This window comes from Phascolarctos cinereus, unplaced genomic scaffold (genome assembly GCF_003287225.1).
Source record: "Phascolarctos cinereus isolate Bilbo 61053 unplaced genomic scaffold, phaCin_HiC Scaffold_4;HRSCAF=312, whole genome shotgun sequence".
In the NCBI taxonomy this organism is placed as follows: Eukaryota; Metazoa; Chordata; class Mammalia; order Diprotodontia; family Phascolarctidae; genus Phascolarctos; species Phascolarctos cinereus.
In genome coordinates this window covers 415,196,318-415,484,675 of record NW_027555847.1, presented here as the reverse complement: position 1 = coordinate 415,484,675, position 288,358 = coordinate 415,196,318, and the positions used below count along the sequence as shown (strand labels likewise).

The 288,358-nt window shown below is 38.0% G+C and overlaps 2 protein-coding genes and 1 long non-coding RNA gene across 6 annotated transcripts; 1 reads left to right on the top strand and 2 right to left on the bottom strand.

Annotated features, from left to right (window-relative positions):
* The first annotated feature begins 56,056 nt into the window (after positions 1-56,056).
* Positions 56,057-221,420, top strand: ANKH (ANKH inorganic pyrophosphate transport regulator). Of its 3 annotated transcripts, none has more exons than XM_021008625.2 (13): positions 56,057-56,139; positions 56,683-56,828; positions 134,398-134,614; positions 148,534-148,652; positions 151,933-152,016; positions 162,239-162,409; positions 164,711-164,845; positions 168,489-168,581; positions 174,575-174,670; positions 209,129-209,258; positions 211,492-211,615; positions 212,112-212,211; positions 214,399-221,420. In XM_021008625.2, the coding sequence occupies exons 2-13, from the start codon at positions 56,733-56,735 to the stop codon at positions 214,510-214,512; spliced, it is 1,479 nt and encodes a 492-aa protein (XP_020864284.1). In that variant the 5' UTR covers positions 56,057-56,139; positions 56,683-56,732; the 3' UTR covers positions 214,513-221,420. The 3 variants fall into 3 exon arrangements, with proteins under 3 accessions (XP_020864284.1, XP_078009445.1, XP_078009446.1); XM_078153319.1 differs by lacking the exon at positions 56,057-56,139 and adding an exon at positions 56,419-56,503; XM_078153320.1 differs by lacking the exons at positions 56,057-56,139; positions 56,683-56,828 and adding an exon at positions 121,992-122,015.
* Positions 141,177-141,923, bottom strand: LOC110223235 (uncharacterized). The gene is made up of 3 exons (XR_002328634.2): positions 141,847-141,923; positions 141,614-141,668; positions 141,177-141,316 (listed from the first exon to the last, which is right to left on the bottom strand). It is a non-coding gene; the product is annotated as an uncharacterized LOC110223235 (long non-coding RNA).
* A 22,693-nt stretch (positions 221,421-244,113) lies between the features above and the next one.
* Positions 244,114-287,994, bottom strand: OTULIN (OTU deubiquitinase with linear linkage specificity). Of its 2 annotated transcripts, none has more exons than XM_021008627.2 (7): positions 287,704-287,994; positions 276,168-276,244; positions 274,115-274,209; positions 271,182-271,325; positions 254,578-254,703; positions 250,030-250,299; positions 244,114-247,985 (listed from the first exon to the last, which is right to left on the bottom strand). In XM_021008627.2, the coding sequence occupies exons 1-7, from the start codon at positions 287,889-287,891 to the stop codon at positions 247,791-247,793; spliced, it is 1,095 nt and encodes a 364-aa protein (XP_020864286.1). In that variant the 5' UTR covers positions 287,892-287,994; the 3' UTR covers positions 244,114-247,790. The 2 variants fall into 2 exon arrangements, with proteins under 2 accessions (XP_020864286.1, XP_020864287.1); XM_021008628.2 differs by lacking the exon at positions 287,704-287,994 and adding an exon at positions 284,525-284,649.
* Between the last annotated feature and the right edge of the window lie 364 nt (positions 287,995-288,358).

Here is a 288,358-nt window from a genome sequence, read left to right as displayed (position 1 = left end):
CCAGCATATGCAACCCCTGCACCCCAGGTCACCAAGAAACTTGTGGTCAGTACCCCTCAGAGGTTAGGATATGTACCCTGAGAAGTAACCCTCATGGCCTCCCACCTTTTCATTTGGAATGAGACAAATAGGATAGGCAGGCATGGAGAAGTTGTACTCTTCATGGCAGACCACATTACATTCTCTTTACCCATTCCTTTTCCAAATTTTCCTGTTCCTGTCCAGAGCAACATCATTCTCCTAGTTATCCAGATTCACAATTTCAGTATCATCTTTACCTCCACTCTCTCATTCACCCTATACATACAATTACTTGCCAACTCTTGTCACTTCTACTTCTGTACTATCTCTTGCATGAGTTCCCTTCTCGATATTCACTAGACCACCACCCTATTTCAGGCACCTCTCACCTGAACTATTCCAATAGCCTGCTGTTTGGCCTTCCTGCTTCAAGTATTTCACCCTCTGCAACCCATCCTCCACAAAGCAGCCAAAGTGACTGTCCTCCAACATGGGTTCTGAGCAAATCGCTCACCTGTCCAATAAACTTGATTGGTTCCCTATTGTTTCCAAGATAAACGTCATTTCAATCTTTGTTTCATTTTAAAAATACCTATTTTTATACATTATAATATACATCCTTATTGATACAATAGTATATTATATAAAGCATAAATAAGCGAATATGTATATATATATGTATAAATATATGTATATGGAACATGCTCAAAAATTTTCACTGAAAGGAATGCTTGATCAAAAAAGTTTAGAGGTCACTGTTTTAGGGATAAGCAGACATGATAACCCTTCAAATACTTGAAAAAAATCCATATTGCTCCACTCCATCAGTTTTTTTCAATTTTGCCATGATTTCCCATCCTTTTAACATCCTGGACACCCTCTTCAAAATAACTGTCAATGTCTTTCCTAAAATGTTATGTCAAAACACAGTACTCCAAATATGGTCTGCCCAGGCAAAAAAAAAAAGAGTAGAACACTCCATCATTCTGGTTATTCCTTCTACATTGGTTATTCTAAGGGGCTACAGCAAATAGAATGCCATGCTAGGCCTTTGGGGAGAGACAAATTTTATTTAATATGTGGTTCCTCCCCTCATGGAGTTTACAGTCTAGTACAGAAATACAATAACAATACAGATGGCTGTATTATGTAATGTTACATAAGTGCATCAGAGAATTACGAAATAAAGTTTGACCTGAGGTACAAGAGAGATAGTCATTACAGATTTGGGGCAGAGAGGATCAGGGAAGGATCACAGAATTTAGAGCAGAAAACAATTTTATTTGTCCTCAAGTACGACCCCCTTATTTTTACAGATAGATACAAAAGGGTCTTAAAAGTTAATGACTTAACCAAGTAGAAAAGCCAAAGCCAAGAATCAAATCCAGGTCTTCTGATACCAAATCTAGTACTCCTTCCCCTATATTGCATCATCGAAGAGTTAATATTTGAATTGGGCTTTAAAGAGTAAGCAGGAATTTACCAGGCAAACCAAATAAGGGGAAGGAGGACATTCCAGGCAGAGGGAACAACTGAGTAATGGCCCATAGGTGGGAAGGCACTGGGGGTGTTGTGTGGGGTGGAAGGCAGGAGAGGCAAGCAGAGAAAAATGTAGTTTGGTTGAAGGGCTGACAGCATGGAGAACAATTATTTGATATTAATCCAGAAAGGCAGCACATCATGGTATCAGATCTGGGGAGTTCTTGAATACCAAGCTGAGGAATTTAAACTTTACTCTGTAGGCAATGGGGAGCTACTAACAATTGCTGAGCAGAGGAGTGCCATGTCCAGTTCCATGAATAAGAAAAGATTTTTGAGAGAAGTGTGAAAGATGGGTGAGCAAAGGAATAGAACAGAGACAAGAATGCCTGCTGGGAAGCTACTGCATTAGTCCAAGAAGGGGGTAATGAGCTAATAACCCCATACCATTTAAATGTAAGCGCTTTGAGAGTTGGAGTTGTTTCATTCTTTGTACTTGTATGCCCAATTCCTAGTACAGTGTCTGGCACACAGTAGGCACATTATAAATACTTGTTAATTGTTGATTACTGAATAATGTGGAGGAATTTCTACAGAAATAAAAGGAGATCTTCGCTTAATTTATTAGAACCAACCTTGCCAACTGGCAGATGTTGTGGCTCACACAGAGATAAGGAAGAGAGGTAAGTTCCCCAAAGGGTTACTTTATGTTAAGGAAGAATCATGACTTGGCATAGAATGATAACCTTACTTGAAAAACAAATATTGGATGCTTGGCCACAGCTATATAGGATGAATTTATCTAGACGATGTGGACTCACCTGCACTTTTATAGCAACGTATCAACATCCAGTCCTGCCTCCAGAAGTGGCCAGATCTGTGGTGCGCCATTCAACACTCTCCCAACCCACTCACTGGATCCCAATTGCATGATGAGTCAGAATCATTATGTACACATCAGAGAGCTGGATATGAGACACTGTCTCTCCCTGAATTTCCATCCAGACAGAAAGCTACCCATAGACTAAATAGTTATTTACTGTGGGTAAGACTCCTTACCTTCACCATCCCCAGCCCTGGATTTATCATATTTCACCTTCTACCTATAGCTAATCTTCCTGACCCTAAAGAGTGAATTACCAAGCACCTGGGGATTACAGGTCTCAGCTATGACAGACTTGGGAACCTCTGTTCCCTATGATTCTCAATAGTTTTGGAAACTGGTTGGATCCAGTGGTAGAACACAATCCAGTCCTTCCTCTCCTGGGGTTTCTATACACATTACCTATCATCCCCAGCTGGACCAGAACTCCCTCCTCAACATTAGCACTATTGGGATGTAATTAGTGTAGTTGAGGCAAAGAAGATGACCCTCAAACAGTCTATTCATTGAGCAATCAAATGGCAGATTTTAATCAGGGAACTTGGATTTGAACTTGACCTTTGACATTTAGTAACTCTATGACCACAGACAATTCACTTAACCTCTCTGCCACAGTATTTTCATCTGTAAAGTGAGGGAGTTGGACTTGTTGATCAATGAAGTCCTTTCCAATTCTAAAATACTAATCCTGTGATCTGATGGTTCTAAGAACACTGATTCCAGGTAGTCAGACCTACTCACTGACCAGGACAGAGATGCTAACGTGGATTATTGTTCATCACTTATTAATATCGCTTGCACCTAGTTTTATGTGGCTAGAAAATTGTCTAACCCAAAAAGCTTAAGGTAGAGGTCAGGCGACCTCAGAGAGGCTCAAGGGGAGGAGTTCTTAGATCCTATCTAGTGCTTGTTTTGGGTCCACCAAAAGCTTGTGTTTTGGGTTTCCCAAAACAGATTGGCTTACCTGCTGATATACATCTCAAACTATCCTTTTCTACTTACTTTTCTACTTACCACCTATATGAGGCAAATGTCCTTACAATCTTGTCTGAACTCTATATAATGTAACTTCATAAAGACTTAAAAAGGGAGCCTCTCCTTCTTTCTGGCTTTCTCTCTCTACCAAATGATCTAATAAATTTCTTTCTAAAACTAGTTCAGATTTTGAGATATGTTCTCATGAAAAACAATAAACAGGAAGAAGTTCTTGGAAAAGAAATGGAAGAAGGGCTACCTACCCTTTCTTCTCCCCTGCCAGTGCCCCTACACTATTTGTTTAAAAATAAAATAGAGATCTAAGATTCTGCCTTGACTACAGAGCCCCAAGCACCATCACCAAAATCATGGAATTTGAGATTTATATTTAGTTCAATCCATACCCAAAAGAAGTCCCACTTTAACATACCAAACAAGTGGTTATCCACTTCAAGCCTTGGCTCGAAGCACTTTAAGGCAGGGGAACCCACCTCTTCAAAAGGCATTTCATTCCAATTTTAGCTTCAGTTATTAGGAAGTATGGGTTTTTTTTTTCCTGAAATCAAGCCTAAATTTGCCACTTTTCAACTTCAATCCATTAATTTCAATATTGCGTCCTATGGCCAAATACCCTCATGACAACTCTTCTCCCTTCCAAGTGCCCCTACCTTTGATACTTGTTTTCTGATACTTTGATACTACTTTGTCAGTGGTAGGAATATTCATCAAATTGGATCTCTAGGGGAAATAAATGGAAAACTGATTTCCAGATCCAGCGCTGCCTATGTGAACATTTGTTTGTGCCGTTTTAGGCCGTACAACACCCTTGTTGCTTTTCAGAGATTCATAAATTCAGTGTTTCAAAACCAGTTGGACAGTGGGTAATGGGGTGTGGTTTATCTCAAGAATCTCTGCTCAAAGGATCCTGCCAAGTATACCAAATTCATCCAAGCCATTCTCAAGCACCTTTGCCAACCAACACCATCTGTTCAGTGGTAGGTGAGGAGTTCAAATGAACACATCCTGTTGGAGGTAATTTTAGTGAGAGACTAGTCACTTCCACGAAAACTCTGTGGAGGTTCCTCAGTTTCACAGACTATTATTATTTTCTTCCCAGGTTCTACACCTTGATGACACTCCACACTAATCTATCAAAGTATCCCTAGGTTTTTCAGTTAACTTCAAGAAGCAGAAAGGACCTCAGGCCTTATTGTGGATCCACAGAAGTAGTTCACAGTTGAAATCAATGAAGCCAAGATCACCAATGGGGGTCATTTTTTGCAAGACAGCTGCCACATTCTAATCTTTTTTGTGCTCCTCCTGAAAGTTAACTTATGCAGAAAGAACTATACAACTAAGGAGAAATTGCTACTTGTGCTCAAAGTTACATTAGAAGCATAGAAAGCACCAATTTAACGGTATGTTACTCCATCATGGTGACCTTAAGAACTTAGAATGCTTTCAGGCTGCCCAGTGGCTCAATCAGTGCTGGACTCAGCTTGATTATCAATTACACTCCCAGACAGAGCAATCTACAGGCTTATGCACTATTACTAATACCCAAGGTAACCCAACAAACCTAAGAGTATAAACTTGAAGGCCACTAAAACTCAGCATTAATAGAGTTAGCCTATCACAACAGATATGTGACACTGACATTGTGGTCTAGTTAACTGCCCTCAAAGAGAAAACAACATGCACACCTGTGGGAAGGTTACTTTTAGATGTACATTCCTCCAGGAAGGGCTAAATGGGAATGGTTCCATCTCTGTCACAATAGTCCAGCATCGGTGGCCAAAGGATTTAAGACCCATGGGCTCAATCAATTTTACCCATGCAACACACACACACACACAGAGACATGTATATACACACACACATTTCACTTCACTCCTTAATAACCACTACATACTTTGTCACAAACATTCACAGAGGAACATATTGAAGCTCTTTAGCTGGAAATGAGGATAATTAATGACTACAGACAGCTGTACAAATTCTGCATCCTACCCAAACAGCTGTCTGACTGTTGGTCTTCCCTTGGGATTTTCAATATTAATTATTGAGATGGAGGGCCATGGAGCCTCTATGAATGTTTGTGACAAAGTATGTAGTGGTTATTAAGGAGTGAAGTGAAATGTGTGTGTGTGTGTGTGTGTGTGTGTGTGTGTGTGGTGTGTGTGTGTGAGAGAGAGAGAGACAGACAGACAGACAGACAGACAGACAGAGAGACACAGAGAGAGAGAGAGAGAGAAACAAAGAAAGTGAGGGGAGAATACAGAATTCCACTAGTCTTTCCACGAAACTTGGAGAAAGGGAGCTAAGTCCTTTCCCCATTACTCAGGGGCTAATTCAGTGGCCTCTGGAATGGAACTATGTCTCATTCTCTATCTACCTCATGTTCCTAATCTCTGCTAGTTGTGGACATGAAGAAAGAATATCTTTTTCAGAATATTTTTAATCACTGCAACGGTAGGGTTACTTACAGGACATAGCAGATTAGCTGAGGTATAGACTTGAGGAAAGGCTAGTCAAGGCACAGTGTATTCCATCAGAGTGTGAGCTCCTTAACCGTATCATCTTTATATCTACAGTTCCTAGCACATAGTTAACTGCTTAATAAATGCATATTGACACGTTGTTGACTTGTTCACACTGGAATAAGAGGCTGTATATCAATCTCCTAACAAACCACAGCCTTGAAGTCTGGAAAAATAGTCTAAGGGGAAGAATAGACAGTATATGAACTCATAACCAGATAGATAAAGCCAAATTAGGAAGTGACTGGCTGGACTCATTCTGTGACTGTGGTGGCATTCTAGTACCAGGAGACATTAGGGAATTCAAACAACATTAGTTAAAAAGACTAGAGTTTTGGAAACTCAGGTTGCTTCAGAAAATTGGCCAGTTCCTGGGCAATCAGGCATTTTGATTTCCTAATCTTATTCAGATGTCCCCAACACCAGTTCCACCAACACCAACACCCACTCAGCCCTGAATCCACTCTCTAACAGCTGGTCTTTTAAGTCCTAGTCTTTTAGACCTGTATAGTACAGTCCTTGCCCTTCCAACACCAACCCCCCCCATCACCTCAACAAGAGGAGGCCTAGGTTTGGGATTCATGGGATTCAAATATGAAGTTGCTCTCTTCCTAACTTAGACTCTGTCCCTTCAGTCCCTGGAGGCAATTGTTCTTCTCTCTGCCTGAGAGGTCACTGGCACATGTCAACTCAGCATTAGGATGAATTTTCTCATCTACAGTACTACCTGATCCACAGGTCTCTCTAATTGGGGTGCTCAATATCTGTTCCTGATCACTTCAATTTAATTCAGCAAATTTGAAATGAATTAAATGCCTACTATAAGCAAGATTCTGTGGTGGGCCTGGTGATATAAAGATAAATTATCAAATAATCCCTGCACTTACATGGGGTCTGGAGGGTACAGAGATATAATACAGATAATAGTATTAACTAATATGTTATTTGAACCTAGATTTTTCCTGGCTCCAAATCCAATACTCTCCCACAGTAAGATTCTGCCTCTCCTACGAAGCTGAAGAGGGAGAGAGCATTAACAACCCAGGATAAAGGATGGGGGAGAGATTAAGGCTTTCTAAAGGAAGTAATACCTGAACTGAGTCTTGACTTTGGCATCCATTCACTTTGGCCAGTAGTGGCATGCTGGCTATCCCTCCTCCCCAGACGTCACTAACATCTCTGGATCAACTGAGAATTGACACAGCACTCTGGCAAGCTTCATTCTGTTGCCCTGCATAGACTGTAACCCTTGGTTTTCACCAGCAATGGAAACTATGCTCCAATCAACCAAATTAATTTGCCATAGTACTGCTATGATAAATCAAACCTATAAAGCCTCATTTGGACCAGTTAATTCAGGAAGAGAGCACTCTGACCTAATGAAACCAATGCTGTGGGTTCAGTTCCTGTAAGGTCCATTTAGTTTGCATAGAGAAAGCCTTTATTCCATAGACTTTAACAGTCTCTTAGAGAGCCAGCCATCTCACAAATACATGCTACTGGGAAAAAAGAAACCACAGAGGATCTAAGGTTACCCATTACTACTGCTACCAAAAACACAAACAAACAAAAAAGAAAAAAAACAAAGTATATGTTCTTTGTGCTTTAGCATCTCAGTGCTTAAGAAAGGAATCTAGCCCCTAAACCCCACAATATCTTGAGAGATTTCAGTGAACAAAATGTGCTTTCCTTTGGGCAGGGCACCTGAAGGTAAGGGTATGACACCCTATGTGGACAAAGGGAGGGAAGGAAGGAAGGAAGGAAGGAAGGAAGGAAGGAAGGAAGGAAGGAAGGAAGGAAGGAAGGAAGGAAGGAAGGAAGGAAGGAAGGAAGGAAGGAGCGAGCTGTGTTGTCCAACTGGAACTGGCCAGTTGGGTCCCGAATGGGGCAGCTACAGATTGTTGTTTGTTCTTCATTCTCAATGAAGACCACGACATCAGGAAGGTGATGCCATGACTTGCAAGTGAACTGGATTTATGTGAAAGAGGGCTGTACTGGACGACTGGAGATGGCCCCAGTGCAGTGGGAGACCTCAGCCTTTTTAAGTTAATGTCTTTCCCAGGTCTCAGTTTGACTGAGGCAATGCCCATTCAGTGATTAAAGCTAGGTAAGAAATGTGGCAAAGAATGGCCTCCTTTACCTAGTCCAGGGGTGGGGAACCTGCAGCCTCAAGGGGCAAGTTTCCCACCTTTGACCTAGTAAAAAAAAAATAGTCTGGAAGGGGAAGACTCTCAGGGTTTCTAGCTAAAACAGAATCAATTGCTATTTATACTCACTTTGAGCCATTAGGGCCCAAACAATGACCCAAGTGAGGCTTGGCCTGGGACCTGATGTTGGCCATCAATGACAACCAGAGTGATCTGGGTGTAAAGCATAAGTGAAATATTAATATAAATAAATATGTTCTTGCATTTCAAAACATTAAAATAACAAACTAAAACCTCTTTATATACCTATAAATGAAGATATGCAGATGGTCTATTTTTCTTTAAATACATTGCAGGATTGCTCCTCATCATCAGAAGCCATATAGTTTAGATGATAGAGCATTTCAATCAGACATCAAAATATTGGGGGATGACCATCCAACAAGTATTTCTTCAGCATGAAGGAGGGGCAGCAAAGTACAGCAGATAGAAAGCAGACAGACTCCAAGCTGGGCTTGAAGTTAGGAAGATCTCCCTCTGACACATACTAGTTACTTAACTCCTCCAAGCCTCAGGCAACTCTCTTAAGACTACAAGCCTTACACACTTGTATTGTGCTTGGGGTCTCCTGAAGCAAATCACAAGTTCTTGAGTTACTAAGTCCCTAGCACTCTGCTGAGGGGTGCTTTAAAAAGATGTCTAAGATGGTGTCTGCTTCCTAGTAGTTTAAATTCAAGTTGGGGAAAATAAGGTATACAAATGAAAGATTTAAATAAAAATACAAGGCATTAAATGATTACCTGACAAACATAGGAAGTACTTAATAGAAATGTGTTGAATTCACAGGGTAAGATGGTGAATTTAGGACCTCTTATGCACCTTCCAGCCTTGAGACTTTGGAAGAAAGGAATAGAGGAAGGAAGGAACAAAGGAAGGGAGGAAGAAAGGGAGAGAGGAAAGGAACTTTTAACCATACAAACACACATGCCTATTTGGCATGATCAGCATTTCTGTGTATTTGTTCCCAGCCCTTCAGTGACCCAACTGGCTCTGTTTCCTTTTGCTCAGGTTAAAGTTGGAAGCAGTGCAATGAGCTGAGTATAAAAGGCACTGGACCCAGAGGAGTAGGACTGGGTCTGAATGGCCCTGTGTGACCTTGGGCAAATCATTTCTCTGAGCTTCTGTTTCCACGTCTATAAAAAGAGGGGACTGGAGTAAATGATCTCTAATATCTTCTCCAGCTTTTTTTTAAAAATAGCTTATGAAAGCCCTAAAAATAACTTCCACAAAATAATTATAAACATTTCAAATGAAAGGTGTGGAAATTTACAAATATTTAATATTTTGATTGAGGAATGGCTTTTATCCAAACTGCTTTTGATTTGTGAAATGTAAGTCTACATCAGTCTTCTTATTACAGTATAGGTCAACAGTTCCTACAGGTCAAGCGGAATTGTGATTAGGGTAAAAACCTTCAAAGATTGTCAAGCCTTTTGAGGAGAAGAAGTTTGTCATTTAGTACTCTGGCAGTGGTCATGTGAGGTCTGGCATCTTTTGTATTAAATGTAGGAAAAGGACATAGGAAAAATGCACCCTTAGATATCCTGGTAGAGGGGATAAAGTATTTGCTTACACACATACCCCATTATCTCCATCATTAAAGCCTGGGGAATTAAGACTAGGTTATATCTAGAGGCTGGTGACTTTTTTCAGATAAGATTGAATGTGAGGTCTTACCCTCTCAAGATCATTAAAATCACATGATGTTCTTCTAAGAGTAGAATACTGCCCTTGCTGGCCTAGGCTCCAACCTGTCTAAACATTCTGCATTTCCAAAAGAAACAAAATTTCTAGGATACAAAATTCTTTGTCTGCCTCTTCTGGGTCCTATTAGCTTGTCTGCAAATTCTCTGAGCTGTTGCTGTACATCAGTCTGAATTTAAATAGTGGTTGAAGTGGTCCTTGATTATCAGTTTAAAATATTTGCCAAGTGCTGTAAGGTCTCCCACAATGAAAATTATTAATGTGCAATTTAATCATTCAAATACAAGTATTTTACCTTAAAAAAATGAGCTTAGACAATCCTTAGGGTTAAAAAAAAACATTCCAATCAAAATCACAGGATTCTGAAAGAGCTTCAGACTAAATGGTTAGGTTTGGAAAGGGGGGTGGGGTGGGTTGAAGGTTTATTTTTTCTGGAAGAGGCAGATTTAATAAGAAGTCCTGAACCTGTCAATGCCAGTTGGCACTTATGTTCAACGATTCCAGAAAAAAATAGAACCATGAGTATATTGCCCTGGGGCAGTTCTATCACTTACTATCACACAGAGGGCCATTATTGGGAAAAAAAAATGAACAAATTCCAAAACAGTACAAATAATGGATGTGTCACCTCCTATAAGGAAGGGGGGAGGGTAGAAAGAGGTGCCTGTTGTGGTGTGCCTCAGAATGAGTGCCTGCTCAGAGGACGAGTGTATAAGGCAATTTTTATAGTTCCTGAGAGAACTGCTTGGTATTTTTCTTTTAAAAGAGTATTTTTATACATTATCTCATCTTGCTTAACTATATCTTTCAGAAGTAGGTAGGAGCAAGAAACATTATCCCCATCTTGTAGCCAGAGAAATGGTGATTCAGAGAGGTTGTGACTAGCAGGACATCACAGAGTAAATCAATGGTAGATGAGAGATAACAACCCAAATCTCCTGGCTCCTCCTTCAGTCCTTTTTTTTTCCATTAGATCAAAGCCTTTCAAACTTTTTGATCTTGTAGTCTTATCAAAGGATTTAGAGTTGGACAGGCCATTAACAAACATGTGGGATGACCTCTTTTGACAGATAAGGAAACAGAGATGTAAAGTGGTTAAATGACTTACCCAAGGTCAAAAAGGCAACAAGTGCTGACCCAAGATTCAGACCCAAGTCCTCTGGCTCTCAGTCCAAGCCTCTACCAGGAGATGCTGCCAACCTTCACGGGTGAGGCTGGAGGTGGGGTGGAGAAAAATGATGCAGGGACAAGGAGCCTTCATCACCCAGTAAACTTGTACTGTTCTCTTTCTGGAGAAGTCTTCCATTACATGTGGGAAGAAGCTAATACATTGCTACAGGGATATAACTTGGAAGTAAAAAAGAAGGGAAGGATTTAGATTAGGAAATACCATCTTGGAAGAAAATTAAACCATGAACAAATTCTATACTTTTTCAAAACGACTAAACCTAGGACCACTTATGAAAGGCCCTAGGTTTCCGGAGAATACTCTTTTTCCCCTTAACCAGCATGAGGATACTGTACATAAAAAATTATTTTTATTAGAGTATTCCCTCAGCTGCCCCCAAAGAGCCATTTTCATTCATTTTTATAAATTCTCCTTTAAAATAATTCTCTGCACGTCTATTGGCTTGAAATCTGACGTAGTGTTAGGGCTAGTCCTTAGGGCTTAGGGTTTTACTCACTCCACCCCCACCCCACCTCCAACAGCAGGCCCTCTAGCAGGTTTGTCAAGTACTCTAGTACTGTCTGAAATCCAAAGGGTTTAGCAAGACAAAGATTTTCTGAAGAATGAATACGTCATCTATCGCTGGTATCTGGCTCCAGGAGATGCTTCCAGGTCTCCCTGTCATAAGTACCTATGCTAAAGGCGGGCTGTGCCACCTGCCCTCCATCCACTGCAGTGCAGACACTCATTTAAAAATTCATGGTAATTGCATTTGGAAGCATGGCCTATGCAGCAGCAGCTGGACAAACAGCTGGAAAAGCCAGGATTAGAAAAACACACATACACTATTTAGAATCATCTTTCTTTGAAAACAATATTCTTCAGTGTCTCTTGGTAAAACAAGGCAAAATTAACAACAAATAAAGGAGAAAAGAAAGATAAAAGGTGACTTAATGTTCTCTTCACTTTGCTCCTCATTCCTTCCCAGTGTTCATTTAATATAGACTGAAAGGTGATTTTCCTAAAGCACAAGTCTTATCATGTCCACCACCACCCCCTACTCAATAACCTCCAACAATTCCACATTTACTTCTAGGAGCAAATACAAACCCCTCTGTTTGGCATTTAAAGTTATTCACAACCTGTTCCCTTCTTACTTTGCTGTTCTTCTTGCATACTATTTTCTACTCACCATGTATTCTACAGTCTAGTCATACTGACCCACTACTTGCTATTCCACACACATGACCTCCATATTCCACCCCTGTGCCTTTGCATTGACTGTACTCCTTTTCCTGGAATGGATTCCCTACTCACCACCCTTCTTGGAATCCCTGGTTCCCTGCAAGCTCCAGTCTGCTCTGCTTGGTGCCAGCCCACGTGAATTCTTAGAGATCCTGCTTCCAGGAATGTGTGATGGTGTGCAATGGGAGGGGAACCCTGACCCTGATTCAGAGTATGCACTTATTCTGTGACTGTTTCCTGTCCAGTGACTGCATGGGAGTGGAGAAGAGGAAGCCTTCTAGAGGGCTGATGAGAAAGACTTCAGTGGGTACACAAAGGCTTCCACTTTCTTCCTGGTAGGGACTCTCTAGACTTCTTTCTCTGCCATGATGTGGCAGCCTTCTCACCCTGGAACTCCACTCAACCTCTGTAGCCCCTTCTGATTAGTCACTCCTCCCAGAATATCCATTTTAAGTAAAGTGCTCAGGATAGCCATGTTCACTCCTTCTTTCCTCCGTAAGTTTTGCTCCTGACTTTCCATATTTCTTTCTCCACCATGGCCCCTCCTTCTTCCCTCCTTCACTTTTAAGTTTCCCTTTATGTGTTGTCTTCTCCCATTAGAATGTAAGTGCCTTGAGGGCAAGGGACTTGCTGCCTTTCTTTTTATTTCTTTATTCCCAGCACTTAGCACAGTTCCTGGCATATAGTAAGCACTTAATAAATGCTTCTTGACTTGACTTGGCTTGGTGAAAGAGTATTGTTAAGTTTCTGGTTTGGGGTAGGGACGAATTTTAATAACTTATCTTCCTAACCTCAATACCAGGGTAGACTATAAACATAAGGCCCTGTTATTTCTTCTGTCCCCATTATGTTTATTCTTTCCTAGTCTTAGATGAAGGAGTTCTTGCTCCTTCCTCATTTTTTAAGATGAACAATGACATCACAGAATGATGTCTTGACTTTTGAGTGGATTGAAATCAAGTGAGGTAGAGTTGCACAAAGGTCAATCTCACTCTCTTTTCTAGAGTCATCAAAGTCCAGTGACAAGACAAAATAGCAAGACACTGGTGATGGCCCAAGGGTACAGTGGAAGACCCTGGGGTCTTCAATGTCTGACCAAACTCTAAGCACTCCATAGCTCCTACCTCTGCTGCCTTCATGGCCATTAGAACAAATTGTTCTACTGGGAGAAGCCTTCACATACTTGGGGTACACAGTCCCCTAACTCACCAATGGGTTTGAGGCCTGTCAGTTACCTTCAACTGGAAATAGAACAGCCTTGTGAGCTTAGGAAAGTCAGAAAGAGGGCGAGGAAAGGTGGAAAAAATGCCACCAGAGGCCTAGAGATCGAAATCTGTCACTTTTCTACTTTGCCAAAACCTTTGACTTCTTCAGTAGATCCTTTCTCACTTTCAGATACAACTTAAAATACTTAGTTGTAAGTTCTTTTTTCATTCAGTGCAAAATCATGTTCATTAAATAAGGAGTATCTTTCCTTTTCAAGAAAGTTATTAGAGAGGTTAAATTAGGCAAATGCCATTGATATCATACAACTAAATTTCAGTGACAAAATCGAAAAAAATTTTTCTTATTATAATCTTGTAGACAAAATGGAAGTCTTTAGGCTTGGTGACATTCAGTTAAGTAGATTTGACTCTGATTGACTTACTTAACTCAATGAGTAGTAATGTAGATGGAAGAAGGTTCAAGGAGGCCATGATATCTGTCTTGAAGTTTTGAAGGGATTATATGTGGAAAAGGAGCTAGCTTCATTCTTTTTTACTCCAGGAACAACAGGTGCATATCACAGAAGGACAAATCTCTGCTTGATGTATGGGAAAAACTTCCTAACAATTAGAATTATCCAAGAATATAATGAGTTGTCTTGGAAGATGAGGAGGCCTTACCTTCTGACAAAGGCTTTCAAATAACAAGTCATCGTATATCTTCCAGAGGAAATTCTTCTTCAGGTAGGCTTTGGACAGGTTGACCTCTGAGATCCCCTCCAACTGTGACTTCTTTGGTTATAAAAACAGCAGCATTCCCCATCCCCCCAAAAAATTACATGATGGCAAATAGTTAAATGAAAACTAATGCTTTTTTAAAAATATGACAACAGGACAGAGTTCTTTGCCAAAGACTAATACTAATCCATATTTCAGTTAGCATTGTAATTACATCATTGTCCTCATTACAAAGTCTTTAACCTCATGGAACCATTTTGTTCATCTGTAAAATGAGAGGTTTGTATGATCTATGAGGCCCCTTTAAACTCCAATATCCTATAGTTCTAATCCGTGTTCTTGCTCCCCATTCTTTGAAAAGCATTTGTTTTTTATCACCATCTGAAAACTTAATTTAGATATGTATAGCTAGCCATACTTAGGCAAACATCTAAAGAAAAGAAGTTATAATTGTGATCAACAAGGTATTCGTGCATTGGCAGATTAGGCAGATGATTTGAATACTTACTCTCTCTGGTTTGACATGGTATTATCTTCCTTTGCTACCCGGTCTGGAGTTCTCTGCTAGAGTCACTCCCCATTAGGCTACACAACATAGGCAATGGCATAAGAACAATAATGATGATAATGATAACAATAACATATTAATTATATAATATAATGCATTATAATAATTAAATTACAAAATATATGTTATATATATAAAATATATGTTATATATAATATGTTATAAATGTAACATATGTTTATAAATTACCTTGCGTAATAAAATGTTGGTATATTATTTACTAATATATAATATACCCATATTCATAATAATGTATATATGTCACTTTAAAGTTTACAAAGTGCCTTAAATGTGTGATCGCTTTCAATCTTCTAAACAAACTTATAAGACCTTTGTGATTATTATCCCCTTTTCACAGATGAGGAAACTGAAGCCAAAAGAGGTTAAGTGACTTGCCTAAGGTCACAAAGCCAGTAAACGTCAGAGGCAGTATCTGAATTCAGGTGTTCCTGACTTCTAGTCCATCACTCTGTGGACCACCTTGCTGCCTATATCTATATAACACAAGTATTCAAGGCACATTTTAGTTGTGGGGTGAGGGTGGAGAGGAGAGGGGAAGGAGGACAGTGTGACATGGTAGCATGAGATGCTAACCAGAAATGGCAAGCCCTAGTGAGTAAGTAACCACCACTTGGGCAACATGAAGAAATCAGACCAGAGAAAGCAGATACCAAACAATGAGGCAGACAGGGCAAGACTAAGGAAGAGATATGACAGTGACAAAAAGGACTCCAAAGATAAAACTTTGTCTCCTTCACAATTCCTGCCCAGGTGATCTACTCTGAAGTAAAAGTAAGCACCTCATTGTCCTTACAAATAGCACCAACCCAAGCAAGAACCTATTCCAGAGTGGAAGGCTCCATGTTCATTGAATTAGTTCAAATGTCTCAAGAATGACACAGGCATTTGGGCTCTGCTTCTCACCTTTTCCCACGCCAGTTTCTGGTGACTATAATGACTGAGACCATAGAATTAGGTCATGTCAAGCCTTCCCTTAGCCACCATCCAAAGACATACACTCTCTCTCCCCTACACAAAAGAAATCTCCTATTATTCATTGCTCAAAATAGAATATCCCTATTTCAAGTAGTGGGTCACAAGATGAAACACAATCACTGTGAGCAGTGTGGCTTGAGAAAGGGCTTGGTTAAAAATTGACCTCAACTTTATTGCACCCAACTGTGCTCCACAGTGACTTGTGAAGAAATGCACCTGACATCCTCTCTGCTCATTTTCCAGGAGTTCATTGGTCTCTATCTCATGTTCATAATACAGATAATAAAGTGACAGATATGGCTAATTGGATCAAAAATAAAACCTGAACTCATTTTTCAACCAACAATAGCTAAACATAACCAAAAAAGACTGTGATTGTAATAATGAGAAACATTCTGCCCCTGAATACGATTTCTTACATCCTGTGCTATAACCACTTTTTTTTTCCACCAGTAGCTAATACCTAAATTAGCAGTGGCCCAGGCTCCAATTACACAGTAGCTCACATTTGCACTTTTTTATTTTCAGAGTAGTTATAAGGAGATAGAACTGAAAATGAATATATAACTAGTAAAGAACACAGGAATAGAAAATGAAAAGCAAATGATCTAGAAATATATTCAGAGAATTTTAAAACTAGAAGGGACTGAAGAGATAATTGAATCCAAGTCCCTCCATTTACACATAAAGAAACTAAGGCCAAGAAACGTAAAGTGACTTGTCAAATAAGAGCTATCCCAAAATGGAAAGGGCTGCATGCAGAGGTAGTGAGTGAACTTCCTCCCACTAGTGGTCTTCAAGCAAAGGCTAGATGACCTCTTCATAGATACATTATAGCGGGAATTCTTATTCAGGAACAGACTGGACTCAGCCTCTGAGGTCCCCTCTATCTCTGAGATTCTGTGATCCTTCCTACGGCAGAATGACCTCTGCTCAACATTCTGAACAAACGTTATCTGTGATCCCTGGCTACTGGAGAAAAGAACTGAGAGAAGGTGGCTTCTAAAGGCAGGGCTTCTGAGGATTAGTGATGTTCCACTATATCCCTTTAGGGAAAGAAAAAATGTGAACTACTCCGTGGCAAATCATGAATGTCCTCTGAATATTATCCAATTTTCACTTTAATTTATTACATTCCATACCACAATATAATTCCAGCATCAGATAACGACTGAAGTACTTGAAATACTTATCCTTGGTTCCATGATTAAAAAAAATAGGATCAACTGAGGAAAACAATAAATAAATTCATTGGCTCATCCTATGATGCATGATGTAGAAGTAAAAAACAATAATAATAATAATGAAATGAATGCCTCTTAAGCCACATTAATAAAAACATAGTACCCCAAACTGAGGAATGTAGATTCCCACCATTCTCTATTCTGGTTAGACCACATCTCATTTGGAGTTTATGTTCCACTAGGGGCACCACATTTTAGAATCAAGTCCAGAGAAGAGGAGGGTGAGAGGACTCAAGACCACACATCACATAAAAATCATTCAAAGAAGCCAGTGACATTTTGCCTAGAGAAAAGTGGACTTAGTTGGTATAGGGTTGGGGAGAGAGAGAGAAGGGGTTCGATGTTGTTTTGTTTGTTCAGATATTTCAGTCTTGTCCAACTCTCTGTGACCCCATTTGGGGTTTTCTTGGTAAAGATGCTGGAGTGCTTTGCCATTTCCTGCTCCAGCTCATTTTATAGATGAGGAATTGAGGCAAACAAGGTGAAGTGACTTGCCCAGGGTTATATAGCTAGTAAGTGTCTGAGGCCAGATTTGAACTCAGGGAGATTTGTTTTCCTGGTTCCCAACCCAGTGCTCTGTCCACTATGCCATCTACCTGCCCCAAGGGGATTGACAGCTGATTTCAAGTATTTGAAGGATTCTCACACAGATGTAGAATTAAACTCATTTATCTTGGCTCCAGGGGGAGGGCGGTGAAAATTGAAGAAAGGTAGATTTCATTCATTATCAGGATAACCTCCATAATTAGAGTTGTCTTAAAATGGAATGTGTTTTTTTTATCAGTTAATTCCCCATAACTTCTAGTGGAGATCAGATGAGCAGTTGTCAGGGATATCAGAGAGTTCTGTTAGGACAGAATATGGTGACCTCTGAGTCCCCCACCAAGTCTAAGAAGCTACATGATAGCTTCATTATACTGTTGCCAGAGTATATTACAGACCGCCTGGTCAGGTAGAAAATATATGGCACAGATCACAAAGCACGCACAGAAGTAGGATGCTTTGGGCTCAGGGACTTCCAACTATTCAGAGAGCAGCTGGAGATCTCTGTGATGCAAGCAGGCACACAGATCAATTATTGACTTGCCTTTCCAACAATTTCATCATTCTGAAGGCATGAGAAGCAATAAAAGAAACTACTATCTTGAAACTCATAGGAAGAGAAAAACTAAAATAAAGTGGCAGGAACCTTGAGAGAAAGTAATCATATCATCTTAAGAGTCTGACAACAAGGAGAGGTCTGACCTGTGCCCTAGACTTTAGGGGAGTGGATTTCAAAGTTCAGAAAAAGGATAGACATGAACTCACAGCTTGAAAAGGGAAGTCAGCACAAGTGGAATGGAAGACTTTGATTTTTAAAAAATTCTGATGTACAATTAAAAATTATTCTGATGAAAAAAGGGGGAAGACATAAAGAAACCCATGAAGTTACATAATGATCTCTATGATGAGCTCAGATTTTAAATGGATATATACATGTACATGAAACCAAGAGCATGTGATGAATAAATAAGAGAGTCAAAAAGTTTTTCATTTTTTTTTTTAATTATGGAAGGTCAAAAGAATAACAAGACAGAGATATACTCACTGCTTTAGGTGGAAAAAGCAAATGGAAATACCTTGGCTATGATCTTACTTCTATTTTCTCTAAAAAGAATACTTCTCCACTAAGCGAAAGGTTAAGAAGGATTTGACACCCAGGTTAAGTAAAGAGAACTCCTAGATGGCCTTAATGAGTTCAAGTCAGCTGGCCCAGACAAATCATGTCCCAAAGGGGGAAAAATGCCAAATGTGATTACTAACCACTGCTAGAGTGATCTTTGAAGAACCTGGAAAACAAGAAAGGTACCACAGAACTAGGGATAAGTAAAGGTTGCCCCAGTTTTCGAAAGGGGAAGATAAGCAATCCCACAAACTACAGAACTGTCAAAATAAGAGGAGGTATTATATTATTATTATTATTATTATTATTATTTGGTTAGGCAATGGGGTTATGTGACTTGCCCAGGGTTCACACAGCTAGTAAGTGTTGTGTGTCTGAGGCTGGATTTGAACTCAGCTCCTCCTGAATCCAAGGCCGATGCTCTATCCACTGCACCACCTAGCTGCCCCAAGAGGAGGTATTATTAAAGGGACAGTTTATGAGCACTTAGAAAGAGAAGTAGTGATCTCTATGTATTATGTCACTAAATGCAATGAAGTAGTCATACTAGACTAATTACTTTTCCTTTTTTTTTTTGACAAGGTTACTAGATCAGATAATACCATATAGTATATGGTACACATAGTATGCCAAGATTTCAGCAACACATTTTACAAAGCTCCTATGGCTAAGAGAAAAAAGTAAGACTGTGATAAGGAAGCGGAGAGAAAGTATTAAAAGGAATTTTAAGGTCAAAGTAGTAAGGGATGTGAATAGAAGTGGGAGATTGGCTACATTATCATCACATGCCACCATCAATACTACTCTTCCTGGACCTTTGAGTCCAAAGGTATTTCTTCATGACATAAACCAGAGAGAACACTAGAGGAAGCCAAGATAAATAATCAGGAATGAGAGTTTGGGTAAAGTGAAGGTTGAGGGCAGGGGGAGAATCCTCTCAGTAGACTTGAAATAGACAAATGGAATTCTATAATGAGGCTAAGTGAACAGAATAGTAGTTCTAGTGGATGAAATAATTTCATCTAACCCAGTTTCCCAACCCTACCTTGATTTTTGTTTCCAGTCCACCGTTCCCGTTCTTTCTGGCTATTTGTCACAAAGAAAAAATGGAGACAGACCTCTGGCTAGAAAAGAAAGTCAGCAGCCGGTTCCCCTGCTCTCCACTCCTGTGAGATGACATATGTTCATATTGACTCTCATACATTTTATTCACTACCATTCTGAGCCATCTCTACCTCCCTGCTTTCCTCCTCCAGTTCCTCTCTGACCCTTTGCCTGTACCTGCCCTAAAACACACACACACAGGTCAGATCCCATTTCATAAGAAAACAGGAAAAAGAACTCCCTGTTTTGTTGTTGTCTGTCAGCGGCGGAGAAGCCTACTGATAATATTAACAAAAATAGACAATAACCAGCCATCTTTTGTAAAATGGAAAATTAACCACTGATATTTACTATGACGGGTAAAACACCTTTCCACGAAAGCAAGTTAGGAACTGATTGCTAGCAAGGGAAAAAACATAATCTGATATAGTCTGAATGAGAATAATTACGAAGTTCTAACCTATTGGTTTATCTACTATATGTTGTATCCTACATTATCACTTCTAAAGTATTTATACACATAACCACATTTCAGAAATTTTTAAAAGGACAGTCTCCTGTTTTATAACACTACTTCCAAAAAACAATCATAGACAAAATAGGATATACATGCACACCTCTGTCTCACCACAAAATACACACAAACCCAATATTTTTAAAGTGTAGAAGCAGCTCCCCTACCCCACAGCAGAGTCAAAGTAGTAAGGAACAGAGTCTTGCACGTAATAAATGGCTCTGATTGACACCTTAGTCTTGTGGCCTTATGTGTGTTGTCATTTTTTGCATAACATAGTGGAAAGAGCGCTGGACTTGGAATCAAGAGCATGTGGCTCCTACTCTGACCCTAACACTTACTAGCAGTGTGACCCTGGGCATGCCACTTTTCTCAACTGTAAAATGGAGAGAAAACAAACTACTTACCTCACAGATTTTTTTCTGAGGCTCAAATGAGTTAATGTGAGCTGGGAAGTTCACGTTTAGATTTATTTTATGTTCTCAGACTTCATAATTATATCAAGTTATTATCCTTACTCGTAGACCTTTTAAGTGCTACAGAAATGTGGAATGCAGGTGGCAAGCTCCAATCTTGGTCACTCTAGTGTCCTTGAGGCTGACCCTTCTTCAATTAATCATTTTGAAGGAAAGCTCTCTATTGCAGATGGCAGCATTTACCATTGCTGTGGGATAACCAGGCTGTTTCCTTCTGTATATCTATGCTAAATTACTATTTTGCATAAATAAATTAATAGAGTTCTGTGTTAAGAATTGAGAAAGAATGGCTAAATAGAAGCTCCTTAATGGTTAGGATACCATCTGAAGAATAAATGAAAAGCAACTCCCAGGCCTCCAGATGGGAGGTAAAGGGCAGTTTATTTTGGGGATGAGGGGAGAATAGAAAGAAAGGAATGAATGACAACAGTTCTGCAGGAAATGAGTGAACATAAGAGACTGGGGCTGGGTGAACTACGTTGCCCACCCCCAAGACAAAGGTGGTTTCAGGCAAAACAAAGAAGGATGACTGCTTATTTAGGGTGACCTGGAAGCATCAGTAAATAGAAGTTAGGTAGAACTTAAAATTTACATATATACATAAACATATATATTACACATATACACACACATACATACATACATATATAGATACAAACTCTTTAGATAGGTATAGAGAGAAGAAATCAATGAATCTAGGGACTGGACAGATTCATGTAACTGAATACCCAGAACAGAGAAGGTCACTAAGGAAGACATCTCCTAAACTGGGCTGTGTATACATCTCTGCAATGACTTTATCTGTATACAGTTTGTACCCAGGCACAACCTCACCCCGTAGGAAATTAGTTCATGCTATTCTCAGGATGACTGGCCTAGGAGTGCATTGCTGTGAATAGCCACACAGAGGAGTTGAGGATGCAAGGGAGAGTCGTTGCTGAGGCTATAATCACAGAAAGAGCTCCAAGCTCCTTGAAGGTAGCTGTGAAGGTACGCAGTCTTTTGTTTTGTAATAGATACTTAAATGGATCTGCAATGTCATCAAAGAGAGACAGAGAGATGGAAAGAGAGGATGTGACCAGACATCAGCAGCTAGGTTGTGCAGTGGACAGAGTGTAGGGCCTAAAGACATGAGTTCAAATTTGGCCTGATATACTTACCAGCTTTGTGACCCTGTGCAAATCTTAAACTCTCTCTCATCTTTAAAATGAGGATAATAATAACACCTATGCCTTGGGATTGTTGTAAGGCTCAAACATGAATATTAGCAAAGTGCTTAGCATAGTGCCTGGCACATAATGGGTACTTAATAAAAACTTTTTCCCTCTTCTTTTGACATACAATTTTTTTTTTTGGCTAGGCAATGGGGTTAAGTGTCTTGCCTAGTGTTATGCGTCTGAGGCTGGATTTGAACTCAGATCTTCCTGACTCCAGGGACAGTGCTCTATCCACTGTGCCACCAAGCTGCCCAACATACAATTCTTTAATGACTTTGTTTACTCCTATTCGTCTTCAGAGTTCTTCAGAAATCCCAAACTGATGAAAGTCCTAACCACCCCTGCCCCCATCACAAAACATGCAACAAAATCCAATACATTTATTTCCTACTAATTATATATGTTGTGGCCTGCTCACATCTACTGTTCACCTTTCCATTAACCTCAGTGTGTGGTTCTTCATTAATTTTCCAGACGTAGTGGTGGTCTAGGTCTCTGTACACAGCAATAGTGGTAAAATGTTTGTATTGAAAAGACAGGCCTTTGTGATTATGGGAAGTTTGGAGTTGGTTAAAAAAAATGTCTCTGGGCCCCATTCCTTGTCCATCTGTACTGTTTCTTCCAAATTTAAATACTGTTGGAAAGCTATTTAGGGTATTCATTCAGATGCATGCTGAAATCTGGGCAACAAACAATCTTTATCCAGTTAGTCTTTCCTTTTGGATGAACAGGCCAAACTCCTGACGACTCTGCTCAGCTCTGCCTCACTTAAATCAAATTCACTGCCAAGTCAGGACAGCACCCTCATGTCACTGGATCTCTCTGAGAACAAACAATAACCAAACTCCTTTGAATCACCACTGATCTCTTTTAGGAGAGGATGCAATGTCCTAGGGTTTGATGCAAGCAACACAATGTTATCTACAAAGAGAAGTATTTAGAGCAGCCACCAAAAATCCTTCCAAATCTGGCCTCTGCCCTGGACCTCCTCCATTGTGGTGGCAAGTGCTCTTAGTGAGTCTACATCTCCATTTTTTTATACCTTCTGTACCAAGAAATTGCAGTAGCTTCCTATTGCCTCCAGGAGCAAATACAAAATATTTCGGCATTCAAAGCCCTTCAGAACCTAGGTACCTCCTACCTTCTTTTTACACTTGACTCCCCAACATGTATTCTTTAATCCAGTGACACTGGCCTCTTGGCTGTTCTATGAACAAGACACTCCATCTTTTAGCTCTAAGTATTTTCTCTGGCTGTTCTCCATTCCTGGAACACTCTCCCTCCTCATCTCTGTCCTGGCTTCCATTAAGTCCCAACTAAGGGCAGCTAGCTAGGAGGCACAATGGATAGAGTGCCAAGCCTGGAGTCAAGAAGACCTAAGTTCAAATTCAGCCTCAGACTGAATTTGTGACTCTAGGCAAGTCACTTAACCGTGCTTGCCTCAGTTCCTCATCTGTAAAATGAGCTGGAGAAAGAAATGGCAAACCACTCTAGCATCTCTGCCAAGAAAACTCCAAATGGGGTCATGAAGAGTCTGACATAACTGAAGTGACTGAACAACAACAGAATCCTACCTTCTACAAGAAGTATTTTTCAACCCCTCAATTCCAGCGCTTTCTTTCAATTATTTCATATGAATCCTATATCTACCTTGCTTTGTATATATAGGTATACCTCAGAGATATTGTGGGTTCAGTTCCAGACCATCACAATAAAGTAAATATCTCAATAAAGTTAGCTGCACAATCTTCTTTTCTTTCCCAGTGCATATAAAAATTATACTTAGACTATACTGTAGTCTATTAAGTGTGCAATGGCATTATGTCTTAAAAAAAAGCCATACATACCTTAATTAAAAATACTTTATGGCTAAGAAATGCTATCATCTGCCACTACAGCGAGTCATAATCTTTTTGCTGGTGGAGGGTCTTAACTTGATGTTGATGGTGGCTGACTGATCAGGGTGCTTGCTTCTAAAGGCTGGGGAGGCTGCAAGAATTTCTCAAAATAAGACAACAAAAAAGTTTACCACAACTCTTCCTTTCCCTTGAACATTTATGGGCCATTGTAGGATTATTAGCTGGCCTAATTTCAATAGTGTTGTGTCTTAGGGAATAGGGAGGCCTGAGGAGAGGGAGAATGAAAGGGAAGAGCAGGTCAATGTAGCAGTCAGAACACACACAACATCGACAAAGTTCACATTCTAATATGGGTATGGTTTGTGGTGTCTCAAAACAATTACAACAGTACCACAATAATGCAAAAGCTTGAAATGTTACAAGAATGACCAAAATGTGACACAGAGACAGGATGTAAGCACATGCTCTTAGAAAAGTGGCAACTGATAGCTTTGCTCAATGCACAGTTGCCACCAACCATCAATTCATAAAACAAAAACCACAGTCTCTGCAACGCATGATAAAGAGAAGCTCAATAAAAGGAGTTATGCTTGTATTTGTTTTTATGTTGCCTCCCCTATTTGATTTCAAGCTCCTTGAGGGCAGGGACTGTCTTTTGCCTCTTTTTGTATCCCCAGCACTTAGCACAGTGCTTGGCATGTAGCAGATGTTTGATAGATGATTAATGTTTGATTGACTGATGAACCTATAAATATTTTGTATAGACAGGAGAGCAGGCATATAGGTCAATGGTTAATGATCTTTTTTTTTAGAATCAATAAGGTCTGGGATTTTTTTCCCCAAGTCTTTGGTATCATCCCTTCCTTTAGCTACCTTGTGAACTGATCCTCTTTTACTGCTTCCAGCATTAATCTCTTCTATCTATACTTAACTCCATCTGGCTGCTTGTCTTGTCTCTGTTTTCTTTAGTATGATTACTACTTCCTCTATAAACACTTCAGGCACTGTGATACTGGTGTCCACTCGTGTTGGTTCCATTACCCTTCAGGGTGAAAAGAATTTGTGGTAATAATTTTTGCAAACCTTCTCCATTTTTTTGCTGTTTATAGGCTTTGAATGCCTACACGGTATGCATTTGCTTAGTTAAACATCTCGCCAAGCTTTCTCTCTGCTATATGAGAAGATACTGCTCATAATTGTCTATCAATCTTCTTTGTAAGAGTTTACAAATGAGTTAATATTCTAACCTGGTATTGTCTTTCACAACCACCTCTCTCCACTTGCCAAGGAAGTGAACTATTTGTTTGATCAAGGCATATAATGCAATCTTTTGATCTCCTTGTTTTAGCAATTAATCTACATTTTTTTACTTCTAGATGAAATTAGTAGAGTCAGTGATGATGTCATTTATATTGTCCATTTCCCTTTTCAAAAAATTCAATAGTTTTTCAACTAATTCATGTTGAAATCTTTTCAATTAATACCATACATTTTCCCATTATTATTCTTTCTTCCTATTCATTATACATTCTAATCTTAGCTCTGGTAAGTCCACAGTCTGACTGCAGAGACAGCTGACTCAGAGAAAGGGAACAAAGGGAAAGGAACAAGCAATCATTAAGCACCTACAATGTGCCAGTGCACTTTGCTAAACGCTTTACAAATATTATCTCATTTGATATTCACAACAACCCTGGGTGATTGGTGTTATTATTATTCCCATTTTATAGTACAGGAAACTGAGGCAAATAGACATTAAGTGACTTGTCCAGGGTCACACAGCTAATAAGTGTCTGAGGCTGGATTTAAACTCAGGTGTTCCTGACTCCAGGCCTGGCACTTTACCTAACTGCTATCCAGGGATAGCTCCCATGTCCACAATAAGATTTTTCATGTCTGTTAAAATATAGTTGATTTATTCTTTGTAATTTTTTTTTTTGGTGCTCACCATTTTCAGCATCTAATAATTCTTTTTCTGAGGATATAACTGTATAATTTACGCATCTTTGGCCTTTCTCATTTCTCTCTTTGAACTCTACTTTCACATATTTTGCCTCATCTTCATCTTTTCCCACCTTTAAATTGGTGTCACCAAGTATCAGAGTTTATGTTGATTTGATCTGCAAAATCTTATCAAGTTTTTCACAGGATTTCTCTATCCCTTTGTCCTCAACAATTGATTTTGGTGTGTAAGCTGCAATTATTTTCAAGGTGGTCATTTGGCAGACATCATCAATACTGCAATAAGTCACAGACAAATCTCCAATAAAATATTATTTCTGGTAGCTTTGGGAAATATAATAAAACCCACTCCATAACAGTGTGTTTCTTTCCTTCTCTAAGGAGTACCTATAGATTATTCTTCCATTAAGCTGCAACTTCCCACCTTATTTTCATTTCGCTTACACAAAAATATCAAGATTGACGTGATTCAGCTCCTCTAGCAACATATCCACTCATTGGTCACTGGACAAGAATTTCACAATCTGAGTTCTTAAATTGTGATTCTTAGCACCCTCAGCTCCCTTTCCTAATGCTCTGTATCAACGAAGAAGCAGGAGAGGACCACATTGGACTGAAGGCCATTTTTTTATTGCTTCATGTATGGCCCTGGCCAAAAAAATTTCAACACCTAAAAAAGGTTTCAGGTCTGAGAACCCATGAAATCATAACAATGTTAAGTCCATTGGTGTTTGCAATTTGGAAACCTTAATGAGACACAGATCTTTAGAGTATCATGAAATTCAATATGCAAAGTCAAAAAATTCTCCTTAGAACAAAAAGGAGAGGGGAAGGGAGAACCATTCTACATCTCCCTTTTCTCCATTTGGAAAAATGCCTTTGTTAATGCAAAATATTTTGCAATGAGGAAGATAAGATTACTGAGGGATAGAAGATTACTTTTATCTTAATTAGATGAAGGCTATGCATGAGTCAAAAAGAAAAGGAAATATAAGAAGAGAAAGTTTTGTTTTCAGCTACATACCTGTTTTGTTGCTTATAATCTGACAGAAAAGTCCACAAGTCTCCTACTGCTATTTTTTGATATTAATTTTAGTTTGAGCTTTTCTGTCATGCTAACAAGATTTTCCAGAGCTATCCTGTGCTAAAAACTGAAATGGAATCATAAGAGTCTTCTCTTAAGGACTATGTTTTCCTACCTATCTACCTTTTGAATTATCTTCCCCAAAGACTATGCAACAACCATTTTGCACCTTCCCTACAGCTACACTATACTTTATGTGGAAAACAAGTCCACAACCTCTGCAATAAATGAATTAAGGTTGCTTTCTAGCTAAAAAGTGGTTATACTCTGGGAGCAAAGGGTACTTATAGGTGAATTGTATTATTATTATTTTTTTTTTTTTTTTTTAGGCAATTGTGGTTAAGTGACTTGCCCAGGTTCACACAGCTATTAAGTGTCAAGTGTTTGGTCTGAGGTCAGGTTTGAACTCAGGTCCTCCCGACTCCAGGGCTGGTGCTCTATCCACTGTGCCACCTAGCTGCCCCCATAAGTGAATTTTAGATGTTGATTTTTGGCATCTCTGACAAATTTCTCTAATTTCTGTCTACCCCCCTCTACTCCTACAAAAAAAAGCGCAGCAAACTGCTCATAATCTTATTTAGTCCTCACAACCACCCTGTGAGGTAGATACCACATCTATTATTATCCCCATTTTTCAGATTAAAAAACATGAGATGCAGAGAGGTTGTTATGGCTTCATATCAAATAGCTAATAAGAGATAAGAGTTTGAACTCAGTTCAAAACCAAGTCTAGCATTCTTTTCAATTGCATTTATATTAACTTGTCAGCTAGCAAGGGAGACCTAAAGAAAACAGGTTCTTTATGGAAGCTAAGGGGAGTTGCCCTCAATTTCAAGATGGTGAAATAGGCACTGGTTGTCTCGGATATCTCCTCCTCTGTCTCTTTACACCCTCCCTTACTCTTAGCACTCTGTTTTCTTGCTATCTATAGCTTCCCACTGCCACACCCACCTGAGCTGGCCTTCCAGGCAGGGTTCAGAGAGTTCCTGACCTCTTCTCTGCCTCACCGTCCTGCTCAACAATCCTTACTGGACATCTTGCCAACACAGCAGACAATGCGGTGTCTGGCAATAAAAAGTGGTTTATACTTCTACTTGAAAAGGCTTTGAGATGTGCCAATAAATCCCAATGTACTAAATGGGGTCCCTTAATATAAAGCTAGGGTTCACTAAACTCAATTCTCCTTTACCTAAAAGTCACTGAGTGAGTCAATAAGCATTTACTAAACCTCTCTATATGTGCCAGGAATAATAAGAAAGGCAAACAGTCCCTGTTTACAAAGAACCCATAGTCTAATCTTGGAAATAAACATAACTGAACAAATAATATATATATATAGGATTAACTGGAAATAATTGGCAGAGGTAAGGAACTAGTATCAAGGAGAATTGGGAAAAACTTCTTGTTTCTCCAGCACTGAATGCCTGCTAAGGGAAAAAGGTACAGCAAACACAATAATCATTTACCATCCTACATAATCATAATAAGAGGCAGCTGGCTCAGAGCACTGGACTTGAGTCAGGAAGACCTGAGTTCAAATCTAGCCTACTAGATGTGTGATCCTGGGCAAGTCACTTAACTTATGTCTGCCTTAATCCACTGGAGAGGAATTGGCAAACCACTCCAGTATTTTTCCAAGAAAATCCCATGTACAGCACTGGCATGCTACAGTCCATGAAGTCATGAAGAGTTGGACACAATTGAACAACAACAACAATAATAATCATAATTACTAGCCATCATTTTACAGAAACCTCATTTATTCTTGTGTAATAATTTCAGAGTGCAATAATTATGGTAATAGGGAGTAAGGCATAGTGGATAGAAAGAGAGCCTAGGAATAGAGACTTATGTCTAAGCACTGCCTCCAACATACTTACCAAAATATGACCCTGGACAGATCACTTAACCTCTTAGTGCTCCCAGACAATTCTATTAAACATATAAGCTGTCGAACAACTTGAATTGTTAGAGTCTGCACAACATACAATGAAATCAGAGGTCCATCCCCCCCAGTAAGAAAGTGTGTTTTTCTAATGAAAATGAAAGAGCTTTGTAGATATAAAGTACTATATAAAATAAAGCCATTATTATTATATTATTATTATTATTATTATTATTGAGTATTGCATTACAGATATACTCTAGAGACCTCTGGCAGGGCCCTTGGTAAAAGCAAGATAGCATTCACTACAACTGCAATAAAGAATGGGGTCACCATCTGGAGGTCTGGTAGGTAGCCAACTCTCACTAAGATAAGGTCAGTCAGTCAACAACTTTTATTGAATGCCTATTAATTTGTAAAGCAACTTTGTGGGCCACCTGCAACATGAGATACCTCCAACCCCAGATCCATCCTTAGTTCTATTATCCTCTGGTGGGGGAAGGGGGCTCTAAGCTCTAAGGGAAGACATTCCCACTGCCTCTTCAAAGCAATCTTGAAAGTGTTTAAAAATGTCCAAGTTACACTCTTAATTCCAGCTCACTCACTAGTTGTTGTTCATCCTTTGTTCACAAAGAGGACCAATGACATCAGGAGGGTGATGTCTTCATTTGCAAGTGAATTGGATTTAAGTGAGGCAAGCTACTCAAAGTCATCAGCCCCACTCAAGACATAGATCAGGACCACTGGCAACTGCTCCAGATGCAGTGGGACACCTCGGTCTTTCCCAGGTCTGTTTGTCTGAGGCAACATCAATTCAGCGGTTAAAGGTTAGGTAAGAACTGAGCTAAAAGATCGTCTACTTTGTCTTCACAAAAAAAAATCAGTCAGGGAGGAGAAGATCCTCAGAGTTTCTGGGCACAGAACAATTGGCCAGAAACAACTGCTATTTACGCTCACTCTGAGCCGTCAAAACTCTTAATTCCAGCTCACTGGCTACACAATAATACAAGTACCAAATGACATTAAATATAGGTTCAGGGTCTCATAAAACCCAAGAAGTAAAAATAATAATTTACTCATATACCTGAATAATACTACCAGTGTAAGAACTCTCCCTACCAACACAGATAACAGCCCATCTATGATTTAGTAGTTAAGTCCTATTCTGGAAATACACAGAAGTTAAACAACTTGGCCAGGGTCACACAGCTAATACCAAAGCCAGAATTTGAATCTAGTTCTTCCGGACTCAAGCATTTTATCCATCATACCAGACTGCTTCTAATAGAAATTTACATTCATAAAATTCTTCCAACTTCTTAAAACATTTTCATATCTAGTATATCACTGGATCCTAAGAATAATTCTAGGATGTACGAAGGTATCCCCATTTCCAACAATTGGAAAATGAGTCAGAGAAATTATTACTTGACTAAAGCAACAGAATTAGCAAAAGAAATGTCAACAGAACCCAGAACTTCTGGCTGCAAGCCCAGGACTAAATTCTCTCTTCCTCCCTTACAGAACAAAAGCTTATAGGCTTGAGAACAGTTAGTGCAGGACAGAACTGAACTCATTGTTGAGTGTCTAGTGCTACCCCAATACCTTTGCTATCATATCACGATAGGGCCATGCTAAGATCACATCAATGAAGCTATGTTACCTTCTATAGCCCAGTAAGAATACCACCAGTGTCACACGGTCACAGAATTTCTTCCCTCACCTGTAAACATGAAGAGAATAAGGAAGGGAAGAAGCATTTATATAGTACCTACTACATGCCAGGCACTGTGCTAAGTGCATAAAGCCCAGGTACAGTAATCCTGGTCCAAGTCTTGGCCAGTTCCTACTCTAGCTGACCTCTTAGGAAATAAAGTAGTCCTGGGGTCAATCTGGGTTACAATCAGCTCTACAGGTTTGGTTCAGAACCCTCCTGCTTTAGAATTCCCCAGAAATACACTGAGATTCACTCCCAGGGCTATGGGGCAGAACTATTCTAACCCTAACCCCATCTCTGCAATCACAGAAAGAGACTATGACTCCTCAGAACAAAAGATTCCTTTTTCTTCCTCTACTGGATGACTTCAAGGTCTATCTTGACCGTTACCACTTTAAGGTGATTTGCTGCTTATAAAGCTGTAACAATAGGTCATAGTTTTTCCCCACATACAACACATTATGACTTTCTACAATGGCCTTCCTCTTCCCTGAGGACTTGTTCAGTGAAATCCGGTATAGAACAAACACACAAAATCCAGGTAACTGAAGAACAGCACTGGTACAGTTTAATGATTTTGAGGCTGCTTAGTTCAGACTTAGCAGCCCATCACAGCACCACTGCTAAAAGCTGAAGAACTCAGCCATTAAGTACTATCCCAGGGCTTCTTAAACTTTTTTCACTCCTGACTCCTTTTCCCAGTAGGCAGTTTGTTGGTGTTGCATGGCCCGAGGGCATGCAAAGCATGCATGCTTTGCGTTAGGAACCAAGGCTGCAAATGCAACATGGGCAAGTGCTGCCAGAAACACCTTGGATTCATTACGTGTTTGATTTTTAATTAACTTTTGGTTGCTGTGCATTCGGAAACCTATTACTGTTGGCAAATTGGAGTCGTGACCCAGAATTTAAGAAGTGCTGATCTAGACCAATTTCTCCTATACTATTTAACATTCTTTCCTCTTTAGGCCCTAAGTCTTTCCCTTTGACTTTGGTGAAAATCACAATATCATTGGCACCTCTCTCCTAAGTTCAGTTAGCATCTGTGGCTCTGCCCCCAGAAAATCCCTTTCTACCCACTATTTCCTCTCTCTAGCCTAAGGCATCATTCCTACTTCCCAGCTAGTTGCAATTTCTTTACACTGGAATTACTATCTTGGATACACATGTCACCATCCATGCTCTTCTCCTACAACCCTTCCTGTCCTCTAATTAAAGTGTGAGCTCTTTCGGGGCAGGAACTATTTTTCCCTTTCTTTCTATCTCCAATGCTTAGCACAGCACCTGAAATATGGTAAACCCTTAATAAATGACTTTTTTCTTGCTTTCATCCCTTTTGCCCCTTCTCTGCTCTTACTTTGTGTTACCTTCTTACTTTAACTGTTGGTTCCTAGCTTTCCCGAGCCTGAATTTAAACATGTTTCTTTATTATATCCTCTCAATGCTAACATAATATAAATCTGCATTTTCAAAACCATTATGCACAATAAACTTTCCTCACTTTAAAATTAATTAAACTCCACTAACACTTAAAAACAGCTCTAACTTCCTTTCTAAAGGTGGTTCTTTTAAACTTATAACCATCCTTTTAAGGATTATGTTTCCTTCCCTAAAAATATGAGAGGATCTAGTAAAAAATGGGCCACCTCCTTATGGGGGAAGGGGTAGAGAAAAGGGATGTAGGTGTTAATACACAAAAACACAAGCTACAAACAGATGTAGGAGTATTGACTGCAGTATTTCACTACTAATTTATGACGATTGGCATATGTGTTGTTAAAGGAAGCTCTTTTTAAAACAAAATTCTTCTTAGACTCAGGATTTGTTTATTTTTAAAGTTACCTGTTTGCCCATTTTCTAGATTTATTATTTTAAATGATTTTTTTAAAATTATCAAAAATCCGCCTTCCCTTCTGCCCATCCCACTCTCTGGCACACTGGAAAGAAAGAAAAACAAAATGCTTGTAGTAAATCTACATAGTCATAGGTCATATCCTATAAATATAGGCCAAATATATTTATGTGTTAATAATGTTATTATTATTATAATGAGCATTTATATAGTATCTACTATGGGCCAGTCACTATACTAAGTGCTTTACAAATATTATCTCATTTAATCCTTACAATAACCCTGGAAGATAGGTGCTATTATTATCCCCATTTTACAATTGAAGAAGCTGAGGTAAACAGGTCAAATGACTTGTCTGAGGTCATACAGCTAGTAGTGTCTGAGGCCATATTTAAACTCAAATTTTACTGACTCTAGGCATAGAGTTCTATGCACTGATCCACCTATCTACTTATATATGCATACATATACATACACATGTGTATACGCATGCATATGTATATATATATATATATATATATATATATATATATATATATATATATATATATGTATAATATAAATTTGTACCCCAAGTTCATCATCAGTCTTTTGGAGTCCAGGTTAGTCCTTGCAATTTAATCAGAGTTAAGTCTCTCAAAGTTTCCTATCTTTACATTTTTGAGGTAAATTATTCCTCTTAATCTGCTCACTTTACTCTTCATCATGTCATATAAATCTTCCCAGATTTCTCTGAAAATATCCAGGCATCATTTCTTACAGAATAGTAGTATTCCATCACATTCATATGGCAAAATTGATTTAGTCATTCCCCAATTGATTGGTACCCCCTCCAGTTCTCAGTTCTTTGCCACCACAAAAAGAATCAACTATAAATATTTTTGTACATGTGGGTCCTTTTTCTCTTTCTTGGATTTCTTTGGGATATAAACCTAGTAACAGCATCATTGAATCAAAGTGTGAGTACACTCTAGTACCATTTGGGGCCTAGCCAAATTCCCTTCCAGACCACAACTCCATTAACAATTCTTTAATATCCTTACTTTCTCACAGCTCTTCTAGCATTTGCCATTTTCCTTTCTTGTCATTTTTGTCAATCTGATATATGTGATATGGAACCTTATTTGCCTTAATTTACGTTTCTCTAATTATTAATACGGCTACTGATAGCTTGAATTTTATTCTCTAAAAACTACTTATTTATATCCTTTGACCTTTATCAATTGGAGAATGGTTCTAATTCTTGTAAATATAAATCTGTTCCCCTATATAATCTTAGAAATTAGACTTCTATACAGAAACTTACTACATATATGTTTCCTCATATACTTTCCTTTATCATTTTAGCAGCATTAGTTTTATTTGTGCAAAAACTTTTTAATTTTATGTAATCGAAATTGTCTATTTTACCTTATGTGGCCCTTTCAATCCCTTGTCTGTTTATAAACTCTTCCCCTACTCATAGATCTGAAGGATAGTTTCTACATTGCCCCTCAACATTTTTTATGATATCATTTAAGACTTTTGTGTAAGTCATATACCCATGTGAAGTCCATCTCACGTGAGATGCAGGTCTATATACATGTGTATATATCTATATCTATATCTATACCTATATCTATACACACACACACACACATTTCATTTCTTCCAGAATGCTTTTCAGTTTTCACAGCAGTTTTGTGCCATATTGAGATATCCTCAATATCTGGGATCTTTGGGTTTATCAAATCCTAAGTTATTATGCCCATGTGTTGCTGTACATTGTGTCAATAATCTATCCCACCAATCAGTCTATTTCTTAACCAGCACCAAATTGTTTTGATACTTGCTGCCTTGTATAGTTTAAAAACTGAGACTGCTAGTCCCCCTTTCTTCCCACTTTATTTCATTTTTTTCCTTGAGATTTTTGATCTTTTGTTCCTACAGACATTTTATTATTGTTTCTAACTATAAACTGTTTCACTGTACTATAGTTACATATAGTTATACATATAGTTACATAACTGTACTATAGTTATATGGTATAATGACAGACTGTTTAACTAACTATAAACTGTATAAATTGTCTGACTATAACTGAGTAAGTAATTAAGTAGTATTGTCAGTTTTATTATGTTGGCTTGGGCTGACCATGATCAATGAACATTTCTCAAACTATTTAGATTTGTCTTTACATAAAGAGAGTGTTATTCATATGGTTTCAAATATATGTCTTGAAACAGATTCCCCAGAATTTCATACATTTTATAGTTATTTTAAATGGAATTTATCTTTCCAAAAGACTGATGATTTATGAGGGTTTATATTATATCTTGCACCTTTCCTGAGAGAGCTTTTTTTAGCCTGCTATTCCCCAACCAAATGCTGGTAGGCTGGAAGGTTTCAGAGCCATTTGGGAACATGAAGTGAAGGCATCATATGAAGCTAATACTCGGATCTAAAAAAGCAAAATATTCAACTTTGAGCTACAAGTAAAAGCCTTGGGAAATGTTCGTTTGGTTCGTGTGAATTAAAGTTAAGCGGCTTCCTCCTCCCTGTACTATTCCCATGTATAACTCTACACTAGGAGCTACTTAGGAAATATTTACATCCATGGAGATAAACGTTAGGGTACCCTTTCCCTTTGATGTGTGTTTTCTATGGCTTTCTCCATTCTTACTGTCTTTGTATCAAAGTCTATCAAGCAAGTTAAGTAATTAAACTGAACAAGCATAAAAGGCAGCTAAAATCTCTGTGTAAATAAAGTATTATACACAGCCTTGGAGACCTTTGATATCAGTCCAATAACAAACATTTCTTGAATTAACTGGAATTGTAAGCGGAAAAGGGCTATCATACCAACATTCTTACTGCTGTGATTCCTAGGTCAATCAATCTTATAAGATCATTTCAACTAATGAGTTAAACTAGATCAGGGGTTCTTAACACTTTTTGTGTCCTGTGAACCCCTTTCAACAACAGCAAAAAAGTATCTTGTGAATGCCCAGGGTGCTTACAATGACTACACTGACATCCCCCAGAAGCCCCATATTAAAATTTACATTACGTAATATCATTATAAAGTGTGAAATTTTATTCTACCTATAATTATGGGAGCTAAATATAAAATTATTAAAGTATAAAAGCCATGTGATGATTTTATATGACGTTCTGTAAGAATTAGTTGCTTGTTTAGTCACAGAAATAAAAGAATCAATATTGTGTGGGACCCACACACATGCACACAAAGATAAAGACAAGACAACTGATTAGATATGTGGAATGAGTGTGAATTAGGAGGTGAGAATGACATCAAAGTTGGGAACCTGGGCTGGAAGGATGGTGGTGCCCTCAAAGTAAGAGAAAAGCTCATTAAAAGAATGGGTTAGTAAATAGTAGGAAGGGGCATCTAGGTTGCCCAGTGGATAGAGCACTGGCCCTGAAGTCAAATCTGGCCTGAGACCAAACACTTGACACTTACTAGCTGTATGACCCTGGGCAAGTCACTCAACCCCAATTGCCTAAATTTTTTTTTTTAAAGTGGAAGATGATCATTTGTTTCGAACTGGCTGAGTTTGAGTCTAGTCTAGAGGTGGAAGGAATAGGAATTTATGGAGGTTTGACTTCAGATGGCTTTTGAAGATTGGATAGATTTAAATTTCCAGACGTGAGTGGTTTTTTTTAATTGAATATAATTTAATTGAAAAAAGAGAGACCCTTGATTACAAGGGCAAGAAACCTGCAGCCTCAAGGCCACATGTGGCCTTCTAAGTCCTTGGATGCGGCCTTTGACCGAGTACAAGTTTTACAGAACAAATCTTTTTATTAAGGGGATTTGTTCTGTGAAGTGTGGATTGAGTCAATGGGTGGCACTTGAGGACCTAGAGGGCTGCATGTGGCCTTGAGGCCCACAGGTTCCCCACCCCTGCATTAGAATTTAATTATTTCTCCCAACTATAGTTCTTATTGTTCATCCTTCTTTTCTGAAGAGGATCAATGACATCATGAGGTGATGTTTTAACTTGTGTGTGAACGGGATTAAGTGAAGCAGAGCTGTGAAAAATCATCATGGACAAAAGTCAGGATGCCTGGAGGTGGCCCAGGATGTAGTGGATGACCACGGCATCTTTGGTGTCTGGCCAAGCTCTAAGTGCTTGTTCTCATATGCCCACTCTGCCAGAGAAGGTCATCACACAGACATCCCCCTAACTCACCAGGTAACTTTGACTCTAATCAGCTTGGTGTAGTGGAAAGAATGATAATTTGGAATCCAGAATACCTTGGCTAGACTACTTGCTCTGTCCCTTACTCTCTGTAAAACTTTCAGCAAGTCACTGGAGCTCTGGGGGCCTCAGTTTTCTCATCTGCAAAACAAGAGATTGGACTAAATAATTACCTAATACTATTAACCAGTGGTAAGTTATATGATTCTACGAGAAGCCAAGAAAAGAGATGGAAAAATGGCAAGGACAAGGAGTATTGTCTCATTTATGTTATTATATTCATTCCATTTATTATTAATTTCTGGACCTAAGTTTGTGCTCAACCCAGAAGAGTTATAAATGTAATTACCCATTTTATTTCACTATGTTGAGCTAATAAGTAAGGATAAAAGCAGAATATAAAGCACTCACCGATATGGAATAAATTACTTCTTCTAGGTAACTAAAAGCAATTTGTTTTTAAAGGGGATGGAGGAAGAATTCATACAACTGGGGCAGCTAGGTGGCGCAGTGGATAGAGCACCAGCCCTGAGGTCAGGAGTACCTGAGTTCAAATCCGGACTCAGAACAAACACTTAACACTTACTAGGTGCGTGACCCTGGGCAAGTCACTTAACCCCAACTGCCTAAAAAAAAAAAGAATTCATACAATTACTCAATAATCACTTAAATTTAAAGAGGTATTCACCTGCTTGAGTTGTCATTACCTAAGACCATTCACGTATCATGTTTTATTCATTTCGGATCTCTGTGGGATGACTCCCTAAGTGCTTAGGACCTTAACAGCTAAATGAGAATTAAAATTGATAAATTTTTATGAGATTTTGACGCTAAAAATTCATGCTTTAAAGCATCTATGTAGAGTTATAATTTGGTTTTCTTTTTAAAACTCTCTTAAAAAGGATGAAGGCAATTAAAAGTGTCAACTACACTTCTTGGCAGAAGTTAACTATAATCAATTCAAGAGTATCCATGGAAAAATCTTAATTCCAGATTTGTTTCTCCCTGCCACCCACTTCCTGCCTCTGACTGTTGCTGTGCACTCTAGAAACACAAGTTGATTTTGATATTAGCCCAAGAAAATCATAATTAAGACATGGAGCTGGAACTAAATATATTTTTTAAAACTGGAATTTTTTTAAAAAGACCTTTTACTTAGATACTATAATCTGAGCAAAAGTTACATGGCTCCCAATTAGAACCTCTGTTAGTGTGGCCATAAGTAAACAGTAGGGAAAATAATACCATGAGGACTCCCTAAAGACCAGCTTTGAAAACATTGCTATGCCCAGATGCAGAACTCTTAAGGACTATGCTTACATTCTATTCTCTTCTGCTTCAAGAGCTAGATTTAGAATGTGAGGGATTGGAATTATCCGACTATCAAATTATCCAACTGCCAGTTACTACCTGAGTGACCTCAGAAAAGTCACTGAAATTCCCTAAGCCTCAGTTTCCTCATTTATAAAATGAGGGCATTGGATTCAACAAGTCTAAATCTATGACCCTATGACAAGCAGTCACCAACCTGCAATTGGATCTTTAATCCAAATGCTTATGTCTCTATTTATAGCTCAGCTCTATTAGACAAAAAATTTTCCAAGTTATTTAGAGGAATTAAATGTATCACAATAGATATTACAATAGATACTACACATTGCTGTTTGCTTAATGTACCCTTTGCTTTAGGTCTAGAAAACTCTCACCCTCAGCTCCTCTAATCCCTATGATTCATATCTGCTATCTAACTTGGGGAAAACCCTTTCCCCCCCATTTTTTCTCCCTATTCTCTCATCCTTATCCAGCTCATATTTCCCTCTCCTTAATCCTTATCCACTTTGCCTTCTGGAACGCCAGTGTTGTTTTTGTTTTTCAATTAATAAGAATTTATTTTCTCTCCCTCCCATTGAAAAAAGAAAAGAAAAACCCTGCAACAAATACGCATAGTCAAGAATAATACTTTCTTACATTGGCCATGTCCAAAAATATTCTGCACCCTGAATCCGTCACCTCTTTTTCAGGAGGTGAGTAGGATTCCTCATCATCTATCCCTTAGAATTGTGCTTAATCATTGTATTGATCAGAGTTCTTAAATCTTTTAAAATTGTTAGTTTTTATAATGTTTTATTGAAAAAAATTGTTCTCCTGGTTCTACTCATTTGATTCTGCATCAATTCATACAGGTCTTCCTGAGTTTCTCTGCTACTGTTCCTTTTGTCATTTCTTATAGAATAATAATATATTATTATGCTATAATTTGTTCAAGTATTCCTCAGTAAATGTACATGCTCTTCATCTGTACCTTATTGCCAATTAAAAACTGCTGTTGGAAATATTTTTGTACCTATAGGTCTTTTCCTTTTCTCCACTCTATTATTAATAAACTCTCCTTCCAAAATCTCTTTCATCCACGCTCCTTCTATCTTTCAGTATTTACTGAAACATGGCTTTCTCTTGAAAATGCCACTTTCCTTTCCATCTTTCAACATACAGGGCCTGAAAAATGAGTTGGCTTACTCCCCTCTGATATCTTTCATTTCTCACCAGCAGTTCTCTTTTGGACTAGAATCTTATATGGCCCCAAGAAACAGTATCAAAATTGCATCAGCCTTAGTCTTCACACCTCATCAGTACCCTCTGCCCAGACTGGAGCACAAAGCAAAGAACTTCTCTCAAAGCCCTCCCTCATTTAAAGAGAGAAGACTCCCAAGCCAGATGATACTGTCCCCATATCCCTACCCTTGCATCCCACTTGTGTTGCTTTCCCCATTAGACTGTAAATTCCTTGAGGGCAGTTAACTATCTTTCATTTTTGTATTTGTATCCCTAGCACTTTACATAATGCCTGGCACAAATTGTCACTTAATAAATGTTTATTGATTTGACTTCCATGACTTTGCTGCCCCCTTATCGATTTCTCTCATTCTTTGGAGTCCATCTACCATGCTTCAAATAATGCTCCCTTCTTCCTCACTGGGTTCCGCACCTCTCTTACAGTCTTCCTCTCTCACCTAACCCTCCCCCCACCAAAAAAAAGCCTTTGCCATATTCCTTGGTTAAATATTTAGCTTCCCTAGTCATTAGCTTTCTCAGCTCCCAAAATCTAACCAGCACTATAATTCAGTCATTCATAGGGGTGCTCTCACCTTGTCTTCACCATCACCTGAAAGTGCTCCACCTCCTAGATGTTGAACTTTTAGATTCTGTACTTTGATCCCAACCTAGTGTTCTTAAGCCTTTCCCACTACCACCTAACCTGTTCTTCATCCTCCCCTAAATCTTCTATGTCCTTTAATCCCTCCCTGTTCTCCCAGTTCATTCCCATGTTCTGGCCTCACTTCCCTTCGTTCAAAGACCTCATCCTAAAATTAACGAGGTCAAAGTATTTTCCTCCACCCTTGAATATATTTGCTTTTGTGCTGTTTACACCCCTGCTATTCTTTACTTTACTCCCAGCATCTACACTCTCTGCCCATATTCTTGAGCCCATATTGATCCCATATCCCACTTTACACTGCTGAAGGAAGTTATAAAACCATTCAGATTAGTTGAATACATGCTATTAAAACTCAACTGGGTCTTCGTCATTGTATTACACACCCTTTTATGCATCTCTGGTTCTCTCATATTCTTTCTCTCCTCCACTGTGATACACTTAGAAAAAAAGTACTACACTTGCTAGCTCTACTTCTCTACTACCCCCCGTTCCTCAATACCTTATAACCTAGTTTTACTTCACAACAGTCTAAATCAAGAGATGGCCCTTCTTGCCAAAGCTAATCTTTCACTATGTGCCCCTTAGTCCCCTGTCCTCCCAACTTCCCCTGAAGATTCTTTCTTATCCTCGATGTCTTTCTATCCACTGGCTCCTTCCCTGCTGCTTACAAATGTGCCCATTTCTCCCATCCCTAAAAATCCTCACTTGATCCTACTGTCCCTGATAGGAATACTCCTATAGCCTCTCCTTCCCATCATTGCCAAAGTCCTTGGGAAGGCCATTTAGTTCTTTACATGCCTCTACTTCTTCCAATCTAATTCTCTTCTAAATCCTGTTGACGATTTTCAATATCATCATTCAACTGAAACTGCCCTCTACAAAGTTACCAATGATCTCTTAATTTCCAAATCCAACCTTTGTAGCATTTGACACTGTTGAGCATGACTTTCTGGGAACTGTCTCATCATTAGATTTTCATGACTATTCCTCAGTCTCCTTTGCTGGTTCTTCATGCATGTTACACCCACTATGTGTGGGTGTGCCCCAAGGCTCTGTGCTGGGGCCTCTTTCTCCTTCTTGCTTGGTATTCTCATCAGCTCAATCATAATTTCTATACAAATGATTACCAGACCTGTATATCTAGCCCTAGTCTCTCTTCTTAGCTCTCCCTTTTAGAATATCAAATTCAGCATACCTCAAACAGAACATAATATCATTCCTTCCAAATCCTTCTCTCTTCCTAACGTACCTTACTATTGTCATATGCACCACCTTCTTCCCAATCACAATTGTGACTTGCTGGGCTCCTCACTCTTACTCATACCACATATCCATTCTATTGCCAAAAATTGTCACTTCTGTCTTTAGAAGATTTCTGCTACATGTCCCCTTCTTTCTACTCACCTGACCCTAGTTCAGACTCATATCAACTCTCCCTTGGACCTTCTAACTGGTCCCCTGCTTTAAGTCTCATCTCTAGTCCACCCTCCACTAAACCCCTAAGGTAATTTTTCTAAACTGTCATTCTAGTTTTCTAAATTGTTGTTCACACATACCCTCTCCTCCTCAGTGAGCATCAGTGGCTTCCTATTACCTCCAGGATCAAATATACACCTCTCTGTTTCGACATTTAAAGCTCTTTATAATCTGGCTACCTTCATACTTTTCTAGCCTTCTTGCACATATTGTTCCAGTATGCTGGCCTACTTGCAGTTCCTTGAGAACATCACTCTGTTTTCTATCACGGTGGCTTTGCACTAACTGATTCCTAGAATTCTTTGGCCCCTCACTTCTGCATCTTAGCTTCCTTGCCTCCCTCTGACATTTGGCTCAGTTTTTACCTACTCAAGAAGCCTTTTCTACCTCCACCTTGCTACTAAAGTCTTTCCCTCTCAGAGTGCCTGCCGTCTGTTCTCTCTCTCTTTCTATCTCATCTACACACATATTTATTCTATAAGCATTTACTAAGCACCCACTCTGAAACAGGCCAGGTACTGTGCTGGGAACAGGCTATTCCTCCCATTTTCCTTCTCCCTTGGCTTCCATTCTTCTTCCATCTGATGGTTCCACCTTGATCTCCTCTACCGGTTCATTGCCTTCTCCTGAACCTTAAGTGTGTGTCCCCCCAAAGAATCTATCCTATGATCTCTTTTCTTTCTAATCTCATCCCATGGGTTCATTTATATGAAGGTGATTCCCAAATCTACATAGCCAACTCTAATGCCAAACATGTAGTTACAACTGCCTGCTGGATATCTCCATCTTGATGTGCAGTCAGCACCACAACTCAATATGCCCAAAACTTAAATTTAAAATACACCCATTCTGAAAAACAATATGGAATTACTCTTTTTTTAAAAAGTAACTAAAATGTTGATTATATTTTTTGACCAAAGGTCCCATGACAAGGCCTAAGAGGTCAAAATGGAAAAGGGGCACATATGCCAAAATATTCACAGCACTTCTTGTAGTAGCAAAGAACTAGGAGTCCAAATAGATGCTCATTGGGGAATGCTCCATAAGAAATTATGACTATGAAGAATTCATGGAAGCATAGGATGACTTGTATGAACCAAAGCAGAATAAGGTAAGAAGAACCAGAAAACAATATATGTAATAATTGAAACAATCTAAATTCCATATCTTTGCAAGCTTATTATTGTAAATCAGAAGTGTCAAACATATAGTCTGTACTGCCTATGGCCTACAACACTCATGACTGTGGCCTGAACCAGATTAAATTGTAATTGGGGGGCAGCTAGGTGGCCCAGCGGATAGAACACCGGCCCTGAAGTCAGGAGGACCTGAGTTCAAATCTGGCCTCAGATGAAACACTTGACACTAGCTGTGCGACCCTGGGCAAGTCACTTAACCCCAATTGCCTAAAAAAATGTAATTGGGAAATATCTAACAAAATAAATAGAAATACAATAAAACATAGATAATATTAATATGTGGTTTTCTAAGTCAATATGCAGTCTGCCAGGATCCTTATATATTGTTTACTGGCCCCATTTCTATTTGAGTTTGAAATCACTGATTAAAAAGAAAGAACATAAAAAATCCAAACTGAATACTGTGAAATTATAATGACCAAGCCTGGTCCCAGAAAAGAGATGAGAAGATGCACCTCTCTCCCTTCTTTACATAAATGGAGAACTAAGGACACGGAACATCAAGTATACTGACAGACTCAGTTGATGTGTTGTTGACTTTTCATGAACTAGGTTTTTCCCCCCCTCTTTCTTCTTTCTTTTTTGTTATAAAGGATGACTCACTGGGAAGAGGAGAAAGAAAAGATATATTCAGAAATGAAAATAATATGAAACTTAATTGAAACTTAATTTTAAAAGCTTATAATGTTACATAAACTTGAATTATTATTCATCTCCACTCCTTACCCCTACAAAGAAAAATAAGAATTCCCTCTTTTCCTAACATCGCTAATGCTGTCAGTGATGCCACATTCCTCCTCATCATGTTGCTAAAATCCTCAAGTCATTCTTTACTCTCCCCTTACCTGTCCCCTCCCCACTGAACTACAGGAGCCTCCTATTTGGCCTCCCTGAAATCCAGCCTTCACACAGATGCCAAAGTAAGCTTCCAAAGGAGCGAATTTGATCATGCCATTATTGTTGAAACACCTTCATTGGTTCTTTAACATCTACAGGCTAAAATCCAAATTCCTTAGCATGGCACTGAAGATCCTCTATAATCTGGCTCCAAACACTGCTCCAGGCCTACATCACATTGCTTCCCTTTGTAGATTTTGTTCCTCGACCGCTAACTGTTCTTTGAATGTGGAATGCCATCTTTCGCCTTTCTGTACGGACAGATTGCCTGTCCTTCCGTGGCCAGGACGCATTCTGCCAACCTGTTAGAATCTTTTTCTTCAAGACTCAGTTCTCAGGTAGGTCTTTCTCTGTAAAACCTTCTCTGATCATTAAAACTGGAAGTGCTACCTCCCTCTGCAAATTTTCCTAGAGTACTTTTTATAGGATTCTTTCAGTTCTATCACATCCCACTTTTAATTATAATTATTGATGATGGGTGGCTCAGTGGATAGAACACCAGGCCTGGAGTCAGGAAGACCTGAGTTCAAATCCAGCCTCAGAAACTTCCTAGCTGTGTGACCCTAGGAAAGTCACTTAAGCTGTTTGCCTCAGTTTCCTCATCTGTAAAAATGAGCTAAAGAAGGAAATATCAAACCACTCCAGTATCTTTGCCAAGAAAACCCCAAATGGAGTCACAAGGAATCAGACATGACAAACAACTGAACAACAATTGTGTTATGTGTTATACACTACCCCTCCCCTCTATTAGAATTCAAACTTCTTGAGGGAAGGGACTCTATATTTGTATCTTTATTCTTCCAAACCTAGCAGAATATTTTAGATATTGTAGACACTTAATAAATGCTTATTGAATGAATGAATTCTAAGTTCAACTTTAGCTTTTTAGAGAAGGCTTTATGGTAATCATTTTCTAGATCATGCCACCTGCCATGATCTAGGGCAGATACCATAAGATAGGCCCTACAGACCAATAAACTTATTGTCCACTTTCTTTTCATCCTGCAGATACTCAGATCTAAACTGGAAGTTCATTACAGGAATTTCAGCTAACAATTCTCATACAATATCAATTCCTGAAAAGAAAGTTACTTACTATTATACATTGACCTCTACACGACTTTACTATATCTTTTTGAACAAAATACCAAGGCTGAAGCTATTTTGTATGCTGCCACTATGTCCATACGGTGTTGTATTGATCTAAAGATTCCTTTCATGACATAGTAAACATTTTCATGACCAGAAATTCATTTTAACTGTTATTCTGAAGATCATATCTCATTTGTTTTTTACCCAAAGCAAAAAAGTCTAACCTAGACAGCCCTGTAAAAAAGGTGTAGCCAACAGTAGATAAGATACAATAATAAAACAATAAAAACCACTTCAAAATAAAAAATATACATTTCAAAACATAACAATAATGGCTTTTAAATTGTCAGTTGCTTTGAATCATCTTTATGGCTGCTACATGAGAGAAGAAATTTTACAGACCCACCCATTTGTTCTTACTGTTATCCTGGATTTATGTAGCACCAAGCACAATTTTCTGAATAGTACAGGCCCAAACCTTCTACTTAGAGTCTGAATTAGCTGAATTTGTCACCTTTATTGATCAGAAAGGACATTAATAACCTAGAGAGTGTCCAGAGGTAGCCTAACAAGATGGTCCAGGGTCTCAAATTCCAGCTTAATGAAGACTATTAGAAAAAATTAGGGATGTTTAGCCTAGAAAACGGAAGACATAGGGAAACTTGGTATGTGTCTCTTAAGTATTTAAAGGGCTTCCATGTACAAGAGGGATTCATTCTATTTGTCCCTAGAGGGCAGAACTAGGAACAAGACTTGGAAGTTTAAAAGAAGTAAATTTAGGTTTGAAGGAAAGGAAAACTTCCTAACAATTAGAGCTATCCAAAGAGTTTCCTGGGCTTCCTCAAAAAGTACAGGAATCTTTCCTCACTGTAGATCTTCAAGCAAAAACTAGATGATCATTTGTAAGGTACAGCCTTAAAGGATTTCTTTTCAGATACAAGTCGAACTCTGAAGCCAATAAGGTCCCTAGTCATTCTGAAATTCTGTAATTTTGTGAAATAGGCCAGATCACATCACCCATTCACTTTCATGAAGACCTTGTAGTACTGCAATTTTTATAAACTTCAAATCTAAGATGTTCTTTATAACCAAAGATAATAATACGGATTCAGAGTCGTTAGTGCTGCAGAATTTAAAAGAGCATGTTCTAATAATGGATTTGCATTGATTCATTCAGACTTTCTCACCTAGTTGCCCTTGCCTCCAAGGGCATTTATTTAAACGACTACTGTCTAAGTATAGAAGTGCAGTCTGATCACTGTATGGAGAAAAAAGTGAAGCCAATTAATGTAGGTGAGGATTAAGTCTATGACCCTTACTTCATAAATACCAAGTGAACTAATTAGTCCATACAGAGAACTAGCTCCCTTAAAGCTAAGTGAACATATAAGAAATCCAAATTGATAAATTAGATGAATTAAAGAGGCCATTAAAAAAAAGTCTTTTTTTCCCCTTGGACAAAAGGGTTATTCGTGATAATCGTACTCCTTTAAATGTCTCTAGTATAAATGAAATTAGATTCAATTATTTTTTTAAAATGGTCTATATCTATCTTTCAGGAAAACAGAGTATGTATGTGCTTCCTCTTTTTGCTTTAAAAACAAAAGTCTTTTTAAAAAGTCTTTAATAATGGAAATGCAGCATATTTTTAACTTAGGAAATGAATTATCATTACTTCAAATCAGGTAATAGGCATTTATTAAGCACTTACTTAATCACTGAGATATAAATGCAAGCAAGCAAAACAGCCCCTGCCCTTAATAAGCTTACATATATGGGGAAAAAAAAAACATAAAAGGGAGCTGAAAAGTGGGGGAAGGGTTGGGGAAGTATTAATTTACTGGAGTGAGGGCATAATGGTAAAGTTCAGACAATGAAGAACAGCTAGCAAAAAACCTTCCTCCATATGGATGTTCCACATGGAGGAAGAACTCACCAATGAGAGAAGGGGGAATTGGATAGAATTCAGTCATCTATATCTTCTCTTTCTGTGTGGACTGTGTCCATATCTTCCCCTAAATCTCCTAGAGAGGACCCATCTACTTTCCACTAGGTAGCTTAACATTTTTTTTAAACTAAAAAGTACCTGTTCTATATTCTAGCTGTCAATGTTATCTCCTCCTCTCATTATGTTACTGATCCAACACCTTTTCCAATGATACATTTTTTGAATCCTATCTTGTAGCTACCAAGATACATTTTCATTATTTCTATAGCAAGAGCCAGTAATTTGTGTGTTATATTAGCACAATAATTTTCATTAGCCAACCTTCCTTCCACTGAGGTGTTGTTTAGGTTTTCTGTAATTTAAAAAGTTATTTAAATTGAGCATAACAAATATATCAATCAATTTTACATCCGAATGCAGTATTGAAAAGGGCATTAGAAAAGATCAGGTAGGCTTTTAATATTGTGCAGTAGACCACATCTTTACTATCACATAATTGATTAAAAGGTATCAAAGATACAAAGATCACACTGTACTTTTTGTTTATTGACTTTAGAAAATCATTTGATTCAATACAAGCAATGTTACTTTAATGGCTGTCCTTCTACAAGCTGCCAAACATGCATATGTCATAATTATAAAAGAAAAACAGCTACATCAGAAAGATATAACAGAACTAACCTTGTGTGATATCCCTCTGATAATCAATGTCAATTGTGGCATAAAATTGGTGACACTCATTCACTGTCATGGAGAAGTTCCAAGTCTAAGACCAAGTCAAGGAAAGACTATCTAGAGATGATAAATTTCTCCACAAGTTCCTATTGGCAAATTATATTGTGTTGATGCAGTGAAACTCTGGAACACTGAAGAACCTCCTAAATGAATTCCGCAATGCTTCCAAAGAGTTATACATACTATCAATGCAGGGAAAATTAAGTAGATTATCTTTGTCCAAACTGATCCTATCTAATATGTAAGCACTGAAGGATTGTGATCTGCATCTTTTGGGGAGGGGAGAGGGAGTATCCATGCTGATAAAATCATAGCTCCATTAATGTATTTGCTTTGTTATTTTTGAAATATCTGTATTTCTTAGACTGATATAAGGTACTGTATAAAATACTAGTATAAACATAAACACATGGCCATTATGTGTCAGAGATAAGACTTAAACTCAGGTCTTCCTTGCTTCAAGGCCAGTTCTCTATCACCTATGCCAAATCACCTCTTAACATGGCTTTTTTACACTTCTCCAATGAGACAGCAGGAGTTGCAGTTCGTGCCATGCAACACAATTCAGTTCAACAACTTAATTTTCTACTAAAGTATGGAGGGCTTGCTATTTTGAGGTACAGAAGTAAAAAAATTGGAACCACAGTATCTTACTGACCCTAGAAAATAAAGGCTACCTCCTTCCCTTCATGAGAAGTTTTATGGTGTTAGTTCAGTCTTGCAGGTGGGGCAAAATGCCTACCCTCACCCAAAAAGAAATCTTATGTTTTATTTTCAGTAGGGCATTTAAAATCTGTCCACGATGGGACTGGGTAATGAAAGTGAATGAATCCCCTGTAACCTCTTTATGGACCTATGAAGATACTTTCCCTTTTTTCTTCCTAAAGCTTATTGTTATGAAAATGAAAGTGAGAGATGGGCCTTTTTCACAGTACTGCTCAGTTTCCTTCTTTCTCAAGAAGCACTTACAAGGCAGCTCTGGTGTAATGAGAAGAGCACTGGACTAGGAATCAGGAGGCCCTGTTCTGCTGCTAAGTAGCTGTATGACCTGGGGTAAGTCACTTCCCCTGTTATCTTAACTGTAAAATGAAGAAATGTCACAGGAAGTAGTTAATGTTTGTTGGTTGTTTAATTATCTCAAAGAGACCTTCTGGTCTGCTTATGCATAGTAGTCCTGGGCTTGATAGCCTATAAAGCCAACCTTTAAAAATAATTTCTATTTTTATCTTTGTTCCTTCCCTTCCTCCTGCTCCAGTCATTCCTTACAACAAAGATAAGGAGGAAAACATTCAGCAAAACTAATCAACTAATTAAAAAAAAAATCTAACATAATATGTAGTATTCTGTACTCATAGTTTCCATACTTTACACAATGTACCTTCTAACATTCCTTCTTTAGTACCAAGCTTAGTAATTATAATTTTAAAGCTGCTGACCAACTACATTTGATGGGCAACTAGACTCAAGGCCCCAGGGAATAACAGCATCCTCTATACTAGTCAGGCGATCCATAAACCTTCCTAAAATGACTACAATGTGCCAGGAACTATTCTAAGCACCAAGGATACAAATACAAAAGAGAAAGGCCCTGACCTCAAGGAGCTTACAATCTAATGGGGAAAGACAACACATAAAAGGAAGCTGAAAGGAGAAGGAAGGGGGAAGAATGAAGGTCCTGGGCTACAGGCCTTGCTAAGTCTGCAGCTATCATTTTAGAGAACAGTCACTGTGCAGATGAGGTCCTCTTTCCTTGCCGCTACTAACACCAACTCCTGACCAACTGCCAATGACTGACAGGTAAGGTTATCAGAAAGCTATCATCCCAGGATGCAACCCCCAAGGAGGTGTGGCCTGACAACTGATTCTGCAAGTGCCACAGGAAGCAGAATATCTTCCACCAAAGGTCTTGGCTCTGTTAAATGGCTCAAAATCAGAAGTTAATATGATTTTGTCAGGAAAAGTGATATTAAAGAAGATGTATTATCCTTTGCTTCACTGCTATATCCTGAGGATGATGGGTTCTTTTCATTCAGCTTAGAGATGACACTTCTTAAATTTTGCTATCTTTACCTTTTAGAATGAGAGCTTGAAAGATGGCAGAGAAAAGGCAGCAACTCGCCTGAGCTCTCCACAAAACCCCTCGAAACACCTTTAAAATAATGCCATAATACAATTCCTGGAGCAGCAGAACCTACAAAAGAAAAGGGTAAAATAATTTTCCAACCAAAGACAATTTAGAAGGTCAGCAGGAAAGTTCTGTTACACCTGTGGGAAAGTGTAGCACAGTTCAGCCCAGGCTGCACGAGCACAGACCCAGAATGGGCAAACCAGGAGCAGGCCTTGGGAGCCACTGACTTAGCAGCCATAGCAGCTGCTTCTGGACCTCATCGGGTCACAGACAGCAAGGGGGTAAAATAACTGGTCAAAAGAAGGTCTCTCTGCAAGCACTGAGGCAGGACTCTGTTGCTTTGCCCATACTTACTTAGATCCCCGTCACAGTCCTGGATAGCCCTTCCAAGGCAAGGAGGAGCACTAACATAACACAGCTTGCCGCCACAGTAGAACAAACTATAGTCAATAGTTTACCTGTCAGATTTATGGAGAAGAGAAGAATTTATGACCAAACAAGAGACAGAGAACATTATAAAATGCAAAATGGATGATTTTCATTACATTAAACTGAAAAGTTTTTACGCAAAGCCAATACAACCAAAATTAGAAGGGAAGGAGAAAGCTGGGAAACAATTTTTATATCCAGTGTCTCTGATACCGGCCTCATTTCTAAAATATCTAGAGAACTAAGTCCATCAGTTGGGGAATGGCTGAACAAGTTGTGGTATATGACTATAATGGAATACTGTTGTACTATAAGAAATGATGAGCAGGCAGACTTCAGAAAAACCTGGAAAGACTTATATGAACTGATGCTAAGTGAAGTAAGCAGAACCAGGAGAATATTGTACACAGTAACATCCACATTGTGTGATGACTAACTTTGATAGCCTTAGCTCTTCTCAGCAATGCAGGGATCTAAAACAACTTCAAAAGACTCATGATGGAAAATGCTATCCACATCCAGAGAAAGAACTCTAGAGTCTGAATGCAGATGGAAGCATACCATTTGCTCTCCTTTTCATTTGTCATTTTGTTTTCTTTCTTCTTTCTTGTGGTTCCTCCCATTAGTTCTAATTTTTCTCTACATCATGACTAATGTGAAAATGTTTAATATGAATGTGTAAGCAGTACCTATATCAGATTGCATGTCATCTTGGGCAGGGGGAGGAGAGGAAGAGGGAGAAAATTTAAAACTCAAAATCTCATGGAAGCAAATGTTAAAAACTAAAATTAAATTAATTATAAAAAAGAAAAAGTTAACAAAGTCAAAGTTCCTACATCCAAAGCCTCCAAGAAAAATATGAATTAGTCTCAGGCCGTGGAAGATATCAAAAAGGATTTTGAAAATCAAGTAAGAGAGGTAAAGGAAAATTGGCAAGAAAAATGAGAGTGACGCAAGAAAATCATGACAAGAGTAAACAGCTTGCTAAAGGAGACGCAAAAAAATACTGAAGAAAATAACATCTTAAAAAACAGACTAGGCCAAATAGAAAAACAGGCACAAAAATCCACTGAAGAAAAAAACTTAAAAAGTAGAATTGGCCAAATGGAAAAGGAGGTACAAAAATTCACTGAAGCAAATAATTCCTTAAAAATTAGAACTGAGCACATGGAAGCTAATGACTTTATGAGAAATCAAGAAACAACAGAATAAAACCAAAAGCACAGAAGATAATGTGAAATATCTTATTGAAAAAACAACCACTGGGAGAGCAAGGAATAGTTTACCTATCAGATTTACAGAGAACAGAATTCATGACCAAACAGAAGACAGAGAACATTATGAAAAGCAAAATGGATAACTTTGATTACATTAAATTGAAAAGTTTTTGTACAAACAAAGCCAATGTAACCAAGATTAGAAGGAAAGTAGAAAATTGGGAAAGAATTTTTACAACCAGTCTCTCTGGTAAGGGCCTCATTTATAGAATATATAGAGAATTAAGTCAAATTTACAAGAATACAAGTAATTTTCCAATTGATAAATGGTCAAAGGATATGAACAGCCAGTTCTCAGATGAAGAAATTAAAGTCAGCTATAGTCATATGAAAAAATGTTCCAAATCACTATCTATTAGAGAAATGCAAATCAAAACAACTCTGAGGTACCACATCACACCTATCAGATTGGCCAACATGACAAAACAGGAAAATGATAAATGTTGGAGAAGATGTGGGAAAATTGGAACACTAATGTATTGTTGGTGGAGTTGTGAAATTTGGAACTATGCCCAAAGGGCTATAAAAATGTGCACACCCTTTGACCCAGCAATAGACTTCTAGGGCTATATCCCAGAGAGATCATTCAAATGGGAAAAGGACCCACATGTACAAAAATATTTATATCAGCTTTTTCGTGGTGGCAAAGAATTGGAAACTGAGAGGAGGCCCATCAATTGGGGAATGGCTGAACAAGTTGTAGTATATGAATATAATGGAATACTATTGTGCTATAAGAAATGATGAACAGACTGACTTCAGAAAAACCTGGAAAGACTTGTATGGACTGATGCTGAGTCAAGTGAGCAGAACCAGGAGAACATTGTACACAATAACAGCCACATTGTACGATGACTAATATTGATAAACTTAACCCTTCTCAGCAATACAAGGACCTAAGACATCTCCAAAGGCCTCATGATGGAAAATGCTATCCACAAAGAAGAAAGAACTATGGAATTTGAATGCAGATCGAAGCATACTATTTGCTATTTTTTTTTCTTCTGTTGTATTTTGTTTCTTCTTTCTGGTGGTTCCTCCTATTGGTTCTAATTCTTACTTACAACATCACTAATGTGAAAATATGTTTAATAGGAATGTATATGTATAGCCTATATCAGACTGCATGCTGTTTTGGGGAGGGGGAGGTGAGGAGGGAGGGGAGAAAAATTTTAAACTCAAAAGCTTATGGAAATAATTGTTGACAATCCAAAATAAATTAATAAAAAAAGAAAAACAACTGACCTGGAAAACAGAACAAGGAGACATAAATTTAAAATTAATGGACTACCAGGGAGCCATGACAAAAAAAAAAAGCCTAGACACTGTCTTTTAAGAAATTATCAAGGAAAACTGCCCTAATATTCTAGAACTAAAGGGCAAAATAGAAATTGAAAGAATCCATCAATCACCATCTGAAAGAGATCCTAAAATGAAAACTCCCAGGAATATTACAGGCAAATTCCAGAGCTCCCAGGTCAAGAAGAAAATATCATAAGCAGCCAGAAAGAAACAATTCAAGTATGGTAGAGCCACAGTCAGGATAACACAAAATTTAACAGCTTCTACATTAAAGGATCAGAGGGCTTAGAATGTGATATCTGGAGGACAAAGGAGCTAAGATTACAACCAAGAATCATCTACCCAGCAAAACTGAGTATAGTCCTTGGCGGGGGCAGAATGGATATTCAATGAAATAGAAGACTTTAAGCATTCTTGATGAAAAGACTGAAGTTGAATAGAAAATCTGACATTCAAATACAAGACTCAAGAGAAGCATAAAAAGGTAAACAGGAAATGAAAATCATAAGGAAATTAATGAAGTTAAACTGTTTACATTCCTACATGGGAAGATGATACTTGTAACTCATAAGAACTTTTCCACTATTAGGGCAGTTAGAGGGAGTATATATAGACAGAGGGCACAGGTGTGAGTTGAATATGAAGGGATGATATCTACAAAACATAAAATTAAGGGGTCAGAGAGGAATGTATTGGGAGAATGAGAAAGGGACAGGTAGAAGGGGGTAAATTATCTTACCTAAAAGAGGCAAGAAAAAGATTTAACAGTGGATGGGAAGAAGGGGGAGGTAAGGGGGAGTGTGTGAACCTTGCTCTCATCAGAATTGTCTCAAAGAGGGAATAACATAACACACTCTATCTTACCTTACAGGAAAGTAGGAGGGGAAGGGGATAAGAGAAGCGAGGATGATAGAAGGGAGGGCATATTGGGGGAAGGAATTGTCAGAAGCAAAACACTTTTGAGGAGGGACAGGGCGAAGGGAGAGAGAATAAATTAAAAGGGAGGAAATAGGATGGAGTGAAATACAGTTACCAATTGTAATTGTGGAAAAAATTTTGAAGCAAGTTTCTCTGATAAAGGCCTCATTTCTCAAACATATAGAGAACTGAGTCAAATTTATAAAAATAAAAGCCATTCCCCAACTGATAAATGATCAAAAGATACGAACAGTTTTCAGATGAGGTAATCAAAGCTATCTACAGCCATATGAAAAAAAATGCTCTAACTCACTATTGATTAGAGAGCATAAATTAAAACAATGTTGAGGTACTACTTCATACCTATCAGATTGGCTAATAGGACAGAAAAGGAAAATGACCAATGTTGAAGGGGATATGGGAAAAATGAGACATTAATGCATTGCTGGTGGAGCTGTGAACTGATTCAACCATTCTGTAGAGCAATTTGGAACTATGCCCAAAAGGATATAAAATCATGCATAACCTTTGACCTAGCAATACCACTACTAAATCTGTATCCTAAAAGAAATAAACAAAAAGGAAAAGGACTTTTATGTATGAAAATATTTATAGTGGCTCTTTTCTAGAGGCAGAGAATTAGAAATTGAGGGGATGCCCGTCAATTAGGGAGTGGCTGAACAAGCTGTGGTATGTGATTATGATGGAATACTATTGTGCTATAAGAAATGATAAGCAGGATGCTCTGAGAAAAACCTGGAAATACATGAGCTGATGCAAAGTGAAATGTACTGTGTACAAAGTAACAGCAATATTGTAAGATGATCAGCTATGAATAACTTAGCTCTTCTCAGCAATACAATAATGCAAGCAACTCTGAAGGACTCATAACGAAAAATGCTATCCATCACCAAAGAAAGAACTGATAGTGTCTGAATATAGATTGAAGCATGCTTTTCTTAAAATTTATTTTTCTTGAGGTTTGTTTTTTTTTTGGTCTATGATACATGACTACATATGTATAATCTATATGGAATTGCTTGCCTTCTGGGGGTGGGGGGAGGAAAGGAGAGAATTTGGAACTCAAAAGTTTTAAAAGTGATTATTTTTACATGTAACTGGGAGAAAAATACTAAATAAATTCCGCCCTAAATAAACAAACAAATAAATAAATAAATGGAATGACACTTGGGAGGAGACACTATTTTCCCTACCTGTATCCTCATTAGCACCTAACACTGTATTTTGCACATAGTAAGCACCTTATAGGGCCTTTTTCATTCATTCACTCGTGATTCTTTCCATTTACATTGTTGTAGTCACAGTATATATTGTTTTTCTCCTGCTTACTTTATTCCATATCAATTAATACATGTCTTCCCACACTTCTTTGCAATTCATCATATTCATCATTTCTTACAGCACAATAACATTCCACTATTTTCATTACCGGAATTTGTTTAGCCATTCCCTTATAGATAGGCATCAGCTTTGTGTCCAGTTTTTTGCTATCACAAAAAGTGCTGCTATAAATGTTTACTGCTCATGAGACCTTTCCTTGTATTAATGCCCTCTTTGGGGCATATGCCTAGCACTGGAATCCCTGTGACAAAGAGCTACTTTCTCTTTTCCAAATTTCCAAATTGATGACATATCACATCTCCATTAGCGGTGCATTAGTGTACCTGTATAAAATATTTTTTACTTTTGTATGTGTTTGTGTGACTTAGTAACATAAAGTAACCTCCTAAAAAGAGAAAGGCTCTCGTTTTTGTTTGCATTCTCCTATTAGCCCCTAGAACTGTGTTTGTCCCAAAGTAGTCCTTAAACACTTGTAAAATTGAGTAACTCACAACATACTGGATAACTCACTTAAAAAATATCTTTTTCCACTTCCATTCTGTCTCCCTCCCAATTTCTTCTAGTTATGTAGTATCTTGTTCTCTAGTATTTCTTCCATAGCATCCTCAGGCCCAGGCCAAATACAAGACTGAAAATTGTCTCTCCAGGGTCTCTGCTTTTTTCTCTTTGGCTTTTGTGGGTGCTCTCTCTCTCTCTCCTCTTCCTCTTTCCCCTCCTCTCTCTTTCCTTTCTCCTTTCTTTTTTTCTTCCCCCCTCTCTCCTCTTTCCTTTCTCTTTCCCTTTTTTCTCTTCCCTTTCTTTTCTTTTTCCTCTCTCTCCTCTTTTCCCCCTCTTTCCTTTCTTCTCTCTCCCCCTCTCTTTCCTTTCTTCTCTCTGTCTCTCTCTCTTCCCCCTTCTCTTATCTTTCTTCTCTCTTTCTCCTCTCTCTCTTTCCCCCTCTCCTCTCTTTCCTTTCTCTTCTCTCCCTGTCTGTCTGTCTCTCTCTCTCCCTCCCTCCCTTCCCTCCTCTCTCGCTCTTTCTCTCTGTCTGCCTCTCTCCTCCCAGGGTGAGCATCCATCCTGGCCAAGCACAGAGGCCCTCGGAAACTTCTCGGTGGCCCGAGCAGCGCGGCGCCAGGAGCGCGGTCGGGGCACGGTCCCCTCCCCGCCGCGAGCAGCCGGGGAGCCTCGGGCACACCAGCGCAAAGCTGCGGTGGCCCGGCTCGGGCATTAGGAGGAGCACTGAGATGACTTCGCTTTCTTTCCCCTTCCCTCCTCCCACTCCTCCCTCGCTGGCTCTCCGCTCTGCTCTCGGGCGGCAGCGAGACACACACACACACACACACACCGCGGTGTGTCAAAGCCCACGTGTTTCCAGACCGAGAGAGCCAGCGAGAGGCCGGCCAGACGCACGCACCAAGCCGGTGGAGGAGGCGGAGGAGGCGGTGATGATGGTGGCGGCGGCGGGGGGGTCCCCGGCTCACAGAAGAGAGAGCTCCGGGCCCCAAGCGCTGGAGACTCCCGGGCCCAGCCCTCCCAGGGCGGCGGCAGCGACGGAAGCGGCCCGGTGACAGCGGCCAGAGGTGCCCGGCGCGGGACCCGCGGCTTCCTGCCGCTGCAGCGACGCCCGAGCCGAGCGAGCCCCCCACGCATCCCCGCGGAGGAAGAGGAGGTGGAGGAGGAGAAGGAGAAAGAGAGAAGGAGGAGGAGGAGGAGGAGGACGGGGCCGCGGAGGGAGCGGCAGGCTGCCCGGGCGGCCCCAGCCCCGCGCCGGGGCTGCCTTGTTTTTGTTTGCGCCCCACATTTCCTCTGCGTGGTGTGGCGGAGCCTCGTGCGCGCGGTTATTTATTTATTTCCGGGCCCCAGAGCTCTTCTAATGGAGAAGCTGTCAGCAGAAATTGCTGCTAGTGGTGGGGGTGCCGCTGCCGCCGTCCCTCCTCTTTTTTTTCCCGGCAGATCATTGTTGTGTGGGAGGGCAGCGGGGATGGACTTGATCTTTTGGATTTCTTGCTAGAACAACACCAGGCGGCCCAGAGGTGGGAGCAGCAGAGGAGAGCTGCCCCTCGGCGCTGCTTCATCTCCGAGCTCAGATCCTCCCCACCCATCCTCTCTCTCTCTCCTCTCCCTCTCTTTCATTTATTTATTTATTATTATTATATATATTTTTTTCGCTCTCCTCTTTTTCATTCCCTCCTCTTCCTTCACCTTCCTGCAGAGTCTCTTTGCTGCGGCAGATGTGTGTGGGGTCACCACACAGCTGGGACTATGGTGAAATTTCCAGCGCTCACTCACTACTGGCCCCTTATCCGGTTCCTGGTACCTCTGGGCATCACCAATATAGCCATCGACTTCGGGGAGCAGGTAAACTCACGGCGAGCAGCGCGGCCCCTTCTCCCTTATTCCCCCTAGATAAATGCAACCTTCAGCTCGAGCACACGAGTAGGATGATACACCTAGATACTTACTGTTTCTTGAGCTGTCATTTGAGATCAATACAAGCTCCAGGCTCGCAGGTTCAGGTAGTGCACCCCACCCTCTCTATTCCCCTTCCTCAGAAATTGGAGAGCCCCAAGTGGCACACCTGTTTTGCATTTGGTGCTCTTTAGCAGCCTCTGCCCTTGGGGGTTTATTTCTTAGCTTCAGAGACCCAGCTATGAGTTTGCCTATAGTGAATGGAGAGCTATTTACAAAGAGAAAAATAAGGAAGACTCAATATAACACAGGTATGTGCACAAACTCATACTTATCGGATAGTTACCCTGCAAATTTTCATTTCTAAGTAACATGACATTTATTTGTTGGAGCAAAGAGGTTTCCGCTGCTTTGTGTCTCTATAACCTGGATGTTATGTGGTTGATTTTGCTACTCACTTATGTAGGGTGATCTTGTTTACTGTCCTTTTAAAAATTATTATTATTATTCATTAGACTTTTTCAATTCTCTGATGAATGTCGAACACTTCACATATAAAGGGAAAGGTTTTCAGTGCACAGGAAGATTATGTAATTTGTGATTATATAACCCACTGATCTGTATCTTAATTAAAAACTAATTTTCAAAGGCTAATACTGCTGGATTTGTATTTATCTAAGGGTGATAGGGAGAGCTTTCTGTTATATTTTTGCAAGTTAATATCCGAAGTGGAACTGATATTTTTAAAGTAGGAAAGGATTACTTAGCCAAAATAGGTACTGTTAAGTTTTCCTTTGGTCACTTTTTGCTTCCCAGAAGTGGTGGGATGGAGAATCCCTATCTTTGTTTTTTATGCTGCCCCCCCTCCAATAATTTCTCTTTTTTTTCATCCATTTCTCTTTTTCCATGTGGCGTCATTGCAAATGTAGTGCTGCAGCCTCCTCAGCAGCCAGTGGATGGGTACCTGCACCGGTTAGAATCCCTGACAGGGAACCAACTTATTCTGCTGATTCTAATACTAGATAGAATTTGTGAGGTGGTGATCCTTAAAATGCCATTTCAAAGAATTATTTTCACATGTCAGAACTTTATTCTTAGTCTTCAGTTTATCAAAATACATTTCTTAAAGACTTGTTTTAGTAGGACACTTAAGATGTGTGATGCACTTTTGTTAAAAAGTATACTTGTTTTCAGAATACTTTTGGTGAAACCGAAGGCTGAAGTGTTAACCTTCAGGTGATAACAACCTGCTTGGATTAGCTCCCCTGTTTTCACAATACTTTTGACTCATTGCATCTGCATAAAGCTGTAGACTTTCTGTGATGCAGCCCAAGGGAGAATTTGCTTCACTTTCCTCTTTGGAGGGCATTTACATTGAAAACATCAGATGGTCCCTCTACCAACCAGCTTTAGGAGTTAAAGGAGTTTATAGGTGGAAAATTTGGGGTTTATTTTTAAAGTTCGTACTAATTATGCACCTATTTCATCATTTCCTTACTTGTGTATGATAGTAGGGATAGGGAATAGCTGCTATTTTTATTGGTAAATCCCATCTTTTCTTTCCAGTTCTCCCCTCCCCCATCTTCTGGCTCATTTTCATAAAGTATTTTTGGCTTCTTTGATAATTAACAGGCATCTTTGCATATTTCCTATGTTTTTGTCAGTTATTAGGCAGTAAACTTATAATATGATAACCTTGGCATCATCGTAGATTGTATATTCACCTGGAATTTTGATTCTCTTAAGACTTCTAGCAATCTTAGTTTTTCAGCATTCCAAAACTCAAACCACATTTTTAATGTATTTTAAATGTATTCCTTGTGCTATAGTTTCCCTGGGAACACTAATTGATGAAAAAGAAAAGGCAGTATATTAGAATAAAATTAACTGAAGTGTGCTACCATATTGTCTCATGACTGCCTTAACCTAATAAAAGGCTGTTCTAACATGTGAGAAGTGATCTTCATAAGACCAAAGGACTAAAAAAGATCAACATAGGCCAGATATGAGGCAATTTTGTAGGTATCTTATCTGAGTAAGAATGATAATATAAATTCGTTATTAAAATTCTAGCCACCTGAAGGCAGGCCTGTACTTGGGTAAGTACTGTGGTATTAAAGAGGATCCCCAGAAGACAAGGGGGCAGCTGCTGTAATCAAATGTTGTTTTGGGATGATTGCAACTTAAACTCTGGTGTGCTCATGAAGAGAATTACCTGGTTCTGATGATACTGTTATCACGGAGGTAGGAGGGCAGGCAAGAGAGGAAAATCATTAGGTTGCCAAAGCTTTGGTTTGCCTTCTGGTGTCAGATGATAATTGTTTTGCAAAATGGGGGATGGAGCAGCAGTGAAGGGGAGGGGAGGTACATTGCTACCCTACTGTCAGGGGAAACTGACAGTACTCTTCCAGAGTACTGGAAGAGTAAACTGGTCATATGGATAATAAGGAGAACATTTTACAATTACTTAAAGCATTCTAAGACAAACTGAAATCAGGGCCACCTAATCTTTAGTATCTGCCCCCTTCTTTCAGAGGGGAAATTGGAGCTATTCTGAACAGCCTATTTTTATCAGACATCTGCAAATGCACAGCTACTTTGTCTATCATCAGGTTCTAAGCTGATTGACAAATATAAGTCTTAACTCAGAAAGGGCTGATGGATTGTAGGGGAGTGGGCGTGGGGGGAATCATATAAATGGAATGATGCATATTTCAAATTAATTCATGCTCAAAGTGGGATGTACAGTAGTGATGACCTCTTTGACAATAATGACATTTCTTCTTGATCCTGAATTTTGACCACAAATGCTTTAATACTGATCAGGAAATGCAAAATCATAACCAACAATAAAATATTTTATTGGCTTATTTAAGCCCATTACTTACTGGGAACACATAGGCTACTTAAAATGTTCTTTTTAATTTATTTTCTTAATGCTTTGAAGAAAATATAACCAAGACTTTCTAGTTGGTTCAGATTATATGTAACATGAGTAGAACTTTAAAATATAAATCAAATTATATGCAATCTTATTGAGATCAGGGTAGGCTGTATTCATGTGACTTTGTAAAGGAACTATATATTAATTATTCTAAGTCTATTAATAGTATATCTAGGTCAAGAAGAGCCACTTAATAATAAATATGCATGCTATTTCTTAATGTATTATGTAAACATTAACAATGGGGGAACTGTATGTTCTCAAATTAATACTTATGGAAATAACAATATCATAATTAAAAACATCATAGGACTGGTGTAGAACCTTTAACCTTTCTTTTCTTACTGTATTTCATATTGTGGACACGATACAATATTAAATTTAAAAACTGTTACTATTATTAAAATTTTTAATATTTTCCCCCAAAATGTGTGTGAAATAAGATGACCATCTGAATTAAAAATATTTGAAATAAATATGTTAGCTAGTGGTTAGAGAATGAGATTGGATATGTCATTTAGTTCAAACATTTTTCAGACATGTCTGACTCTTCATGAATCCATTTGGAATTTTCTTGACAAAAATACTGGAGTGGTTTGCCATTTCCTTCTCCAGCTCATTTTACAGATGAGGCAACTGAGGGTTACGTGACTTGCCCAGGGTCACACAGCTAGTAAAGATTTGAACTCAAGAAGAGTCTTCCTGAATTCAGGCCCAGCACTCTCTCTGGTGCGCCACCTAGCTACGCAGTTCAAATATTAAGTACCAAGTATGGATAAGTACTAGTCTAGGTCATGAATAGATGAATAAGGAAAGGTCCCTGACCCTCAAGGAACTTAAAGTCTAGCAAAGGGAACGAAGTTTGTGCACAAATTACAATCAAATCAAATAAAATGTGTGTAGGAGAAAGACCAGATGTTATAAATGAGCTGAGGATGGGAAAAATATTTCCCATTAGGAGTATCACTAAAACCTAATGACATTTTATTCATCTCTTAGTTGCTCATCACCTCTTATAGCAATTACAGAAATCACTTAGGAGACAGAGTTAGTGTTTTTGCCCCATTTTCTAAATTGAGTTAGGCATTATGAAGCTATGATTAGTTCCAGTTTATCTCATATATATATATATATATATATGTTATACATGTATATAATATACATACATTCATATACCACACATACATACACACATGTGTATTTAAGTATATACATACATATGTATAGTTTGATAGAGTTTGTACAGACTTCTTTTCATGTTGTCTCTCTTGTTAGACTGTGAATTCCTTGAAATTCTGTCTTTTGCTTTTGTGCCTCACATCCCCAGTGTGTAACACCATGCCTGGTATATAGTAGGTGCTTAATAAATGTTAACTGGCTATGATCTGGCTAAGAACCCGTAGAAATCTAGAGATGTGTCTGAGGCTTCTGGATTCCCAAACTACTTCTGAATCTAACAGCCTTCACTATTTGAACCGAAACCATTCAGCAGATTCAGGAGACTCCTGGGGAGGCTTCTGTAGGACAGAAATGTTTGTGGAAAAAGAACCCATGAAAGGAGAGCTATTCTGTTACTCTAAATTATCCTAATAATTGCATCTTTTTAGTTTTATTTTAAAACTTGGTAGATACAGACTTTGATTAGAGTAAGAATAAAAGCAAAATAGGTCAGTGGTAGAAAATGAATATCTCATAATGAAATAATTTCAAAGTCATGTGTAATCAGCATAGCTAATAATAGCTACCAGTCATATAGCATTTCAAGATTTACAAGTCACTTCACATTTATTTTCTCACTTGATCCTCACAACAGCCCTAGTGGTAGGTGCTAAATGAGGCCAGGCAAAGTTATATGACTTGACCAGGATCACAAAGTTTATGTCAGAGGTAGGATTTGAATTCACACCTATGCCACTTAGCTGCCTTTTACACGAAAGTAACACATGGCTAAGAAGATAACTAGGTGGCACAGTGGATAGAATGCTGGTTCTGGAATCAAGAAGACCAGAGTTCAAGTCTAGTTTCTGACACAGTAACGTCAGCAAGTTATTTAACCCTTGTTTGCCTCAGTTTCCTCAAATGTAAAATTTGAATAATAGTACCTGTCTTCCAGGGTTGTTGTGAAGATCAGATAAGGTAATATTTATGAAGCACTTAGCACAGTGCCTGGCACATAGTAGGTACTATATAAATGCTAGATATTATTATTGTTGTTGTTGTTACTGTGATGCTAAGGTGTGGAAGTGTGTTCACATGTCAAATGACTTTGAAAATATCCTTATATAATGTCCTTTCCCCAAGTTTTAGTACCGTTTAAAACCAAGAAAAGTGTTAAAGGAGGCAATATAATATATCAGCCTTAAGAGTATATAGGATGCAGCTGTTAAGAGGCGGATGACCTACGTTAGGTTACTTAATCTCTCCAAGTTGTCATTTCCTCATTTATAAGAAGAGGGAGGTGGGATAACAGTACTTGTACTGCCCACGTCATAGGGTTATTTTGTAGATCAAATTAGAAGAAGCTATAGAAAGTTATAAAGCAAATGCCTGTCACAATTTTAAAGCAAACAAAATAGACAAATGAATAATTTAAAAGATAACTGTAGAACAAGCAGAGTTTCTAGACTTCTCTGTGATGACTTTTGAAGGAATAGGGTGTAGGCCTCTGATTTCATTGGTAAAGGGTACTCTCAGATAAGGAAACTCCCTTTACCCAAGCCAGTTGTGCCTCCTTTGCAGTTGATAAGCTTAATGAGTAGCCCAGAGCCAAGAGGTTATATAAGAGTCAGTTTGTGTCTGAGGTGGGACATGAAACCAGGTCTTCCTTGCTCCAAAGCCAACTTTCTTTCCGCTTTGCCACATTGCCTCTAGAGAGCTTTGACAAGTATAAATAAGGGGAAAATGAAGATATTTTCCACTTGGGCAGTAATTTGTCCTGTGTAACTCAAGTCAAGGATAAATTGGCAGTTGTATTATTATCAGCACTCTTTTAGAGTGTTTTAATATTTCTGAATAATTCTAAATGATTCCTTGAATTTGGGCAGATTTCAAATTTGGCAATTTGAAAATTGGTGTGTTCATCAGCATGTGGGTGGCCTGTGTATTTGTACTCTGACACATGTAGACATATATAGTCAATAAAGACTGTAATATTGTTTTTCTATTATAATCTTTAATAGTGAGGTGCTTATAAAAGTGTCATTGGTCTTTGACAGTTTAAGAAGGGTCTTGGAGAGAAGGTTAAGGCACAGTGCGGTGAAGCTGAAAGAACACTGCTTCTGTACTATGAAGACCTAGGTTCAAATCCTGCCTTTGGCATTGACTACTTGTGTGGCTTTGGACAGCTCATTCATCTCCCTAGGTGTTAGTTGTCCAAGGGTTGGACTAGAAGTCCTCTCAGGGCCCTTTTAATTTCAGATCTGTGATCTCATAGGAGATTTGGAAAATAGAATCTATGGGAGAAATGTAGACAGAAGGGGAGATGACTAAAAAGAAGCTGTTGACAAATGTCTTAAAGGATATGAAAGGTTATTTAGTAAAAGAGAGACTAATCATGCTCCCACTTCATGGAAGACAGAATAAAAGAGAAAGGAGAAGGGAAGGGTTCAGCTGAAGCAGGAGGCTGATGTTACAGAGCAAACTCCCTGGTGGTGTGGGACTTAAAACATCGCTGGATGAGGGTCTTGAAGGAAAGTTGTAAGCTCCTTGAGAACAGGGGCCTTTTTTTTTTTTTGCTTTTCTTTGTGTCCTCGGCCCTTAGCAGACTGTCTGGCACCTAGTAGATGTTCAACATATGCTTGTTGACTTGACTTGGGAAATATTAGGCACTGGAGTGGAGCTCAACAAGATGTCCTCTCCCACCCTAGGTTCCTGCAGTTCCCTTCTTTAGACACGGCAGGGCTGTTGAACAGGTTACACCATCTCTCATGATACGTGAGTCAGCAATTCTGCAGACCAGTAATTTTTCCCCCTTGTTAAACTCACTCCTCCTACTGTGTAAAAACTTCTTTAACTAAATTAAATTTTCTTTCTTCCACTCTATAAAAACTTCTTTTACTAAATAAAGCTTCAGCTGTTCCCCAAACTTCATGGGTCAGAGAGGAACGCAATGCCAGAACTTCTTGATAACCAGTTATAATGCTATTTAGGCTAGGATTGAGGAACAGAAGGAAGATAGATAACTTCTATTCCTCACCTGGGTAGTGCTGTCCTATTACTCTAAACACCACACACTGGTCAGGCATGTCCTTTCCTCCTGTGCTCAATGACCACTTTTCACCAGTGAATCCAGCCTGACAACTCAAAAAGTAGTTTAGTTACCATTTCTCTACCACATTTGTCAAAAATGCTTTGTGTGCATGTGTGTGTGTGTGTGTCTCTGTCTGTCTGTCTGTCTGCAGATAGATCTGTTTTACTTCCCCTGGATTCTGCAGCAGAGGGATTGCAAGGGCAGTGGTATCACAAACCCAGAATAATTAATAAGTTGGCCCTTGCTTTCTCAGTGCCTGGGCTCCTAAGTAAAGAATAAAGAGGAATAGCAGGTATTACATTCACATAGGAAAAAAAAAAAGAATTAGCTCTCTAGTTTAGTTCCTTATTCATGAAAACTGGTGAAAAGAATGAAGTCATGCTTTCCTTAAGGCCCATATTTTAACAAGTGTGTTTGCAACAGTGTTACTCAGATAACAACTAAATTTAATATTGGTCTTTCAATTTTGCTGTGGATTGACTTATGAGTATATACATAGCTGGAGTAATAGACATGTAGCTATACTTGATTAGAATGATTTTAAGTGTCATTTGCTTTTGTTTGTATATAGAAGGTTGTTTGAAGATTAACAAATACAACTTTTTTCTAAGCATATTTATGAAGAAAATATTTTGAAGCGTTTAAAACCTTGAAATATAGTCTCACCAATGTCTAAATAGTTCTCTGATAATAACTCTAATTCTTAGTGAAATTTTTTCAGGACAGTGTGATATCATTTATGGCACTATGTAGATATGGAGGCACATCTAGTTTTGTGGTGATTGGAAGTTATTTGTTAACAATTGTTTTTTCTTTGTTCTATTCTTTTTTCTTTCTTTTTATGCTACATTTCTTGATATACTTCCTCATTCCCATAGTTGTCCCTTAAAATAAAGCAAAACAACTGACAAGAGCAAATGCTGATATCTGTAACAATAGCCTCTCTGGTCTCCTGCTAAGAAAAGGGAGAATGCGTTTAAATTTTTTTTAGGTGACTGAAAAATACTTCTTTTAAGCACCACCAAATTTGTTTTAATGATTTTATGGGAATCTTCAAAGGATTATAGAATTAGAGCTGAAAGGGACCTTAGAGGCCATAGATTTCACCCAGAATCCAATTTGCCAGCTGAGGAAACTTGAGGCACAGAAAGGTTAAATGACTTTCAGAGTCACACTTGTAGTAAGTGTCTTTCTGAGGTGGGATTGGAATTCAGATGCTCTGAGTCCAGAGCCTTCTCCACTATGACATATTACTTCTTCCTAGGTTATACTGTATACTGTCCTGCAACCTGAAGTAGTATATATTTATATTTATATCTACACATATATGGAGATATAGACATAGAGACATAGAACATAATTTAAACCTTTCTTGATGACTTCGGATCATCACTATGAACATATTGTGGTATAATACAACTCTGGGGCTACTAAGGCATGTTTTTCTCTGCACTAGATGGACTGTTATGTTTGGGAAATCTGCTTTTTATAGTTATCTACTCCCTTGATGTTAGAACTTTGTTGTTTCTTGTTATTTACCTCTCTTTCAACTCCCTTACTTCAAGCCAAGAATTAAGATAACTAAACTTAATAGAATTATATCTAAAGTAAGAGTTGATAGACCTTGTTAGGCTCCCCTATGGGTAAAGTTATAGACTTTGACATGTTGGGGTTTTCAGGGCATGTTCTGGCTTCAAGTTTTCAGCTATGGTTGGTGTATAAGGCACAGTCTGTGCTCACAAAAGACCTCAACAGTCTAGTTGAGGAGAAATACATGAAATAATGAGACATTAAAGTATATGGTAAACTATTTAATTGTGTACTGTGGTCTCTTAATATCTCATGAAAGTGGTGTTGTACTTGTATTTGGGTAGCATCTAAGACAAGTGAAGAAAGTTTAGAGTCGTGGAAAGTAAATAACTAAATGATTGGTTAATTTTCTCACTTTTAAAATCTGAGTGTTTTGAAAGCAAGTTAACAGACAGTCTTCAATGTTCCTGTCAGTAATGGAAACACTGTCAAGCTGAGTGTTTTGGTCAGCTCTATAACTAATTATAAACAAGGTGAGAAAGTATATCCCATGAATTTAAGACCACTGATCTGCCAATCTAATAGCCAAACAATATTCATCAGATGAACTGCAAATTATAATCATTTTGGATTTGTCAGTCATCTGTAATAGATGTTGTTTGTTGTTGTTGAATCATTTTTCAATCATGTCTGACTCTTCATAACCCCTCTTGGGGTTTTCTTGGCAAAGATACTAGAGTGGTTTGCTATTTCCTTCTCTATCCCATTTTACAGATGAGGAAACTGAGGTAAAGAGGGTTAAGTGAATTGCCTAGGCTCACACAACTAGTAAGTGTCTGAGGCCAGATTGGAACTCAGGAAGAGGAGTGTTCTTGACTCCAGGCCTCACACTCTACCCACTGTGCCATCTAGTTGCCCTAAGAGTTAGATGCTAGAGCCCAACTATATTTCCAGTATTTGGTAACATCAAACACTTTTTTGTAAATTACTGCCTTTCCAGAGAAGGGTTATGGTTATATTTTCAGATCTAAAAGGATATTATTTTTTTCTAAATTAGAACAGAAGTAAGTCTTGAGAATTAAATCTCTTTTTGCAATCATAAAACTGGGCATATCTCCATATCTTGTTAGAGGAAGGACACAAGTTATCTAATGACTGGCTGTCTGGCTTTGCTTCTAAGTTAGCTGAGGCTGCATATTTTGTGTTTAAGCTAGTTAGCAGCAGGTCAAGGTTACTTAGTGGATTTGTATAGCATTTTGTTAGCATTTGTACGAGGCAAGGCATTTAACAGCCCTGCAGATTTAGACATTGAAACAGCTTATCCTTTTTTATAAAAGTCACAGAAAAAACTATTGCCCCAAGAATCAGTGGATGCGTTAGTCATTAATTTCATCACCACCATCATCATCAAAAAGTAATTATGCATTTCTTTGCTAAAGAACTATGGAGACAGATGTCTGGTGAGGGCATCTGTTAGGACATCAATTCGTGAAGAAGCTTGAACTACAATCTAGAGTCTTCTACTATGCTCCATTAATTTTAACACATAAATTTTAAGTTGCCATGTGTGAGGCATTGTGCTGCCTGTTGGAGATATTTTAAAATGCTCCGTGTCCTCAAGAAGCTTACTTTCTACTCAGTAGTGATATGGTCATGAACAAATCCCTTTGGCTTGCTATGCCTGTTTACATATCTACAAATGGAAAGGGATGGTCTCAAAGCTCCCATCCGGTGCTACAGTGTTAATTTTGGAAGCTGACAGTAAAAATAATTGGTTCTACCAGCAGATCCTGAAACCTTAACTCTCATATAGAGCTTCAGGTTAATTTGCCACCACCGTGCCCACCTGCCTTAATAACAATACCCTTCATGGTTCGCTGTGATTTCTAATAGACTTACCAAGCACAGTCAGTGGCCCTTGTTTAGACATCTCCCTTGCTGAGCATCACTGCCACCCTCCCATTACTTGCATGTCATGAATCAGAAGACTGAAGGAAAAGAAAAGTAGCTCTTTCTCACATAGTGATAAGACTCAAGGTTTTAAAAGTGAAGTAATAGTGAAGATGAATCTCTGCAAACCAGGAACTGAGGGAAAGTATGGGGGACAATTGGTAGGTGAGCAGGAAGCAAGGTGAAAGAAAGGAGCCATGAACCAGGAGCAATAGAAATCAGCTATTCTTCCTTTGCTGTTGATTATTAACTCATGTTATCAGCACTTGTTCAATAACTTGGACATGGGCAGTGGGTTTTGTAAGGGACCTGGAGAGAAACATTTGGGAGAAGAAAGCTTGGCATTTTCTACATAAAATAAGACTAGGTCATTATCTAACTGGGGTAAATTATTCACCTCTGGTGATTGATTTTTTTTTTCTTGAGTAGCTAGCTAACAAAAAGTAAAAAAATCTACACTAAGTCAAAAGTATAAACTTTTCAGAAATTCCACATAAAATTTAATAAATTTAGCAATAAACACATGCAGAAGAATACTTGTAGTTTGTTAGTTTGGCCTAGGTGAAGTCATTTTACAATTGGAAACCTATGTGTGAGAAAAATCAAACATTAGGATGTTCTTTAATCCTGCTTTGAAAGCAAACAGGAACTCAATATCAGGTAAAAAGGAAAATGGACTTTCCACCTCTGTACGTATCCAGTCAGTGGTAATGTCCCAGGAGCCAGAAAGACACTCTGATCTGCAATAACAGATAATATTCCTATCCCAACTGATTTCCATAGCTATCATTTTGTTCCTCTAAAACTTGAGTCTCTTATGTTCATGGAGTACCTTCATCTAAAGTTCAAAACCCTAAAGATGACTTTTAAATTCTTCTTTGGCATTCCAGAGAAAGAGGGAACAGGTGTTTATTCCTCACCTTTCTTTGGATAGGTTACATCACCTGGGAGGATACCTGTCAAGTTACCCAGCATAGAATGAGGTGTACCTCATTCCTCTTCCCACACAGTTATGCAGCCATTAGCTACATTGCACGAAATAGGTGCAACACCTGTCATCACAGGTTTATCTAGCACTGTAGAAGGTCAGCCCATAGAAATGTTCACCTGCTTAGAGCTTTTCACTAGACCTTCTCACGCATCCCAGGATCTTAGCAAGGAAACTTGAGCACTGGTTAACTGAGGCTGTAGAGTATACTTCTTATTCTTTGATTAAACTTTTTTTTTATTTGCCCACAACCCAGTTTCTTTTTCGGGTGAAAATATTTTCTTTAAGGGTCCCTACTGGTGAACAAAGCTTTACCAGTTTTTCAGACACACCATTAAAAGCATACCATGTATCATTTTTTGGTGAGGGTCTGTGAGAATCATATAGTACTTAAGAAAGATAATGCTTATACTTTTCCATTCTACCAAATGTCACTTATTCTTTTGTTTTTGTTCTTTTCAGGGAACTCTAGGAGGCTGGGTGTGATTTATTTTCTACATAAGAAGTATTTCTTGTTTTTGTCATATTTGGTATATACTTTGATTATAGCAATTTCTAATTCTAATTCTGACTTCAAATCATACTAATAACACCAATGGACTAATAAGTTAATTTAAGTGTATTGAAACAAATATATGTTCAGCTAGTGGAACAGACAACTTTTCTGGATGAGATCTCCCTCCTTCCTTAACATCTTTACAGTAGTATTCAGCATTGCAAATTATAGCCTGCTCTTCCCAACCCCTAAACCATGGAGGGGTGAAATCCTTCTATAGTTTCATTTTTAAAAATTTAATGCATGATTATGCAGAGATCAATGACCTTTTCTATAATTTAATACATTTAAGCTGTGTGAAGACTTTCATTCTTTTCTATGGGCAAGTCTCCACAGACCAGATATTTTCCCAGTATTTGGTGGGAAGAGAAGGGAGCAATTGTGTTACATTCAGAGAAATACCTATTATTGCATGTCCTTAGGCATAGAAAGAACTCTGAATGAACTATTTGCCTTCAGTAAAATTCCCACACTTCTGTACGTGTGTGTGTCTTTGTGTGTGTGTGTGTGTGTGTGTGTGTGTGTGTGTATGTGTGTATGTATGTGTGTGTCTATTTAGTAGGGAGAGGCAAAGGTAGTGGTGTTGGGGGGGGAGAACCTGGAATGATACTTCTGGCTACCTGTTACCATCCTAGTCATGAGTCCTGGCTGACTTTGACCCAGCTTCCTCATCTCATATTCATTTAATGATTTAGGTGGTAGGGGAAGAAGAAAGAGCAGGGACAAGAGAAGGGATGGTTGTATGTGTGTGTTTTTTAAAGATTCTCAAGGATTCAGAATTGCAGCAGCAAAATAACTTTGGTAAAGTTTTACCTAACATTGAAGCTTTGATCCCCTTCACTCCCGTCCTCTGGTAGGCACCGCATTCAAAGAAGTAAATTCATACCCTGGAGCATGCCAGAGAACTTCAGTGGATACAGGACTAAAATTCGGGAAACCAGGAGGGCCAGCCCTTCCTTTGCTATTTATTTGGCTTGTGACTTTGAAAAAACCACCTTGACTTCTAGTTTGCCCATCTGCTAAATAGTGACAGTGTTTAGCCTATCTAGCCCCATGAGGGCTATTTTAAGGGTCCAACCAGGTAACTGACATGAAGTACTACATAAATAAAAGGTCATATTCAATACTTTAATTGAAGTACAGGTAATGCTACCTTACAAAGGATAAAAGATGTAGCACTGAAAGGGACCTTAAAGGCATTTCATATTGTGCTTCATACTATATAAAGGTAAGGGAATATTATTTATTAGTAATCATAAATAATAACGCCATCCAGAGTGTCCTTTGTATCTATCCTGGTCAGACATCTCCACTGGCCTATGAGCACAAGGGCTCCTTATATGTACTTAAGCCAGGAAAAGTAAGAGCTCTGGTTTGTAGAGGGAAGGCATGTTATTTACAGGAATAGACACTTGGCAAAGCTCCCTTATTTGAACCCACCCTCCCCCACATGGGGGGAAGGAGTTGAATTTAGGCCTCTCTCATTGCTTTTAGTGTGTATTCAGGTACAAGTCCGGATTGATTAAACACCCATTACATTAATTACCTATTCATGGATTCTTCACCGAAAACAATCACTAACTAATTTGCCCAATTAAATCTTCTGCTAGATTATGTGTCCTCCCTAATAAATGGAATGCTCAGAATGCAACTGAGTATCATATCTAATGACCTGAGCCATCAAGTTACTTGCCCCCTCCCGGTGTCAGACAGTTTGATTTCTGTTTTTACTTTTCAGTGGGACAAGCTGCTTCAGTGCACATTCTTGTTTGTTTGCATTCTCGAGTAGCTGACTTTTTATGCTCTGCAGTAGCTCGGTGTTTAGCATAAAAGATGTTTCCTAAAACTAGACTCAGCTGGGTTAGGTGCAGGCCGAAGCATGTCGAATACCAGATGCCAAGAACATTTGGGCTTGGACTGGGTAGAAATATTGTTTTTGTCCCTTTTTCACTTTTGGGAAAACACATCTACTTGTGGTTTTACCCATTATTGACTTTTCCTCTTCACCCCCCAGCCCCACAGTTGCTAGGATTTTAAGTACTGCCCATGCATGGTGAAATTGCAACTAGCAGTGTTTTGCTTCCAGTTTTAGGTTGTGATTTCTCACCTGAGGTGCCACCCTATTCTGCTCCCTGCTTCCTTAATTTTAGATACAAAGTGGATGGCAGCATTTCTACCCATGCTGACAAGATAGTAATGTGTGTAACAGGGCAACAACAGGGAAAGTGGTACCCTGATGATCTAAAGGCTGAAATATATTTCCCAGAGTATATAATTTACTATTAGAGAGCAATTCAGCACCTCAGTAATGGAGAGAATAAAGCAAAATGGTAGCAATTGAAATGTGAGATTGCTAAAATTTCTCATGGGCTTAAGAAAAAAAGAAAGCAGATGAACTGGAATGCTAGAACATAAGTATGATTTGTAAAGCTGTTGATTTCTATGTACTGTTTTGGTTTTTTTTTCCCCCCAGCAACTTTAATAAGGTTGACAGCATGACAGTGTTCAGAGAACTGACTTTGAAGTCAGGAAAATCTGAGTTCACAGCCTGCTTTGCATACATGGTAACTATATGACTATAGTCAAGCCATTTAACCAATCAGTGTTAACCTGTAAGCAGCTTTTTCAGGGGGTAAGTTGTAGATAAGTTTCACATTGGATGAGGATTTCCCTACACTGATGAAATTCCAGGTTCAGACTAAGAAACAACCAAAATCCTTACTGTATTTCTTTTAAAAAAAAACTTTCTATTTCTAGGCTTTGTTACATATCTTTTACCCTAAAATGATCCTGCTGTCCCTCTCCTCCTATCAGTACATGTCTGTTCTCCTAAAACTCTCTATCTGGCCTATTCAGTACTATTTGGGGGTATAAAATATGTTGTCATAATGCAATCAGTTCTAAAGTATCAGCATTTGGGGCAGCTAGGTGGCACAGTGGAAAAAGCACTGGCCCTGAAGTCAGGAGTACATGAGTCCAAATATGACCTCAGACCAAACACTTGACACTAGCTGTGTGACCCTGGGCAAGTCACTTAACCCCAATTGCCTAAAAAAAAAAAGTATCAGCATTATTGGAGTTGAATCGTGGATAACAGAGTGGCAAAGAATTTTGCAAGTCATCCAGCCAAATCCCCTCATTTTACAAATGAGGAATCAGAGGTTCAGAGAAGGAGATTTAAATTGCTCAGGGTCAAGTAGTGAAACAACCCCCACACACACAATGCACATGCTTTCCACTATATTACCTCATCTCTCAATTGGCATTTGTAATAAAAAAAATGTTAATGATTCTGATATAAGTTATAGGACTTTCAAAAGACACTTACCTGTAACCTTATTATGTTCTGCTTAGGATAATATTACAATTGGTATGTATTCCCTGAGTAACATCAGTTGAGTGGTAGAGGACATGACCCAGATGTCTGTAAGCTGCAGGGGGCAGTCAGCCAGAAATAACAAATTTGGGTTTGAAAGTATATATACTGTTATATATTGAATGTATTATTCTTTTCATAAGCAGTTTTCAGATACCTACTTTGTACAAGGCCTGGTGCTGGGCATGAGGTAGGGTAAAAAGACAAAAAAAACCTGCCCCTCAAGGTCAGTGTTTATTCTGTAATAATGACAAGTAATGGGCTATTATCACAAAGTTTCTTATCTATGATGTTATATAGAACGTCATCCTTCAGATTTTATATTCACCAACTTTCTAGGAAAACATTTTCTTATAACATCATAGTGGTTGGGTTAGTTCAGAGAGGCTTATTTAGCCTAAAATACTGTATATTCACAAAAAAATATTGTAGAATCAATCAACAGACATTCATTAAGCTACTGCTGTGTGCCAGACACTGGGGATAAAAATAAAGAATGAAATAATCTATACTGTCGAGCTAAGAGACCTTTGAAGTCTTTTGCCATAATGCTATCATTCTCCAGATAGGGCTGTTATATTTAATAGTTGCAGCGCCATTAATTTTTTTAAGTTGTCTCAGTAACTGGTGCTTGACAGAGAACCAGCTTCATTATAAGAGATGTTGAGACTAATGGAGATTCGGAGATTGTGATGGGGACTTTGGGGCATTATGAAGACTTTGAAGACTTTATAGTCCTAATTTTATGTAATTTAAACTGAGACTTCTGACCTTATTTTTCCTTAATGCAGCCATATACCTCTTCCTTTACACCATTTAAATACAATTAACATCATTTTTGGCTTAGAGGGAGAAGAATTTCTTGAGGGTAACTGAAATGAAGGAAATTAGAAAGCTCAGTTCACCGTATTTGCTGACCTACTCTGCGCAGAACACTTTTCTAGGTCCTATGGAGATGAGTAAGACCCAGTTCTTGCATGCAAGAAACACTCTAGTTGGGGAGTTAAAACAAGCATAAAAATATTTTATTTTCCCTTGTATTATATAATGAAATGCCACAAATAGTACAAACTTCATCTGAAAGAGAGAACACATCTGGTGGGTGTGAGGAATTTAGAGAATTGAGGAAAGGTTTCACAAAGTGGGTAATATTTGAGCTGGGCTTTGGAGGATTAATTAGATTTGTAAATGTGGAGATTGGAAGAGTCATCATATACATATAGATGGCTTTAAGGTTTACAAAATGCCCCTCCCACAGCATTCTATGAAATAAGTACTTGAAGTAGTATTATCTCAATTTTACCAGTTATGAAGCTGAAGCTCTATTAAAGCTTGATTTTTTCCTAGTCAGACAGAAAGGAAGTACTTGAGGTAGTATTAGAACTCAGATCTCCTGACTCCAAGTCCAGAGTTTTGTCCACTAAGTCCCATTGCCTCTAGTAGCCTTGAGTAGCATGAGTAGGATGATAGATTTATAACTTTAAGAAACCTTAGTTGTAATACAGTCCCGTTTTCTCACTTTAGTAGAGGTGAGAAAAGCTGGGTTTATAGGTTAGCAGTGGGACACAGGGGCCATGTTGTAAAGCATCTTGATTGTCAGACTGAGAAGCTTGAGTTTTCATTGTATTTGTGTTCACTACCAAAACATACACACTCACACACACACACACACACACACACACACACACACACACACACACACACACACATATATACATATTCTCTCTCTCTCTCTCACACACACATATTCTCTCTCTCTCTTGCCAATGGAGATGTAGTAGAGATTATTATGAATGAAGGGAATGATCAGAGTTGCTCTTTGGGAAGGTGAATATGGCACTTGTGTATAAGATGGATTGGGGAATGGGGTGGCACATGTGCCAGATTTGAAGCCTATTTGCAGTACTTCAGATGAGAGGTATCGGAAGACTGAACTAGGGGCAACTAGGTGGCCCAGTGGATAAATCTCCAGCCTTGGAGTCAGGAGGACCTGAGTTCAAATCCGGCCTCGGACGCATAATACTAGCTGTGTGATCCTGGACAAGTCACTTAACCCCAAATGCCTCACCAAAAAGTGAAAAAAGAAAAAAAAAAGACAACTGGAAGGGTAGTAGTGGTAATGGAAAGGAAGAGAAGAATAGGAGCAACATATGTGAGAGAGTCACTTGAGGGCAGAATTAATTGGACTGAAAGAGATAAAACATAACAATGTGGGAGAAAGGGTAATGATGCAGAGTTACCTTGAAGTGAGAAGAAGGGAGGTGACATAAATGAAGACATTGGTCAGACAGACTTCTTGCCTGAACCCCTAGGTAGCACCATTATCCTGGAACAGCTTCCTTGAAATCTGGAAGCAGGTAGGGTGTGTGAATGGGAGAGAAGATTGCATATACCTAGGTATTTGTATGTACAAGATTTCACAAAATGTGCTCAGGAAATGCCCATAATCCTATACTTACAGCAAACAGAATAACTAGTTCTAGTATTTGGGGAATCCTTCATTGCATTGAAGTTGCGTAAAGAAAAAGAACTCTTGATGTTTGGGCTTTAATATCTTCAATTTCTTGTAGCTTTAGTAGTATTCATTCAAAAATTCATATTTTAACTGAACTTTCGCCTTAAAAAGTTGTTTTCCCTGCTGTGTAAACTGTAGTAATCTGAGCATTATTTGCACGTAGACAAAAAGTCACTATCCATATGTATATGTATTTTATATATATGTGTGTACACACACACACACATATACACATAAAAATGAATGAAAGTTCACAGGACTTGAAGTCAGAAGACCTGGGTTCAGGTCCTGGTTTATTTGTGGCCCTTTCTACTTGGAGCCAGCTATATTATCCAATGTTTTATGCTGAGTGTAATGCAAAAAAAAAAATAGTTATGTTTTCTTCCTCCTCTCTATAGAATCTGGGGTAGTTCTAAGAGTAAATGAGAATGACTATTACCCTTAACCATACAAAACAAGGTAAGATTTAGAGTGAAAAATGGTATTAGAGATCAAGTAATCCAATATCCTCATCTCCCATAGAGGAAACTGAGGCCCAGAAAGACTTTCTTGGGGTCATGCAGCTATTGACTGAGGATTCAGTACCAGATTCTCCTGACTCCCAATCCAGTGCTCTATACCACACGTGGAGTTACACTACTCTTTTTTCACCTGCTTTGGGCCTACTAGGTACCCAGAACTACGCTGTTTTGGAAGAGGATAGAGATAGTATTAGAGGCAAGGTAGGTGATTGTGGTGTTATTTTATAATAGTGGTTCTGCAGAGAAAAAAAAAATAGCATACATTTTGAGGTAAGAAAGCGCAAGCTAATACTCCTCCCCTTTTGCCAGGCTGAATTATATGACTTTTGCCCTCTGCACCCAAGTGAGTGCTTAGCTAGTAAGAGAGTTCTTTTTTGTGTGAGAGGAAAAAAAAAACGTCCTTCTTGTGGTTTAGAAATTAGAAAAGAGGAACACAGAACAGAGTGGTTTCTTCAGGGCCACCATGAGCAATGGAGCTAACAGTGAAACACAAACCCAGTTATAGTTGCCAGATTAAACTACTAGCTAGCATCTTCTTTTTCCTTATTTCCTAGTCTAGAGTTGCAGTTCAACTCTCCCCTGTTTACTAGGGAAGTCCACGTACTTCATTAATTAGAAGAACCAAATAGATCCTCTTAGGAACTCAGCTCTGGCTTAGTGCTGTTTCATTGCACAATTTAAATATTCAGCCCAGTTTCTGCTGAAGCACTATTAATATTCATATTTTCCCCCAAAATACAGAATGTTGACTTTTAAATTTATTGAAACTCCTTTCCAGTTTCCTGTACCCTACATACAATATTCCCACAGTTTTGCCCTTTCTATGTGGGTGCCAAATTTCCACTTTCTTAAAATCTAATTGGTGGGAAAATCTCAGCTATAGGTTCTGTAGTCATAAGTTGGCTGTCTCCTGGAAGATATTACACACTCCTTTGTTTTTTATCACCCTTTCATAGCCATCAAGACATAGAACCTGCTCTTTAGTGGTTTCTTTCAGGAATTCGTTAATTTCACAGTGTTGCCTGTGTGGGTTTCTGTAAAATGTCTGCTATGATAAATCCTTACATTTGTATTACAGATCTACTAACTTTTCTCATTAATTCATGTAACTTCTGCATAGAGTTATCAGGATCGGGAACTAGAGATAAGGGTAGGGAGATGTCAGAAATTGAAGTGCTTTGCCCAGGCAAGGTCAATGGTAAAAACAGACAGTGAATCTAGATCTTCTCTTCCCTTTTATCTTTCTTACTGTACTAATGCTCTAAAACTGTAGAGTTTGTGTGGAATTGAACATAAAGAGTAATGCAGAACATCTTGTTTGGAAGGACCAAAAGGGATGTCTTTATTGACTCCCTAAAAATAGCCCACTTTGCACGAATTCTGTCACATTTTTCCTAGTGAAGAAAAAGATAATGTTTTAATGTACAGCTTGATTGGGCCATGTTAGAAGCTGACAACTTCTTTTTCCTCTTCTTCTCTAATATTAAATTTTAACAGTTTCAGGCTCAATAATTTTATTAACCAATGGCACCTAGTGGGTATTTGTGCGTATTGGAGTGCTGTAATGTAGATGGCAATAAGGCTTATTGTAAACTGAGAAGGAAAATTTCTGTGTTTTACATTTGGGGACGAAATAATTTTAAAATGAAACTTTGTCTAATGTGTGAGAGCATTTTAGTTTTGCCTTTATGGTTAGGTCTTTCCATATGAAGCAAAGGACATTTCCTTTCTGAGTCCATGGAAAATGTTCCATGGTTAGGACTTGCTAAGATGTTATCCCAGAATCTCAGGCCTGGAAAGGCCCTTGAGTTCCACAGCCACCCTTGATATTTTCCAGTGTCTATCAGCCCTCACATTAACTCTTTGGAATATTTGAGAGTCTCAGGGCCAAGAAACAAAGAGTTCTGTAGAAATTCTAGAGAAAACCTTTAAAGCAGATAGCCCTTGATTGTTTTCCTACGGTGTCACTAGTAGCCTACTTGACTCTTGGCTCTCTTGTTTTCATAGATGGCATGAGGTCACTGGGCTAGAAGGACATTGAATGAATTTCAGACTAGAATGGAGCCTAATGAACCATCCAGTTAAAAGGAGCATGAGTGTAGAGGCTTCTTTTCTCCTGTTAGCTACTATAAAATAATATACACTGTGTCCTTTTGAGCCAAAGAGCAAAATGAGGCCAAACCCCAAAATCTGCTAATATGCTATCTTATCATGATATTTTATAACATTGTAACCAGTGCAGAAACTGGCCTTAAAGTAATGGTAATCTCATGTCAGCCCAGTGACATTTTACATTGAACCCTTTGTGAGTATTAGCTCAGTAAGTTGTGTACCTTCGAGCGTTTCAGATGGCAAGACCTAACCTGAAAGGCGAAACTAAAATACTCTCACACTTTAGACAAAGCTTCATTTTAAAATTATTTCACCCTCAAACATAAAACACTGAAATTTTCCTTTTCCAGTTTACAGTCTTTGGGAGTAAAAATATACCATTCATCATAAGGAAGTCTGAATATGGTACATTACTAAATCACGAAGGGAAGATAAGATCAGAAACAACACAAGGGAACTCTTATGTGGAGAATTTATTCTCAGCGGGAAAGTAGGTAGTAGGAAAAACAGGCTCGTGGTTAAACTATAATAATTAGCATTCAGAAGATACTTTCTGGCTATCAGTACAGATCTTTAAAAAGGGGAGCTGGGGATAAAGATTACAGGGCAAAAACAAACAATGGCATGATTTTAAAATATATGATACTGTCTTACAAGCTTTAATACAGGCTTATTTATCCTGTACAACTCCTACTTGTTGCTTTTTGGAGATTTTTTGTAAATCAAAGAGTTCCTATTTGGAGTTGCTAGATTATAAGTGATATGATCCTTACCATCTACAATTTTTTTCTGTTTTTGATATTTCCTTCAAAGTATAAAACCTTTCCAAATTAATTTAAATAAGCTAGGCATAAAAATCAGAATTTACCACTTTTAATGAACCAGCAGAGGATATATTTATCTCAACATTAATATTTTCATCTTGGCTTGTAGGATGAACTCCCAAATTAAACATTAGTAGTCATATTTTTTAAAAAGTAGTTATTCCATGTATAGTCCTTTTTTTCATGTTTTAAATTCAGTGGTTAGGTTTACATCATTTCACTTCATTTTATTAAGAAAATGTAGGGAAAAAAATTTCCCCTCCAGGAGTGGACAGCTCCTAAGCAATGAAGCATTATTTATCTTTTCCTTCTTTCCTTTCCTTTTTTTTTGAGGGGGGGAAGGGGGTAAGACAAAGGGTGGAGGAGAGTTAATACAATACTCTGACTCCTTTCACAATATAATTTAAAATAATTTTAAGTATCTCACACATAACACACACTCACACACGCTTACACTTGCACAAAATGAGTTATCACTCTTCTCCTGACAAATACTATTGCTTTACCATGAGATTGATTTTTTTTTTATAGTCCATAAAGCCTAGGCACTAATTGGTTAAGAGTACTGTGAAAAATGTTTGCAGTAAGTTAAAAAAAAAAGAGCCCTTGAATTCTCCTTGTACATTTAAAGAAGTCTAACAACTCCAGAGTATATATTTCAAAACATTTGGTCATCTGAATGGAGTTAGTGGAAAAGACTCCATCCTAGAGTTGTCAGGAAAACTAGAACTATAAACAAATACACTTTTTGCATAGATGATAGGTTGCCAGATTTCATAAATAAATGTATATAGATGAATATATTTATTTATTCACCAAGTCTATTTGGGCATAGGTATTTGATATAGTTCTTGAATATAATTACAGCTGAAATAAAAGGACCAGCCATGCCCTACTCTGGTTCATAGAAGTGTAGATATTACCCATGATGGACCATCATTCTTCTTTCCTCCAATCCTAATGTTCTTTCAGTGGATCTGTTTACTCACTCTCCTTCCTCCTCTATTTACTGAAGCATTGATGTCCCCAAAGGATTCATTTCACCCTCTGGGTCTCCTAGTGCACAGCTGTTTGCTAGGAACAACACATCATTGGCCCCGACATCAAAGGCTCTTTTAGTAGCCAAAAAAGAGACCATTCCTAGTGATCTTAATGCTTTCATTACCAACAACTAATGAATTTGTTTTTCTTTTTAGTTTCTTCTCTGTGTGTTTTCTTTCCCTAACACGGAATAGAAATAAAGAGAGGAGATACTTCTCAATGTTTGTCACTCAATGTGGCATATTTTATCATGTGTTTGCCAGTTCGTCAGTCTGATTAGGGATGATGCCTTCTCTGTATAATCTCTAAGACCACAGTTTGAGAAAATGCTGAATTTGGGTTCTGTTCTTACGATGTACTAGCAAGCAGTGTTCTGAAATAAAATTTCTAGAAGCAATGGAAACGTATACATATCATGTTTTCCCAATAGGTAGAAGTTCCCTGAGGGCAGCCCTTGTTTAGTTTCTATCTTTCTATCCCCAATTCCTAGCCCAGTGCTTTAGTCATAGTAGGCATTTAACAAATGCTTTTAAAACGTAATGATGTTTCACTAACACAAAGTAGTCCAGGCCATATGTCACTCCTGAAAAACACTTAAAATCATAATCTTACATTTAAGTGTTTCTATAAAAAAAAAAAGCTCAGCAATTAAAAACATTAAGAGGTCACCAGCAAAGCCCTCTGAGCCCACCTTCCCCTGAACCTCCAAATACATGAATACTGTCTAGTATTTTTGGATACGGTATAAATGTGGAAAACCCAGGCTTTGACTACCTCATTCTGACAAAATTTAGATCTAACTGTGTATATTAATTACATCAGTTAATGAAATGATACCACCTGACTGCCCCAAATGACAGCATATGGAATCTAGCATATAAGAAAAACAAAATTCTGACAGTATCATGAAGTTGGTAGTACAAACTGTTATCTTACTAATTAAAAGGTTCTTTTTGACTTGGTTTTAAAGGAAGTGAAAGATTTAGACAGAAAGAAATGGTAGCCACATAGGTCAATAGATATATAGGTGGGTGGGTAGAGAAGCTGATAGATAGCATGACAGGCTTGGCAGGTAAAGCCTTACCCAAAGGGAAAAATAATATTAAGCAAAAAACTGACACCAAGTTTTATGCCTCAAATCTTACCCTGAGGACAAACTAAGAAGCAGTATCATCACATTTCTCTTGGGTCTAGACAAAGAACTCATTATATAGACAGCAAAAGGAAAAAAATCGAACACTCCCCATCCCAAAACAAACACAAAAAACCCCTTAAAGTGACAGCATGCCAACAAACATCTTCCTAAACTGACATCACTTTTAATTTTCCATTGTGGAGGAGATTTTTTAAAAATACAGGGTATGTAAGGTGCTGATTTTTCAGCAATGCCCTGGCACCCAACCAGCTAAGCTTTGGTTTATGGTCTAGAGCTTTAGATTTTCATTGTTACTAATGATATGTATTATTTCCCTCAGGTTTCTCTTGCATACCCAGCCTATATCAATATTACTAAACCACAGAGGAACTTTAGGAAAGAGAATGAAAGACTGAATGGTTAACTGGCTCATTATTCCCCTTAATAAAGTTTGAATTAAACTCAGTTGATCTGCTCTCAGGAGACGTACAGTTAGCTAGGCCCTGCCGACCAGAGGCTTAGGGCAATTCCAAAGTGCCTAGACAGGGTGAGAGTCAAAGTTAATGTAGAAATAATGTTAATGTTTACCCTTGAGCTAAGTGTCCTGTCTAAATTAGATATGTGGTTTTTTTTGTTACAGTTACGTTATGTTATTTTGTGAGCTGGTAGCATGGTAATTCAAGCCTCGTACAGAAATGTGACACATTTCTGGAAATACTGAATGGGAAGAGGAACCACCACTCTTAAAAATCATCCCTGTTTATCTTTCCTGGGAAAAGGAGTAGACTGTGGCAAGGGTGAATAAAAGTACCTTAGGATTTTCTAGGCTCCAGGGGGTGGAGAGGGCAGGAAAACATCAGCTCAGGGTGTGGCAGAAGATGGGGCTTGGAAAAATAAATTTAATGTTCATATGCCTGACTGGAAATCAGAGTATTGAGAAAGCAGGCATTATGATGCGGGGGGAAACAATCCAGGGCACTTATATTCTACCGGGGAGATACAGCATGTAAACAAATTCACACACACCCCGAAATTACAATTCTAGCTATGTGACCCTGGGCTAATCACTGAACCTCTCAGCTTCAGTTTCCTCATTTGCAAAATGGGGATAATAACACCTGCCTTGTAGGATTGTTATGGGGATCAAATAAGATGACATGGAAAGTGCTTTGCAAATCTTAAAGTGTTCTATAAATGCTAGATGTTATTAGCATTATTATTTTTTTCTTTGTATCCCTAATCCTTGGCACTGATAAATTCCCTAGTCCTTAGACTAATAAATACTTGTTGCTTGATTGATTTGGAAGGAGGGAATACTAATTAAAAGGAAATCAAGACAGACCTTTAGTAGAAGCCTCAGCGTGAGCTGAGCCATGAATGACACTTAGAATTCTGAAAGGCGGGATGAGGAAGGATCATGTCCCAGCCATGTTGAGAGGAGAAAGGAAGGAGGTGATGACAGCCCAGACAGAGGCTAGAGATAGAATCCTGAGTCTTCGATAGTTTTACTGAATCATAGAGTGTGTGAAGGATAGTGATGTGAAATAAATCTAGAACAGTAGGCAGGTAGGCTCCAGGTTTTGAAAAGTTTTAAATGACAATGTGAGGAACTTGTATTTTATTTTAAAGGCAATAGGGAACCATTGATTATGCTCATTGTATGATCAGGTCACAGCCATATTTACAAAAGGTTTATGTTAAATGTGTGTGTTCCATATAAAAGGTACAAACTTGTCTGGCAATTTTCTATTGAAAACTGGAACGCAAAGGTGGTGGTTTTATTTTTCTCTTCCACAATTCATTTTGGAGCTAGCCTTTAGCAGTGGTAAGGATACCTCCACATCCAGAGGTCTGCTGTGTCCTAGAGCCGCCCTTGAGATAGGAATTCAAACGGTTGTCTTCATCCTGGGTGGGGGAAATAGAGGATGTGAGCTCCTTGATAGCAAAGGCTTTTTATCCCCAGCACCTAACACAGGCCTCTGTTTGTAGAAGGAACTTAATAAACATTCACTGAATGAATTGTTTTGCCCTTTCTCCTATTTTGGATTTACTGATTTGGCCACAGTCTTATCAACTTTCCATTTGTTCAATTCTATTTAATCTTCCAGTTTTCCTGTTTCTCTTTGCAGCCATCATCCAGTTTATCTGCTCAGTTGCAGTCAGGTTGGCCTTTTCACCATCTCCCTGATGCTCCAGGTTGTTTGAATGCAGCCCTCATTTCCCAGGGTCAAGCACATTATGAGGAGGTTGGATCCATGTCAATCAGCAGTGTTTTTATTTGACCTCTCCTGTCCCATTAATGGCTGCTGTATGGCCCAAAAGATTCTGGGTAGCTGCTGCTTAGGTGTGGATAATTAGTATACTCATGAAGTAATATCCATGAATATGCTAATCACCCCAAGGGCAGCAAGCCACATCATAGAGAACAGTGGCTTCTCTGGTGGTGCTTTCAAAATAAGCTTTTCTGTGTTATGGCAGAACCCCAGCAAGAGTAGAGCATACCAAAAGCATGAGATAATTGTGGAGGGCAGGTTTGCTTTGTAGAAATTTTTTGTCTAGTGTGCTCTGTTCTACCATCCAGGTCTAGGAGGAACATTCTGCCCTAATTCAGTAGAAGATGCTGTCCCCAATCAATGCATTTTCAAATTAACTCAAATTTAATAGGATTGCATTCATCAGTATTCTTTCCTTATCCACCCAGTGATATTTATCTGAAATTGATCTGATGCTTTTATATAGCCTTGGTATTAGGTCAAATATTTTGTACTTCTCATGGTCATAGGCTCCATGGACAAGTTAGCCACCTCTTTCTAGAGATCATTCAGGCACTCATACTATGAAAACGTAGCCTATGTCATGGAAACTCATGCTGTCCTGAAGAATGCCCCTGCTCCCCACTCACACAGACCAGATTGCTCAGAATTGTAGCATGTTAGAACTGGAAGGAACTTTAGAAAATAACTCGCCTCCTTTTTATTAGAGTTAAGGAAGCTGAAAGCTTGAGAAGCTGTGACTTGCCCGAGGTCATACCATTAATAAGTGGTCAAACTGGAAATCAAACCTACATATCTACTATACCATAGTATAGTTTTCTGGTGGGCATCATCTAATACTATCCTGTGCTGCCCCAAGCTGAAGAATTTTGGGAATGTGTATGTGTGTGTTCTATGTTCTCTTGAGTGATCATAGCATCAGGTTTGGAGCTTTGGGACCTTGGAGGCCATTGAGTCCAACCTTATCATTATGTAGACAAAGAATTCAGATAAATGACATGCCCAAGAACACATAGGGAATAAGGAGCAGAGCTTGGATTCAGACCTAGGTCCTATCTAGTATGATTTTCCAGTGTACCCTGCTATCTTCAGCTGGGATCCCAGGTCATTTCGTTGCTGCCAGTAACCACCCTCAAGCTACTACAGAATGAAAGACAGCTGAACAGTAAAAAGTGGTTGGATTATCATCAGATTATGGCCAGATTCTCTACTTGGCCTGTGATATTGACCTTGACATATACATATGTTTGTGTGTGTAAATGTATGTATATATGTATGTATGTATAGGTATACGTGTGTGCATGCACATATATACATATAGACAAGTATTTTAGACATATACCTCTACATACATACATGTCTGTGTGTGTATATATGTATGTATGTATGTATGTGTATGTGTATATATAGTGGTTTTCCCACATCTATTACCTAGTATAGATCTGAATGGTCTTTTTTGGCTTGTTCTGTCATCTCTAGAGGGTGAATGATATAATTACTACATTACTAACAGTATAGACTGATAAGCTTTATCATCTCTACCTTGGGAAGATAAAAATTAATTGGGCCTAACACATAAAATTAGAACTGTTAAAGAAATTCTCAACAATACAGGTCTTCCTTTATAGTTTTATACCTATGAATTTTCCCACCCTTCTGATATATATATTCATATTTTCCTCCTGAACTATGTGTTGGGAGAAGATTTTCTTTTGTATTTGGGAGGGGGAGGGTATGAAGAACAGCATTTTTTAAATAAATACCCTGCTTCAGTAGAAACTAATACTTCCTTTTGTTTGTCCTAAAAGGACATTGTTCAAACTGCAGGGTTGCCCACAAAATTCCAGATTTTCCAGGAGTTAGAGAACAAGCTTCTGTTTACCCTGTTCATGCCCTTCTTAATGTTTTATAGACTCTAATCATTTGTCCGTCTCAGCATGTCTTTCCGTATCAAAGTCTCAGCTTCTTTAATCTAACTTCATGTATATAAACTTGTACATCATTTTATTTTCCCTATTCTTTCTAATGATAAAGAAAAGGTTTTACTAGCCACCAAATCACTATGCCACTTGTCATGTCAAGGTTTGGCTGAATGCCAAATGTTACCTGAGCAAAGCTATCAGGACAGCTACTTTTGTGGGGAAGTGTTCTTACTTGTGAACAGTCCCATCAGGTTGGAGAAGACTGAAACTGATTGGGACAGAGTTGAGATTTTTATCTGATAGTACACTGAACATGAATTTGCTTGTTTCTCATCTGATTCCTAATTTACCTGTAGGCAGACGTGTTCTTAGTCACCTACCACACACCTAGACTGTCAGGTTTGATCTGTTGTGTACTACCCACCTTACTTGATAAGCTAAGCAACCACTGAGAAGCTCACAGAAACAACATTAGGCCAGTATAGATCTAGAATCACAAAACAGATATTTGGATGATACAAAAACTTTTGCCCCTCTTCCCATTCTTCCCCTCTTGCCAGCCACCATACTAACATTTGTTGAAGCACTTTTCTTCTTTCAAGGCCTATCTTGGGGCCCAGCCTTGTATGAATGACCATAAAGGTGATATTGTAAAGCAGACTTATATGCTCCACCTTCTGATTGTGAAAACGCAAGTCAACCTTGAAATTTAGCTGCTGTAAGCTTACCCTGAAAACAGCCACCAAAAATCCAGCAAACATTGAATTCAGTTCACTCTGGGTCCTATCAAAAATTTCCTGCTAGGTCTGGTAAGCAAAAAGCAAAATCAATGAGATTTGTGTTTTATTTCCAGGAAACATTGAGTATGCTTTGTGACACTTTGGCCAACATATTTAATTCTAATCCCTAGAAAAATGGCAGCAAGAGTAGCTAACGTAACATGTACAGGCAAAAGCAGGCGGTGGGGTGAGCAGATTGGTCATTGACAGCCGTAACAGAGGTACAGCCATGATCCTGTTACATGGCGGGAAGTCTTAAGCTGAGGCTCAGAAATGCAAAAGGAGGGTGGGGAAAGGGAGAAGGAAAGATGGCATGTTAAAAATAGAAAAATGGTAGATATATGACAAAAATACTCTAATGTCTTAATACATTAGTATTTTTTCTCATATTTAATTAGCCAACTCAGCAACTTCAAAAATTTATTGATAAAATAATGTAATTGAACACACATACACACTCACACACACACACAAACATGGAACATGGTTCAAATAGAGTATAAGGTGACAAAAGGATGGTCATATATTCAGTCATGCCTTCCTATAGTTAACGCAGAGAAGCTGCCTCCTGTTGAAAATGTTGAAATGGTCACCCAGGACATGACAAAACCAGCCTCTGTGTGTCTCACCTGTATTCACCATCATATACATTGTATTGATTCAACTCAACAGATATTTATTAATTACCTTCTATGTGCAAGGTACTGGAGATAAGATCAAAGAGGATAAAGATATAAGATATTGGTTAAATAAAAAGGCTCCAAGACAGGTCCTGTGGAGCTATAAAAGAGACTTGATCTTTTTCAGAAAGTAGATGTGGTAAAGTCTCATGGAAGAGATGCTACCTGAGTTGTACCTTAAAAGAAGAAATGTGTTTCAACAGATGTTAATGTGGAAGAAGGAGATTTCAGGTTTTTAAGATGGCCTGTATCATTACAGAGAGCCAGGAAAGGGCAGGAAGAATTGAGGGAATAAATAGTAGTTCAGTTAGGCTAAAGTTTGTACATAGAATAGATTTTTAATCCTTTGTGTTAGTAGATTGAAATAAGACTAGAAAGGTAAGTATAGCCAGTTTGTGTGGAATACCTAAAATGCAAGGTCCAAGAGTTCATATCTCTGGAGAACTATGAAAAAACAGTGTCACAGAAGCCAAGAGAGGAGAGGAAGTGATGATTATCAAATGCCATGGAAAGGTAGAAGTTAAAAGACTAAAGGGAAACGAATGTTAAAAAAAATTGTCTTAACATGTTACTGGGGGAAATATTATATTAAAAATATTTTTAAAGACAGAAATGAAGGATTCCTCCACATCCCCACCTATTTTCCTTACTTCTTAAACTTAACTTGAAGGGTTTGGATATGGCAGTTGTCTTGGCCCCGTTTTGTCTTTGGAGGGCAGAGGTCCCACAATAGCCCCTGCAGCATTCTTTTCCTTATTAAGTGAGAAAACATGGGCAAATGGACGCTTCCATGTCCTTTATATATCAAATGGGAAGACACCCAGGCAGAAAAAGAAGATATCCACTATCCATTGATGTCTGAAGTGGCCTGGAGAACCAAAGAATCCCATCTCTCAAGTCAGAGGTCTCCACACAAGCCTAAGAATGAAGAAAAAGATTCCATTTAGAAAAAGGGAGGAGAAAAGAATTTTGGATACCAAATATTTTATCAGAATGTTACTTTAGTTGAATAGATGAACACACACCAAAGAGGATTTCCACAGTCTTCATATAGCTTGGGGCCTACATTTTCCCTGGAGTAATATATCTCTGGAGAGGAAAAAGAAAGAAGAGAAGGGAAGAAGACTTACAGAAAATCTGTAGGTCAATAGAAATGGATTTTGGTATACAATAACATTAATATTGGCACTGGAAGATTGCAGAGTGAAAAAAGCTGCTGATCTGCACTGATACATGAGTGGGTGAAGGTCATTTCCAAACTGAAAAAGGCAGTGCCTCATTCCACAAATCAACAGCACATTTGCACCATCCTGACAAATGTTTCATCAGATTTGGTGTCATCTATCATCGTCCTTACAATGAAGCCTCCAATAGCGGTTAGCATAAGGATCCTGAAGTACTGTGGGTCTAGTTTTCTCAAGATAATATAACTCTAATTTGTCTACAGCCTTGTTTCTTCCCAACCTAATGAAATATTAGGGACAGTGCTTTTTTATTTAATTTCACTAAATGATTCTTAAGAGTTTTCTCATGGGAAAAGAAAATTATTGGAACTTTAATGTCACTGGTCATATTTCTTGGTAAGTAAGAAGAAACAGGAAACGAGGGAGGCCCATTGAAGCCCATTCTGGTCTCTATCCTGGAGCAGCACTTCCAATGTCAGGGAACATGGGGAGTTTGATGGAGAGACCTGGTGCTGAGATCAGTTAAAAAAAAAAAAAAGATCCCAAAATGGAGGAGTGACTTCTATGAGCTACAGATTCGGAGAATGGAAACTGTACTTAATGAATTTGAGTGCAATGTGGCCCCCACTGAAAGTATTTTCTTTTCTTTTCTTTTCTTTTCTTTTCTTTTCTTTTCTTTTCTTTTCTTTTCTTTTCTTTTCTTTCTTTTCTTTTTTGAGTGAAGGAAAGCCTTTATTATGCTTCTTGCAAGAAGTGGGCATACTACACCCTAGCGGCACATGCGTACTGGTACAGAGGTAGGATCAACTTTTAAATGATCGGTAAAATTTATACTCCTCCCATCTGAGCCATGATTGGACCAGCTCATCTGAGTTACACTCCTCCTGAACCACCCATCCCATGTTCCTCCTCCTCATGTCAGCTCCTCCCAGTTCATCCCATGTTCAAAAATGGCAGCTATCTCCACCCTCAGGATGTGTCAGTTAATATTCAATAAGCTTATTAAGCAAGCATAGTGGAGAAAAGTCTTTGCCCTGTCCTTGATCCTTGACCTCCACAGGCTGCAACTGGTTTAGCCTCCAGGGCTCTTTCTTTTCTTTTTTTTTTAATATTAATTTGTTTTTAGTTTTCAATGTTTACTTCCACAAGATTTTGAGTTCCAAATTTTCTCCCCATCTCGTCCCTCCCCCTACCCCAAGATGGCATGCAATCTGAATACCCCTTCCCCTAGTTTGCCCCCTCTTCTGTCTCTCCCCCACTTCTCTAATCCCCTTCCCCTTCTATTTTCCTGTGGGGCAGGATAGACTTCTGTACCCCATTTCCTGTATTTCTTATTTCCCAATTGCATGTGGAAACTTTTTAAACATGTGTTTTTAAAACTTTGGGCTCCAAATTTTCTCTCTTCCTCCTCCCCACCCACCCTCATTGAAAAGGCAAGCAGTGCAATATTGAAAGTATTTTAAATCTGACTACTCATTGGCTTCCACCTTGGCTCAATTTATGAATATTCTTGATGGTGACCATTAATGTGGAGCAATTCTAGTGTTCACTAGGAAACATCTAAGACAGTAAAATCACAGAATTATAATATATTAGAAATCATTGTATAACTCCATGAGTTTAACACTGTGGAGTTGTAAAGTCACAAAGTGACTTCGAAGAATCATCCCAGCTTGTGCAGATTTATAAATTACACCAGAATACAGGATTTCTTAGTCAACATCCAAAGAATACTCTCAGTAGTCTAAGAGGGAAGCAAGCAGGTAGATATATCCACTTTAGGAAAAGAGACAGTATTTCTGGATTAAGAGAAGACATTTGCACATGTCAAGGATGGCATTAGACCTCAAAAGATACTTGGGCAGAATTACAGTCCTAATACAGAGTGAGCTTGAAGTCTCTGTAAATTTGCCATAGATGCTCAGCATTATTGGAGAGGTCTAGCCCATCTGTGTGGACATACTTAACCAAATCGGAGTAAAAGTGAACCTTTGTTGCCCACCCAGAGTTCACGTTGCATGAATTTCTGTGACTGATTTCTCTTAATTTTTTTTAACTGAGTTGAAAGGGATTTCAGACTCATCTCAGAGAACTTTTAAGATTGAACTGCAGTAATGGTGAACAGCAGACTTACAATTCTTCACTGATTTCACCTGGTATGTGTCATTATATATTGCGCCTGCCACTTCTGCTGACGTTTTGGAATTGAGGTGACTTCGAACCATACTAGACTACATGCGTTTCCAACTGATTGTGATCAGAGTCACATTCAGGAAAGATGGGAACCAGCTGAACTTCAGGGATATTTCTTTAAAATTACTTCTATTTTGTGAGATGATCTTGAGGGATTATGTTGAGTGATGGAGATTGTTTCTCTGTTCTCTGCTTCATTGCTGAAATACACCACTAAGGTCCATCCCAGACCAGGGAGATGATTGCAGTTCCCGGGTACAGGATTGAGACAGACTTTTTAGATTTTGAAATTCAAACTTACAGATGTTTAATGTAATTTCTCTTCATTAATAGTACAAGCATGACCAAAATACCAGAAGCAGTATGCATACAGCAAGATGAGAGGAAATGAGAAGGGAAAAAGAGGACAATGAGGGTTGTCCAGTGTCCCAGGAAAAAAAAAAGAGTACAACAGTAATTATATAGCAAGTCCCAGCCCTGACTTCAGTGGGACATAGGTTTTAGCTGGAAATACTATAAAGAAGTTCTGTATTGCTGCTGTCTAAGGGACAGTCTAAGGGAAGAATTTTTAAATTTTTCATTATTATTATGTTACCAGATATGTAGAACCATATAGTCACCTCATCACACAGAAATAGCTGTTGGTTATGTGTGGGGCAAAGAGAGGGAAGCCCAGGGGGTGGGGTGGGGGGTAGTCTTGAATTCCCTGGAGTGGGAAGCATGGTATTCTAGGAATCTCAAATGTCTGAATAGCATTTGCCCAGGGCATTAAAGAGAAAAAGTTCTACAGCAAAGTAGAATGAGGAAAGAGCTTCCTTTTTTGGTACTGTGAAATTATGTCCAGGAATAGGACAGTCTTTCTGGGAGAAGGGATTCTGGGATGAGAGATTAAACATATGGCATATCATATAGGTTGTAGCTCCTTTCATGTTTTATCTTGTAAAAATTGAACCATTTCAGTTACTATTTATGGTTGTTGCTATGTGCAGGAGAATGAAAAGGTGATCTAAAAGAAATCATTGCCAAAAGGACATCTCTGTAACATCCAAAGAAGGACGGACAGTATCTAGCTGTTTAGGAATCCTGTTGTTAGGCAACAAGAGTAATGATTAAAAGGGAAATTCTGCAATTCTGCTGTTAATAAATAAAACATAATTTAAGCTTAAAAAAAGAGTGAAGGGAGCTGGGGGGAGGTCATTCAGTTTGGAAATTAAGAGGTCATTAATGACCAGGGAAAGAGCAATTTACTTTGAGTGTGAGAGAGAATCCACTTTGCGAAGGCCAAGGGTTTACTGGCTGCTGAACAAATGGAGGTAATGAATGTAGATTAGTCTTTGCAGAAATTTAGTAGGGAGAAGAGGAAAGTAAGAGGCTGAAAGGTACTACACATCCATTTCTTAAAAGTATTGCAGCTTCCCCAAGTTCCAAGCCACATGTAGGGACAAATGCTGTAAGTATGCATTACCCCTCCCCCTGTAGAAATAAAAGTTTCTTCTATTGTATATTAGTTTTCACAATGTATATATGATATCAGTTTCTGCAATAACCAAATAACAGCTATATCCAACTGCTTTGCTTTGTCCTCTGATAATGAAATCAGTGTCTGAAATAACTTAGAATAATCATGCCTAAGAGTAAATGTAACATTTAAGGAATGGAAATAAAATAATCAGAATCTACCTTATAGGAATAAAGTCTGAACGTAGAACTTTAAATCATAATCTATAGCTGTGACATCTGACCATATATGGATAAGTTCTGTATCAAGCCAATTTTTCTTGGGAGGATTATAGGTTCACTAACATGATATAAAATATATCTGACAGTCAGGAAACCTGGTCCTTATCTCTGCCACTAATCATCTGTGTGACTGGGCAGATTATGCAATTGTTGAGTGCCTCAGTTTGCCCATCTTTAAAAGGAGGGGTGTAGAATAGATCGCTAATCATCTGTCTAGTTCTAATATCCTATGATCCTTGCTTCTCCAATTTCCTCTTTATATGGAAAGGAAATGAGTACCAGAGACCCTTCTTATCCTGTTATTTGATTCTCTCTCAATAGTTACAGTAAAGACAAATTTTAAAGTCCTTCAGAAATTAAATTTATAATTTTTTTAAAAATTTCACATACACCCTGTTTTGAGACTTTTTTGGAAAAAAAAAAGGATGATCTGCTAGATGAATGTCAAACTCAATATCCCCAATGGAACAAATTTCTTCTTAGCAAAATTCATCTGTGACAGATTAATATTGTTTCCAAGAATTTCTAGCCATTGAACAAAAGCTATTTTTAATGAGACAATTCTGGTTTTTGTCTGTCATTGTTTTTTGTGTTCTGTGGTCTTAATGGTAATCTGACTGACTAGATCTGAGCAGTGAACTGTGTGTTTGAAATCCCTGCACTGATCAATCATGGCACTGTTAACTGGGAAACATAGAATTGTGATAATCAAATGAAAATAACATTCGCTTCAGTCATTCGTAATTTTGTCCTCAGCAACATTTCCTCCGCCAATCCAGATTACAACCCCTCTACAATTTAGTGGAGGGTCTTTAGAAATGTGTGTGTATCACCATCTGTAGCTAATTAAGTGATGAGCCTTTCCCAGTGTAGCCAAGCTGGTCCTCCCACATAGATGGGCTGTCTGTGAGCCTGTACATTAAACCTTTCCAATTTGGTAGGGACCTACCAGAGCTTACTCTCCACTGACATAGCCTTGAAGAACCCAAGGTTCACTCTTAGCCCCAGGGAGTCATTTAAAAAGAACCTGAGTAAATACAGAGAATTTCTAGTATTCTAAGAACTGCTCATTTATGATCATGCAGGTAGGTGACCCAGTGGATACAGCGCTGGGCCTGGAGTCAGGAAGACTTATCTTTATGTGGCCTCAGACACTTACTAGGTGTGTGACCCTGGGCAAGTCACTTAAACCTGTTGGCCTCAGTTTCCTCATCCATAAAATGAGCTGGAGAAGGAAATGGCAAACCACTCCAATAACTTTGCCAAGAAAAATCTAAATGTGCTCACAGAGTCAGGATATGATTTCAAAATAACTGAACAACAAAATATATGATGATTTTTATTTTCAAAAACGTGTTTGTGAAATAAAAAGAGATTTGATCATATCTTCATAGATGAGAAAACTAAAAGCACTTCATGAGTCAGTAGAAGGCTGGGCTGACATTGTAGTTTGCAGAAGTCTTATGGATGCCAATCTCTAGTCTTGCTATCTTACCTAATTAGATGGCTGGAAAGTGCTTTGAGCATTTTGGAGGAAAGCCTTTTGTCAATACAATGTATCATTATTGCTGTAAAATTTTAGGAGTGGCTAAATGCCTCACAATGGGGAGTTTAAATTCTTTGCCGCTGGAAATCTATTTCTGGTAGGTGATATTTTGGTAGGAACAACCTATCTCTTGCCTCAGATAGGGAATATTTTTCATGCCAAGTGGAGATTAGATTAGTGAAAATTAGCCCTTAGGTTCCTTTGCATGTGAAAGTAAAGTCCAGATTCCACTGAAAACCATGACATAGGAAGTGTTTTTGCTACAAAATGAGAATTTTGAGTCTTTTCAGCCAGAAGGGGACAACCATTATAACCTCTTTCCTCTTTTCCAGGTCTTGTAGTTTCTTCTAAGAAAAAAAAAATTCAGGGTTTGGTACTTTTGAGTCTTGGTAAAATGTACAGGCCAAAGGTAAAATGTGTTTGTAGAGTGATCAAAATCTAGACTGTCATTTAAAAATGTAAACCTTTTATTTGTGCTAAAAAGAAAACAAACCCTCTGGGTATGTTTTGGCCTTTTAAACAATTTTAAAAAAAGAAAGTAAAACAACTTTTAAACACCTAAGGTAGGCATTTGCCTCCACAATATACCAATGTCTTAATACAGAGGAAGCTAAGCCTATGCTTTTAAAAAAAAAAGCAATTTTTAAAGGTTTATAAAGTTCTAGGTTTTTTTATGTGAGCATGACTTTCATTTCTTTTGTAGTACATTCAGTTCTCTAAAGACTTCAGATTCAAGGTACACTGAGAAAAGAAGTATCTCTGGAGTTAAGGGAACACGATCAAAAGATGCATCTGACACTACTCATGTGCCCACTGGCAAGTAGCTTAACCTAATGGGCTTCAGTTTCCTCATCTATAAGCAGATATAGATAGCCTCTATGGTACCTTCCACCTTTAAATTCTGTGATGTCATAGTCCTTGATGAACTTCAAATTGAAGGCTTAGGGAAAAAAATTACATCCCTTTGTTTTTGTTGGGGAGGGGGAGTAATTTTTTTTTAAATAAGGTATCTAAATGAAACACTGAGTTTGAAAACTTAAGTGCTTGGTATAGAAAATTATCAATTTAAAGCATAGAAAGCTGTAGTACCTCATTTATTTTCTGCCTTTTTTCAATTCTTGCTGGGCTGGGACTTGGGAGGCCATATTTATAGTCTTGGCCCTGCTACCAGTTAGTCATATGTTTTGGGATTGATAGACCATAGAATTGAGTTCATATGATTTTGAGGTGTCAGGGACCACAGAAATCTTCTAAACCAAATGCCTCATTTCCTATATGAGGAAACTGAGACTTGGAGAAGTTAATGATGTTTTCCAGGTCACACAGATAGCAAGTAGCAGAACAGGGATTCAAATTGAGTTTTTTTCATAATGCCATGTTCAGTTAACCTGACAGGACCTCAGTTTCCATATCTGTAAAATAAAAAGGTTGAACTCCTTCCCATCCTAAAGTTTTCCATGGTTATGCAATAATAGGCCTACTTGACTAAAGGCAAAATACCCACTGTGGGTATTGTAGTGACCCAGTCAACACACTCTAAAATGCTAGCTTTATGATAATACATAGTTTTTGTTTTCCAATTATTGAAGTGCTATTTATTTAACACCCACCCAAGTCCCCATTGTCCAAAGCCCTCAGCGTATTCTTTTCTGTGGACAGGGTTCCTGTTCTTCAGCCAACACATGTGCACCTGGGGTATGTACATTGGCAGAAAAAAGTCACACTAAGGAGTGTTTTGTTTTGCTCATTAAGTGATTTGTTGAAAAAACAAACTGCTTTTAAGCATTCATTTATCAGAAAGTGTTCAAAGAATTGTCTGCCAAATAAAATAGTTCATTTGGAATTAAGCAAATAACCCTCTAGGGACTAGTTGTTGATATGAATGCTTCTTCTAGGTTCTGCTATCTCATACCCCATCAGCTCAGAAAGAGGAATAACTGAAATGGTTCTTCTGTGATGTAGGCTTCTTCCCCAGCTGCTGCTGTTTGCATTTCACACAGCAAGACTTTTCATATTTTGATCCGGTGCCTAGAAAACTTAACTCCTGAGTGGCACTACAAGGTCTCAGTGAAGGTAGACGATTGCCCCAAACCCAAAGTCAGACTATCAGGAGACAGATCTAGGAGGCTAGATGTACATAAAGACACTGAACAGTAACATGAGTCAAAATAAGTCGTAAGCCCTAAACATATATCAGATTGATCATATGGAGGCAATGTGGAGAGTTCACTGGCTTTGTAGTCAGTTACAAAATCCTCACAGGTCTAGAACAGGTCAAGTCTAGAGGCCATAGAGTTCAATCTTTTCATTTGGCAGATGGGTAAATTGAGTTCTTGTTTAGTTGTTTTCAGTCGTGTCCTACTCTTTGTGACCCTATTTGGGGTTTTCTTGGCAAAGATGTGGTTGCCATTTCTTCTCCAGCTCATTTTATAGATGAGGAAACTGAGGCAAACAGTTAAGTGACTTGCCCAGTGTCTAAGGCTAGATTTGAACTTGGGAAAGGTTCTAAACTTATGATCCTATGATCTCCATTTCTGAAAATACCCAAAGAATCAAATTCTTAAAGTTGAATGTTAGTCAAAATGTTGGTCTAGAAAACATCAGGTGGTGTGGTGTTTTCAGATTTTGTGTTCTAAGTATATGTAGTTATAAAAATAATGTCTAAGTAGTTTGTTGTCATAGAAATTCAAGTTTTTATTTCACTTTGCAGGGAATTATGATGCAGAATTTAGGTTGACATAGCATCATAAACAAACTAAGGTGTTCTTTCTATTACTCCAGCCATATTGAAAAATCGTTATTTTCCTAATTGTCATAATGTAAGAATCATTCAGCACATCTCCCTAACTTTGGATACCATGTGCCCAAGAGATCTTAACCCTATTTTGCCAGATCTGAAATATACTGTCCAATAAAGCAGAAATGACTGTAGTCTATCCCTGTCCTACTTTCACTGAAGTTACACTTTTTTTAAAAAAATGTCAAAAATATTTGGGCTTGTCCTCATATACCTTAAAAAGCACAAATGATTTAGTCTTCTTTTAATGTGATTTGACATCATCAGAACCTGCCTCAGTGGTGTGGGTTAATTTTGTAGGAGACAAAACTTCATTCAGGAGGTTAATGATGTTCAGAACCTAGCCCCTGTGGCTATGTGTGCAAATAAATAAACTTGGTGCTCTGGCTTCTGGTTTGATTTCTCTGTTTGCCTAGTGGAGTCAACTCCAAGTCTTCTGTGCAGCTGTTGGAAGTTTTACTGTGATAATACTAATTCAATAGGATTAAAAACCTTATTTGAGGGATTTGAATAGGGCCTAGCAAAGTCCCTTGCACAGTTGTGTGCTCAGTAAAGAGTTGTTGAAGAAGGAATCAATTATGCATAACATAGTGTGATACAGTTAAACCTTTATTACTTGGTTTTATCAGAAGGTTGTCTATGGTTAATATTACTGGACTCCATTATCTTCATGGGGAACAGCATGGGATAGTGGTCAAACAAAGCCTAGAGACCTAAAGTTGAGTTTTAGTACTAACATATATTAGTGAGACTCACTATACTGTGTGTAAAAATGGATAGAATAATATTTGTGCTACTTTCCTCACAGGGCTCTTGTGAGGAAAGCACTTTGCAAACTGCCGAACACTCTATCGTGTTGAATCATTTGTGGTATCAGCATGGTAGAGTGGCAAGATTGCTGCTGGAGTAAGGAAGCTGATTTCAGCGGCTCACTGACACTAGCAAGTCTGCGCTTTGGAGCACTCCTCTTCTCATCTGTAAGATGGGGCCAGCTGTATGTCATGGTGTCATTGTGAGGAGCCCATGAAATAATGTTTGTTAAGTCTTTTGCAAATCTTAAGGCACTATGTAAATGTCTATTGTTTGCTGATAATATTAGAATCATAGATGATTGTCTTCTAGGCCGATTCCTTTTTCTTAAGACTGCTCTACCCCTAAAGGTGAAACATGGCCCGTGTTACTTATAAAGATCCTACTGAATTCTGCAACTTCTCTAGGCAATTCATCCTGTTTAAGGGCCTTTACAATTATGAGAATTTAATGAAATCCTTATCCCTGTTAGCCTTCATTTGGAAGTACTCCCTCTTCTATCGGCCTTCTGTGATCCCCCTCACTGACTTCTGATTACACACAGTAATGATGCATGCTATTTTATAGCCTAATGAAGAACATGAGTATGTCCACAACCAGCAAAAATATGTTCACTGGGTCATTTATGTCCTAACATCCTTTACATATAAAAAGCATTCTTCTTTTTATATCTATTAACTTTCATCATTCTTTATAATCTCTTTTCCTTAATTTTCCCAACAGTATAAGAATCTTCTTACTCTTCAGATTCTACTCTTTTATGCTTTTTTTTAAATCGCTTCCCCAATTTCTGGCTTTTCAGTGTTTTCCTATTGAAATTTTTTCTTGTAATCTAGTTTTTCCCACTTTGATTTTGTAGTGGTTTAGTAATACCTCCTATGTCTATCACTTTTCCAGAAAAGTGCTATATATTTATTTAGTTAAATTGCTCCCAACATTAACTTTAGGTTTTAGACTTTTTAAAAATTTCATGACAATTCTAGAAATAGTTGGAGACAAATTATGTGTTTCAAGAGCAGAACATTATAATGACTGTTCTAAACTGTACCTGCCAGGTTTTTTTTTTTCCTCAAGAGATGATAGTTTTTAGTTGGAAGGGATCTTAGAGGCTGTAAAATTCAACCTACTCACCCTACAGAGGAGGAAATTGAGTCAGAGAAGTGACTTGAGGACAGTCACACAATTATTATGTGTCTAAGGTGGGATTTGGACCCTGGTCTTCCTTATTCCAAGACCAGTATGCTATGTACAATATCATTCTTTCCTCTCTTATCTAATCTATAATTACAGCACAGATGCTGCTGAATGAACTAAGATTGCAGATGACATTATGCTGATGGCATTGAGCCCTGGAATGCTATATAGCCTCCAGAATGACAGCCATGGTAATTCCAGTGATATCTGCTGAGCCATCCACCCCAGGAGGAAGAATACAGATAACATGCAGTTGGATTCGTTTATTAGTATGTATATCTTAGGCACTACAGAAGTATTATAAGCTGAGCCCAAAACTGAACAGGAGGAAGAAATCAGGCTGATTTGCATTTGGAAAATTATACAGTTCTTTCAATGATCCAAGCTAGTCACTGATGCTGAAAGCTATCTTTTTAAGAAGTATTCCCCAAATATTGCCACATTGCTGTGAATCACAGAATACCATGATCTCAGAAAAGTTAAAATTACAGGTGACCCAAAAATGAATGTTTAGTGTAAATTGGTTGCAGTATATTATCAGTGATGACTTTCATGCAAAACGTGTCTGCCCAGAAAATACGGCAGTTTGCTCAAGTGATCAGAATGAGAGATAATGACTAGATGTCCCAAGTGTTAGAGTAGTCCCCATAATATATTAAAAGAATGAGAGGAAAGCCTCTAGTGTGTTGGATAGATCGTTTTTGGAGAAAATATAGAAAGACGTGTACAAGAATCTCACAAGATCACGTGATGTGGAAAATTATCACCTCTACCAAGTAAGGAAGCACCTATGCCAGTGAAACCATAGATTCCTTCAAATATGGAACTATTAGACTCCAAATGTAAGTTTCCTAAGGATAGAGTCTGACTGTGTCTTATATATCTAAATTATGTATCGCTGTAGTGACTATGTACATAGTAGGTACTTCGTTGTATTTTTTTATTGCTGCTGAATAATAGCGTTTGTGACTTTAAAAAAATCTATACAGGCTTAAAATGAATAAAACTGGCAATTTTCACTGCTTTGGGGATGGGGAAGAGAACTTCTAGCTTAGTCTGGGCAGTGATGATTTCCAAAACTATTATAAATAAATTTTGTCATGTATTAAACTCCTAAAACATTGTGGTTTGGTTTCTGCCCCACCCCCACCCACCGTGATGGCAGATTTCAGCTACATCTAGTAATGGCCTATTTAGAATTTAGAACAGGGTGGCTGACTTTGAATGCCCCATCTCTCCACCCTTAAGAAGATAGGTAAGCTCTTAAGTAGACATTAGCTTTGAAGCCAGGCAGAATTTATTTTAGAATAAAAAGTGTACATGAAGTTCTTCAGGACATTAAAGGTCTTATATGTAAATAACGGTACATAATGCAGATGGTACCATATGGTCGATAGGTATGTTATCATTGAATGATTTTGTGTTATGAATTTAGGTTGTTTACTAGGCAGCTGTTTCTCTTAAATATACAATACTAATGAAAATATTTTTTAATCCTACCATTGAGAAGCTAATGGAAGTTTTTAAAAAATATTTTTATAGTTATCCTTTCAAAAATTGAATATTATAGATTCACTTTTCAGGAATATAACATACACATTTGTCTAAGAAGAATAGCTGGGACAAGTGCGACAAAGAAATGTATGTTTTTCCAAGTTATTTAATTCGCTTACTTAACTGGCCTCTAAATACAGGGCCTGCTATGTGTAGCTTACTAAGGTTTTGTTAAATAAAGTAGTCTGTGCCATCAAGGATCTTACAATCTAATTGGGAGGATATGAGATTCAAACATTAAATATGTGTTTATCTTACCTATTACCCATGTTTATTCCATACATTACTTCTTTTGAAGCTTTCCCTCCAGCTTTCAGTTCTTGACACAAAATTGGTTGAATTTTTAAGAGTCTTTAAAAAAAGATTTCAGTGTTGATAACAGATGCTTAGGAGGAGAAAAAAAATCTGTTCCCGAAGTCAGTGTGTTAAGTTATAAGCCAATGTGTATTTTTTCCAGTGTTGTATAAGTCTCTGAAAACAGAAACTGTAATGGAAATTTTCTTCTAGCCTCATGTCCATCTACAGTTTGATATAGATAGTTTTGATCATATCAATTAGAAAGTTTGATAATAGTTTTTACCCTTTTTATTTATTTGCCTATATTATGCTTCTTTTTAAAAAGTAATAGCTTAATTTATCTGTGTTAAAGCAAAGCAAACAAAAAGAAAGTATATAAAAATATATAAACTCCCTTTTAAAGGAAAACAACAAAAACTCTCAAACCGGACTTGGAAAGACATAACTTTCCTGCAGTACATGTATTTTAAAAAAAATAAGACCTGAGATGCTTAATTGACTTCCTTCTCTAAGTAAACAGTGGGAGAGATAGTATGTTATGGGTGGCAAGTACAGTCAACTAAGAGTCGGGGAAGAAACTCATTAAAGTCTTCACCTGAAACTTACTAGCTTGTGGGAGCCTAAGGATGAACCTTAACTTTCCTGAATGTTAGTTTCTTCATCTGCAAAATGAGAATCATAATACTTATATTATCTACCTCTCAAGATTTGTTGTGAGAAAAGCACCTTATAAACCTTAAGGCACTGCATAATTATGAGTTGCTATTACTGTTAAAGTAACGAAAATTAATATGATCTTAGATGACTTTCATGGGAACATAGTATGTATAATAAGGGGTGACTATTACTGTACTCATCAGAGCACACCTGGTCAGTGTTTCGTTTTGGGGTCTGTAGTTTTTTTCCCCAATTTTTAAAAATTTTATTTTTATTTTGGACTTAAACATCAAATAAAATGGTTATTTCCGTATACATGGTAGAACTGAGAGGACATGAAACAGCAAGTCTCTATTCTGTTCAGTTGACTTTTCAAGTCTGTAATAAGTTCAACGTGTAGCTTTCAAAACTGCCCAACTTCTCTGTACTACTGTCTGATTTTCCTTCTGGGATTTTTTTATCTGCAATTTTAAAAAAAGATGATTTGGTGATTTTTTTTAATGTTTTTTTTTCGATCAGCAAAAATCTGCCTTCTGATCATCTTACCTCAATCCACAAACTTGATTGAGAACAAAAGAAAAACATTACAAATTACGTATAGTAAGCATTACCATTATGTATTACAAATATGTATAGTCAACAAAACAGAGTTCCACATTGGCTATCTCCAAAAAATATTTGGTTTATTCCACACTATGAGTCCTTCATCAATCTAGCAGGAGGAAGGTAACATGTTTCAGCATTATTCTTCTGGAATCATTGTTGTTCCTTATACTAAGGGTTCCTATTCTGAGTTGTCTTTTTTCATGTTGTTGCAACAATGTAAATTGTTCTCCTGGTCCTGTTCATATCATTCTGCATCAGTTCATAAATATCTTCCCAGGTTTCTTTGAAACCATCTCCTTCATCATTTTTTACAGTACAGTAGTATTATATGCCATAATTTGTTCATCCATTCCCCAACTTATGGGCACTCCCTCAGATTCCCATTATTTGCCACCTCAAAAAGAGGTATAAATATTTTTATGTAGCCTTAGAGTTTGTTTGCCTAAGAATAATCCCTCCCTTAATCTGTCCTTCTTTCTGTTCTTCCACCTCCTTCTTTCCTTTCCCTCCCATTTCCCTGCAGAATGAGATGTATTTTTTTACCCAACTCTGTGTGTGTTCTTATCCTTCTGTCCTCGGACCAGTTAAAATGAGAGTGAGGTTCAGGTGTCGGCTCCTTCTCCTAGCCTCACCTCTTTGTGTGCATAGATGTCAATTTGTACAGCCAGATAATATAACATGATGTTCCCTAACCTTCCGTTCTCTTCTTCCCTTCCCAGTATTCTTCTTTCCCTCTCTTTCCCTTCTTCCCTTCCCAGTATTCTTCTTTCCCTCTCTTAAGATCATCACAATATACCAGAACCACTCCTAGTCCCTCTGTGTAATTAGATTACCTCTGATGACCACTGCTGATGTTAGAGTTCTGAGATGTATGTATCATCTCCCCCATAAAGGAATGTAAACAGTTGATCCTTGCTTAGTCCCTTATGATTACCCACTCATGTTCACCGTTTTATGTTTCTCTTGATTCCTTTGTTTGATCTTCAAAGTTTCTGTGCAGCTTTGTTCTTTTCATCAGGAAGTCTTAGAAGTCCTTTATTTTAGTAAAGGTTCATCTTTTTCTCCTCGAGTATTTATTATACTCATTTTTTCTGAGTTATTTTCTGAGTATGGTTTTTTGGGCGGATTATTCTTGACTATATATCCTTAGACTTCAGGAAAATTATATTTTAAGTTCTGCAGTCCTTATTAGTGGTAGCTGCTAGATCATTGTATAATAATCCTGACTGAAGCTTCTTGGTTCTTGAATTCTTTCTGGCTTCTTGTAGTATTTTTTCCTTCTACCTGGAGAACTCTGTATTTTGAGTTTTCCTGGGAGTTTTCATTTGCGGTTTCTTTGACGAGGTAGAGATCCTAGGAGGGACGCTAACAACCTAGAATCCTTCCAGAGGAGGGCAGCCAAAATGATCAGGGGACTTGAGAAGATGTCGCCTTATCATTAAAATGGGAATGTTTAGCCTATAGAAAAGAAGACTTAGGTAGGAGAACAAGATCATCACCTAAATATTTTAAGGACTGTGATATAGAAGAAGTATCAGACATCTTCTGCTTGACCCCAGGAGGTACAGTTAAGACCAAAGGGTAGAAATTATAGGGAGGTAGATATTGGTATAAAGAAAATACAACTGATAATGGTATAAATGACCATAAAATTATAAATTTTGTGCTCAACACTGACACTGGATCACAATGGAATGGGGCAAATTAAGAAGAATTTCTTAACAATTAGAATTGCCTCCAAATCAATTGGGCTGCCTTATGAGTTAGATTCTTGTGACTAATGATGAAGCAGAAGCTAAATGACTTTTAAAGGGGACATTGTAGAGGAGATTAATGCTTTAGGTATCCTTTGAACTAAGATTCTTAGTCTTCCATCTTTTCACCTTGTTTTTAACAGTTCTAATTGATTTCCAAATAAGGGCTTAACCTGTTTTTCCCCATATTGAGGAAGCATACTACACTTTGGTGACCAAGTAATAAAATTAATTCAGTGGATTCTTTTACATAACCTTCAGGTCACTTCATTTTAATGTGGCACCTAACTCTCCTCTATGTCCCTAAATACTGCCGCATCCCACTTCCTTATCACTTCATTACCCTAAAGAGTAATAAAGCCTTGTAAGAATATTAAGCCAATCTTAAAACCGCAATGCAAATTACTTTTTAAAAGGAAACATTAAAATGTATTGAGAATAGCACTAATTTTAATTTCCTTTTTTAAAAAAAAGTTAAATGGAAAGCAATTGAATACTATCCCAACTACTGAAACCTTGTACTTTCTAATGCTTCCTTCAAAAGATGTTATTCTCAGAGTTTCTATTATCACTTCTACTGACGACTCCCAAATCTCTATTTCCAAGCCTGTTTTCTTACTGGAGCTCCTATCTCTATCTCCAGCTGTCTCCTGAACATTCAAGTTGTCTAAAACCAGCACTTGTCACCTTTAGGTAACTTTTCCAACCTTTCTCCATCTATAGCACTGCATTTCTACTAATTATCCAGGCTTCAAATCAACATGTCATCTTTGACTTATTATCCCTTTCCTTCAACCCTCTACCCCGCAACTAGTCAGTTTTCCTTCTAAACTGTCTTTCATGCCTATGCAGCCTACTTTATAGCCAGTGACTCTTGACATTTTTAAATGCCTTTTTTCTCCTCCCCTTGTTCAATGCACAGACATTAGGAATCAATCCTATGGACTGTTCACCAGGACAGAGAACAATGAAAGAAATGAAAAATTAAGCCCTCATCTTTTATTCTCTATTGTAATAAATGAAAGGTTCAAACAGATCAACTAGGATTCTAGTCACTGAACAGACTTCACATACTTAAAAATGGTTTTGCTCTTGCCTTTTGTTTTTATATCATAACCATTTTTCCTGTAACCTCCTTACCCTCCTTTGTAACAAATAGAAACATTTCAGCAAAGCAGCCAGTCCTGACCTTGAGTGTCTATGTGCATGTGACATTTCACGTTGGAAGGCCAATTCTCTCCTCAAAGGAGAGAGGTTATGTTTGTGTTTGAGATTGCTCAGACCCTCAGCAAGTATTTAGTAAGCACTTACTCTGTGTTAGGCGTTGTGTTAGGCATGGGGGGAGAAGGATACAACTACAAAGAATGAAACAAAGTCTGCTGTAGAAGCTTGCATTCCCACAGAAGAGATGACAAATGTATATGTATGTACAGAATGGGCAGCTGGGTGGCACAGTGGATAGCGTGCTGGGCGGCACAGTGGATAGCGTGCTGGGCCTGGAGGCAGGAAGACTCAACTTCTTGAGTTCAAATCTGGCCCCAGACATTTACTTACTAGCTGTGTGACCCTGGGCAAGTCCCTTAACCTTATTTGCCTAAGTTTCCTCATGTGTCAAATGAGCTGGAAAATGAAATGGCAAACCATTCCAGTATCTTTGCCCAGAAAATCCCAAGTAGGTCACAAAGTGTTGGACGTGACCAAAAAAGAACTGAACAACAACAGTACACAGAATAGATATAAAGATAAATACGAATGCATTAAATGCAATTTAGTTTGCAAGGTAATTAGGAAGCAGGGATGACTTCCTGTAGAAGGTGGTGTTTGACCTGCTTCTTGAAGTATGAGACAGATTCTATGAGGTGGAGGGAGTAGGAGAGTGCATGCCAGACTTGGGGGATAGATGGTGCAAAAGCACGCAGGCAGGAGATAGATTGTCAGGACAAAGAGGCCAGTCTAACTGGATTTAAGAGTGTGGCTGAGGGGCAGCTAGGTGGCGCAGTAGAGCATGGGCCCTGGAGTCAGAAGGACTTGAGTTCAAATGTGGCCTCAGATACATAACACTTACTAACTGTGTGACCCTGGGGAAGTCACTTAACCCCATTGCCTGGCCCCACTCCCTGAAAAGTGTGGGCGAGGGAAGTCATGTCTATTGAGGCTAGAAAAATAGGTTGGGGCCAGGTTGTGAAGGACTTTAAAAGCTCAATGGGAATATGTAGTTCATCCTAGGAACAGTAGGGAGCCACTCATGTTTACTGAGTAGGGGAATGACATGGTTAAGATCTGCACTTAAGGAAAATCACTTTGGTAGCAGTATGGAGGACATATTAGAATAGAGACTTGAGACCAGGAGACAATTTAGGAGATTGTTTCAGTAGCCTAGATTAGAAGTGATGAGAAATAGATATCAAGAACCATGCAAAAGAAGAAATGAGGAAAGGCACAGTGATTAATTCAAGAGGAAAATTGTCACCAGGCATTTTAATCAGCTTTATTCCCTTGCTCCTTTGCCGGCTTACCTGAAAAGAGTCTGATTTTTCTTACTTCCCATCTAGTAGAAAGGCAGGTTGGTTGAAATTTTTGTGGACTGGTAACCTTTCTCTTGCTCAAGCTTTTTTTAATGTTTGTCTTGGTACCTGTCTACTCTGTACTCTCTAACTTGGTAAACATTTCCTTATTAAATCCCTTCATTATCTCCACAAAAAATAAGCAAGTATTTTCTCCATTTTATAGATAAATGAAGACTAGAAATATCTAGACAGAGAGACTAAGAGAAGTTAAAATGTTAAATGGCTTATGGAAGCTCTTAATGAAAATGAGGCCAGACTTAAGAGCCACTGAAGCTGCTTAAATGTCACAAACTAATAATATATTACTTTTCTAGATATCCTGTACAGCTTAATATCTTTCTATTGTTTTTCCCCATCTTTACTTTTTTTGAACCATTAAATATAAATGTAATAAATATAATAAACATAAATGTAATAAATGAACAGTTTTGAAAAGTTCTTGCTTGTTGAAAATCTGTGTCCTGTTTCCTTCCCTGCTATGCTCTCTCAGTAACTTACAGTAAACCACAGTAGTGGAACTAGCATTTGTTTACACAATGGAAAGCTACTGAAATTTCTAAAATTTTGAAATAATATCAGTAAACTATGTCTTAATGCTAGAAGTAAACTAGATGCCTATTGTTTTCAGGGTTCGTGGTTTGGGGTGTTTGTAGCATATGAATATAATGGGATATTGATGTACTATAAGAATGATGGCTATGATAAAAGAAACTGGGAAGATTTATATGGACTAGTGCAAAGTGAAATAAGCAGAACCAGGAAAATAATATATACCATGACTACAAAAATGAAGAGGGGAAAAAAAACCACAATGATATAAAAATTGAATGCTATATATTTATAATGACCAATCTTGACTTGGAAGAGAGATGAACAAATGCACCTCCTTCTTTTCTTCCTCAGAAGTGAGGGGCTAAGAGTATATATAATATTTCATGTGCTATGTTGGTTACTTTTGCTGAACTGCATTTTATTTATTTTTTATTTCTTATAAGGAATGTGGAGAGAGAATGTATTTAGAAATGAAAGTGAGGTGAAAATATAAAGTCTACTATTAATTGAATTTATAAAGTTTTAAAATTATGTTAGAAATGGTACCTGAATAATGCCTACTTTTTTTAACATGGATTTTTAATCAGGAAATTCTTTTAAACTATTGACTACTCTTTCATCCCTCTGCTTCAGAAACACAGCACTCTCCTAGGTCTCCTCTTCCCTCTAACTATTTTGACTCTTACTTCTTGGGTCCCATAATTTCTTTCTGAACCCTTCCCCCACAAAATCTGTCCTTGGCTGTCTTATGTTTTCTTTCTATACTTGTTCTCAGTAGTCTCATTCTTACGTAGAGCTTCAACCACCACCTCTCTTAGCAACTCCCAAATTTAAATCTTAAGTCCTGAGCTCAAGATGTGCCTGGACCTCCAGCTAGGTCTTCTCCACCAGACTGTCACCACTATCTCAAACCCAACACTTCTAAAACATGGTTCATCTTTACTTTTAGACCTCTCCTTTCATCTTGACTACTCCTTCTTTCTATTATGCTACAATCACCCTGTCTACCATGATAGTGCTTGTAAGCTTGATCTTGACTTTCACTTTTTCTTTTCCTTCATCTCTGATGTCTAACCAGGTCCTGGAGATTCCATGTCCACAACATTTTTTGCTTCTGTCTTCTCTAATTCCATTCTTACCACCTACCTGGACAGATGCAAAAACTTCCTAGCATTTCATCCCATTTCAAGCCATCCTTCTTACTAGGACCAGTGTAATCCTTACTAGCTAGATCTTTCTGTGTCACTCCACTACTCGGAACCAAACAAAACAAATTTCAGTATTTTTTTTCTTATTGTTTCTCTATTAAGATAAAATCCGAACCACTCTGCCTGACTTTCAAGACTTGGCACAACCTACTACCATCCTATCTTTCCAACTTTATTTCATATTATTTATTTTAATGTTTTTAGAAGGAAACTTTACTGATGCTCATTTTTTAAAAATCACTGTCATTTCCCAGTAGCCCTCTTCCTCCCTTCCAGTGTCTAGTGCAGTTCAATGTACTCAGTAGATGTTTAATAAATGTTTTTTGTTGTATCAAAATCCTTATGTTTTAAAAACTACTGTTTTGTATAGGTGCTGTCTTTAAGGAAACTTCATTGTAACTTTGTTAAATGAGCCATCTTAGATGTGTGATAAAGGGGGTGAAATAAGTTATTTTCATAGATGGTGGTAGGTCTTTAAAAGCTAAGCTCTTTTGAATATTAGCCCAGTATTTGACTGAGGGTCATCACTTCCTTCTATTTTCTGAACACTGATTTCCTAGGCAAGTTCTTTTATCTCATGAATCAGGAATATACAGTTACCTCAAGAACGATTTGTATTTTAGTAGATATTTTAGTAGCTAGACTTGAGTTCAGATATAACCCCTCTTCATTGCACTCTGGAACTGAACCCTTCTTATAACACAGAAAAACAGTTAAGCCGAAACATCTATACAATGACTATCAGACATTGTATGAACATTCTCTTCCCATAGTCACAGAATACCTGTCTGCCAGATGGAGGTATGTTTCCATATTTATTCTGTGGCACCAAGATTATTTGTTACAATCATGCAGAGATCAGATTCCTTTTAGTTTTCTTTTACCTTATTATGATTGTGTGTCTCCTTTTTTTTTTTTGTTCCTCCTTATATCTCTGGGTACCAATTCATACAGCCCATCCCTTTTTTCTCTTAATTCCTCATTTTCATCATTTCTTACTGTACAGTAATATTCAGTCTGCAGTACTTTGATATGACTTGGTTTGCTGTCTCAAAAGGAATGAGTTTAGTTAATGATATCTTATCTTTCCCTAGTTCTTTGTCATCACAAAACACTTTATATAGCTTAGTTTATTTGATCTTTGCCTCCCAATAACCTTGAGTTGTATAGTAGCAAACATGACCACTTCCAGTTTATAACCTCTTTGAAACTTCGTGTCTTTAGGTGATTTGACAAAGCCCCATGACAACTAGGAAGTACATTCGGTTTGTTTTGGGTTTTTTTTTTTACTTCAAATTCTTAGCTATTTTCTACTACACTGCTTCTTTTTTGCCTTTTATGATAGGATGTCCCTTGAGTTTAAAAAAAATACTTCTGATTGAATTCTGTCCCTTTTTCTAAGGGGAAAAAAGAAAATTATTTAAAGACGACAACCTCATAAATACATGTACTGTTTTAAATTAAATACAATTTTGCTACCCAAATCTGTTGTTACCTAGGTTTGTGACCTTGATGAAGTCACTTTATCACCTATATAAACCTCTGTTTCCTCATCTATAAAACAAGAGGATTGAATTAGATGATCCCAAAGGTTTATTACATCCCTTGTATGATTCTAGGTGTGATTTCTCTAAAAATGAGAATGCCAAAAAAGTCTTAAATGATTATAGTGAGAGGCAGCATAAGGTAGTAATAGAGGGTTGCTCTCAAGAGATGAAAAGACCTGAATTCAGTACTTGACTCTGATATACATATTACATATGCGTTTGGGGGGTGTAGTGTGGGAGGGAGTGTGTGTATGTGTGTATGTATGTATGTATGTATGACAGAAATTGTATGATCCTGAGAAAATCACTTAACCCCACAACAGCTCCCTAAGACTATAAACTACAGAAAAGGTGCATTGGTGGAGGGAGTTTCCTCAGGGGGGCACTTCCTACACTGATGAAATCACAGGTCCAAACCACAATCCCTCCCAAAAAGAAAAGCTTCTCAACTCGAATTCCTTTCTAGGTTTCATGTAATCATCACAGGGGCTGCTAATTGGGGAAAGAGATCTTTGCATTCCTAGCTTCCTTTTATGTAAGGACTTCCATAGCTAACTCAGTTCAAATTAACAAATATTCATTACACACATAGTCTCTGCAAAGTACTGGGCTAAGTGCTAGGTCCCCATCCTTGGAGAGTTTGTAGTTTAGTAGGGGGAAATGAGATATGTCCATGAAGAAATACAATTACAAAGTAGAGTATCAAAATATATGAGAAAGTCAAAGTCTTGTGAACTACCAAGAAAGGCAGATCATTTCTGACTGTAGAGACCAAGGAAAAAGTAATATTTAAAAGGTATATGGGATTTTTAAGTAACTCTTTCTAACTTGTTTAGCATTTGTCATAAAGAGTATATCTCAATTACAACCAAGCTTGTTTTTCTCTTTTGTGTTGTTGCTCTTTTTTTTCTAAAGGAGAAAAAATATGCAGAACCCACAACATGAAAATGTTTTGGACCAAAATACCCCCTCGCAGCATTCAGGGGCATATTTGGAAGCCACTTCCTTTCCTCCACTAGGCATAGTGGTTTGTTTGATTTGGCCTCCCACTTCACCCGGAAGGGAGGCTGAATTTCCCTTTCTATGTAATTCCCAAAGATTTGAGGAGTGTATGTGGGCGTGTATAATTGGATGAGGGGCAGAACACAGCTCTTGGGGCTGTCTGGGGTAATATAATTACCCTACCATGTATTCCTCTGTTATAGGCAAGATAGCTTGATAAGCCCACTAAGCAATGAAATGTTGCTGGTGTTGAAAAGCTGCTATCTCAAACAACACAGGAGAAACATTTCTCTGTGTGTATTGTGTACATGTGTATTGAGAAAACACAATTTTTCTTCAGTTTTTTGAAACAGTATACTTAGTAGCTGCATTTAACTATATACTATTTTTGCCAGAGTGGTTCTAGAATATCATCTCAGCATTTCTAAATGAATTACTTTTCAGCTTAAAGTACTATTGATAGGATCAAAGGTGATTCCATATTTTGTTCTGATAGTAAACTTTCCCTTTGCATCTACCATTTATTTGTAAAACATTAAAGGGATGATTAGGAATATGTGTAACTTAGTTTTTTATCTCTTCTGCCCTATCATTCCAGCCAAATTATTAGATCCTTGAGGACAATGACCATATCATACATTTCCTTATGTTTCTCACTATGCCTTTTTTGCACATAGTAGGTGCTCTGGGAAGGTTTTTTTTCCCCTTACCAAGATTTCTAAGATAAAAATAGCATGCAGTAACATGCAATGTACATTATAACATGCACATACATATATGTCTAACGTAACATGTAATAACCAGTGTTGTCTCACCAGTAAAGAATTTCAGATTTTTGTTCACTTACCATATAGAATTTAGGCTTGAAAAGGTATTAGAAATAATAAGATCAAAAGATTTAAAACAAGAAGAGAGAATCTAGAGATAATCTAACCAGTTCTTCTCTATTTAGCCAGGCTTCTACCTTATCATACAAAGAGAAACCTAAGACCTAGAAAAATTTGTGGCTTGCTCAGAACCACATAGGTAATAAGAAACAGCCCTGGGATTGGATTCCAGGTCCTTCAGCTCCTGATCTCTATCTTTGTACCATACCAAGTAGCTTTTCGTGATGGCGAATGAGTTGCCTAACCACACTTCTTGCGTTCTTGGTAATATGTTATACATAAACTAGGGATCTGATGCTTCTCACTCCTGACACTGAGTGTTGTGATATTGCAGAGAAATGTGACATGTACTAGAGTCAGCTCTCAAAATATCAACACAGTTAACCTTTGCTTGCCTTTGAAGGGAATATTCTCAGTAATTTATAGCCACCTTCTAGATAAATTCTAACTTGAGAACAAGGTAAATTGTCACAGACAGGGCATAAGTGGCTGGGTGCTTTGGGTGCTGAGTAGATATAATTCTGATCATTCAAAACTAAATAGGAAAAATTTTAGATGGTCTGATCTTTGTTATTCCTTGTTTCTTCTGCCCTCATTTAAAAGGACCAGGAACTACCAGTTTGTAAAGAATTACTAGTATATAGGGGCAGCTAGGTGGCGCAATGGATAGAGCACTGGCCCTGCAGTCAGGAGGACCTGAATTCAAATGTGGCCTCAGACCAAACACTTGACACTTACTAGCTGTGTGACCCTGGGCAAGTCACTTAACCCCAATTGCCTAAAAGCAAAAAAAAAAAAAAGGATTACTAGTAAATGGAAGTTTACTTTAGTGTAAGTGCCAGGGTTTGTTTCATGGAAACACTTCATGCGTAAGTTTGTGACTCTTCAAAATTCTATGGCTAAATCCTTTTGGATGGAGTCTGAGAAAGATCTGCCCTGTACTGAATAGCTAAGTGCTAGAGGGAATCATCTCCCTACATAGCCTAAAATTGATTGAAGCCCCAGGGTTCATCCAAAGCCTGGCTGAACATAGCCAGCACAGGAGGGCAGAAATATGTTGAACACTGGGAGTCTGACAAGCTGGATTCTGGTTTTAGTTCCATGCTCACAGCTTTTCAACCTCTGACAAGTCACCTCCTCTATATGGGCTTCATTTTCCTCCTCTGCAAAATTAAATAGTTGAATTGGAAGTAAATAGTCTAGAGTAAAGGTGGCAAACATACAGCCTACACATTGTGACCTGCAGCATTCCTGAGTGTGGAGGAACCATATTAAAATGTCATTGGGAAATCTTGTAAAAACAAATGCTAAAAATTGTCTTGACATGTAATTAGGGAAAAATTAAATACTATTAAAAAATTTAAATATCATTGGGAAATGTTTAACAAAATAAGTAAAAATAGAATAGAGTATAGATAATGTTCATCTGTGGTTTTCTAAGTCAACATGACCGACCCCCCCCAAAGGGATCCTTATGTGTGGTTGAGTGGCCCACATTCCTATTTGTTGGATACCACTGGTGTAGAGCAAAGGGGTCAAACTTGTAGCCCACAGCCCCAAGAGACCTACTACACTGGAGTGACTCCAGAGCTAGATTAAATTGTCATTGGGAAATGTTTAACAAAATAAAGAAAAATGCAATACAATATAAATAATGTTAATTTATGGTTTTCTAAGTGACTGTGCACCCAATTAGATATGTTTCTTTTTGAGTTTGGAATCACTGGGTCTAGAATAACTTTCAGAGATGTTAAATGGTGAGTTGCCCGAGGTTATTCACTCTGTGTCACTGATAGGACTAGAACCCAGATTTGCCTGTTCCTGACTTGGAGCTCTAGTGCCCTTTTCACTCTGGGCTGTCTTTTTCATTAGCATCTGCTTTTATTTTTTAGATATCAACATGTGAAAAAGTTGACTGATTCTCTTTTATTGTAGACCATGACTGTGTCATTGTGAAAAACTTATTTAAAGAAATAAGTCAGATTAATCAAATTTAGAGCCAGAAGGGACCTTAAAGTCATCTAACCCAATACCCTCATTTTATATGTAAGGGAATTGATTGATACCCCAGAGATGCTATTACTTCATTAGGGTGATGCAGGTTAAAAATGATAACAAGAGGCAGAGCCAGGGTTTGAACATAGGTCTAAATTCTGACTGCAGATCCAACATTTTTTCTTCCATGTGTGCAAAAACACTATAAACAGTGATCTAATGAAATGGCTGTTATCTTTTCAATCTCCTGAATATGGCTAGTTGCCTAAGCAAACCTTTACATCAACACTGCTTCCACTTTTGAAAGAGCAAGTTTAGTCCCAGTCAGGCATAGAGGAGAAGCCTAATCCATTACAGGTTGTTCACCTTACCTAATGTAGTTCATATTTATTTGTGATGAACTAAATGGTTTGTCAAGGATGCTTAATACACATGCACATGGAAAAAACCTTGTCACTGTGCATTTAGTTTTCTGGCTCACTGGGGCATGTTTTAACTTATTGACCTGGCCAAACATGTCTTTGTCACAGTATTAGCTAGGCAGACATTGCATGGAATGGATAGCTTTGGGACCTTGGCCCTCTGTGGCAGCTGGATAGCTTCCTAGAAATCCAACATTGCTTAAGGCTTCTTCATTTGCATTTAAACTTCCCTTAATATTCTTCTAAGTGTTGTTATTGAAAAGCCTAATTCCCTGCCTTTTACATAATTAAAACTGGAGGGCAGAAAGACTTAAACTAACATAAGATAAAAGCCTAGATTTTAAAATATCAAGTACAGGGAAATTAAAAACCAGATTCTGTTAAACTTTTTTCTTTTATTAAAGCACTGTCCAGTGCTGGAGATGGACAAAGAAGGATTTATCCTCAAGGAGCCTTAAATTTTACCTAGATTGGAATGAGGGTGTAGGGTGTGTGTGTGTATATATAAGTGTAAAGGGAAGTAAAACCAAAAACCTCATTTATCTCCCCTTACATAATATAGTAAAAGGCATGGGAGAGACTGAAGGACTGAAAGGTGAATATAGAGTACTTTAGACATGTCTGAAAAAACACTAACCACTGGAGGAGAGGAAGGGATCAGGGAAAACTCCATGGAGGAGGTGGTACCTCAGCTGAGCATTGAAGAAAGTTAAGAAATCTCAAAAGGCTAAATATAGAAGGAATATATTTCACACATTAGGTAACAGCTAGAAAATACAAAGAGGACGGGGAGAGGACTTGTAGAGTTCTGGAAAACTGCTGTGAAAGTATTAAATACTTCATTAAAAGTAGTTTTTCTAATGAAACTGTAAGTATAGTTTTGAAGCCAGAGTTCTACATAAGTAGATTTTTATATTGAACTTTGATTTGTTCAGCCTTTTATTTTCCTAACTGGCTTGGCCATGCTCAGTTGTTTGGTTTGTTTTTTTAAACAAAGCAAATTTCCTCCTTTTTCAGTTGCATAAATTCTCCTACATACTTTTCTGTTTAACAAAAGGGATTTGTATATAATATTTCATTAAAGCAAATTGAAAAGTGAAAAACGTAAGTGCATGATAGTGGTAGTGATTGTAATAGTAAAAAGTGAAGAGGGAAGAGAACAAGCAATTTTTAAAAAAATTTTCAATAATATTTTATTTTTTCCCGGTTGCATGTAAAAACAGTTTTTAACATTTTTTTAAATTTTGAGTTCTCTCCATCTTTCCTTCCCAACCCTCTTCCCTAAGTTGGTAAGCAGTCTGATGTAGGTTAAACATGTACTGTCATGCAAAACGTACTTCCATGTTAGTCATGTTGTAAAAGAAAACTGAGACCAAAAAATAGTGAAAAGTATTATGATTCAATTTGCATTCAGATTCCATCAGTTCTTTCTCTGGAAGTGGATAGTATTTTTCATCATGAGTCCTTTGGAATTGTCTTGGATCCTTGTATTGCTGAGAATAGCCAAGTCATTCACAGTTGATGATTGTACAATATTGCTGTTACTGTACAATGGAACAGGCAATTATTAAGCACCTGCTGTGTACTAGGCATTGTGCTAAGTATTTAACAAATATCTCATTTGCAACCCTGGCAAACATAGGACCCTGAGATTTATAATTAGAAGGGAGCGTAGAAATCATCAGCTTTGAATGTCTTTGTACTAACCCATGTAGTCAGACAGGGTTAGACAACACCAGAAGACTGGTCATTCACCTGGAGTAATAGACATCTCAGTAATGGAAGAGAGAGCAGTAGCACCTACATGTAAATGGAGACTTCAGGGAATCTGATATAGTGGGAAAAGCATTGACTCTGCAGTCAGAACGCCTGGGTTCAAATCCTGCCTTTGAGACTACCTGCATAATCTTAAGCGAGTCATTTACCTTACCTGGGCTTTAAAAAGAGGATGTTAGGGGGCAGCTAGGTGGCGCAGTGGATAGAGTACTGGCCCTGCAGTCAGGAGGACCTGAGTTCAAATCCGGCCTCAGACCAAATACTTGACACTTACTAGCTGTGTGACCCTGGGCAAGTCACTTAACCCCAATTGCCTAAAAAGCAAAAAAATAAAATAAAAAAAATAAAAAGAGGATGTTAGACTAGCCAGCGTCTGAGGTCCATTCCATTTTTGGTCAATGATTCCTCTGAACTTTGTCTTCTAGCCTTAATTTGACTATGTCAGTTCATTGAAAAAGACAGAATCCTTCTGTGAAATTGCTTTCCTTTTGGTGTCACTAAAACCTGAAGAAAATTAGGGAAGGCTAGCCAAGTTAGTTAATGCTGTGACATTTTCTTAACACATTTCATCTTCAGATCTCAAAGCCATTTTCCTGCTCATTCATTAGGGAAGACTTTTATATAGGCTTCTGACATGGAGTGATAATACGTACTCATATTTGTTTAAAGAAATTGTTATTGATGTATTCCATAAGTGACTTTTTATAGACAACCAGAGAAACAAGTCATATCTCTTGTCATGTCACACACCAAATCTGTCACTGTCCTTCTGTCCAAGCTCAGTAACTAGCCTAAGCACAAATTTATAATTCTGTTTTTCTGTAGCATCTGTATTAAGGACTTTGGTCTAAAAATTTAATCTGTTCTTTAATCCTCCTTTTACTCCCTTTCTGAAAAGGGCAAAATAAATTTAAAGAGGCTCAGGATATGATAATACCCTATCAAATCAAGTGAGAGAAAGCTGCTGATAGGACACAGTAGATAACAAGTGACTTAAACCAGAACTGCCAGAAAGTCACAAATCTTTTAAAGGAATCTACATTATAAGATTATTTCTGATATTTTTAATATCCTTAACTATGAGAGGTGGCCAAGGAATCAGAAAGGGCTGAATTCAAGTGTCATCTCTGTTGTATACTCTATGACTCAAGGTGAGTCTCCCAGCATCTCAGTGCCCTGAGCATCACTCTAAGAAAGAATATTTGGGGATTTCTTTTGAGGGAGTAAATTTCCCCAGTAGGAACTTGCTATATCAGTGAAATAATAGATTGGTCCTTCCTTAGGTTAATAACAATACTATTATCCTTTCATGGATATGGACATGTTATATAAGTTATTCTGTGGTGGGTTTTTTTTTTTGGCGGGGGTGGGAGTGGGAGAAGAGTAATCTTGGAGAGAAATTCCTGTAACACATTTTGTGTTGGGTCTTTTTTAATCATACAGTTAGGGTCTTTTATTAACATTATCTCATAATTCAAGTTGTAGAATTTTTGCAGCCCTTATTTAAAATATAGGTATACATATATACACATATATTGCTTTATTGTAATTCTTGAGGAAAGTACTCATTGATTATTACATTAGTTTATATTTGCAACCCAGTTTCAATTGTACTGTCCAAACAAGGATAATTTGTGTGGTTAGTGAGATATACAGGTCAGTTCTTAGCTGCAGTCCTATGAACTCCTCCAGATGAAAACCTGTTTTTCATCTCTTCCCTTATCTTTCTTGCTTTTTTTTGCCACGCAAATTTTTTTTTATTGGTATGCCAAATGCCAGCTAGTCTCTAGGACAAAGATGTGGCCTTTCACATGTCAAAGATCAACTTCTCTATTAAATTTTTTTCAATTATCAGTTTTATTTGTATTTATTTTTTAAAATCCCTTCCCAAGGGAAAAAAAGAAATAACCAATATAGGGATTTGTTTTGACCTTATATTTCTTTTGTCTTACTCATGGTTTCTCTATGAAACTGTATGTTGACAGAATGAAGGTTATTTTGGTTTTTAGCTTTCTGGAGGTGGAAAGTAATGGATATATTTTTTTCTTCTTTAACTGAGGCTGTCTGAGGATTTTTCAGACAGTCAGTGTGGGACGTTTTTGCACACACCTACTTGTTCAGTGGCTTTCTGTCTGCTGCCTGTTTATCTGGGCTGTGATACCACAGGAAGAAAGGATTTTTTTAATGTGGAAATGACTTCTTCTGCGTCAGAGGATGTGAACTTGAAAGCGATTTGCTCGTGTGCATCACCAATTTGGTTGGAAAGAAGCCACCTCTTCTCAGTCATCCTACCATTTATTGAGTCAGGCTAGGAGTGTCTTCTATGCAGACTTGCTGTCATGCTTGCTCCCTTGCCATAACAACATAGTAAGTGAATACTGTGCCTTCCCACAGTGAATCATTGATTTTATAGACATCTTATCCTTCTTCTTGTTTATCTACTTTTAGAAGTATAAATATTTTACTTCCAGAATTAATTTTACCCGTAAACATCCTAGTAAAACTGATGAACTGACAACTCAGGTAATCACACTTAGGACAGAGAAATCAATTTTCACAAAAAAAAAAATTTTTCATAGTACACAGGTGTTGAAATCAACACAGGAGTAGATATCAGAGGCAGGAATGAGGTAGATATTACCTCTAATCTCTGAACGTCTCTGCCCTTTGGAATAAATGTAAAGAACTATCATAAAATGGATATTAGATCAGGTTGTAAAATTACTTCCTGGTGCTTGCTTTGAAACACATCATATCTGCCATTAGTATTATCTTAGCAGCAGGTACACAGGTCACAGTGTTAGAGCCAGGGTGGTTTATGTGTTATCCATGGTTGAGCATATTGCTATGACACTTGTGCTATTTGAAGGCAGACTTTCAGACCTTGACATCAATAAGTTGCATCTGAATTAATGGCCTGCCTATCTGTCAGTCTAGCTAGAAAAAAAACAGTGGAATTGATAACAGAAGGCCTAGATTTGAGTCCTAAGTCTGACACTATCCATGTGGTCATGTGCTTGTCCTTCATCTATAAAACAGGAATAACAACATTAGCCGGGTTGCTGTGAGGAAAGTGCTTTGTAATCTACAAAGTGCTAGGTAAATGGGAACTGCCATTATTTAAATCAAAAGTCCTGGCCTCATTAGGGAGCCAATGGTTATATCTGTTGGAGTGCTATTTATGAAGTGTATAATAATCCTTCTATTCAGGTGATTTTAAAAAAGCACAGCTATAACCCACATTCATTAGAAATTAAGTGAATCATACAGTGGATTTGCTTGACTTTAAATAGATGTGCCTGTGGGTATGTGTATTTTTTTCTTATTTCAGAAAGAAAAATCATTCAACAAGTACAGCTGCAGAGAGCACAAATAGAAACAATGATTGGAAGTTTTAGGTTCTACATAAGGCAAAACTTCCTAACATTTACACCCATCCTAAAGTGGAATGGGCTGTGTGAGGAGATGCTTGTTCTGCGTTACCATCAGTCTTCAAGCAAAGGTTGGGTGCTTGTGGGGAAGGCTGAATTCCTGTTCAAGTAGAGGTTGGAGGAGTGAGGTTTTGAGTTCCTTTTCAGTTCTGGAAACGTGAAGTCCACTCTTTTGCCCAGGCATGTGTGATAGTAACAGAGAAGAGTTAGCCCATGTGATTAGAGATCTGAGGGTCTCATATTAATGAGAGGTAACTAAAATAATTTGCTAACTTAAAAATGCATTTGAAAATAAAATATTGGTCAGACCATTGAGATCATGACTTCATTGGGGGGAAAAAGTCTTTTTTTTTTTAAAGACAGCATAGTATAGTAAAATGAGTACTGCACTTGGCCAGAGAGATTTTACTTTAAATCTTAGCTTTGTCACTTTTCACTTGTGATCATGGGCAACTCACTCAATATGCAAAGTAAATTGATAAGGGAGAGAGGGCTAACAACTGGTAAAGATCGGGGGAGGCTTCACAGAGGAGGCGGCAGCTGAGGTGAGCCTTGAAGTAAGGCAAGACTTTTGAGAGGGGGGAGTAGGGTGGGAGGATCCTTCAGGGATGAAGGACAGCATGTGCAAATGTATATAGGCAAGAGAGGTTCTATCAAGTTCAGGAAATAGCTGATAGTTCGGTTGTCCTGAAACGTAAAGGTTATGAACAGAAGCGATAGAAAACAAGACTGGATTATCGAGGGCCTTATGCCAAAATAGGAAATTTATGTCCTATCCTAAAGATGATGGGTTATCACTGAAGGTGTGGGTTTGGTTTTTTTGTTGTTGTTGTTTTCAGCTGTGGATGTGATCTGCTCAGACCTCTGCCTTAGGAGAAAAACTCAGAAAAAAAAAATTCCCATTTAATTTCTCATGTCAACCCACCATAAATCAAAATTGCAATGGGGAAAGTCATGACATGGAAGGGATAACTGTACTTCAATTTCCTTATCCAGTCCAGAAAATAGTAACACCTACCTCCCAAGATACTAATAAGGATCAAATGAGATGGTATATGTGAAATGCTTTGCAAACTTTAAAGTGCTATATAAATATTAGCTATAATTATTGGTTTGGGTGTTATTGTTGTTTGTGACAGGGATGGATGCTCATTGTTATTACTTTCACTTGTGCTTTAAAGAAGACAGTCAGTACTCTCTGGAGAGTACTACAGGGTGAATTAAAATTGCTTCTATTTTCTTTGCTATGGCAGTAAGAAATATTTTTTTTCCTTTTAGGAAGTTAGAAATTTTCAGTTAAGTAGTGTATATTGAGATTTTGTTAACCTGTGTGTGTCTGTGAGTGGTAGAGTTGGGGGTAGTATGTGTGACACTCTTCTTTAAGACTAATTAAGACAAGAGCTAATACATCAATATTAAATGGTTATTAACACCATTAGTCCTAACATACTGATCTTTTGAGTGTGTTGCAGGAAACGTTTATTTAGCAATCAACCTTAATGATTTCTACCACTCCCACCTGTAACCAATCCTTGAAAAGCCATCTTCTCTGAGCCCCAAACCTCAAAAATCTTCACAAGGCTTAGCCTGGGCCAAGCACTAAAGCATTAGCAATGAGTCATTTTTAAACTACAGAGAGAAATAAATCCACCAACAGCAATGAATGATAACTGAACAGTGAGTAAGACTGGGCAAAATAAAGAGAGTTGAGATGTTGTTTTATCAGATGTACCTAGTGAGCCTGCAAATAGTTGTGTTACAGGTTTTTAGGGACCCATTAAAGAGGAAAACCTTGAAGTCTTTTATTATAATGGTGAAGACAATGGAACTTGAATTGGTGGCAAAGCTTAGCCATACGCTAACTACAGGATTTGTTTTCGTTGTTCTCTATTCCTTCTAGTGCTATTCAGCTTCCAGGCAGGACACCAGACAGTTTTTAATCTTGGGATGGCCCAGAGATGTGGCAAGCCAGAATTCATGCCTAATTGATTCTCCAGGCTAACTCAGAAGTACTATTTGTTCATTACTGTCAGGTTAAAAAAAGATTCTTTGCTTCTCGTGTTTTTGAATTATCACGCAGAAAATAGTCTCTAGCACAGGGTTTCACTTTTCAGTCAGTCCATCCTATCTATCAAAATAAAACTTCCTGTGATTTTGCAAATGGCAGCCTGGAACTTTCAATTCAAAGTAAACCTGAACTTTTGCTTCCTATTCAATCTAGTTGTGTATCTCATGGAGACACATGCACTGGCGGAACCCATACCCAAATACATCTCAGATTTCCATGTGGTATACATGGATCTTTCTTTCCAAAGAGTTGAAATTATAGCTGCACATGGGATGGAAAGCAGTATATTATAGATTTAATTTTTACAACTGGAAAGAGGGGAAGAGGAAAGAAACAGAATTTCTAGACAGCTTAGACTCTTCCAGGGTGAAGACTAGAGCTACTAAGGAAAAAAATATAGAGCTGACCAGAAGGGAAATAAGAGAAACCATGCAGAAAATGAGAAAAAAGCCTAGAGATGCTCCTAGCCTTTGATGAGTAGGAGGACCCTTTTGTAGTGTTAAATGTTGTGGATATGATAGAAGTTGTGACTGAAAAAATACATAATGATGAAACTACTATAAATTTGGTCATCTGGTAAATTAATTTGTGCTTTACAAATTGTAATACCATTTATGTACATTTGAAAATTAAGAATACATATGTGTAAGAGATGTTATTTTATAGATGGTATATTTGCTCATTCATGGTTTCATGTGTGGATTCATGGACCCTGTGCAACAAATCTGCAGTCTCACAGGGAGCTCAACCCGCAGAATGAGAGCTACTATTCTAATGCATATTCCTACAGCAGGAACAAAGAACCTCAGAATTGGTAGGGTTCCCAAAGGCTATGTTGGCTACCCTGGACCTGAACAAAAATTCTCTCTTCAGTAAACCAAATGCAGGGTCTTCTGGTTTCTACTAAAAGATCTCTGGTGAAGGGGGATCATGATGCCTCTGGAGGCAGTCCGTTCTACAATGGACAGCTCCACATCCAGCCTAAAGCTGTCTCTCTCTGACTTCCACCTGTAGTTCTGCCCTCTCTTTTCCATAACAACCCTTTAAATGTTTAGACAGCTCTCATGCATGGTGCCCCAGAAAATTACTTTTTTCCAGACTAAACATCCCCACTTGTTTCAACCTATTGTCCTATGGCTTAATATCAAGGTTTTTGTCCATTCTCCTTACCTTCTTCTAAATCTAGTTTATCAATAAGCTTCCTAAAATGTGATGCCCCAAATTGAGCACAACATTCCATACTTGGCGTTATCAGTTAGAGTACTTTAGAAGCATCACCTCCTTGATCCCAGATACCATGTCTCTTACCACAGCTTAAAATCACCTTAGCTATATCACATTCTTGATTCATATCGACCTTCAGACCCCTAAATTTTTTTGAAATATGAACTATTATCCAACCATGCATCCTTATCTTATGGCATTGGTCATTTTAACCTGTGTAAAACTCTGTATTTATTGTGATAAAAATTTATCTTATTTGACCCAGAAGTAAAGCAATAGAGAAATTTTAAAGTAAATTCTGAAGGGGAGAAGGAATGTACTAGATATACTAAACATAGTATCTTGTATAGTATACTAGAATGAAGCCATTGACCATACATCTTAGTGAGGTTTATGGTAACATTGGAGAAGGTATCAGTTGCCCAGGTGAGGAATAGGTGAGGATTCTAAATGTGACATATGAAGCTTGTGTAATTCAAGGCAAACCTTTATGCCATTACACAGAGTGATGTTTCTTGCTTATCAGACTCAAAGAATCCAAAGAGTGTATGGGGAGGGGAGTGAATGAGTGTGTGTGTGTGTGTGTGTGTGTGTGTGTGTGTGTGTGTGTGTGTGTGTGTGTTGACAGACAATTCAGGAATTTGCTTTACTTGACTATACATATTTCTTATAAAGGTTTGGTTTTGTTTTTCTTTTTCAGTAAGGGGAGAGGAAGTAGGAAAGACTGAAGGTAAATTTTTGTTCATTTAAAAATTAAATTTAAACTTTAAGAATTATAATAAAATTAATTTTAAAAATCCATCATTTGGTCAGTTAACATTAAGTGCTACTGTGAATATCTAATATTTAGATTTGAGATTGGTTGAATTTGAGGAATTCTTTAACAATGAAAATTAATATTGCCTTGTCTTTATAATAAATCCATTGGTTTTGGAGGGGACAATGTAAAGTTGATTTTTTTTCCCGAGATTTTGAACTACCAAAGAACAAGTAGGCTAAATTAAACCATTTATCTGTTTTTTTGGTATTTTTTAATTGTTTATAAAAACTCATCCTCAGGGGTGGGAAGTGGTAGACATTCACATCAATGTTCCATCATGAGGTTTTTCAGCAAACACTATATATGGACACCATGGTACACAACAGTCACTTTGTAGGCTTAGGAGACTGTGTTTCACTTTCTTGCTATTCCCTGGAAACCACAACCTTGAGTGTGTGGGTGTGCAGTGCTTGGATGCTACTCCAGTTGAGCAAAATGAAGGCGTCTTATTTGAAGTTGTGTGGGACCTTGTGAAAATAAAACACAACTTGGAAAGCTGCCAGGAGACAAGTGATCTGAATTAACCAAAACCACTTTTTAAAATACAGTGAAGCAGAACAGTAACAGTGGAAAGTTACAGAGTAACAAACTTCTGAGATGATCAAAATACAAATATAGCAATTATACATGACTGAAAGACATCTGGAAGTTAGGTCCTGTAGGTCCAGCTTGATTAGTCTGTCAGAGAAGAGGATAAACATTTTAGGGGGTTGAGATTGGGCACAGGTTAAGGGAATGGGAAGAAAGATTCTCTTTCCACTGATTTTCAAAGCAATAACATTAAGACAATGGTAATGTTTTAGGATTACTGAACTTATAGATCAAGTCTCCTAACTGTCAAATGGATTAGATTGTAATAGGTAGAGACCTCTTCCTGGCAAGGCAGAATCTTTGCCTGCTGCTTATGTATTCCACTGAAATGCCAGATCCAGGAGGAATCAAGTAAAAAGACTTTCAAAATGATACACATTAATTTTTTAATGCATCAAAGAACAATTCCAATTTCAATTAAAGTTCCTCCCCTGCCACTGCCAGTGCTCAATGCACTGTGCCACCTAGCTGCCCCAAGGTTCTCCTTTAAAAAAAAAAACACAACAATAAAAACCTCAATTTTCCATATGAAAAGCTTTCCCCCCCTCTATTTTTAGAGCTACATGGTAAGTTTTGCAAGTCTGAAATTAAGATCTGGACCCTTTCACTTCTTCCTGAATGGCATGGTTGTGTCCTTGAAATATTTTTTGCACGTTCAAGGATCCTTCTTTCTCAGCTTGTGGTTTGCTTGCACTAAGCAGTTTGGGCACAGATACCCCAGCTGCCGTGATCAGTCAGGAATACACCATATGCTCTCAAGAGCCTGTACACTCTCAAAGAGAGCTCTTATAGCAATGGTCCTTTCTATAAAGTGTTTATTCTTCATTTCCCATGGCAGTAACTTCTATCACAAGGTTTTAAACCTTTTAAGGGAGTAACAGGATTCCTGTAGAATCTAAGTAGACATCCCTAGTGAATGAAAATAAATACATATCTGTTCACCTTGAAGACATTTATTATCCCAGTTGTCAATTAGTGAATATTTATTGACTGTGTCTTCTATGTGTCTTGCATTGTAAGAGAAGGAGTTGAAGTTTTATGTAGCTATAACTGCCCTTGAGAGTAGTCTGGAACAGATGAAATAATTATAAAAGACATAATATCACATAATTATGTTGTATGTGGGTGCCTCATATGTCCTCAGTTTCCTCATCAGTAAAAATGAATATAATAACTATCTGCCTCATAAGGATTTTGTGAGAATAAATGAAAAATATATATAAAGCTCTTGATAGAAAAAAAGAAATATGTGCTTTTTATGGTAGTTATTTTGTATATTTAAATACTCAAAATAAGCTTTCAAGATTTACCTGGCAAAGAACTGTGCCTTGTAGTTCATAGTATCATATATCTAGAGGCCATGATATCCTGCCCCCTCATTACAGATGGGGATACTGAAGCATAGTGAGACTAAGTGACTTGTCCTGGTTCACACAACTAGTAATTGCCTGAAGTAAGATCTGAACTCACATCTTCCTGACTCCAAGTCCACTGCCCCCTCCATCACCTAACTACTACAGAGAGTTGCCCTAATTGAACTACCAGGCTAAAGTTATGAGAAAGATTACCTGAGAAATAGGAATTAAGCTAAGCCTCCAGTGATATATAGAATGAGAAACTCTGCTATATTGAGTTTATCTAGTATTGTCCCATTCCCCATTCACCCTTTCGTGTCTTCCCTTCCTCATTTCTCTTCTTGATTCTTTCCTAATTAAAGCAACTGCTGACTAGCAAGTCATGCTTTGAATGTATTGCAGTCTGTCAATACTATGTGAGAGAAGTGTGCCTGCCCTTCTCTTTGTTATGAGTCCTAGAAAATTCTGTTAGTTAAGTCCCAGAGTACTAAGGACAGATTGTGTGTGTGCATACACACACTACAGACACTGGATGAGACCCCTTTTTTAGTAACATCCTGCCTCTCACTGCATTCCCCTGACTACAGCTTGTCACTTGGGGACGCTGCTGTTCTCAGACCAAATGAAGAAGTTAGCATGGTGATAGGTGGTGGGAGTAGTAGCAGCGAACCATTAGAAGGAAATGATAACTGAGGTTTTTTGACAACTGTGGCGGGTAGTCCTGTCCATTTGAAAATAGGATTGAACATCCCCCTCCCCCAAAGAACAATAGAATTCCAGCCTAACCATAGGAAAGGAGTAGAGCCTGCAAATGTAGAGGAGAAAAGCCAGGTGGCAGGCAACCTTGTGGTCATGGCAGGAACCCATGTTAAACAATGATGCTCAGAGATTTCATAGCATAATTCTAAGCATGTACCAGGGCAACTCTGAGTAAGGACAGTAATCTGAAAAACATTGGACATATTTGTGGGATATAATAATATCAAGAATTTTTGAAGTTTAGGGTAACTTGGAATCATGGAATTTAGAGCTGGAAAGAGCGTTATAGATCATGCAACCTCTTTAATTTCTAGATGAGGACAGGTTAAGGCCCATTTCCAGGGCTCCATGGGTAATAAATAGATCCAAGATAGCTCCTGTTCTAAAGCATAGGATATTGATAACTTAAGAAAATTATTTAAAATAGTCCAGTTTTAGACACTAAAATCTCTTTTTGAAGTATGGAATCGATGATGCTATATTTTCAAGGAATAAGATAGCATAACATAAGAGTTTGCAGGCATTCCCAGGCAGTTTCCCTTTCACATATAATATCCTTTACAGTTTTTAACCTTTACAAAAAGAGTCGTAAATCACTGAATGTTGACTACAAAAGATAATCAGGGCATTATTCCCAGTCATATATCTTAATAGATTCCTTTTGGGTCCCTACTCTGAAACTGATTGATCAAACATTTAGAAAGCCCCACTGTATACCAAATATTGTACTGAATTGTGAGAAGGGTCACCATTCACCTATTTCCTCTTCACTGGAAGCAGGAATGGGCATGTGATTATACAATCTTTTGAGTCTTCTTAAGTCTACTACTTTTTTTTTCAGCAAACCTGAACTTTTTTATTTTATTTCTATTTTTTATTTTAAATCACCTTCATTTCTAAATATATCTCCTTCATACCCAGTAAGTCATTTCATTGTCACAAACTACTATTTACTTTAAAGTTTACTTACTTTGAAAAGAGTATGGTAATATAATTATCTTTAAGCTTCAAATTGCTCTGTAGTTCTTAATATAACATCTTGGGGCAGAATTGCCAACCATATACAGTTAATTTTGAAAACATCTTTGGCTTCTTCTTTTAAAGAGTAATTCCAAAACATCTATTCCCCTTAACAAGACAATAGCAACTTTTCTTCTGTTTTTCCCTAAACATTCAAGAGTGATTGGATTGCTTTCATCATCATCAAACATTTAATTTCATTTTGAGTCCATTCTTAATGGATGATCCGGCGTTTGATTTCTTTGTGTGTTTTAGATATATTTCATTAGCTGTGAAACACTTTCCATCTGTGCTATTATTTTGTTTTTGTTTCTGAACAACATATCAAACTGTCTTTACTGTAAAAGTAGATCATAAACTCCTCAAGGGCGAGCACTATTCAGATACTCATTTTATTGTCCCACACAGTACTTTTAGTTTCTCAATTTGCAAATTGCTATTGCATACCTATTACAGTCTGTGTTGTACAATACTAAGTTTCTGTAACCTTTACTTTCAAAATTAGCTGAAGTTTCTTTGCTGTTGCTCTTTTAAAAAAAATAACAGATATACCCATTTGAAAATCTAGCTACCATTTTGTTTTTAGACAGTGAACTAACTCACAAATTGAATTTAAGGCGTATCTTAAAACCCCCTAGTAAGTGTTCATGATTCGTCAAAAACCAGACAACTCTGTCAAAAGTTATCTTGGAAAAGACAAATGCAAATTCAAAATGCCAGCCTGTCAATTTGAAACTGCAACCTCACTTCTTTCAGTAAATTATTTTATACTTATTGCACATCATCTTGTATGTCAAGCTCCACATAGAACCTAGAATGAGGCAGTGTCTCTGTCTAATGCATTTGCAATTTGAACCTGACAATAGATGAGCCATAAGTGGAGTGAAAGATGAAGGGGACAGGGGAAAAAAATGTCTATTTGCCAGCAAGGTTAAGACTATAGAGTAGCACTTCATTGTATACAGAAACATGCATTGTTGGGTTTGTCTTTAAGGAAATATTACAACTTAAATTTCTTACATTTCAGTTGTTTTTAAAACAACTGACTATTAAAACATCTTTCCTGAGTAAACTTCTTAGCCAAAAAATAAATCTTGGGTTAATTTACTTGCTTATACTGTTAAATATTGCAGGTCAGGGTTTAATTGCTTAAGGAAATGGGAAATAAAGTGACTTTTAATAATTTTTTTGTTTTTAGCAATTACGCTGGATCTCTTTGACAATTCTTGGTAAAAGTATAGGTAAATTTATATAATTTAATCTCTGTGTATCCTGGCTTTCTTATTTTACATCATGCTTTGTATGTTGTTTCTCACTTATAGGGCAAGGTATCAGGTAGTAAAAAGAAGATTAGACAGGGAGGCCCAGGAGACTCGGGTCCTATTCATGGCTTTGCTACTAATAGGTTGTGAGACATTGGCTTGTTGCATGAGCTTCTGTGATTCTTATTTTCTTCGTCTGTAAAAGGAGAAGGTTGGACTAAGTTGTAAGGTACTTTTATGCTCTCAAAGTCTTTTATTCAGTATCACTGAATAAAATGAGATAGAGGTAAGATTTACTGAAAGAGAAATATAGGAAAGTCACCAAAAAAAAATGGCAGGGGATGAAAAATGAATGAAACATTTATTATGTACTTGTAATGTGCACAGCATTATATTTAGAACTGGGGATATAAATATAAGAATGCAACAGTCATCAAGAATCTTTTCTAATGGAGGAGAGTACACACCCAGGTGAGTAGTGGCCAGGGAGAGGAGTTTTAGTCTGGGTAGTCACAGGGTTCATACCATCATAGCTTTAGAGCTGGTTAGAGGTCATCTAGTACAACTCCTAAGTTGATCCATAAAGTATTTAACTGACTCACCCTTTCCAGAAGTAGTGATACTATTGATTTGATTACTATATTCAGAGGAAAAGATAGAGGCACATGAGACTACTTCCGCAACTAGACCGGCAGTGGAGAGTGATCTGGCCCGTGGCCTTAGGTCTTAGCAGTCTAGGGAAGTTTTCATTCATTTGCTTCCCAATCAAGACAGACGGGCCCCCAGGCAGATCTTCCAAATCTCACTAGACTAACTTCCTAAGGTACTGGGGATGTTTTAAAGGACCATTGAAAAGGATGCTACAGGTCTGTGTAGAGAGAGGCAAGGTAGATGGCAAGATGATCTGAGTGAATTGGTGAGTTTTTAGATACATTGGTGGACATCTAGGAAAGAAATGTCCAGTAGGCAGTTGGAAATGCCAGTCTGGAACTTAGAAGAGACACTGGTACTAAAGATAAAGACTTGGAAATAATCTATGTAAAGATAATAATTGAAGCCATAAGCAGTTTTGAAATCACCAAGGGAACAGGTAGATAGAATTAATAGCTGACATTTATTTAGCACCATAAGTTTTGCAAAGAACTTTACTTCTATTGTCTCATTTGATCTTCATGATAACTATGGGGTAGTTAGTATTTTATGGATGAGGAAACTGAGGTTCAGTGGAGTTAAGTGCCTCACTCAGAATTGCAGAATTGGAATTTTCAGCTAAGTGTTCCTGCCTTCCCATTCAGAGCTCTATCCACTGTGCCAAGCTGGATGGCATATGGGAAAGGAGGACCAGCTAGGTTCTGGTAATCATAAGTAGTTGTGGTAGAATCATAAGGCACAGGAGTAAGAGCTAGTTCTGCTGCTTAAATAGCTGTGCACCCGTAAGTAAAGACGAAACTTTAGTTTTCTTGTCAACAAAATGAGGTATACTTGTACTAGCATCATTAACAAGGGGAAGGGGGGAGAGCAGCCCTGAAGCCTAGGGTGTTAAAAGTTCCTTCCTGATTTAGAGACCCAAGATTTGCCAAGAAGTTATTCTGGTGGGTAATGGAATAAAATGTGGTGTTCCTCAGGCCTGATATATTGGATTGTTTCAGTAATGGTCGATCTGTGAAAGTAATACTGACCCTGACTGTCCCTCTCAAATGGAGAATAATGGATTATGTCAAAGTTGTGAACAAATGAACTTGGCTCTTCTTAGAAGCTTTGTGCTTGATCAAAATCTTTTTTTGTCCCTTCCGCCCCCATGTTTCCTGGTGCTCGGGCAGGGCAGCTTGACACTAACTGGCGCCATGCTTGGATAACCCCAAAGGGTCGGAAGCTTAGACAGAGTGGAGTCAGGGAAGATAAAAACCAGTATGTTTTACCATTGCAGTGATTCTGTATTGTGTAGACATGGCCTTTTGGAGCATCAGCAGGCATTTGTCCTTTCTGATATAAGCCCAGATGATCCTCACAGTACAAGAGAGAAAAGAAATGATTGGGTTCTCTGACTTTGTGCACCATGGACGACACATCCCTAGTGTTCTCTTGTTGAAAGAGGGACATTTTTGTTATGAAAATGTCTCATATAGTATTTTACAATTTTAAACATTTTTCTATGTTAAAACAGCAAACCTGAGAGGTAGATAGTACAAGTGCTAATATTCTCATTTTACAAATGAGGTAATTGAGTCACAGGTTAAACGATGTTTCTTGAGTCACACAGCTAATAAGTAATGGAACCGACACTCAAAATTAGATCTTTCTAACCACTGCATAAAGGGTGGATTTGGCCATTTAAGGCAGAAGCTCTGTGAAAGAAAAGTCACTTATTAAAAGGAAGCATTTTAGGGTCTTATAGGTATTTAATAGATAATCGATGTGCTTAGGGCAGCTAGGTGGCACAATGGGTAGAGTGCAGGACCTGGAGTGAGGACGACCTGAATTGAAATCAGTCTCAGAAACTTTTTTAGCTCTATGACCCCAGACAAGTCACTTAACCCTGTTTGCCTCAGTTTCCTCATCTGTAAAATGAGCTGGATAAGGAAATGGCAAACCATTCCAGTGTCTTTGCCAAAAAAACAAAAAACGAACAGAGTCGGACATAACTGAAAATGACTAAACGGCAAAAATCTATGCATTCGTTTTCTTGGCATAGTCAGAGGTCATGTTTAGTTGGAGGGGTTGATGGGGGTGATTTGATGAGCCAAGGTTCATTTGGCAGAGAAGTGGCATTGGGAAGAACACAGTGCTTCCTAATTACTTCCTGAAGTATTGACCCATTTATTCATAAGTGTGTAGGTACTTTCTCTAGCAATACAAATTGTAACCATATTTTCATCATGTATGGTATGATTCTTGTCCACGTCTTTGCAGAAGTCCTCCTTGCAAGATCCACGTAAAGCTCTGATACTGTTATTACTTCAGGGATTCCAATGTATCATGTGTTGTTTCTTCTTAGTATGTGAAAAAGATGGGTCAGTCCAGTCATACTTGTCCTTCATAATGTCTCTTTTGCCACCTCTCAGATGCAAGTTATTGTTAATGTGTCACACTCAACTCAGATCCATCACACTTCTTTCTATTATTCTTTGTAATTTGGATCATTCAGAGATCAGAATATTATATCATTCACAGCCATATGGTAACTCTTTCCTGATTTCCCCCAACCACCCAATTGCTAGGGCCTTGCATTGTATTGAATAACTACCTTGTATTTTTTCAATATTTCTCCTGAGTATGCTTATGTTTGTGCTCTCCCCCATATGAATGTAAGATCCTTAAGAGGAGGGATTGTTTCATTCTCGTATTTATAGCCATAGACCCCAGCACACAGCATTGCTTAATATGGACTTCTGGATTGACTAATAGGAAAAAGAAGCTATGCCATTTTTTTAAACTCTTGAAGATGTCATACCCATTCTTACTCCTCATTTTTCAGGGTTCTTGTAGTGCATTTTGTTGCAGAAAAAACTGAGTAAAGGAAGAGTGTTGCAGAGTATGGCTTTACAGCCATACCATTAGAACAAGTTAGTTTTACACAAAAATATTTCTTACTTAACCAGTAAGGATCTCATAGTCTCTGCATACAATTAAAGCTCAGCACAGTGGAGAAGGCCCGGTCTGGGGTCACAATAGCTGAGTTTAAATGTCAGCTTTCTGAATTCTACTTTTCTGGGCCTATCAAGAAGTCATTTAACCTCTCTGAGCCTGAATTTTCTCATCTAATAAAGTGGGAGTAATAGAATTTGTTCTGCCCTCCCTGAGCCTCGGAATCTTTACCTGTAAAATGAAGTGATTGGACTAGATGACCCCAAAGGTCCCTGACAGCTGAATCTGTGATCCTGTGATTCTGAAATTATAGAGATGATGTGAAGGAAGTATTGTATAAACCATAAAGCAGTGACATGTAAGTTATTATGCACAATAATCAGTTGACATGAATTCATTTTCCCACAATTACTTTATTTAACTACAGTTACACAATGAGCTATAAATTTGTTGTGATTATAAAACAATTACATCTAATCATTTTCAGTATCTGGATTATGAGGAAGAAATTTAAGAATCATTTCTTTCCAGGTTAAGCAATATTTGGATTTTAAAACCAGTTAAAATAAGCATTTTACCATAAAGCATTCCACTAGGATATTGCCCAGAAACAAGGTTTAATGCCTTTATAATTTAGCCACAAAATCGTTTCTCTCTCCTTCTCTCTCTCCGTCTCTCTCCCTTTTCCCCCTAGCATTCACATACAGGAGAACTCCTCCAACTGTGGTACAAGATACTAATTGAGTCTCTTCTGATAGTACAGTCCTATACTAAGTAGTCATTGAGTCAGCTGAATTTTTTTTTCAGATTGAACTGATTCAACCGATCAAGTCTAATTAATGTGTATCTTGCTTTCCTATCTACTTGCCTCCTTGGGACCAAACCAAGTAGCATCAACAGAAATAGAAAGTGGAGAACTATAGATATCCTTAGTAATGGTTGACTTGTGTCCTTTTGTCAAGGAGTAGACCTCCCAAATTGCTAGTATGACAGTCTAGCACTACAGTATTTAAATGCACTATTATATATTTTCTGAAAGTATTCTAAATAATTCATGTATCTTTTGTGGAAATTAATGCCTTTGTGAGGGATGCATGAAAAAAAAATCATTTGCCCAGAAGAAAGAATTACTGAATTACTGTTAGTGATGGAAAAGGACTTTAAAGAGGACCTATTTAAACTTTGTCATCTTACATATGCAGAAATGGAAACTCAGAGAAGAGTTTTAAACCCTAGTTTAGTTGCTATGAAGGTGTCATAAGCATATGCAATATTCTAAGCAATTATAAAATTATCTTATAATGCTGATAACTCTAGCCAAAATAAAATGAAAAAAAAATAGGGTACCATTTTTTCATATTTTGCCTGTGAGCCATAGAGGATGTGCACAAAGTGGATAAAGGGATTACAGCCAGAATTGTGAAAGACTGGGAACAGAATCTTCATGGGTTGTATGGGTTTTGTTCTGAACTAGATGTAGTTGGACATACAACAGGAAATTAAATTGGTGGGCTCTCAAGTCCTGTAGGTATGTTTTGATGCATAACAAGAACCAGCTCACTCTCCCAATCTTCCCCTTCGATATACAAGTGTTAGTTGTCAGGGCTTCTGAGTTTTCAGGTTGATTTTAAGGTAGCTAGACATAAAAGAAGTCTTGGTGAAATGGGAGGTCAGTCACACAGGGAAGTGTTTTATGACAAGCTGTATGTTGTTTAAGAAATAGAGATGAGAGCCTTCTAGTAGAGGTTTTAAGTTATTGCTTAAAGGAAATCAAAGAAAATTGGAAGTAAAAATTGAACACAGCACATGCTAGCAACCTGAATAGCTTTGTCTGGAAGATGATACTGAATTGTAACAGCTACCCAGAATCCTTACCTTTGATTATTCTAAGGTTAGAGAGTGTTGTTCCTCCATAGATAACATTTATTCTTTGAGATACTTGTGTACAGCTCTTTTTCTTGTCGGGGGGGTTGCTCCTCATTAAATGCAATAAGTGAAGATATTCTACCAAGGAAACTGGAATCCTTTTGGTTCAGTTGGACAAATATTTGTTAATCTCCTGCTTTATGCAGATCACGGTCCTGGGAATGGGGAATGTCCAAAGATTATGTTCAGCCCCAGTCCTCCAGGAGCTGTTTGGTTCTCTACCTGTTGCAAAGTGTATACTAACAGTATGCAAGCAAAATCTGTCCCATATTTTTAGATCTCAGCCCAGTGTTTAAGATCAGTCTCTGAAAATCGAGGTTAGCCTTACAAATAAAGCATATGTAGAAATAGCTTGTCGTGGCTGTTTCAGTTACTTTAGTAAGGCTATAAATTGTTATACATTTCTCCTAGAGCAAACTATTAAATCCTTCTGTTACGTCTGAGAAGTTCTATTACAGGATGAATCTGTTGGCACACTTAGGAGGAAGTCCATTTCCTCTACTAATGATTTCCTCCAACTCATAGTCTTAAAGAGTGGGCTAGAGATAGAGAAATGAGAGGTTCAGTGATTTGTCCAGGGTCACATAGCCAGTATGTGTCAGAGGCAGGATTTGAACCCAGTGCTTCCTAGTGCCAAGGCTCCTTCTCTATCCATTGTAACATACAGCCTCTAAGAGATCCGTAACTGGTACTAAGTATAGTAAAGAACTGCAGGTTGATTTTTATTAAATCTGTCCCACCTAAGTTACCTAGAGAACACTCATTTTCACAAAGACAGCAAGGAAAGGAATTCATTTCTTTTCTTTTGAACTTAAATAACAAACATTGGGTATATAATAGAGAAAGAGTGATAAGTGGGAAACAGATTACAACTTCAAAAGAAAGACTCCCTAAAGAGAGCATCCCCATGAGGTTAGGTCAGTGTTCTGTTTAGTCATTTGCACATTGTTCAAAACAAGAATCATGGCTCGCTGATGTCTTAACCTTGGGCCCAGAGGCTTTGTCTTTTAAAATCACAGGGTGACGGATTTAGATTTCAACCATTTGAACTGAATTAAATGATCATTTCAGCCGCAGAGATAATTTGATGGCCCTGTGGAGACATTTCCTAAGCCTATTTGAATTTCACAAATTTGAAATTTCATGCCAAGAACCAGAGCTTGGTCAACTCAGTACTAGAATAAGCACTAGACTGGTAGTCAGCAAGTATTTATTATGTGTTTACTCTTAGGAGGCTTAGGTTTGTTTCTCAGCTCTGATATTTTCTCTCTTTAATGGCTATGGGACCAAAGCCATGATTTTCACCAGTGGAAGGAATTCTCCTAGAGTGAAACTCCCTCTGCATTTCAGATCAGCACCTCGGAAACCAAGCTCTCTCAGATCTTACCAATTGAAAAGACTTCACATATGGGCCTAGCAATAGACGTTACGTCTGCTGTCTGAGGACCAGCCTAGCTAGGTTCATGGAGACTCATCACAATTTTAGCTGACCTGTGATGAACTTTTTGGCCCTAGCAAGTAAAAACTATCTAAAAAAAAAGAGTTGAAATCTGAGCCAGTAGAGGAAATGTCCACAAATGAAATCATACATCCTTGAAATCTTAAAACAATGTAGTTGATCAAATTAAAATTGAGATTCACAGGGTGGTTAATATATGATACTAATTGTTCCTGTAACAATGTGGTCTACTTAAGTTTTATTTTAGAAATTGAATTTCCTTTGAATTCAAGTTATGTATCTGAACCTGCTGTGTTAATGTTTGCTTTTCTTTATTTTCCCTCCTGTCCTTGCAGGCCTTGAACCGAGGTATTGCTGCTGTAAAGGAGGATGCAGTCGAAATGCTGGCCAGCTATGGACTGGCCTATTCCCTGATGAAATTCTTCACAGGCCCCATGAGTGACTTTAAAAATGTGGGTCTGGTATTTGTGAACAGCAAACGAGACAGGACCAAGGCTGTTCTGTGCATGGTGGTGGCAGGTGCCATAGCTGCTGTTTTTCACACTTTGATAGGTAAGATACCCCCAGTTTACTTTACAGTGTATTCAGTGGCCATGGCTCCTTTTACCTTAAACTTTATTTTAACATGTTTATAGTATATGTATAATTTCATCTTATTTAATATGCAAATAATAAATATCTCACATGATAAGTAATAAATATAAATAAAATAATGAATACCTTATGCCTCCCATGTAAATGTAATTGCCAATAGAAATTGCATTCATCTCCAGAGTTACCCCAAAGCTGTAGAAACAGAAATCCCTTCTTTTCTCAGGGAACCTGTGATTTCTATTCAGCTTTTTCATTGGTCCTTAGTATATCAGTGAGATAGCAAGTATCTCTGTGACTTCATGCATATTTATGCTCAACTAAGATTGACACTGTTTGCTGTTAACAAAAACATAAGTTCTTTGTTTAAGGTACTGGTAACTGGTTAAAACAAGTATGCCCTGTTACATTCTCATTGTATCTGGATCAGGAACAAGTTTAATCATGTAAAAATATTTCTTTTGCATAAGGCAGTGATCATAATTAACATGAGAATTATCATAGACACATTTATATTGGATCTGTTAAAACTTTTTTGCAGTAGAACATCAAAACATCATGCTGGAGCTCAAAATGGGGAGGGGGGGTCAGAGGCAAGGTGGCTTGCAAGCCCAGTGTGAATAATGCAAAAGAGCAGCAGTGGAAAAAAAAAACTCATATGATTTTATGCTGTATTAAGAGAGGCATGGGGTCCAGACCATAGTAGGAAATAGTCCTTCTGTGTTCTTTTCCCACCAGACCACTGCTGGGGTATTGAATTAACTTCTGAGCACAATTTTAGGAAAGGTATTGAAGAGCTAGATAACATCCACAAGAGGGTTCCACCATAGTAAGGGACCTCGTAAAGCTATATGAGAATGAGTTGAAGGAAATGGTCATGTGTATTTAGTCTAAAAGAACAAATAAGATTTGAGGGGAGTGATTTTGCCGTATTTGAATATTTCAAGTGCTGTCATATGGGAGAGGGGTCAGATTTCATCAGTTTGGCCTCAGAGAAGAGGAATGGGACTGTGGTGATAGGCAGAAGTTTCAGGGAAGCTGATGGGGCTCAATGTAAAGAAATAATTCCAAACAATTAGAGTTATCTAAGAGCATTAACAGGCTACCTTAAAGGAAAGTGGGCTCCCCATCACTTGAAGTCTTCAGACTGACTTGACACTCATCTGTTATGATGTGAAGAGGTTCTTTGTCAGGTATAGATAGGTTGGACTAGGTGACTCTGGAAACCTCTTCCAAGGCCTACCTAGGCCTACCCTCTTGTGGTCTTTGCATAACACTAAACATCCCTGTTTGTGCATGATTGTTTTGCAATTTAACCACATCCTTGATCTATCAAGGTTTTTCTGATAAGAGCTTTACTTTAGCTGGCTTCTTGGGAGGTGATAAAATCCCTAAAGATATGATTACTGAAATCTTTGGCTTTAATCCAGCTCCATTCATTCAACATGGAAATTGATTGGCACATCTATAAAACCCCATTGACCACAAAGACCTGTGACTAACACTTTACAAATCCATTGTTTACTTCAAAATTAGCATTGATGTATGCAGGAACTGTGAATATGAACTCTAACTAAAGGAGACAGCATTTCCCTTAATCCAGTTAGTGTATTATGAGTAGGATGTCTAAAAGCATACAATGCCACCTCTTATGGTAGATCTTTCTTATTATTTTTTTTTTAATGTGTCACAGCTCCCATGCCAAGGACAGCATACAAGACAGTATGCAGCTTTTCATCTTGCCTAGCAAATATCCAGTCCAGTTTCCAGTGCTAACTGTTTATACTCACAAGCCCTTGGCAGAAAAGTTGCTCGCTAATTTGGTCCCCTGCCCAAGTCTCCATATATGTGTCCTAAATGCTCATTGGAATCAGTGTTTGCACATACACGTGCAGCTTCAGTGATTTAGTGATATCTAGATATTTGCATATCAGTTTCTTCAGCTAATGTTATCTTGGGCCTTTTCCCAAAAAGTGTTTCAATTTTAGACTGTTCCATGTTTAATACAACAAAGGAGTTTCTATACTAGTTCAAAGAACCCCTTTTGTTTTTTAATGTTCTTTTATGTTTGAACTCTGAAATAAATGCACCAATTATTCCCCTCTTTATCTTTCTTCAAAAAAGTATGTGGAACAGATTCAGAGGTCAGAAGTCTGAGCCTGTTTATCAGGAAATCATAGCTAAGAAACTCGAGGCTCTCCCGCTAAAGCTAGAGACAAGAAAACTTTTGCCTTTCAAGAAAAGTCATTTCCATTAAAATGACTGCATTTTATACATTAAAATTGGGTTCCATTTTCAAACATATCATGTATGAGAAGACAATGAATTTAATCATATAACTGAAAGGGATTCTGCATCATATTAAAGGCTATCCCATGGATTTGTTTTTATCATAAAAGATATTTTTGACTTTTCCTGACCATGGCAATTACTTAAAAATAATGTAGGTGAAATTGTTTTCTTACATCCTATGCTTTACTCTCCTGGCCATTTCTTCCCTTGAATCTGTAATTTCCTTACACATTTGAATATTTCTGATGATCTAAATGGTCTTTATTGTCCAAGATTGTGATGATTTATTCATTCTCTTTCATGTTCCCTTTTATGAGACCTGACAAGTTTCCTTTTTTTTTTCTTTTTAGGCAATTGAGGTTAAGTGACTTGCCCAGGGTCACACAGCTAGTAAGTGTCAAGTGTTTGGTCTGAGGTCAGATTTGAACTCAGGTCCTCCTGACTTCAGGGCCAATGCTCTATACACTGCATCACCTAGCTGCTCCGACAAGTTTTCTTATAACCAAAATTTGCTCTCTTCTAATCTCAGCAAGCAGATTGTACTTGCTGTGTTTCCTCCTTGAATTCAATTCACCAAGCATTTATTAATTGCCCGTTCTATACCAGGCATTGTGCTAGGCACTGGAGATACAAAGACAAAATTAAACATTTGGCCTTAAGGAGATTATGTTTTGCTAGATATGTATGCTATATTTCTACATATACATAGAAAAGTTAATACAAGTAAATACAAAGTAGTTTTGGAAGAGTCCTAACAACTGGAGAAATCAGAAAAGGCCATAGCACTGAGCTAAGACTTGAAAGAAGGTCGGGATTCCAAGAGGCAGAGATCAGAAGGGGGACCATTCCAAAAAGGTAAAATGACGTGAGCAAGAGATAGCAGGTTGTCTGTGGGGAGCAGCAAAGAGGCAAGTGTACCTGGAGCAGAATATATAAAAGGAAGCAATGTGAAGTTGGTCTGGATAATTAGCTTGGAAACAAATTGTGATGAGTTTTAATTGCCAAACACAAGAGTCTGTATTTTAATATAGATTGGGGGGGAGGGATATATTGTCTCTCCGACCACAGAATTTTATATTAGCTTTAACCTAGACTTTACAACCTTCTTTGGTAATCCATCCCAGTATGTACCTCTGTTGTGAGTCTGATCTATATATTTCTGGCTGCAATTTAAGTCCATTTTTTCTTTTCTTTAGTAGAAATGGAAACTTAGCATCTCCTTTCTTTTTAGAATAGCCAACTTTCAATTAACTATGCTAGAGGTGAAGAGCTGCAATACTAATAACACAAAAGAGTGGATAATTTAAAATCTATTTAAATTTAGTTAAAGAACACATCAGGGGCGTCTAGGTGGTGCAGTGGATAGAGCTCCAGCCTTGGAGTCAGGAGGGCCTGAGTTCAAATGCAGCCTCAGACACTTGACACTTAGTAGCTGTGTGACCTTGGGCCAATCACTTAACCCCCATTGCCTCACCAAAAAGCAAATAAATAAATAACACATCAGGTGATTTGAGGCTACTACAGATTTACTGTCATAATTACATTTTGCTTGGGCTAATACTAAAATGAGTTTGCATTCACTCAGCACCCACTTTTTGGGTGATCCACATAGGAGAAAAGGCTAATGTTGAAAAACTCATCATTAAATACCCTACTAACCAAAACATGAAGAGCATCCACTAGGATAGTCACATTGGCATATTTGAAAAACACCATTATGATCCCACGAGAGGAAGCACACTTACAATTCTCTTTTCAGGCTAACCTGTTTTAATTCCTTTTTTTTTTTTCCTGAAAGAGAAGAGGCCTAGCACCTATGATTTTGTCTGTGTGAAAGATTCCTGGTGTGGAAACTCCCTCCCCTACACATCAGCAGCTGATTTCCTATCTAACCTTAGCCATTTGCCTTGGACACCAAAAGATAAAGCGGCTTATCCATAGTCACAAAGATAGAGAGTGTGTCCTGGTTCCAAGGCTGACCCTCCTTCCACTACAACTCTCCACTGCTACTAGTTTAGACCTTTCTTTATAGGATCTTGTTCCAGCCTTTTGTGTAATTTTTAAAGATTTTCCATGTCAATTTAATACTAAAATAGCATTGACCAGTGCTTTACTTGTTTTTCTCTAATTTTTCACGTCTTTTCTACAATAAAAGAATCCAGAATCGTGCCCTGTACTTTAATACAGAATTTATTATTTCCAAATGAAATGTGTCTTTCTCTGCTTTGCTCCTCATGATTCAGATTACTAGCATTGTTTTGTTTTTGTTTTTAAGGACAGACAAAATCATGTTTCTAACTCAGCAAATAGTCATTATCCTTTTTCCTTTAATTCTACTCTCCCATTAAGTCACTACATATCCTCTGAGGACTAGTCAGATTTTCCCAAATTGATGCCCTTCTGAAGACATGAGGAAAATTTTTTTCCTTCCAAATCTTCTAAATGAAGGGCATAATGTAGGCATATGCTGGTTAAATATGTGGTGAAGATAGGTCCATAAAAACAATAAAACATAATTAAAAGGACAGCAACAAGCAGTCATTTATTTATTATTTAAGTGCCTGTTTTGTGCCAGACACTATGTTAAGTACTTTACAAGTAGTATCTCATTTAATCCTCTTAATCCTGGGAAGCAAGAGCTGTTATCATCTGCATTTTATAGTTGAGGAAACTGAGACAGAGAAGGTAAGTGACCTGTCCAGGATCACATAACTAGTAAGTTTCTGAGATCATATTTGAATTCGGATCTTCCTGCCTCTCTGTTGACTGTGCCACCCAGCTGCCTCTATAAATGATGAGTGAGTTGGCCAAAGCCTTCTGAAATCGGGCAAGGCCAACAAAGGCAGAAAGCACAAGGGAATGATGACTCACACTTCATGGCGATCACCTTAAAGAATTTGTCCTTTTGTCCTTATTGTGGGAATCCATGTGACTTAGCGGATAGAGGGCTGGCTTTATAGTAGGGACAACCTCGGTTCAAATCCAGCACCTGCAGCCTGCTTCTGGTATGATCCCTGGGCACATCACCTGATCAGTCCTTCAATGTCATTGGTAAGTCTCTGATTATGAGTTACAGAACAGTTGCTGATCTGTATCAGTCCATGAAATTTCTTCACCCAGAGTCCCCTATACAGATGAAATCACAGGTCTAGACCCCCCCAAAAAATAAATTAATGGTATTTATTACAGCTATAGTGCATCCATTTGCCAAGCTTAAATGTCTTAAAGTCACACTAAAATGTAAATGGACTTATAGCTTATTTTCACTAACCCTTACATTCCTTCTTCTTCTTCCCCCCCCACCCTTACTTGCTCTCTTGTCATCCCTGACAGTCTACCTTTTCCTCTTTCCTCCTCCTAAAACTACTCTGAGACCCCTCTGACTACCTCTAAAAAACAATGGAAGACCAATATAGCCAGACCCTCTTCATGTTCAGGAAGTCTTTGGGACTGGGTTTCTTACTGAAGCCCTAACTACTAGGTTTGCCTACCCCTGTGTGCTGGGGACAACTAGGTGGCATAATAGATAGAATGTTGGACCTAGGATCATGAAGACTCATCTTCCTGAGTTCAGATCTGGCCTCAGACACTAGCTCTGTGACTCTGGGCACCTTACCCCTGTTTGCCTCAGTCTCCTTACGTACAAAATGAGCTGGAGGGGCAGCTAGGTAGCACAGTAGATAGAGCACCAGCCTTCAAGTCAGGAGGACCTGAGTTCAAATGCGGCCTCACACATATAACACTTACTAGCTGTGTGACTCTGGGCAAGTTACTTAATTCCAATTGCCTCGCCCCCTCCTCACAAAAAAAGAGATACAAAATGAGCTGGAGAAGGAAATGGCAAACCACTTCAATATCTTCGCCAAGAAAACCCTAAATGGAGTCAAGAAGAGTCAAGACTGAAAAAGACTGAACAACAAATATGTTGATAAGTGGAAAAGAAAAGAACTGGAGGTTGAAAATATTTCCCTTCATTTTACACCTTTCAGAATTAACCCTTCCCCAGAAGATTTGAGGAATGGTGGCTTCTTTTAAAAAAGCATTTTACTTTAAAGGATTCAGACTGTTTTTGTACCTTATTCTCTGTGATCTTGGACAAATGACTTCCTCCCTGGATCTATTCCTTTACAAAGTGGTGGTTAGGTGATCTCTCTGTTCCCTTGCCACCTCTAAATTCAGGAGTCACAAGATCATAGAGTTTATTTGGTTTGGTTTTATTCAAGTGCTTAGCATTTATACCTGTCAACACTAGATCAATTGCATATACCACTCGGCACCAGGCTAATGTTTCTAGGAGTGCTGTTTGCTCTCATTACACATCCACTTGAGTCTTCATAGCTTGTTCATGTAGCCTGGTTGTCTGCTTCCAGCCTGACAAGGAATTAGAGAGAATATTGGTAGGAAGTCATTTGGCTTATCTGGTTAGGCTTGCTTGAAGGTGGGAAATGTGTGCTGGGGGAGAAGATGGAGGCATTGTACCAGTAAGCAGGTCAAGGGAGTCAACCTTGAGTCTCTTTTCTCAGGGCCAGTGAGAGTGTAGAATGTAAGCACCCTGTGAGCAGAGATTATTTCTAGGTATCTACAGGCCCTAGTACAGTGCTTTGTATATAGTAAGCATTAGAAAATGCTTGGTGAATTGAATTGGTTATCAGAGAACCCACAGTTTACCTGGATGAAATGGTATGATCCTGGAAGACAAGGCTGTAAGTCCTAAAACACTTTGCTGGATCACATGAGGAGAAACAAAAGAATGGGTTAGTATGAGAGACAAGCAGACAAGGAAAATGTGATAGGGGGCTGTGGGGTACAACCCAGAGTTGTTTTCTAAAACCCTCATTATCATTCCACACATCATTGGGGATTTTAAAACATGAGAAAAAGCCCCAAGGGTCTTAACTGACCAAAGCTGTTTTGTTTTGTTTCTTGAAGACTATAGCGAATCAGGAAAAACTTGTGGGTCTGTAATCCATGGATTAGATGAGCTACATTCAGAAAGGTTTTATAGACAGTTTGGCCACAGGGTGACGAATTTTGTACCTACAGCTGTACTTTGAATGTTTATGAAGTCATAGAGAGATAGTGATCTATATTAATGCATCAGAAAGTACTTATTAAAAGTCTACTGTGTGCTAAACGTCAGGGATGCAAAAAAAAAAAAGTTCCTGCCCTCAAGGAGCTGGCATTCTGTTAGGGGAGACATCATGTACATATATAAGTTCACATGAAATATGTTCCACATAAATACTCGTAGGTAGTCGCTCTGATTTAGGTTGGTGGTCTAGATAGAGGTGTTCTGTTTGCTATATCTATAGATGACATAAATGACACAGGAAACTTCTGGACCTAGTACTTAGTTTGGTGGAAGAAATTCACCCCATCTTTGTTTAGGAGCCCTTGCACTGTGTCCCCAGCTGATTTGAGAAATGGTGGCTTTTTTAAAAAAAGCGTTTTAGTATAATTTGAAAGATTCAGACTGCTCTCGCAGCTTATTGTCTGTATGCACTATTTTTTTTTACATGATCATTCGCTACTATGAGATTTCAGCTCCTATCTTTCTTTGAATCACCTAATGTATTGTGAAACATGTGACAAAATACCCATCTCCAAGTTCTATTCAGTTCATGCAGTCTGCCTATTTCCAGTTCTCTGCTTTTATATTGTAGCAGTTTTTGCTCATTACTTATAAAATATGTACCAAAACCATTTACAGGGCTAATTGCACAATTTGGCACAATTTAATCTAACTGGGTAAGGAAACTGAATTTAAAAGCTTCTAGATGATTCCTAAGATGGGAATTAAAGAATAAATTTAGCACCTGTGTAAAATATTACTTCACCTATTTCATAATTGGCTAACCAGCACATCACATAAAGATAATACCCTGGTTTTATAGTGCAAATAAAAATATTTTTCTGGAAGATTTTAAATTTTTGTTACTATAATTATATGATATGACCTCCTATTATAATTAAGGAGAATCTGAATGAAATTGAAGTATTATCAGTAAAAAACTGAATTTGACCTACAACAAAGACTGCTTAATATGATTTAGAGACTTGTGGGGTTTTTTCTTTTTTTTTTCTTTGTGCCATAAATGTCGGCCAGTGCTTGTGTCAATTGGGCATTTATTTTTTCTTAAGCAATTATATTACAAATCCCAAATATTTAATTTCCCAGGCCTTTATCTAGATTGCTAACATTGCTCTCTCCATCTACCTAAGAATTTTGATCATACTCAATTAATCCAACTTTTTTTTTCATGTTCCTGATCTTACCCCTGACACTAGTTGTGTGACCATAGGTGAATTTTTTTTTCTCAGCCATAAGATAGAATAATAATGCATCTGTTACCTACCTCATAGGACTATTTGGGGGGTGCAGATGAATACTTTTCAAACTTTAAGGTGTTGTGTTCTAAACATCTGTTAATGTTATTTCTTCATCAGCCAAAGGCCTTGATCTCTTTTATCTATGTCTATGGTGCTCTTTTTTTTAAAAGCCCTCTTTAACTTAGTTGTTCTAGAAATGTTCTATAACTCTTAGTGAGTAATTCCTTATATTCTCTTGGGGTCTTCTTGGCCTTATAACCACACTAATCTAAAATTTATTAGTCATATGTCAAAGCCCCTGGGACACAAACTTTTTTTATATATTTTTACCTCAAGCTCCTTACAAACTTCGTTCCATAAACTGTGTACTTAAGTATTTGTTAAATTGATTGGCTTGAATTATTATGCTCTTCTTAGAAATGGCATCATATGACGCAGTAGGAAAACTTGGTTTTATCCCTCCATTGACTCAGCTTTAAAGGCTTTAGATGACATTGACTTTATTTTGGCAGTGGAAAATGTCCTGGCAGGCTAAGCATTTGCATAGTGTAACACACAGATGATGGTGTATGCTGTGTATGTCCCATTTTGCAAGTAGAAAAACCGGCCCATTCAGTGAGAGGAACTGTCAACCCTGCTGCAAGTATGGTGTTAGTGATTTTTGAAAGAAATACGTTAGCAATACATATATGAAATCAGCACCACTTATCCTGCCCAGAAAGAGAAAACAGAATGATGGAAGAGCTTTAAGATCTTAAGTTTTTTGATTAGTAAGATAGTCACTGAGAACTTTGCTCTGAGTTAGACAAATAAAGAACAAAATTAGTTAGCATCTTAAATTAAAATTATTTTCTTGCTTGCCTGAAGTCAAAGCTAGCTAGCCTAATGGTTTTGAATGGCCTTAAAGGGCTCTTCCCATTTAGGATCATAAGATTATAAATTTAATACAGAAAGAAACCTTAGACATCTAGTCTAACCTCATTCCCATTTTGTATATGTGGAAACAGAGATCCAGAATAGATAAAGCACTAGACTTGGAGTCAGGAAGATGAGTTCAGCCTTAGACATTTATTGGCTTGGTGACCATTGGCAAGTCACCCTTGGTCTGCCTCAGTTTACTTATGTGTAAAATGGAGATGGTAATAGCACCTAACCCCCATGGTTGTCGTAAGGATAAAATGAGGTAATATTTATAAAGTGCTTCACCAACGTTGACATGCCATATAAATCCTAGCAATTGGTATGTGACTAGCTCATGGTCATACATGTAACAACTGACAGAACCAGGATTAGAAGCCAAGTCCTCCAGGCTTCAAAGCCATCACTATCTTCTGAACTCTGAAACGCCCAAGCTGACCACTTACAAATAGTCAGGCTTATCTGCAAATAGGCTGATTGTGGGCCATCTCATGGAACCAATTTAAATTTGTTTTCCAAAACCTTGTTTAAATTTCATTCAAAATCTTTTAATCTCTAAGATACACAGATCCAGAAAATAGTTTCTGAAGAACTGTCTTATTGAGGCAGGTTATTTGAGTTGAAGGTTGTAAGCTATTGCTAAGACAATCTAGCTGAAAATCTATTAGATAAGCTCTGTATACAGATTAGTTTAAATAATTTACACCTTTCCAGTCCTAGAAATAAGTAATGGGTGGGAGAAAACCAGAAATCACAAAGTAGAGCTTCTTTCCTCATGAGGAAAGCCTGGAGGACCAGGGCAAGAATCCAGAGTTGGGCTAAACACAGAGATGCTTTGTGGAGCCAAACATGGCTCTTTCTCTCCCATTGTCCTAAGGATAGAATACAGGAATGCTAGGAAACAAAAACCCTTCTCTACCTGGCTCCAGCCTACCCTAACAGAGCTATTAGATAGCATTCTCCTTCGTGTAGTCTACCATCCATCCAAACTAGCCGCCTTGTTACTGCTACATTCTTCTCCCTTCTCTGTGCTTTAGCCAGGGTTGTTCCCCCTGCTTGGGATGCACTTCCTTTTCACTTTCACTTCTTAGAATCCATGTTGTTGTTGTTGTTGTTGTTGTGTGGTTGTTTTCAGTCATGCTGACTCTTCATGACTCCATTTGAGGTGTTCTTAGCAGAGAAACTGGAGTGGTTTGACGTTCCCTTCTCCAGCTTCTTTTACAGGTGAGGAAACTGAGGCACATAGGGTTAAGTGACTTGTCCAAGGTCACACAGCTAGTAAGAGGCCAGATTTGAAGTAAGGAAAATTAGTCTTCCTGAGTCCAGGCCTGGCGCTCCATCAACTGCACCACCTCAGCTCAGTTACCATTTCTTCCATGAAGCCTTTCCTGACTATTAGTGATTCCTCTACCCCCGCCAAATTATATCCTTTTTTATTTTGTGCATAGTATGTATTTATTATGTGCATATTATGTATGTATTATATACTTATTAGGGGACATGCTGTCCCTCCCATAGAATGTAGACTTCTTGAGGGCAGAGAGTAATTAATTTTTTGTCCTTTTATTGTCAGTGCCAGGAACATAGGAGGCAATTAACAAAAGAGTGTTGATATGTTGTAAGAACATTTAAATGCTATTGACTTTAATCCTCAATCTTCGGTGATTCAAATCTCTTCCTTTAGTAGCTGGAGGGAAGGGTTCAATTCTGGGAAAATAGAAGCTGAGGGGAGCTATCTGCAGGGATTTGGCTGCCAACTTAACCCAAATCCTAGAGAGACTGTACAAAACACAGGAAGGTTTAGCTTTCATACTAAGATGAATAGGGAGAATTAAAATGGAGTATTCTATCAATTTATGCAAAAGATTAGACCTAGAATATGAAATGAAAAGAGAAAAGTTATGGATTAGAGGAAAAGGTATTAAATTTTAACCTTAATCTGATTTATCATGTACCTTTAAAGTTGCTTTAAAGCAGTGATTCTCCAAGTATGGTCCTCAGACACATGGGGGTCCCCGAAGCCCTTTTAGGAGATCCAGAATGTCAAAACTGTTTTCATAATAATACTAAGACATTATTTGCCTGTTAAAATCTCCGTTTTGAACTTACATATCTGTGTGAGGCTGAATTTTCTTCATATGCTTCTACCGCAACAACATATCACAACAGATTAAATACACAAACAGATATGAAAACCCAGATATCTTCTATTAAGCCAGAGATTAAAGAGATTTGTAAAAACATGTGTAACTATCATTCCTCTCATCAATTTTTTTGTTTTGGATTTATTTTCCATTAAAAATGTTGTGTTAAAATAGAAAGGATTTATTGCTTAATGAATTAATAAATATTTTTAAATGTCAGTCCTAATTGTTAATATAGTAAATATTAATAGATATACTCACATAAAAGAATTTTTGGAGGCCTCAACAGTCTTTAGGAGTGTAAAGAGGTCCCAAGTCCAAAAAGTTTGAGAACCATTGCTGTAAAGCATATCTTTCATGTAATGGATTTTTTTTTCTTTTTGCGTTTAATTGTTTTATGGCTTTTGTTAGAAAGGAAGAGAATTACTGTATTTCTCTATCAAACATTCTGTAGTAAAATGGGTATAATGTGTGCTGTTTTTTTCATCTTCTGCTAGCCAAATCTTCTCCTATTAGAATACTCTATCATTCTGCCACCCTCTATCGCCCCAGATCTGCTATGTCACTCTTTTATTTTTTTATTTTTATTTATTTTATTTGTAATTTATGGAATAAAACAAGTATTTCCATAACCTCTTTTATAGTGGTTTTCCCTTATTCTCAGTTACTCCAGCTGTTCTGTTTCTTCATGTTATCTACTCCACTATAATGCACAGGCATTGTTTGCAAGCAGGATTAAATTTCTGAGAAATAAGGCAGCACCAGGGTATGAGCTATAAACTAATACCCACTTTCTGCCTTCTTTGTACTTTGCTGCTCTCCTCAATTGGCATTACTTCTGGATTACTGGCTCCTTCCATGGTTTTCACAAAGGTCCTAACACAGCTACACTAGATGTGAAGTGAGGCCACAGTGCATTCATAGGGAGGATTTTGTCTTATGAGAAGACACCTGAAGACATGGTCTCCAGGAAAACTTGTTGCTTAAGGAATTAAAAAGGTTATTATTTAGAGTATAGGCCTCTATAGGAAGAAAGAAATGTGTCCAACCTTGGCACTCTCATTTGTAACCTCTAGAACATTTGCCACGATTCATATACCTGACTCTCTCGTTTCTTTTTGTTTGCCACTGGGAATAGAGAAAGGGGGAAAAAAAATCACAAAAGAGTGTTATGCAACATTGCTTATGTTTCTCTGCTCTAGCTATTTGGTTCTTCTTGAGATGACTATCTACAAGGCAGCTAAGTGACTCAGTGGATAGAGCACTGGTCCTGGAGTCAGGAAGATCTGAGTTCAAGGATGGCCTCAGACACTTACTGGCTATGTGACCCTGGGCAAGTCACTTAACCTCTATTTGCCTCAGTTCCTAATTAATGAGGACACACTAGAGAAGGGAGTGCAGACCCACTCCTGTGGAGTCCATGTGACCATGGGGTAATATAGAGTTAGATACAACTGAACAACAATGAAGATGACTCTTTCCAGGAGCCGTATAAACGTGGATCAGTCATAAAGTTTAAACAAAGGTACCGCCTTTGTATTTTTTTTCTACTGTAATATTGTGAGAATGCCCACATGTCATTATAGTAGGAAGTACTAACCCTATTAGAAATCATCGCATCTTAGAAATAAAGGAATCCTAAGAGTTCCTTTACCTTTTGGGCAGAACTTACCTAAATCTGCCCCTCCTAAAAAAAGATATATAAATATAAGAGATGAAAAATGGCCAAAGCCAAACTGACCTACATCATGAAAAAGAAATTGTGACATGGTAGAAAGGAATATATATTTTTTTCCTGTATGTTGCCTATGTGTCTATATTATATATATTTATATATCTGTATGTGTATATATACATACACATACACACACACATACATACACACACACACACACACACACACACACATATTCTCAGGTTGGAGAATTGAAAGATACTGAGGGTTAGTGGACAAAGCACTCCCATTGGAGTTGGGAAGACGTGGGTTTGAATCCCACCTCCTAAACTTGCTAACTGTATGCCCCTTGGCAAGTTGCAGCCTCTCTGTAAATGGAGGTAATATTAGCTCCTACCTCACAGGGTTGTTGTGAGGGTGGAAGGAAGTGACGTGTGTGAAACATTTCGCCAACCTTAGAGTGCTTCAAAATTGTGAGCAGCTCCAGGCATTAATGATAACTTTGTCTTGTACTCTTGCAGCTTACAGTGACTTAGGCTACTATATTATTAATAAACTGCACCATGTGGATGAATCAGTGGGAAATAAAACTCGAAGAGCTTTCCTTTATCTTGCTGCCTTCCCTTTCATGGATGCCATGGTGAGTAAAGAAAACATTTCACTTTTAGCCAAGCTTTCGTACCCCTTCATTTTATGCTTTTCATCTCATATGTTAGTAAAAGAATTTTTAAAAATGTTTTTTCCTGGGTTTGAGGGTATGTCAAACAACTAGAAGGAGCTATTCAAATAGTCTTAGGTTCAGAGGATCAGAGATGTATTCTAATGTGGTTAAACACATATACCATTCTTTTAGCCCAGGAAATCACTTGCAGCTAAGGTGAACTGGTGGGGTGCCATTGCTTCAGTAATTAGCTTTACTATATTTAGTTCAGTACTCATCATTTTGACAGCCCAAGCTTTCCATGTCATCATACTGGCAAGTTTTCCCGTGAAATTTTATATGTAGATTTATAGATTATACATTAATAGACATTAATTAGACATAATTACTAATTAATAGACATAAAATATTACAGAGAGCACAGAACCATGGGAAAGGAAAAAAAACCACTGAAAATTACTTCCAGTACCAGAAAATAAACCCTTCTTTTAGGCTATTACTTAATTTAAATCAGCCTTACAGATAATTTTCAAAATCACAGAACTACAATGTTTGTACTGATCCCCATGATACTTAAAATTCTTAATACTCTGAATCAGTTATAAGGGCCTATTACTTGTAAAGGTCTAGGGAGACCTTTTTACCTTTCAGAAAATTCTTTAATTTAAGGTCAGGCAGAATCTCTAACAGTTCTATATCAATATACATGGCTGTCTTATATTAAAATACTTCTGCTTCTTGGGCACATTTATTTCAGTTGTGGTAAACTAACTCTTTATAGCACTTAAGGCTTTTTTTTTTTTTTTGCTGAGGCAGTCGGGGTTAATGACTTGCCCAGGGTCACAGCTAATAAGTGTCAAGTGTCTGAGGCTGGATTTCAACTCAAGTCCTCCTGATTCCAAGGCCGGAGCTCTATTCCACTGCACCACCTAGCTGCCACACTTAAGGCTTTTCAATAAAACCTCTGCCATAAGAATTACTGCATCTGGATGTGTGTTTTTATGTGAATTTTCAAATGCATCCATTGCAATAGTTGATGTATTTTCATCAAAAGTTGGATTGAATTCCTAGAGCTGAGTTCTCCATAGTATCTAAATTTATTTAGTGCAGGAATGCCTTCAGAGCCCTAGAGTACTACCACCAGCATTCCTTAAGTGTATCCTTTTGTGCCTTCAAAGAGTTAAAAAGGCTTACATTGGTAGCACTGGAGAAATAGAGTGCCTTTAATAAAATTCTAATGCGTATCATCAAATCCACATTTAAAATGAAGGCTTCTTGCCCACAAATGAAATGCAGTACAGCTATCCGATGAATTCAAATCTGTTGGGATGATTTGTTGGCAGAAGTGCATTTGAAGATCTTAATTATCCAACCTCCCAATTCTCTCTCCCTGTTTTTCTCAGCCATAAGAGTGTGTTTCTAAGGAAAAGTATATAACAACAGAACCATAGTAGGATGTATTTTTTTCCATCTTCATATACACATGCCCAGGAGAATACAACACAGCTGAGCAAAACTGCTATTAATAGCAACTTTTAAAAAAACCTACAGAAATGCAATGAATTTTTTCCCCATGGCTGATATATTTGTTGAGGAGACAATATTTGAAAAACCACAAAACTTATTAATCATACTGATAGCTTTCAGGCCACCAGACAGAACACAGGATGCTATTCATAGATGTGAATACTGTAATTTCTAACACTTGTGATCCCACAACCTGTATGTTCTGAGAGAGGGTTTAGGCTAAAGAAAAACAAAATGACTAGAATAGGCAAGCATACAAAAACCCAGGAAATGTGTATCAAATGTGTAATAATTTTCACCTTCTTAGCTGCAAAAATATTACATCTCTTAAGTGTAGGTTTAAACCTAGCAGCCACTAAGTTTAAAGAGAATCCAAGCCTACAGAGAACTGTGGCCCTTCACCAACTTTCACACATCAGGTTTTGGTTTATAGTACCTCAGTCCTACCTTCCCTTGAAGATGCTGGCATTCAGATGCAGAGTCAGGCTATGCCCAAACTTGCAGCCAGGAGACTAGGAGACTCCCCATTAATCAGTAAATCAGAATATACAAGAATTGTAATTATATTGAACTAAATTAAAGAGTCCTGGTTATAGCATAGCTTTATATAAAATTCAAATTCTTCTTTTAACATTCTCTTATTTAAGAAAATCAGGCTGGTTATAATTCACTCTCCTTGCCCAGGAATATCTGTCATAACTCCTTCCTGATGTTATTAATTACTTTCGTAAGCATTTCCCAATAAAAAATGCTTAAGATTTCAGAGTATGGAATTGCATTATTGGACTTAAGTAAGCGTCATTGGCTGCTGGGTCGTTATGAGTCATTTAGCCAGGAAAGACCATAGCCCAGCATACTAAACAAAGCATAAAAAGCAAAAAATTCTGAATTGACCTAGCAGCTATAATGCTGACTCATTGGCCATCTGTGCACTAAGAAACTGAAGGTGTCAGTCACCTAGTTAATTCTTCCTAAAATATGCTTTCACTTGGACTATATAAGTAATTGAGGGAGATATGATATTAATATTATCAAGGTTATAAGCTCTTCAGGGAAAGAAGAGTCAATTTTTTTCTATTTCCTTTGCATTCCCTCCATTCCTTTCTTCCCATATGCATTCACATTTTGAGCAACTACCCATGTCCTGTATATAGTGTGTAATAAATAAATGTCATTCAGAAGCTGTCTCAGTTTTTCTGCTTTTACTTCTGAATAGTGAAGACCTAACCACTGTATAAGTCTTATTAAGTTCTCTAGCATACTGACACCTAAATAATTTCCTTACTTGTTTGCTTATTGTATTAAAATGATAATTGATAAGTAGGAATATTTGTAAACCATAAATTAAATATAAAAGTAATTTAACCTTAGGTTCATGTTTCCAGGAAGTAGGGGCAGTGTTGCTAAGTGGATAGAGCGCTAAACTTAATATTGGGAAGACCTGGACTCAAATTCTGCCTTTGACGTTAGTGATACAACTCTGTATGATTTCACCTCTCTGTTCCCAAGGCAACTTCCTGGTACACATCTACCAAACCAGCAACGAGTTACATTGATAGAGGGAATTCCCACACCAGAGTCTCCATCCTGATTAAATCATAGATCTGTCACAGAGTCACTAATTTGGAAGAAATAAAAAGTGACTGAAAAGAGAAAAATCCATAATTAAATAAACACGAAGATGTCTTTCCAGTTGGATCTGTTCACATTTGTTTCTTCTCTTTTGTGACAGGCATGGACACATGCAGGCATTCTTTTGAAACACAAATACAGTTTTCTGGTGGGATGTGCCTCAATTTCAGATGTCATAGCTCAGGTAATGAGCTTACCAGTCTGTTTCACCCTTTATGTTGACCTTATGTGATGTGTTTAAGGGGGCATTCCTAATGAAGGCCATTTCTGATGTTCCAGGATAGCCACAGGCCTCAATTAATTCTATACTTTCTTATTTAGGTATGTGATGAAAGGGCTAAATCTGAGATTTGAAGGAGCTAAGACTGAGAACTTTATTTTTAAAGGCGTGACTATAAAATAATATAACTGTAAGATAATGTGACTAATCCCATAAACCCCACACATCAGTTTCACTTCTTTGTGGTTTCAACTTCCATGGGTAAAAGCTAAGAACTATGCATTTGGTTTTAGTTGCCACCAAACTTAACTATACACCTTCCACAGAAGGAAAAAAAGGCCTAATCTTTTAAAAGAATGGACTTGTTACAGAGTAGTAAAAAACCTGCTTATCTAACTCTTAATTACACATGTTTGTGAAAGAAGTGAGAATTTCAACAAATAAAATTAGGAAACAACTGTAGCATTTTATTTCAGCTCTTATTTAATCTTGAAAATTGCCTACTTTTACTAATTGTATTTTGGTGCAGGTACTCATGGGTACCTGGCAGGTAGGAGAAAGGGTAAAGGAATAAGCATTTATATAGAACTTGCTATGTGCCAGGCACCACGCTAAGTTCTTTAAAGATATTATCTCATTTGATCTGTACCAACCTGACAATTGTTAGTCAAAGGCAGATAAGCTAGTGAGGAAAAATAAACAGAGATGACCTCCAGAGTGAACAATTGATACTTATATGATAATGATGAGTTGCCTTACTTACATAAGAATCACAGTGTTTATTGAGTGCTTTTTCACATGATGCTATGCTAATATGAGTTTGTGTTAAAATTGATTTCTAATAAGTTGTGTTTGGACAGTGGTCTGCATAGTAAAATGAGCTTCTTCAAACAAATCAGATTAAATACCGTGATTTTTCTTCCTTTTTTGTGCTGGTTTTATGATCCTTTGACTGCTTAGGTTTAAACATAACAGACATATCTCTATTATATCTGAAATTTTAAGATATTTAAATCAAGTTAAAACTTTGTGAATTTAATTTTTGTTATTGCTGATTTGAAAAAGAAAAATATATTTTGACAATAATATTCTTCTTAAAAATTAATTTTAATGTAGCACTTCTAGTCTTGTTGCCACAATGCCTTACCATATCCCCAAACACAACAATGAAATAGTTAGAAAAAACCAGGAAATGATCCCATGTACCATTTGTATGAGGCCTGCTTCTGCTCCCTTTTCCTTCTTTCCCTCACAACTGTACTTTTTTGTAATTGTACATTTTGTCATTTGTCATAATTGTCATTAATAATCACCTACGTTTGATGGGAGGGCAGGATGGTAGAGAAAAGGCAAGGGTTCACCTGAGCCCTCCCAAATTCCCCATCTAAGCAATTTTAAATAATGTCTCAAAATGAATTCAGGAGTATCAGAACCCACAAAATGATGAGGTAAAACAATTAGGAAAGGTCTGTCCTACCTGGGTAAGAGTGAAACTCAGTCCAGCACAGTCCAAACCCCAGCAAACTAGTAGCAGGCCTTGGGGGTTACTGAATCTGCAGCAGCCGGTGCAACTTCTAGAACTCTCAGCCCATAGAGGGTAAGAGGGTAAGACAACTGGTTAGAAGGGGTTTACAAGGGTTCCTTTGCTGGCACTAGGTGTAGCTGTTCCATCCATTGCCCATACACAGAACAGGTTGAAGTTCTGGGTCACAGTCCCAGAGTGGGGAGAAGCATTAGCACACCAGAGCTTGCAGTAACAGGAAAGTGGGGAGTCACAGTTCTAGGGCTGAAAAGAGTATTTGTGATCATTCAAAGACTGAAGCACATGCCAGGAGAATAGTAAACAAACATCTCATAAGATCATACCACCTTGGAAGAACGGAAAACTTACAGACCCCTCATAACTAGCTCTGAAAACAGCTACATGAAAAAACCCTAAAGCAACTTTAACATCAAGCTAAAAGTCAAGAATTAGGCTCAAAAATGAGCAAACAAAAATAAAAGCTGACCATAAAAATGTGCTATGGTGACAGGGAAGCTTAAAACAAAATCCAGAAGAAGACAACAGTCAAAACTGCGGCAACCAAAACCTGAAAGAAAAATGTGGATTGGTCTCAGGACCAAAAGAATTCCTTGAAGAGCTCAAAAAGGATTTTAAAAAGCAAATAAGAGAGATCAAGGAAAAATTAGGAAAAGAAATGAGGGCAGTGCTAGAAAATTATGAAAAAAGATTCAACGGCTTGGTAAAAGAGGCACAAAAAATACTGAAAAAATAACACCTTAAAAAAACAGAACAGGCCAAATGGTAAAAGAGGCACAAAAATACATTGAAGAGAAGAACTCCTTAAAAAGCAGAATTGGCCACATTGAAAAAGAGATACAAAAATTCACTGAAGGAAAGAAGTCCTTTAAAAGTAGAATTGGCCAAATGGAAATGGAGGTACAAAAGTTAACTCAAGAAAATGATTCTTTAAAAATTAGAATTGAGCTATCTTGGGGAGGGAAGTGGAGAGGGAGAGGGAGAAAAATTTAAAACTCAAAAGCTTATGGAAGTGATTGTTGATAAATCAAAATAAATTAATTTTAAAAAATTAGAATTGAGCAAATGGAAGTTGATGACTTTATGAGAAATCAAGAAACAATAAAACAAAACCAAAAAATAGAAGACAATATGAAATATCTCTTTGGAAGAAACAACTGACGTGGAAAATAGATCAAGAAGAGATAATTTAAGAATGATTAGACTACCTGGAAGCCATGATCAAAAAAAATATTCTGGACTTCATATTTCAAGAAATTATCAAGAAAAACCACCCTGATATTCTAGAACCAGAGGGTAAAATAGGAATTAAAAGAATCTACTGATCACTTCCTGAAACAAATCCCAAAATGAAAACTCCCAGGAATATTATAGCCAAATTCCAGGTCAGAATCAGGGAGAAAATATTGTAAGCAGCCAGGAAGAAACCTTTCAAATATCATGGCACAGCAGTCAGGATAGCACAAGATTTAGCAGCTTTTACATTAAAGGATCAGAGGGCTTGGAATTATTCTGGTAGGCAAAAGAGCTAGATTACAACCAAGATTACACGTACCCAGAAAAACTGAGTGCAATCCTTCAGGGCTAAAAATGAATATTCAATGAAATAAGAGGACTTTAAGCATTCCTGATGAAAAGACAAGAGCTGAATAGAAAATTGTACTTTCAAAGATAAGACTCAAGAGAAGCATAAAAAGGTAAACAGGAAAGAGAAATCATAAGAGAAGCATAAAAAGGTAAACAGGAAAGAGAAATCATAAGGGATTCAATAAGGTTAAATTAGGATTAAATAAGGTTACATTCTTACATGGAAAGATGATACTTGTAACTTGTGCTGTGTGATTGTGATGGAAAACAGTTGTGCTATAAGGAATGATGAGCAGGATGCTTTCAGAAAAACCTGGAAAGACTTAGATGAACTGATTCAAAGTGAAATGGAGAACATTGTACACAGTAACAGCACTGTTGTGCCATTGTACAGTGATGACTTCTCTATTCTCAGTAGAACTAAAACAATTCCAAAGGACTTATTGATGAAAAATTCTGTCCATCTGCAGAGAAAAACCTGATGGAGTTGGAATGCTGATCAAAGTGTACTTTTTTTTTTTACTTCATTTTTCTTGGGGGCAGGGGGGGTTTGGTCTTTTTTTTTCCCACAACATGACTAATATGTAAATATGCTATACATGATTGCACATATATAACCTATATCAAATTGCTTGCCTTCTTAATGGGGGAGGAGGAGAGACAGAATTTGGAACTCAAAATTTTAAAAATGAATGTTAAAAATTATTTTTACATGTAATTGCAGGGAAAATAAAATATTAAATATATTTTTAAAAAAATAATCGCCTATATTTCAAAGTAGTTCAGCTTTATGAGTACCTCTCCTCTGCTTTTCTGCCCCCCTCCCCCCCCCCGTGGTCTACCACACAAACATGACCCTCTCAGGCTCCATCTTCTCTCCCACAATTATATAAACTTCACATCCCAAGCTGTCAGTGTAGCATCATAACAGAGATATGCATGACAGAAAATCAAAGAGATCATTAACTGCCTGAACCATTTTCCTCCCAAAAGATGAAGTGAGTTGACTGTCAGTGATATTCATTGAATGGAAAGGTGAATTAGTTGACATCTTCTAGATCTTAAGACTCAATGAGTGTTTGATACTTCTAACTTTCCTCAATATACACCTTTTATTCCCTCAGTAAAATCATCTGTTGTTGAACACTTATTGCTTCCTTAAAAGTCTAGAGTTAGCATTCCAAATCAACTGGGTGAGCCCCATAAGATGCTAGGTTCAAGTTACTGATCCTGGCACCTTTTTCCATTTGCCTGAATAATGGGTGATGTGTTTGTTTTTATTGTTCCCCATTCTCACTTACTGGCTAAGGATTTTTTGTCCCCCAGTCTTCCTTGTCTTTTTTAAATCTTGCATTATGAGTCTCTTAAACTTGTCTTGATTAATCTTATGACAGCTTTATTTGAAATAAATGCTTACACATTCTTCATAAAATGGCATTAAAACTCAGTGAGTATTTAGATATTTATTTTCAAAGGCAAAAATTAAATCTGCATTTGTTAAATATAGTTCACATTCCAAAGAAAGAGAAAACTTATATATTGAAAAATGCCAGTATTTTCCTCCTTGAATTTAAGGTCCTGCCCAATGTGGCAAGGCTCACAGATCCATTACAAATGGATTTTCTCTAATGGGAATGGTTGAAGTTGAATTCAGATGGCATCTGCTTTTGTGAACTTAATTTTGTTATTGCTGAGGATTTGAAAGAGACAAATGTTTTGACAATAAGAATCTTCTTAAAAATTAATTTTAATGTAGCATTTCTATCTTTTGGGTTAGATTATTTTAAACATTGTCCTTTATGTTCATACAACTTAGTGGAATGTGTATTTTATTGGTCATTAATCCCTACTCTCCACTACCACTGGCCAGTGCGTGTGCATGCACACACACACACCCTTCTTTTATTATACAGTGGCTTTTCCTTTTGTGACATGCCTGATTTTCAATTGGTCCGGTTAGAATTGTGTCTGTCATGTGTCCTATTCACTGTTGAGAGCTATTTAGGAAGTTCCTATTGATGTAAGAATCACTGGTGATCAAATATAAACATTTCATAACATCTAAACAGGTGTTTTGGCCTCTTTTAATTTTTTGCAGAACTTTAAAGCCTTTGGTCCCCACTTTTCCCTCTTAATCAAGTTCTCTACTGAGTCAGTATAAGAAATGTAATATCTCAGTCAGATAATACTTTACAAAGTTGCTATTATTATAACATTTATGTGTCCTCAGTTGGTCATGTATGGAATTTTCCAGAGGATTACAGAAAATACTTCTTTTCTTATTTCCCAGTAGAGAGTTTTTAGATCTTCTGTTATTTTGAAGCTAAGCTTTATGCTGGCAAAATGACATCTCTCTAATTACTGCAGTTTCATTCCTAAAAATCCCATGATTCATAAGGGTCACACACACACACACACACACACACACACACACACACACACACACAAATGAGTCTTGGAACGTTAAACAAGAGGTAAGAAGCTGTGTTGTAATTTTGTTGTTAAGCTTTAGTAATGGCCTCAGTGAGCAGGTTTAAAGATTGGATTTTACAAAGAATATAAATTATATCTAATAACAGGTCATTAAAACTAATTTGGGAAATAATGGTAGGATGCATTGTATTACTATAGAACAATCATATTATTGCAATTTGCTTTGTTCAGTGACCTCCCTCATTCTTTGTTCTTAATTCAACTAGAACTTTGAAGAATGTGTAAGTGCCTACTTTTTTGTCTCTAAGTATTGCTTTCTTATGTTTCTCTACTCATTCTCAGTGTCTCAAAGTTATACCATTTCTAGGTTCATGTATGGGAACCAGAGTAGACCAATTAGCAAATTCATTTATTAGGGTCCTGCTTACTATCCTATTGAAAAATCTAATCTTTCAGGAAAAATTCTATTGCCTTAATTACAGTTCTTAGTACCTATAAGTTAATAATGCATTTCAGCTTCCACAAATATGTTAATATTTTCCTATATCTAAAATCAAGGAATAGCATTGTCTATAATCTGTCGCATTATTATCTTTTAAAAAAGCATAAACAGAACTCTGCTTCATTAATTTACTATTGTTGCCTTACTGTAGACAATTCAGATATGATCTGTCTTCATGAGGTCCATATCAAACTCATTTAGGTTCAACAAATGATTATATTATTTATAGCAGATTACTTTCTTTGGGAAAAATAGTGTGTAACCCTCTATAATGCCCTATAATGTTTTTGAACTACTTTACAGTAGCTAAAACTAGGGTTCCTCTCCATGTTCTAATCTTTCTTGGGCCAAAAAACAAACAAATTTAAAAAGCAATTTTCTTATTCTGCTCCTTTGGCAAAGCTCATATATAAGTGATTATGAGCACATAAATGTTATAATGATAAAGGATTCTCTGCTGAATTGATTGACAATGACATACTCTTAAAAAGTGGTCAGTTCAGTAAGAGGTCACCTTTCCAACACGATAAATCTTTAAAAATTCATGCTTTTTGTCTTTGGTTAGTAAAGAACTGCCCAGTCCTTCTCTTCCAGATCATTGCTTTAAGCTTATCACATTGCATCACATTTGTTTGTATCATATCTCTGCCCCTGGCATTTTGTTCCCCAAATACTTTGGGAACAGGGACTGTGTCGTTTTTCTTTGTTACCCCAGTGGCTAGAACAGTCCTGCACTTTTTGAGACAAAAATTAGGATATAGGAAATGTTTAGGTAAACGAAACAAGCTTGGTCTCAATTAGTGTTAATATTGAATCTTCCTTTTGTGGTCACATTATTTGAATTCACACTGCATGTTTCCATTGGGTTGGAACCAGTGACCATGTTTTACATAATTATAACTTCAAATAGTGTGAATTCAGATACATACAAGCTCTTCAAGGGTTTCATTATTTACACTAATTTTGACCCATATCATTTATTGAACATGCATAGGGAGAGAAAATTGAGATTAGAGAATACTTTTTTTAACCTTCCCCCAGTCCTTGCAGGTATAAGTATAAGTAGTACCTTCATCTAAGGCTCCAGGATGCCTGTAGGTGCCCAGGCCCCTTCTCCATCTCTCCCTTCTTTGCCATAGCTGAGCCTCCTTTTACTTTTACTTTCAGGCTCTCCTTTTCAGTTCTAAGCCTCTGATTCCTTCAGGCTCAAATCATCAAGTCTTATGTGGGTCTGGCTCTTGAAATCCTTACTCTTTCCTCTGTCTGTTTCTTACAGGCTGTGTGTATCCTTTTAAAATTTCTGGGTGTGACTCAAGTCTGTCTTCCAGTTCCAACATCTTGATAGCCTCATTGTTCTATGGTCCTAGAGGAAATACTTGTTCCTCTGAACTACAAATCCCAGTGTGCTACTAAGTTTTCAAATTCCTATTATGGTAGGATGCTAAAGATTCTTGAAGGAAAAGGAGAAAAGGCATAGAGGACAGTTTAAAAGAGTACACGGAAGCAAGAGATAAAATATGAAGTTAAGCAAACAGTCCAGTTAGGCTGGATTATAGAGTATGAAAACATGAAATATGGTTAGAAATATGAAGAAAGATTGTAGATGTCCTTAAATTACAGCCTGAATAGTTTTTATTTATTTTAGTATTTTATCCTAGAGGCAATAGATAACCACTAGAGATTTTTGAGCAGAAGTACTTAACATTACCAGGCCTTTATCTAAGAAAAAAATTATTTTGGCAGCCATGTGGAGGGTATATTGGAGAGGGGAAAGGCTGAAAGCAGATTCAACAATTAAGAGGTTATTACAATGACAAGTGATAACAGCCTAAACTAAGGTATTGTGTGAATGAAGGAAAAAGGGATGTATATAGACTCACTTTTGGATAACTGATTGGATATAAGGTTGAGATAGAAGAATCAAGGATTACTCTGAGATTACAACATGGGTTACTGGAAGAATGGTTGTACCTTCGACAGAAAGTTTGGAGGAGAGATTGACTTTGTGGGGGTGGCAGGGGAGAAATAATGAGTTCTGATTTTGGACATACTGAGTTAGAGGTTCCAATAGGAAATCCAGGTGAAAATTCCAATTGAAATGAGATCATCTTTGGGTGCTAATGAGATCACCTAAAAAGAGAGAAGAGGGTCCAAAAGAGGCTCCTCAGGCAGAACCTGAGGCAACATCTGTGCTTAGGGTGAGAGAGAAGGATGATGAGTCAGCAAAGGACACCAAGAAGGAGCAACCAGAGAAGCAGGAGAAGCAGAAGAAAGCAGTGTCATAGAAGCCAGTGACTAGGCAAAAATAGTGTTGGGTTTCAGAATTCATTTGTCAGGTATTTTTAAAGTTGTCTTGGCTTTTCATTTTCTTTTTCATATATAATATATTATACTATATTATACTATTACATATTATACATGTGTGTATATAAAACATTATAAATACCCCAGAAATTTAATAATATGAAGTGAGTACTCTCAACTCGTAGAACTTAACACATGGTCAGATCTTTTGTGAGTGACCCTGTAAATGATCAAATGAACAGATTTCATCAGAAAAGCATGTATTGGAGGCAAAAGACAAATAATACATTTTGTATGTTTGGTGGAAGTCCTTCAGAAAGGCTTTATCTGAGTGCTTTGTGGTTTGCAATTCATGGCTTATGATTAGTTTCCACTTGAATGCCACAAACTTGGGGGAAAGCGGTAGGTTTTATTATGTCTGATGGCAAAATGGAGCATTGCTAGGTGTGCATAATAGAGTTCTCTGCCGTTGTACACAGTCAGTATCTGTTCTCCAGGGACCCTTTTTCTGTCACTACTATGCTCTAGCAGTGCCTTTGTCCCTCATTCCTCTAGGGCATCTGTGACAAGTTTGATCCCATTCATTGGGTCTCAGAAAGGCAATACTGATGCCAAAGTCTGGCCAGACTACAAATAAATCCCTTTTTGGACAGTTGCATTTATTGTCATTGTTTCTTTCAGAAGCACTTAGATCAGATGCATTTTCTATGTCTCCATTTGATTTCTTGATTTTTCTCCACAGTTTCTTTATGTCTACAAATGTCCTAGCCTCACAAACCATACCCTTTCTCAAAGTTCCTTTTTTATATTTTAATTGCAATATGTTTATAGTAACTGGGATTAATGTGCCTTTTTTCATTATGGTCAGCATCACCAAGTTGTCTAGTACCTCTATTTTATGGACCCTTTTTAAAAATTAGCATTTTTCAAGTTGAGGCTGCCGTTTTTTGATTATGCCTGCTATTGTCACACTGTTGGAATTCCGTGGCCTGTTGGCATTCATTGAGTACTTTTATTGAGTGCTAATTATGTCCATAGCATTGCAAAGAGCTTTGTAAACCCTAAAATATATTTAAATTATTATCATCTGTGATTATTATTATTTATGAACTAAAAAAACAGTTCAAATTCTACTGGTTTGCTAGTCACCTCAACTAGTATTTCACCTTTCTGACATAGCAGATCTAATTAGTAATCTTCGCTTTATTTTCATGTGATATTTTTAGTAAGTGCCATCTGTTTCGCTCTTTTGTGTAAATGATAATGTCTTATTATTATTATTAATTATTATGCCTCTAGCCTCATTAATGGGAATTATTTAACTTTCTTTCTGGAAAGTTTCCCAGATTTGGCCTTCCCCTAATATTATGTGTTTGCTCCAAATGGTCACTAGTCTTGGTGGGGAGAAGACACTGTATTTTTGACCTCTGCCTTAAGCAGAGGCAATTTATAACATTCATTATATTGACAAATCACAGTTCTGTCCAGATTCACATGAATGAGAAGGATAATCGCATGCTCTGCATAGACAGAAAAGTGATCCTTTGGTACATACCTAGAATTTTCATTCTCATTCTGAAGACATGCCTTGAGATGGTTTCAATACTGTATCCAGCACAAAGACTGATATACTCTTGCTTTAGATCCTGCTTGTCCAACCCTAAATTACGGAGGGTTCTTGTCTCAGAAAACGTTCTAAAACAAGACTCCCTAGTTTCAGTTCTGTTTGTATCAAAGTTAAGGTTTTCTCTTATTTTGAAATCAAGTAGAAACTCTTTATTTTTTCCCCTTTGACACTGTTTTTTTTTCTAATTTCTCAGGTTGTTTTTGTAGCCATTTTGCTTCACAGTCACCTGGAATGCAGAGAACCGCTTCTCATTCCAATCCTTTCTTTGTACATGGGAGCACTTGTCCGCTGTACCACCCTCTGCCTGGGTTACTACAAGAACATTCATGACATCATCCCAGATAGCAGTGGACCTGAACTAGGGGTATGTTTTGATGAGTACGTGCTGTGATTATCTACAATTTCACCAATATCTCTATACTCATGTTACCACAAAATAATAGTTGTTTTAATTCCACCCCTGTAGAGTTGAAGAATGGATGAAGAATCCATTTGTGCCTTGATCACCATGAGAAGAAGATTTAGTATGATTATTGTAGCTCATGTTTACATAGTGCTTTGAGGTTTGTTCCTTGTTTTTACCGGTGATAAATGAGAAATAAATAGTAAAGCACTATGAAAATATGAGACTGAGAGAAAACCAATAGAATGCTCCATTCGCATCTTCAAGAAAAGCAAGGGTAGCTCCAGATATTGAACATAGTGCCAAGAATATAGTGATTAATAAATGTTTGTTGACAGACTGATTGAAATCCCCGTGAAGACTTAAGGAAGGACATAGATAAGAGTCACACAAGTTGCCCCATCGTGGATAGGTTATGATCTACATCACTGGAGCAAGTGCCCATCTTGATGAGCTAACATACAGTAAGAGAATATTTAAAGGTGACAGAGTGCTCTCTTCAGTCAGTCAGTAAGCATTTAATAAGTTCCTACTGCTCTCAATACTATAACCCAGGTAGTCACAGCCTGAAGCCAAATGCTGAGTGATATTCACATGGAAGAATACTTAGGAGCATTTTTAATTAGTATCCTGTTTATGCTTTGTTTCAAAGATGAATTTTGTATTTGAAGAAGCAAAATATGCTGTCATTTAATTTGTTACTGCCTGCACGTTAAGTGGTGGTTTTGTATTTATAAGTAGATTGAAGTGGCACACATCTCGAATCTCTCAGCAGGAGCCCATACTGGGTCAGTGCCTTCCAGTTGTAAATTGTTTAGCACCTGCTATGTGCCGAGCACTACACCACGTACTGTAGCAGTTACAGAAGACGGAGTTATGGTCCCTGCCCTCAGGAGACTTGAAATTCTTGGATTAATAGTTCAAGATGAACATGTATGAAACAATTAAAGGGCAAATCTAAGCAATATTTGGTGAAGTTTTAAATTGTATGCACTGCTAGGCAGATATTAAGGTGAGTTGTCAAGCAGCTGACCTTTGAAGGTTGGGTATAACGTAACCAAATTATAGCGTCTTATAAGTATTCCAACAAATAATGGGTTTTCTCAATTAAAGCATGGACAGAATGCCAGTTGCTGAGTTTGGTAATTCATAGTTTGGATTAAACATGCTAAACTCATAGTATAATTTTAATACTGTGAAAGAACCTACGTAATACTTCGTAGAATATTACGTAGAATATGGACTACTTGGACATCAATAAAGAAGCTGTTGATAGTATCACATCAGTTACTCTTATCAAGATAGCCAAATTAAAATGACTTCCCAGTAATCAATCCATTACTGTCACTCACCTAGAAACAGAAAAAATAATTGTTTTAAAAATGTTTAATAAAGGGCAATGTCTAATAGGGATGGGGAACCTATGGCCCTTTAGGACCTCGAGTGCGACCCTTTGACTGAATCCAAACTTCACAAAACAAATAGTGAAGTTTGGATTCAGTCAAAGGGCTGCACTTGAGGACCTAGAGGGCTACATATGGCCTCAAGGCTGCAGGTTCCCTACCCCTGGACAGTCATTATGGAACTTATTCTCTGGGGGGAAGCAAGCAAGAAGCTACATAAAAAATGGGCATCATGGGGGGGGGGGGACTCTTTATTTTGAAACTCTTTAGCTATGTCATACTTACTAACATTTTACTAAGTTATTTTGCCTTCAACCTGCCTTCTATTTGGTTCTTAATAATACCGGTTATTCCTGTTAGATATCTGAAATTGGGAATCTACATCTTACTTCCCTGTAGTTTCCTTAATCAGGTTAAGGTTTAAGTTCCTTGACAGGTACTCACTAAATATAAAATAAACCCCAAATACCCTTTATTGTTATGTCCTCCTTCCTATTACGCAGTTACTGGCCAGACAGTCCCATCATTAAACTGAGACCAATTTCAAACTTATTCTTCATTACAAGCTGGAAATGAGATCCTGGCCTTGGTAAAGAAACATGTTTCCTGCATGGAAAACAGAATTTTGGATCCACTTAGCCTGATGAGTGTGCCTTGCCAACTGTATGAGTTAATTTCCCATAACGTTCTATGTTTCTTGGCTCACCTAAGGAGACCTTTGTCCCCTCCATAAATTTTAAGAGTTACTAATGAATTGATTGATTCTTAGAATCATAGGAAGAAGGGCTTTTAGCTAAACCTTTTAGTTCTTTTCTGCAGGTAGAGTTGAATAAGCTTCTGTTTTCACTTCTTGAAACAGGGAGATGCTACAGTAAGGAAGATGCTGAGCTTCTGGTGGCCTTTGGCTTTAATTCTGGCAACTCAGCGAATCAGCAGGCCCATTGTCAACCTTTTTGTGTCCCGTGACCTTGGCGGCAGTTCTGCAGCCACTGAGGTATGCTCGTCATTTCCATCTAACAGTAGTGAAGGATTTACAAATGTATGTATGGTAATCAACCCGTTCTTGTAATTAGAATTAGTGTGGAACCTGCCTGCTAGAAGACATCAGGGTATCACTTAAGACTTTTCAGAGGTGGGGGAGACCTTAGAAATAGTCTAGTCCCACCCCTCCTTTTGTTTTAAAAATAAAGAAGCTGAGATCCAAAAAGGTGATGGTTTTTCCAAGTTCACCCATCTAGTTTGGGGAATTAATCCAATTATTTTTTTCTATGCACCATACAGTGAGTTCATTACCTTTTCACTATGGCTGCCAAATTCAATAACATTTATCATATAATTGCACATAAAGGTAACATATCAAGGGAGGCTTGGATTAAACCTGTTCCCTCACATTTCACCACATCGTACCATCTCTTAAATGTCATGGACAGTGCCCTTTTGGGCAATATCAAGTCTCACCCAAACCTGTTTACCTTATTGATTCATCTAACCCAATGCTGGAAAAAAATATAATTCAAAAGAGAGAGAACGGAACCATTTTTCTTCCAAGTCTGGTGTGACTAAACAGCATTACTTCATTTCTTCTCCAACACTAAGCTCTGAGGAATTAATTCTGTCCTCTGTAACTACAGTTCTTTAAGGAAAGAAGTTGGCTGCCTGAATGTTTTAGAAACTGCTATTTCTGGACATGTTGCTTTTGAAAAGGAAGGGGCAGGGCTGAGCACTGAAACGCCTTGTCAGCATGTATCCTGTCCCCTGTATCCTGCCAGTTTCCATGAACTGGGAAGTATCTCACTATTGGCATGGGAGGAAAACAACCTCACAAATCAAGAGCATATTAGCCTTTATGCCCCAGTTGGTTCCTGGATTTTATTTTTAAAATGATGGTTCTCATCTTGGGTGGTTTCTGTAACAGCAGCTTTCCCAAAAGCATATTTCAAGTTGTCCATAAAGAAAAATGTGACAGCCAGCCTTTGCCCATGAATTGGAATTCCATCATCTCTTAAAAAGAAAATCTGGAGCATAATTAAATATTAAAGCAATTTCTAAATTAGCCCAGAGGGAATCCAGGCCACATAATGAGATGAGAAAGAATGTAATATAAAAAAGAAAGTTTGGGTTTTTTTAATTTTTTTGTTTTGTTTTTAGCCATAGCAAGGGAGCTGTTTGCAAGGCTAGTTGTTTTCAAAGGTCATAAAGTCTGTAATACTTTGTACATTCATACCAAAGTTATCTAATCAGCAATCAGCTCAAAAGGACACTATAATTAGGCAAAAAATTATGCCTTAAAGCAAAAAGTCATGGAGTAATTTTTCCATAATCTAATTAAAACACAACATTTCAATATCCAAAAATCCAGAAGGAATCAAAAAATACAAAATCCATATACTAAAGCTTTTGTAGTTTATTCATAGGCAAGCTCCACAGTCTCTCCTTTACTTATACTTTAGATTCCATTCTTATTGCCGGTTTGATCATCTGGCTTTCTATCACATAAGCAAATGGGGGAAATCTACAAACAAGTGGCAAAAAGCAGCAAAAAATGACATCTGACAGCCTGGAAACAAAGGAGGACAGGGGAAATTCGTGAAAAACAGCCCCAGGAAGTCTGAAAGTCTAACACTTTTATGTGTTATGAAAGTACAGCAAGTGTGGGCTATGAAAGTTGAGCATCAGACATCCCTACACACTGCAGGATCCCTTGTGAAGCATAAATTTATTAAGTCCCAGGACAATCATTGGTGACTGTGGCATAGTTTTGAGTCATCCAATAAGAAACTGAATTTTATTCATTTAGAATATTTTTGAGCAGCTGTGATAGAGTGAAAATAACACTAGATTTGGAATCAGATATATCTGAGTTTGAATCCCAGCTCTGCCATTTGCTCTGTGCAATTTTAAGCAAATAGTCTCTCTTAAATATCTCTTTGTCTCCCGTTCCAGTATCTGTAAAAAGAGGAATAATGTGATCTCTCTTACCAATTTAATGAGGCTGTTGTGAGAATAAAGTAAAATAATGGGTAGAAAGTACTTTGTAAGCCATAAAGTGATAAAGGCCAACTATTACTATAACTACTGCTATACTACTACTGCTACTACATGCTAAGTACTGTTTAACTTTCCAAGGCAGAAAATATTAATGGATTTTAGAAGAACTTCAATGTAAGAAAAATGGCTAATTTTTTTAAGCTTTTAGCAGTATACAAGTAAGTTGCGATTATGTAGAAAATTCACTTTTCTGGAAACCATTCCTCAATAACACTAGATATTAATTTCAAAATGCCAATGTTGTCCTATTCATTTAATTCTACTGTTGTGTAGTAATCAATAAATAGCTTAGAATCAGCTTAAGCATGGGTCAGTTTGAGAGCTTTGTTGTTGTTCCTTAAGTTATTGACATGAGGCAGTGTGGTGCAATGGAAAGCATGTCAGATTTGGTGTCAGTATCTACATTCAAATATCAATTCTCCTGCCACGTGACCTTGAGCAGACATTTAACCCCTCCAGGCCTTAGTCCCTCAACTCTAACATGCGGGAGAAGATCTAAATCTATGATCTTGTGATAAAAAAAAACTTCATTTCCCTAGAGATGAGCCATGATTTTCTGGTGGAAAAAAAAATTTAATTTTCTAATTCACTTTAGAAATGATCTGTATCGAACAGGTTGTCTATGACTGCAAGGCCATGGTCAAACGTTAACTGTTTCCATCAGCATATCCATTCTAGTCATTAAAGTTACATCAAAGTAAACATTAGCTGAAGAGTAGAAAGAAACTTGAAATTTAAGGGTTGGGTTTTTTTTCTGCCCTGGGGTTAGGTCAGGGCTTAGATTATACCCTACTGGGACAGATTGCCAGATTTCTTAAACAAATGTGATAGAATGTGGGAAGAGTCAACATTGCAAACGGCCTATTGGACCCAATTCAGATGAATGAGTTTCAAAAGCTGCTGCTGCTCCAAAGATCCTTTTTTAGCGGTGCTGTAATTCTTTTTTTTATATGATCATCTTACATAAAACAATCAAGGAAAACTAAATTGCTCAAAATGTTATTGCTTTTCCTTAGTATAAGATTCCTATTAAAATTCTCACAATTAGGGGCAACTAGGTGGCACAGTGCATAGAGCACCAGCCCCCAATTCAGGAGGATCTGAATCCAAATCCGACCTCAGACACATAACACTCACTAGCTGTGTGACCCTGGGCAAGTCACCTAACCTCGTTGCCTAAACCCCCCCAAAAAAATTCTCACGATAGCAAAGATTTTGCAAAATTTCATGGTGATCTTTGGCCTTAATGACAAGGTATTCTAAGATAATTTTAACAGGTGCATGCAAAAGGAACTAGTTTTTTATTTCTCTGTTGGAACCTGATGACCTAAAGCCCAGGTTAGCTAGCGTAGAGACTATGCCTAATCTTTAGCTGCATTTTATACTTCTGAAAAACAGTCTAAGTATTCTCTTTTCTGTGGGGAGCAGAGTTTCTCCTCTTGCTGTTTGTGAAGAGTTAATCTCTCAGTGAGGTGTGATTTCTCAAAATTGCTAAACCTGAAACATTCATTTTGTAACATCTCAAAGGGCAGCTTTTGAAGGTTCCTTTGCTGATGCCCAGACTAAGTCTGCTGACTCTTCCTGTCTAGGCAGTGGCAATTCTGACAGCTACATACCCTGTGGGTCACATGCCGTATGGTTGGCTGACTGAAATTCGAGCCGTCTATCCTGCTTTTGACAAGGTGAGTGTAGAGTATCTGTGGTGTAGAGTATCTCTCATTCCTCTCCCTTAATGTCTCTCTCTCTCTTCTTATTTCTCCATCCCTCCTCACCTCTCTCTCCTTTCCTCTCCTAATCTTCAACTCTCTCCCCTTCTGTCCCCTGCACAACCCTGATCCTTTCAATTTCATCTTGAGTATCAAAGTTATTACAGCATTTTGGTAATGTTCTAATCTAGAGGCCCAGACTTGGTTGCCAGGTAATTGAGAAGGATTTTTCTTCAGGAAACATAAAGCATCCTAATAGTGCAGTTATCCCTGTGACTCTCTATTAAATCACCTTAGGTTACTCCTATTAGGAAATTAACCTAGATACGCAAAGTGCGGGGGAGGGGAGGGAGCAGGTTAATATTGGAATTCTGCTAGAATTGTGCTAGATTTCTGCCTATATAACTATCTAGAGATTGACGGAGATGCCATGAAGATTGAATGAAATGACATATGCAAAACACTTTGCAAACTTTAAAGCACTATATAAAAGTCAGCTATCCCTATTATTATCTAAACTAAATGCTTACTTGACCTTGCATTGCACAGGGAGGGGTAAAAGCCACAGCTTAAATTCAGAAATAGAGCTTCAACATACATTTAGTCCTTGGGCTGTTAGGCACATGAATGTGTCTCTGTGGAAATGTGCTCTTTTTTTGCACAGCCAAGACTCTTTGGGTCTTGACCTAATAGAAGTATACCCAATAAAACCCTTAGTGGCAGTATCCACTTACTTTGGTTCAGCTGTCATAGAAATCTATGAGGCATATCCTACTTTTGGACTCTTCCCATTATCGAGTTGGCTAGATTTTAGAATAATCTTGTGTAGGTACAAATAATCTGTCCTGAATTAAACATGAAATGGGTACCTAAAACAAACTTATTCCCAACCACTACAAATAATAATGAGGAACAATGAAACCTTGGCTTTTGTGGAGCATTTTTTTGGTAAGAATTTAAAGCAAGGTTTATATCATTATCCATAACCTCACCCTGCTCCTGTGAGATAAGAGGTGATAGTTAATGTGTTTGTATGTCATTGTTCCAGTTGGCAGAGACCTCTTGAGTTCTGGTCTCACTTGTGCCAAAGCAAAAATTCATTCTCTAACATCTCCAGCAAGTCCTCATTCAGCCTTTGGGTAAAAGAACTCCAGGGAAGTGGTGTTCCTTTTGGGATAGCCATAATCATTAGGAATTTTTTCCCAGCATCAAGACTAAATCTATCTCTTTGCAGCTTCTGTATGTAGCTCCTCAATCTGCCCTCTGGCGCTAGTCATAACCTGTTGAATTCCTCTTTCCAATGGAAGCCATTCAGCTACTTGAAGACTGCTGTCATGGCCTTCTCAGAGCTTCCCTTCTTCAGGCTTAACATCCCCAATATCTTCAACTCATCTTCATAATGTCATACTCTTCAGGCAAATTTTATCATCCTGGCTGTGTACTTTTGGGTGTTCTCCAGCTTACCAATGATGTTCCAAAAATGTGACACCCACAACTGAATTCAGAAATCCAGACCTGGTCTGACCAGGGCAGAGGACAGCAGAACTGTCACCTCCCTAGTCCTGGATAGTAGGCCTCTCTAAAAATAACCAAAGGGATTTGCTCTTGAGCTGTCCAATCTTACTGCTGACTCCGATTTATGCCAGGAGTTAGTTCCCAAGAAGTCATTTGTGATAGTAAAAGAGATATCAGAGGTGACCTAGTTGATCCCAGAGCCACAGACTCTAACCATCCTTTCAACCTGCCCTCTTGTGGCCTTCAAGCATTTATATTTAAAAGGAATAGCAAGTTGTATATAATAATAGATTTGCAGTTTCATGTACAGTCATCTTTTTTCTATTCTGTTATTTTATAGGAATGCTTGTTTTATTTCTCAAGTTCAGAATAAAATAAATTTAAAAAATTGAAAGCCTCCTGGAATAGCATACAGGACTTAAAATGAGCAAACCTCAGCCTGGTCTGTCCAAATTATCACAAAATATTGTTAACTTGAGTTGTCTTTCATATTGCCTCTATAAAATAAAGATAATAAGAAAGACTTCAGAAAGCTTCTAAAAAGGATGATGGGCTGATGAGATCCTTCTGTAGAGATATTTCTACACAAATAGAATGTTGATTACTTGTAACAATAGGAAAGAATAACAGAGGGTAGAAGATGAAGAGCCTGCACATTAAGATCAGAAAGACGTGGCCTAAAGTCCTACCCTGACACACCCTCGCTTTGTGACCCTGGAAAGTCACAGAAACTATCTTAGATGCCAAGATTTAGAAAAAAAGGCATATCTGCATGGTTAGGGAGATACATCATGAGGAGTTCCCTATGCCAATTCCAGACTCATTCCCATTCATAATAATAGTAGTTCACTCAGAGAGCAATGAGAAAGTGATTTGAGTGAAAGAGAATCAAAGTTACTGCTTAAAAAGCAATTCTGGCTACTATAAACTGGCTAGGTTAAAATGCATCATCCAGTCAAATCTATATTTTTGTGAAATAATTATATGAGTGATTGGAATTGGATGATCTATCCCTGGCAAGAAGTAATCTCATGACAGAAAATGTGTGTGTAGAATGGATTTGGAAAGCCAAAAAGAGAAGGTGGAAGAATTAGAGGCTGGGGTAGAGATGGGAGTCTCATATTTTTAAGTAAATTCATCAGAATAAAGATTTCACTTCTACCTTTCAGAGAGTATTAGATGACAACTAAACCTACTGGCATAGGAGGTACTAAAATGTCAAAGCCTCCTAGCTGTGAATGTTTCATTTAAAATGGTTTTTGGCTACTATAAAATAATAAAGCTGAACAATACACACACTGTAGGGTTTTGATCAATGGATCCAAGAAAAACATTGTTTTATTCATGATATTGTATCACTCACGTTTAAGCCCAGAGGATGAAAGCTTTGAAAAATCCTTTTAACAAGCACACCTCCAGCCAGAAACTCTTGTTTGTTTAGAATCCTTCTAAAACCCCACCCATTGTTTCCAAATATTCCAGTAAGCTATAACCAGTTCCATATATGTGAACACTGCTGCTTATTCACCATAATGGAGACTGCCTCTACTTTATTGGCAGCTCAAATCTTTGGCTTATTCACAGATTAGAGAGTAAGAGAGTTGTTCTCACAATTTCACCAAATCCAGCTAAATGCACACTGAGAGGACTCTGGGCTAGTACTGACTCTTTAGGGATTATCTACACTTGCCATTTTTCAATACAAGGCAGAATTCCTTTTAAAATAGAGCAGACAATTTAGGGATGGAACAAGGACTAGAGCTATGATTTCCTTAGTATAACAAGCTCCTACATGAAGAAACTCAGTCCAGTGCAGTTTGGCACCTTGACGTATTGTCTTGCCCATTAGACCTGCTGCTGGAGGGCAGATCCTGGGGTTTTTTTTGCCATTCTTTGTTGTTCCAGCACCTAGCACAGTGCCTGGCACATAGTTAGCATTTAATAAATGCTTGACTGACTAGTTAACTTATAGTCTTAGAAAGTTACATAGAGTCTTGAGAGGTTGGATCTGCTCAGAGTCACATAGCCAGTGTGTGTGTCAGAGATGGGACTCGAGTCTTTTGGGCTTCAAGGCCAGCTTTCTATAGACTACATCATGTTGCCCTTCTGTTTCTGTCTCTGTAACTGTGTTAACTGCCTCTTTGCCTCTGTCTCTGTCTCTCTGACTCTGTCTCTCTCACTTTAACAAGTAAAATATCTTTGACAATCGTGACTGAAGTAAAAGAACTTTAAAAGTCTCTGCATTTTATGCCACATTTTACCCTCTCAAATGATTTTCATGATCATGAAATCAGAATGAGTTTCTCTGACTCTGTTAGTATTCCTCCTCACTAATAGTTCTTTGCAGGAACTGACTGAAAAGCTTTTAGTTCTTTTCTGGTCAGGCCCTATTACCATAATCTTTCTCACACACTGGATAGCTCTTTTAAGACTTATATAGTGATCAGACCAGGTGACCCCCAATCAGCACAGTGCCTGGCTCATAGTAAGTAAGCACTTCAATGCTCAATGACTTGACTTAACTCCATCAGACAACAGTCATGCATGTGACTCTAATGACCAGGCCAGTAGGGCCCCCTTTTATCTGAGAAGCGTAATATTATGTAGAATGAAGGTCCAGCGTTCATCACGTATTGTGAGTCACAGAACTAAAATGTGGAGGATTGCAGTTTATCCTAAATCAAAACCTCCTTCTAAGGTAGCATACTTTCCATGGAAACTCTGCTCAGGCCATCCTTTGCCACAATACTGGCTCCTACTTGCTGAGGTGAGATTAAGACTTCCATAATATTTTATGACAGAATTGTTAGCCCCAGGGATATCTCATTTCCATAGTTAGCCACCTAAGTTATCACAATTACATATTTGATCCTGACTTAAGATGGAGATGGAAGTGTCCTACCCTTTAGACTTCTATGATACACTGTACTAGCTCTATTCTTTAGAAGAGCAGATGTATCTCAGTTAAGAATGTAAAGCAGTTGTGATCATTTTCACATTCATGCTATTGGGACAGGTAATTGGAAGAAAGAAGAGAGGAAATTATCTTAACTTTTGATTTCCTTTAATACCTAGCTTGTATTCAAAATGGAACATCTAATAGTGCTGATTGTGTATACTTCATTAGGCTGAATTAGTGGAGCCAGGTGTTCCAAAGGGTTTGTTTATATTAGCCATTTATGTGAATAATTATATTTTTGATTAGCCTGGGTAAATAGATAGGCAGACAAACATATTTACATATATATGATCACTTTTGTGGCAGTTAGGCCTCCTAGTCACTCATTTAACCACTACCAACCGACTACCACCAATAGGCAAGTAAACATAAGCTCCCAGAATAGCAGTGGCCCCCATGACCACAATCCTCCATCTAGAATGGACCTGAAGCCATCATCCAGGGGAACAACCCCTATGGAGAGGCAGCCCACCATCCTTACCACTGATAGGACAGGCAAGCCAACCTAGCCAAAGAGGCATTGTGGGACCCTGGGCCCAAGAGTCCTGGGAATAGCTCGCTCTCTCTCTCTCTCTCTCTCTCTCTCTCTCTCTCTCTCTCTCTCTCTCTCTCTCTCTCTCTCTCTCTCTCTCTCTCTCTCTCTCTCTCTCGTCTTCCGCCCCCCTTCTCTCTCCCCCCTCATATCACATACACATACCGTGAAGACTTTATTCTCATTCCCACGGTCCCACTGGCACTGTCAAATGCTTCAATGTAAGAACCACATGGTCTTATCAATGGAAATAATGTAAAGAAGCAACCTTGCTCTCTGAGCCTAAGAATTATGGGACCTTTCCTTTTCACTTGCAGCTGAACCCTCCTTTGTGTCTTGTTTTTCTCGAGTAGAATGTAAGTTCCTTGAGAACAGGAACTGTCTTTTCTCTTTGTATCCCCAGTGCTTACTTAACACAGTGCTTTACACATAGTAAAGACTTAATGCGTTTACTCCTCCGATCCATTCTTTCACTCATACACAAGATGGTGGAATATTAGTACCCTCCTCGTACGAACTGATATAATTTAAAACATCTGACCCTTTTCCAGCCAGACTCTACTTAACATGTTCCTCCTCATACCCCTGATGTTACGAAAACGAAACAATCCCTGCCCTCAAGGAGCTTACAATCTCCTGTGCCAATGCAACATGTGGACCAATTAAGTATGAAACTGGGTAACGTGAAGAGGGAGAAAGTATGATGCTACGTGACTGCCTGGCAGGGATGTGAAAAGATAGATTAAGAGACCTCTCAGGTCCCACCCAAGTCTTAAGATTCTAAATTATGTCACCCTTATGTTATGCAGCAGAAGTCATCCTAGGATGAAAAGACGTAGTACAGTTAGAGCTGTTCCAAGGCACATGGCAGAGACTGCAAGAAGGCTGTGGGAGTAAAATAGAGACATCCAAAAATCCTGCTTATTGGTATTTTTAGTACTAATTCTCTTTTTCTCTTCCTAGAATAATCCCAGCAATAAACTGGTGAGCACTAGCAACACAGTGACGGCAGCACATATAAAGAAATTCACCTTTGTCTGCATGGCTTTGTCCTTGACGGTAAGATGTCTGTGTGTGATGGTTTACAGAGTGGACGTTTATTTTATCTACTAGTAATCCCATATCCCATCATTTAGCCTTTTGTAGTAAGATAATTGACAGCCTCTTCTTTCATTTTTCTTCCTCCTGAAATAGTAACTTAATAGTCTTGTCTTTAAGGAAGAGAGTGACTATGAGAACAGCAGACTATGAATGAATAAAGAGGTCCACTTTTAGACCTTTCAGTCAGTTCGCATTCTCTTAAGAAAAGCAGACCTCACCTTCACTTTGCTTCATAGTGTTCCCAGGCTAGATGCACAGTTATTGTGTGAGTAGTGCATATAAGGTGATTAGTTTGAATAATTGTTCACATTCACACTGCATGTTTCCATTGGGCTGGAACAAACGACCATGTTTTGCATAATCATAACTTCACATCATCTGAATTCTAATACATAGGACCACTTCACAGGTTTTTGTTTGTTCACACCTGTAATATCATCAGTATAGAGATCTCCCTGGAGAAAACTCCCTCTACTAAAGCAAATCAGCAGCCATTGTGAAACTTGGGTTTTTCGAGCATTGTCTAAAGACGAAGAGCTAGAACATGGCTTTTCTGGACTTTGGAGCAAGCTTTATATCCACTACACAACCCTGCCCCCTTGATAACTCCTCACCTGGGTTTAAAAGTACAATGTCCATTTTATAACTTTCCATATTCCTTCTCCAGATTTTGTTAGGGTTATTTGAGTTTCTATGGTGGAACTTTCCTATCTTCCTGACTCCACTTGTACTGATGTGGCTGACCTCTCTTTCCAAATGCAAAAACAGATCATGTTCCCTAGCTAGAAAAGGATGGCACACTAGACTAAAAATCAGCAGATTACATTCACAGGCTATAACACTAATTCATTGTCTGGCCTTAGATAATCATTTAGCCTTTCTATACTTTCATGTTCTCATCTGTGAAATGAGGATGTCATTTTCCATTATCCAAACTCAGAAATCAATCAAAATGAATAAGATGATATTGAAAATGCATTGAAAATGTACTGTCTTCAACAAAGATCACTCAGAATGTTTTTTATGAAATATTTATATGTATACCAAGTACCTACTATACACGAGGCATTGTACTGGACATAGGAAATAAAGGCATGAAAAAAAATCCCCCTGACCTCAGGGAGCTTACAGTTTACCAGGGAGGAGGATGAGAGGGTCGATGTGTGTGTATTTATGGATGTGTATGTACATATATGTGTATGTATAGACACACAACTGTATAGGGCAAATTAGATTGAAATAAGTACATAGGAGTAGGCAAACAGACAAAGATGCACGAGATTTGGAGGAGAAATAGATCGACTCTAGATATGGAGTGGGGGCAGAGAAGGGTGGTCAGAAATGTTGTCAGGGAAGATATCATGGAGACATCTGCTGAGCTGGACCTTGAAGAAAGAGAAGGATTTCACCAGGTGGAAATGGGAGAGGATTCCAAGGCAAACTTGGGAAATGGTGTGTGCAAATGTATGGAATTAGGAGCAGACAGGATGGAATTAAGTAATGTAGAACGCTGAGCCTAAACTCTAAGGGAGATATAAAGTTTAGATAAGACAAGTCTCCTGGCTTGCAAAACTGGAGGTAAGGGTACTAGTTAGAAGCTTTTATAATAGTTTAGGCAAGAGGTAACAAGGTCCTGAATTAAGTTTGAGAATAGAAAAGAAGGGACAGACAGGAGCCATTCAGAGGGAGAATCCATGATACTTAGTATACAGTAGTCTGGTGGAAAGGAGTCAGTGGCAAGGGAAAAAGAAAGGTCAGTTAACTTGCAAATTTTGCAGAAAAGTCAAAGGAGGAGAAAAACCGAGGAGACAATTGGCTTTGGTGATATACACACATACACACACATATATATAAGGTGTTTATAATTATGAAACAAATAGGACAAAATAAATATTTTTTCTCTTAAATCAATCAACAAGCTTTTATTAAGTGCTTATTCTATGCCAGGAACTGTTAGGTTCTAGGGCTAAAAAAGACAAAAAATCCCTGCTTTCAAGTAGCTTACATTCTATTGAGGCAACATTTAGTTTTGAATTCAATTTTGTATCATTTATGTGTGTGTTTTTAACACATGGTGTTTAACATTTCTTTGTGTCTTCATCTATCCAGATTTTCTATTAGTTTCCTGTGAAAGATTCCACTTTGATTTGTTAGAAAACATTTAAAATAGATGCAATGAGTGGTTACATTTTTGAAGCATTGTCTGCAGATCTTAGATCTAGTTTATAATAAATATTAGAAGCCAGAGAAGAATTCTCTTCAAATTTTTGATCAGTGCCTAAAAGAACACAATGTATAACTGGATCCATGGTTACTGTTTTCAGATGATGCTAGTTACATATGCATGTGACAACTTTTAAAAATAATACCCATTTTTCTTTCCCAATTCTGTTACTAACACTCCCCATGTTTCTCTGTATCAAAACAAGTACACTCTTTAACTTGGGATCCTCTTGGCAATGGTTGAGGAAACATTTGGCAGCCTAAATAGTACTGAATAAACAGACAATTTTGATTGAGGTGGGGAGCAGAATTTAATGATGACCAGTGAACATATGGATTTTTTGTGGGGGTGAGGAGAGACATTTTTTCTCAATATAAAAATACGTGTGATTAGAATTACTTTTATAAATTATAAATGTGATTCTTAATAGTAACCCAAAGAATATTAAGACACACAAGTATATCTATAAATAGGATGGGATTGAACTACCCTTCCTAGGACCCAGTTGGGTACTATCTTGAACATGAGGATATAGGCAAGTCCCAAATTTAAAGAAGGGGAGAGGGAAAGGCAACAGAGGGGGAGAAATGAGAGAGAAAGAGAGGAGAGGGAAGAGAGAGAGAGAAATTTGGGGGGGGGTAAGTAAGAGACCTCAAAGTGGTAGCAGCATAAGTGGAGAGAAGGGTATAGATGCAAGAGAGGTGGAATTAACATGACCTGGTCACTGATTGGATACCTGAGGTTAGGGGGCATAAGAATTCAAGGTAACTCCAAGGTTATGAACTTGGATGATGAAAAGGACAGTGGTGCCCTTGTCAGAAATAGGAGAATTCAGGAAAGACTTGTATTTGAGGGGAAAGATAATAATGAGTTCTCTTTGGTACAGGCTGACTTTGAGATGCCTCGATTTAGCTTAGGAGACAATTAAGATCATAGATGTAGAAGTGGAAGAGACCTTAGAGGTCATCTAGTCCAACTTCATTGTTTTGCAGATGATGAAACTGAGCCTTAGAGAGGTTGAATAGCTTGTCCAAGGTCTCACATATAGTAAAGTGCAGAGTTGGAATTTGAACTGAAGTTCTTCAACTCCAAATTTGGTGTTCTTTATACTATCCTAGCCCAGAAACTTAATCTAGTCCCATGACTCATTGAAGCCCACTTATCTGAGATTTATTGTTCTGACAGAAGCTCGTCAAGTAAGGGGCACATTCCTTGCACCTATGCAGCACCCATTCCACAGAGCTAGAAAATATCACAGTGTCAGCTGACAACTATATTGCCAAGCATATCTAATGAAGCAGGCAGGCTCCTAACCAAATTTCTGTCCTTGCCATCATCATGTGAGGCATTTAACATGTGTTAGGAAAGCCCTTCAGAACCTAGACCCCACATAAGCAAGGTTAGTTACACACACACACACACACACACACACACACACACACACACACACACACACACACACACACGTTTTTTGTCCCTGTAATGAACTTTAAAAGAAGAGGGTGGGGAGCCAGCTTAAAATTACTTACCAAAATAGACAAAGCATTCACATTGCTTAATGTAATTTGCTCATTTAGCTTTGTCTAATGTCATTTGCTTATTACTAGTTTGTATTCTGCCCTCGCCCCCTTCATCTTTCACTGACTCACATGTGTGCCGTGTTGTCTGTACAGATTAGAATGCTGTGTCACAGAAGAAACTTGATAATGTGTCTGTCTGAGTCAGCACCTGTTACCCCAGGCGACCTTTAGTTCTCCACCCTGTCCCCTACTGCCTTCCCATTTTGGGGGTTTTTTTGCATCCTGCAGTATTTTAGGAGAGTGTTGGGGGGAGGGGGAAGAACCTTGTGATACTAAACCACTAAAAAATAGTTCTATGAAGTAAGTATTGGCAAAACATTAAAATCTTGTAGATGCTAGGGGATTTTTAAGAAAAAACTAGGAACCCTTCTGTTCCATGACCCAGCCCCAAGCTTTTGGAAGACTGTGTTAAATGACAGGAGAGCTAACATTGGGTCTACGTGTATACTTCCATGATTTAGTTCCCATTGGATCAACTCAACAAACATTTATTAAATGCCTGCTCTTTCGGAAAAGGCATTGTGCTGACAGCCCACAAAGTGAGTCTTCTAGAGCTGATCATTTTTCCACTCACATTTTATGCTATATGCTTTCCTCTGTCCCCATCCCAATCTCTTGCAAAAAAAAAAATTCTTTAAGGGAAAAATATTCTGCAACACATTTGAGTTTTAAAAGGACTTTTTAAAGAAATCTAAACACTCTAATAGTTCCTATCTAAGTACTTTTTAAAAAAATCCAATCCTATAATTAACATTGATAACCAAATATGTTGTTAGGGGAGAGAAAAGCCTTTCACTATGGAAGCAAAAACACATAATTTTAGCACAAGAAGGAATGTTAAGTATTATATGGTACCCACTATCCTGATTTATGTTTCTATAACAGACTTTGATTTCCTTATTTGCAAAATAAGGAAATCGAAGTCTGTTACAGAATCATAAAGAGAAAAGGAATCTTTTAAGCTATCCAGTACAATTCTCTTTACAGGTGAGAAATTTGAGACTTAAAGAGGCTAAGATTCTTCCCCAAGGTCATACAGTAACCAGATTCTGTCTCAGTCTACACTGCTTTGAGAGGTCGTCTAGTCTATCCACTCTCTGCAGCCTGAAATTGCTTATAAAAATTGTCATTACACATATAGGACAGGATCTATGCAACTGTAACACTAGGTGGCTAGTGTTCTATATGAGTAGTATAATAGCAAAGCAAATTTATTCTTTCAAGTTCTTTAGCTGGCCCTTGATATCAGTGTGCAGTGTTAACACTTAAGCCCTTAACAGTCTCCATGCTCAGATTTTACAGGTACTGTACTAAGTTAGCATGAAGTGGACAGCTCTGCACCATGACTTTTCTTGGAGAATTGCCTCCTTAGTTGCTTCCTTCTGAAAGACTTCATTATAACTTTGACTCTTGGAGACAGGTGTGGGGTTATTTTTATTATTATTTTGATAAGAACTTAACAAGCCTTTGAACTACAGAGAAGTAGATCATAAGATCAAAAGTTAGGAGTAGGCCAGGCGGACAGGAGAGTTGAACCAGACATGTTAATGTGAACATAGCCTTATGACCTTCTTCCTAAATTGTGAAGGGAGACAGCAGCAGTGATGGTGTTCATGTATCATATTTGCTTTGTTCTCCCCAAACCTGTCATAAAACCATTTTTTCTTCTTCTCTCCATTCCCCTTTTTGCCCTTTTTCTGTCACTTTGATCACTCTTCTCTCCTGCTTCCTTTTCTAGATGAATATTATCCATTTCCATAAGAGGAACAAGTATGAGTCTTAGGAATCACTGGACTGGGTGCTATGGTCCAGGCCCTCCCCCTTACTGTGCGACCTTGGGAAACCCACTTAGCTTTTCTAAGCCTTGATCTCTTTATCTGTAAAAGAAGAGAGTTAGACCAGATGATTTCCGAGGTTCCTTCCAGCTCTTCTGCTCCATAATTCTGCTAATCGTAATGTTCTTTGAAAATTACTGTCCATAACCAGAATTTATCACACAGAGTGGGATATGTCTCTGTATGTCTTAGGGAGTTGCTTAAGGCACAATCTGAAAATTTTGCTACGAATCAAAGGTAAACTCATTGGCCTATAGTTCTCAGACTCTCCTTTCTTACCTCTTTTAAAACTGAGATAATTTATTCCTTCCTGTGGCACCTCTCCCATTTCCCAAGACCCTTCAAAGATCACTAACCGTAGCTTAGAAATTACATCTTCCAGTTCTTTCAGTACCTGAGGATGTAGTTCATCTGAGCCTGGTTAATTCAAAAGTATAATGTAGTATGATGCCTTTCCATTGTTAAATCAATACACAATTCAACCAGTTTCCTCTTCTATAAAGTGTATAAGCCAGAGTACTAGTTCTAATTCAAAATGTACAGCTTTCTTTAAAAATCCCTTCATTTATTATAATTCCCACCTAGATAGTTCTTGCCTTCACTTAAATCCTGCCATCTTACTAATGGTATGGGGGTGAACTGGGTTCTTGGAGACTGTACCAACAGACCTCCCACTCTAGAAGGCCTCAGCAAGTTGGAAAAGATTCAAGTATGCGCCTCAAAATGACGGGTGTGTATTTTTTATGAGGACCAGATTAGGTAAATGTAGAAAAGTTCTTCACCTGAAGGTTGCCAGTTGGTGAGCAACTCACAAAGACTAAAGAGATAGTTTGGGGTTTGGGGTTTTTTTGTTTGTTTTTTTTGGTGGGGGGATCACTAGACTTGCAGTCAGGAATTCCTGGTTTCAAATACTAATTCTTAAAATTGCTAGCAATTTGACTCTGAATTTTGCCTCTCTGAGACCCAGTTTCCACATTTATAAAATGTGAATGATAATATTTGTGCCATTTACCTAACTTGTTTTAAGAAAAGTGCTTCATAAATGTTAAAAAAAAAATACAAATATACATTCTGTAAATATAGTCTCACTGACCAGAAAGCCAAGATCTAGGTCAAGTCTTACCTCTGACATATCCTGGCCTGTGACCTTGGGCGTTTGTAACTTCTTAGTGATCTTTGCAGTTCTCTTGGTTGCAAAGAAGATACCAGCCTGCATTGGTAGCGGATGTTTCCTCACCAGGGCAATCATAGTTCCAGGCCTTATTTTCATATAAATGTAAGCTCTCATCATTATTATTATTATTAGTTATTATTATTATTATGCAGGCATGGGAAGGGTGCAGATCTCGGTGGAGAGAGTACCTACCTAGACAAGACTAAATCTGTGAAGCCATGAAGTGCTACGTATACTAAACTTGAAATACTTTTAGAGTGAAAGAGGCAGCACTACCAGAGTCAAAAACCCCACTGGAGTTTGACTTATTTCCACAGACTATATTATCATAGTATCCTCAATTACCGCTTTGACACTACAAACTAGTTATCAGAAGCTTGGTGAGAAAGAAACCTTTGGTCCCTCTCTTCCCACTCCCCACCCCACCCCCAACCAGTTAATGGAAGAACCCACTAACTTCCGAAGGGAAAAAGCCCTAAGAATAGACATTATCCCAGAATGCCTCTGAGGCATGCAGGTCTTTCTAAATTGAAAATTCCACAAAACTGCTTTTGATTGTTGAAATTGTACTTGTGTCAGTATGTAAAAGGCTGAGTAACCCATTTTTAAAAGGTATGCACATGAAATTTAAGGTTAAATTTTGAATTTCTCTTTTTCTTCTCCCCTCCCATTAATACATTTCTCTCATAGAGGCAGGCTTGGGGGCAAGAGAGTCACATATGAAAACATCCTTTCATCCTTAAATGTGTTTGTTTTGGGAAGTTGCAGTAGTGTGCAGGAGCAGAAATCCAGCGGATTTCTCACAGCAGTCTTTCAAAAAATCCCTTCACTTGGCCACAGGAAGCAATGCAGGTGGCCTCGATGATTTTCTTGCTTTCTCCTCGTAACGTCTGTAGCTAGTTGGACTCTTCTTTCTTTCTCTCTCTCTCTCCCACACAACCCCCAAGCTCTCTTCAGTAATGCAGATTTGTCTAGTTCGATGCCAGCATTTCCAGCCTTTCTGCCCTTCTCTGACCTTGAGCTTTACAGTGACCCTGAAGTGATCTGGAAGGCTGCTGATGATACCTGCTAAAATTGGACTTGGAAAAGTAATGTTATAGTTCACAGGACTTGGCCACATTTTTAAACCTACTGATGAGTAAGGTGTTTTTGATGTGCATGTTTTCTCTGACTTCCATGAAACTATCTTTTCAAGTTATTATTGATGCTGAGGGTTGACAGAAATAAGGACAGATTTTTATTGGTGACTTTGCCTTATTTTGCTTTTTTTCTTTACACCTATAGTTAATTCTAAAGTGGAAAAAAAGCATTAAAAGATTTTAAAAAATAAAAAAACAAAAAAAAATTAATTCATAAATATATTTTATGAATAGCATCAATGGAAGTTTAGCTAAGTGTCTTGGTAGCAATTTTTATTAGCTATATAATATTAATTTAGGAATCTCTTTTCTGTTTGAGGAAGCCATGATTTTTATATACATGTATGGAGAATCCTAATATATGTCTATCAGACTTTGCAAGGTCTTATATGAGTGTTAAGAATATATTTACTTATTTCCTACAAAGCCTATATAGAGAATATACATTAAGAAGTTTTATTACCACTGTATATTCACAATTTCTCCTAATGCTAGTCTTGGGCATTTTATGGACAGACATATGTGATTTTCTAAAATGAAAATTCTGCAAATGGCTTTTGATTTCTTATCAAAATTGTACATGAGTCAGCATGTAAAAGGCTAAGTAACTCATTTTTCATCTATTTACATGCAAAAAAATTTAAAGTTACATTTTAAGTTTCTCTCCTCTATTGCCCTCCCTCTTATTAATGCACTTCTCTTATCTTTTTTTTTTTTGAGGGAAGGGGGTCACATGTGAAAATATTCTCTCATCCTTAAATTGTTTGCTTTCAGAAGTTGGCATCTGAGAGCATACAGTAGCAAGAGTAGTAAATAGGCTGGCAGTAGTGACTTTGCCAGGGTCAGAGGCTCCCATTGAGGATTCATATTATTGAAAGGTAGCCTGGGGTATAGTGACATAATGCCAGAGACCTCATATTGCCTTCCCCTTCGTTATGCCATCATATTGCAATTGATTTCTCTCTGACAAATAGAGGCATGTTCACTGTCACTTAAGAAAGGAAAGGGCAAGAAAACAAAAAAGAAATCTTTCTATGGAACTCCTTTGTTCTGAATAATAATATCTTATGGAATCCAAGACCAGTGAACCTTACTGTTTAGAGATCTGGTTCTGTTTTCACTAGGCCTTTCACTCAAGCTTTGATCTTTCTGGATGTTAGTCTTGGAATAGATGGGTGGGGAGGAAGGAAACATTCAAATCATACGCTGCTCCTCCCCCAAAACAATAAATTATCGGTGGGTGTTCTGGGAAAATGTGTGTATATTTATTTTTTGTTGCAACGAATTGGCCTAATGGTCTTTCTAAAGTATATTTCGCTGTTGCACTCAGTCTTCTTTGCATTGATCTCTGATGTGACCTGGGAATGTTTCTGGAAAGACAACAGCTACGGGTCACTATTAGAAACAGTGACTGATCAAGGAAGCTTTAGCCAACTCATTCCCACCCCACCCCCCAGTTTTTTTAATCCTCCCTTTCTGTTTTAGTGTTATATTTCAAAAGGGCCGTTTCTAGGTTAATTAAGATGTGGGTCTTCACAAGCCTCTTATACAAGTATAAAAGCAGGTTTAGAGCAAGAGGGATATCAGCTGTCCCATTCTGCTTTCATATGGCAGGGTAGGTAGATAGTAGTTTACTGAGGATCAGTGGCTGGTCTTCCAGGAACATTTCCCTGTTACTTTAAAAAAAAAATCATATTCATTAGAAACAGCTTAAATGGTTGAAAAGACCAGCATTGTCCAACAGGTTAAGTTGATCTTGCTGAGTATGATTTTTATTTTCCTTTTTCATTGGACACATTACATAGGTGTGTCAAAACCCAGGAAAATAACAGAGTTCTGTGGGTGACTGAGCTGAGCTTTGCAGAGTGGGATTTAGCTGTACTAATCAGCTTTGTTTCATAATCCATAAGACATTGTATAGGAAACAAAGCAGCCAGTGTTCAGGATTTCTCTTTATTTTCTTTGTTTCTGTACCTGTTCAGATTCCCCAAAGTACTTCATGCTGTGAGTGTGTGAGCCTATTTTATTTAAGGCTCTAAGAATATGGCCTTGCGGGTAATAGGATGTTGGCAGGTCAGGAAAATGCCCATTTAGAAGCAGGAGCATATGCCTCCAGAAGTCATGGATGGACTAGATATTTAACCCTACATAGAGATTTGTGTTTAATATAGCATATTCTGTAAGAATTAGTTGCTTGTTTAGTCACAGAAATAAAAGAATAAATATTGTGTGGGACACACACACACAGACACACACACACGATAAAGATAAGATCAACAAGATTCGACGACTGATAGGAATGAGTGTGAATGAGGAGTTGAGAATGACATCAAAGTGTGAACCTGGGCTGGAAGGATGGTGATGCCCTCAAAGTAAGAGAAAAGCTCAGGAGAAGAATGGGTTAAGGGGCAGCTAGGTGGCACAGTGGATAGAGCACCAGCCCTGAAGTCAGGAGGACCTGAGTTCAAATGCGGCCTCAGACCAAACACTTGACACTTACTAGCTGTGTGACCCTGGGCAAGTCACTTAACCCCAATTGCCTAAAAGCAATAAAAACAAAACAAAACAAAAAAAGAATGGGTTAAGGAAGTGGGAGGGAGGGGCAGCTAGGTGGCACAGTGGATAGCGCACAGGCCCTAGAGTCAGGAGGACCTGAGTTCAAATGCGACCTCAGACACATAACACTCACTAGCTGTGTGACTCTGGGCAAGTTACTTAACCCCAGTTGCCTTGCAAAAAAAAAAAAAAGTAATTGATCTTGCTGCACAGAGATATAGAACAGTTTACCTTTCCATAATAGCTTAGAAAGGGACATAGTCATATTCCAGACATATTCTAAAAGATAATAAATGCCTGCCTGGGTGCTAACAGTTTAAGAAAATATTTATTTTTTCCTGAAGGCATGCATTTCCTTGAGCAGATAGAGAAATTTTATGTTCCCATCTGCCATGGGGTTAGCAATACTTAAAAAGTGATCTGAAAAAGCCATTTTAACCATTAAATGGCTCTTGCTCGGTTGTCTATATTTTTTATTTCTTAAAAAGTTCATGATTGCATTCCAAGCTGTGCTTCTAATTACCACCTTCAGTCAGGGCTAAAGTAAACATCTTTAAATTGTGACATGAAATGAGTGAGCAAGCAGTTCTTTTCATTGCTTCTGTCTGTACACAGCTGCAAATCATAAAGAACTGATACAGAGGGAAAGTATGGGGTGGGGAATGGTGCCACATGAACATAATCACCATTAATCAGGTACTGGGCTACTTTCAGCACTGTTTCAACCTGTGCACGAATCCTGGTTAAGAGACAAGCCTTAATGGATGTGGCATGAAAAATGAATTGGCTCTTACAATTAAGAGAAGTTTCTCTTAGAGATAACGGTGAACGCATCAATACTTGTGCTTCAGAAACCCTCCCATGAATCACCTTGACTGAATCCAATGGAAGCTACAGATTTAGGGGAAGATATTGCAACATTTTGTGCCCACTGAGGCCTGGGCGGAGATGGGTGGAGGGGAAAGCCTGAGTAGTCTCTCCAATTCCAAGGTGATTAAACATAATTAATTCCATAATCAGTTGTGCTGGGCATACTTCCAGATCATACAAGAGGAGTTGAAGGAAACAATGACTCTATCCAAATAAAAGTCTGCTGCTAGAACATGTGGCCTAGCAAAAGGGAGCTGAACTCAGAGCCAAGAAGGCCTGGGTTTGAGTTTGGTCTTTGACATAGAGAATGTTGTCTTGGGGACCCTGGACTAGCCTTTAACTTCCCAGTGCCCCAAGCAGCTCTCTAAGACTCAAGTGGCACAAACAGATGTTAATCTACATTGGCAAGGGAATTTCCTCATCAGAAGGTCCAGTGAAAGCACAGGTGCAGACTTTTCTCATCTCTCTCACCCTTCCCCCCCCAAAAAAAAAATCTAGGGAAATCAAACCGTAAGTCTGATTATTCTACCAAATAATGTTTCTTGGATTTAAGAGTTAATTGTTGCAGGTAGGGGAATGTTGTTAAAATGCTACACTAACCATTTTCCCACCTGTCTTTTAAAAACTCTTTTAATGAGAGGGAGTGCCTGTTTGTCTCATTAAACCTCCCTATTTGTCATCTATTTTAAAAACGTTGTATAATAATGTCGACCTTTTATACACAAAGAATATAGTGAGACATGGTAGAGTTCACCTATTAACAGCTGTTGGAGCCCAGATTTAAGCTTCTACCTTTACTGGATAATCCTTGAAGGCAAGACCATGTTTTATTGTTCCTATATCCTCTGTGACATCTGGCACACAGATGCTCTTCTGCTGAATGAGGTGAGTGAATGAAGTCCCTAGTCTCAGACTATGAACTTAAAAAAAAAAAAGACAGTAACTTTGGAATCTAAACAGAAGAAATTGATTTGTCATTTTTGGTGGAAAGAAAAACATTATGGCATATTACAATTCTTTAGGTAATATTTTATAAATCATTTAAATGTTACATTAGTTTTCAGTGTTCGTTTGTACATTTCCTTGAAAATGCTAAACCAGGGGTGGGGAACCTGGGGACTCATCAAGGCCACGTGTAGCCCTCTAGGTCCTTGGGTGAAGCCTTTTCACTGAGTCCAAATTTTATAGAACAAATCCTTTTATTAAAGAGATTTAGTCTGTGAAGTTTGGATTCAGTCAAAGGGCCTCCCTTGAGGACCTAGGGGGTCACATCTGGCCTTGAGGCTGCAGGTTCCCCACCCCTACACTAAACAATCTCCCTTCCATAGCTGTCAGTCATGTGGGGAAATACCTCAGCCCCTAACTCCAAAGCTGACACTTTAACAAAGTACCTGGCATCTAGTAAGCCCCTAATAAAAGCTTATTAACTTGTTTAACAATTTGTGAAGGTAAAGTAATAATAGCTGACAGTGCCTTAAGGTTTGCAAAGCGCTTTATGTATTTTAATTCATTTGATGAGCCTTGTGGAAAGAGGTACAAATGATACTTTTATCCCCTTTTAACAGATGAAGAAAGTGTGGCTTAGGTTAAGCAATTTGCCCGTGGTCATACAGGCAAGCTCAATACTTTTCTAAATCCAAGTCTAGCATACCCACTATACCTTGTGGTTTTATTCCCCTTTGTCAGTTTTGGACTAGAAAGGAGGAGGTGATAATCACCATACTAATGAGAAAGGAGAATGTCGGCAAATGGGATGGGTAGATGTTTTATTTTTGAAGGGGAAGGAGTTCACAAGTATATGATAGACTAAAGGATATTGGGAAATGTACATTTAAACTATACCTGGGGATAGGGAAGGGGGGGCCAACAGGGTTGGCCTCATTAAATGACTTAATTCAAAGTGTTACTCATTAATTCAGCAGTTTTTCCTGAGTACTTACTGTGTGAAAGGCACTGTGCCAGCAAGCACCTAAGAAGGGATTCAAAAATGAATGACAAAGTCTGTGCCCTGAAGAAGTCTATAATCTTATAGGGGAGATAAACATGTAAGCCAATAACTTCCAAAAAGTCTTTCACTTTTATATCCATTATTCTACCACTCCCAAGATCATAATGATCTTTTTCATGTGTCTGGGACAATTTTCTTGATTTTATCATGTATAGATGATGAGAGAGAAAATGTTAATAATATTGCCCAAAAGGCCAAAAAAATTATATTCCAAATCACCTCTATATTGGCAAGGTAAATCAAAGAGAGTAAAGTTCAAAATAAATACATGCAGGTTAGCATATATAGTACGATACAGTACAATGCACATAAATATATTTAAAGGAAATATATATGTATATTATATATGAAACAAATCTAGAAGTCATAGTAGACATAAAAAGCACATATGACACTGATGCATAAAGGGGAATATAGTACACAGTAACTTAATTAGAAGTAGAAGGGACCTTGGATACAAATAACCTAGTCCAACCCCTTCACTTTACAGATGAGGAAACTGAGGTCAAGAGATAGCAAATTCCTACAGATACTAAGCAGAAGAGGCAAGATTCAAACCTGAATCCCCTGACTCCAAGTCCAGTTTGTTTTCCACTACATTACACTCTCTCTCTACTTTATTCATACTCCTTCTAGTGGGCAGTGCCCCATTCTTAATTCCACAATGCAACTTTTGTTAGACTTTCAAACATAAACCTAGAGGCTAGGTCATGTTTGGAATAACATCATTGCAAATACCTAACATGCAAGAAAGTATCCTGCCAAGTCAGGAGAGAGTTGAGGTTGCTGTGAAGAGTTATAGAGAAATAGTAAGAGGGTAATGGAGATTGAAGTTCAGAAAGCGAGACTCAAGAAAGACCCTAAGGGATTTGCATTTATTTAGGTCAAAGAAAATTCTGATAAAAGCCTCAGTAAAGACTTTATCAGTCTTATCATGAATTGTTTTTGCAAAGTAGAGTAACCAGATTTTGCTCATCTCAACTGAGAATAAAACAAGAAATGAACTTTAATTGCAGAACAAAGGAGTTAAGAGAGATATAAAGAAAAAATTTTTGTCAGTAAAGATTATTGCAATTTGTTGTTAAGGAAAAATTATAGAAATTCCTTCTTTGATGGTTTTGAACACAACAGGATGAACTCACACCTGCATGGTAAAGGTAATAACTTATTTGATGATAAGGGCAAAGGATAGAGACTTGATCTGAAATTTCATTGACAGAGGGAACTCCCAGAGGAGAAAAGTGCTGCCACCAGTGCAGATCGGTTGCCTTGAATGCTGAGAGGTGAAGGGACTTATTCAGGGTCAAACAGCCAGTAAGAATGTGGCAGGGACTGGACTGCAACCCAGGCCTTCCAGATCTCTATCTGCTCTGCCACACTGTCACCTAACAATGGTCTAGTGTCTACCATTGTTTGCCTTTGGATTGATCACAGGGCATCCCTAGTTATCTGGAAAGGCCCCTGGGACAGAAATGGTAGTGACAGATGTCCCTCTGGGGCTTTCTTACCTATTCTTTTGCTTGAGGCCTTTCTGTACCAAAAGAAAGGCATGGGTTGGAAGTCATTATAGAGTCATATATTAAAGGTAGAATGGAAAGAGCTCTAGAGTTACAGAACCTGAGTTTAAAGCTCATCCCTGACCCTGTATGATCTTAGGCAAGTCAGGTAACACCCTCTCCACATCTCACCCTACTCAATTGCAAGAGACACGTACATACATACATGAATACGGAAGCAAAAGAGATGGCCTCTGAGGTGTTTTCCAGTTCCAGATATGTGATCCTATTATTAAGGTATTTTTCTATGTACCGTTTTGCCATCCCAGTAGTTTCATTCCTGGAAAGAAGCCATTGAGACTTCACAGAATGGAAAGAAAGTTAAAATTGCAGCTTCAGAAAGGGTAACAAACAGAATGAGAGAGTAGCTTTGGAAGATATCTATTTTAGAGAAATATGCCAATCTTTCTCCTTCTGTGAAATTTCAGTCAGTTTTCAAGTTCTTCAAATACTATTCTAAAAAATAAGGTCATAAGGAACCTACAGCCAAATGCTAGAAACAAGAACACTCTTCCTCTGAAGTATGACCTTTCTAACCACCCCCCCTCCACATACTCCTCCCCAAAAAGAAATCAAACACATACACACACACACACACACACACACACACACACACACAAAACTACCTTTGAATGGGCGGCAGGATTGCTTGCATGCTAAGGTATTTATAGTGCAATTATTCCAAATATAACCCTTGGCTCTGGGCCATCTCTTCTTGTGTGAAAGGTCAAAAGCTCTTGGAGAACACCACCAATAGTTAAAAGTAGATCCTTTTGAAATGTCCTTCATGGTACCAGTGCTACTTTATTACAAACTGCCTTCCTATGATTCATCTTTCTCCCTCTCCTAAGCTATCTCTTTACCGCTGACCCAGCTCCATTGCTTTGTCCAGGGATCCAAGACAGTGGCCATCATACCTGGCTTGTTGGGGCACTGGTTTCCTTGGTTATAGTGGCCTAAAGCTGGACAAACAACAGTTTCATTTTTATTTTCAGTTAAGCCAAGATTGGAATTTTTTAAGTGGAACTTTACTAGGAAACAAGAAGAAACAAAAACAAAGTTGGAGAGCATCGAAATAAATGAGTTTGGAGCACATGGGATCCTTAAACTAGGTTAATTAGAGTCTAGCCCCAAGTTGACTTGGCTAGCACAGCTTGTGAGACGTTTAGCCCCCATTACTATTCATTCTTCCTGCTGCCTGAGGAACCTTTGTTCAGAAAGGTGCTTCTCAATCTGTTTTGCTAATTCCTCCTCTGTACTGACTTAGAGTCACAATGCTTCTGAAAACATCAATAGCTCCTTCCCCTAGATTAAGTCCTGTACCATTCTTGACCTGCTTTTTTTCTCTGTCTGGACTAATTTACCTGCAGCATACTGGTTTGTTAAGGTTAAGCCTACCTTTGGATAAAGCTCTGCTCCTTCACCTGTTATTTTGGAATAATAGATGCTATCATCTCTGTACTTTGTCCACATAGGGCCAAAAAGAAATTAAAATTTTTCCCATTTCAAAGCTCCTGTCGTCTTTAGGACCTCCCACTAAGTTCCTGTTCCCATTCTCAGTGTGTCCTTGGCTCACTTGCAGAGATGAGCCATCTCAGCCCTAAGTGACTTAACCTTTGCTAACTCATGTTACCAACCCAGTCCACTTCCCCTGGATTCCTGTTCAGTTTCTTCTATCTACACACACACACACACACACACACACACACACACTCTCTCTCTCTCTCTCTCTCTCTCTCTCTCTCTCTCTCTCTCTCTCTCTCTCTCTCTCTCTCTCTCACTCACACACTCACACACTCACATTAAGAAGTGGCTTTTCCTGAATCCTAACATTACCATGTTTATAATTAAAAATTCTTTATAAATGTAATAATAATAATCCCTTGTAGTTTCCACCAATAAGAAGGTAAGGACCTTTTTCTCATACACTGAATAAATGACATGATTTTGCATTTTTTAAATGAAAATAATGGTAATCAATTTAACAGGATTTTTTTTTACATAATTCAGTTGTGTTTGTGTTAGATCATATAATATTGCAAGTTAGTGATAGCAAATTTACAGTGGGTCATTAAACTCACCTGCTGTCAGAATTATAGTTTTCTTATCTCTCACGTGTATATGGCATGAAGCATCTTAAGCCCAACACCTGGACTGTTTTCCTACTTGGTTTATGTCATAGATTCTCCTTCATGTCCTGTTTCATCAGATCATGGACTTAAAGTCAGAAGAGACTTTAGAAGTCATCTATTCTAGCTGAGTTACTCCCCAGTTTACAAATGAGGAAACTGAGGGTTGAAGTGTTTTGACCAATGTCACACAGCTAGTAAGTGGCAAAGCTACATATTGAATATCCATTGAGCCATCTAAGAACTTTCTATTCATAACTTCATCCTGTTGCTCCAAGCTATCACTTATTGTGCAAGTGAACTACCAAATCTAGGCCAAGGAGCCGTGGAAACCCCTATGTAACAGAGGCTTGTCAGGGCTAGCCCTCACTTCAGAAGTCAAAAGTTCAGGTCATAACTGTGACCCAGCCTCACTTCTGTGTTGCTGACTTCAGCTGTAAGCCTTAGCTTGTATTCAACTTTCTCTGGAGCCAAATACTAGTGTCCATTGTACCATGGTGACCATTTGTCTCTGAACAAGGACGTGTTTGAGGGTTTGGTTTTTTGCCCTTTTGAGGTAAAGACTACTGCCTCATTGTTCCATATTAGCCAGTATAAGAAAATGATTCTCTTGTGCATGGAGGGAAAAGGACAAAAGGAAAAGAATAGATTCCATATTTTCAATATTAGTGTCCCAGAATATTTCCAAGGGTTTGGATTGGGGAAACTTCAGTAACACCAGCATTTATTTGGACTCTAAATCACTAGATATTTCAGTTTAAACAAAAAAAAAATTTGAAGTGGGATCTACAAAATGTAGCTTGTCTAAACTTTGGTCATCATATCCCCAGAGGGGATGGTCCTACAGGAACCCCCAAATTCTTTAGCAAACCTATTGGGCCAGTAGTCACCCTCAAAATCTGCTTGTCTGAAAGCAGAACAAGCAGCCCTAACCAGGTTTGGATTAGACAGACTTTAACACTCAAGAAATATAGTAACTAGCTAAACAGCAGCTGTAACCTCTAACCCTCTATAGAGGATTCTGACTGTGTAAGGGACACTCCTGGAGAGGCCTGCTAGGGATACATGTGAAGCTGGCTACTTTCCAATACCTTGCATCAGCTGGCCTCACAATGGAGAGATGTCATCTCTATCCAAGGATGCCTGCAGCCTGGGCTTAGGGCGCCCCCTGCTGTTCAAAAAGTTTTCTTCTTTGACCATTTTCATGCAGGTTATATGGATTCCTTCATTCTGCAAGCATCTATTAAGGGCTCATCTTGTGCCAGGCACTGTGCTAGGAACTAGGGATACAAAGACAAAACCAAAAACCTCTGCTGCCCCTCAGGAAGCTTCCCTGCTCTTAGACGGAAGGATACAAACACAGACATGTAAATACAAAACATACAGTATTACTGACTTGGTGGTCGGAGGATTTGAGTTTCAATACCCATCTGTCAATTATTGCCTCTGTGACCTTGGGCAAGGCTTTAAATAAATAAGCTGTAAGATAAGAGGGTTGGACTGGGTGACGTTCAGTGCCCCATCAACTCCAAATCTATGATACTAAATACAGAGGAATTTCTGGGGACTCAGTGGGAAGGACACTAGTAACTAAGAGAACTCAGGATAGGCTTCAAGTAGGAAGTGGCAAGTGAATCTTAGAGGAAACTAGGAATTACACAGGGCAAGAGTGAGGACTCCAAGTTGGGATATGGAGATATTCTCTAGTGAATGGTCAGGTGAAGGCATTAGTATGGGAGTGGCAGATGAGGTTGGAAACAGCTTCAGGAAGGAACTTGTCTTTCTTGCACACCTGTACATCTGACTCTTGTTGACGCTGCAGCAGAGGCCTCTACTCTTACAATTTCTTGTTGTTATTGTCGGTCCTAAGGTAGTAGGAAAGAGAAGGAAGTCAGGGTTGGGATTTTTGGCCTTTCAGTTTCCTAGCTGGAACTCCAAATCTATTTTTCCCACAGAAACAATGGAAAACTATGGGCTAGATCATACTATACTTTAGCTGAAATTGATTTCTTGGGTTGATTTGGCGATCTAAATACAATAGCGCCATTTATAACACTGTTTTTAGTGTCAAACATGCTACTTCTAAATGATCTCTTGGAGCACATCCTGTTCATAAAGTTGGAGACTTCCTGTACCGTTAAATTATCAGAATTTAGGGAAGCCCTGGTCAAAAGGGGTTTTAGAAAAATAATCCTCCAGAGATAAAATGTCACCTGCACCCATAGATTATTCAAGCAAAGAAAGTACTTTGGGTGAGGAAGCAGGGGAGGCTAAATAACAGAAAATAATTACAAGGATTACAGAGAATTTCTCCTCCTCAGGGAATTAAAGGGCTCAGAACAAACTTTGGCTCTGAAGAAGTATAGACAGGATTTTGCCTCCTGGTTTTGTACTTTAGCTTAATTCTGCAAAGCACAATCTTCAAAAAAGGTTATGCTCTTCAAGTGAAAGCCCCTTTAACCAGTGGTTAAAGGGCCAGGGTCCTTTTTAGCCAGTTCCTTAATAGTTCTGGATCAGCCAGAGTTCTTAAGTCCCTACCTACAGAGACTCATAGTGGGTTTTTGCTCCCTTAAATCCATCTTCTCAAAGGGAAGACAAATGTGGTAAACTAATTCTCTTTCCTTTCAGAAGTCTTCAGCTGTCCAAATGCACCTCCCCAAAGTAGTAATTCTCTTCTCTGAATATTTGAGTTGCTATTTTCATATCTACCCTCAATCACAAATACGTTGGCTCTCACCCAGACCCAGCACTCATTGCTTTCATTCCATGGGTTATGAGTTGTTGTTTGCAGCACCAGACAGCAAGACTTGCAGGAGGGCAGGGACCATAGGCTATTATTTATCTTTATTTATACATGATCAATTTGCCATATGGTGCAATGATTAGACTTGGAGTGAAGAAGACTGAGTTCAGATCTGGCCTCAAATATTTGCTAGCTGTGTGATCTTGGGCAAGTCACTTAACCTCTGTCTGCCTCAGTTTCTTCATCTTCAAAATGGGGATAATAATGGCACCTACCTCCCAGAGTTGCTGTGAGGTTCAAATGAGATAGTTGTACAGGACTTAGAACTGTGTCTGGCACATAGTAAGTGCTATGTAAATATTAGCTACTATTATTTTTCTTATACTTCTACCAAGACAGAAATACATACTGCTTCCATCTTGTCCCTTCGCCAAGTTTTCTGAGCACCAGTGGTTGGGTGGTAAATGAATGAAACACACATACACACACACATATGTATGTATATATACACATATGCATATATACATGCATGTATATGTGTGTATATAAGATATTTATATTCTATGTGCATATTGTATGATGTGTTTGGTTGGATATATAAGCAAAAATGTACAGAAATTCTATATGGCATTTCCATATTGCCAGGTAATGTCATACTAGAAAAGAAAAAGGCACATTATATTCTTTAGGTCCATCAGACACATTTCTGCAAACCAAAGGAAAATGGGATTTAAGCAGCTAAAAGTATCTCCTTTTAATGTGGACTATCAAAATTCTGCTATGTACTCCCCTCAGCCCCAAATTTCATGTATTTTATATAGGCGTATGTAGAGTTAATCTGCTAGAAATACTTGTAGTTCCTTGAATCAAACTGTATTTCCAATCCTTGGACTCAGCTGGCCTCAAAATGGAGAAACGTCAGCTCTCAATCTCTCACTCACAACTGCAGCCCAAGTATAGGGTCCCCCTGTTGGAAACATTTTCTTTTTTGCCCTAGTGTTTCTTTTTGTAAAGCTTCATGGGAATAGACAGGTTACCCAGATTCATTTATCTGTAGCTGGTTTCATGCAATACAGAAAGTTCTAAGTTACTGTCATGAACATGTATTATCACTGCTCTTAACTATGGTGAGATATTCATGGAAGTGCTTTAACTCACCTGTTGGATGAACGTTAACTCACATGATTATACAGGAGGGACTTCCCTCCACTAAATTTGTTTTATACCTTGCCTGTGTAAATAAAAGTGCCAAATAAAAACCTAATTTAGGGCCATCTTGTAGGATTGCTTTATAAGACCAGTACAGCCTCCTCCCTAGGTTTTCATGACACTCAGTGTTTCTCAGTCTCCTTTCCTAGATCTTCATCCAGATCATCCCCACTAACCATAGCTTTCCCCCTGTGCCCTCTTCTCTTCTCCTTATGCACTATCTCATTTGGTAATCTCATCAACTCCCATGGGTTTCATATCTATGTAGAGGATTCTCAGATCTAATTGTCCAGCATTAACCTCTGTCCTGAGCTACTGTCACATCTCAAAATGCATGTCCTTTAGATATCTTAAACACAACATGGCCAAAACAGAACTGGCTGTCCCTCCCCAAAACCTTCCTCCCTCCAAACTGTCCTCTTGGAGGACGAAGGACAAACCACACACAACCTATTAGTGCTGAGGACAGCAGCATCCTCCCACTTACCTAGGCTCACAACCTAGGGGCATCCCCAGCACACTCACACTCACCCCACATATCCATCTGTTGTCATCTTGTCATGTCTGTCCCAACCTCTCTCCTATATATATTCCCTTCTTTCATTCACATAGTACACTGTAGTACAAGCCCTTGCCACCTCTTGCTTGGACCAGTGCAGTTGATGTCTAATTGGACTCCCTTCTCAAGTCTCTCCCCACTCCAGTCCATCCTCCACTAAGTTACAACGATCTTGGTAAAGCATGGATCTGATGATGTCCCCCCCCCACTCAATAAACCCAGTGGCTCCCTGCCTTTAGGATCAAAAATAAAATCCTATTTGGCTTTTAAAGCTCTCCACCATCTGGTCCCTTCCTACACTTCTAATCTTTTTGCATTTTCCTGCCTTCCACATACTCTACCATCCAGTAGCACACACCTTCTTGCTGTTCCCTGGAGAGGATGCCCCCCCGTGCCTGGAATACCTAGCATTTATATAGAGCTTTATGGTTTGCAAAGCTGTTTATCTTGTTGTCTCATGTGATTTTCACAGTGACCCTGTGAGATAGATGCTCATATTCCTCATTTTAGAGAGGAAAGAACTGAGGCACAAAGAGGCAAGTATCTGGGGCAGGATTCGAACTCAGGTCTGCCTAGCTCCAAGTACAGCACTGTGCCAGCTAGCTGCCTAGAGTGTTCTCCCTCCTTACCACCACCTCTTGGCCTTCTTCAAGATTCCACTCAAATCTTCAGTTCTTTGCCACCATGAAGAGAGCTGCTATAAACATTTTTAGAATATGTAGGTTTTTTTCCTTTTTCCCTAATCATCTTTGGAAATAAACCTAGTAGTGGTATTGCTGGATCAAAAGATATAGGGCCTATACAGGAAGTTTACTAACTCTTTGGGCATAATTCCAGATTGCTCTCCAAAATGATTGGATCAGTTCACGATGCCACAAACAATGAATTAGTGTCCCAATTTTTTCACATCCCCTCCAACATTTGTCACTTTCTGCTTCAATCATTTTAGCCAGTCAGGTCGGTGTAAAATGATGTCTCAAGGTTGTTTTAATTTGCATTTCTCTAATCAATAATGATTTAGAGCATTTTTTCATATATAAATTATTTTTATTTCTTCCTTGGAAAACTATTCATATCCTTTGACCATTTATCAGTTAGGGAATGACTCATATTCTTATAGATTTGACAAAGTTCCTTATATATTTGAGATATGAGACTTTTGTCTGAAAAACTGTCTAAATTTTTTTTCCAGATTTTCTGCTTTCCTTCTGATCTTGGCTGCATTTGCTTTTTTTGTACAAAAACTTTTTAATTCATTGTAATCAAAATTATCTACTTTACACCTAACTTTGCTCTCTATCTCTTGTTTATTCATAAATTGTTCTCTCCATAGGTTTGACAACTTCTGCAGAAGGCCTTTCCAAGTCACCCCATTCCCCAGCCTCCCACTGCTAGTATCCTCCCACTCAGATTCTCTTCCATTTATATGTATCTTATCCATGTGTATAGATATGGATGGATATTGCATTTTGCCTCCTCCATTAGAACAGGAGCTCCTTGATAGTAGGGACTGAGTTTTTGCCTTTCTTTGTATCTCCAGTGCTTAACATAGTGCATTAATCACCTAGTAATTGCTTAATAAATGCTTGTTGACTGACTAGTGGTATGTATCTCTACCCACAACAGGCTTCATAAGGACAGCACACTTCATTTACTAGTCTTGATTATTCACATTGGAAAAACCGTGATGAAGTAGCCAAAAGTATAATCATCCATATATATATATATATATATATATATATATATATATATATATATATATATATATATATATATATATATATATATATATAAAAAATGTGTTAAAATTCCTTTTTTAAACTATAGCTAAGCATCCCAGTTGTGGTGATGACACAGTCATTTATGTGTTCCCACTCCTCCAGCCAAAGACATACATTTTGCATGATGTCCGCAGAAGTTGGGGTGCTATAAGATTCGAGGTGTAGCTCACTTTAAGCTGCTGAAACATCTGGCTATCCTGGTAAAACTGCATCCTCTCATCCAGTCCTGTCAATGACACATTTGCAGGATGCCTCGTAGGAGACTGGATACTACAAGATTAAACGTGTAGCTCCCTTGAGAACTTTGGGATGCCAAAGAGTTTTGTTAGGTGGGCAGACCTTGCTTCTTATTTGCAGATCTTTCTAATCATCTACTTTTTTTTGTTTTTAGCTTTTCTAAAACATGTATAAAAGTATTTGACCTTTCAGGATGTGGAATCTAGGCCTGGATGTAGTGTGTTTTAGTGGCTTACTAGCAAGGTGAATTTGATGCCTGCGTTCCATATTTTTTTTACTTTAATGTTCTATAAAATCCTTACAGTTACATTGTTCATTACCTATACAGATCTGGTTAGAAGAGGTCAAATCTTATGCCCTAACATAACCAATATGCAGTGGGGGAGGGGAGAAGAATCTGGACCTATGGTTCGTTAATGTATGGTGAAGAAACTCCCCCTCCCTCCCCTCCTCCTGGCTGATGCAAATGTGCACCTGTTCTAAAACCTAATCTTAGGGAATTAGGTGAAGCACTGAGAGGTTTAGTGATGTGCCCATGGTCACCCTAGTAAGCATTAGTGTCAAGATTTGAAAAGTCTCTGAACTGTAAATCCAGCACTCTTTGCACTATAACCATCCTTTATGGTAACCAAAAAAAAAAAAAACAAAACCCTTCATAATGTAATATAATATAAATCTCCTGTAACATGGGTGAAAATCTTGCATACACACATGTCCAGATGAGGCTATATATGAAATTTACTATATTTACAATTGCTTAGAAAATTTTATTTCATCATCTTATGGTTATTAATTAATGGGATATAAACTACTGTGTTTCATACTTAACTTGACCTTTACAGTAGTTTATAGTTTGTATATGAAGAGCAATCCTCAACTGAGTACAATAAAGGTAGTAAATCTGGCTGCTAAAAAAATGAACAGTGAGCAATCTCCTGAAGATAGATAAATTCAGAATTACAAATTTTGTTGTAAACTCCAATTCTTATTAGAGGCATTTTAAAACCAATATAGCTGGGCCTCAGAAAAAGCATCGCAACTTGTCCGATTAAAGAGAACCAGGTTGCTCTTACCATTTTTTTTTTTTAGCTAGGCAGTGGGGTTAAGTCTTGCTCAAGATCACACAGCTAATACGTGTTATGTGTGTGAGATTGAATTTGAACTCAGGGCCTCCTGAATCCAAGGCCAGTACTCTATCCACCCTGCCACCTAGCTCCCCCTCGCGCCATCTTTTGATCATCACCCTCTAATGAGATAATGGAATAGCAGTCTTGCCACTTGGGCTCTAGAAATTGTAATGCTGCCATAGCTCTGTGAAATAAAATGTATTCATTGCATTCTAGATAGGAAAGTGTTAATGTCATTGGGTCCTAGCAGCATTTAAAGACTGCAGGGTCATCCTGGTGTTAGCTTCTGGGGCGTTTTCTCTTCTTGGGGCTCAGATCAGACAGTCAGGTCAGGGCGCCACTTTGCGGGGGGGAGGCGGCGCTGGGCCCATGGCGGCGCTGAGGCGTGGGCGGAGCTGCCGGGGCCGGCCTGGCAGCCAGGCAGGAGCCGGCGGCGTGGGCGGCAGCGGTGCTTCTCGCAGGGGAAGGTCGCCATCGACGAGGACGTGGCCGAAGCTGATAACCATTTCCACTGTCGAATGTAATGACTCTGGTGATCATGCAGCTGGAGACAAGGGCGGCAGAGTGGTTATGTTTCAGAACGAACAAGCTGGTCTTGAAGCTGCTCGGCCTGGGACATGAGGCTCGGTCTGCAGTTTCCTAATAAAAGCCGTCCTCATCCTAGGGGCGAATATAATGTTTGCAGTACCTTTCAAAGTCACGAACCTGAATTTGACTATCTGAAAAGCCTAGAAATTGAGGGAAAAATTAATAAGATTAGGTGGTTGCCGCAGCAGAACGCTGCTCACTTCCTGCTGTCTACCAACGATAAAACTATTAAATTATGGAAAATCAGTGAACGAGATAAGAGAGCAGAAGGTTATAACCTGAAAGATGAAGACGGGAGACTCGGAGACCCTTTCAGAATCACAGCAGTACGGGTTCCCGTATTGAAGCCTGTGGACCTGATGGTAGAAGCAGGCCCTCAAAGGATGTTTGCCAACGCGCACGCCTGTCACATCAGCTCCGTCTCTGTCAACAGTGATCATGAAACACCTCTCTGCCGATGACCTGAGAATCAATCTATGGCATTTAGAAATCACCGACGGAAGCTTTAGTATCCTTCTTGTGTGATCTGCCAATAGAAGAGTTCAGCACCTTTGCTTTTTGGAGGGCGGGGATGTAGCAAGTAGCCCAAGTCCTTGGCACATAAGAATCTCAACAAATCGGACTTGGGCCCTGAGATCTGTAGGTGGATAGAAGTTTTAAACTCCATTAGGAGAGGGGAAAAAAACAATGAATCTTGACTCTTACCAGAATCCCTTAGTTATTTTGCAAAAAAAAAAAATCCAGTTAAAAAGATCCGGCAGTCAGTCAATATTTACTAAGTACCTACTGTGTGCTAGGCATTGTGCTTGGATAAGAAAACTGAACTGACCTTTTGCTGGGGAAATTAATGGTTGTCTGATCACTGTTTAATGAGACTGACTTTGTAAAGACCACAGTTTCCTTGGATATCATATTTTAAAATGAGAAGAGAGCATGAGTTTAACCCAAAGCCACAAAAACCTTGATTCAAGCCATGCCTGTGATACATACTAGATCTGTGAGCCTCTCTAAATTATTTAACTTCTCTGAGGCAGGGGTTGTTTACCTGGGATCCACCAACTTCTAAGAAATCCATAGATAGATTTCAGGGGTTATATGAACTTGAATGGGGAAAAAAAATCGTATTTTAAAATAAATAAATGAAATAGCCTCCAAGTGAAATTTATCATTTGCTTCAATTATTTAAAAGCATTATTCTGAGATGGGATCCACAGGCTTCATCAGACTTCCAAAGGGGTCTCTGTTTTAAGTGTAAATTAGAGAGAAGGAAATCATCAAGCATTTATTAAGTACCTGCTGTGTTCCAAGTACTGTGTTAAGTCCTAGTGATACAAAACAAGGCAAAGAAATAGACCTTCCTTTCCTGGAGCTCACAGTCTAATGAGGGAAACAACATGTAAATGTGATATAGACAAGATACATCCTAGATATATAAAGGATAAACTGGACATCATCTAGGAGACAAAGCACTGAGCTTAAGGAGGAATGGGAAATGCTTCTTGAAGAAGGTAGAATTTTAGCAGAGATTTGAAGGAAGCCAGGGCAGCTAAAAGGCAGAAAGGAGGAGAGAGACAATTCCAATCATGGGGGATAGTCAGTGACGATACCCAGTCAGGAGATGGAGTTTTGTGTTTGAGGAACAACAAAGAGCCCAGTATCCCTGGTCCTAAAAGCATGTTAGGGTGCGTTGGGTGGAAGAAAATGGGAAAGATAGAAAGGGACCAGATTATGAAGGACCTTAAAAGCCAAAAAGAAGATTTTATATGTGATTCTGGAGGTAAGAAAAAGCCACTGACACTGATTAAACAAGGGATGGGAAATCAGTTTGACAGCTGAGTAAAGAATGGACTAGGTGGAGAGATACTTGAGGCATGTGAAGTGATGAGGACCCAATCCAGGTACGGTGGCAGTGTCAGAGGAGAGAAGGGAGCATACATGAGAGATGTGAGGAAGGCAGAATTGACAGGACTTAGATTCGATGGGGGTGGGGGGTGATTGAGGAGTCAAAGATGGCATCTCTTTTGGCAGAGATAATTTCCTCACCTGGGAATTCCCTATATCATTGAAATCACAGGTCCAGTCCCTATCATGAATATATTTAAACACATGGAGACTCTGTTGGCAGGTAGACTAAAAGTCTGCCCTTTTTGGTCTAGTGGTTTTAATCGGGCTTCAATGGTCAATTTTGTCACTAAAAAAAAAATCACGTGTTCTTCTCTAGGAGCTTTTAAAAATAAAGAACTATGCTGTTTTTGGTAACTGCAAAATTCACATAAAGATAATTGTAATTATAATCTTATAATGATGATAGCCAGTGTATTCCCACTGAAGCCAGGAGTCAAATTGAGGAGTTAGAGATTTTTTAAAAAAGAAGTTTTGTTTGTGCTTTTACATGAAATTGGTATATTTTTCAGCATAGGCTTGCCTGAAGTAGATCTTTCTGTCAGGTTTTGTAGTAACAAAATAGTAACAGCTCTAGCTGTACTTTGGAATTGTTTGGATGAGGATTCAGAGTACATATCTCTATGACACAAATCCATGATTGGGCAATTAGGTTACATTCTGAGAACTTGCCTAGTAATGACCTGGGTGTCTTTGTAATATCATATTACTTACCATGGGACAAAGGCATGGAATTGTGTGAATGGAATATTGAACAATGAGGCCAGAATAACCCCATGAAGCTTCCTCCTAACCCCCTGTGTTTCCTGTGCCCTCACTGATGTTTGCCAAGGTGGGTATAACAGCGACCATGAGTCACACCATGTTTCCCTGAGCAAAGTGTTGAAATTGTCTCTCTCTCTCTAACTCTATTCCTAGAGCATTCCTGGAGTTATGCCTAGTATAACACTATCATCAAGGTCTTAATGGTACTTATTGCAACATTTAAATTTTTAAGATTCCTTTTCTGAGGTCTTGTGATACATTGTCAAGTTTAACCCCCTTTTTTGCTTTTTAATTTCTAAAAATTATTTTTGGCTCCATGTTGTTAGTAATGTTATCATTGTGTCTTGAATCTTGACTCTGTGTGTTTTCCTCTAAAGTTTGAGCCACCATCCATCTCTTATAAAGCAATAATGCTTCCAGTTAGACTCCCTCATGTGAAAACATCATTGAGGAGAGAAGAATTGACTTAAATACTTGTAAAATACAGTTAGGCCTGCCTGTCACCCTAGTCTATCAAAACCTGCAAACCATTGTAGGCATGAAAGCCTGTTGAAGCATTAATCCTGGAGCACTCCCTTATTCACTGCAAAGCTGCTAGCTACAGAATAATAAAGACATGTTAATGATTGTTCAGCTTCCCCAAGTTTCCCTGGAAGGCTAATATATATGTCATGCCAATCATGGTTGAGATTGTCCAAATCCCACAATTCATAGAATCTGAGTGTCACTAATTGAATCCAGTCTCTGGGGCAATCCTCACCTGTCTGGAATACTTTAGAGGATCACTGGTCTATGGAAAATATTTTGGATCCAGCCCAAAGCAATAGTGGAGAGGTTTTGGTCCTTGCCAGAATGGAATCAGCCGAGCAAGTCCTGTGCTGGTGATGTCTCAGCATTCTGAGAGAGCATCAGTACCCATAGGGTGTGACCAGTGACACGGCCACACACGTATAGATGACAAAGTCCTTGTGCTAATTTGCTAGATTTGTGGAAGTGCTTTTCCTTTCACGTCAAAGATGTACTTTGCATCAAGCCTGAGTGTTAAATTACCCTCATTTGTCACATTTGAATAGCAATATGACATACTTTCCACATGTTGAAAAAAACACGACAGAAAACTCTGTTGCCCATTTAGATGAAACAGTATGTTTTTTTAAAAAGTATTCAGTGGTGATTCTCTCTAACCCACCTAAATTCTTTCAAAATAAGATCATTACCATTTTTAAATCCTTAAAAGACTTTCCTTATTTTTTAAGTAGTGAATCTTTTGCTGGTGTCTGAGTAGACAAAATAACCACAAAAGGTATTTGTACTTATTTAAGTATATTTGTTGTGCTTTATGATTATATTCCCCTTTTCACTCTCCAAGCCAGTTGAAAGTCCCTTGACTTTTCTTTATTCTTTTTTTAATTTAATTTTTTATTTTTAATTTTATTTTTTTTTAATTACCAGAATACTTCAGAAGCTCATGAGTAGCAAAGCAGATACCGGCCTTGGAAAAAGACAAAAAAATCCACATGTTACTTTTAGTCTGAGAGACCAGGAAACCTTGCAATAGAAATGGGAAACTTGAAGTATTAGGCAAATGAATCATTTACCCAAGGCCCCAAAGCAAGTCAGAAGAAAAAGTGCAAAACTACTTTCTTAGTTGACTTTGCCTGAGAGTTAGTGGAAGTGTCCTTGTGTGACCTTCCTTCTCACTAGAAGTTAGGTAGACATATTGCCAAGAGGGAGGTCAAGAGGGAAGATATAAGTTAGCCAGAAGCCGTGCTTTCATTTCCTCCACCACTCTTGGGCGATCCCCAGGAGGTCCCCTAAGTGTAATGTGGCTAAGGAAGAAGGTCCCTGTTATTGAGGAACCAGATAATGTTAGAAAAGGAACTCTGGGAGTGGGTAGAGTAACAATGGCTGTGTCCATTTGGCCCAGGACAGTTAGTGAGGAGGAAAAAGGTATTAGGCCGAGGAGTATACTACATTGGGGGAGGTGTTGATACTGCCCAAGTGCCAAATAGGTACAGTGCTTGGATAAACTGGGGAGAGGGAAACCTCTTCATTATATTCTGCTTTGTACTTATATTATTAATGTGTAAACAAGCATTTTTACTGTTTCTCACACAGGATATCTCTGGTGAAGGGTCCTGTCAATTTGCAGTGTTAGACATGACAAATACAGATTTCCTTCAAAGCACTTTCATGAAGATATTTGTTTTCATAGTTTTTTTAATGAAATGCCATAATATCCCTATGTAATTTGTCAGTCAACAAATATTTATTAAGCTCCTGCTGTGTGCCAGGCACTGTGCTAAGTGCTGGAGGCAGGTAGTGCTAGTAACCATATTTCTTCATGAAGAAGCCTGAGGCCTGAAGAGATCATGACCTGGAAAAGTCTGACTATCCATAGGTCAACCTAGGACCATGGTGGATCTCCTGGCTCCCAGATTAATAAACAGAGAATTATTCTAACCTCTACTGTGCCTTTTATACCAGCCTCTGGAAGCCTGATAATTAGGTAGGGTAGTCTCTACCCACCAGAAGGAATCATTTTTGATGCACCAGACCAGAACTATTTCACTAATAACACGCTTGACTTTGCTTTCTTACTTGGTTTCAGGTCTTATGACCTCAATAAGAGTGTGAAAGACTTGGAGAAACATAAAGTAACATACATGCATAAGTATTATTATGATGTCATTGAATGTCTAATATAGTGCTTGGTTTTGGTTTCCCCAAAAGCTTGTGGATGAAAATGTGATTTTTAAATTTAAGTCATTTTAGGTAAAAAGTTAGTAAAAACCCCAAACTTCCTCAATCTCTCAACAAGCATGTTAATGTTGAGCCGAGAAATCCTTCTAAAATGCAGTGGGGTTTTTAACAAGAACATGTTATCCCTTCCCACCCACCCCCCCCCCGGTCCCATATTTTATTAGCAGGACCTTCCAGTTGAACCATAGTCTACACTTTACAGAGTAACCACCTAAAGTATAAGACACAGGTGTTATTAACCCTGTCTTACAATCTTATAGTTTGGGCTCAAAAGGGTTAAGTGACTGGCCAAGGATCACACAGCTAGTAAGTGGCAGTGTAAGTGGATATTTCTTTCTCCAATTGACCCTGTGGCCTCTGTCCATCTGCTCCTTGCTGACACTTCTCTTAAGGTTTCCCAGGACTGCTGTGTTCTCAAAGTTCCTTGCAGACTGAGGTATCACTGAAGGGATATAAATCAATATAGCTGCAGTACCTGCAGACCTCTTGGCAATAGAGAATTCTAAGTGATTTCATATATTCTACCACAGAATCAATTGCTCATTTCCTGCCACTGAATATGGGAAAGTAGAGTGATGATGGCAGCAGTATGGATAGTATTCCAATTGCAAGGTCTGCTAAGTTCACCACTGTTCATTCATTCATTCATTCAATCATTCAGTAAGTGTTCACTCTGTGCCAGGTGCCAGAGATATAATGACAAACAGGACAGTCCATCCCCATAAGAAACTTTCATTCCATTCTGTTTGTTATGGCTCATAGCACTATATATCTGGAGCTGAAAGGGACCTCAGGTCCCTCAGATGAGGAAAGGGAGGTCTAGATGTGAAGTGACTTGCCCAGGGTCACACAGGCAGTGTGTCAGATGTGGGATTTGGACCCAATCTTCTGATGCCAAATCAGTTGCTCATTCCACTGTACCACCTTGCCTATCTGAAACAAAATGATTGGTAGTTAGAGGATGATTGTGGAATCTACAAGAAACCATTCAAGAATACCTTCCCAATTAATAAAAAGAAATGCAAAGAAAGGTGTCATAACTGTGTTATGAAGCAGCAATCATCATAACTACTTGGTACTGACTAAGAAGTAGAGTGGTGGATCAGTAGAATAGGTTAGGTACACAAGACACAGTAGTCAATGACTATAGTATCTACTATTTGATAAACCCAAAGACTGTAGCTTCTGGGACAAGAACTCAATATTTAACAAAAACTGCTGGGAAAACTGGAAAACAGTGTGGCAGAAACTAGGCATCGACCACCATTTTATACTGTATACCAAGATCACGTCAAAATGGGTACACGATTTAGACATAAAGAGTGAAACTATAAGCAAACAAGGAGAGCAAGGAATAGTTTACCTGTCAGATCTATGGAGAATGAAAGAATTTATGACCAAACAAGAGATAGAGAATATTATGAAATGCAAAATGGATAATTTTGATTACATTAAATTAAAAAGTTTTTGCACAAAGCCAATGCAACCAAGATTAGAAGAGAGGCAAAAAGCTGGGAAACAATATTTATAGCTAGTGTCTCTGATAAAGCCTCATTTCCAAAATATGTAGAGAACTGAGTCAAATCTGTAAGAATACAGGTCATTCCCCAATTGATAAATGGTCAAAGGATATGAACAGGTGGTTTTCAGATGAAGAAATTAAAGCTATCTGTAGTCATATGAAAAAATGCTCTAAATCACTATTGATTAGAGAAATGCAAATCAAAATGATTCTGAGGTACCATGTCACACCTATCAGAATGGCTAACATGACAAAACAGGAAAATGATAAATGTTGGAGAAAATGTGGAAAAACTGTGGAACACTAATGCATTGTTGGTGGAGTTGTGAGCTGATCCAGCCATTCTGGAGAACAGTTTGGAACTATGACCAAAGGGCTATAAAATTGTGCATACCCTTTGATCCAGCAATACCACTACTAGGTCTGTATCCCAAAGAGATCATTAAAAAGTTGGAAAAGGACCCACATGTACAAAAACATTTATGGCAGCTCTTTTTGTGGTGGCAAAGAATTGAAAATTGAGGGGATACCCATCAATCAGGAAATGGCTGAACAGATTGTGGTGTGTAAATGTAAAGGAATACCGTTGTTCCATAAGAAATGGTGAGCAGGCAGATTTCAGAAAAACCGTGAACAACTTTCGTGAACTGATAACTGTGATAACTGAGTGAGGTGAGCAGAACCAGGAGAACACTATATAGTAACAGCAACATTGTGCAATGACTTAGACTTAAGCTTTTCTTAGACTTGGCTTTTCTGAACAATGCTATGATCTAAGACAATTCCAAAAGACTCATGATGGAAAGAACTATGGAGTCTGAACGCAGATGGAAGCATACTATTTGCTTGTTTTTTGTTGTTGTTGTTTTTCTTTTTTCTTTCTAATGGTTTTTCCCTTTTGTTCTGATTATTCTTTTATAACATGACTAATGTAGAAATATGTATAATGTGGTCATACACATATAGCCTATATCAGATTGCATGCTGTCTTGGGGAGGGGGTGGGGAAGGGAGGGGTGAAAACTTAGAACTCAGAATCTTATAAAAGGGAATGTTGAAAACTAAAAATTAATCAATTAATTAATTGATTAATTAATTAAAAAGGAATACCTTCCCAGGCAGGCCTGATAAGTTGGTATCAAGTGAGTTATATGAAATCCTCTCTGGTGTCAGCCTCCATAAGAATTTCAAGGTGTCCCTGTACAGGTTTAAAATGTGTTTCCTCCTTATCTTTAGCTATTCCTTCTTTTTTCTTATTAATGTATTTTATTGATATTCTTTTTCTTTACATCATTGTCTCTTCCTAATGACCCCTTAGCTCCCCTATAATAAATGAGTAGTCTAGTAAGACGAATCGGCATAATGACTATGTCTGTCAATGTGTCTTGTCAACTACAGCTCTGCAGATAGGCAGAAGGAATGAATGCTCCACCATTAAGTCCTCTGACATCATGATTGACCACTGGAGTCTATCAGTGTGTTTTCCTCTGCATTACTGAGATGGTCATATACGTTGTTCTAGTTCTGCTTACTTTGTTCAGCTTTAGTTCATACAAGCCTTTTCAAATTTCTCCCACTTCTTCATGTTTATTTTTTCTTATGGTACAATAATATTCCATTATACTTCTAGACCATAATTTGTTCAGCTGTATCCTAATTGATGGATAACTACTTTTCAAGGTTGTTATGAGGATCAACTGAGATAATATTTGTAAAGTGTTGAGTAGGTACTTATTAATAAATGTTTATTCACTTTGCCAAACCCCTTTTTTTCCATTTCTTTGCTACTACCAAAAGAAAAAAAATGCAATTATGTGTGTGCTGATATATATGAAACTTTTCCTTCTGTGTATGACCTCCTTGTGACACATTCCTAGTGCTAGAATTGCTGTGTCAAAGGATATATGCAATTTAATGGGGATTTTTTTTAGTGTAATTTGAGATTGTTTCCCAGAACAATTGGACCAATTCATAGCACATTACTGTGGCTGTTTTTCCTCACAGCTTCTCCAAAATTTACCATTTTTATCATTGCCATCTCTGCCAGTTTGGTTGTGAAATATAACCTCATTTATTTTAATTTACGTTTCTCTCACTAATGATTTGGAATCTGCTTTCATGATTGTTTAATAGCTTTTATTTCCTTCTAGCTCTGCTTTGTGATGTTTTGGACCCCCAACGTTTCAGAGAAGATTTTGATTGACATCATCGGAGTGGACTTTGCCTTTGCAGAACTCTGTGTTATTCCTTTGCGCATTTTCTCCTTCTTCCCAGTTCCAGGTAAAACTTCCTGATTGCCTTTCCCTTTGGTCTTCTTATTTGGGAGTAAATAGTTTATCGAAACTACATTTTTACAAGGAGATTTGATAGAGGAAAGAAAAAAAAAGATGTAAAAAATCAAGAAAGTAGTACTAATAATAATATAGAACTTTATGTACTTTGCATGTGCTGTGTCATTTGAGATAAACACAGGTGGCAGTTTAAAAGACAACAGAGGCAATAAAATGAGGGTCAGAAGAAGGATGGTTGGCTTTACTAGCAGGGCTGGGGAAGAAACTTGAGGGTGTGACCTGGAATACTAAGAAGGAAAATAATGATAGTTTAAAACAATTGGAAAATTAGGGCACTGAAATGCCAAAAGATAGCAAAGAATCTACAGGTTGAGAAATGTTCCAGAGTGATTAAAAAAGTACAAAATACATTTTGTCATTATTTGCCCACAGTACAGTAAGAACAGGGTAGAGCAGTTGAGACAGAATTTCCAAGTCATGGCCGCTTTTAGACTCAGCGACTTCCTAGACCACAGCAACAAGCCTCTGCACATGCTGCTGCTTTCGTTTTCTTGGGCATCAGCAGAAACTGTCCAATGAGCAGGTAAATGCAGATTTATGGAAGAACCAGACCCGTATTGATCAGGGTTCACTGAACAAATATTGAATTGTGAAGTAGCCAGAGTAGGAGCTGGCTGTATTCGCATGAAATAAAACTTGTCCTGGCCTTGTGTGTGAGATAGGTTTGTAAAGAAGGCCCAGCATTGTAGTGACTGGTCCCAAAAGCAATGAGGCATCTGTGTGTCTGCAGTTTAGAAGAATATTTCTTGTCTAAAAACAGGAATTGTATCTTTCTGGGCCTTTGTTTTCTCTTCCCTAAAATGAAGGAGATTGAACTAGATGATCTTTAAAGTTCCTTGTAGCTGTAAAATTCTGTGTTTCCTTCCTCATGTTGTGGCTAATCAAATTAACATGTGGTTTGTCACTTCCTTAACCAGACAAAACTATTTTTTACTAAAAAAGTAAAATGAACTATAAAAGTTAACTGGCCTCTCCAGTGGGAAGTTAACACACATAGTTTCACGGGAATACAGCCGATAAATTTTCTCTTTCCATGAACTGTGCCCTAGAAATTAGATTTCCTCCCCCAACAGAGAGTACTTTTTCCTCCAGTGTTTGTTTGCCTGATGCTGGCTCAGCAGAGGCTCAGGCCCATTGTCACTTGTTTAACTGTAGCTGGCTGCTACTTTTCAAAAGATGCAAGCATGCTGTCCTCTTTAAGTCCCTTCAAAATGCAAAACTTTAAGGGAGGTTCCAGATGGAATAAACAGACATTCTGGGCTTTCCTTACTAAGAAAAATCAGTTTGATCTTTCATTAAGCAAGAGTCCCTTGTGTAACAGTCAGCATGTGTTTTTTGAGTACCTAACTCATACCTAGGCAGTCTGAGAGCTCTAAAAGAAGCATAACACGTGATCCTTGACCCTACCTGGAGCTTAGGGTCTAATTAGGGTGATAAGATCAGCACACAGGAAATATACCCTACAAAGAAGCATATTATTTGGGACCAAAACAAATTCTGCAGACAATGCATGTTACAGAACTTCAGAGAAAGGGGATATTGACATGGAAGTCAGTGGACCAAGGGAGCTGCAGGCAGAGGAAAGACATGACCTATGTGTCATGGGGGTGGGGGTAGGACTGGACAGACTGACGGGAAGGAAGATGAAGAACATTGGAACAGAGTGTGGAGACAAGATGAGGAAGTGCTTGGTTTGGGGAAATAAAAAGTCTGCCAGTTTTGTAGGACAATAAGAACTGCAAATGGAACACAAGATTGGATGAGTAAGATATGCATTCGAGAGGACGGGGTACTAAGCAAAGTATTTCATTAAGATTTGTTTTGTTATTGCTATTTTATTGCAAGGAACTTAGGTTCCTATTAAAATTCCTTCAAGTGAACCTAAACAAGAAAATTAAGCAACAGTGGGCCAGGAAACCAAGCAGAGATATGTTTAATACATGTGGGGTGCTACCAACCAGCCCCTTAAGACTTGACTACCCCTTTGCCTCAGCCTAGAAGCCTTCATAAATAATCTATTAGGGAAGAAAGTAGCCTCCAAACATATTGTAATCTGGACTTGTCTGAATATGGAGGACCCTGAAAGCCCCTAGCAGAAGTGGGGGCAAAGGAGTCCTGAGAAAGGCTATCACTTGATGCCCTTTTCCGCTCTCTCTGAGCAGTCACGGTAAGAGCGCACTTGACGGGTTGGCTGATGACACTGAAGAAGACCTTTGTATTGGCCCCCAGCTCCGTGCTGCGCATCATCGTCCTCATCACTAGTCTTGTAGTCCTGCCTTATATGGGGTAAGTAGCTTTTCTGACTTCTGTACAGGATGCCATTAGGGACATGGTCCTCATTTCCTTCAAAAGTGTGACATCTAGAGCTTAAGATCTGTGTTTTCACATACAAGTCTCCAGTGTGTCTGGATTTAGAACTAGAACTGGCTTGTTGTTTACTGCCTTTGAACCAGCAAAACTCAGATCAGAGGAGGGTTACGGTCATTTCTGATTAATGGGGATAACGATCACTAATTACCAAGCAGCAGAAGATTTGCACAGCTGTGTTTCCCCTGTAGTGAAAAACTCCACAGGTAGGAAATACAAAGTTTCACAGCAAGTTACTAGTTTTAGAATGCAAGCTCTGTCATTAAATATCAGGACTCTCTTCTCATTCTCAACTTTAACCTTAGATGATTTAAAATATTTGCGGTAGCATTTCTTTTGTGCTCGGTGTACTTTTTTATTTGTGCCATGGTTTGGGGTTATATTTTTTAAGGATACATTTTTCTCTTATTCTCAGGGTTCATGGAGCTACCCTAGGAGTGGGGTCACTCCTAGCTGGTTTCGTGGGAGAATCTACCATGGTTGCAATAGCAGCTTGTTATGTCTATAGAAAACAGGTAAGATGTTGATTAGCCTCAGCAGACAGTCACTCCATGAATACTCAATCAACCAACAAGCATTTATTGAGAACTTAGTGGGCCCTGGGATAGGTGCTGGGGATACGAAGGCAACAGGAAAACTACGTCAATGCCATAGCTGATGCTAAATTAGGACTATTTGGTATATTCTTTTCAAGCCCACTTCACAGTCATCCTTATGAAATCAGTATCATTAGAAAATCTTTGGAGAGAATTGTTGCTGCTGTTTAAAATCTCCCCTCACACCCTGTACCTTCCAGCCAAAATGACCTGCTTGTTTGTCATACGTGAAGTATCCTTTCATATCTCTGCCTTCCTCGTGCTGGCATGTGCTCCTTCCTCCCCTCTGCCTCTGGGGACCCCCAGCTCCCTTCAGGGCTCAGCTCAAGGACTTACTTTCTTCTTCAAGAAGCGCTTCTTGTTCTGTCTGTTGGTGTTGGTGGTGGCATTGTTCCTTCATGTTCGAAGAGGAGCAGTGACATCACAGGTGACATCTTGACGTGCCTGTAAATTGGACTGAAGGGATACAGAGTTGTGCAGATTTATTGGCCTCACTTTCTTTTCCTGAGTCATCAAAATCCAGTGGAAGGACAAATGTTAAGACAACTGGTGATGGCCCAGAATGCAGTGGAGGACCTTGGCATCTCCAATGCCTGACCAGATTCTAAGCACTCCACAGTGTCAGCTTCAGCTATCTTCATGGCCATTGGAACAAATTATTCTCATTTGCCCATTCCACCATTGTTAGTAGATAGGCAGAAAGGAAACTAGCATTTCTTAAGTGCCTGCTATGTGCCATACACTATGCTAAGTGCTTTACTTGATCATTGATCCTCACAGCAATCCTGGGGAGGTAGGTGCTATTATTATCATCCCCATTTTACAGTTGAGGAAATTGAGACAAATAGAGGTTAAGTGACTTGCCCAAGGTCACACAGCTTGTAAGTGTCTGAAGACAGATTTGAACTCAGGTCTTCATGACTTTGGGCCTACTCCAACCAATGTGCCACCTAGTACCCCCAAAAAATATTTTTTAAATATTGGCCTTGTATTTACCTGTCTGTGAACATGTACCCCACAAGTTAAATACAAACTCCTTGAGAGCTTGTATGTATATCTTCAGTGCTAGCACAATTCCTGACACAAAGTGTGTGCTTAATAAATGTTTACTGATTGATTGCCCGATTCCCTACGTAACTTTCTATTTGACTTCCTTACCACAAAAGCAAATTCACTTACTACATTTGAAAAACATTTTCAAAGCCATAATGTCATTTGATGTTTAGGTCTTAATAACAAAAAAAAAATGGTTCTCTGCCTAAAACAAAACAAGCAGGACCAGAAATTTTGGAAGTAACGTATTATAACTGTTAACTTTTTTGTTCTTTTAGTGGAAACATCCTAAAAGGATTTCTGTAGTCTTGCTACTTTTGCCACAACAGACTGAAATCACAGAATCTAAGTAACAGAACATAAATTCTCTGAGGATGGGATTGATTTTTCATTTTTTCTTTGTATACCTAGCACGTTAAATAGCGCTGTGCCCCCGAGATGTGCTTAATAAAAAATGCTTATTGGATTAGACTGAGGAAATCCTGAAGAAATAATTATTTTTCATACCTTCAGGGATTCTTCTATTTACCTCTTGAACTACCTTTGCCTTTAAAGAATGTCACAGTAAAATGGGTGTGTGTGTGTGTAATAAAACTTTTGCCATCCTTCAAAGTGAAGCACAATGACCACTTTCTGAATTTTTCCCAACAACTGCCTGCTTCCTGAACCTCCTATCCCACTTGTCGTTATGTGGATTTTGTCACTTAATAATGCCCTGCAACAGGTTGGACTCTAATTGCTTGATGATTATATATTTAACCTCACTAACAAAACTGTAATATTCTTAAGAAGAGGAGTCGTATCTACCTTGTAGCTCTCATTGCACCTACCAGTGTTAAATATACAGTAAATATTCAATAAATATTTCAGGTATTAACTGAATTTTTGGCCAAAATGATATGCATGCCCTCCATCAAGATATAAGTAAACAATCACCTAAGATTTTTATGTAGCATATTCTGTCTTATGAACGGTCATTGTTCCAGGGTCAACTTGTATTGACCTTTGGATTATGCCTGTATCCTTGTATTTATGAATTCTTCTTTGATCTAGAAAAAGAAAACCGAAAACGAGTCAGCCACAGAAGGTGAAGACTCCGCCATGACTGACATGCCTCCAACAGAGGAAATTACAGACATCGTAGAAATGAGAGAAGAGAATGAATAAAGACATGAGATGATGTGACTGATCACCACACCACAGAGACAGTTGGAATAATACTTTAGCATCTTTTCTTCTTTCATCTTGGGGTTTTTTTTTGTTTGTGTGTATTTTTTTTTAAATGAAAGAGGCCTTGATTTAAAAGGTTTCAGATAAATTCTCTAGCATACTGGGTATGCTCACATTGATGTGGGACCTAAAGAGAGGTCTTTTCTTTTTCTCTTTTTTTTTTAAATGGAATTAGTTTTTCTGCACCATAAAAAACTAAGAGACATGGCTGCATCATAGTAGAAGTTGTCTCCATTGTTGAAGCCTTCACTTCCATTGGACAATCTGCATTTGTCAACCAAAGTCCTGCTGTGTGTCTCTGTGCCATTGGCTACATGGCTACTCGTGCCCTTTGGCCACGAACTCAACTCCGGTTTCTTGGTTTTTTTCTTCCTCTTTTTTAGGATCACAAGGTTGAAAAATACAGTATCTAAAAGTTGAATTTTCTTTTACTTGCTTGACAATAACGTGGCTGTATAAACAGATATAACCCTTGTGGCCTAATGTATTCCTCTTGCCCGTGGATTTATAAACTGTCTACTATTAAAATACAGAGGGTTAAGAGGCTAAATTCAGGAAGAGTCAAAGTCTGTTCAAAGGAAGAGAATTGCGAATGGGCTTCATTGAAATATGGAAATAATTTTTTATAGTCTGAGAGATCACTGGGGTAGCAAAAATGAATCATAACTCAACAGTTGTATTTCATTTTACATAAGAGATTCAAAGAGGGTTGTGTTTTGTTTTGTCTCTTTAATATCCTAGTATATACGTCAGTGTTTTTTAGTCATGTCACATTACCAGATTTCAAGTCTTTTTGCATGCCATTACCTGCTTTTCATTCTCCTATCCTGAAGGTGGCACTACAGGTAGTTGAATGGAGCATTCTAACTGATTTTGGTTTTGGTTTCTTCAAGAGAACTGAAAGCTTTATCTAGGTCATAATCTAGCAATCTTGTGCTAGATTGGTGTATTAATAACTTTTTAGGTATAGTTTATTGTATCTTTCTGCCATTCTTATAACTTTGTGGTACTTATAACTCATGGAAAGCACTAGGATATATAGCCCTTTCATGCCATACAATAAAAAGAAGACACTTTATAAAATTACTAAAAATCACTATGTGATCTTCCCTGAAATTAGGCATTTGGAATCAATTTAGTAAAGTATATTTTTCTAAGTTTCAAAAAAATTTCTTTCTTTTTGAATTTTGGGCACATTTAGTTTACTAAATTCTTGGCTTATTCAAAACACTTGAAAACTGACAAAACCTAAATAAAATATTATTTTAAATATATATATACTGTATAGGTTATGTAATTTATTTTAAGCTACAATACATTTCCTATTTTTGCATTTTCAACAAGATGTCTTTAATACAATATGTTGGTTGCCTGTGTGCAAATATAATTAGTTAAAACATATTGTATCAGTGAATATTATGTCTTAGTTGCAGTAGTTGTACTTGGCTCATTACTTGTACAAGTGCAATAAGATTGAGTAAATTTCAGGCAAGATATTTTTCAGTATGGGTGAATGGGGTCTAATTGGGCAGCCTAAGCAGAAAACATTGGAAACAAAATGGTAATACTAGATGGGCAAGGAATAAAAAGCCCTCTGGATTTTTTATTTTGTTTTCAATGTTGTACTCAGATTATTCCTCATAATAAGTTAACTAAGCTGAATAAAGTCAACCTTGTACAGGAACAGTGTTGACATTTAAATTTCTGATACACAATATCCCCTGGGCATGCCTACATTGTATAGAGAGGCCTATGTACTTCCTAGAGGCCTGACTTGTCATTTTTTTCTTCTCCCACATAGTGAGATGTACAGCTTTATGGCAACAGTAAAGGCAAAATTAAGAAGTAGAAGATGGGAGAGGGAGGTGAATGGGGACAGAGAGCTTATATTTTTGTTTTAGGTACATGGCTAGAAGTTTAAGTAGCAATATGTTTTATTATTTGCGAGTGTTTGATGCTTGTGGAATTGGAGCTAGATTTTTTTTTTAATTAAAAAAGTTAATTTGTCCCTGAAAATCAGGTACTTAGAGTTTCATTATCTTGAGTTGTGCAAAGTTGTTAAGTTGTTAAAATTGAACTTCAGCAAGCCCCCTTCAAATGTACCGTTCTTGTTGAAGTAACAATGGATACAAAAGAGCAGCAATGTCAGCAAATCCAGACTGGTAGAAACGGTTCTGGTGCTTTCTCGGAATGCCACAAACCCTTCCCCGGGGATGCATCTGAAGAAGACCTCCTGCACTGTAGTTAAAGGAATGGATTTAACACAGAGACTTGAGATCAAAATTGAAATCCATGACAGAGCTCTTCTTCTATTGTGAACAAAGGCTTCACAGAAAGAAAAAGAATATGAAAAGTGAGGAATAGGGATCAAGTAGGACTAGGAATAGGCAAAGTAGACAGCAACCAGGCACACTTTAATCGTTTTAGGTCAGAAAATCTTGCTGTCTGTGAAATATAGGTATTTATCTTGTGATAAATCAAGCCACATGTCCCCTCCCCCACCAAAAAAAAATGCTCTTAAGCCTCTGGTGGAGAAGTAGCCCATGTAATTTTTCAGTTCTTGTTTAGGGTACCAATGCCTTGTCTCATTTCTAGGTGCAACACGTATGCACAGTCTTCCTCCCAAACTGTTGAAAGAGTTGACAAGCCAGTCCTTTGGTTCTGCTTACCACAGAAATGTTGCCACCAAGATTTTTGATGTGGAAGTCAAATAGCTAAGAGATAGATTGAGTAAATCATTTCTTTAGTGAAATAAGAGAAGAACCATGAAGACAATAGGGTTGGCTAACTCTCTTCATATTGACTCATTTGTTGTAGGCTCATTTCAACATTTAAAAAAAATAAACCTGAAGGACGTTTTCATTTGAAAACTTAAAGATAGCGTCTCTGACAGATGATTATCCTGAGATGGAGAATCTTCCTATTTCACATTTCTTTTCTGGCTGCTGGAGGAGGAAGTTATTTTCAATTCAGTTGCCTTCAGTACTTTTTTATTAAGCCGATACAAGGAAATAATCCTGCTTCAAGGAGGAACTTGTATCTCCTGGCACACAAATCTTGCTATAGAAAGGAAATGGACCTCTATTAAGATGTGGACATGCCTGCCAAATATCTCAGGGACTGTTGAGAAATTTGTTTATTAGCAGGAAACCCATGACTTCTTACCAGTTTATAAACTTGGGGATGCAAAATAACTTCTTTAGCACTCCTCTTTGTTTTCTGGGCTTGAATCTGAGATAATAGCATGTACAGTCATAATAAAAGTGGGACAAATTAGTTCATTTTTTCAAAATTCAATCCAACACCTTACTATTATGCTATGCATTGAAATGCTATTATAGATCAGTAGTTTTCCATGAGAGGTAGCTGGGCACCATGGCTAGAGGGCCAGCACTGAAGACAGGAAAACTTGCCTTTGATACATGCTGGCTGTGTGTCTATCGACAAGTCACTTAACAGAGCCCACACACACAAGTCAAAGATAAAGTTACAAATGAGCTGCTGATCTGCATTAAGGGAGAATTTCCATACTCGGAGTTCCCCGAATGGATGAAGTCACAGGTCTGGACCAAAAAAAAAAAATCTCATTTATATAGAAACCAAATCAGTCATTTACATTATCACACCAGATCTTCAAAAGGGATTTGTGAAGTGGTAACTTAAGCGTCATCCTCATTTGATGAGGAAGCTGAGTTTTTGCAGAGTTAAGTGGCTTGTCTGAAGTCATACAGTAAGTAAGAAGCAAAGATAGGACCCAGACCTAGGCAGCAGTGTTCTTTTCACTCAGTAGCTGAGCCCCATTGGGGTTTTGACTAGAAACTCATATGAAATTAAAGCAGGAGCTGTGGCCTTCATTGGCCCTCTCACTCTCACTTTGGCTTCCTCCGTAGTTTGCCCATAAACAGCGGAGAGGCATTTATGTACAGAAGGATTGACATTAAATTCCTAAAATACTGGGGAAGGAAATCACTTGTTATTTGATTACTTTTCCAAACATTTTTGCTTTTTATTTCTTTTTTTCTCTAAACTGAAGACTCCTCTCATTTCTAATTTAGTAGGCTTTTCTGCTGAGGGGAAGGTGGAATTTGCATGTCCATTGATTGAAAATATGTTGATTTTTAAAATCTAAATAGCTCTCTGGATCAGTCTTTTTTTTCTTACCATTAAACTAAAGTAGGATGAGAATATATTTAAAAAAAACAAAAGGGCAAACTATATTTATATAATTGTAATTAAAGAATATTCAATTTAGAAGTATTTGTATTATATTTTAAAACCTTTCCATTTTAATAAACTTTAAGCGAATACCTAAGTTAAACTTTTTTGGTTAATATTAAAGTTAGCCATGGGATCTGGGCTTTTCACTTGGAGGTAAGCTGTTCTCTGAGGTTGGAGTGAGATGCAGCTTATCATAGGATCATAAATTTCTATAAGCCAGAAGAGGAAATGGGTCTTGCCATGACTTGTGGTTTCAAAGGCTAGCTAGTGTGTGTAAGTGTCTTGAATGTGTATGTGTATATGTGTCTGTGTCTGTGTTTATACACAATAGTACACCTTTCTTGAGGATTGTAATCATGGCTTTAAAAGACATAGAAATTCATAGGTATGTTAATACCTGCAATGCACTTTCAGCTAGCTTCCTAAAAATTGAAAATAATGCCTACATTCAGAAGTAAAGTAATTTTCACCATTGCCCTCTGACACATACACAAACACACTCACACATGCAGCAATCACAGAAGCATTTGGCCCTGGACCCTTCCTATTAGAGGCATGCTTCTTGTAAACATTTTAACAAGATTTTTTCTGTGTGGTTATTTTGAATCTCTATTTCTGTAATTTGAAGCAGCACAAATATGTGACAGATCAGATGATGTAATCACTTAAAAAACAGAATGTCTAGCAAATCTGGAGAAAATAGTTCTTTAAAAACATGGTCATTCCTTGTTCCCTGATTTTTTCTTCCAAGGGGGAAACAAAACAAAGTTTAAAAACTATTAGAAACATCCAAAATGTAAGTGAGATGTTCCTTATGTGTTTGCTATAAAAAGTTAGGGTTGTGGGGCAGCTAGGTGGCACAGTGGATAAAGCACTGGCCCTGAAGTCAGGAGTCCCTGAGTTCAATCTGGCCTCAAACCAAACACTTGATACTTACTAGCTGTGTGACCCTGGGCAAATCACTTAATCCAAACTGCCTAAAAAAAACAAAAGTTAGAGTTAAGCATTTGTTCTCAAAGGAGAAAAGGATAAAGAGGAAATGATATGACCTTATTTTTCAAGTTAGGTTCACTTTTCTTCTCTTAGGGAAGACCAGGCACGGTTGGGCCTGTTCTGCTGCTATATTCTTTCTTTAAGAACTACACCAAAGGAAGAACTCCTGGATCAGTTTTAAAAAAAAATAAATAAACCTCTCTTTCCTAAGCCCCAGTGGTTCTGGGGAAACTATAGCCAGTAACTTCAATAATGATTTCCTTTTTATATTTGTTCTGCCTCATTTACAATCAACCAGGCTTCACAAAAGACTACATATATGCATTTTGCTAAAATGCTTTCAACATTAGGTAGACTCAACAAGTTTGTTTTAATATGATACCTGGTTTAAGCATAGGTGATGTAGTTTAAAGTGCACTTTGTTAAAATGAGACTTGACCTCATCCAGTGGCAGTATGTGTATTTCAAGGAAAACGAGAAACAGTCTATTTGGATAAGATATGACTTCTTAATTTTTTTTTTCCTTCAAGAGAACCAGCTGAAAGTGAATCCACTGTTTTACCCTTGCACTTCATGGAAAATTATTTGGAAAGAATTTTTTTTCTTATGAAAATTTTAATGACAGAGGCTCCCTAACTTTGGTCCTGGGAGCTGGTAATGGTGCCTTGGAGAACAGAAAATGGAAACCATTTCTAGGGGAGGGCCAACTCCTGGAGTCTGTGAGTATTAAGGAACCTAAGAGTTCATGTAAAGGATAGTCAAATTTGTTATGAACTGGTACTGAAAGCAGTATTGGAGCCTCAGTGGTGTACAGATGTCAACAACTGTACACTCTATAAAGTTAATCATGTGACCTTCAAGAAATGGCCCTTACACAAAAAAGAAATAATAAGCTCACTACTGGTAAATACATTGCTGGGGGCTTTACTTGAATGTTACTGGGTTTTCTCAACCATCTTCTAATGTAAATGAGTCTAATGTCTAAAAGTAGTAAGAATGAAGAGTTGGATATAAAAAAGAATGGAATAAATCCATGAAGATAGAAGGTTATTCTGTATACTGTGTGTCAGTTTCTTCCAAATGATGAAACAATTATTTTTAAGAAAAATTTCCAAAGATTCAAGGCCCATAACTAGAGGGTTTGAGTCCCTACAGGATTTGGAGTATGGCACAAGGATACTAAAATTAGGGAGTGAGGGGGAGGAAGAGTATGGGAAATGGGAATTTTACCTCGTTCATCATTTTATACCTGACATTACAAGAGATTCACTTGTGCTGTGTGTTCAAAAAACTTTTTTTTAAGGTACATTGGGTGTCATAGTGTATGTGTACTTTAGCTGTCAGTTTATATACTTGTTTCACATCAAAACTGGGTTTAACATAAACCATTGAAATAACTCACATTAAAATATTTGTGCAGCCTTTGATTTTAAAAAAATGACTGCAGAGGTCAGTATAAAGTATGTATTGCATTAATGAGTGCTGTTTATGTATTTAATATAGAGAGATGTAAGTTTTTGCATTGTTAAGAAATTTATCTATGCTTTTTCTTTTTTGGATTTGTGCTCAGATATTGTCAAGTAGCTTTCATAATCTAATTTACTTTAAGTAAAGCTCAACAAGTTTGCATATGATTGAAATTGTTTTCAGTTTTTTTCATTCTGATAGTCAAACCACTTGTCCAGTGCCTCATTAATAGCAATTGCTAGGTGCACAGTTAAGCACAACCACAGTTCCTACAACTTCAAAGAGTAAAATAAAATCCCATTTCTTTCCATCGGTAACCTCCTTCCAAACTTCACCCCTGAAAAGTTCTTTGTCTAGCATAATTGTTTATTCAGTTCAAGTCCATTTAATGTAAGTCTGTCTCCTGTGGAAATGACTTTATTTCCTATGTTTTTAATAATCTACATGAACTCTGGGGACACAAACAGCATAAAAATCTTCCAATACAGCAGCTCCTCAGTGGAGGATTTATGGGAAAACATGGAGAAGAGTCAAGTAAAATGGGGATCAGAACATACAATGTGGGTCAGCAGAGGGCATGCCCACACAGAAGTTCAGAGAAGATCATCCACTTAACTCTGAGATTTTTAAATGATTCATGATTTTATAATATTCTTGTCTGTTACCTGTTTTTGTAAGTCCTGTGAGCATTTCCTTCAGTTATTAATTTTTTTTCAATTCTGAAATTCACCAGATAGACAAAGGAGACCAAAACACAAAAAAAGATTAAGAACCATTGCCTCTCAGCTTAGAGCTGTCAGACAGTGAAATGGCACAGGCTGTCCGGCAAGTGTCTTCATCACAGGAAATCTTGCATGTTGCAACTCCCCAGTAGATGTAAGGTCTTGAGGTCAGGGACTATTTTCCATCACTGCCCATTATTATTCTCTAGATTGGTACCTTGTACTAAGCAGGTGCTTAAAGCTTATTAGATTGGTTAGCATGGATACAGAACAGTAGAGAAAGGAAAAGCAACTTCTCCTATTAAATGGGGGGGAGGGACACATGAGGATTCAATAACTTCTCTAAAGTAGATGTCATCACGAACACCTTTTGAAAAATTATATGAACTCCTGAGTAAGCAGGAAACCATACAAAGTCACTTTTTCAAAGTAATCCCAACACATATTGTACTTGTTCTCTAAGAATCTAAGGATTTTGTCTACAAAGTACGCAGGACCTGAAATTCAAAACAGTTTAATTTGGAGCAGCTAGGTGGCGCAGTGGATAGAGCACCAGCAAAGTCAAGAGGACCGGAGTTCTAATCTGGCCTTAGACTAAGCACTTGACACTAACTAGCTGTGTGACCCTGGGCAAGTCACTTAACCCCAACTGCCTAAAAAAAAAATTTAGTTCGAGATTTTTGTAGTTCAGTCATGTCCAACTCTTTTTGACCCCATTTGGGGTTTTCTTGGCAAAGATGCTGGAGTGTTTTGGCATTTCCTTCTCCAGCTCATTTTACCAATTAGGAACTGAGGAAAATGTGGTTAAGTGACTTGCCCAGGGTCGCACAGCTACTAAGTGTCTGAGGCCAGATTTGAATTCAGGAAGATGAGTCTTCCTGACTCCAGGCCTGCCAGTTCTATCCACTGTGCCACCTAGTTGCCCCAATCCAAGATAAAACCTAGTTTTAAAAATGTATTTTAAAAAAATTCTCAGCTTTCAGACCACACGAAAACAGGCATTGTTTACTCACCTCTGCTCTGAACACTCTAATTTATCAAAGTGCTTCCTAAAATATGGTGCCCATACCTGAACATAATACTCTCATGGCAGAGTAGACCAGTACTAACTTCTCTCTCTATCTAGACATTTTCCTCTTAATGAAGTATATATTCACATAGAATGTTTTGGCTCTCATATCACACTGCTGATTTCCATGAAGCCTTTAGTTCACTGAAACTCCCAGATCTTTTTCTGATAAACTGCAATCTAGCCATGCTTTCTCTGTCTTGTACTTATAGAGCTGATTTTAACTCAAAAGTGAGGCTTTAATAAGATGAAATTTAATGCCAATAAATGTAAATTCAATCGAGTGCATAGTTCAAGATGGAGAATTCTCTGCAGATGGTGAGTTTGTCCATATCATTCTGGTTATAAGTGACAATGACATTGTGCTGATTATATCAAGACCCAGAATATTGCGAAGACTCCTAAATAAGATCCATACTCACTCAAAAGTGTTTGGCCCCACTATCCACAAATAAAAGGGGATGATAAATTTCCACTTAATGACCCCCAGTTGGATGATCAGACATTTGTTTTTCTGGTGAGGCAATTAGGGTTAAGTGACTTGCCCAGAGTCACACAGCTAGTGAGTGTTATGTGTCTGAGGCCAAATTTGAACTCAGGTCCTCCTGACTCCAGGGCCAGTGCTCTATCCACTGTACCATCTAGCTGTCTCATGATCAGATTCTTTTAAAAAAAGAAATCAGTTCAGCTGAATGAACCAACATATCAATCACTACTGACTGTATGTGCAATATTCCACACTTATAGTCACCCACATCTTGAAGGATAGAGATACATTTTCTCAGTGCTTAAGGTCAGTATAATTACACAGTATTCAGTTTTGGTTTTATTTTTCTATCCATTTATGTTATTACATTCACTGTATATATTGTTTTCTTGGTTCTGCCATTTCACTCTGCAGAATGGAATAAGCAGGACCAGGAAAACATCACACAAACATACACACATACATACATTTTCCTTTGTTTCTCTGAATTCATATTTGTCACTTCTTATGATGCATAATATTCCATTACATTTGGGTACCACAATTTATTCATCCACTGCCAAATCAACATGTACCTACTTTGTCCTTAGTTCTTTTTGGTATATGTGGGATCTTTCTACCTTTGACTTCCTTGAGGCATATACCTATCAGTAAGAACTCAGCATCAAAAGGTATGAACATCTTGGTCACTTTTTTTTAGCCTGATTTCAAACTGCTTTTCAGAATGCTGATTTTGTCTTTTTTAATTAAAAAAAATATTATCTTAGCCAAAGTCTGCCTTCTCACCCTCAACCCCAGCCCTCCTTCTCCCAAATTGAGAACACAAGAAAAACAAAACATATTACAAACATGTATAGTCGATTAAAACAAATTTCCACATTGACCATATTGAAAAAAAAGATGTTTTTTCTCATTCTTTATTCTCAGTCCTTCAACTCTATCATGAGGTGGGTAACATGTTTTGTCATTGGTCCTCTGGAATTTGTCATTATGCTGAAAAGAGACCAGAACAATAGTATTGCATCCCATTTATATATCATAACTTGTCCATCCATTTCCCCAATTGATGAACGTCCCCTCAGTTTCCCATTCTTTGCCACTTCAAAGAACCATAAATATTTTCTGCATCTTTAAAGTTTGTTTTGCTTAGAACTAATCTTTCCCTTAATCTACCCTTTTCCAAATTCCCCTTTCCCTATTCTCCCCTTTCCATCCTATTTCCCTGTTGAATGAATTATATTTCCGTGCCCAACCCTGTATGTTCTTCCTTCTTTTGACAAGTTCAGAAGAGAAAGAGGTTCAATTGTCAGTTGTTCCCCCATACCTCCTCCCTGTTTGTAGAGATGTCTATTTGTGCACCCTGATTATATGAGATAATTTCCCTTAACTTTCCCTTCCTTTCCTCTTACCCAAGTATAATCTTCTCCCCTCTCTTTCCATTCTTTTCTTAAGATTGCTATGACTTACCCTTTGATCCAGCAATACCACTACTAGATCTGTATCCCAAAGAGATCATTAAAAAGGGGAAAGGTCCTATATGTACAAAAATATTTATAGCAGCTCTTTTTGTGGTGGCAAAGACTTGGAAATTGGAGGGATGCCCATCAATTGGGAAATGGCTGGACAAGTTGTGGCATACAAATGTAATGGTGTTGGGCTATAAGAAATGATGAGGCGGATTTCAGAAAAACTTGGAAAGACTTAAATGAACTAATGCAAAATGAAGTGAGCAGAATTAGAAGAACATTGTACACAACAACAGTAACGTTGTGCCAAGATCAACTATGATTGACTTAACTCTTCTCAACAATATAATAATCCAAGACAATTCTAAAGGACTCATGCTGGAAAATGCTATCTACCTCCAAAGAAAGAACTGATTGAGTCTGAATGCAGATTAATGCAGATTTTTCACTTTATCTTTTTCGTGTTTTTTTTCTTCTGTTTTATTTCTTCTTTCACAATATGACTAATATAGAAATATGTTTTACCTGATTGTACATATATAACATATCAGATTGCTTACCTTTTTAGGGAAAGGGGAAGGAGAAAATTTGGAACTTAAATTGTTTTAAATGAAAGTTAAAAACTATTTTGACATGTAATTGGAGAAAATAAATTACTATTTAAAAAAAAAAGATCACCATGACTTATCAGAACCAGTCCTAGGGCTTGTCTAAATGGACTCCTTCTTTAACCTCTGCTGATAAGGTTCCAAGAGGACACACATATCATCTTCCTATATTAGTATATGACAAGTTTATTCTTATTTAATCCTTTATCATTATTTATGCTTGACTCTGGTATTTGAACTTCAAAGTTTCTTGACAGCTTTGGTCTTTTCATAAGGAATGTTTGAAAGTCTTCTGTTTCATCAAAAATTCATTTTTTCCCCGACAGCATTATACTTAGTTTTACTAAGTTATTCTTGAATGTAAGCTCATATCTTTTGCCTTCTAGAATATTCTATTCCAAGTTTTCCACGCCTTTATAGTGATGACTGCTAAATCATATGTGATCCTGACCCTGAATTCTTTCTTTCTGGCTTCTTGTTTTGGTCACTGCATAGTCCAATGATTCTTAAATGTTTTTCTCCTCAATCTGTTTTCCAGGTCAGTTATTTTTGCTATGTGATACCTTACCTTTACTTCTATTTTTCCAGACTTTTGACTTTGTTTTAATATTTCTTGTTGCCTCACAGGGTCATTGACTTCTATTTGGTCTATTCTAACTTTCAGGTAGTTTGTTACTCAAAGTTTTGTACTTCTTTCAACAATTATTTCTTCCACAATTCTCATTTCTTTTCCAATTATTTCCTCAAGTGCTTTCATTTCATTTATAAAAACATTCCAATGCTTTTTTAAAACTTTCTTCATTTCTTCCAAGAATTCTAAATGAATATTTGCCCACACTGTTTTTCCATGAGGGTTTGTTTTGTGGGCTTTTTTGGGGGGAGTCACTTTCCTCTTCTGAGCTTGTGTCGTGAGCTTTCCTACCACCATTTTAGCTCTTTACGGTGGAATTCTTTTCTTGCTTGCTCATTCTTCCAGCCTTCTTCCTGACTTCAGACTTGATATTAGGGCTAGGTTCTGCTGCACTTCTGGAGAGAAGGTCTGATCCTGTTTTTGCTTTCTTGAGTGTTGTGTTATTCCAGGATGTCAGGAACAGACTAGGGCCTGCAAACTTTTGGTGCTTCCAGAGTGGTCTAATCTACAACAAAGTCTGATTGCTGGTTCCTGGTCTGAGTCCTGCAAGTTCCTGACCTGGCTTGAGTCTGAGAAAGAGTAGACTGCTGCTGAACTCGGTCCCTATCAGCCAGCTGGAAAGTTCTTTTGGGTCACAGTGGCAGAATTGTAGGTTCCCCTTTGGTCTAGGATCCCTTCCCTGGTTATTCCTCTGCAGGCTAGGCTAGATGCTGAGAATGAGACCCTGCTTTGCACCTGGGGTCCTGCTGCTGCTATTACTGGCTTTTGAACTTCCTCTTTTCTTGGTATACCAGCCAAGACCTCTCTATTCAGTAATGTCATTCCATGTATAGGTCCCATTATCAGCCTTCCTTGAGTCTATAACTTGAAACTGGCTAGTTGCCACCTTGTCCCTATTGATGCCCCAGTAAGGGTATGGTAGAGCCTGAGTATAGGTTTGGTACCTCCTCTTGCCCTGGCACTGTGGTGCTCTGGGTGGCATGCTCCTTACCCAACCCAGTCCCCTGTGACCACAAAACTACCTGTGTGTCTTGCTGTGCTGAACTGGGCTACAGAAATGACATGCTGTGACCTTTTCTGGATTTCCCCATCAAGATCTGATTGGATACATTTTCTAGATCTGTTTAGAGGGATTTTATGGAGAGCTCAGCCATACTGGTTCCTACCATTCTGGCATCTTGGCTCTACCTCCCTTTTCAGAAGCTTTAAAACTGATTCATTACTCTCTCAAAAATGTTCCTGTCTTCCTGCCTTGCCTATTTCCATACCTCCCTTTTCAGAAGCTTTAAAACTGATTCATTACTCTCTCAAAAATGTTCCTGTCTTCCTGCCTTGCCTATTTCCATTTTTGTCATCTTTGTCAATTTTTTTTGGTATTTGCATTTCTCTTTTCTACCATCTACTTAACCAGCTATTCACATCCCAAATTTTCTGTTCTCTTCTGAGGCCTCTGCCTTCAGTCAACAACAGAGATGAAAACACCACCTGGACTCTTGTGGCCTTCAGTTTCTAACCCAAGATTTTGTAATCTTTGGCAACGCTTTCTAGGTTCCTTCTGGCAGTTTCATTTATAAAATTATGAATTACCAGAATTGGGCAGAAGTCACATGGTTTTGACAGGTCTTAGGAAGATCTCTGTCAATTGCTGGATATGTGCCTCAGGAAGATAGCAGATTTCTCTTTTGTCCTAACCAGGTTGACAAACAGCTGCTTTAGTATTTCTCAGCAGAGGAAACAAACAAAACAAACAAAAAAAAATTGTGTCTCTTCTCCCTCCGACAATCTCTAGTTTAAGACCACAAGTGTATTCACATTATCAGTCTTTCAAGGATGACTGTCTGCTTCTTCCCTAGAGGGACCACTCCTTCCTCTATTGGAAAAGCTTTATATTAGCTCACTAGTTCCAAGTCCTTTTTCTTTCCTTTTCTCTGCTAATTCTTCTAGCTTCTGACCTCTTTAATCAAGATGTCCCTCTGTCTCCCAGCATGCCTCTTTTTCTTTGTTTTCATATTAAAGCCCTACTTCTGTTTTTTCTTTTTTTTGAATTCTTCATTCATTTCTAACTCAAATTCAAAAAGACAAAAAAAACTGTCCATGTACACACAGAACACAAAAAGAGGATTCAATATAAAACCATGAATCTCCATTTCACAATATTTATTTCTTTTGAAAAACCGTGTAATAAATACTCAAAGCTACCCTGCTTTTCTGTGCTTCCTTCTGAATTTTCTTTTGTTCTCTGCTCTGCATTTTTCTTTCTCCCTTCCTCCCCACCCCTCATTAGAGAAGGGCACTATTAGACACAGATATGTATATGTATGTGTGTATATGTGTATATATACACATCCATATATAAATGTGTGTGTGTGTGTATATGTATATATATATATATATATGTATATATATATATATAATAATACATATACATGTAAAACCATACTATAGACATATTTCTATTTATCAGTTCTTTCTCTGGGGGCAGATAGCATCATCCTTCTTAAGTCTTTTGTGGTTGATTTGAATATTTGTAATACTCAACATAACTTAGTCATTCACAGTTGTTCTTTGAACAATATTGCTGTTACTGTATACAACGTTCTCTTGGTTCTGCTCATCCCTCTTATTTTGTCATCATTGTCTGATGGCTTTTTGTTTTCTCTTTAGAATCATTTCAATCCCTGATAACCTAGAGAGTGGAGGGATGTTCCACAAATCCCTTTACCTTCTCTTCTAAAAGAGAGACCAGGCTACTTTTTCAGTAGGTTGTGGCAAAAATATAAACAGGACACATCATGCAGGTTACTGAAACATTTCTCTTTTCTATCTTGCTTCCTCCACTAGTCTCCGGGCCTGACTTTCCTATTGACAAAGAAAAGAAATGTCATTCCACCATGCTCCTTCAACCAAAGGAAGAAAACATCTTTCCATCAAACTCCCTGTACCTCTCTCCTAGACTGGCCTGCCTGCTGAGGAAGGAGAGCAATAATACTCTGTCAGGCTTCCTCCACCAGTCTCCTGACCAGGCCTGCATACCTGAAAAAAAGATAATGCCATTCATTCTATCAAACTTCCCCAATTAGCTGCCTTGCCTGAGCCAGTCCCTAAGTAATCACCTCCAGCCCCTTCTAGCTACACACTTCTGGCCTAACTCCTTGAAAGGACTCCATCCTGAGGTTAAATCCCTAGGGTTATTGATAACCCTACCTACCTAACTCCCACCCCAGCACACAATCCAGTGGTCATTACTCAAACACTATCTCTATCTTCCACTACCCAGGGTTATTCCCATTCTCTTCCACCCAACACCCTCACACACACATCTACCCATCACTTCTACTATACTCTCTGGAATGCCTGCTATATGAGTAATCAATCAACTTTTATTAAGTGCCCACTGTGTTGAGTATTTTTCTCTCTCCCCCCCCTCAGCATCTGCCTTAGTTTCTAATGTTTCTCTCCAGTCCAGATAGCTTCTCTCTACCTGTTGGCTTCTCTCCCTGTCACTGTCTCCATCAGTCTTTGTAGCTGTCTTTTGTGACTTCATGACTGTTTCCCATTCCGTGTTTATCTATCTGATTTCCATCTTTTTTCCCTGGTGTCTTTCACCTGTGTCTCCCTTCTAGTCTCCATCTCTGCCTTATAAACACAGCCCAGCCATTTGACTGGTGTACCCTTCAGGAAAGGGCATGATCCTGTGCAGAGCTGGGGTGGTAGAACCTGGCCATGTTCAGTCAGAGGTTACCCTCCTGTGGAATTGAGGGGACAAGCCTGGCATAGTCAGATGGGCCCTCTCTGGGGTGGAGCCCTCATCTTATTTAGGAAGAGGAGAAATAAAACCAAAGAAAGGTTTGGTATGGGCTACACCGTCCATCCCCTGGCCATCCCTGGAGCTAGACCTGTGGCCAAAAGTCCCAACAAGAATAAAGAAGCTATGTAGCTATGAGGCCAAGCATTTTAAAAGGGCATTGTGCTAAATACTGGGAGTAAAAAAGGGTCAAAACAGAGTCCCTGCGTCAAGGAGCTCATAATCTAATGGGAGAAGACAATGAACAAACATATACACAGAGGAAGCTATATACAGAATAAATAGGAAATAATAAATAGTAAACAGGGAAGGCACTAGAAAAAGGGAATGTGTTCTGTGAAGTTTGGATTCAGTCAAAGGGCCGCACTTGAGGACCTAGAGGGCCACATGTGGCCTCAAGGCCACAGGTTCCCCACTCCTATACTAAAATTAAGAGAAGTTAAGAAAGGCTTCCTGTAGAAGGTGGGATTTTAGTTGGGACTTAAGAGAAGCCAGTAGGCTAAGATGAGGAGGGCATGGAAGACAGCCAGAGAAAATTCCTGGAGCTAAGAGATGGAGCGTCTTTCTGGACCAGCAAGAAAGCCAGTGTCACTGGATCAAAGAATATGTGGGAAGGGGGCAGAGTAAGGTCTAAGAAGACAGGCAAGGTAGGAAAGGGTTAGGTTATGAAGGACTTTAAATACCAAGATGAGGATTTCCTATTAGATATTAGAGGTGATAGCCCCTGGAGTTTACTGAGTAGGGGAGTAACATGGTCAGACCTGCACCTTAGGAAAATAGCTTTAGTGGCTGAATGGAGGCTGGATTGGAGTGGAGAGAGACTTGAGGCAGACAGACCAACCATAAAAGGGATTGTTGAAAACTATCTTTACATGTAATTGAAAAAAATAAAATATTATTTAGTGGAAAATAAAATTCCACCTTTGCTGATCCCCCTTTAATGCTAATGCCTTTCCTGATTATTTCTAATTTGTCTTGTAATTATTATATAGTTACTTACACATTGTCTCCACCATTAGAATGTGAGCCCCTTGAGAACAGCAACTGTTTTGGAGGAGGTTGGAGGAATTTCGAGGTTTGGGAGGCGAGGAATTCTTTTCCTTTTTTTGTATTTCTTTGTATCCTAAGTGTGTTTAATAGCTGTGAGTTAACCTAGTCTAAAACATACTTGGAATTATAGAATTACAACTATAAAACACTCTTTAGAGAGAAAAAAACACAAGAAGACTTGGAGAGAACATAGATATTCATTGTTGGAGGGCAGGAACTGCCAATATGATACACACACATACACACATATGTATGTATGTATGTGCATATGTATATGTATATAACTTAAACATACAGATTTGGTGTTATATCAAATTGTCATTGAGTAGGTAAAGTAATAACAAAACTTATTCTGAAGAAAAAAGAGTCTAGAATCTTAAAGGTAATAATTAAAAATTAGGAATGAAGGGGGTATAACAGTAGTAAGAGATTTCAAATTATGAAACAATAATCATCAAAACAATTTAATACTGATTTTTTTTAAAAAAGTAGATCAATGGAAAAAGAGTAGATATGCAAGACTCAAAAGCAAGCAAATCCAGTAATTCAGTGTCAAGATATACAAAGTAAGGGGAAAGAAATCTCTAATTTGATAAACCTGGGAAAAACAGAAAGTTTGGTTTAGACCAGCACCTTGCACCATGTACTACATATCAAGTTCCAAATGGATATATGACCATATTTTTCTAGTCACATTATAAAAAATTATAAGAGAACCAAAGGAGGTAAGCATGTCTGGTGGGGTTGGTGGGTAGGGGTATTTCTTACTAAACTAACCTCTCAGAGATGGCAGCAAAGAAGAGAAAAGCAGGGGCAGCTAGGTGGCACAGTGAATAGAGCTCTGGCCTTGGAGTCAGGAGGACCTGAGTTTGAATCCAGCCTCAGACACTTAACACTTATTAGCGGTGTGACCCTGGGCAAGTCACTTAACCCTGATGTCACCAAAAAAAAAAAAGCTATGTGGCAAAATGGAGAGAGTTCTTGATGCCTAGCTTTCTGGAGTAGTGTCTAGATTTCATGAATTCCATCTTTCTGGAAGAGTGTCAAGAATCCCTGGAGCTGGGAGAACAACAAAGGACAAGAGACACGAAATGGAGAAACAAAACAAGCTGGACTTTGCCCCACACTTCTACCATGACTTACTCAGATTGTGCAAGTATGATGCATAAAAAGTTAAAATTATAAAAGACAAAATAGATGATTTGTTTACATAAAACTGAAATACAATTGTGTGAACTAAACTGATGCAGCTAGAAACGATTGCATGGAAGGGTAGGGGAGGGAGAACTTTGTATTACAGGGCTCTAATAAGACTGTGATATGCAAGATGTATACAGAACTGACACAAATATATAAAACCAAGATCCATTCCCCAGTAGATAGTCAAATTCTATTGTTTTCGAAAGAATTGTAAAATGTCAGCCACCATGTGAAAGACTGCTTCAAATCATTAATAAGAAAAATGCAAACTAAAATAATGATGAAGTTTCATTTTATATCTCAATTGGCAAAGATGACAAAAGATAGACATTGTCTGAGAGGCTAGGGGAAAACAGAACACTATTATAATATTAGTGGCATTGTGAATTGTCCAAACAATTCTGGAAAACAATTAGGAATTATGGGAGAAAAGTCATTCAATTGTCCATAACTTTTGACCCAGAAACCTCACTATTTAATATACAACCCACCCAAGGAGTTCAAAGTCAGAAAAGGACCTATGTGTACTAAAATACGTACAGCAGTACTTTTTTATCGTAGTGGAGAAAAACAACTGGACACAAAGTGGTTGTCCTTCAGTCATGGAATAGCTCAACAAAATTTTGCATATAATTGCATGTAATTTTTGCATATAAACATCATGCTGTAATGACAAATGTTAAGAATTCAGGAAAACATGAGAAGATCTGTATGAACTGCTATAGAAGAAAATAAACCTAACTGGAAAAATAATGTACACTGAGTACAATAATGTAAACAAAAACAACACCAAAGGCAGATCAGCTCTGATCCAGTGTAATTGCCAGTCTCAATCACAGAGAACACATCATTAAAAAACACCTCTCAATAGAAAGGTGAGAGACTACAGACATGGAATGTAATATATGCGGTCAGATGCAATAAGTACCATGGTTGGTTTTGCTAAAATGTTCTTTGTTACAAGTGAGGATTCAGTGGTGAAGGCAGTATTAAGGGGAAATGAGTGTGGTATGAAAACAAGTCATCAATAATTTTTCTTTTTTTTTTAAAACCACTAGAATAGGGTTGAATGAAAATAAGAACTTTATCCTGCTTTACCATAGCTACCCCCAATTCTTACTCTCCCCTCCTAATAAAAAACAATATTTTAGATTTCTCCCTCCAGTCATGATTAGCACTTCACAATACTCCTTAGGATTCCACTTTAAGAATGGATACTTCTTCAGGCAACCTCCTTATGTCCTTTGACTATCAGAGGTAGAGGTAAAGGAAATGTGAGCTTTGGGGTTTTTATTTAGGTCTACTATATTTAATTTTTTTTTCTGTATGATAGAGGCATTAAACATGAGAAAAAGGAATGATTTCCATGGAAATTCGTTTATTTGAGACACCTGCTGATAACCACTGGGGGCAGACAGGATATCTGAAAATTCTGATGCTTGCCCAGTTGCCTTCCCTGAATTCCTAGGCATAAAAGTTAAAACAGACCTTACAGATCACTTAGTCCAACCTGCTCATTTTATAGATGAAGAAACTGATTCCCAGATAGATTAATTACGACAACAAGAAGAATTTATTCAAACTCAGATCCTAACTCCAAACTAGGGTTCTAATCACTATGATTGGTTTCATTGTATTCTTCTTCCTTAACAAAACAACTATCACAAAACACTGATAAATCTCAACCTAAGACTAACCAAAGCCCAGATTTCAAGAAATAGGAGGATTCTCAAATACTTCAGTGGAATTGTAGTTTCACTGATGAGGGCGCACCCTCTTAAAGTACAGATCAGAAGCTATCCATACCTACTATCCGATGAGATTCTTGTCGAAGCACTTCTATAAATTCTGTACAGTTGATCTACCCAATCCTCTGAAGGTCTTCCTCTGTATTTGTTGACATTATATGGATACTCTCTTGCTACAGGATCAGCCCATCTCTGTTGAGGGCTTGCACTGATGGGTTTGAAGATATAGGTCATGTTGGGTTGTTCCTGTTCCTGTCCATTATCTAAGAGCCGTCTAGGTCAGAACATAGGCTCTCCGACCTCTTCCAGGCGCTGTCTGTCCCTTGAGAGGATGAAGGATTTTCAATAAACCTTGAAAGATAATCGGGAAGCGAGGAGAGGACTCCGGGGGGAAAACTCCCCCCAGCTACTATTACCATGAGAAAAATTAATTGTTGATACTTGGCTTTTTCCCTTCTGGGTTCTGTTCCCACTGATGGGGTATAATAACCCTAACCCTCAGATCAATAAACGGAGCTTGTTCATAACTTGCTACCCCCTGGTCCGCATGATTTCTCTCTCTCTCTCCCCCTCTTTCTTTTTCGCCTCACCGGAGATTAAACATCGTAGCAGACGCAGGCGTCTGCTACACATCTCCTTTTCTAATCATACATCTCATGGATGATTATTTTTAATGCCACTTCTTACACCCAAGTCATCACTGATAATATGCAGAAATCTAATGGCATACACTATGCTTCTCTCCATTGTCCTTAGAGTCACCTGTAATTTTGATTATTCTGAGATTGTGGTGTTCCATAATTTACCGTTACATAATATAACTAGAAAAATATTTGGTATTTTAAAAGATGCATTGTGCAATCTCCAAGACATACTTCATCCCACTATCTTCCCCTTCTTCCATTCTGGACTAAGCTCATTGTCAATCTACAGCACCTGTACTAATGAACCAACCCCCTTCATCACTTATCCAACTGCAAGTCATGGTCTGGACAAGAAGCATTTTTAATCTATTTTTTTGGGTGTAGATCATTAGGCCAATCTCCTTTGTGTGGCCACAGATCTCTCTGGGGAAGGTTCTATAATATTTTGGGACTTGATATAAGTAGCACAATATCGTCCACAAATAGGAGCATCCAGAAGACCTCACCATCTAGAGAAAGGGTTCTTCATCTTCTTTGTGTCATCCTCTTGGTCATACTCTGGTAGAGTAGATGGACCCCTTCTCAGAATATGCATTCCATATATTCCATATATAGGATTCCAAAGGAAAACAATTATATTGAAGTAGTTGCAAAAAAAAAAAAATTAAGTTTACAGACTCCAGTTAAGAACCCCTAAACTAGGAAGGAGGCAGTGGCAAACACCTTTGATGAACAGATTCCAATTTTATGTCTCCCTTGGTATAGGAAAGTCATGTATATTGTACAAATATGGTATGAAATTAACATTTCCGAGCAGACACTTTGATGGAGTGTAGTTTAATTTTGTTTGAAATGATGTTTTATGATCAACAAACAATAAATACAGTAAAACCTTCTATACTCTAAACATTGTCCATTGTAATTGTAAGGACTGGTCTGCTAGAAGAAATTGTTTCTAAAAACCTGACTTTTCCATTTCATGTTATAACCAAGGATACCTTCAATACAGCAGGTATTAAAATACTTTACGTATAATACATTTATATAAAATACCTTTAATATATCACCTTCCTAAAGATTGTATAGATGTGAGAAGAGACATGTTTCAGTAGTTACAGCTATTTTCTTGATTTTCTTTTTGGGGCAAATGAAACCATCCATGATTGTTTTCATTTCCAATTATTTATTATCTTCCCCTCTTTCAGAACACAAATGAATTAGGCAACCTTGAAAGTCCTATTTAATGACTTCCATGGCAGTTAACCAACATAGGAAAAAGTCAGAGAAGCAGCAGAAGAGTACAAAATGATTCTACTTTGTCTTCTTCCATTCTGCTTCATAATTTAATATTCTAGAACATTGCTACTTTTGTCTTGGGAAACATATGTGCTAGTACAGTTTGTAGGGGTGCATGGGGATAGCTAAATCTGGAAACCTGGGCTCATTTCCTGCTTCATCTTGGTCATGTTAAATAGTACCCACCCCTTTGACCTCATAAGCTTGTATAAAGGTATGATTGTTAACATTAGACAAGTGTTAGGAAAATAAGTTCACACAGGAATTAATGCGAATTCTCAGAGCCCTGCCCTGGGTCATTGTATGCTAAAGGGAAGATAGTAATGGCAATTAGAAACCATTGCTAAAGATAGATTCCATAAAGCAGCAATTATCAAAACTGCTTGGTACTGGCTAAGAAATAGGGAAGTGGATCAGTGGAATAGGTTAAATATGCAAGACACAGTAGTCAATGACTATAGTAATCTATTATTTGATAAACCCAAAGACCCCTGCTTCTGGGATAAGAACCGACTCTTTGAAAAAAACTGCTGGGAAAACTGGAAAAGAGTGTGGCAGAAACTAGGCATAGACCCAAATCTCACACCATATACCAAAATAAAGTCAAAATGGGTTCAGGACTTAGATATAAAGGCTAATACCATAAGTAAACTGGGAGAACAAGGAATAGTTTACCTATCAGATCTATGGAGAACAGAAGAATTCATGACCAAACAGGAGATAGAGACCATTATGAAAAGCAAAATGGATAATTTTGATTACATTAAATTGAAAAGTTTTTGCACAAACAAGCCAATGCAACTAAGATTAGAAGGAAGGTAGAAAACTGGGAAAGATTTTTACAACAAGTCTTCTGATAAAGGCCTCATTTCTAAATATATAGAGAATTAAGACAAATTTAAAGAACACAAGCCATTCCCCAATTGATAAATGGTCAAAGGATATGAACAGACAGTTCTCAGATGAAGAAATTAAAGCCATCTATAGTCACATGAAAAATGCTCTAAATCGTTATTGATTAGAGAAATGCAAATCAAAACAACTCTGAGGTACCACATCACCTATCAGATTGGCCATATGACAAAACAGGAAAATGATAAATGTTGGAGAGGATGTGGGAAAATTGGAATGCTAATACATTGTTGGTAGTTGTGAATGATCCAACCATTTTGGAGAACAACTTGGAACTATGCCCAAAGGGCTACAAAAATGTGCATACCCTTTGATCCAGCAATAGCACTTCTAGGCTATATCCAAAGAGATCAAACAAATGGGAAAAGGACCCACATGTACAAAAATATTCATAGCAGCTCTTTTTGTGGTGGCAAAGAATTGGAAATTGAGAGGATGCCCATCAACTGGGGAATGGCTGAGCAAGTTGTAGTATCTGAATGTAATGGAATACTATTGTGCTATAAGAAATGATGAACAGGTTGACTTCAGAAAAACCTGGGAAGACTTATATGGTCTGATGCTGAGTGAAGTGAGCAGAACCAAGAGGACTTTGTACACAATAGCAGCCACGTTATGCAATGACTAGAAACATTAAACTGAACCTTTCTCAGCATTACAAGGATCTAAGACATCTCCAGAGGCCTCGGGATGGAGAATGCTGTCCACATCCAAAGAAAGAACTATGGAAGTCAAATCGCTCTCACTTATTTTTACCTTTACACTTATTTGTTTCATCTTTCTGATGGTTCCTCCTATTGGTTTTAATTTTTACTTACAACTTCACTAACGCGAAAATATGTTTAATGGGTATGTAAAGGTAAAGCCTATGTCAGATTGTGCGCGGTCTTGGGGAGGGTGGGGGGGGTAGAAAAAGGGAGAAAAATTTTCAACTCAAAAACATATGGAAAAAAAAAAAGATTCCAGTTCTCCTAATTTTTCCAAATATCAGCATCTCCCTTACCCAAACTACATAAAATTCTGGGTTTTTTTCAAAACCTATTATGGCTTTTGGCCACTGATATAATTTCTAGAAGCTCCCAAATCCAAGTATATAAAACAAAATAAAGGAATTAAGTTACACTGTTTTTAAACCCCATGTTGCATCATCTGTTTACTTTGCATGTATTTTGTATATACCTAAAGATGTGCATCTATAAGCACAGTGAGGGTAGGAACTGTTTCTGCATCGGTCTTTGAATCCCCAGTGCTTAACACATAGTAAGCATTTAATGTTGTTGTTCTGTTATTTCAGTCATATCCAACTCTTTGTGACTCCAGTTGGGGTTTTCTTGGTAAAGATAATAGAGTACTTTGCAATTTCCTTCTCCAGCACATTTGACAGACGAGAAAACTGAAGCAAACAAGGTTCAGTGACTTCCCCAGTGTCACACAGCTAGTAAGTGAGGCCAGATTTGAACTCAGCAAGATGAGTCTTCTCAATTCCAGGTCCATACACTGTGCCACCCAGTTGCCCACTTAATACTTGCTTGTTAATTGATTTATTACCCATTCAGTTCAATTACAGTCAGTTCAAATCACTGTGAACTGAGAGTGACAAAAGAAAATGGATTTCTACAAACTCTTGCCGGAAAGCAAGTAGGCCCTAGCTAGAAGGCTGGATTGGCCTGGTTAACAAAACATTCAATAAGTATCAAGGATTGCTAATTTACCCTCTCACCTGATCTCCCCAGTGCTACTAATTAGGATAGTTTTCCTAATTAGTTTTCAAAGACTTTGTATTCATAAAGATTCAAAAGTGAGATGACTTTGTCCTTCCTTCCCCCTCAACCAGTCCCTGCTCACCACCATCAGGTGCCCATTTCTGCCCTCTAGAGGAACAAATCAGACTAGATGGAAGTGCCTTTCAGGATTTTAGGGAGGAAGAACTCCAGTCCAAGACAGTGGGTGCCTAAATTGTCGAAGCCATCCCTAAAGGGGAAAGGGTGATGGAATCAGACACCTTAGTCAGCTTACAGCATGGGGCTTGGTACTTAAATACATTCCTTCCATCTAGCAAGGACTGAGATGCCTAAAGATAATTTGTACTAACACATAGATGAGTGCTTTCTCATGGCTTGCCTCTTCTGTCTTTGAACTGCCCTCTTACTGTCTGAAGGCCTAAACAACATCACCTTGACTAGACCTGGCCTCCTTGATGTGGCCTATGACCCAAACACTTGAAACTCCTCCCTTCTGCCTCCAAAAATTCCAGTTTCTTCAGTGCTGGAGATTTCAGCAAGTTCTTAGAAATAAAAGGAAGCTAATTAAAGAAATTAGTAGAAAAGTATATGGGGAGGGGGAATTGATTTTTAAAAGAGATTTGTTCATCTCAATCTCTAATTAGTAGAACTGCTCAAATGAGATACTTTTGAGCAGGGAAGAGACGGAACAAGCCTTTAAATACCTATGATGTGCCTGGAACTTTACAGATGTTCCCTCATTTGATCCATACAACCACCCTGGGAGACAGGTGTTATCATTTTCCCCATTCTACAGCTGAGGAAACTGAGGCAAAGACTAAGTGATTTACCCAGGGTCACACAGCTAGTATCTGAGATTGGATTTTGGGTCTTCCTGACTACACGCTCAGCATTCTATCCTTTAAACCATCTAGTAGGGAAACCTTCTTGCCACTCTTGGTGTTCTCTACTCCCTATCAGAACAGGAGTACAATTTAGCCATCCTACACCTGAAAGGATGCTGGACGCCCGTCTCAGAATGCAAGCAACATTTTGTTCAGGAATATCAAAACCCACCCTAAGATACAAGTTGAGCTGATTCCCAGTTCCTGGGATTAAACTAGAGAATAATTTGTAAAGCACTTAGCACAGTGCCTGGCAAGTAGTAACCTCTCTATAAATGCTTATTTCCTTCCCCACCTGCAGGAGCACTTTGGCTGAAAGCAGGTAGGTAGCCTAGACTGTAACAGGGTAGAGCTGGATCTAGAGTCAGTAAGAGCTGATTTCTAATCCTGCCAGTAATAATTTGCCAACTGTGTGAACCTAAAAGAGTCACTTTAACCTCACTGCATCTGTTAACTCAGCTGTAAAATGAGCTGCTTTATCCCTATAGCCTCTAAGCTCCAAGCCTTCCAGCTCCTGCTGTAAAGCCCTGGGAAGGGACAATTCCTCATTAAATTCGACCCACCCTAACACTATTTGGTTTATCTGCCAAATTCATTAAGATAGACATTTGGCCATATGAATATGGCCAGGTTTGTGCTTTTTGCAATGGTGTCTTACATCTGGCATACTGAGGGAGATCAGTTGCAAAGTACTGGAATTGACTTGGGCCTCTGACAGTGAAGATCAATAGCACAAAGCAGCCAACACAGAAACAGATCAAGGTTTTCTGATATTCAAAACAAAGCTAAGGAAAGCACATGTCTGATCTTTAGGCACAGACAGAAAAATAAGTCATTCTTTAAAAAAAAAAACAACAAACCTTTTAAGTTCTTAAAGAGCTATATGACACCTATGAGGTAGCTAGCTGACCCACATTTGCACTAATCTGTTGTCTCATTGTACCTAAGTTGGTCCATTGAGGAGGGAGACAGCTTTTCAGAGCAACAAAGGTTTGTATGAAATCCAGATACTATGTATCTTTACAGCAAAGAAAATGGAAAACACATCTCAAGGCATCAGTTTGAGGCATAATAGTATGCTGCCTTTACTATTTTTCCATTATACTTTATATTAGAAAAACTAAATGGATGAAAAATGCCTGTTGTCCAAACTATGATAGAAAGTAATATGGGGACGACTCATAGAGCTGGTCCTTCAGTAAATGTATCTCAGACAGCACTGTGGATAGACAATGAACTAGGCCCAGAAATGGAGGAACAGAACAGGTTGCACTGCACTTGGGAAAATGCTTTAAAATCTTAAGCTTCTCTCTTCTATGAACTGATATCCTTTCAGTGATTTTGTGTGGCAAGTCATGAAATAATAGTCTGAAGAATTAAAGTTGTAGTTCACCCAAAAGGCAATGGAGAGGCATATGAAGGGTATCAGTAGGCTGTAACTAATATTATTTACACAAAAACTGGACAAAAGACACAACGGCTACCATTAAGAAGATAAATGATTGAAAACAGGGGGGAACTAGAATGCAAAGTGAAGTCAGTAGAGCCAGAAAAACAATATACACAATGACTAAAACAATGTAAATGGAAAGAATAACCACAAAACAATTGAAAATCAATGCTGTCACATTACATAGAATACGCCTGGCCTTGAAGAAGAGATTGGAGAAAACACTTCCCCTCCTCCTAAGCTCTTTTGAAAAATTTGGGTTGGGGGGTGGAGTGGGGTGAAGGGAGTGAAGGGGGTAGAGATGTCAGAGGGCATCAGATACTGCAAATACCACTTTTCAATGTCCTTACGGAATTTTTTTTAATTCTATGCTCATCATATAGCAAGGTTTCTCCAGAATGGGAAGGCAATTGGTAAAGAGAAAGACAAGGCAGGAGAAACTAGTCAAGAGAGATTAATAACAGACCTGGGGATGTTTTGGTTTTGAAACTAGTACTGCAATTCACTTCCTCTATATGAACAAAATGCTATTATTAGCCCTAAAAAGTTGGATGTCAAATCTTGTCCAAAAAAAAGTTATGTATATGGAACACTATAGCTAACTGTATACACTTGGGCAACTTTCAATTCCCTAATGTCTCCTCATTTATCAAGGGCATGGATTAAATGAATCTGTGAGGTCTTTCCAGCTCACCAGTCCTAACTGATTTAATTTCACAAACATTTAATAGGGCTAACCCATACAAGGCCATGTAAGATTTAATAATCACCCCCACACTCTCCCCTCCCCCTCAAAAAAAAGCAGGCTACTCCCTACTCTCAAGAAGCTTACAATTTGAACAGACTTTGAAACAGAAGGCTACCTTCCCACTTTTCCCAGAGACAAAGTTTCCCCCACCCTACTGCAAGAAGGGAAGAGATGCCATCCTGAAGCCTAATTCTCCCCTCCCCCACCCCCATCTGAAGGCTAACTACAATTGTGGTATAAGTAGTGCCGGTTGTGGGCATCTTGAGTCCTGAGATTGTGCCCTGCCTGTGTGAACCTGAGCAATTCATTTCCCCGCATGTTTTCTCATTTAAAAGATGATGGTTAAAACTGGCACCACTACCCTCAACGAATTGTGAAGAAATTGCTTGGCAAGCTGAAATGAACCACATAAATAAAGGTGAGCTTTTATATCCAGGGAGAGGCGAGTGGCTAGGACAGCCACTTGATTATTTTATTTTCAAGGCTGTAACAAAGTCTCACTAATCATCATTCAGGCAAAATGTAGACACATGCTTTATATGTTCACTAAGCAACTGTGTTCCTAAGCTAACAATTTATTAACTAGAATGTTTAAATGTCTCCATCCACTAGCAAAATATTACCAGGTTTCCTGAAATAATGCTACTAAACATGAAATATTTGGAATTTTCACATCAACACTTCTGTGTTTTACCAGTATTACTTCTATCAGCACAGACTGAAGTCCCTCTTGAACCTAAGCCATGAATTTGTGGCCAAAAAGAGAGGGGGGGGAAAAAAGTCATAAGCTGGTGGCCAACCTTCTAGTGATAAGTCTATTCTTAGCTAGGCTGATCCTTACTTGAAAATTTTGTAACACCTGTCAGTTTGTGCCCTGTCTTAATTGAGCAGACTTTAGTAGCGGCCGAATTTAAAAACAACTACTTAGACTCTTTCTTAACTAAGAAAGCACTATAATAGTCCAAACACACCCCACTATTCAGTCAACGATGATTTATTAAATACTTATGTGTTAGATACTGTGCTAGCTGCTGACAGAAAGTTACCTTATTTCACTGAATTTTTCTTTCTGATTTTAACACCCGATCATACTTGGCACTAGCAGAAATATTAAGGATATCTGACCATCCTTTTTACACATAAGGAAAGCAAGGCCCACAAAGCCAAAGTGGATTGCCCACGGTTACATAGGTAATAGACAGTAGGACTGGAATCCAAACCCAGGTTCTGACACCAAATCTAGGGATCTAGCAGCCATAATACCACATTAAACATGTAGTCTTCTAGTTTCATTTTTATTTAAAACACCAACAACTCAGGCTAAATGACTTCCTTTGCTTTTTCACCAAGAGGAGCTGAATCAAATGGAGGGAATACCCCAATATAAAATCATGAATATGTTGAAGGAAAAATTCAGAACTACTGATGTTTAAATAGGAACATTTAGAAAAACTCGGTAATATTGTGATAGTTGGTAAAGGATTTTTTTTTAAATTCCAGAAAACAAATTGGCTAAAGGATGCAAATGATAGAGTAAATAAGGTAGGTACATAAGCTTCAGTTGAATTATAACTTTACTAAAGGTAAATATGAAAATAGTTCCCTAGGATGTGTTGATGAATTCCACCCTTATTTGGGTCTGCTTCTCTTAATCTACTGAGGGAAATGTACATTTTAAGAGTGAACTATTTAAGATAATTTAATAGATTAATGATAATTTAATTAGTATAAAATTCAAGGCACTTTTCTTCTAGGCTCTACTCCTTCATGAAAAATTTATGGGAGAATATGAATGAGAATAACACAGGTTGAGATGTTATGTCTGTGTTGCAATGTAGGATGAAAGCTTCATAGCTGAGATTGTTCTCATCTTTGGGTCCCCAGCTGCTATACAGCGCCTAGAATATGGTAGTAGACATGCAAATCCATTAACTGATTACCTAATCTGTTGTTGAATCTAAATTCCAAAGTAATACCTACATTGATGAGAACCTGTATCCACAGAAGTATTTTTTTAAAACATAGAATTTAAATAAAAGCATTTATTTTTATTTATAGCTATAATTAAGATTTTTCTAAATGGTTCACATTTCTCAAAATAATCTTTGGCTTCCAAATGGCAACAAAAAACTAACACACATACAAACTGCCTTTTTTTTTTTGGTATTAAAAAAATAAATATTTTGTACCAGAGAAAACAACTCAGGTCTGTGTAACTCCTGTATATATAAGTTTAATATAAATTGATGTTTAGGTTTTAAAATGCAGGTGAAACACAGAAATTCACTAATATTATCAACATGTACAAGATTCAGAACACTAACATATTTGCTAAAAAAAAAATAGCACCTTTTTAGCTCAGGGAACCACAAAGCCCTTAAAAAATGTAGCCAGCACATGAGATTACAAACACTGTTTATTCCCACAGTAAGGTTAGTTTTCCTATTAGACATGGGGCCTGAGATTTTACTTGCTAAACTATAAAACATGTGGGAAGAATTAAAGGGATCCCAAAGCACATGCCTTGGTAATGTAAAAATGTCAGTCATAAAACGAACATAAGAGTACTGTAAGAAAGGTTTCAATACTCATAGTTTAGAGAAAAAGGATCAATCCAATTTTTAAAGCATTTCTAGATATTACATGCACATCAGTATTTGCTCTCCCATAAACTTCAAAGCATTATTTTGTACTGGTATCCTAGATGCCTGAGATTGATAACACGAAGTCAGAAACCACATGGCAGCAGCTTCTCACCCCATTTGTGCTGCATAGTTCTTCCCTGTGTATGAGTGAAACCAGTGGATGGTCAACGCACAGAAGTGTAAGAGATTAGGCGGGGAAAAGGAAACATGCTGATACAAAGGTCATCCAACAGTGGGGCACATTAGGAACCAAGCAGATGTTTGATTTACAGTGAGATTTTACAGTGAGATAGAATGCTTATGACATCTTTATACAAGGCACAGGGATTCTTTCAGCAGCTCAACTGCTTATGTGAATACCTCTCACCTTGTGCAGTCAACTCGGGTAGTAAGTCAGTGTGTTGAGAGTTCCCATCATCTGTTCCTCTTTCAGAACAGTGACCATTTCACTGTAAGTGGATAAGCTTTCTGAGTATACCTGGGTCTTCATTCAATTTGTGTGTTACTGTTAACTCAACTAATCGTAAAACCTGTTCTTCTCAAAGGAAAAAAGACCAGCTCACAGGCTATGAATGAAAAGAGATACAAGAATATAGACAATCACTAAATACATTTCAGTAAGGAAAGAAATGATTTACCTAGTATTCCCCTAAAATATCCTCTTGACAAGCATCTTTTGTCTTATCCTCTTCTTACTTATCCCTCCTATTTATTCCAAGTGATGAAGTGACAGATGAAGTTTACAAGTGTCTGGGACAGTAGCCAGCCAAAAGTATGTGGAAGAGCATAAGATTTATCCTTTTGAATTTCCATCTTTGATCTACATAAGAATGTGATTTCTGCATTCATTATTGTGATTTTCAACGGGGACAGAGGAAAGGTCAAGCAAACAATTATAGCAGTAAAATACGGTGGCTCCAGTTCAAACATAGAAGTCTGACATTTGGAGAAAAAAAGAAGTGCATGGGTTCAGAATATTCAACCTCATTACCAAAAGCTACCAGAGGATGTGAACCAGTATGTCAAGATACATCAGGCCTAAGCATCCTACATCCCTGCTGCCTCAAACACCATTCATTCTATTAGAGTTCCTGATAGAGGGATACATTAAGAATTCTTTTGTACAAATAAGATAAAAACAGTAAAAGGGAACCAAGAATTCGTTACTACTACTCTCATAAGGCTTTCAGGAACATCTTTCATTCACCACACCTCCAAATACTGAGAGGGAAAAAATCTACAGATCTGGTCCCAGCCTGTGCAGCTCAGTCCGATTCAATGGGAAATGTTGGCATTATCTAAGATAATAGAATTTGACTCAAAGGCTCTTAGCTATAACGTAAACACGGTAGAGGAATCATGCACTGACTGAAGTGCAGTAGGCAACATCTAAGTAAAGTCATATGGTAGAGTTTGCATAGTTAACATGTTTAGAGCTCTTTCCTTAACCAAGGACCTCAAATTTTAAGTATTATATATACTTATTTTACTTAAATATTATAATTAAACCAACCCTTCCACCTTCAAGAGTTCATACCAAATCAAAGTACTTATCGAATAATAGACGAAATAATTATTATGAGAGAAAAGTGAATCCCAATTATTCCCCCAATCACATTAATGCTAGGCCATTACATTCATTTGGACTGTGTCAACATAGCCACAAAAGTGTAGTGGATTCTCTCATTCCTCTGATGAACATCCTATTGCAGACAGTTCAAGATCACACAGATAGGTTTTCTAACTTCAACTCTTCCTTCTGGGACTGTACAAATAGCCACTGTTATTTGTCATTCGTAATCTGAGATGGTCTATCATGCTTCCAATTAAATTAATTTAAATGACATCACCAGCAAATCCACAAACTTGCCCAGCTCACAAGGTGTTGCTCTATTTTTAATGTAAAAGCAGTACATAACATAATTCCTATGTAAAATTTTAGCCTGTCAGTTTGATCCAATTTACCCTTTAGCCTACAACCCAAGGAAAGAAAATATTGGCAGTAGAAGCTCCCAATATGAGATAAGCTGAGGGGAGAGAATGCCAGCAATGGCAAAATCAAGCTGAGAGAGATCTTAAAAGATCACTAGTTCAACTCTCCTCTTAAAATACGGGAAAACTGAGGTTAAAGATTTGACTAGGGTCACATTTAGGATCACTGATGTAGAGCTGGAAGGGATCTCAAAAGATATCAAATCTAAACCCCTCATTTTACAGAGAAGGAAACTGAAGGGCCAGTTAAGTTGGGAGATAACCCAAAGTCCCACAGTTTGAAAGTCAAAGCTGAGACTTGACCACAGCTTGTGTTCTTTCTATAGCCACACAGCTCTTAAGACCCAAATTAAGGTGATGTATTAGTGTTTTCCTTCTGAGATTATCTCCCATTTGCACTCATTAGACTGTAAGCTTCCAGAAGTCAAGGACCATATTTTTGCCTTTCTTTGTATCGGTACTTAACACAGTGCCTAGAATAGAGTATGTGAATGAATGCTTGTTGACTGATGTATTTGAGGCTACTTTGAATGAGCAGTCACCCCAAAGAAGGAGGTTATATATCCTAGTAACAATTCTATGCTGTTCTCTCCTCCAACAAAGCTTTCTAAAATGCTTTTAATATGCTCATTTGGACCCAGTCCTTAAACTTCTATGCTGGGGATTTTATTTTTTTGGTCCAGAACTGAGATTTCATTATTGTGGAAAACTCCTAGTAGTGAAAGTCCCTCTACCAATACAGCTCAGCAACTTGTCATTAACTTAAGAGTCTTAGAGAGATCCCTGGAGGACTAAGATGTTATGGGACTTGTTCAGTCACACAATCAGTATGTCATAGGCAAGACTTGAACCTGGGTCTTCCTGACTTTGAGATCAATTCTCTATTCCTTATGACATGCTGCCTCTCCTGTTACAGATGGTTTCAAAATACCTTTAAGAAATATTTCAACCCAATTTTATTCCCTCTGTATTATACAGAAGAAAACACCAGAGTATAACAAGAGTAGGCAGATAGAGACTTACTACCAACATCCCAACAAATGCATTGCATAGACAGGTTACTTCAAAGACTCATTACTACAGGAAATTTGTTTACTCTCTCCTTAAAAAACAAATTACCAATGTACAATGACTTTGGGATTCTCCCAAACCAGCCCCCAAGATGGCACAATACAGAATATTTTGCTTTATTGAGAACATATATTTTACACCTTCCAACAGGTGTGTTATTCTGAAGGCCTCTGAAATTTATTGCCTTGGAGGAGGAAGAATAAAAGCTTATATACAATGTTAATCCTGATAGCAAACATTTAGGCTTTAGGACACCCCAGTGAGATGCTGAATTCAGCTCAAAGAGGATGAAGATGTCTCTCAGACCACTCTAAGCAATATTTCAAGCCACAAGCCTAACAAGTTTCTCTCTCTTTTGATCTCTTTATCACAAACTTGTCTCCTCACATACTCTGACAGGAATATTATAATGCCTGTCATCCTCAGCGATCAGAGTCACCACGGGCCAGTCCTTGGGTGGATCTGTAGGATAAGATGTGATGAATTCCTCAGTGTTATACTTAGATAGTCGATAAACTTGTATGGTATGATGCACTGCATAGGCAAGAAGAAACATTTCAACCTAGAGTAAATAGGAAAGAATTTTTTTAGTGAAAGTAACAGCGGAACCTTAGAGATCAATTATTTCAAACAAATGAAGAAAACAGAAATCCAAAAAGCCAGATAATCTCTAAATAGCTAATTTGACTTGACCCTTATGCTCATGTGTTTACTATCCTCCATACTCTGTCCTCACCTTTTTTTACCTGGTGGCAATAAAGAGATGGTACAAGGTTACAATAACACAACCCCCATCATAGAACCTCCCCAAGTCTAGTCTTAACGAGGAAGACAATCTGATTGACTTAAATGACACTAGTAGATGAATGACCAAAGACTCTTTAGTATCTGGATTTTTTTAAAAAGAGGATACTTGTAAAATTTAAATGAACTAGTTAGTAGAATTTCAGGCAGAGGTACCAAAAAGAAGTGAAAAATTTCAAACACGACAAAAGAAAATTTGGGGAATGAATATGCCAGTCTTTCTGGGAGTTTAACCCTTGGGTCAAGGCTACTATCTGTGCCTTCTTTTCACAGTATTTTCCCTTGCTCTACTTCTAAAGCAAGAGAGTCTATAAATGCTGCAAGTTTTTTTCATAACTAATCCTCTGTGAACATTGGCATAGGTTGCAGAAAAAGAAGGGATGGTCATGATGCTATGTGGCAGCTGGGTAGTACAGTAGATAGAGTGCTGGGCCTAGAGTCAGGAAGACTCATCTTCCTAAGTTCAAATTTGGCCTCAAATACTTCCTAGTGGTGTAACCTGAGCAACCCTGTCCCCCTCAGTTTCTCATCTGTAAAATGAGCTTGAGAACAAAAACAGCAAACTATTCCATGATCTTTGCCAAGAAAACTCCAACTTGGATCATGAAGAGTAGGACACGACTGAATAACAACAAAAGTCATGATGGTCTGTATATATGGGTCATAAAGGACTGCCTGTATTTGGCTTCTGTATATTAACGAATCATGTTAAACAGAATCATTATGTGTTTGCCATTCATAAAGGAAAAGCCAAAAGCTTCATTCAAAACATCCTATACTAATAATGCTGCTCTTACAATTTTTTAAATGGTGTACTACTTTTGGATCTACTAAATCATTCCATTACTAAGTGTCTACACTTGAGCTAAAGACATCACCATGTACCAGAAATCAAAGAGTGGTCTAACAGGAACTTGGCAATGTGAGGAGCTGAATTTGGATAGATTTTGAACAAACAAATCTGATTTTTCCATTCCCAGATTTTAATTTTAAAGTCTGAAAACAATGCCAAGATAGTATATACAGTTTTGCAAGCAAAAAAATCTGTCTAGCAACACCCAAGGAGGAGGTTTACTTGTATTTTAAAAATTAATGATAATTCATGTGGGCACCTTTATCTATCTATTAATACTAAACACTGTTTTGTCCAAGGAGTGAAACAGAAATTTTCTTTTTTTTTTTCCCCTACAGGCAAGGAATGCCAGTATGAGGGGTAGTGGCTGCCCAAGATGGCAAGTATGAAAACCACCATTCATCTCTGGCCACTGCAGTGCCCAGAACTATCCTGGCATTTGGATTTTTTCCTGGCCAAGTACATTTCAATGACCAGAGAAATGAGGGTTCAAAATAAGATCTCTATTATCAGAATTTTGAACAAATGCCTGATTACCCTTTAAAACTAAACTGCGTGCTCTGTGTTGAAAACTTATTTTTTTGAATGACAGAAAATAGCTTTTTAGGCTTACTGATGGGTAATATGTAGTTTATACCACATCCTGATGTTTATAGAGCAAAGGACCTGGCAAAAGGACACAGTGTATGTGGTTTCCAATTAAAGGAGTCAATTTAGCAGAGCTGTGCTTTGTGGCCTCCAAGGTGGAAAAATAAACAAAACAGCTGCCCAAAAAGGGTTGAGACAATCTAAGGTTACAAGGCCATTTTGGCCAGAGAAACTAGGAATACGATGTGTATTTCAAGAGTTAAGCTTTTACTTGCAGCCCGACACTGTTAAATCTATTGATTTTAGAAATGCTCCCCAAGATGCCCCTGGCCTGAACTTCCCTGAGGCCAGGACAGCTTACCTGCTCAAGGCCGCCCGAATGGCCCACTTGATTCAAGTGATTCCTCAGCAGCTGAGCAGGATCTCCTGAGGTGTCTCGAGCAAACAGAAGCACAGAGAAGAAGGGCACTTCTTTCCCCTTCTCTTTATCATTGTATAGCTGAATGGCCTTGCTCAGCATCAGAAATTTCACAGCTTCATAGAGGCTATATTCTTCCTCTTCATTTCGGAAGAGCTCATCACAAGCCACCTGCCTCTCTTCTGCAGTTCTCATTGCAGTCAAACCTGCCCACTACAGGGAGGACATAATCACAAATGAGTCAGAAACCTTCTAGAAACCCATGTATACTCAACATGGAGGAGGACAGGATCATCCTCAGAATCTATGGCAATGAGTGACATATGAGATGCAGATAAAAAAGGTATCATCATAGATCATGACTTCAAGTCAGCATTAAAACAACAGCTGACATTCAGTCGCAGGAATTCCAAATGCCAGATGTTTACATATGGTTCAAATAGAGGTTAATGAGGGGAAGTAGTATCAAATTAAGAGAGTGGAAGTATGCACCTCCCAGAAGGTAGAGCTCTGGGCCTGGAGTCAGGAAGATCTGAGCTCAAATCTGGCCTCAGATCCTTACAAGCTGCATGACCTTGGACAAGTGTCATTTAGTCTGTATGCCTGAGTTTCCTCAACTGTAAAATGAGGTAATAATAGCACCTACCTCCTAGAATTGTTGTGGGGATCAAATGATATATCTGTAAAACACTCAACCAAAAGCTTAACACATAGCAGGCACTTAATAAACTTCCCCTTTCTTCTTTATTTCCTTTCCTTCCAATGCAGTAAGGATGAACCAGTCTCACAAATACTGACTGAGCAAACAGAGATAGAGAGCACTGTGCTGATATGGCTAGGAGAATCCTCAAGAAAGCCACAGGAGGGGACAGCTAGGTGGCACAGTGGATAGAGCACCAGCCCTGAAGTCAGAAGGACCTGAGTTCAAATTCAGCCTCAAACCAAACACTGACACTTACTAGCTGTGTGACCCTGGGCAAGTCACTTAACCCCAACTGCCTTAAAAAAAAGAAAAGAAAAAAAGGCTACAGGAGGAGTTAGAGCTCAAAAGTAAAAACTGACACAGAAATACTGATGACTTGCATACTTCAGCAAAAGGAGAACAACTACAGGGTATTTGTCTTTCCAAAAGTAATTTTCTCATTTTAACCTTCTGGCTTTTGAATAAGTATGAATCAGATGCAAATGGTCAGAACAACAAATTAAATCTTTATTGAGTGCTTACTATACACAAGGCACTCTGCTAGGTGCTCAGTAAAATTCACATTTGTTCCTTTGAACTTTTAAATAAATCAAAAAAATCCTTCTGGATCAATGTGCTTCAATTAAGTGAATAAGATGTGTTAACATTCATTTCAGTTGTTAGGAACAGACTTTGGTAAATATCTGTTTCCAAAAAATAAAAAAAATTTTAAAAACTGCACATTTAAAATTAAATGGAAATAATAGTAAAACTGTAAGAGGATATTATAGAGTTTTTTCCCATCCCTCTGAAAGCAAGGCTACTTTTTTTGTCCAGTAACAGTCTCACTTCTACTCTAACCTTACAAGTACATTAAGAGCTTGGCTGATGGCTAATATGGAAATGTTTTGCATGACCGCACATATAAAATCTATATCAAATTGCTTGCCTTCTCAGGGGAGGGGGAAGGGAGGAAGATAATTTGGAACTCAATTCTAAAAAATGAATGTTAAAAATTTTTTGTTTACATGTAACTGAGGACAAAAATAAAATTAAAATTAAATGTTTTTTAAAAAAACTCACCTGGTTCATAGACAAGAAACATACAATCTGTTATTAGGTCCACACTCAAAGCCTTTTCAAACTGTGGGGGTCTGCTGGAGCTTATGCTCAGTCAGCACGGGCTTTGAAAAAGCAAGGTAACCTTCAGTGGAGGAATTCCTGAGTATCAGTCACAAGGAATCAGTCGGGCACTTCATGTTATTTAACTACGTGTAGTGTATCCGACCAATGTTACATGTGCAGGAGGAAGAGGCAAACAGACACATCTCATTTGGTTCAAGAAGTGTTCATGTTGGTTTGGACCTACGATCTCATCGCAGTAGGGAGCACCTTGCTGAAGACATTCCCTGTACCAACAACTGCTCTGCAGCCTGGAGCACAGAGATTAATAAAGTGATTTGACCAAGGCCACAATGCCAACAAATACCAGGGGCAGGACCTGAGGCTGCTTCTTGAATCAGGTGACACACACTTCTCATTTGGTTCAAGATATATTTATATTAAAAATTTTTTTAATTTGCACATTCTAGAAATTAAAAACTCAAGTCATTCACAAGGAATAAAAGTTTACTTACAGTTGGCAATTCCAAGAAACAACTATCAAGTTCACAAAAGCTAAAAGAGGTTGGAGGGTAGGGGAAATGAAGAAAAACACCAGAGACCACACAAAACTGAAGTTCACACATTAACTAAAGGGAACATGGGCTTTGTCCTCAATATCTTCTACAATATCTACATTTGTCAGACAATAACAATTCCATGTTTTATGGAAACTTGTCTCTTTCCAGGATGCAAAAATATAATGCACTTTTTTCCCCCTGAATATTAGAGAAAAGCTGCAACTACTGAAATATGATATAATGCAATGCAATGTAATACAATATAATATACACTATATATCTGTATGTAAATATATATATATAAAAGCATTTATTAAAGGCTTGCTATGTTATGTGGCAGACACTGTGCTAATCTCTATGAATAAAGACCAAAAAACAGTTCCGATAATCAAGGATCTTATAACTGAACAGGCGAAATAACATGCACATATGCTATAAGCACATGCATGCACATATTTGTGTACATTTATGCAAGAGATATAAAGTAACATTGAGAGGGAAGGTACTTACAAGTGCCTTAGGTATAAAATGGCAACAAGCTGTATCTTGAAATAAACTAGAGGTTCCCAGGGGTAGAAGTAAAATGTATTCCATGGGGAAAATGCAGAGATGAAAGATACAATGTTGTGTTTGTGGAATAATAAGGACAATCTGTCTGACTGTGAAAGATGAGAAGGGAAATAATATATACAAAGTCTAGAAAGGAAGCTTGGCCAAGTAGTGAAGGGCTTTAAATACCAAAAGGGAGTTAAATATTTTATTCTAGAGGCAAAAAAGCAAGAGTTCTAAACCTATGGCCCATGAACTTTTATTTTCAATATTTTGATAAGTATTTCAATATAATTAGCTTCCTTTGTAACCTTAAATATTTTATTTTATGCAATGAAAAACATCAATCTGAAAAGGGATTTGTAGACTTTACCAGAATGTTAAAAGGGTCCATGACACAAAAAAGATAAAAGAACCCCTACAATACAAAGTGACAATGAGACCTGCACTTTAGGAAAAACAATTTGGCAGTTGTGTAGAGTACACATTCAAATGAGAAGAGACAAAAGAAGTGTGTGTGTGTGTGTGTGTGTGTGTGTGTGTGTGTGTGTGTTGTGTGTGTGTGTGTGTGTGTGTGTGTCTGTTTACATCTAATCTATCCAAGTAAGGCTTCAAGAACTTAGAAGACAAAGATCATGTATTAGATTTTACTGTATATTCCTCAGTGCCTAGTATAGTGCCCCTTTCTACCCCTCCAACCACACAGTTAGTCTAAAACAGGTTATTTATTGATATATCATTAAATGAAGCTGCTCAAAAGAAAGCAATGTCATGGATCAAGGGTTTAAGACTATTCTCTGGTGGATCAAAGAAAACAGATGATGGATAATGGAAGTTACTTAGAAAGCTATGCAAACTTTTGAAAGCCAAGCTGTACTTTACAATTCCAAAAATTCAACTAAATTTTATACTTCAATTTAATGGATTTGTGGATCTTGTTAACTTCTTCTAATGGTAAAGATCATAATCCAACCATCCATGATACTTTTCTCATCCTGTGTGAGTCATAAAGATCCACTGCATTTGCGTTCTAACTCAATTTCATAAATTCAATAAAACTCAAAATGTTTTTCAAAGGACAGGTTACCAAACAATTTATAATAAAGCAAACTTCAGAAAATGGAAATGGGGAATTTTCACTCAACAGAAACTTAAAATTTTAATGTACCACATAAGAACTCCCGAGAAATACAAAGTCAATTTTTACTTCATATCATTTGGTAAGACTACCAGTAGCACGGGCTAGATAATAGCCATGTAATGATGAAATATGGGTTTTCCCAAATTTCTTTTTGGATATTCCTTTGTCACGTAAGCTGCCCAGTTTATAATTTATAGCAGGACACTATACATGCCATTTGTTCTTAGAACTGCCACCTCAATTTTATAAATAGTCTAAGTGACAAGTTTCTGAATTCATGTAAAATAATTTTGCTGATACTTGGAACTACCAAAACATCTCCCTATAATACTCACGTTTTGTTTCTACAGCTATCAGGTAGGAAAAAAGAAATGGAAGATTTGGGAGGTAACCAAATGGAAAAAATCATAAATCAAAATAAAGAAAATGTTGCAAACCTTCTTCCTTAGTAGAGCTAAGGATTCTTTAATTTTATCTCCCAGGTCCTGTCCCTTCCCATCAAATTTCAGTCCAAGTTTCCACTGCTTGATCCAGTTATATCTGCTTATTAGTTCCTCTGGCAACTATAGTATCAAGGAAACAGAAAAATAAAGGTGTTAACATTCACAGAAGCCCATAACTATCCACCACAGAAAGAAAAAAAAAATTCACAGTTCAATGGTCTCTTTAATCAATTCAAACTCAGCAAAAAACACCTAAATCTCTGTGCCACCATATCCTACCCTTTCTTGGAGCCTTGAACTAAAAATTTGGGAGGGAATATTACAGAGGTTTTAGATGAAAGCCAAATATGAAAACATATGTTTTTATAACCATCTGGGAAATTAAATAGCAACTGGCAGGAATAAATCAAGACCTGGATCAACATTCTTTTTTTCAATGAAGTATCTTTATAGAAATCATCTGAAGGCTTTGGGGGGGAGGGGTGTCACTTGTAGACAGAATACTAATGATTGACCTGCCTTAGCAGGTGCTTCAGGATAAGTGGAGCGTTAAACTATTAAAAATGAGGCCCTTGCTATCGGAAAAATTGTTTTGCTATATTATATTAACGCAGACTCTCAGGCTTTCAATATCCTAGTACCTATGAAATTACACATCTAAGAACTGGTCAGATCAATCAATCCAACAACAATTTTAAAAGCACCTGTGCTGAGCACTGGGGATATAAAGACAAAAATTAATATAGTCTCTGCCCACAATATCTGTATCAGGAGATATAACATGTACATGAAAATATCAAAATAAATACAATGGAAAATATATCAGAGGGAGCAGGAGGATCAAGAAAGGTTTCACATAGAAGTTGTCCCTTAAACAAAGTCTGTATATATTATGCCTACTCAAATATGTGTCATCTCCCTCATTAGACAATAGACTAGACTCTTGAGCAAGATTTAGTCTGCTCTTTGTAAAATGTCTGACACATAGTAAGCACTTTAATACACACTAAAAATCAATCATGATTTTTTTAAAAAAAAAGATAAAATGACAATAGTATGAAAATACACACATAATGCAAAAATGGCATACAGGATTAAAAAAGATGTCCAATGGCGGAAGGATTAACAGCTGAACCCTTGCATTTTTTTTTTCCTGCCTCGGCTCAGTGGAATGAGTTTGCAGAACCTAGCCCCTGGCAGCAAGAGAAATGTGGATATGCCAGAAGCCCTAGGGACCTTCATTGAAAAATCATATCACTGGGCTGGACGGAAAATGTGTTAATTCACAGTCACAAAATATAGAAAATAAACTTTATACCAAAATGAAAGATGACAAATGAAGATCTGGAACATATATATCAAGTCACTAATGGAAGAAATCTAGGACCATGTTAAAGAAGAGGGAGACAATGAGCATCCATATAGTACCTACTACATGCCAGACACTGTGCTAAGCAGTTTTACAAATATTACCTCATTTGATCCTCACAACAACCCTGCAGGGCAGGTGCTATTATGATCTCCATTTTACAGCTCAGGAAACTGAAGCTGAGGGAGATGAAGGGACTTGCCCAAAGTCACACAGCTAAGTAAGTGTCCAAGGGCAGATTCAAAATCTGGTCTTTCAGACTACAGGCTCAGCACTCTATTCACTGCACCACCCTGCTTCTAAAAAATTTGCAACATTTATTTTTAAAATGAGACAATTCCCCCCCTTTAGTTTTTGAAGAATCCATCTAAATCTCTCTAGGTTCATTTTTTAAAAGTTCATTCCAGTTTTACCTTTCAGTATGTAATAATGCTAAAGAGATTTTAATACATCCACAAAAACAAAACACAGGGATTTAAATGACATTTCAGTCTTTTCCAAAGTAATCACATATAAGCCAAACAAATGAAATAACATAAAGTATTTTTGAAATGTCCACAAGAAAAGCATTCTATTAAAACAGTGATCACTAATGAAAATGAAAAAAAAATCCAAGTTTTCCATTTTATTTAAAAAATCAAACATTTAAGCCACAGAAATGCTTAACAGAGTTTAAGACCAAAAGAATCAATTTATCACATTAGGTAAACTTCTGTCTCTTTCTTTATCTTTATAATGTTTTAATAATTTTATTATAAAAATCTTATTCATTTTAATTTTAGCTCTTAAATTCTGCACTGCTACAGTCATCAAGTGGCAACAATCTGAAATCACAAGTAATAAATGTATACAAATCTTTGAGAATGAACCTATTAAAACAGTTACAAAAAAGAGAAGGAATGATTCTGAATCCAAAGTTGAAGATAAACCTGAAGGCATGAAAACATAAGAAGCAGTAAGGGAAGCACGCAGAGCTATTGTTTAAAAATCAAACACGATATCAGAAAGTGGAAATGGTCCCATTATCCCCAACAAAGATGAAACTCTTGCTAAAGGGTGACCAATTAGAAGGCTACTGCAGTAGTCCAAGTGAGAGCCTGAAGTAGGGTTAGGACTGTACGAGGGGAGAGAAGGGAAGAGATACGAGAGATGTTGTAAGAATAGAAATAAGACACAGCAATAAACTGGATGTGTAGAATGAGAAATTAAGGTTTTAAGACTGGAAGGATATATCCTCAATAGTAATTGGACAATTCAGAATATGGATAGGTTTCAGGGAAAAGACAGTAAGTTCAGTTTTGGACCTGGCTGAGTTTGAGATGCCTACACAGCATCCAGTTCAAAATGTTCAATAAACAGTTGTTGATAAGGGAACTTTAGCTCAGGATTAAGAGAGAAGCTAGGGCTGGATATATACACAACTTTGAACCAGCTGCATAAACAGAGATTACTGAACTCATAGGTGCTGATGAGCTCACCTAATGAGAAAATATAGGGTATAGAAGAGGGAACAAGACAGATCTTTGGGGTCCACCCAGTAGGCATGATTTAGCCAGCAAAAGAGAAAGAGGGGTGGATTTGGACACATAAGACAATATAAGTCAGATGGATGTATCCATTTATCTGCCCAAAATAGCCACTGTCAGGGGAAGAGATGGGGCTCCTTTCTGCTCAATTAAATGAATATCTATCTATTAATGTGTGAAGAACACCATCCTACATGCTGGAGACAGAAAGTATAGATATGGTCTCTGACTCTGAATGTAGTTTCCTGCCTAATAGAACCACTATTTTAGGTTAATCAAAATCAGAGTATACACTCAAGAGTCAAAAATCACAAACCAAACTTTCAAGTCAGGGAGTAAGCAAGGTCAAGTTACAAGACTGGTCTGAAACACAATGAGCAGAATAGAGTAATATCAGATGAAGAAGGCACAGTAGCAAATAGGAACCAAGGTCAGGACAAAAGATTAAGAAGATAAGGTAAAGAAATCAAGGAAATCAATAAGGCTGATTCCAGATCAGCTTAAAAGACAACAGGTTCCAAAGAGGTATACAATCAACAGTCAAAAGTAAATTAAAGATTATGAAGTCCTACTTATGCTAGCTCAGGGGTTAACCTTTAACAATCCCTATCTACCGTCTTCCCAATGGGATCTTGACAAATATAAATGCATTTAAGAGATACAACCAGGCAGAATGCTGTACACTTCACACACTTTGACTTTACAAAACGAGGCTGGTACACCTAACAGAGAGGAAAAACACAGTTAGTGGTCAGAGGGAATAATTTACATATCTACTGGAGTTCTCTCTTTGGCAAAAGCAGAGCAATTAAAATTTCTTAATGATCATTATTGAGAAAACAAGGAAAGTGATGAGGGCAACTGTCATTCAGGACTCAATTTAGACAAAGGATAACTTGTTGCTGGAGTAGAAACAATAGGAACCTTAGGAGGAAAGGGCCATTCCATTTAGTAATTTGTGACAGATAAAAGGAATATGAGCATAGCTTAACATGTATCTGGTTTGGGAGAGCAGGAAAAGATTTGAAAGGATATATAAGATCTCATTTAAAAAAAATCCACAAGAGGTAAGCAGAGGAGAAATATGCTTATACAAAGAAAACTCATCAATGTAATTAGATTTTTTAAAAATAGAGAAAAGATGAAATCCAGGGTAGATAAGACAGAATGAGTGTGAAAGCATAACATGTCCTTTAAGTAGTGTCAGAAACACTAGAGCCTAGAATGAGCTGCAGCCTGAAAGTAATGCTGGAAACAACATAAAGGGCTTTCTTAAAAAGCTATATAGGCAGTGGAATCAAAGAAAGGATAGGATGGAAAGAATAGAAGAGGCAACTCAACTCTATTTAGCTTCTGTTTTTATTCTGCATTCTTATTTATTCAATCTTTGGACTGAACAAGTATTACAGATGGGAACAGACTTGAGATTTCACTGATTGGCAAACTTCTGCATCAGGAAACAACCTCCACCCATGCAGGTTGATACCTTCCCTGCAACTTAAAGTCCTACAGATTTGCCTGGGACTCTAAAAAGTGAAGAGACTTGTCCTAGGTCACAGAGAGAGCTTGAAACTGAGTCTTCCTGGCTCCAAAGCTAGCTCTCGGTACACTAGATGCTCATGCTAAGAAGAACAAGAGAGAGGAAAAAAAGGCTAAAAAAGTGATAACTTAGGTGTCTTAACTGAACTCAAATCACCAGGCACACGTGATATACATTATCAGACACAATAAGAACTGGAGTTAAGTGCTGAATCACTAATGTTTGAAAGATTGTGGGAAAGTGCCATTGACTAATGATTGATTAATTGATGATAACAACAGTAGTTATATAGTTTCTGTCCTTTGTTTTTTGAAGAAGACTAATGACATCAAGGTAATGTCTTGACTCACACGTGAATTTAAGTGAGGCAGAGTTGCACAAAGTCATTAGTCTCACTTTCTCTTCCACAGCAATCAAAGTTCAGTGGCAAGACAAAAGTCAAGACACCAAGCAATGGCTGAGGATCCACTGCCAAGGGAGTGATGACCTTGGCATCTCCAATGTCTCACCAAGCTCTAACAGCTGCATGGTGCCTGCTTCAGTCACCTTCACAGCCATTGGAACACACTGTTCTCATCCACAATTTTGCTAGGGGAAATCTTCACAGCAGCATTAATATGGTGCTTTAAGGTTTGCAAAGTGATTTATATGTTATACTGTTTGAGGTGCTATTATTACCATACCTTCCCCCACCCCCCTCAATTTGTAGAAAGGGAAATTGAGGCTAAGAGATGTTAAGCAACTTGCTCAGAACACACAGCTAGTAAATGGCTAAGGGAGGATTTCAACTCAAGGTAAGTCTTCTTGACTCCAAGTTTAGCCTCCTAGACATGGTGCTGCAACCTAGCTGCCTCAAGTGAAAATGTCCAAGAGGCAGTGCCAGGTCCCTACAAGTATCTCTGAAAACAGCTACACAAACCCCTGAAGCTTGGGATAGTACACTCTCCACATTGGAAGCAGACTCTTACCTTGACAAAGAGTTTAAAACTCAAGTAACTGGCTGGGATCATAAGTAAGCAGCGCAAAAAAAGTCAGACTATATTATCTTACTTTGGTGAAAAAGAAGATCAAAATATACAACCAGAAGAAGACAACAAAATCAAAGCTCCTACATCCAAAGCCTCCGAGAAAAATATGAATCAGTCCCAGGCCTTGGAAGAGCTCAAAAGGGATTTTGAGAAGCAAGTAAGGGAAGTAGAGGAAAAACTGGGAAGAGAAATGAGAGTGATGCAAGAAAATCATGAAAAACAAGTCAACAGCTTGCTAAAGGAGACCCAAAAAAATACTGAAGAAAATAACACCTTAAAAAACAGCCTAACCCAAATGGCAAAAGAGGTCCAAAAAGCCAATGAGGAGAAAAATGCCCTAAAAAGAAAAATTGGCCAAATGGAAAAGGAAGTCCAAAAGCTTACTGAAGAAAATACTTCCTTAAAAATTAGAATAGAGCAATTGGAAGCTAGTGACTTTATGAGAAATCAAGACACTGTAAAACAAATCCAAAAGAATGAAAAATTAGAAAACAATGTGAAATATCTCATTGGAAAAACAACTGACCTGGAAAATAGATCCAGGAGAGAGAATTTAAAAATTATTGGACTATCTGAAAGCCATGATCAAAAAAAGAGCCTAGACATCATCTTTCAAGAAATTATCAAGGAAAACTGCCCTGATAGATTAGAACCAGAGGGCAAAATAGAAATTGAAAGAATCCACAGATCTCCTCCTGAAAGAGATCCCCAAAGGAAAACTCCTAGGAATATTGTAGCCAAATTCCAGAGTTCCCAGGTCAAGGAGAAAATATTACAAGCTGCCAGAAGGAAACAATTCAAGTACTGTGGAAACACAATCAGGATAACACAAGATTTAGCAGCTTCTACATTAAAGGCACGCAGGGCATGGAATATAATATTCCGGAGGCAAAGGAGATAGGATTACAACCAAGAATCACCTACCCAGCAAAACTGAGTATAATCCTTCAGGGGAAAAATGGTCATTCAGTGAAATAGAGGACTTTCAAGCATTCCTGATGAAAAGACCAGAGCTAAACAGAAAATTTGACTTTCAAATACAGGACTCCAGTGGAACATGAAGAGGTAAACAGGAAAGAGAAATCATAAGAGACTTATTAAGATTGAACTGTTTACATTCCTGCATGGAAAGATGATATTTGTAACTCATGAGAACTTTGTCAGTATTAGGGTAGTTGAAGGAAAAAAATTGTATGTATGTATATATAGATAGATAGAGGGCACAGGGTGAGTTGAAGATTAAGGGGTCATATCTGGAGAATAAAATTAAGGGATGAGAGAGGATGATACTCAGAGAAGAAAGGGAGAGGTAGAATGGGGTAAATTATCTCACAAAAAAAAACAGAAAGAAAAGTCTCTCACAGTGGAGGGGAAACAGGGGAAGGTGAGAGGGAATGAGGGAATCTTATTCTCATAGGATTTGGCTTAAGGAGAGAATAACATACACATTCAATTGGGTATGGAAATCTGTCTTACCCTACAGGAAAATAGGGGGAGAAGGGGACAAGAGAGCAGGGGGTGATAGAGAGGAGGGCAGATTGGGAAAGAGGGTAATCAGAAGCAAATACTTCTGAGGAGGGACAGGGTCAAAAGAAAGAATAGAATAAATGGGAGGGCAGGATAGGATTAAGGGAAATAGAGTTAGTTTTTCACAACATGTCTACTGGAAGTGTTTTGCATAACTGCACATGTACAACCTATACTGAGTTGCTTGCCTTTTCAATAACAGTGGGTGGGGAGGGAGGAAGGGAGAAAATTTGGAACTCAAAGTTTTAAAAACACATGTTTTAAAAAAAGTTTTCACATGCAACTGGGAAATAAGAAATACAGGAAATGGGGTACAGAAGTCTATCCTGCTCTACAGGAAAATAGAAGGGGAAGGGGATAAGAGGAGGGAGGGGGGAGAGATAGAAGAGAAGGCAGACCAGGGGAAGGGGTTTTCAGAATGCATGCCATCTTGGGTGGGGGGAGGGGTGAGAAATTTGGAACTCAAAAACTTGTGGAAGTGAATATTGAAAACTAAAAATAAATAAATTCATATATCCTTAAAAAAAAAAAGAGGCAGTGCCAGGAATGGACTCGCTGAGAGGACAACGTAGATCAGGCCACCAATAGAGAGGGCACAGAAATGATGACTCATGAGGCACTAGTTGGAATCCCTGTTGCTCCTCCACTTAACCAAACAGATTCAGTCTTAAAATGCAACAATCATATCACCAGGTACAAGCACTAATTCTTCAGTGGGTACCACTATTCTTCCAATATCCTCACATTTATAGAACAGTTCTATCACCATCATGGTAGAAATTCCCCACAGTCAACTTTCAGCAGCTTCATCCTCACTCCTCACCTGCATCTCTACCGTTAAAAGAATCAGGCAGGTCTACAGATATGCTTCCCTAACCCATTTCAGGATGTTTAGAGATGGCTACATCTCTAAACAAATCAAAACAATAAATGTCTTTACCAAATCCACTCAATTCTGCCCCCTTAATTCTGACACATATAATTGAAAGGATTTTCAAGTTGATTTCACAAATTTGAAAATGAAAGGGAGCCAAAGAATTTTACCAGTAAATGATATCTAGAGTTTAAATCAAGTAGAATTTAATTACAAAACTAAAAAGAGAAAAATGGCATCCCAAATTACAGTTAAAGACACAAATTCACTAAATGTAGGTTGGTAAATATGAGCTTATTTAGAACTCCAAAACTTGAAAATGAAAGGGTAGATTTTATATTGACCTGGAAAAGGTAAAAAATGTTAAATTACAAGTTCTACTTTTCACTCTGGTTCACTGAACATCCATGGTCATAAAATGATTCAACAATAGAAACAGGTTTTATGTTCCTATTTTTTACATGCAGTTAAAGGAACAAATTTTTGTAGTATATCCTCCATGAATTTTAGATATACTAATAATCTAATGCCTATAAATTTGTTAAGTTTTTAATAGTTAAACTATCAGTGTCCTCCTAAAATCTAAATTATTTACTCTGGGGCTTTGACTTTGATGTAGCACTTAAATTTCTGATAAAGCATTTGACATGTGCCCAAGTAAGGATCAACCAGAACCTACCCAAAATACAAACCTGGCTTACATAACCTCAAATTAAAAATGGACATTCTCTTTATTCTCCATCCAAGAAAAGGTCAGATTTCATCAGCTACTTTCTTTTCCTTAATTCCAAAGATGTTCTAAAATATATCTTAATAACTTCCAAATGTTGTATTTTAATTCTGAACATGCTGAGTACCTTTCACAGTCTGAAGATGACCTGCTGTGAAGATCAACCTCAAAGTCTAAAATTATCAGATGACTGTGCAGTAACAAATGACAATTATGAAGAGTTAAGAGAAACTTGACAATATTTGTATAAACTGATGTACAATGAAATAAAAAAACCAAGAGAACAGTTATCTATTAATCACTAACAATTATGATAACAATGTAAATGAACTGACTACGAGAAGAAAGAGCTCTTGAGTAACAGAAAAAGTCATAAAGGTCCTGGAGAAGAGATAACAAAACATACTTCTCTTTCCTCATGTCAGATGAATGAGAGACTATTAAGGCAGAATATTTTTACCTTGTCACACATGTTTTGTGCACTGAGTTTATTTTTTTTTTCTTTGTTATAAGAGAGGTTCAATCCGAAGACAAGCAAGGTATGAGTGTCATATAAAGACATAATATAATATTTTTTAGTTAATATGCAAATGTGAAAAGCCAAGCAACATGGTAACATCATTCTGACTGCGATGACTGGGAACTCAGTTGCATCATTTTAAGCTCACAAGACTTTGTTTACACTAGTTACATGCATGCAATAGAGATAGAAAGAAATTTCCATTATAACTACTAGAAGGGAGACAATTTCATTCAATATTTTTAAGAGAACCTGGTACTAATGCCCTCACTAAGGAAAGTAAATATTTTACAACTGCCTCAATGCTGAAAACATCCAAAATATACAAGTACATTTTTGGTTCCCAAAGTCATATACTACTGTTTAGTTTTGTAGTATCCAATGATGTTAACTAACCTTAATATCATAACAATGCAAAAAAATGCTGTTCAACTTCAGTTGCCAATCCCGAACCCTTCTGATGCAGTGTCTAAAGGTACTTTGTGTGAGAATGGTTGCTACCAATTGCTTTCTTTTGCATGCTATGTTATTTGGAATTCTAGTCAGGAAAACAAAAAAAGATTTTTTTAAAAAAAGGTTTGGACTGAATAAGAAAGGTTTCATAGGACAAAAATAGAGAAGGACAAAAACGCTATCACAATTTTCAAAAACAGAAGGAGTGGAGTCTACAAACTATAAGCTAGTAAATTTGGCTCTGATTCTGGTCAGATTCTACACCATGTTGTCAAATGGATGATGATGCAAAGAACTAGAAAAGGAAATGGTGATCACACAAGATTCAGCATAGCTTCACCAAGAAAACATAATGCCAGATTAACTTCATTTCCTTTTTTGAAAAGTATTAAAGACCAGCAGGTTAGGGGAACAACACAAATATAGTTTAACTAGAACTGAACAAAGCATTTGAAAGTCTCCAATGATATTTCTGGGGGAAAGATAGAGAAATGTGGGCCAGATTAACAGTACAATTAGGTTAATTTGGAACTAACTGAATGGTAGACCCAAAAGTAGTTACTAATATGCCATTGTCAATACAGAGAGAAGTCTTCAGTCATCTATACCCAGAATCTGTGGCTGGTGTTACGCTGTTCAATGTTTATAATCAGAAACTTAGTTAATGATGTAACAACATACTTATCAAATGTGTAAATAACAAAGCTATGAGAAATGTGTTAACATGCTGGAAGGCAGAAATTTAAAAAACCTACTCAGCTAGAATGTTGGACCAAATTCAATAAGATATTTAATTGGTATAAATTTAAAACATTGTGAATATTAAAAAAATGAACTTCACAATTACAATATGGGGAAGACATGTATAGAGGGCAGTTTTTTAAACAATATTAAAGGGTTTTGGTGAAATTTAAGCTCAATGAGTTAATAGTTTGATATGACACCACAAAAGCTACTGCCATTTTAGGTTGTATTACGTGACAAGTAATGTTCAGAAAGGAAGTGATAGAACCACTGTACTCTACCCTTGTCACATCACGTCTTGGTTACTGTTTCATTCTGAACTCCACATTTTAAGGAAGAAAGTTGATAAGTTGGTGAGCATCAGAGGACAGAATGATCAGAATGATGTGAAGTGACACAAAACATTACATATGAAGATCAGCTGAACAAATGTGGGATGTTTGGCATGAAGAGGAAACTTAAGGAAGACATAATAATTTTCTTTAAGTATTTGGACTGTCACCATGTGGGAGTAGATTTACACCTGGGCCCAGAGGGTAGGCAGAAGTAGCAAAGAAGTAGATTTAGGTGTGATGTAAAGGAAAAATTCCTAACATTAAAGCTCTCTAAGAGTGGGATGGACTCATGAAACAATGCATTGTCTCATACTGGAGATCTTCCGAGCAAAGACTGAGTGAGAACACTTACTAATGATGTGTTGTAGGGAATGCCTAGTCAGGTTTTGGTTTGGACCAGTAACTATCACTCAGATTCAGGTTCTACCACTGAAGGCTACCTACAGGTCAATGACAAAAATGGGTTCACCAAGGCAGTCCTCACAAAAGTTATGCAAGTGATGGTGAAGAGCTAAATAGAAATCAACGGGCTCTTTAGGGAATAGTCCACAGTCTCCAGAGAGAGATCCTTAGGCTGAATCACCATTCGTGTTCAACAGCCTAGAGTTACTCTAGGATCTATCTACCTGCTGCTATCTTGGGTTATAAGAGGGAAGGTTAACCTATGTACCAACATCAAGGGAGCTCCCAATGCACTTGGGGGCATCTCAAGTCTCAGAAAGAGATCTTGTTTGGCCCAACTAACATTGCTCTAGGGTTTCCATAAAAAAGCTAAAGATTCAATATGCTCTGAAATTACTATTCCAGTACAGGCCAATGAATGATCCGAGTGTTCATAAAGACTTGTGTCCAACAGAATGATGCTACTATGTATCAACTTCCTCATTAAGCAAATGCAAAAATAATTTTTTTTTTCAGTATTTGCCAGATGCTGGGAAATTATACATACACACACACCACACACACACACACACACACACACACACACACACAAGAAGGGTAGTTTGATTAAACTGACAGTACATGAAAGGAAGTAATGTATGTATACCAAGGCTAGACAGGTAGGCTAGCCGTGAAAAAGCTTTTTCAGGCTGTGAAAGACTTCAAAATGTTAGTCGAGCTTACATGTGACTCTAAAGGAAACACAGAGTCATTGGAGTTTAATAAGCTGGGGAGTAACATGGTCAGACATGTGGAAAATCACTTGGACAGCTGCGTGGATAAATGGAGATAGAAGAAAAATTAGGGCAGAGAGTCCAACCAGTAGACTAACGTAACTTAAGTACAGGCTAGAGGAGATAAGGATTTGAACTCAACTGGCCATGTAAGTGAATAGTATAATTTATACAGTACTTAAAGGTTTGTAAAGGATATGAAAAATATAGCGGAGGTAGATTTGACAAGACTCCACAACCGACTGCATACGTGGGAAGAGGGAGAGTGAGGTATTGAGAATTATTCTGAGGTTTTGAACCTTCGTGACTGGGAAGATAGTGGTATCCTCAAAAGAAATAGGGAAGTTCAGAAAAGAGGTAGATTTGGAGGAAAAGATCATGAATTCTATTTTGAACATGTTGAGTTTGAGATGCCTATGTGGCACCTAAAGAACAATGAAGATTGATCTGGTACAATCAACAATATTTAAAATGTTCTGCCAACAGACAAGAGAAAGCATAAATATATTTTTCAGAACTATAATGGCTTCAACATTTGCTATGTTATGTTACAACATTAAATATTCCCATCCACCCCCATTTTCTCCCCCTTAAAAAGGAAAAAAAAAAAAAGAACACACCAATCCAATCAGCTCTTGTCTCCCTTCACCCTTTCCTCTGACCCCGGGCCATTCCACAACTATCCGCTTTTCCTATTTATATTCTCAGCATTTAGCACATTGCTTGACATACAGTAAGCACTAAGTAAGTGTTTTTCCATTAATTCATAAATGTATAGTTATTCCAGATCAAAAAAACTTACCTTTTGAAGGGATGTTACTCCTATGCAAGTAAGGAGATTAATAATAAAATTATTTTCAAAACAACATATTGTGACTTCTATACCATACATAAGGCTTGTGACTCACTTTCACAAACTTTTTAAACAAATGTTCCTTTTACCCCACATATGAAAATATTAACCACACTGGGTTTGAGTAAATATAAAGTAATAAAAATAATTGATATTTATATAGTGGTTTAAAATTTGCAAAGTACTTTACAGATTATTATCTGACTTGAGTCTTTTCTACCAACCCTGTGAGTTAGATGCTACAAGTATTATCAACCTCATTTTGTAGATAAGCAAACTGAGGACCAAAGAAGTTAAGTGACTTGCTCAAGAAGGCAGGATTTAAACCCAGGTCTTCCTGACCTCAAGGCCAGCATCCTCTTTATTATATTGTGCTGTCTATGATGTGTGAATGGATATACAGAAAATGCAATGTTAGTGGCTAGATATACTATAGAATCCAAGTGGTCTAATGAAAATGATAAGCAAAATAACACACAATCCCTTGTCTTCCTAAAACCAGACATGAATCAGAATGATCAGCTCCTTCTATCCCAACCTACTCCACTGTGCCACACCATGACATACTCCTCATAGTCCCAACAAGCCACCTACTAGAATGACAAGGTGACCTGGCATGGTTCTAGAGACTTTTTAGGGAAATAAACTCTCTAGAGGAAGGAGATTCAGTGAAGCATAGAACTGGTTAAGGGATTATGAGAGATATGGGATGGAATGAGGGAAGGGCTGACTAGTGACTAGAAAGGGTTACAAAAGTATAAGTCAATAAAACTATTTGTAGGGTAGTGTTTTCATTATTCTTCTATACAATTCTGTCCTGATTACATTCTGTGGCGAATTTGTTTTCTAAACCACCCAAAAAATGTAAAGAAAATATACATAAGCACAACCATATTATTATGAATGCTTTCATGAGACAGGAAAATTAGAACAGAATGACACATCTTTCAGTCAAATGAGAGGTGGAAAAGAATGGTATGATTTCTCCAACCATCATTTAGAATAAAGTTTAAAAATCCTAGAGAAGAACAAACCTACAGGAAGGCATCATAATGTTCATTCTCTTTCACTGAACTAAATGAAGGGTTTAAGACAGTAATAACATTAATCTACCAATTAATTAGATATTTTCTAGGAGCCTTAATGATATTTTATGAGTTAATATATCCACACTAGGAGTATGAGAGTGGGACACTGAAAAATATTTTCAATATATTCAAGTTAAGTCAGTGCCTATACATGGTGCTCCCAAAGTCTTAGCGTAATTTTAAGCTATTATAACTTAAAACCACACTAAGACTTTTGGAATAACCTGGATACATGGATATACTTCAAATTTTTATGCCACAAATACTCCAAACTTTTTCAACTCATCACAAAATGAATGTAACCTCCTCTGGAGCTACACAAAAGAACAGGTGTTGTTCTAGATGATCACTGAAATACCTTCCAACCCTAGAATACTATGATTATCCTAATAAATATTTTTTGAACCTATGTTCTAGACTGTACATTTGTCCCAATTAAATTTCACCTTTTTTTTTCTTTTTGGCCTAATATTCCAGCCTGTTAATATTTCTATCATTCGCTATATCCCTCTCTAAAGAAGAAAGGGGAAGGGAACAAGAATTTGTTAAATGCCTACCAGGCAGTATGTTAAATACTTTACAAATATTATCTCAACTGATCCTCATAACAACCCTGTGAGGTAGGTGCTAATATTATCCCCATTTTATAGTTGAGAAAAGGATCACACAGTCTCACTCCTGGCCTGACACTCTATGCACTGAACTATCTAGCTGCCCCAAAGAGGAAGTTAAAGATAGGGAAATTCCACTGAAACTAACTACAGAACATATAAAATACCCAGGGCTGTACAAATACAACTACAAAACACTTTTTTACATAAGACATCCAAATAAATGGAGAAGTATTCATTGACCATGGATAGGATGAGCCAATATGATAAAAATTCCATTAATACCTAAATTAAATTACTTATTCATGCCATACCAAATTACCCAAGAAATACTTCATTGAGACAGAAAATATTTTCTAAAAAAATCAACTGGAGCAACAAAAAGTCAAGACTCTCAAGGGAAATAATGAAAAAAATTGGGAAGAAAAGGAGGCCTAGCATTACCAGATCTCAAAGGATACAAGAAAGCAGTAATCATCCAAACAATCTGGTACTGAGTAAGAACAAACAAGTCATTCAGTGAAACAGATATACAGAAGCAAATGAGTACAGTACCCTATTATTTGATAAACTCAAAGATTCCAGTGACTGGAGTTAAGAACTCATGATTTGACAAAAATTGCTGGGAAAACCTGTAACATAGTCTGGCAGAAAACTCCCAATCGGTATGTGACTGGACATAAAGGATGAAATAAAAAATAAATTAGAAGAGCAAGGAGATTACCTGCAAGATCCTTGGATAGCAAAAAGAGTTTAAGACCCAATAAGGAACTGAGATGTTCACAAAAGATAAAATGGATAATTTTGATTACACAGAATTAAAAAAAGTACTTGAACAATGTAGTTAAAATTAAAAAAGCAAAAGGTGAATGGAGAAAAGTCTTTTAACCAAGTTTTTTTGATAAAGGTCTCATTTTTAAGATTTATAGGGAACTGATTCAAATTAAAGAATAAGAACTATCTCCTCAATTAATACAACGGTCAAAGAATATGAATTGGTAGTTTTCAGAGGAAGAAAGCCAAGCTATCTTGTATTCGTAAACCATTATCTGGTACTCTAAATCACTAATAATTAGAGAAATGCAAATCAGAAAAACCTTGAGGTACTATCTCATACCTATTGAGTTCAAATCTGGCCTTAGACACTTTTAGCTATGTGACCCTGGGCAAATAAATCACTTAACCCTGTTTGCCTCAGTTTCCTCATCTGTAAAATGAGCTGGAGAAGGAAATGACCAACCACTCCAAGAAAACTTTTGCCAAGAAAACCCCAAATGGGGTCACAAAGACTCAGATATGATTAAAATAACTGAACAATAATTCTTACCTATCAGATTGGCTAAGGCAACAGAAAAGGAAAATGACAAAGGCTGGAGGGACTGTGGGAAAACAGATGCTTTAATGCACTGTTGTGGAGCTGTGAACTTGGTGTAGCCACTCTGGAAAGTAATTTGCAACTATGTCCAAAAAGCTATTAAACTGTGCATCTTGACCTAGCAATACTGCTACTAGGTCAATACACCTAAAATTCAAAGAGAAAAGGATCCGTATGTAAAAATATATCTATCTATATATCTACAGATATATAGATATATATCTTATTTGTAGTGGCAAAAGAAATTGGAAACTGAGGGGTGCCCATCAATTGGGGAATGGCTGAACAAATTGCAGTCTATTTAGATAATGGAATACTATTGTGCTTTAAGAAATAGCAAAGGGGATAGTTTTAGGGAAACCTGGGAGGATTTGATGAACCAATGCAGACAGAAGTGAGCAGAAGCAGAACAATTTATACAAAAATAATATTGTAGAAACAAACAAGTTTTAAAGACTTAAGAAGGCCAACCAACACAATAACCAACCAGGATTCCAGAAGACTCATGATAAAACAGGATACCCAATTCCTGATGGGAAGGTGATAGATTCAAGAATGCAGATTGAAATATTTTTTTTTCAGGACACAGCAAATGTAGGAATTTGTTTTGCTTGACTATAAATATTTATGTAGGACTTTATTTTTCTTTCTTTTTTAGTGGAGTCAAGGGGAGGAGGGAAAGGAGATTCTGGTTAATTGGAAAAAAAATTTATTTAAAAATAAACATGCGACACCAAAAAAAAGACAATATTCTGAAAAGAAGCATTTAATCTTTTAAAGTATTTCAATTTTTAGATATGTAACATTTCAAAGTATTTTAAATTTTTATAAGAGCAAATCTGAAACATACCAGCATTATATCCTGATTCTTGAGCCAGATAGGAAGATCAGTTGATTGGCTCATTGCCTGGAACAAGGTTGCCCTGAGAGCACAGTAATTATCACCTCGGACTCTCCTTATAGAAGTAAATTTCTGAGAAACTTCTTCATAGCCCTGTGTGAAATTGTCAAAGAAATCAACACAGCTATTACTAAGCTCAGGTGGCTTAGAAAGTTTTATTCATATAGGAAAAATTCACTCCATGTCTCAAAACTCACAGATGTTCTTTAAATAACCAAATTTCCCCCTGAAAAGGAGGAGGGAAAAGAGGGAAAGGACATTTGGCCTAATTTATCCCTACAGAGAATTCAAATGTTTTTATCAAAAAACTAAAATGTAATTTTTCCCCCCAATTCAATAAATATTTTTAAGCACTTATGTACAAAGAACTGGACAGCTCCCTCGTGGAGCTTGCAGTCTAAAACGGGGACAAGAAATAACACTGACAACTACAATATATATTATAGGATATCCATTAAGAACTTTCGAAGACAAAAGACACGTATGTCAGTGCAGAGGAGAAGGGTTGCTTATTACCAGCATTACATGAGGGCATACAGGGGAGGCTTCACAATAAAGTGTAAGGGATAAGCAGTGCCCTCTACCAGGCAAGGAGAATGGAATTTCCTGGTGGGTAACATGGTTTTCAACGTCTGATAAAAGAAAGCACACCTGTAGAAATTAGATGTTTTCAAGAACTAAATTCAAGGGTTAATTTCTTGCTTGAGTCCTCAGAATAAAGAAAAACTGGGAAGCAAGGTAGAGAAAGTCTTCAACCATGGTTTGCAAAAGACAGAGGAGACATGTCCAACATTTCAGACATCAAGCAGCCAGATGAAAAAGAAATGGCATCTGGCTAGGAGTTAGGAGACCCAAGTTCTAGTCCTGGATTCACTAATAAAAATCTGGGTGACTTTGGGCAATCACCTCTAAGACTTCATTTTCCTCCTCTGTGAGACAGAAGCGAAGGACCAGATATTTGCTGTGAAGTGTCTTCCAGCTCTTCACAGTCTGGCCCTCTCCAGAGTCAGAGGACATTACATCAAACCAGAAATCAGCAAAGCTGTTTCTTCAGGGAGCTAAAATAATATGAACCAGATATCTGCTTTCTGATTATCTAAATTCATACAGGGTTAGAGCTCAGAAAATCTTTTTAAATGGCCGTTTTATATGTCTATCAAGTTGCCTTTCTCAAACACCAGTTTCTCAATTGCATCTCTGGCAGATCACAGTATGCACAAGATTCTATTCTCTAACAAGTCCCTATGGTGCAGATATTTATGCTATTGATTAAACTTGGAGTCATGGGCTTTAAATATGCAGGTGTGCAGTAAGAAAAAAAAATCCTCCATCTGCTCTGAAAGTTTAAGAGTTAGATTTGTATTCTTGCCCAGAGGGAAAAAGCAACTCACTTCAACTGAGTGTAGGCAGCAGGGGTGCCTGCAGACAAAGCCAAAATTTCCCCTCATAAAAAAGGGCTCTGAAATCTTCTCAAGCACAGATGCATGTCTATAGCATGGAAGAAACTATTTTAGCCAGAAAAAAAAAATGTTAAAGCAGATGTTAGCAACTGACTGCCATATCTGGAAGGGACCTTCATATGGCCCATGCAGAACGTCCAATTTTAAAAGGAATAGCATCCTGCTGAGTTAGTTCCAAAATACAATCTGACCCTGAATCAAGCAGCTGAATGGACTATCCCGTCAAAAAGAGTCATTTAGGACTCCACCTGAATGGTGAAAGAAACCTGTCAAGTAGCACCAGTTTTGTTTTCATGTAAGTGATGCTGAACTGCATTATCTAACAATGACAAGGGGAAAACTGCCAAAAGTTTCTCAAGATAAATAGTAATTTGTGGCCAGCAGCCAATGGCTCTTCTCTAATGATGAGATATAGAGCAGTCCTACAATATGGCACCCAAACAGAAAACAAGCTCCTCTAAGGACAAGGGACTATGTTCTATACTACTTCTGTATCCTCCACCAGACCTATTACTGGGCACACAGAAAATGTCCAACCAATACTTATTTAACTGGAACTGAAGTGGCACAACCCATCAAAACAGTACCAGGATACAAGGACTACCTGCCTGTACCCTACAATCCTGGGTAACCTGAGGACTGTCCAATCTAAGAGGTAGCCCCATATGACTGGAAGTCATAAGAGATGTACTTTCAGGCTTAAGCCACCACTACTCTTTGAGGAGTTAACTACCCTCCAAAGGAAGAGCTTCCCCTGATCCTCATATCTAGTTACTCTAAAGAAGGACCTGGGGGATCTAGCTCAGCCCATGTCCCACAGGGCCCCTAATAATGACTAGACCTTTGAGAAGAAAAGCAACTGCCTTTTTCTAGGGGTTTCCTGGATTTCTAGGACTGGACTGTAAGATGTCTCCTCAAAGCTTCCATAGTCTTCTCAAGGCCCAATAATATAAATCAGGAGCTGCCACATCCCTTAATATCATAATAGCAGGGTGTCCTTCTCTTGCTAAGTCCTCAACCACGGAAAAAAGCAGTGTCCTCACAGGCTCGTCGAACCTAAACCTAAAGTGGAAAATCAATCTTTCAGTAAAATAACAATTAATTTATAAATTAGAAGCAGTCTGATAAGTTGGTACCAACGGCATATTTAGAATCCAACTAGGACTAAATTCCATACGTGTGTGCGTGTGTGTGTGTGTGTGTGTGTGTATCTATATCTATATATTCTTGGACTTGTTTCATAACCCATAAAATCAAGACGACAATATTCTCTGAAATAACCTAATAACTATCATCTTAAAGAACTTCTAAAAACAGGAAAAGCTGCATGACTATCAATGAAAGCATGCACTAAAGCACACACATATCAGCACATGCACACATGCATAAACGTATGAAGATGTGCTTAGTTTTTAATCACACCTTTTTCATCCGTTTTGCCATTTGGGTATTTCCTCTCCACTCTTTTTTGCAATAGTCCATGATGTCCATTTCAGGGGCCACACTTAACTTGGGCTCTGTTAAGGAACAAATACAAAACAATAATAACCAAGAAAACATAAAACAAAGTAGCAATCTCATAACAAAGGCAACAGTTCACTCTTTCAACAAAATGATGTTCTCCTTGTCCCGGGAAAAAGGTATGGCTATAACACAATAAAATAAAGAAAGGGAGATCTGTCATGAGCATTTCTTGAATTCATGTCATAAAATAAAGGATTTCTGAATAGTATCATGAGAATTATTAAAGCTTTTAACAAAATTCTTAAAACTGCTTTCTAGAAAAGATGAACTCCTGACACTGATCTGGCAGTGACATAGTAATGGCTCTCCCAAGTCTTTAAGCTATTGAACCTATTAAGACTCTTGGGACACCCTGTGTACACAATGGGGCAGATAGGTAGTGCAGTGGATAGAGTGCCAGGCCTGGAGTCAGGAAAACTCATCTCCCTGAGTTCAAATATGGCCTCAGACACTTAATTAGCTGTGTGACACTGGGCAAGTCACTTAACCCTGATTACCTCAGTTTCGTCATCTGTAAAAAGCTAGAGAAGGAAATGGCAAACCATTCCAGGATCTTTGCCAATAAAACCCAAAATAGGGTCATGAAGACTCAAACACAACTGAAAACAACTGAATAGCAATGTACACATTGGTTATATTTCCTTGCTTTATCGTCACACCTTGTATACATGATCCACAAAAGCAAAGTAAAGTTTCATAATGCAACGGGATTAATGTGTCTCATTATGACAGGCTGTTTGTAGCATATCTACAGCTAAGGTGATATTACAGACCTAAGAAGGAAAAATAAAACTACCAATCCCTCAGATCCTTCCCCAAGCCACAGAGTTGGCCAAAACAACTGCAAGTGAGCTGCCTTCCTTCTACCTTCTTCACATGATTTTTGCCAATACCTACTGTTGCTTCTGGGGCTGCTGATGGTTCCCAGAAGCAGTGCCTGCATGGCCCCTTAACCTCTGTGTATCTGAAGCCAATGAGTAGGATGTAAACCACCTTATCCTATTCAGCGGAAGCCTCTTCCAGTGATCACAAAAGAAGTGGTGACTTGAGGTCCCATGGTTGAGGGAACAAGTTTGGATCCATGTTTCAGAGATTAAGATTAGACTCATGCTTTAAATGAAATCATGAACAATGAATGGTAATACTGCACCATACATTTCATGCACTAATGACTTCTTTCTTGGAAATTCCTCAAATTCTTAAAATGAAAAGTGTACAAATAAATGCACTTAGCCAGTGTCACTCAAATGAAACATACATTTGAAACAATGTACTCTTCTGCTACTGAGGTCAAATAAAATGCATAACTGAAATGAAGTTGCTTTCAACTGATGATAAATTATATGAATTAAAGAATTTCAAAAATCTACTTGTACCCATATTAAACTTTCTTATGGAAGCACTCTTTTCCCTGACACCCTTCAATTGCTCAAATTAATTCAAATGTCACAATAATAAATGCAAGATTAAAAAAGTGTGAGTGTTATAACTGTTTAGACGGCATATGAACTGCTTGATCTGAATTCATGAAGAGCTGGCTTAGTTTTGCGAGCCACAGCAAGTCACAACCTCTCTCAGCCTCGGTTTCCTTATCTTAAAACGGAAAACAACAACAGACCTTAACACCCCCTCCCCCAAATTGTTGTGGAGACAAAATGAGAAAATATTTGCAAAGCACTGTGCAAACCTTTTAAGCATTATGAAAATGCTAGCTATTGCTGTTGTTATTCATTCATTCAGTCAATAAACATTTATTAAGCATCTATTATGTGCCAGACACTGAGGTAAGTGCTAGGGATACAAAGGAAAAAAATAAGTTCCTGCCCTCAAAGAGCTCACAATCTAATGAAAATTTATATACATGTATAAGTACTTTGGGAAACTAGATGTGAATTCTACAGTTTTTCCTGCAAATATGAAGTACTATATATGAATAAAACCTCAAACGTACCTGATAACCCTCTTTCACGTACCAGTAATTCTTTCTCCTTTTTTATTTCATCTTCATCACGATAAATGTCCTCCTCCCTGAAAGAATATCAAATAAGACATTTCAAGCACTTTTTTATGTCATTTATTAGAATTCACTTTTTTAAAAATGCATTAAAAATTTTCTAGTTCTTATATTTTATCTTAAATGATAACGTTGACGGCAGCTAGACAGTACAGCAGAGAATGTTCTGGACAATTCTTATCACTAACAGTACCTCATAATACAATCATCTATGTTGGTGCCTTCCCCCATGGTCAACAGACAAACAATAACAGTGAGATCCTTGAGGGTAATAATTATTCTTCAGCTGTTTTCAGTCATGTTTGAGTCTTTGTGACCCCATTTGGGATTTTCTTGGCAAAGATACTGGAATGGTCTGCCATTTTTCCTTCACCAGCTCATTTTACAGATAAAAAAACTGAGGTAAACAGGGTTAAGTGACTTATCCAAAATCTCATAACTATTTAAGTGTCTGAAGCCAGATTTGAACTGAGGGAGACAGGTCTTCCTGATTCCAGGCCTAGCACTCTGTCCTCTGTACCACACAGCTGCCCATAGGGGCAGTAATTATATATTATTAAAACCATACATAAAACTGTACATATACCCTTCGATCCAGCAATAATACTACTAGATGTATATCCCAAAGAAACCATAAAAAGGGAAAAGGATACCAATTAGAAGACCATGGCATTAATCCAGGGAACAAGTGGAGGGCTGGACTGGTAGTGGCCATGGGAGTAAATAACAAAGAGTGGACAGAAGAGATATCGAGGAGGTAGAACTGACAATATTTGGCAAAAGATTGGAAGGTTATAGTATATGAAGGAAAGTAAAAAGTTAAGGATGACTCTAAAGTTGGGAACCTAGGTGAGCTGGATGATAGTGGTCTAAATAATAATAAGAATATTAGTAACAGGAATAGATTGAGAAGGGTGGGAAAATGGGACTTGAGAATAGATGAGTTCCATTTTGCACACACTGAATTTGTAAAGCTTATGGGGCATCCTGGTGGAAATGTCTAGCTGGTGATAAATGACTGAAGCTGAGGAGACAAGATACATGGCTTCAGAAAGCAGAACTAGAAACAACACGTAAAAGTTGCAGAGATACAGTTTTAGGCTCAATATAAAGAAAAAACTGAAAACAGCAGCTTCCCCTCACTGGAATGACTACTTGTTCTATACATTATAGAGGACATTCTCGTTCTGATATGCATAGGATCACAAGGTTTTCAAGGACTCTTCCAACTCTGAGACCCTGTGACGTTAAACAAATGCAGACAAAAACAAAACCACGAAGATCAAGGAGGTACACCTAGAGATAAAAACACCAGGAAAGGGGACCAGGAGGAAATAGTTTCCATGAAAAATGGTGGCTGTCTCATAAGCCTTCTTTTACAGTAATTTTTCTGAACTCCCTTCTTTTGCTTCATCAGAATCAAAGTGATTGGGGTCTCTCAAAGGCCTTGACAGCACAAACTATATAGCAGGTCCTCCTAAGCCAGTAAGTCTTTGAGTCAGATTTGGTATCCCTATCAGAGGAGCAGCCTAGTTAAGTTAAGAGAAGCTCATTAGCAGGTTGGCTGCACAGTGATTAGTTTTTGTCCAGAGTAACTCAAAATGAACACTTATAGAGTTGTAAGTGCAGTGATTTACATTAGGATACTACATAGGTAAAATGATGGATCCCTGAATTACTGAAGTGTAGTTATGTTTAGGTCTTATCCATCTATCAAAGACCCTAGCATAGAGCCTTGAGCATATCAGATGCTCAATTAAATGTTACTTATATGATAATTAATGAATCTGCCATTGATGCAAGTTGTCACATTCAATGGAGCAGAACAGGAAAGAGACCTTTTGCCACTCCACCCCTCTCCCTTTCTTAATTTGTCTCTAAGTAAATGTCACTTTTCACTTTCATAACATAAGAAGAGATAACTAAAGAAAACCACTTATGTTGGGAAAGAGGCAAGGGGAAGAAGGGTACTTTCCAAGAACAATGGCTCTGGTAAGATTTTAAGCATAAGGTGTGATGTTGCCTCCTGAGTCCAAGTCAGAGTCAAAGCAAACAGAAACTAGATAGTCATAGGGGGCTGGTGGGTATATCAAAACTTAAAATAAAAGGTGACCTATGTGTTAGCCCATCCCTTACCTACAAGTGGCTCTCAGAAGGCACAATTCAGTTTTACCAAAAAAGAAAACAATTCTTATTATGAAAAACAGTCCTTTAAAATGTTTCATAAATATACAGAATACCACTGAAGAATCAGCTTTCTTTCATATGACTAAATATCCCATTCCAGGATAATTCTGTAGTTACCCTGGATATATGTTCTTTAAAATTAGGAGCTAACCAAAGTTCATTTATCAGGGTCACTATGCAGGGTGACTAACTGTAAACAAGTTCCTACCACTAAATATTCACTCAAGTCTCCATGAAAACCTAGTAAGATGGAACAAAGATAAACTGCATGGAATAATGGAAAGCTATCCATTTTCATGTGTATGGAAAATGAGAGTGGAGAGTATCAAAGATAGAGGGAGAGAAAAGAAAGCAAAATTAATGGGTAGGAAAGGCAGAGTTCATTGAAAATTCTCTTAGCAACTGATATGTTTCTCTTAGGTCTTGCACACATGCTAATTTTCATAGACACCCAATGGCATAAGAAAATGTTAATATGGCTTTTGTTAGTCTGCACTTAAAATGACCCCAAAACTAGCTATTTACCAGGAGAAGGGTATGTCTTGCGTTGAATTACTGCTGAATGCCAATCAATCAACAAGATGCATATATGTATAAACTTAGGAGGAAATAAGTAATATTCTCTATTTCAAAAGTTAAAAGAATATACTCAGCTGACAAAAGCCATAGAGGAAGGAAGGGAGGAAGGAAATAAAATTCTACCACTCAAAATGAGGATAATTTTCTGAACTGAAAATATTTTCTTTGCTTAACTTTGATATCAATTCTGAGTTTTTTGGGGGTTTTTGTTTGTTTGGCAAGGCAGCAAACGAAGACAAACAACTTGAGATTAGAATAAGGAAAAACTTATATTACAGGGTAAGATGAAAACAGGTAGATAAAAACAAATCTAAGAGCACAAAATGTTGCACCAACCTGGAAAAGCTTCCTTGACCTTCATATACACACACCAATTGTCTCCATAGCTCCTTGCTAACATACCTCCCAAACCCAACTTCTCTCTTTCAATAGGCTGGAAAGTAGACAAGTAAATGTTTACAGACTAAGAAAGATGGTAAACTCCACATCTTGTAGGTATCTTTGAGGCTTAGTAAGATGTGATTGATGAATAGAATATGGAAACAAAAAGAAATATCACATTCAAAAGGAATAATAAATTAGTAAAAGGAGCAGCGGAATAGCATTATATACCAAAAGAATACACATGAGAAAAGCCATGAACTGAAAGGATTAAGTATGAGATATAACACTTGTGGAAAAGGGATAAACAAAAATTATATTACAGTAAAATATACTACTGACCACCAGGCCAGAAGGAGAAAACAGATGACTTCATAAAATAGATTTCAAATTTTGCAAAGAGATATATAACACACATATATTAAAGTTTTCTTGTAGTTAAAAGGAAAGCAGCAAAAATTTTACATGCTTTAATAATAATTTCATTTTTTAAAAAGGTAGAGGAAGTGATGCAGGGAACTGCTATTCTAGACCTGACTTACCACAAAGAAGGAACTGTTTACTGAAGTAGAAATCACAGAAACCATGAGAGGAAGTAGGCATAGCATCATAATTCATGACAGATTAGGAAGGGAACATTAGGCATACTTTGTACACTCTAGATTTTGAGATAAGATATTTCAAAATATTCAAAGTAAGGATATGTAGGATCCAATTACCTAACAATTCCACAAGAGCAGCTGGTCTCAGGATGGAATACTCTTAATTTAATGCTAACAGCACAACCACAAATGATTGCAGTGAGGAAAAAGCTGACGCAGTAAACTGAGCAGAACCAGAACAACATATACTATATCACCAACACCATAAAGTTAATGGATTATGAAAACTAATGAAGTCTGATTGATGTAATGATCAACCACAATTCCACAGGATAGGTCATGAACAAATGTTACCCACACCTTGACAGAGAGATGATGGGCTCAGTACGTAGAATGAAACATAATATTAATGTATAATTGTTACAACAGTTTTGTTTTTCATTTTTTTCCTCTCCTCCCCCATTGGTAGGGAGCAAGTGGGAGACAGGAAAAAAATAAATGCTTAATTGAAAAAAGAAATTTTAAATTAAAAAAAAGAGAACAATATGGAAGTACAGGGAACTAATTACCCAACTTAAGATTTTTTAAAAGCCATGTAAAGAAAACAGAAGGGCTGGTAACTAGTGATGAAATGGTAGCTGATCAGTAGAATGATAAACCACTAATCCAAAGTAATGAAGATGGAACACACCACTTACCTTCTGGCAACTGATGGTTTATGAACTTAAAACGTAGAGACATATTTTCAAACATGACCAATGTGAGAATTTGTTTTGCTGGACTATGAAGCTACATGTGTTGAGGACTTTATTTTTCAGGTTTTTTTCGGGGGGAGGGGCATTAAAATTTATTGTGGGGGAATGAAGGCAGTTTTTAAACAGGATGAATGAGTAGCACAGTTCTATTAACAATAGTATCAAGAAGAAAAATAGTTCTAATCAGAATGAGTTAAAGTTGTCAATGCAAAGAATAATAAAAGGGACCTTTTTTGGTTCCTTTTGTCAAGCTACGTTGGGGGCACGAAAAACAAAGGAGAGGATTCATGTCCCGGGTGGATGATGATCCTGGATGATAAAGACTAGATGAAGATACTCCACTCAATTCTAATTGTGCTTCTGAGTCCTCTTTCCAGGGAGAACAATCTTCAGACTGGAAAGGAACAACAGAAATAGATAAAAGGGAATTGAAACCTAAGGTAAATAAAAAGTTGGTAAGAAAACAAAGTTGCTAGCTGCTGTCAACTCACCAAGCTCAGACAAACTATCCAGGAGCCCTGAGAGAACTGGAAGATAGGATTGCTGAGCTGCTGTCCTGATCTCTTTATAAACTTCAGGGAATAGGAAAGGTACAACTGATGATAAGCAAATGTTCAGTGTTCAAAAAGGGCAAGAAGATTCTTGAAACTAAAGCCTCACTTCAATTCCTGGCAAACTATTGGAATGCTTTATATCAAGGGGTACTTTGTAAGTACTTAAAAAGGGAAATGGTGATCACTAAGAATCACCAAAAGCTTACCAAGAACAATGCAAACTAACCTTATTTCATTTGTGAAAAGGTTATTAGATTGATCAATTAGGGGAAGGTTGTATATACAATTTATCTAGACTTTAGCAAAGCTTCTGACAAAGTCACCTGTGCTTTTTTTTTGTGGACAAAGAGAGATATGGCTAGAAAACAGTATGGAAATAGGCTGAATGGCCAGATTCAATGTATATTCCCTTTGACGGCAGGTGGAAGGAGTAGAGTGCCTCAACGGTCTGTACTTGGCCCTATACACGGTAATATTTTTACCCATGACTTGGGTAAAGGTGTATTTGTCAAATCTGAAAAATGATACAAGGACTGGGGACAGGGACACATCCTTACAAGCTACAAGGCTGAGCCAAATCTAATAGGTGAAATTTAATATGGATAAATAAAGTCCTGTATTTAGGTTCATAAAAAGAACTTTGCAGCTATAAGATGGGTGAAATGTGGCAGAGATCATGTGGAGGAGGTGAGGGAATAGTGGCTGGAGAGTTCAATGCGTCAAGTTTTACCAGATAGGCACAAGTAAGGGAAGCACGACACCCAGAACATCACCCTGCTCTAGGCAGACCATATCTAGAATACATGGTACAGAAAGCCAATACATATATACAGATTACAAAGAGGATGCAAACAAACACCAAGTAAATACAAGGTAGCTGGAAGAAAGGGAACTAACAGCTGAAGGAATCAAGAAAGCCTACATGTAGGTTCTTGAGATGTGCCTTGAAAGAAGAGAGGGACTCTATGACATACAGGTGAGGAAGACATGCACTTTTAGGCAAGGGGAGTGGTCGGTAAAAAAAAAAAAAGCACAAAGAGTGTTAATCGTGAAGAATATAAAGGCCAGTTTGCTTGGTGGCTACAGGCAAATCAAAAAACATCTCTAAGCCTCAACATCCTCATATATAAAATGGGGTCACACTTATATCACCTGCCTCATAGGGTAATGAGGTAAATGTTCCTCAAAGTACAAAGCTCTTTATAAAGGTGAACTGATCTTAATGTACCTACTAATCTGGCTCTAGTTTATTCTTGCAGTTTTAAACACAGCAGCAAAAATTCCATCTGTGATTCTATTATTACTATATTTCCTGAAATTACCAGTGGTCCAAGCTGGTAGGAAAAGCTCAGGTAAGGTAACAGCAGTGAAATGATCAAAGAACACTAAGGTGTGAGACATAGCACAATGCCCAAGACAGGAGACTAGTGTAAAGGTTAGCTCCTGAATATCCTTTTTCTCCAGCCTCAGCTCCAGACAGCGCTGACACACTGCACATAGGCTACACACTGGGGGACAGACAGAAGGAGAGATATTCAAACTGCTGGAAAGTACCAAAATTCCTTTCTTCCTTCTACGAATAGTTTTATTTTATTCATGACCAGCTATTCGTCTGCCTTCAAATTAAGACAAAACATAGAGAAATATAAGGGACAAGAGAACAACCTCAGAAAAACAGAAGTTATTCTTATAGCTGTTAAAATAGGTCAACTTGATAATAATGTGGCATTCTCTATAAGGGTTTTTTGGGTGCTGGGCCAAGCTTCCCTAGAGGGGATGAGAAGCTGAAAGGAAGCCAAAGCAGCACAAAATTCCTAGCTAAAATCCTCAGGCAGTTAGGACTGTCCTGTCCCTGATCAAAAGGGACCAAAAAAGGCAGGGTTGCAGATTCTTCCCTCATCCACATACACTAGGCATCTCTCTTTAAACTAGCAACTGTAATTACAATTAGCCAATTCATCCACCACTACCTACCCTCAAAAAAAAAAGGGTCAATTACACCACCTGCCATTTCACCATTATGGCTTAATCCTTTTAGATCCAGGGATCTTCAAGCTCCTCAAGTCTTTTTTGGAATTCAAATATTCCTGGGAAGGATAACAACTTAAAATTTAATCACCTATGATCTTAGCAAGGACTAGTGGTCAGTATTCAAAGTCAGCAAGGAGAGTAAGAACAAGACAGGCTAGAAGTGGGGAAAGAACACTAACAAGGAGATAAAACATGCATTCAAGACAAACTTCAACTCCTATCAATTCCGGCAGTATCCCTACCCCTCAAAATTGCACCCTGTACTAAGATTGTCAACTAGCTCCTGGCATCATGATGATCAAACCTGTCAAAATGATATCGAAAAGTAGTTTTCCCCACGTGGTCCTTGATTACACTCTTATCTAGTAAAATGTGATGTCAGATAATGGAAAAACTTCGTAGAAACTTAGAACACCTTTCATTAAACTCTTACATGAATCCTCTCTACCTATTCATTAAAGAAATCTGAGAAGCTATGATATTGAAGCTCCTAATAAGCAAAACACCCTTTATCCTACTTGCACACACAATTAATTATATCTGGCAATGCAGAATTATGACATATATAATTTGTATATATAGCTGCATCCCTACCAATGCCAATTGTATAAATTAATGATGAAATCACAGGTTATTATGAAACATTTAGCATTTATACTTTTCCTATTTTCAAAGCTTTGTAACTGCAAGTTATTTGATTGAATTCCTTTGTATAACATTAGGCCAACAAAATCAATTCTCATGGTAAAGGGAAAAGCCTTAGATCCAATTATAGACAACTACACGAGGTTAAAAGGCTTTAGAAACAATTAATTTGGGCAGAAAACTTTTCAAATTTATCTTAAAACTGTTAAGTTACATACATCTGCAAATATAAAAACTGACACATGTCATCCACCTCAATAATATAATGCAGCAGAATAACACAAAGTATATACTAAAAACCAGTACCATAACAGGAAAGGGGGAAAAGGAACAGATCAGTATACCTAAAATATATCTTGATGTGATAATCAGAAATCAAGCTCTGAAAGTTCAACATCATATTCCTATTTATTCCAAAGAATTACTAAGAAACAAAATGACCAAAAGTATTTCAAAGAAAAAATGAACCCAACTCCTAAATAACCCATTAAACTAAACTAGAAAAATCTGCACTGGGAAAAAAAAAATCGGGATTTTTGCTACAGCTCTAGATAACTTACCAAGGTCTCATCAAGTTCCTGATTGCTACTCATTCACTGTGAAGTGGTATAGTGGAAAGGGTACTGGGCTTAGAGTCTCAGTCAGGGTTCTAGCTCTAGTTTCTGATGCTAATTGACCACGTGATCTTCAAGTCATCTCATTTTTCTCATCTGCAAAACAAGGATGTTGGTCTAGATGACTAAGAACCTAAGAGAGATTCTTGAATCAAGAAGCCCTGGATTGGGAGTCAGAGGACCTGAGTTCAAGTCATGACTCCACTACTTACTATCCATGAGATGGGACAAGTCAATTCACCACTCACTTACCTTATCTCTAAAATGAAGTGAGTAGACCATACAGTCTCTAAGATACTTAAAAATTCATTAGCTTCTGGAGAGCAGGGACCAGTTTGGATTTTTTTGGTTTTGTTTTTTGCCTTTCTTTGTATTCACAGTTCTTAGCACAATGCCTAGTATATAGCAAGTGTTTAGTAAATACTAGTTGACTACTGGTAATTTCTACCCTTGTACTGTGTAATATCATAGGATACTTTCCCATCTTCAGTCACTGGAAAGAAAAAATGGGCAGGCTGTATGTGAAGTGTACTGAGGACTGAGTACTGAGGCAGAAGGAATCTGCCTACCAGAGCATCTCAACTGCTGCTGTACGGTACAGGAGGGAAGCAAATAATAGCTCCCAGATTCAACAACAGTTGGCTGATGCTCATTCACTCTTACCTGTGACAAAGATTTGGCTCACAGTGTAACAGACTCTCACTGTATTCTCACTATAGATCCCCTCCTCTACCAAGGAAAACACTAGAAAAGATCACTATACAAAAGCTCACTTTGTATACTTACATATACACCCAAGCTGTATCTGAAGCTAATCAACCTCAACTTCAGACTGGTTGTTTCACTCAACTAATCAAATCTATTTCTTTGTTTATATAAGTATGTGTACATACTTAATATATAAGTATGCCCATATGTACAGAGAAACATACACATTCATACACATACCTATATATACATGATATGTATGAGTGGGAAGGTGTAGGTATACCTGTATATGCATATACATATCCTGAGAAAGTCTGTACCCTATATACAGAATGGGGGGGGGGGAGCAGGAATTAATCCATCCCAAAGCTGGATAAGACCTTAGAAGCCATTTACAGGATTACAGATTTTGAAGACAAGGGTCCTTTAGGATCATATATCTATGTCCAACCCCTCATTTGCCTGCCCAAGGTCATACAGCAATAAAAGCAGATTTTCTGACTTTCAGGCCCTAGCTCTTTTCAATTAAACTGAATTTGCATGTCTTTACCATGGACCCAATCTTAGTTCATACATTCACAGACTCTGCACTGGAAGAAACGTTATGGGGTCATCATCTCAGATCCCCAAATTACAAATGAAGAAATGTCCCAGAACAGTGAAGAGATCTGCTCGAGGTAATAAATAGCAGAGTCAAGGTTTAAACTTGATCCTTTGATTCAACCTGGGGGAGTCATACTTTACCCTTTCACTCACTTGCAATCAACTGCTAATTCCATCTCCAAAATGTTTCTCCTTTCCACTTGGACCACTGAGTTCAATCCTCTCTCTTCGCTCCTAAACCCCTCTCTAGTCCAACTGATACTCCACAGAACTGCCAAATTGATAGTCCTAAAGCATATGTCTGATAACTCTTCTCCTTAATAAACTTTAATGGCTCTCTATTCTCTCTTACATAAAATGTAAACTCCTCTGTTTGGCATTTAAAGCTCTTCACAATCTTGCGCCGGACTGTCCTTCCATTTATTGCACATTACTTTCCTTCCAACCTTAAATATACCCATCAGACTGACCTACTTGTTCCTGTTCAAGCTAATCTACCCCCTTCCCTCCTTTTACAGGACGTTGCATATCCAGTTTCCATTCTTTGCTCCAGCCCCAAAAATGCAATTAGTTCTTTCTCACCTCCACTTCTTAGATCCCTTAGCTTCCTTCAAGTCTCAGTTTAATCGCCACCTCTAATTTCAACCTCCTTTAATACATAATAGTTTGTTATGTTGTTCAGGCTTGTCCAACACTTCCTGACCCCATCTGGGGTTTTCTAAGCAGAGATACTGGAGTGGTTTGCCATTACCTTCTCCAGTTCATTTTACATTTGAGGAAACAGTCAAACAGGATTAAGTCACTTACCAGGGTCACACAACTAATGTCTGAGGTTGGATTTCAACTCAGGAAGATAAAGTCTTCCAGACTCCAGACCAGACACCTAGCTGCCCTATATACGCAGTTAGTATTTATTTATTTGTGTATATGTTATTTTCCCTCAAATGAATGGGAATAAGTTTCTTGAGGGTGAAGACTGCTTCTTGGCTTTGATTTACCAGTGCCAAAGAACTGTTCCTGGCATAAGGTAAAAACAATGTTTTTTGAATGAAGGTCTCCAAATCTTTTCCTTTCATCACACTGCCTCATCCATTTAACACACACCGTCTTCCACAGCAGGAAAATGATGACTACACAACCTGTTGGTGGATAAGCCACCCTGAGATTAGATCTTGGAGTGTCTGTCACGCTGGTGGGACTCTAGTCACAAGTACTAACTTGACTCGCAGGCACAGACACAGCACACACGTCGCTTTTAGCACTGATGTGATTACTTCTGCGTACTGGGTCAGGTGTATACGTATTTCAAGTTAGGAAAAACTTCTCTGAAATGTTTTTCCAAAAGTCTGCGAGGTTTTTATCTTGCAGCGTCGCAGCCAGGTCCACAGCAACGTCTCCCCACACGTTTACAAGCTTTTATCTGTTAACGTTGCAGCTACGAGAGACCCTGGTGGCCGGAGTTTGTAGAGAGAACACGACGTCTTTAAAGAAATATAATAAATGCTTTCAAAAACGTGTCTTGAAACTTTAGGGCTTCTCGCTAGATTTCTAAAGTAGGAAACAGCACCTAGCTCTCCGCCCTCGGCTCCAGTCACCTGACGGCGCCGTCCCCACCCCCGACCCTCTCGGCTCCTTCCGACGCCCGCCGGGTCGGGCTGAGGACCGGAGCCCGGGAGCCCCCCGCCCAGCCCCGGGGCGACGCCGCCGGAGGAGTCGCTCGGGGCCCCCGGGGGCTCGGCCGCGGCCCCCGTCCGGACCCCGAGCAGCGTCTCCCGGCCCGGGAGCTCATCCCCAGCCCCGGGCAATGCACTTACTGCTCTCCCGAGTGGCCCCGGCTGGGGCAGGAGCCCGGGTCCCCCGGGGCGACCGGCCCCGCCCGCGAGTCCTGCCGCTCCACTGCTTTCCCACGGCCTGGGGAGACGGGCTCCGCCTCCACGTTGGGCCCCTCCGGGCCGCCTGCCCCCGGCCACCCCCCGGGCTGGGGCATCGCTCCTTGACTCATAGAGAGCCCCGAAACGAGCCGGGAGCCCCCGGCAGGAACGGAGACCGGGCTCCTCCGGCGCGAGCGGCTGCCCAGCGGCGAGGAGAAGCTGCCATAAGCGCCGCCCGCGCGACCGCGGCGCGGAAGGGGTTAAGCCCGCTCGAACCGGACCCCTCCCGCCCCAGCAAGAGATCCGGACCTCGGCCGCCGCTCGGCTGGAGTGGCCGCAGCGAGCCGCTCCGCAGACGCTTCCGTGCGCCGCAAGGAGCGTCAAGGCACGCTGCGTCACGGCGCGAGCGCTAGCCCCGCCCCGGAGCCTCTGACCCGGAGGGGGCGTTGGAGGGAAGCGGCGCTGCGCCCGTGCCCGCCTCCGTGCACGCGCTTCCGGCTTGGATCCCCAGCCGGGCTGAGGGCGGTTGAGCGCACGCTCGTGAAACTCCGCCGGAGTTTCCTCGGGCTGCGCTGCTTTCATTGGCTGCGAGAGAGTG

What these genes read in the sequence shown, in the direction of transcription:
- ANKH (XM_021008625.2), top strand. Translation starts at nt 56,733, where the DNA reads ATGGTGAAATTTCCAGCGCTCACTCACTACTGGCCCCTTATCCGGTTC. An exon ending in TGTTTTTCACACTTTGATAG is followed by an intron (nt 134,615 to 148,533) that starts GTAAGATACCCC and finishes GTACTCTTGCAG; the next exon opens with CTTACAGTGACTTAGGCTAC. An exon ending in TCTATCCTGCTTTTGACAAG is followed by an intron (nt 168,582 to 174,574) that starts GTGAGTGTAGAG and finishes TTCTCTTCCTAG; the next exon opens with AATAATCCCAGCAATAAACT.
- OTULIN (XM_021008627.2), bottom strand. Translation starts at nt 287,891, where the DNA reads ATGAGTCAAGGAGCGATGCCCCAGCCCGGGGGGTGGCCGGGGGCAGGC. An exon ending in TAGCTCTACTAAGGAAGAAG is followed by an intron (nt 250,300 to 254,577) that starts GTTTGCAACATT and finishes TCCTCCCTGTAG; the next exon opens with TGGGCAGGTTTGACTGCAAT. An exon ending in ATTCGGGCGGCCTTGAGCAG is followed by an intron (nt 247,986 to 250,029) that starts GTAAGCTGTCCT and finishes TATTTACTCTAG; the next exon opens with GTTGAAATGTTTCTTCTTGC.